Here is a 288358-nt window from a genome sequence, read left to right as displayed (position 1 = left end):
GATTGGGGAGGGTATTAAGTCAGGTCGAGTCATAAGTCCAAGTCAAGTCATTGCTGTTAAAGTCAAAGTCGAGTTGCAAGTCATCATATTTGTGACTCGAGTCTGACTCGAGTCCAAGTCATGTGACTCGAGTCCACACCTGTCACGTCCTGACCATAGTGAGTGTTATTTTCTATGGTAGAATAGGTCAGGGCGTGACAGGGGGTGTTTGTCTGGGTTTTGTATGTCTATGTTTTGGTTCTAGGTTTGCATTTCTATGTTGGTGGTGTTTGGCATGACCTCCAATTAGAGGCAGCAGGTTGTCGTTGTCTCTAATTGGAGGTCCTATTTAGTTAGGTTTGTCCCACAGGTGTTTGTGGGTGATTGTTCTTCGTGAGGTTATTGTTCCTTCAGCGTCACGGTTTGTTGTTTTGTATATACTTGTAATGTCTAATGGTTGCATTCGGTTTCACTGATTTAGTAAAACATGTGGAACTACAAAAACGCTGCATCTTGGTCCGCTCATTCAAACAGCTGTGACAGAATCACCCACCAAAGAAGGACCAAGCAGCGTAAGAAGGAGCAGCAGGGGGAATGGACATGGGAGCAGATATTGGACGGCAAGGGATCCTGGACATGGGAGAAGATCCAGAAGGGATGGAATTGCCATCCATGGGAAGAAGTGGAGGCAGCAAGAGCAGAGCGGCGGCGAGAAGAGGCTCTAAATGCACCTAAAGGCAAGACTGAGAGGCAGCCCCAAAATTATTTTAGGGGGGGGCACAAGGGGAGTTGGGCAGAGTCAGGATGGAGTCCTGAGACAACTTCCTGGGCTTACTATGAGGAGCAAGTGGTGGAGCAGACACCATATTTTGCGGTGACGTGCACTGTCGTCAGGGCGCATACAAAGGCCGGTGCGAACTGTGCCCGCACCCCGCAGTGATCGAGTGGAGTTGAGTATCCAGCCAGGGCGGGTTGTGCAGGCCGTGCGCTCCAGACCTCCAGAGCGCCTCCAAGACCCAGTGTACCCTGTGCCTGCTCCGCGCACTCTACCTCAAGTGCGCCACCATAGCCCAGTATGCCCTGTTCCTGCTCCCCGCACTAGCCCGAAGGTATGTGGTACTAGCCTGGCGCCTCCTATACCAGTCCCACGTAGCAGACCTCCAGTGCGTCACCAGAGCCCAGTACGTCCTGTCCCTGCTCCCCGCACTAGCCTGAAGGTGTGTGTGACTAGCCTGGCGCCTCCTATGCCAGCCCCATGCAGCACGAAGCCTCCAGTGATGATCCATGGCCCGGAGCTTGTAAGGGTGATCTATGGCACAAATCCTCCAGTGATAACCCATGGCCCGGAGCCTCCAGTGATGATCCATGGCACAAAGCCTCCAGTGATTATCCATGACACGGAACCAGTAGTGATGACCCATGGCACGGAGCCTGCAGCGAAGGTCCCCAGTCCGGAACCTACAGAGACGCTCTTCAGCACGGAGACTCCAGCGACGTTCCTCAGCCCGGAGCCTCCAGCGATGCTCCAAAGCCCGGAGCCTCCAGCGACGCCTCCCAGTCCGGAGCCTCCAGCGACGCCTCCCAGTCCGGAGCCTCCAGCGACGCTCCCCAGTTCGGAGCATCCAGAGAAGCCTCCCAGTTCGGAGCCTGCAGCGACGGCCTGCAGCCCCGAGTCATCAGCGGCGGTCTGCAGCCCCGAGTCATCAGCGGCGGTCTGCAGCCCCGGTCTGCAGCCCAGAATCATCAGCGGCAGTTGGTGGTCCGAAGAATCCGACGAGGACCCATGGTATGGTTCCCCCAGTCATACAGAAGCAGGGGGATCAGCGGGCAGTGGGCGTACCACGCCCGGAACCAAAGCCGCCGCCATAGACAGTTGTCACCCACCCTACCCTCCCTTTGTGTTGTGTTTTTTAGGCGCGGTCGGAGTCCGCACCTTGTGGGGGGGTACTGTCACGTCCTGACCATAGTGAGTGTTATTTTCTATGGTAGAATAGGTCAGGGCGTGACAGGGGGTGTTTGTCTGGGTTTGGTATGTCTATGTTTTGGTTCTAGGTTTGCATTTCCATGTTGGTGGTGTTTGGCATGACCTCCAATTAGAGGCAGCAGGTTGTCGTTGTCTCTAATTGGAGTTCCTATTTAGTTAGGTTTGTCCCACAGGTGTTTGTGGGTGATTGTTCTTCGTGAGGTTATTGTTCCTTCAGCGTCACGGTTTGTTGTTTTGTATATACTTGTAATGTCTAATGGTTGCATTCAGTTTAACTGATTTAATAAAACATGTGGAACTACGAAAACGCTGCATCTTGGTCCGCTCATTCAAACAGCTGTGACAACACCTCTATATATTTCATTTTTTCTTGTGCATTTTGCTATTTTGCTATTTGCCTCATGACTCCTGCATGCTTTGTTGACTACGAACTTTCTTTACCCAACCGTGGGACAGACTATGTTTGTTCCTACACTCTGGACTCTGACTCTCTATTGGTTACACAGACTTTTGGCCTCCCATCCCATTCTAACCACCTCTCGCTGGCTTTGTATTCATGTTACCTGATGAAATTGCTGTACAATATGAACTTGTTGCCATCTGATGCACATTCAGATGTCATAAATCAGCACTGCAGAGCTGACATCACCAGACATCAGTCTGGTGTTTTCTGTAATGACCTTAGTGATCACTGTTTTACACTGTTTTACAGCCTGTGTCATAATGGCTGCACAGTGAAATGGCCTGTCCTGATTTATCATAGACGCTTGCTAAAAACTTTAATGAGCAAGTCCTCCTTCGTGAACTGGCCTCTGTAAAATGGTATAGAATCAGCTTGATCCACTCTGTCCAAGACTCTTGGACCTTCTTTTTTTATATTTTCAGTGGTATTGTTAACAAACACTCCCTCATAAAGAAAATGAGACTTAAACAGGTTCAGCCCCTGGTTCGACCATGATCTTGCAGAGTTACTCCACCTCAAGAATTACATTTGGCGGAAGGCTCGGCACATGCATACTCAGGCTGACTGGCTCTCGTTCAGGCAAATGAGAAACAAGTGCACTCAGGCTATCCGGATGGCCAAAGTTAGTTACTTTAAGGAGCAGTTCTCTCTCTGTGGGTCTAACCCCAAGAAGTTCTGGAAAACGGTTAAAGACCTGGAGAATAAACTCTCCTCCTCACAGCTGCCCATGTCCCTTAAAGTTGATGATGTAGTTGTTACTGACAAGAAGCACATGGCTGAGCTCTTTAATCACCACTTCATTAAGTGAGGATTCCTATTTGACGCAGCCGTGCCTCCTTGCCCATCCAACATTTCCTCATCTCCTACCTTTTCTAATGCAACTATCCCCAATGCTTCTCCCTCTTTTTCCTGTGCCCCACTACAAAGTTTCTCCCTGCAGGCAGTAACTGAGTCTGAGGTGCTTAAGGAGCTCCAAAACTTGACCCCAAAAAAACATCTGGGTCAGATGGTTTAGACCCTTTCTTCTTTAAGGTTGCTGCCCCTATTACCACCAAGCCTATCTCCGATATTTTTAACCTGTCTCTCCTTTATGGGGAGGTTCCCATTGCTTGGAAGGCAGCCACGGTTCATCCTTCATTTAAAGGTGGAAATCAAGCTGATCCTAACTGTTATAAGCTATTTCTATTTTGGCCTGTTTATCAAAAGTGTTGGAAAAACTTGTCAATAGTATTTTCTAAAGTATTTTCTCTGGTATGCAATCTGGTTTCCATTCAGGTTATGGATGTGTCACTGCAATCTTAAAGGTCCTCAATGCCCTTGATTCAAGCAATGTTGTCCTGCTATTTTTATTGACTTGGCCAAAGATTTTGATACGGTAGATCATTCCATTCTTGTGGGCCGGCTTCAGAGTATTGGAGTCTCTGTGTGATCTTTGGCCTGGTTTGCTAACTACACTCAGAGTGCAGTGTATAAAGTCAGAAAATATGCTGTCTCAGCCACTGCTTGTCACCAAGGGAGTACCCCAAGGCTCAATCCTAGGCCCCACCCTCTTCTAAATTTACATCAACAACATAGCTCAGGCAGTAGGAAGCTCTCTCATCCATTTATACGCAGATGATACAGTCTTATACTCAGCTGGCCCCTCCCAGAATTTTGTGTTTTATGCTCTACAACAAAGTTTTCTTAGTGTCCAACAAGCTTTCTCTAGCCTTAACCTTGTTCTGAACACCTCCAAAACAAAGGTAATGTGGTTTGGTAAGAAGAATGCTCCTCTCCCCACAGGTGTGATTACTACCTCTGAAGGTTTAGAGGTAGTCACCTCATACAAGTACTTGGGAGTATGGCTAGACGGTACACTGTCCTTCTCTCAGCACATATCAAAGCTGTAGGCTAAAGTTAAATCTAGACTTGGTTTCCTCTATCATAATCGCTCCTCTTTCACCCAAGCTGCCAAACTAACCCTGATTCAGATGACCATCCTACCCATGCTAGATTACGGAGAAATAATGTATAGATCGGCAGGTAAGGGTGCTCTCGAGCAGCTAGATCTTTACCATTCGGCCATCAGATTTGCCACCAATGCTCCTCATAGGACACGTCACTGCACTCTATACTCAAACTGCATAGTTTTATCTCAATCTCTTCATTCAAAGACTCAATCATGGACACTCTTAATGACAGTTGTGCCATGTTTTGTGCTATTACAATGTGTTTTTGTCATGTTGTGTTGCTACCAGGCTTTGTTGTCATGAGTTGCTGCCTTGCTATGTTTTTGTCTTAGGTCTCTTTTTATGTAGTGTTGTGTGTTTTGTCCTATATTTATTTATTTATTTTTATTTATTTCACATTTATTTAACCAGGTAGGCAAGTTGAGAACAAGTTCTCATTTACAATTGCGACCTGGCCAAGATAAAGCAAAGCAGTTCGACACATACAACAACACAGAGTTACACATGAAGTAAAACAAACATACAGTCAATAATACAGTAGAAAAATAAGTCTATATACAATGTGAGAAAATGAGGTGAGATAAGGGAGGTAAAGGCAAAAAAGGCCATGGTGGCAAAGTAAATACAATATAGCAAGTAAAACACTGGAATGGTAGATTTGTAGTGGAAGAAAGTGCAAAGTAGAAATAGAAATAATGGGGTGCAAAGGAGCAAAATAAATAAATAAATAAATACAGTAGGGAAGAGGTGGTAGTAGTATGGGCTAAATTATAGATGGGCTATGTACAGGTGCAGTGATCTGTGAGCTGCTCTGACAGCTGGTGCGTAAAGCTAGTGAGGGAGATAAGTGTTTCCAGTTTCAGAGATTTTTGTAGTACGTTCCAGTCATTGGCAGCAGAGAACTGGAAGGAGAGATGGCCAAAGGAGGAATTGGCTTTGGTGGGTGACTAGAGAGAGGAATTGGCTTTGGTGGGTGACCACCTGCTGTTGCGCGTGCTACAGGTGGGTGCTGCTATGGTGACCAGTGAGCGGAGATAAGGGGGGACTTTACCTAGCAGGGTCTTGTAGATGACCTGGAGCCAGTGGGTTTGGCGACGAGTATGAAGCGAGGGCCAGCCACCGAGAGCGTACAGGTCGCAGTGGTGGTTAGAATATGGGGCTTTGGTGACAAAACAGATGGCACTGTCATAGACTCCATCCAGTTTATTGAGTAAAGTATTGGAGGCTATTTTGTAAATGACATTGCCGAAGTCAAGGATCGGTAGGATGGTCAGTTTTACGAGGGTATGTTTGGCAGCATGAGTGAAGAATGCTTTGTTGTGAAATAGGAAGCCAATGCTAGATTTAACTTTGGATTGGAGATGTTTGATGTGAGTCTGGAATGGGAGTTTACAGTCTAATCAGACACCTATGTATTTGTAGTTGTCCACATATTCTAAGTCAGAACCGTCCAGAGTAGTGATGCTGGACGGGCGTGCAGGTGCAGGCAGCGATCGGTTGAAGAGCATGCATTTAGTTTTACTTGTATTTAAGAGCAGTTGGATGACACAGAAGGAAAGTTGTATGGCATTGAAACTCGTCTGGAGTGTTGTTAACACAGTGTCCAAAGAAGGGCCAGAAGTATACAGAATGGTGTCGTCTGCGTAGAGGTGGATCAGAGACTCACCAGCAGCAAGAGCGACATCACTGATGTATACAGAGAAAAGAGTTGGCCTAAGAATTGAACCTTGTGGCACCCCCATAGAGACTACCAGAGGCCCGGACAACAGGCCATCCGATTTGACACATTGAACTCTATCAGAGAAGTAGTTGGTGAACCAGGCGAGGCAATCATTTGAGAAACCAAGGCTATTGAGTCTGCCGATGAGGATGTGGTGATTGACAGAGTCGAAAGCCTTGGCCAGGTCAATGAATACGGCAGCACAGTATTGTTTCTTATCGATGGCGGTTACGATATCGTTTAGGACCTTATATATATATATATTATATATATATATATATAATTTTGTTTTTAATCCCAGCCCCCGTCCCCGCAGGAGGCCTTTTGCCTTTTGCTAGGCCGTCATTGTAAATAACAATTTCTTCTTAACTGACTTGCCTAGTTAAATAAAGGTTAAATAAAATAAATAGATTATGGCTGTCCATACCATAACCTCACTGCCACCATGGGGCACTCTGTTCACAACATTGACATCAGAAAACCGCTTTCCCACACAAAGCAATACACGTGGTCTGTGGTTGTGAGGCCGGTTGGATGTATTGCCAAATTCTCTAAAACGACAAACGGCTTACAGTAGAAAAATGTACATTCCTGTAGTCAGCATGCTAATTGCACACTCCCTCGAAACTTGAGACATCTGTGGCATTGTGTTGTGTGACAAAACTGCACATTTTAGAGTGGCCTTTTATTGCCCCAGCACAAGGTGCACCTGTGTAATGATCATGCTGTTTAATCAGCTTCTTGATATGACACACCAGTCAGATTGATGGATTATCTTGGCAAAGGATAAATGCTCACTAACAAGGATGTAACCAAATGTGTGCACGACATTTGAGAGAAAAAAGCTTTTTGTGCGTGTGGAACGTTTCTGGGATCTTTTATTTCACCTCATGAAACATGGGACCAACACTTTACATGTTACATTTATATTTTTGTTCAGTGTAATAAAAAGCCATGCTCTCTTTGACCACTTGTGATTCACAGAAAGCAAGGCTACCATAAAGCCTGGTCACATATCCTCATCAAGGAATATTAAATGCAGAAGATGGAGATTTTTGCTCTGGGGCATACAGATCAGAGATATTTCAGTATATGAGATTCAGGATGCAGGGCAAAGCACCCTGCCCCCATCAAAACGAGGTCAGTATTGGCTAAACTAATTTGCATTCTGAAATATAAACATGATCAAAGACATGCAGATCGCAGCCTTGCCTTCCTGGAATATTGGCATAGATCCTCCCCCACTGCTGAATACAGCGCAGGTCCGTCATAGCAACATACTGAAACCAAGGACCTGAGGATTTTTGCAGGCATGCAAGCAAACACACTCACCCACATGCAGTATGAGACATGAAGAGCACCTTTGGCAGCAAATAACACGCCAGCACCAAGATAAACAGCAGATCTAGGCACATCGCAGTGTGAACACTTTCAGGATACTGCCAGGCCTTATCCTGTCTCAATTCTCACATATATGTGTGAGGCACAGAAGTTGTTTACTGTTGGTAAAACAACTCTGGAGAGAGTGCTTGAGGATGTGATAAATGCTCTGTTCTGGAGGTGTTGCTACAGCAGAACAAATATCTCACTCATGGAGATCTTGTGGAAAAGACTGCGATATGGAAAGTGGATGAAGATTAGTCAAAAAAAATCTATGGATATAAGATATATGACTGTCAATACTTAGATTTATCAAATCCCTGAGGATTTCAATCACAAACAACCATGAAATCATCACATCAAGGATGCACTGTATTTGATAAATCTCCTGAAAGCCCACTTTAAATTCAGCCTTTGCTGGGTGTTGAAAATCTCTGAGCTGACAGCCTTGACACTTCATTCATAACGAGCAACATGGGAACTGAGTGTAACTTTCTACGGACTTTTCCAAAATGATGGAGACACCCAGAATCATCTTTGAGCTGTTCTTCACTTGAACTGAAAATTGGTGCCATCACACACAAGCATTTCATTTCGATTCTCTATTGTGTGTGCCTGCATTCTTCATGCCTCAGACGATGTCTCACCAAACCTCGACAGTCCTTTTTAAATCTTCGTCCAAGGCCACCTATTGAAAACCCCAGCATAACTCTCTCCAGTGAGGATGTCTCAGACTTCATTGTGGATTTTAAATTCAGATAAACATATTTACTTGGTCTGTGCTCAAACATTTGTAAATGTTTTCACATCGCATCTTAAACACAAAGCACATAAGATAGTGAGTGTAGCGAGAAAGCATTTACTGAAATAGTGTACTATGAACAGCTGTATTGCTCTCAACAAGAAGAGCATATGCTTTTCTATTCCGAAACACAAAAAAACGGTCAGTAAAAACCCTGAGAACGTCACTGCTGCATGACTTCAGTATTCATTTGAATATGAATAATCTGAATATGACTAAAAATCACACATCACACACAATCAAAAGAAAGTACAGTACAGTATGTTCAGTCAGTGAGTGAGACTGCTTCCAGTCTCAGTATTCCACACACGGCTGCAAGCCCTCTCTCGATCAATACCTAGAGTTTAGGGTCTGTCATAAGATTCAGTCCACAGCTAATATCCATCAAACACCACTTGACGGCCAAGTATTGAGTTCTGGTGGACAGAGATGGTGGACACATTTCTCTTCATGTCAGAACCTCTATAAGTTCTAAAGACAATGAAGTCCAACTAAACTTTGAAAGGGAATCAAGAAAACAGTACTGTAAATCTACCAATCTAGCCTATAACACATTACTGTATTGCAACCACATTCTATGTTTAAAAGTTTTATCATGAAATACTCCTTACCCTGTGTCTTTTCTCTTCTTTGGCCAGCTGGCCCAGATGGCTTGGCCTGTTTAGATAGGCCAGTCCTTTAATCAGGCTTTAATTCATAGTGTGTATCAGAGTGGGAGATAAAGCACCCACATCGCTCAGTCCTGACAGGACACCTCCATGCATGCCAAAGTAATTTGGCACCACCAATCTGATGGCCATTTGTCTCACTAAGCCTGAGGGATTTGGTTGGGAATATTATACAGTGACATAACAGTGGCTCATTTGAGTAGGGTCAAGGTTTTTGTCTGTCTGTAACTTTCTTGCCACTCCTGGGTGTCAGGACTACAGCTAAACTAAAAGTACCTTGCTCTTTACCCATGAAATGATTACACGGGCACTCTCATTATGATTTGATTGAAATTAATCAATATTATGCAACATTTGGAGCTCCGTTTTTCATTCCAACACAGCTGGGAATTAACAATTCACATCAGCTGGCTTTACAGTGTTTCTAATTCTTGGGTACAGGCCACTATACTAAAACAGAAAATGTTGTTTGCTTATTATTCACAGATCATGGATCATTTCAGAATTTGCAGCGATTCCCTCTGAAATATGATGACAACCTCAAGGGCTATTGAACCTAAATATTGGGAGAAGGGAGTTTTTCACAGATGAATAACTTTAGGGGGATGTAAGTGTAGTGAGACTGGGGTAAGATGAGTCACTCTGTCAGGTGGTTGACAGGCCATTACTGTTGATGCTGGACCTCCATCTCTCAGAGTGCAGCTTGTCAGATAACCTGCCTATCAGTCATCAACCAGTGTGCCTCAGTCTTCAAAAGTGGTCCCATACTGCAACACCCAAACACTCCATCCCCAATGAACCACACTGGGGTATCATTAGTTCACTTTACAATAGGATTTAATCAGACCGTTTGTTTAGTCACTTGACTAAACAACCAGTAAAAAACGGACAATTCTATAAATAGGTGATCTACTTAGTCACTCAAAGAGTTAGGCTGGATTCCTGGCACATCATGCAGCTTGTTGTTATGAACACTCCGTTTGCATGTGAGGTAGAGAAGAGAAACTAGCAGAGGCTCCAAATTATAAAGAGCTCGTCAATACCATCTACTGGTCATTTGTAATAGAGCAAGTAAATAATATGAGTCCTTCACATAAATATTGAGTACTGATAGCCTATCAGAAATATTGGGTACTGATAGCCTATCAGAAATATTGGGTACTGATAGCCTAACATTCTAACAGACATAGAAGCTCAGATAAATATGACTACGGGTAAGATTTGATGTTACCTATCATTTATGATTCATAAATATTTCTACATTTCTAGACTCACCTTTGCTATGCTTATGCTGTATTCTTCATCGGAGATATGCATTGAAAAGACTTCCATTTGTCTTTCTTTTTTCTCTATCCCATTTATATTGGTAAATGTTGCTAGGACATTTGCGTTTGTGAGATTCCTATCATTGCTAGTCAGGATTCATGTATGAAGGTCTAAGGCACTGCATCTCAGTGCTTGAGGCGTCACTACAGACACCCTGGTTCGAATCTAGGCTGTATCACAACCGGCCGTGATTGGGAGTCCCATAGGGCGGTGCATAATTGGCCCAGCGTCGGGTTTGTAAATAAGAATTTGTTCTTAACTGACTTGCCTAGTTAAATAAAGGTTAAATTAACTATCATGAATAACTTGTTTAAATTGGGGGTATTGCAATGATAGTCTATAATGTGAAAACATAAATACACTGTTTGATCATATAAATCTCCCTTTAGGGTCCAAAACCGTCAAGGCAGCAATGTGTGAGTGAAATTATTAGAGCTACTAAGTGCTGAGCCCTGGCCTTCCTGCATGGGGGGTATTGCAATGATAGTCTATAATGTGAAAATATAAATACACTGTATGATCATATAAGTCTCCCATTAGGGTCCAAAACCATCAAGGCAGCAATGTGTGAGTGAAATTATTAGAGCTGCTAAGTGCTGAGCACTTTTTTATTCAACCTTTATTTAACTAGGCAAGTCCATATAATGTGGGAGGTTGCATCTGAAACTGAAATGACAACGCACCAGGCAAAGTCACAGATAGTAATATATTTGATGTTACGTAAGCACTGTTAAAATGACAAATGCATATAAAAGAGGGCAGCAAGGCAGTTCTCGTACTGTAAATAGCTACTGTATATTGAAGACCCCAAACTAAAACCTGTTGCTACTCACACACATTAGCACAGGCACTGGCACACACAAACAATACATACATAGGGCCTACTGTATTTCTCTGTGATTAATGATTTACGAAAGCCTTACATTCACACAGCTGCTTGTAGAAATGTGAGGGAAAGTCTATACAACCTCCACAATGAGAGATAAAGAAAAGGATTTGAGTGGGTATTAAGAACTGACCATGAACCAGCCAGCTTCCACATTGACAAAGGAATCTCGGGGCTATTGACCATAGAATTTGAAAGGTACTCTAAGTGTTCGTGTGATGTTCATTGGTCATTGTCTGGAATTTAATTTTAAAAAATTAAGTACATTCCTTCATAATAGCATTAGCTCACAATGCTCTCATGTAATCTAATTACAAAAAAACTGTAACTGTAATCAGTTATGTTACCGCCAAAAATATTGTAATCAGATTACAGATACTTTTGAAAAACTAAATGATTACTTAGTGGATTACTTTTAAATTCAGAAAGGATGTTTTCAACAAAATAAAAACATTATGACGCCTTTCTGTTTTCTTAATGGCATTCAATTCAGCATTGGAAACAGATGCAAGTTTAAGTTTGTTCCACCTGAGCAAGTCTGACCACAAGTCAGAGACCAATATGATGACACACCAAATGTGTTTGATGGATCCTGTTTGTCTTCTTCTAATGCCTCTTATTAAGGGGAAAGTAATCCAAAAGATTATATTACTGATTTTGGGTAATCCAAAAGTGACCTTATTGATTACAATTTTGGACAGGTAACTAGTAACTATAACGGATTACATTAGAAAGTAACCAATCCTGATGGCACCATTGTGCTTCCATTGAGGAATCTATCAAGACTGGAGATAATGGGCTTTTCATCAGAGAGGGAAATAGAAAAACTTGGCAGATGTCAAGCAAGTCTGTCAGCGTGGATATAATTCATAGACAATCTCTGATTTAACTGATTTCATTTCCCCAGAGCCTCCAGGTACCACGTCAAAGTCTTCCTGTCCACCATACATTTCAGGTACTTTTTTAAATTGTACCTTTATTTAACTAGGCAAGTCAGTTAAGATCAAATTTGTATTTACAATGAACAGTGGGTTAACTGCCTTGTTCAAGGGCAAAACAACAGATTTTTACCTTGTCAGCTAAGAGATTCAATCCAGCAACCTTTTGGTTACTTGTCCAACGCTCTACCCACTAGGCTACCTGCAGCCCCATACTTAATACTTGATGCGATTACTTCAATAGACATGCTTGAAAGCAGCGTCACCACTGACAGGAGCGCAATTTATTTAGCAGAATATACAGTTGAAGTCGGAAGTTTACACACTTAGGTTGGAGTCATTAAAACTCGTTTTTCAACCACTCCACAAATTTCTAGTTAACAAACTATAGCTTTGGCAAGTCGATTAGGACATCTACTTTGTGCATGACACAAGTCATTTTTCCCAAAATTGTTTACAGACAGATTATTTCACTCACTGTATCACAATTCCAGTGGGTCAGAAGTTTACATACACTAAGTTGACTGTGCCTTTAAACAGCTTGGAAAATTCCAGAAAATGATGTCTTGGCTTTAGAAGCTTCTGATAGGCTAATTGACATCATTTGAATCAATTGGAGGTGTACCTCTGGATGTATTTCAAGGACTGCCTTCAAACTCAGTGCCTCTTTGCTTGACATCATGGGAAAATCAAAATAAATCAGCCAAGACCTCAGAAAAAATATTGTAGAGCTCCACAAGTCTGGTTCATCCTTGGGAGCAATTTCCAAACGCCTGAAGACACCACGTTCAGCCATCATACTGCTCAGGAAGGAGATGCGTTCTGTCTCCTAGAGATGAGTGTACTTTGGTGCGAAAAGTGCAAATCAATCCCAGAACTACAGTAAAGGACCTTGTGAAGATGCTGTAGAAAACAGGTACAAATTATCTATATCCACAGTAAAATGAGTCCTATATCGACATAACCTGAAAGGCCGCTCAGTAAGGAAGAAGCCACTGCTCCAAACACGCCATTAAAAAAGCCAGACTATGGTTTGCAACTGCACACAAGGACAAAGATCGTACTTTTTGGAGAAATGTCCTTTGGTCTGATGAAACAAAAACAGAACTGTTTGGCCATAATGCCCATTGTTATGTTTGGAGTAAAAAGGGGGAGGCTTGCAAGCCGAAGAACCCCATCCCAAGCGTGAAGCACGGGGGTGGCAGCATCCTGTTATGGGGGTGCTTTCCTGTAAGGGAAATTATGTGGCTGTATTGAAGCAACATCTGAAGACATCAGTCAGGAAGTTAAAGCTTGGTCGCAAATGGGTCTTCCAAATGGACAATGACCCCAAGCATACTTCCAAAGTTGTGGCAAAATGGCTTAAGGACAACAGAGGCAAGGTATTGGAGTGGCCATCACAAAGCCCTGACCTCAATCCTATAGAAAAGTTGTTGGCAGAACTTAAAAAGCGTGTGCGAGCAAGGAGGCCTACAAACCTGACTCAGTTACACCAGCTCTGTCAGGAGGAATGGTTCAAAATTCACCCAACTTATTGTGGGAAGCTTGTGGAAGGCTACCCAAAATGTTTGACCCAAGTTAAACAATTTAAAGGCAATGCTAACAAATACTAATTGGGTGTATGTAAACTTCTGACCTACTGGGAATGTGATGAAAAAAATGTAATCTGAAATAAATCATTCTCTCTACTATTATTCCGACATTTCACATTCTTAAAATAAAGTTGTGATCCTAACTGACCTAAGACAAGGAATTTTTACGAGGATTAAATGTCAGGAATTGTGAAAAACTGAGTTTAAATGTATTTGGCTAAAGTGTATGTAAACTTCCGACTTCAACTGTATGTAGTAAAAGCAGCTTCCTGTTCAATGTTAATGATTGCCAGTAAGCATAAGACATTTTAAATGTATCTATCATTGTCTGTGTATTCCATCCTGGCATTGCCTAATGTTTACTGTGGCAGACAATGGGGCTGGGCTGATGACACATTACAAGAGAGAGAGACAGGTACAGACTGGCAGAATGGAATGTGTCTAACCTTGAGTCATGCCGGCCTCAAGAACCTCTGCTTCCAAATGGAAATATACTTGGGAAAAACACAATGCTCACTTCCTTGATAATTCAACCTTTATACAGGGCTATGCTCCATCTCACTGGGCACCCACTGGTTGAATCAACATTGTTTCAATGTCATTTCAATGAAATGACATGGAACCAAGGTGAAATGGGCGTTGAATTGACGTCTAACCGACCATGATGTAATCTAATGAACCTTGACAAACACAAAACAGTACGTCAAACCAATAAACACATAGACGAGAAAGATTGATTAAAGTTTCAGCCGCTGGTGGAGGGCTTTGAGGTACAACCAGTGAATAAGTCAGGAACTGTATTGTATGTATGGTGTGGGTGGTAGAAAAGATACCTGAGCACTGGTATCCATTTACCAGAGGCATGAGGATCTGACTTAACATAACCTTATGAGCATTTTGATCAATAGTGTCAACAAGCAATAATGTCACAAGCAAGTTCCAGGAACTTCTTTCAGCAACATAGTCTGGCCCTCCTCTCAGTTCATCATGACCATGTGAAATCTCAGAGCAGAACATTCTGTACACTACACTGAACTGGAAATCAAATACTGTTCATGTTTTGAAATCACTGAATGAGAATACTGAAAGTCAGGACAATCGTAAAATAGCCCACTGAATCAAGTTTAATCCCTAAGAACTCACAACAATAGGCTACATGAAACCAATATCCTCTTTCAATTTTATCAGAGATGTGTCAGTGAGCCTCCTATACCTAAACATACTACCTGGAGGCACCGGACCCCCAGTCAATCAATGTACTGCACTGGCAAATGACCACATTGTCTGGGTCCACATCCTGTGCACTTTGGCTCTCTGATAATCGTGCCAATGACACACGTACTACCCATGGCTTTACAGAAACTGAATGAAGAGGGGTTTTACCATGGGAGAACACCACATATGTTTTTTTCTAATCCAGATATGCATCTAATAATGATATAAAACACAAACTCACATTTACAATAGCTCAGACACAAATAAATATAATGGAAAAAACAGACAATAACCTCTGACATAATGGATAAAAATAATTAGATAAAAGGCTTTATTACAATTGAGAGAGAATGCAGTTTTTGCATTCAGTCCAGGAATACAACACATAAATACATTTTGCGTTTATTTCCCCCAGTAAACTGACGTTACATTTTGTATTTAGGGATTAGGGAGAGGGGGGTATTTGATTCTGTTTTATGTGTGATACAAAGGCTGGCAGTCCCATCAACGCATGACGTAGATTACAGTCAGCGTTCTTCTCACCGGTGCGAGGTCTGGTCCTGGAACGCACTGCTTTTTATTTCAGTATTTCCAGTTAATTAATCACGACCAAACAGGGTCCTTCCTTCTTTATTTTATTTCTCACATTTGGAACCACACAACCTACAAAACTGACGTTCCTTAGGTGAAGGTATGATCGTTAAATCTAGTCAGTGTTTAACTTTAGGTCTGGCTAGCTGGCCGTTTAACTGTTCTAAAATGGCTTCCGATTGTTAGCCTAGCTAGCTTTCCAATGTGGCGTTTCCTGCGTATGCTAACTGGATAGCAGTCAATAACCTAACTAGCAGTTTAACTACAATTTATCACGACACATTAGCAGGAAATTGAGTCTTGCCATTGGTAATATATTACTAATATTAAGCGCTTGCCACACAGAACCGGCATATTGTTATTTTCATTTAACTGTTAATGATGACAGCTACCTGGCTAACTAATAAGCTTTGTAAATGTTGATATCGTATCACAAGACCGCTGACGATAATGATGTTGAAAGTGACTGCTTACTAGCTAGTTAGCCAGCTAACGTAGATAACTAGTCCACCTCAACCAACAGGCAGAGAGGAAATGAAGAGCTAGCTACCGGTAGCATTATCTAACTTGTTAGCTAACGTTAGTTATCATTAGTAAATTGAGACCACTTTTGATCAAAGCAGACATGGATGGCTAAGCATGCCATGGATTCGGAATCTCAGCATTACAATGTCCTTGCCATGTTGTTTAGTTAGTTAAATGAGTCAAACATAGCTAACTACTGTAGTAGCCTAACGTTAGCTACTAGGCATTTACAACAAAGGATGTGTAACGTTAGCTGCGAGTGAAACTAGCTAGCTCTGTGCTTTAGCAGGAAGTGTATGCCATGCGTCAATATATTCATTTACTTTGTACTCTAAAAAGGCTTTTCTTTCTAAAGGTCGCTTTTGCCTACCCCCACCCCTTGAATATTAATATTTTCGGGAATTCATCGTTGTCAAGCCGCCAAAGTGGAGAGTGTGATTGCAGAAGGGGGTGCTTCTCGTTTCAGGTAAGATTGTAACTTGTTTTAGTCTAAATGCAATTTATTCCTCATATGTCGTTGTTTCACTTCCTACTGATATCCTTCATAGTGTAGAATAGATTATAGCTTTAATAGTCCTAGCTATGTTCTTTTGTTCACGTTATTCTTCAAGTAAATAATATTTGTTCCACAGTGCTTCTTCGGGTGGGGGAGGAGGTAGGGGTGCCTCTCAGTACCATCCCAAGACTGTCGGCAACAGGTACTATTCAAACCATTTTACTAAAACTAAATGTTACTCCAAACAATCTTACTTCAGATGTCACTAATGCTGTTAATTGCAGCGAGTTCCTGGGGAAAGCCCCAGGATCTAGCGTTCAGAGATGGGTTCCTTCACGAAGCACTAGACGAGATGCCAATGCCTCCAACGAAAAAGAAAGACATGATGCAATCTTCAGGAAAGTGAGAGGGTATGTATCCCCTAATAAATTGTGGCTAGACAAATTAGATCCAAATAAAAATGTAATCTTGTAGGCTGTTTGCCAACTTGAATCTGGTTGCTTCCCATTGCTTTTAAAAAAATGTTAATCCATCAGAAATGACTGGCCCGTTTGCAAGTCAGCAGATTTCAGTGAATGTGTGTTAGTGGTGCTATTTTCTAAAACCAAGTAATGCCTTGTCTTCAGAATACAGTATTTTTCATGTTTCCTATTCTTTCTATCCTCAGCATACTTAATAAACTGACCCCCGAGAAGTTTGACAAGCTATGCCTTGAGCTCCTGAATGTGGGCGTAGATTCAAAACTCGTCCTAAAAGGAGTGATCTTGCTGGTAACTTAAAATCTATTAGCTCTGTGTGCATTAATGTTTATTATTGATCGAGTGGAAAACGGCTATATTGTTAAGTGTATGGTCACCCCATTTCAAACAGATTGTTGACAAAGCCCTCGAAGAGCCCAAGTATAGCTCGCTTTATGCTCAGCTATGTCTGCGCTTGGCAGAGGACGCGCCGAACTTTGACGGCCCATCGCCAGAGATCCAAACGTCACAAAAACAAAGCACCGTAAGCATCGTTGTCATCCTCATCACAGATTGATTACTACCATTATAGACAATGGTATCATGGGGGTTTAAACAACATTGTGACGTTTTTTTCCCCCATCTAATCTTTTCATTTGGCAACAATGTGTGTTGCAGACATTCAGGAGACTTTTGATTTCTAAGCTTCAAGATGAATTTGAGAACCGTGCCAAAAATGTTGAAAGTGAGTGAACATTTGAAAAATTTGCATATTTTCTGTGCCCTGTGTGGTTGATTGTGTTAACCTTTGCTCTTTTCTATTCCCTCAGTCTATGACAAACATGACAACCCTCTTACCTCTGAGGAAGAGGAGCAGCATGCCATTGCCAAGTTTAAGATGCTGGGCAATATCAAATTCATTGGGGAACTTGGCAAACTTGATCTTATCCATGAATCTATCCTTCATAAGTGCATCAAAACAGTAAGTTGAATATATCAGAACTGTTTTCACATTGTTAAACCATATGAAATGCATGTTAACTAATCTTTCGTCTTTATTTCAGCTTTTGGAAAAGAAGAAGAGAGTCCAACTTAAGGATATGGGGGAAGATTTGGAGTGCCTCTGTCAGATAATGAGAACAGTGGGGCCTAGACTCGATCATGAAAAGGCTAGGGTAAGCATATATTCGAGTCATTTTATTTAGTATCTTAATATTTTCCATTTGGGCGTGGCTAATTTGTTTCTCTTGCAGTCTTTAATGGATCAGTACTTTGGCCGTATGAAGTCCTTAATGAACAACAAGGACTTGCCGGCAAGGATTCGTTTCCTGGTGCAGGATTCAGTGGAGTTGCGAGAGAACAATTGGGTGGCTCGCAAAGCTTTTATCGATAATGGACCGAAGACGATTAACCAGATTCGTCAGGAAGCAGTAAAAGTTAGTTAACCATTCTTTATTAAGTGCAGCCAAATGTTATGAATCTGTATTTCCATGGCTTGTCTTAATACACGTCTGCTTTGTCTTGCAGGATTTGGGTGTTTTTATTCCACCAATGGCCCAGGGAATGAGGACTGACTTCTTTTTGGAGGGGCCCTTCATGCCTAGGATGAAACTTGACAGGGAAACTCTTGGAGGGTTGGCGGATATGTTTGGACAGATGCCAGGTACATCCATGACTGACTCTCTTGAGTAGTTTGAGTTTATTGCTGTCCATCTCAAGTCCTGTTGTCCAACGTTTAACATGTGTGTCCTGGCTACTAGGGAGTGGGATCGGCACAGGCCCTGGAGTGATTCAGGACCGGTATTCACCCACCATGGGCCGTCACCGCACCAACCCACTCTTCAACGGCCACAGTGGGCACACAGCCCCTGCTACCCAGTCTCAGTTCGAGATGGGAGGCAAGCCCTTCATCAAATCTAACCAGGTGAAAGTTGCACCCTTTACTAAAAGCAGTAGCTTTTTAGTATTCTTTAACTGCTCAAATCTAGATGGATATGGCATTGCATCCAAAGTCATTTCAAACATTTTCTCAGGGGCAGAATCAAATTTTCCAGAACCAGAATCACTCGCAGCAACAGCAGGCTCAGTCTAAGGACATGACACCACGTTTCATCAAGAAAGGATCGCTCAACGCTGATGAGGTACAACACCTGGTAGATACCCACTCTTTTAAACCACCGTTTGCACAGGCAATAAGCCATAACACTTTAATGCAAGAGATGAGAACGATGCATAATGCCCTCGAATACCCTCCTTCTTAGATCAGTCTAAGGCCGGCACAGTCATTCCTTCTCAACACAAACCAAGTGCCAAAGTTGCAGCCACAGATACCAACAATGATTCCTCCAAGTGCTCAGCCTCCACGCACTCAAACACCACCACTGGGACAGGTAAAGACAAACACGCATACTGCTTTTTATATAGCATTAAGCTGGAGATGATGCTTATCTAAAGTCTGTGCCCACTCTAAATGGTCTTATCATTTCTCAGCCTCCTCTGCTTGGTCTGAAAACCAACCCTCCTCCAATTCAGGAAAAACCTCCAAAGACCACCAAGAAACCGCCTCCTGCAAAGGAAGAGTTGCTTAAGATGACCGTATGTTCCACTTTACTATCTCAGGCACTCCCTCAAGTTATACTTTTTGCCCCATAGAAAAACTTGTGAAAACTAAGTCTTTGTCCATATTATATCTTGTCAGGAGACCATAGTGACCGATTACCTGAACAGCAAAAACATTGATGAAGCTGTGAACTGTGTAAGAGAGATGAAGGCTCCCAAACACTTCCTGCCTGAGATGTTGAGCAAGATCGTGATCTGTTCTCTTGACTGCCCAGATGAAGACAAGGAGCATGCCAGCACCCTGATCCACACACTCCGCACAGAGGGCCTTGTTACTGGGGAGAGCTTCATGCGGGTCAGTCTTCCAGTCATGGCAAATAGCTTTGTTGTAAGATATCAAAGGTTCTACTGTTCAGTGAATTTACTCACCACATGCCTTTTGTGTACTTTTTTACAGGCTTTCCTCAGTGTTCTGGACCAGTGTCCCAAGATCGAAGTGGATGTTCCTCTGGTGAAGTCCTATCTGGCCCAGTTTGCGGCTCGAGCCATCATCGCAGACCTGGTGAGCATGGATGAGCTGGCCCACACTCTGGAGAATGGCACCCACTTTCCCCTCTTCCTGCTTTGTCTGCAACAGACTGCCAAGCTGAAGGATCGCGAGTGGCTCACTGATCTATTCCAGCAAAGCAAGGTCAACATGCAGAAGATGCTGCCTGGTATGTTAACATCTCCTAAACCCTTATCCTAGAAAGTTCTCAAGTTCTCACATTTCAACATGATTGTTGTGATTTTGACATTTGCCAAAACTCTCACATCTGCAGAAATCGACCAAAACAAAGATCGCATGCTGGAGATCTTGGAGGGCAAAGGCCTGAGCTTCTTATTTCCACTCATGAAGCTGGAAAAGGAACTGCTGAAGCAGATCAAAGCAGACCCCTCTCCCCAGTCCATCTACAAGTGGATTAAGGACAACATCTCCTCTAAGCTCCACACCGACAAGGGCTTCGTCAACATCCTCATGACCAGGTATGGTGAAAGGGCTAATGCCCACATTGCAGAGTTCTGTGGTTATGCATCTTGAAATTACTTATGTTAAGACTGTCTGAATTCTGCTCTCCCCCACCCCAGTTTCTTGCAGTACATTGCCCAAGAGATAAATGCCAGTGAGGAAGAAGACCAGTTATCAGCCCCCACTAAAGAACAGCTGGACCAGGAGAAGCAGCTGCTGCTGGCCTTCAAGCCAGTGATGCAGAAGTTCCTGCATGATCACCAGGACCTGCAAGTCAGTGCCCTCTACGCACTGCAGGTCCACTGCAACGCTAAAGCTTTCCCTAAAGGTACGTACAGGTCACGTGGTCAAATTATTACTATGCAAACACATTTGCCTCAGGGTTTTGTTCAAACAGTTTTTTTTTTAAATACAGATTTTTATTCTCTAGGCATGTTACTGCGCTATTTTGTCCACTTCTACGATATGGAAATCATTGAAGAAGAAGCCTTCCTTGCATGGAAAGAAGACATAACTCAAGAGTTTCCTGGAAAGGGAAAAGCATTATTCCAGGTAATTAGATTTCTACCCCCAGACAATTTGTATTGCAACTCACACCATCGCAGGTGCACACTAAACTGGCTTTTTTTTATTAGACCAGAAATGTATTACCCATGTCTGTGGTGTATCTCTGTTTTGGGCTCATGGTATGTTCCCTGTGAAGGTGAACCAGTGGCTGACCTGGCTGGAGACTGCTGAGGAAGAGGAGTCTGAGGAGGAAGCCGACTGAAGAACCAGCCAAAAGCCTTATGGTGCAAAAATGCTATTGATACTGTTTTTTTTTCTTCCCATCCCCCCCCTGTCCCAATATGATATGCATACCTAACCACTGCAACACTTCATTCCGCTATCGAGTTTTTGGCCATGTTAAGCCAATGCATGTTTTTTTTTTTTTTTCCCTTTTTGGCTCTTTTCTAGCGCTTAAGCGTAATAATGGTTTGCCATCTGTTTTAAGAGCCCCTTTTAAGATCAATGGTATTAGCTGCTTTGAATCTAGACCTTTGTTTTTCTTCAAGACAATTGCTAGGGTCTTGTTCCTGCTGCTGAATTCTATGCTTTTTTTGTTAACCAATTAGCAACACTGTAGAGATGCACTTTGCTCAACGTCATACATGAGTCGTTGCAATATTCACTCATCCCTTGATTGTTACAAAGAATTAAAACCATTTAATGGTTTTATTTGCTTGTGTTTCTACCTCCTCATTATGGGCTTCATGTGCTGGGTTTGAATTACATAATGTCTCCATTTCAAATGTAAACACTTAGTCTGGACTAATGCACAAGTCTGTAATAAAAAATTAAAAAATGGTTTTACTTGCACAATAATATCCTGATTGTAAGAATTCAAATTCAGACGTTTTTTAAGTGCTTTTGTGGATGTATGGCACATCACCTGGGAGAGATGAAATTATGCGGCCTTGTTAATTTATCAACCCTCGTTGCTGTGTACCACCCCCTTCTGTATCTGTCAAACATTGTGATACTTGAATTCTGATTTTCTTTACAGGGAACTACCAAACAATGGGTGAGTTGGTTTTGCATGGCTCGGTGTCCAATGGAATGGTCTAAAAATCTGCAAATTACCCACCCGGGGCATTGGGCCATGCAAAATGAACTCACACTTGGTCTGTTCTCATGCAACAATTTTCAAACTACACAGAAGTGTAACATGTTTTATTGATGAATAAAATTAACATGAGAAATTATTTATATTTTTGTCACACTTTCTCTGCCCCCCCCCCCCCCTGTGAAAATTTGAAGCCCGTTTGCCATAATGTCTGATTAAGATATTTATTGATCGTTTTTATCATGATTAAAAAAATCATCTCAACTTATTATGATCTGATGAAATCATGCGGTATACATCTGTACTGTACAACTTTCTATAAAAGTGTTACTGTAAGGTTCTGTAAGTGCTAAGAATGTTCTTGTGTACCACTATTGCTTAACTTTCAAATAAAGTTAAACACTGAGTTTACTTAGACTTGTCCTGTGTAATATTTAATCAAGATTCAGGCATGTAAATGTGAGCCCAAGAGCAGCAACATGGCCATTTAATATGGTTTATAACGTCCTGCAACTATTGTATTAGTGCATGGTTGCTATGTATAACTCCCCAGTGACCAAGGCAAGCTCTCAAACACTTCCTCTGTTTCTTGGTAGGCCTCTGAGGAATGCCTAACAATTACAGAAATTCCTGTTACCATGGAAGTTAACTTTGTTTAGATTTTTAAGGAATTCTTGCCTTAATATAGCACATTGTCACACCATTATTTCTTGGTCCATTCCCATACTGAAAGGTTTTATTGCAATAGACTGATCCTTTTGGAGAACACGTCAAAGGTCATCAGTTCCCACATGTGGTATGCATTTTGTAAGAAATTATGGTTAGAGAGAAACGTACTTATTGAAGTAGGTTGCAAAGGACAGATGTGACGCAGCATAAAGTGGGTGGTTCGAGCCCTGAATGCTGATTGGCCGACAGATCGTATACCACGAGTATGACAAAACATTTATTTTCACTGCTCTACATTGGTATCCAGTTTATAATAGCAATAAGGCACCTCTGGGGTTTATGGTATATGGTCAATATACCACAGCTAAGGGCTGTATCCAGGCACTCTGCTTTGCATCAGTGCTTAGCCGTGGTATATTGGCTATATACCACACCCACTCGGCCCTTATTGCTTAAATATAGTACTGTAGCATTTTTGCACGCCAGTAAGTGGTTGCAAGGGGAAGATGAGGCCCATTAGTATGTTAATACAGCGTGTCCACAGCTAAATAAGGCAATGGATCAGTGTATTTAGTGGGCTGGGAGTATTCACCAAAATTGTGATGAGTATTTGCAATGCACTTTAGGCTATAGCCAAGGCCTAGTTGTTCACTTTACTTCTATAGTCCCATTTCCTTATGAGCTTTTATTCTTAGATTAATCTGCACTTCGAATAGAACTACACTGGTACCCATATTCAGAACCATGTTTAGGCTACCAACACAGTGACAACTGTGAGAAAACTTCTACAAACAGGCATCAAACTCATTCCATGGATGGCCTAGTTTGTTTTTTCCTTTCAATTAAGACCTAGACAACCAGATGAGGGGAGTTCCTTACTAATCAAGTACGAGAGGAGCAAAAACCTGAAATACTCTTCCCTCCGTGGAACGATTTTGACACGTGCTCTACAACATCCGTTTTCAGACAGGCTCGGACAACCCCGTCAGACATACCCTGATCTGGTGTTGTCAGTTCCAGAGGCTGGCCACAGTCAGGACCCACAGACATCCACCCCACTGTGGTACCTCTGGAATGGCGCCATGTAGTCGGAGTCTCGTTGCGTCTCAACTCTATAATTACATTTACAACTGCATCACCTAGGCCTGCTGCCAGATTACTTAACACTTCATCTCCATATAGAGGACGTTAATAAAAAAAAAATGGCTCATATATACACTTTCACTATTGAAGCTGAACTTGTAATATGGCATTTTATTCACCTCAACATGACTAACAATATTTTTCTGAATGGCAGAGGGCATGTTGATACAAAAACAAGGCAAATGCAGCCAAAACAATTACGACATTACCCCATAATCAGAAGATAAGTGTCAAGTTGTTTTCCAATGTCATACAAGCAGCTTCATCATCAGAAATAGAAGAAAAAAAAACCTCATATTTATTTTGTGTTTGTTTATTATCTACATAGAATTTGTCCCAACTCTGGGCAAATGTAAAAATTTTCCATGACATCACCTCTTCCAATCATTTTAAGATATAAAATATGGGTTACAGCTGTCAGAATACTTACAAGTCACATTTCCCATCCATCATCAACAAAACAAAAGGACATGAGGTACAGCATCAATGCAAAAGTCTTAACAGTCTGGTGACCAAAAACTATTAAAGACAACCCACATTATGGGCTACAAAGCTACACTGCATGTGCTCATTTCAATTTCATGGTACAAACCAAGACAGAACAAAAAGGCCTCTACAAAAATCAATGTCAAAATAACTTTTTTTTTTCAGTAGGAAAAAAGTCCGTTCTGAGTTTGAAGCCTCAGTCACTGTCAGAGCCAGAGCCATGGTTGGAGGCCTCGTTGGCAGAGCCCCCTGGTTCTGATCCGTTGTCAGAGCGGCGTGGGGAGCCTGCCGGGGAGCCCGCCGGAGAACCTGCCGGAGAACCTGCTTCAGAGCCAGAGGCTGCGGCCGGTGAGCCTGGCCGGGACTCGTTCTCCGACCCAGAGCGGCTCCTCTTGCTCTCGTTATCCGACTGCTCTGAGTCAGACTGCTTCTGCACTCTCTTCCTCTTCACTGGACGGTCGCTGCCTGAGTCGCTACCTGAGTTTTCGGAGCGTTGGGGGCTTCCAGCTTCGCTGCCAGAGTGGTTCCGGCCCCCGTCGGACTCACTGTCAGAGGCGATGCGCTTCTTGTGGCCGCCCTCATTATCAGAACCTGAACCACTGTCTCTGGGGTTTCTGGGTGGTCAACAGACAAAGAATCATGATATATTAGTGGCACAAAACCCTTCGGAGTTGTATTTTCATGTAGCATTTTATGTACGAATGAGTTTATGCCCTCACCGGTCTTCAGCAATTTTCAGCCCATCCTCGTCTGATGAAGAGTCGGAGGATGAGATGATGGCCTTCGACTTGATCTTGCCTTTGAGAGACGGTGGGACAGGTTCGGCCTAGACAAAAACAGAACTGTTACAACTCTGGGCCTAAGGCCGGGCATTTGGTTTAAAAACAAATACCATTAGAAAGACAAAATTTAACTAGATTTAACTGACCCTTTGGATCTTCTTGCCGCCCGCTCTGGGTTTGCGTTGCTTTTTGGGCCGTGAGCCTCCTTCCTCGTCATCGCTGCCATCGTCACCCCCTTTGTTGGGTCTGAAATACACAGTCACAGTGCCACTCACACCAGGCCATTTTCCTACCGGTCACTACAAATAAAACACTTTCCACAGCAGTCTCACCTCCTCCTCCTCTTGCGGCCCTCCTCCTCACTCCCGCTGCCACCCTTCCTCTTCTTCCTCCTTCTCACTGGCAGGTCCTCATCAGAGCCATCGTTGACAAACTCATCAAAGTCACCCCCTTTCTTGCGCTGGGGAGAACAAAACAAACAATATAGTCACACTGCACCCTAGAGCCTTTCTTTGAGATTCATATCGATCTGATGTGCCATGAGCTAATCATTGATCAACCCAAACCTCCGCGTTGCACTAGCTGTTCTCGACACATTTACACTCACTCGGCCGCCACCTTTCTTCTTCTCTTTCCTTTCCTCCTTCATTCCATCGGCGAAGGAGAGCAGACCCTTGGTCTTCTCCACATACATGGCTCTCTGCTCCAGCAGCTTCTTCTGATCCTCTTCCTGCTTGGTTCTCTTCTCCTCCTGGTGGGGCAGTAGGAAGACAAGGTCAGTGGGTTAGTCACACTGTTATAAAGGAATACATTTACAGTGGACCAAAGAAACGTGTTACTCAAGACATCACAGGCTCAAGTAAGGTCTGTACTTAAATTTCTTATCCATTATGATTTACAAGTACAACATAGAAGGGATGAGGGACTTGTGGAGATGTGACATCCCAGGCTATAGACAGACCTGTTCTTTATGCATCTGTTGGCGCAAGAAGTCCCTCTCCTGATCCTGCTTGGCCCGGATCTCCTTCTCCTCCTCGTCCTGCTTCCTGGCCCGAGCCACGTGGTACTGGGCCTGACTCAGCAGGTCAGAGCATTGCCTGCAACGGCCCCCACACAAACACAGCTCACAATCCAGGCTTAGCCTGACATCTGATGGCTGGGCTCAGCTGTCATCCCTCTAAATTCCCCTGAGATATGATCTGAATTTTGGCTAAGAGTGGTTTATTGATTTACTGAAGGCTATGAAGTAAGTACTGGCCTGAATTTGGATTTTAGAGGGGAGATATTTGTTCAAACTGACCTGGCCTCAGTGGAGGCAAGCACTAGGTCGAACCTCATCTTGTCACCTGCCTTGGCAAGGTAGCTGAAATACCTGAGACAAAAAGAGAAGAGAGAATTAGGCTGAGAAAAGTGAAGGATTATTTTAGGTGTTAAAGTGAGTTTAGGGTGTACCGGTGGGCCAGCTCCAGCTCTTTGACAGCACTGAGTACAGCCTTTAGGTTACTCTTCTCGTCCTTCAGCACCAGAGTGGCCAGCCTCTGCAGCACCAGGGCCACGTTGAACATCAGCACAGTGTCACTGGGGGCCACGTGACGCGCCTGGGGACACAGCCAGCCACTTTTCTTTTTTAATTTAACCTTTATTTAACTAGGCAAGTCAGTTAAGAACAAATTCTTATTTACAATGACAGCCTACCCGGCCAAACCCTAACGATGCTGGGCTAATTGGGCGCCGCCATATGAGACTCCCAATAACGGCCGGTTGTGATACAGCCTGGAATCGAACCAGGGTCTGTAGTGATGTCTCTAGCACTGAGATGCAGTGCGTTAGACCGCTGCGCCACTCAGGAGCCATCAATGAGTAACAGGTAGGGTTGCAAAATTCCGTGAACTTTCAATAAATTCCCCGGTTTCCCAGAAATCCTGGTTGGAGGATATTGAATTTCCTGTTTATTCCCATCTGATTCCGGGAATCCTCCAACCGGGATTTCGGGAAAACACGGGAATTTATAAAAAGTTCACAGAATTTTGCAACCCTAGTAACAGGACACTCACACAAGGATCACCCTGCTCTCACATAAACAAGCTAAGGCAAATGAAATCCAGCCATAGGGTTACTGAAAGGAATGAGAGACGCTTCGTTTCACACAAATCTCACCTTCAGCAGAGTCTGTTTGCACTCCTGGAGTTTCCCGCATTTGAAGAGTGCTCGCGCCAGGTACAGCAGCACCTCAGTGTTCTGATGCTTGTAGAATTTCTTCAGACAGTTCTCGTACTAAACGCCACAAAAGAGTGGATAAGATATTTTAATAAAACTCAAGTAAACATTTTTTTTAAAGGAATATAAAAAAAAACCTGCAGTGTGTACTATGAGTCAGTACAGAGCCTTACCATCTGCACAGCGCTGATGTACTGTTTCTGCTCCACGTAGATGTGGGCCAGGTTGAGCCAGACGTCGCTGATATCAGCTGTGGCCTCTCTCACCTGGGCAAACACGTCACGGGCCTCTCGATAGTAGCCTTTATGGGCCAGGACGGCACCTGGACGGAAAAGACGACAAACTCTGAGGTATTTACATGCTAATAGTTAAGCACAGTCAAGAGTATTAAGCATTTATGTGAATACAATGAGTGAGTGAAGGCCAACAAACCTATGCCATTGGCAGCGTAAAGGTTCTTGGAGTCGTTTCGTAGGACCTGTTTGTAAATGGCCAGGGCTCGATCCTGATGTCTCTTTTCCTGAGGGACACAACCACAGACAAATGATGAAGGCACTGTTTCTGACAGTGATGATTTATGGCTCCACATGAAAACAACTAATATTCTGCCGTACCTTCTCCCGGTCCCTGGTGGGCTGGTGCAGGGTCTGGAGCCACACGTTGCCTAGGGCCAGCATGGAGTAGGTGTCGTTCTGAGTGGACGGCTGCTTGAGGATACGCTCAAACTTCTTCTGACCCGGACCCCACTCCTGCTTGGCCAAGTGGAGATTCCCGATCAGGGACCAGGCGTCTGGGTGATCCTGATTAATCTGCAGAGCCTCTTTGAACCAGTCGGAAGCTTCATAGAAGTTTCCTTTGTCACGAGCCATTGCTCCAAGACGCAGGTAACCTGCAAGCAACAACAAAGGACCAATTGATACGCGCACACACACCCTAAGGAGACAGACATTAACCAAAACGTATAGTGCGTCTTCAGTGCTTACAGTCGACGTAGTTGGGATGTTCCCTCAGGATGTTCTTGTAGAGTTTCTCCGCCTCGTGGAATTCACACATGGCCTCGTAGAGCCTGGCTAGGTTGTAAGAGGTGGTGACAGAGATGGCGTTGTAGTAATGCTCGTCATGCTCTCCCTCAGCTTTGGCCCGATCCAAAGAAGCCAGGAAGTATTTCTAAACATGGACAGACAGAACAAACCCCTGAAATCTATTTATAGCTCTGTTGTGTCTACTAGGGTTGGGCGATGCTTGGAATGACACATCATCCTGTCCAAACATCATTGATATACGATTGTATAGTAAAAAAATGTAGTCTGGGGGGAGCGCGTTGCGCACGGAGGGGTCAGTGAATTGGCGGGAAGAATGCACTATAAAGGACACATTGCTAGGCCTGAACAGTGTAAAGCCTAGTTATTTATCTAGTCTAGGCTGTAGAATGATTTACAAAATTGGTAGAGCTATGTTTCTCTTGTTTATAAAAATACTCCGATATCAGTTAAAAACTAATATTATAGCCGTATCAAGTGTAGTCTACTGTTAATTCATTAGGCTACTTTCCGACAGTTTCAGACAAAAATAAGACAGCGTGATGGGATTTCACAATAGTACAGTCTGCCTTATGCTATAACAGGAAATAAAACAAGCTATGGCTCTTGGTGGGAAAGAAAAGCCTGTCTTCACCTGTTTGGCAGTTCTTTGGTTTCAGGCCGAATGATAAAGGTGAGCCAGCAGACCTGACCAAAGTCACTTTCAGAATATGTAAAAAGACAATCAGGGCAAAGAACCGACAGACTACAAACCTCCGTCAACATTTACAAGTCCATCATCCTGCGGAGTTCGCTACTCTGGGGCAGAAAAGTTGAACATGCAGGTGTTCCTTGCCAGAAACCATTAGGAAGGCCTAAGACATGGTAAAAATAAATAAAAAAATACCTAAATGGTTCCTAATTGTAATTTTTGTTGAATTTTAAAATGGAGCCTATATTCAAATCCAGATGCATCTTACTCGAATGACAGAATATTCTAGCCTACAGGTTATCAAAGCTTGCACTAATTTGGGTTATTTTCGTACTTATTTAGGCTACTATTTGTCTAGTAGGCCTGTATATAGGATTTGTACAGTTCGATAGGCAAGACGCATATCCTAATAGGCCTATTCGTTTTCAGCGTAAGCCAATGTTCATTCGTTTTTAAGTGTCATGAAGAATAGTTTGCTTTATCTAATTGTATATTTAGGATTTTTACAGTTCGATAGGCAAAATGCATAGCCTAAGGATAATAGGCCTATTTGTTTTAAGCCAATGTTCAATCATGTGTTATAAAGAACGTTAAAACAAATGATTATTTAGCCTATCTGATTGTTGTTGACAATTCATTTAGTCTACACTTTGGTCAATTAAAGCAGAAACGTACCAGGTTTGTTTATACTTCCCATTCGATTATCTCGCAATTGTTTGTTCTCTCCCTCATTATTACTATGCTTTTATTTAAGCTAGTCACAAACAACAGATGGAACTCTGCTACACCTATAGGTTCATTCGATGGTTGATCATGAAAGAGTAGTCATTAAAATTGGATGGTGATTGGGGAGAAAAAGGGAAATTAAGATTTGAAAACAATAAGCCCGACAACGGAATGTCTGCTGTAAAAGGCCTACGATCATCCCACATTGGTGGGGGGGGGGGGGGGGACACATTAGGCTCCATCTGACATTTTCCGCTGCTTTGGTGCCCTCCGCTCTTTCAACAATCTAAACTCAGCAACAACAAAAAAACATCCCTCTTTCAAAGATAATTCGTAAAAATCCAAATAACTTCACAGATCTTCATTGTAAAGGGTTTAAACACTGTTTCCAATGTTTGTTCAATGACCCATAAACAATTAATGAACATGCACCTGTGGAACGGTCGTTAAGACACTAACAGCTTACAGACAGTAGGCAATTATGGTCACAGTTATGAAAACTTAGGACACTAAAGAGGCCTTTCTACGGACTGTGAAAAACATCAAAAGAAAGATGCCCAGGGTCCCTGCTCATCTGCGTGAACATGCCTTAGGCATGCTGCAAGGAGGCATGAGGACTGCAGATGTGGCCAGGGCAATAAATTGCAATGCCCGGACTGTGAGACGCCTAAGACACCGCTACAGGGAGACAGGACGGACAGCTGATCGTCCTCGCAGTGGCAGACCACGTGTAACAACACCTACACAGGATCGGTACATCCGAACATCACACCAGCGGGATAGGTACAGGATGGCAACAACTGCCCGAGTTACACCAGGAACGCACAATCCCTCCATCAGTGCTCAGACTGTCCGCAATAGGCTGAGAGAGGCTGGACTGAGGGCTTGTAGGCCTGTTGTAAGGCAGGTGCTCACCAGACATCACCGGAAACAACGTCGCCTATGGGCAAACCCACCGTCGCTGGACCAGACAGGACTAGCAAAAAGTGCTCTTCTCTGACGAGCCGCAGTTGTCTCACCAGGGGTGATGGTCGGATTCGCGTTTATCGTCGAAGGAGTGAGCGTTACACCGAGGCCTGTACTCTGGAGCGGGATCGATTTGGAGGTGGAGGGTCCGTCATAGTCTGGGGCAGTGTGTCACAGCATCATCGGACTGAGCTTGTTGTCATTGCATGCAATCTCAACGCTGTGCGTTACAGGGAAGACATCCTCCTCCCTCATGTGGTACCCACCCTGCAGGCTCATCCTGACATGAACCTCCAGCATGACAATACCACCAGCCATACTGCTCGTTCTGTGTGTTATTTCCTGCAAGACAGGAATGTCAGTGTTCTGCCATGGCCAGCAAAGAGCCCGGATCTCAATCTCATTGAGCACGTCTGGGACCTGTCGGATCAGAGGGTGAGGGCTAGGGCCATTCCCCCCAGAAACGTCCGGGAACTTGCAGATCCCTTGGTGGAAGAGTGGGGTAACATCTCACAGCAAGAACTGGCAAATCTGATGCAGTCCATGAGGAGGGGATGCACTGCAGTACTTAATGCAGCTGGTGGCCACAACAGATACTGACTGTTACTTTTGATTTTGACCCCCCCTTTGTTCAAGGACACATTTTTCCATTTCTGTTAGTCACATGTCTGTGGAACTTGTTCAGTTTATGTTTCAGTTGTTGAATCTTGTTATGTTCATACAAATATTTACACATGTTACGTTTGCTGAAAATAAACGCAGTTGACAGTGAGAGGACGTTTCTTTTTTTTGCTGAGTTTACATTGTTCTCTTGCATTATGTTAACAGTCTAACAACCTCATATGTATTGAACATTTAGGCTATGGCAAATAGGGAATAGGCCATTTGGCATGTCGCCCCGCTGTGTGCTCTGCACTGCGCTGTTGTTCGCTGCCAGACTCCAGAGATGCAGTCAAATTCAAATACGCGAAAGTATCGTTTGTGACATCATGTAATGACTAATTCTAGTCAGGCAGCTCTGCCATCCTCCTAAACTGTACCTTGGCCTCTCCCAGGTTCCCCAGTCTGAAGTGGAGAGCCCCCAGGTTGTTGAGGATCTCAGGGGGGACGTCAGCTTGGACCTTCTCCTGCAGAATGCGGGTGGCCGTGCCGTAGGCAGAGAGGGCGCCCTGGATGTCGGTCTGCTCCAGGATCTGGGCCAGCTCAATCCAGGCCTCCACGTCATCAGGGTACTGCTCGGTCACCTTCTTCAGATGACCCTGCAGAACACAAAGACATTACATGTTATTGATTTTAGCAATAGTGCTGATTGACATCTACAGAGTTACAAGTTAAGAGATAATGCCACAAAGATCAGAAAAACACATACCGTAAATTCCGGATTATAAGCCGCAACTTTTTTCCCAGGCTTTGAACCTCGCGGCTTAAACAATGACACGGCTAATATATGGATCTTTCCCGCTTTCAATTTTTTTCTCTCCAAAAAAACACATTCTGTGACTTGATCAGTTTTTTGGCGGCATGAAGCTTTCATTAGACCAATGAAATTGCCGAACGGGTTAAGATCAAACAACTTTTTTGTTTACTGTTTAGATTAAATTGAGCGCTCTCAAACTTCCCATCATTCTGATTACGGTAGTCATTTTGTCACCCTCATCATGGCAAAGACACGGAGAAATGCATATGATGCAGCTTTCAAGTTGAAGGCGATTGATCTGGCTGTTGGAAAAGGAAATAGAGCTGCTGCACGGGAGCTTGGTCTTAATGAGTCGATGATAAGACGTTGGAAACAGCAGCGTGAGGAATTGACTCAGTGCAAAAAGCCAACTAAAGCTTACTGCTAATTTTAAATTTTTTGTTACAAGCCGTGTTTCGTTAAAGCCTATTTATTTTTTTTACAAGCCGTGTTTCGTTAAAGCCTATTTATTTTTGTTACAAGCCGTGTTTCGTTAAAGCCTATTTATTTTTGTTACAAGCCGTGTTTCGTTAAAGCCTATTTATTTTTGTTACAAGCCGTGTTTCGTTAAAGCCTATTTATTTTTTTTACAAGCCGTGTTTCGTTAAAGCCTATTTATTTTTGTTACAAGCCGTGTTTCGTTAAAGCCTATTTATTTTTGTTACAAGCCGTGTTTCGTTAAAGCCTATTTATTTTTGTTACAAGCCGTGTTTCGTTAAAGCCTATTTATTTTTGTTACAAGCCGTGTTTCGTTAAAGCCTATTTATTTTTGTTACAAGCCGCGTTTCGTTAAAGCCTATTTATTTTTGTTGCAAGCCGTGTTTCGTTAAAGCCTATTTATTTTTGTTACAAGCCGTGTTTCGTTAAAGCCTATTTATTTTTGTTACAAGCCGTGTTTCGTTAAAGCCTGTGTAAAGTTCATTTGTTTCAATGTACCGGTAGGCACCTGCAGTTTATAGACATGTGCAGCTTATTTATGTTCAAAAATAAAATTACATTCAGTGGGTGCGGCTTATATTCAGGTGAGCTTAATAGTCCGGAAATTACGGTACTTCATGTGAGGTTCACCTTCGCATAGCTGTTTTACTTACTTTGGCAATGTCTCTCTTTTCCTGATCATCTGAAGTAGCATAAAGAGAGCCCAGGATCTTCATGGTTTCATAGTTGTTGGGGTAGGCCTTTAGGACCTTCTCAAAGCACTGGGCTGCATTCTCCTTGTCTCTACGGTACACGTACATCTGCCCCAGGCCAAAGAAAGGCAGCACAAAGGTAGATGAGGCAAACTGGGTGGCCTGGTAGTAGTACTGGAAGGCCTGGTCATAGTCCTCCTGAAACACACAGAAGGAGAGATGTAATGCCCATTCAATTAGAAAAGCAAGAGTCTTCCCGAAAAATAAACTGAGGCCTTAGCGCTTACCTGTACATGAAAGGAGCGGGCCAACTGGTAGCAGCTCTCAGCCTGCATCGCTTCCACCTCTGTGTTGTGAAAGGCATGGAGAGCCAGGTGCTGCACTTTACTGTAATCCTGAAAATAAGTACATCAATGTGAATGATAAACAATGCTCAGGTCAAGACATGCTACTATATACCAGGAATAAGATGACAAACCTCTCACCTTTTTGAAGAAGAAGTGGTTAGCCAGGTGGTTGAGCACCATGGGGTTGCTGGGGTCGATGGTGTAGGCTCTGGATAGGAGCTGCACCCCATTCTTGATGGAGTCGGGCTCCTTGCTGTTGAGCTCCAGCACAGCCAAGCCCACAAGGGCTCCCACACACTTGGAGTTGAGCTCCAGGGCCCGGCCAAAGGCCAGGCGGGCCTTCTCCAGCTTACTGAGCTTGACAAAGCAGTGGCCCATCCCCAGCCTCACCTCGGCTGGTAAGAGAAATAGTGACAGTATATTAGGAGACACCAGGGATATTATTCATCTTAATATGACAGGTGCAAGTGAAATGCTTACCAGGACATCCAGGGTTTGTGCGTAGAGCCTTCTTGTAGTACGCCAGTGCTCCCCTGTAATCCTTCTTATTGAAGGAGATGCAAGCTTTACCTGTTGAAATAAAATGTATAGTGGTTAGGCCCTATTTGGAAGTGAACCTTTGTGGTTGTAATGGTAGATCTTGCCCTTTGTGTTTTACTTACCAAGTAGAGCAGGGATGTTATTGGTAGACTGGTTCAAGACAAAGTGGAACTGAGCATCAGCCTGGTCCATTTTGTCCCCCTCCAGCAGGCAGAAACAGGCTCTTCCCAACAAGTGGTTCTGTTACAAACAAATAGATTACACTTCTGATTTTTTTGTGTTGGGGAAATTAACTTTCACATTATCCAATAATTGTTAAGCAGATTTTCTTACCTGGTCGTACATGATGATCTTGTCTGCCATGGTGTAGAGCAGGGTTGCCTGAGTGATGAGCTCCTTCTTGGCATCTTTGTTCTTCTCTTTACGTGCCTGCTGGACATAGTAGGCTGCCAGGGTGTCCAGACAGGTCATCTGGTCCTTCTCATGGTCTCTGTAGTCCAGGTTCCCATCGATACGGGCCGCCTCCAGCAGCTTGACAAAGTCCTCCGTCTTCGTCTGTTTGTAATACTCCAGCTAAAAGAAAAATATGTTTTTGTTAATTTCGGTGACAAACAATCCATGAACAAACCCTCAGTCAGTGGGAATGCAACTACATAACTCACCAGGGAGGATAGCCCATTTCCTGGACCGGAGTTCTGTATGACATTTAAACACCATGGGAGATATTTGCCGACCCGTACCTGTGTCTGCTTTTCCCACGTCTGAGAGTATATCAGTAGTTGGTGGACAGTTTTGATAAGGAAATTGTTGTTTACGTCCCTGGACTGTGCCCAGGAAATGATTACATTAAATTGTTAGATGCTACCAACCCCTCCCTCCAAATCAAAACATTCCATGTTGTGTCTCGCTTGTGTGTGTTTCACACCTGTTTGTCTAGCTAATCAGCCTCACAATTGGGCAGCATGCTGCTGCAGACGGGTAGTAGAACAGAGCGTGTGCGCGCAAACATTGACATCCATGTTTGGTTTTGACTTGGGGGTGGTATCCTCTAACAAATAGATTAAATGATTTCCTTCAGCCATGCAGACGACAATTTACTTATCAGAACCGTCCACGGATATACTCTCCAACATGGGAAAGTGTCTCCAAACAGGCACAGGTGAGCAAATATCTCACACGCCTCTCCAATGGTATGCCCTAAGACGGAATGTTACTGTTAAAATAACTGTACATGGCGGAAAGCCTGTAGGGCTACAGGGAGGAGTTCCAGGTAACAGTAGAAATTACAATCTAACTGTATTTGATGCAACACTCATACAGAGTAATATGTACAACTATCAATTCAACCATTACATTTTTTAAGGCTTAAATGAATTATCATACCAGTCTGTGTATTCATACTTACAGCAAGAGCAATCCATATGTGCAACTGTGTATGCTCCTGTTTCAGGATACTGATGACCTCATCTCCTTCTGGCAACTGGTCGAAATCAAGCTCAATAACCTGCAGAACAAATCATTGATTCACTAACAAGACACAGGCCTATGTGAACACCAGTTTGTACACATACAACATGACCTTTAACCTATGGCTAAAAAGCTTGATCAGAGGCTAAGTTATTTTATTAAATGTTTTGACTGGGGACAAGAAGTGGCTGCATTTTGTTGGTTCCTGAGACTTGTATCTCACGTTAATTAACTAGTTAGCTTACTTAATGATCTGAAAGACAATATCAACTGTAGAAATAGACAATTTACAACTTAAACCTGGGTTATGAACCATCATTTGCATGACTGATAGTACAAAAAAATAATAATAATCTTAAAAGTTGGTAGCGATCTGGCTGACGTTAGTCAACAAACACAGGACAATACTACGTTACTAGCTAACGTTAGTAGGCTAGCTATAGCAATCCACGGTCAAACAAAGCAGCGTAGCTAGTCCTTACCTCATCGGTGTCCCTTAAGGGGATTTCAATTGAACCCCGAGACATATTGGCTGATGGAAATCCACGTCCCTACTCCAATATATTCCCAAAATGTGTTCAGCTGTCCCCGTGGTCTCAAAGACCTGGCTCCACTTCCGCTCTAGAACAAATACATAGGTGTTCACAAAACAATGTCCGGGTAGTACAGCGAGCGACTGGTGGGATAATATGACCCACTGGTGTAATACCGGTAGCAAATATTTTATCTCTATTCTTGGCAGCCTAAACTTCTTTCGACTGAAAGAGAAACATTCTGTATTTTCACAGTAGTATTTGTTGTATTTTCAAAAGTAGCAGGTATATTTCTTGTTTAGAAATCTGTAAATGTGTGTTAATAATAAATTGTGTTGTGTTCACTATTTTACCATGCGCAAAGTAGAATTTGTACATTATGTAGTGCGCCAGTGTGCCTTTCCATTCAAGCTCCATAGTGGTCGTGTTAGAGAGCATCAAAACCGTGACGTATCATGGGTACATTGTGACTGACTGATCTACAAATAATAAAAGACAAGAAAGGGAAGGAAATATTTGATGAGTTGATTGATGATTGATTAAGGGAGGGAAAAATAAGACAATAATAAAAACGGTTATAATTGTGGTAATCCTCTGTGATGTGTTTCTGTGACCTGTGCCCAGTTCAGGTCTTCATTGACCCTGCCCTATCCTAAAGAATCGGATTTCTACTGTATGAAAAAACAAACTGGTGATTTCCTATTGGTTTATGTGGGAGATGTTATGCAGATGATCTAGAATAATTTAATATGTTAAACTGACTAATGTTAATTCAAAAAGTCCATTAACTGTGTTATTGTTTACTGGCTTGAGCCAGCAATCGGTGGAGCTGAGGGGAGGGGGTGGAGGTGTCAGCTGGTTTTGATGTGTGGCAGTGAATGATCAAAACAGGCAAAGGCTACACTCGCTGAAGAGCATCTTGAGGGTTTCCCACTGCAAACCGGCAGCAATAGAGCTGTCTAAAATTAGGTTGGATTTTTTACCAGTTTATGTGATGAGATGTAGCTAGTTATTATATATTTTTCGAATGAACATTTTCTGCAGCTTTCAAAGGAATATTCCTCAACTGGGAGGTAAGACTTTATTTGTATGTATTCTCACCATTTTCTAATATATCTAACATGGTTAGGGTAAGTATATATGTCTTGTATAACTTCATAATGCAATCTTGATTACTTAATAACTGTAAATATCTAATGTAGGCTACTTGACATCAAGTAAGCTTAGACAACCTCTCTCTGTTTTGTTCTGTAATGTTTCCACAGTCTCTCTTTGCTTCGTGTGCTGTTGACTGACCTGCAGTTTCAGTTACATGTCTGTCACAAATCTAGTCCCTGGTTAGGTTAAGGTTCTGAGGGGTCATTCCTTTCTCTTGCCCACGAACCCAAAAGGAAAAAACACCTCAGGAAACATAAGTTAACAAAAGAACATTCACATCCTATTTGGTACTTAATACATTACCGTGCATGTAAGTATGGTATTATATGCAGATAATGCACTTCTACAGAGATGGCTTGTTAAGGACTATTCTAACTCAGACTTTCCCCCCACAATCATATAGACATATTTTATATTTTACTTACAAAAACAACACTACGATTCTAACAATTTCTTCAAACTCAAACTTCCGACTTTTTCAGACTAGTTTGTAAACCAGTATGACAAGTATTTTACATGCATTGTCATATTTTTCTTTATACAGGGAGATGTTATGGCCTCGGAGAACTTACTGAATGGGGGTCAGAGTTTTCATGGTGAAAAATCTGAGTCTAATCTTCTGAGCAGCCACGATGAGAACCATGAAAGCAGCCGGCCATCTACTCAGACCAGGCCAATGAGAGATGACAGAAGGGGATACATAGCACGAGCTCTCTCAAGGGACTCTGGAGTTAGCTCCATAGAGCATTACCAGGTACCGGTCAGCAATGAAAGTAAGCATTGATATTAATATTTACATATTGTCAATGGCATAAAACATTATTATAATACAGAACATCTTGATAACCAGGCATTTATTTTTTCAGATCAGTAAACAGAATGCTTTTATTTTTATTTTTAAAGATGTGAATAGACATTTAAGTTTAAAACTACTCTCACCACTGCACTTTGACTTCTGCATTTGCTAATTTTGAAGTTGTACATGACAAAGCCTAATGGATGTTTTAGTGTGGAGCAGCTATGGACCAGAGGATTCTACTGAAGAATCCGTGGACACAAGTACATTTTCTGAGGAAGAGCTACTTGATATAACATTTGAGGCATGCAATACCACTGGCACAGGTACAGATCATCTCTTGTAATAACTGCTGTACATTAGTGTTCTCTTTGTATACTGGCATGCTTCCTAAGTCTTTGTTCTCAATAGGGGAGGTTCTGGCCTCCACGATCATGCAGTACCTGCAGACGATGACTAGCCAGAGCCCAGAACAGGACAGGCTGAATGCTTTGAATCGTATGCTGGACCCTGAGTGCCAGGACCCCGCTATTAGCAGGGCCAAATTCCAATCCACCATGAGGGAGTGGATTGCCCAGTGCAGTCAGGATGGGTAAAGAAAGAACCTTCAGACAGTTAACTGCTATAGAATGTTCATCTGCAGCAGCCTTATAATCAACAACATGCCTCAGAAATTCTGCCACTAAAAATGACTGACATTTTTTGTTGATTACATCTGTTTGTGTGATTTATTTTTATAAAACATTGGTTAACCTGCTAATCTGCTTTGTATCTAGAATTGGAGACTAATGATTGTTTGTATCTTTCAGCATGCATGAGGACGACAAACATATTTCAGGGGAAAACCCTTGTAAAGTGTCTATAAATGGTAAGGTTTTACTTTTGTAGGCAGCCTGGGAATCCGTCTCAGATATCAGTGTAATTCACTCACTGTGCAATCCACTCATTGTGTTGTTCTTTCAGGGATGGATTTCTCAGGTCCTGAGATCAAAACTGCCTTCTCAGAAGGAGAACAGTGTTATTGGTAAGTTATTCAGCTTTCTCAGTCACTCATGATTTGACTCTTTCTATGCAGTACTATTTCTGTATTGTTCTGTATTCAACTGGCTTCCAGTTGAAGCTTGCAATGGCCCTCCCACCCCTATGGGAGGGCATCTCCTGCTCAGCCCAGTCCAAGCTCTTCTCTATCCTGGCACCCCAGTGGTGGAACCAGCTTCCCCCTGAAGCTAGTACAACAGAGTCACTGCCCATCTTTCGAAAACATCTGAAATCACCTCTTCAAACAGTATCTTAAATAATCCTCCTCCTCACCTCACCTTTTTAAATACACTTACCCCCACACACACCCTTCTAGCTCTGACTCTACTGACAGCTACGTTGTTGAGGAAAATGTTACTTTCTATGCCTATGAGATGTGGTTGTCCCACTTAGCTATCTCAAGATGAATGCACTAACTGTAAGTCACTCTGGATAAGAGCATCTGCTGAATTACTAAAATGTAAATTGTAAATGTATTAATGCTATAAATCTGACTACTCCTTTGGCTCTAGTGACTCCAGGGAGCTGTTGGCCATTGTGTCTGAGCTGAAGTATGCGCACAGTAGAATGAGTAAGCAGAACAACAGCCTGTTGAGGACTGTATCTCAGGGTGAGGACACCAACCTGCAGCTCACAGTGGAGATCACTGAACTAAGTGCCAAGCTGGCCAGGTACTGTCTGTGAGGATGGAGCAATATGTTGTTTTGATATGGTGGAACATTATATGGATCCATTATTGCGAGGCATGGTAGTTCTGATGATTTACTGTTGTAAAACGGTTTGTGTGACATCCCCAGTGCCCAGCGGTCAGCAAGGAGAACCAGGTCCCTTGTGGAGGAGCTTGAGGATGCCAGGAGATCCCTGAGGGAGGCACAGGAGAGAGCCAGCCAAGCCCAGGCTAGCAGCTGCAAACTGGTACTGCACTCAGCTCTTAGCAGGAAATTACATATAAGGAAATGGCACATAAGGAAATGGCATACAAATGGCTTAGACCAGAGGGTGGCTGATTTGTATTAGAATGCATACATTTCCATATAAATTATTTTCTATTTTAGAGCAAAGAATGTGACTGTCTGAAAGCACACATTAAAGTGCTTAAAGACAAGGTAAATTTGATCTTTATTATTATTTCATAATAAATGTACAAAGTGTGTGATGTCACATACTGTTTATTATATGTGCGTGACACAATCACTTTTATATCTGCAGAATGAACAACTCACACTCGAGGGGACTTGTTCTGAAGATTGTCTCAACAAATTGAGAAAGGTTAATGCTGAGATGAGGGTAAGAACTGTTGGCCAGAACATCTCTGTCTGTCACTGAGATAAGAGTGCAGTAATGGAGATCCTCTAATTTGTTTTGCAGGAGGAACTTGAAGAGACCCTTGTCATGGTGGCTGTAAGAGACAGGGAACTCACTAAGGTTAGTATATACCATACCTTCACACATAGAGGGTTCATTCTCTGTTTTACAATGACTGCATTGGTAGATTTTTCTTTTTTTATTCCTGTTCCTTTCCAGAAAGATATACTGATGGATAAGCTGAAGAACTCTCATCTGGAGAACCATAGAATCATTGAGGTATCTTCATAATAACATTCATAATTTCAAGTGCCTGCAGTTATGCTTGTGCACTAGCAGAAAGTAGCTCTGATTGTTTTTTCCCTGTCATTGAAGGGGCTACAGTCAGAGTTTATGCATTTATCAGAGCATTCCCAGCAAGCTCTTTTGAGGTAAGTGCTGTCAATCATTTCTATGTCCATATGCTACTCGTCATTATTTTTGTTACCAACATCTCACCCAACAGCTGTTCAGGTGACACATTTGTTGGGGCTCATTCGTTACTGAGAATGTACTGTATGTGAGTGACATCATCACAATGGGACATGCTAGGGGTCAGTGGGGTCAGTGTGTTTAACCTGGTGGTGTGCTGCTGTAATTCATAGGTTTGACAGGCACTGTGGCAGTCCACCAGGTTTCCAGGGAAGGAGTGGAGTTGTTCCTTATCACCACTCTTTGCATGCTGAGATCCAGGACATTCAGCAGGTGACAAAGGCTTTAGTTCTGCAGTTGGTTATCAAAAGCTCTATCGTGTTACTATAGGTTTATTATAATGGTGTATTTCCCTCAGCAGCGTGGGGTTCTGGAGGAGATGACTGGTCCAGTATGTGGGGTTCGGTCCTCTCACACTCAGAGGGACGATATCCAAAACATAATTCACAGGATCAAGTCTGCTGAGCTGGCCCACCTTCTCCACGCACATTACCCAGAGAGGGTGAGAACACACACACACACACACACACACACACACACACACACACACACACACACACACACACACACCACACACACACACACACACACACACACACACACACACACACACACACACACACACACACACACACACCTGTGTCTGCTGAATGATAAAAGTGTAGGAAGCTGTTTTGAGGGTCTGATGTCTGTTCAATCACTCAGGACTCTGTTGGTGGTTGTGCTGTTGAGACCCTGGAGAGGCCATATCCCCACAGCCAGCAGCCACAGCCTAGCATCAAGCAGCAGCTGGTTAATGTGTATGTGAGTTTTTATCCCCTTCTCTCTTCTGTTGTGATTACTGACATAATAAAAGTACGGCAATGGTTGCTATTTATTGAAACGCATTCTGACAATAAAAAAGAAAGCCTGGTGTTGCTACTTGCCAGAGCAATTATATGGACTACCATTATGTCATCAGCAGTAGTTACTGGCTTTCTGTCTATTATGTTAGAGATAAGTGCAGTTTTAGAATCCTTGGTTACTTCAAGATGTAACAATGTGTGAGTGAGATGTTTATAAAGTCCAGGCTGTTCTTCCAGACTGAAGGAACTGGAGCTGCAGACGACTCTGTGGGAGGAGAGAGAGGAGAATGTGGCGGAACAGCGGAGGCTACGGGAGCAGCAGGAGCAGAAGCAGAAGCCCCAGGCCAAGAGGGAAGCTGTGGTGAACTGGTGGAGAACCCTTAAGGTGGATGGGAGTAGGACCAACGTCAAGCCGGAAGACACCCTGACCCAGCCCAGCAAGGCCCTCACTGACGCAGAGTCCAAGCTCCAACAGGCAAAGCACACCATCACAAAGATTAGGGAGCAGGTGCGCCACCTTGAGTTGGCCCTGAAAACTGCCCAGGAGGGCGTAGCTGAGCACAAAAACATTCAGGACAGGGTGGGTGTTCTTCACAAAGACAAGGAGACCAACACGGTGAGAGAGGGACCTGGCCGGACTGGGGAGGAGGCATCAAAGGAGTGTAAGGACGTGGCTGTGGCTACAGACCATGTGGAGGACCCAGGTAGATCAGAGAAGGTAGCAGCCCAGCTTGTGACCTCAGAGGGTCTACTGGTGACCCTCAGGAGGATGGAGGCCATGGTCAGCAGTGCCCTGGAGGCAGCTGAGCTGGTCAGGGAGAGTCAGCGAAGGGTCAGCCAGGTCAAGGAGAGGATGGAGAGCATCACTCAGAAGATGGAGGAAGCTCTGACCAGAGCAGTGGACACAGAGGGTCAGCTCAGTGCCCTGGAGGCCAGGGTCACAGCCAAACCTCAGGTCAGTTTGCATAGTCTATTCTGTGTATTACAAGAATAGTGAGCTCAAATAAGGCCTGACAGTAAAAGTTTAGAATTTTAATTAATCTAGTATCTGCATGTTTAATATGCAGCCTCACATCTATGTTCACATATCTGCTTTTGCAATGATTACCAATGATCTATTATACTAGGCTGTTTTCCTCCGGTAAAATCCTTAAAAGTTATTTACAGCTGTTTCATTTGCATTTCCTCTCTCTCTTCTGTTCCGAAGTTGCTAGGTTCGATAGGGCAGACAGCCCAGCCTGATGTTGAAGCTATAGGCAGAGACACACCCAGGAACCCCTCTCCACCAGAGCCTATGACCGAAAGCTACAGCAAGTCTAGATGGCCCCTTATAAGCGGTATGATGAGACTACTACTACTGAAATACAGGGCAAACACAGCATTTGTATGTCACTGAATGTAGCAGTATTAATTAGCCTATTATATTGTAAGAGGAGAAACACAGAAAGAAACAAATTAGTTAGCCACTTTCTTTTTTATTAGTAATCCCTGGGGACACTACTTAAATAGACCCAGCAGACTATAACGTACACAAAGCAGTTGGCGCAGAGTGTCAAGGCCCCTTGGTGAGTGTCACTCATCATGAAGGGTTTACTGTGGCCATCATGGGCCTTGCTGTCACGGGTGTCGTAAGGAGTGGACCAAAACGAAGCGGGTGTAGTGATCATCTTCTTTACTTTATTTAAGGAAACACACTTAAACAAAACAAATGACGAAAACAGTCCCGTAAGGTGCACAGACTATACAGGAAATAACCACCCACAAACACAAGTGAAAACAAACACAACTAAATATGGCCTCCAATTAGAGACAACAACAACCAGCTGCTTCTAATTGGAGGTCATTGACAAAACTAACATAGAAATAGAAAAGCTAGATAAACACATAGAAATAGATAACCTAGAACATAAACCAAAAACCCCGAAACACACAAAACAAACACCCCCTGCCACGCCCTGACCAAACTACAATAACAAATAACCCCTTTTACTGGTCAGGACATGACACTTGCCCTTGTTTTCTGTGTCTCAGGAGCCCAAGCCCTATTATCTGGGGAGGAATAGACAAAGCCCCTCAATAGAAACACCAGGATGTAAACAATGAACATTTGGTGTGGTTTGCTCTCACAGCTAGAGGGAAGACCAGCTTTGTTTGGTTCACACGAAAGGGAGTCATGCTCATGTGACTTCCATGACGAGAGTCCATCTATGCAAGGTCGCAGCTTTATTGTTTATTTGTTCCCTAGCCTTCTTCACGGTCAAGTTGATGAATTTGAAAAATCTTGATAATGCTGGAGATCAGTGGAAGTTGTTTGGTATGAACAGGCCTACTGGTCAGTGTTTGTAGTGTGTTGGTGATCAGATCACTACATTAGTTCTACAGTACAGTGTAGTTTATCACCTGACCCTTGCCCCTGTTCTGCCAGAGTTTTGTGGTGATGAGTAGTCTTCTATTTGCTTAACAAATGAAGCATCTGCCATGAGAACAGCAATATGCCAGAAGCATCCTCTGATGCTCAAATAACATCATGACACTCACCTGGCAGGCATTATCACACAACCATAGAATATGGCACATATTGCATGTAGGTACTGCAGGCACTGCAGGTGGGATATGTGATATGTGGACTACTGAAAGCCAGCACCAGGCTAATGTAATATCTCTAGATGTGGGCTGTGTGTAATCTAACCCAATTGATGTGACTCCTGGCTGCGTTCACTTTAGAAGGAACTCCCCATAAAAGGAGCTCTGGATGCCAGCATCGGCTCTAGCTTGATATTCAACATCAAATGCAATCCATCCAGTAAGACAGGATGAGCCTCCAGCCCTCCCCCCGTGGAAATGAAGATATTTGGAATATACTTTGCAAATGTAGGCCTGTTAAGGTGTTAGTAAAAGGCTAGTATTCCAACACACTGACTGTAACATCTCCTGAAATAAGCTTGTTGGATACTAACCTTCGTCTGTTTACCTTGTTATCTACATTCTACTAAGTCACTCTACTCCGATTTACCCGTAAAACCCTAAAAGCAATTTTATATCCCCTGCGCATCGGTTTCATACCAACCAGGGCAGTTTAATATGGGCTTGCGTTTATTTGAACATATGAAATAGAATTCAAGTATGTTTTGTTCAAACTGAACATTTTGTGCCAAAACATATGTATTTAGTAGTACGGTAAACTAAAGCAATATTGTACATTCAGTACTGTAGGCCTTATCATTATGTACAGTATCACTTGTACAGGTGCTTATGAGTTTTAACATGAGAAATACCTATAGGACTCGAGCAAAGACTTGTGGAGCAGGTATATGTCACTATCAAGAGATTGGCTCAATTTACACGTAACAAATCAGCAGTGGCAGGGGCAAATGTGACATTTCTACTATAGTCAGGGCTCAAAAGGGCTCTTAATGACTGTTTATGCTTTTCTGAGGCTGAGAGCTCTTGGTGGCAACATTGTAAAATAAATATTACACAAGAATGAAGTGCTTCGGAGATGTTTTGCCAACGTCAAGTGTTTTCCTGTCTGTCCACTGTTGGAGTTGAATAGCAGAGATGTGGTTTCTTTTCTCAACCTGCCACTGACCCCAGCATGAATGAATTCTAGATCCTTGTGATCATTGTATTTCCGTCTGTAATTAGATCTAAAAGCCATGAGGACTTTTCCAGTGATAGGGATGCTTCAAGTAGCATGTAGTATTGGTGTCATTTAGATTTTTGTTTGTTCGCAATGATGGAACGGCACTGTCTTTCAGGAGAGGTTCAAAAGGATATGACACAATAGGCCTGCCGTGGGCCAAGTGCTTTCAACCAGAGGATCAAGCTTCCCATGAAACTGGTTGCCAGGTTATTGTTGCCCCTAGAAATGGAGGTAGGGGGTGAGGTAGAGGACTTCCTGAAATACTGTCCGGTCCACCAATTAGACAGACTGCTCACTCTGTGCGTCATCCTCAGAGGAATACTCCCCAATTTAGTGCATTTTAATGGTATTAATTTACATGACATATACAGTATAGTACCAGTAACATGCAAATTGAGCCCACCTCACTTTCTCTGGTTTGGTTCAAACAGGTGCCATTTATTCACGAACTGGAGGAGGCAGCAACAGTGGCAGAAAGGTAATAAAGATATATACTTTTTTTGTTGTTGGTACTTTTGGTGTTGTATAGGCTAAAATAACAAAGAAGAAATGTTGTTTGCAAGTTCATATTTTACAGTGGCTTGCAAAAGTATTCACCGCCTTGGCATTTTTCCTATTTTGTTGCCTCACAACCTGGAATTAAAATTGATTTTGGGGGGGGGGTTGTATCATTTGATTGACACAACATGCCTACCACTTTGAAGAACTTTGAACATCATCAACAGGGCGAACATATTAGGTGTACGCTAATAAGCTGTAAAAATATTTGTTCAATTTATAAGATTTGTTCATAGAGGAAAATGTATTCATAAGAAGGGCCTGAGATCAAAGTCAATATTCAGACCACTAGGGGTCAATGTTTCTAGATAGGATATCCAGTAAGCCTCTCTTTGTAGTAGTAGGATCTCAATGTTACCTCCTCTCCTTGGTAGAGCAACATGCTCAATGCCTGTGTATTTGAGGGAGGAGATGGGATGGTTAGCTTCAACAAAGTGAGCTGCTGCTGGATAGTCAATGTTCTTACACCTGATTGAGCTGCGGTGTTCAGCTATGCGTTGTTTTAACTGTCTTTTCGTTTTTCCTACGTAGGCTTTTCCACATGAACAGGTGATGAGATAGATTACTCCCTTGGTCTTGCATGAGATGATACCCCTAACAGGGATCTTTCGACCTGTATGTGGGTGTCTGAAGAAAGACGTTTATTATTTTTACAGCTTATTAGCGTACACCTAATATGTCCCCCTGTTGATGATGTTCATTATATATTAAGGTTGAACCAAAAGATTACATGTAACAAAAATGAAATACGAAATTATGTGAAATTGAATGAAACAGTAATGTATGTTGATGCTAATATGATGTACAATATTCCATTATGTTTCTATATGATAACAATAGCATAATATATTTAATATGCCATATACTATTTTTTAACAGTTTGACTAATTCATTTGAATTAACTTAATTATTATGACACACCCCTCACTACTGTCATTGGTTACACTAATTGCACTGTGTGTCTACATAACCTGGTTCAAGTATTCATGACATTACCCTGAGGAAGGTACAGTGATGCTGAAACGTTGGTAAATACCATTATATTGCTGGGAGATTATACATGGCGTGTGCGACTTTCTTTATTTTGATAGTTTATTCACTGTTAGTCAGCACCTCCACACAAACTATTATTCTGGGTGTGCACCAGCTCATGTTTCTTTATCTACCTTTATTTATTAACTAGGCAAGTCAGTTATAAACAAATTCTTATTTTCAATGACAGCCTAGGAACAGTGGGTTAACTGCCTTGTTCAGTGGCAGAACAACAGATTATTACCTTGTCAGCTCAGGGATTCGATCGTGCAACCTTTTGGTTGCTAGTCCAACGCTCTAACCACTAGGCTACCTGCCACCCTTTAATTGAGTGAAATACGAGAGGAATATCTAGAATGTTTTCTACAGCCCTTTCTCCTTTTCTCTCTAATCCTTTCTGGGCTTCAAACACCCAAACCTGAGATGAACAATTATCCTCACACTGTAGCAGAGGCATGTCAGCCCATATTAGAGCAAACTGTACTGCTGCTCCCAGAACAGTGAGATACAGGCTAGCTGTGTCATTATTGGATAATTGAATAATCACACACTAACAGAAGGCCTTTTCTCTTTGTTGTGATCTGATTTCAAATGTAAACAGGTTCCATAATGTGTCTGCTGTTACTGGTTCCACCTTCCACTTACTTTATGTGATATGTAGTGTCCCCTGTTTCTCATACTGTCTTGTATGGTCTTATGGTCTATTAATGACCTGTAAAAAAGCTTATAACCTCAGGTAATCCATAATATTTGAGAAGCTTATCAGAAGAGCTTTTTTAGTCTGTTTGCCTCTGTATGTAGAGAACAGAGGATGCATATGTGTACATGTGCATGAGTATGAATGTTCGTATATGTTTGTGTGTTTATTTTAGGGGCTCAGTAGGAGCTACCCACCCGTCTGTCACAAAAGGTGCCGTGTTGAAGGGAAGACCAAAATGCAGCGGGTATGTGGATACTCATTCCTTTTAATGGAAAAACGAAAAGCATCCACGGGAAAAACAAAACAATACTCACGACTAGACAGTGTAGCAGGCTCAATAAACGCAGTGCTCACAAACAATTACCCACAAACACACCCTACTAATATAGGACTCCCAATCAAAGGCAACTCAACACACCTGCCTTCAATTGGAAGTCCAATCCCAATTAAATCTACATAGAAAACAAACCTAGAACCTATACCCACAACTAACTAACTAAACCTAGAAATACATAAACACAGAGCAGTGCCCAAAACCCCCGGAATACATAACTAAAACAACCTACTACCTACACCACCACCCCAAACCATATAAAACAAATACCCTCTGCCACATCCTGACCAAACTCCAACAACAAATAACCCTTAACTGGTCAGGACGTGACACCGTCCTTCATTTCTTGAGGTTATGTGACTGCTTGGAAGACTGTTTCCACCCTAAACCATGTCCTAGACTCCGATCTGGTGGGGGATGGAGGAATGATAGTTTGAGTTATACAGTGTTTTGATCAAACACACACACGTCCAAACTCTACCCTTCCCTGGTCAGACCTCTTCCCCCACAGAATGATCACAGAGAGAAAGAATAGTGACTTGGCGCTCCCAGGCAGAGTACGAGCTCAGAGTTGGAGCTCAGAGTTGGAGCTCAGAGTTGGAGTGTAATTCAGGAGATGTGATCAGTCAGGGCTGAGTGGAGCAGAGCGGCAGCCTTAGAGAAGAGCTGTACACATACACAGCAGCAGCCCAGAGAGGCACACAGAGCCTTCTCCTTAAATGGTCAAAGCTCCCATGAGTGAAAGAGAGGCTGGTGCTGGAAAACAAGACAGGGAAAGGAAAGGAAAAGAGACAGCTAGGTTTTCTGTGAAAAAATCTGTGAATTACAGTTTGACTGAGGGAAGGTTCTGTCGGGTGTTTTATGTGGAGTTTATGTGGAGCTAAGCAGTGAAGGTGGTATCTCTCACAGGAGGTTACAGGTACAGCTATTGATCTATTCTCTGCTCTGTGGACAGGTATAGATGATGTATTGTATGCACGTTTTATTTGTTTAGAGATTAGAGAGTCTGCAGCTGCATGACATGCACTTTATCATTAGTATCTTTGGCTATGTGCATCGAGTTGGCAGCCATGTTAAACATTTGCGCTGTTCATCATCATTTTGGGGTTATGTTGGAACATGTATATATCTCTTGTGAGGGTTTACAGGCTGTCACTTATTGGGAAGATAGTAATGGTTCGCTAAGGGAGAACAATAATTACAAGACTTGGTTGAAAGTTGCAGATACTGGGATTCTATGCATGACCAGCAGATGCTAATGATTTATTTGTTTTATTGCAATACTGTATATAGCCATGATAGTCTAAATGGCATTGGTATTTTGAACAAGCTCACTTGCCTCCCCCTCTATCTCTCGCCATCCATCTCTCATCTTTCTCACATTCCCTCCATATCCTGTTATCTGGGATGGTGGCTGTGTAACCACCACTTCCTCTGCCGGTTCTGTACTCCCTGTGCTTCACACAACCAAATTTTAAGCAAATCTGGCAACAGGCAGAGAGCTTACATAACAGGGGAGAAGGGGGTCGGGGAAAATGCTCTGCTCAGCTCATTTTATCATGAGTGACCAGCGAGGCCAGCCCTCTGCCTTGCCGCGAGGTAACTTTGTGGCCCCCAGGGCCCTGCCTGCTAAAGGGGACCGGCTGAAGGTTCCCGAAAATAGCTCTGGTCAGGGGAGAGAGAGGCTGTGTGGCCCTGTGTGTCCAGTGGACAGAGCCTTGTAGGCTTGGATGTACTCCCGGGCCCGGCAGGAAATAATCAGAGTGATTCAATTACACTGCAATATTCATCCCATTGTCTCTCTGTTTAGACTCCTCCAGCTCAGCTTGGCCCCCTCGACTCTGTTTGCGTTGAAATTTATTCTCACTGTGGACTCCCAGAAACAATCTCAGCCCAGGACATTGCTTCTAGATTGCAGTGTTGGACTGTAAAAAAAAATTTTTTTGTTTACTCAACTTGTTTACTCAAGTGTTACCTGAACAACAACAAAAAAGTGTTGGTCCAAACTTAGCTCCAACTTGAGAAAACTTTGGCAAAAATTCTAACAACTTAAAATGATGTGTGCTAAACTTTCTCATGTGTTCATTCAACTGAAAAATATTGCTTGGGCATCTTACCTAAAAAAAAAGGCTGTGGAACTAGTTACACACACAGTGCTGTTAACACACAATGTTTTCATCTCACATATTTCACATACATGATTACATTGTGCATGTTCATTTATACAGTAATTATTGTTCAACATGTCCTCATCTGGAATTTGAACTCACAACCTCTTGGTTCAAGGCCTTCTGGTCTTCCTGCTACGCCACCCAAATAAGAATTTATAGTTGAATGAACATATGAGACAATTTAAGCAAACATTGTTTTAAGTTGACTGAATTGCCAAATTTGGGCCAACACATTTTTTTAAGTTCAGGTAAAACTGACCGAAAAGTTGAGTAAACAAAACAAAAAGCTGTGCAACTAATTAATAATAATAATAATATTCATTTGAAACAAATCTATTTTTTTTTACAGTGTGTCAAAACCCTTGCAAAGTTTCACAGTACAGCAGTCTTTCAGGACTGCCTTTAATTGTCACTGTGTGACTGTTCTTTAGATGATTGTTTAATCACTATCTTAACTATGTTTGAAAGTGTTTTCTCTATGTCATCTCCTTCATCATGTGCAGATATAGAAGTGTGTAGGAGTAAATACGCAGGCTTGATGAGGAGGAAACCTCCGGTACTGAACCTGACCTCACTAAACCCTCACACTATTGGAAATAGCAGCATTCTCTGATGTTTGATAATGCACTAGAGATTTATAACAGCTTGTTATAAACGTTTATGACAAATCAACTATCTGTTTATTGTAGTATGTTAGACAGGAGATCCGGGTGCATTTTGTGTTGTATATGAGTGGTTCATCACAGCTCCAGTTGTAGGAAGTTGGCCTATCTGGACATTGTGTTTTGTGAAGGCCATAACAGGATAGTGATTTAAGGCCAGCATCCCAGAGTCGCCTCTTCACTGTGGACGTTGAGACTGGGGTTTTGCGGGTACTATTTAATGAAGCTGCCAGTTGAGGACTTGTGAGGCATCTGTTTCTCAAACTAGACACTCTAATGTACTTGTCCTCTTGCTCAGTTGTGCACCGGGGCCTCCCACTCCTCTTTCTATTCTGGTTAGAGCCAGTTTGTGCTGTTCTGTGAAGGGAGTAGTACAGAGCATTGTACGAGATCTTCAGTTTCTTGGCAATTTCTCGCATGGAATAGCCTTCATTTCTCAGAACAATACTAGACTGACGAGTTTCAGAAGAAAGTTATTTGTTTCTGGCCATTTTGAGTCTGTAATCGAACCCAGTCTAAATATGGCCAGGTTTATTGCTTCTTTAATCAGAACAACAGTTTTCAGCTGTGCTAACATAATTGCAAAAGAGTTTTCTAATGATCAATTAGCCTTTTAAAATGATGAACTTGGATTAGCTAACACAATGTGCCATTTGAACACAGGAATGATGGTTGCTGATAATGGGCCTCTGTATGCCTATGTAGATATTCCATAAGAAATCTGCCGTTTCCAGCTACAGTAGTCATTTACAACATTAACAATATCTACACTGTATTTTTGATCAATTTGATGTTATTTTAATGGACAAAAAATGTGTTTTTCTTTAAAAAACAAGGACTTTTCTAAGTGACCCCAAACTTTTGAATTGTATTGTAAGTACTTTCAGGTACCCTAGTGGTTAGATTGTTGGGCCAGTAACCAAAAGGTTGCAAGATCAAATCCCTGAGCTGACAAGGTAAAAATCTGTCGTTCTGCCCCTGAACAAGGCAGTTAACCCACTGTTCCTAGGCTGTCATTGTAAATAATAATTTGTTCTTAACTGACTTGCCTAGTTAAATGAAGGTAAAATAAATTTAAAAAATCTTCCTGAGGCTTTGTCTAAATATCCCTCTTGTTCCTAGGAGACCGCTAAACAGTCTACTTCCTCCCTTGTGAGGGATGGGTCTATTAGCCTCACGTTCCCAGCATCCTCTAGCCATGTTTGTCATGACATTTACCAGCATATTCTGTTACTGTACTGTGTCTGGACTCAGGAAGCCATTCCTCAATGAAATGTGCACTCTGGATTACTTATGAGGAAAGATAAGAGGGTGAATGATTTCTGTTCTACAGCTTATTGTTTTTCCTTTCTGCTTAGTGAATACTGAACACATGACACTGAATCCCTCATTGCCGGCATGTCAGAAAAATCCATTGATGCATTCTCTCTTTTTTTATTACATTTTTTTACGTCAAAATCGGCTAGATCTGATACGGCTAACAGCCCCATAAAACATTCAACATAGGTAGGGACTAGGAGATGCTGAGTGTGGATGACACATCATAGTTCATGAATGGATTAATGGAAGATGTTGTTTTCGCTCTGTCAGAACTGTGACGATTCAGAGGCACCCTGCACTGATGACAACAAAACAAGCCAAGCCCAATGTCCTGACTTTATCCCAGGCCAAAAGCACAACAGTACCAGCAGTGATGTTCCTGCACCTGCATTTTTAGGTAATAGATCAACTGTCATCTTCAAATCAAAATCCAATGTATTCGTCACATACACAGTTTACAGCAGGTATAATAGGTGCAGCGAAATGCTCATGTGCACCTCACATATCTTCCACTTCCTTTTGGCAGGTCATAATGTGCTACCATTCATCTGTCTGTCATTTCTGCTCCTATCTCCTGTCCATCTGCTTGTTTAATGTGTTTTGTTTTCACATGTCTGCTACTGCCTACACCATGTTGTTAGTGTGACTAGGACCTCCCTGTCTGACCGTGTTGGTTCCTCCCTCTCGTAGGTTCCATCCCAGTGTCAGAGACACAAACGCCCCCAGTGTCCCCATCACAAGTCTTCCTCCAGTACGAGTGTGCCCCTTCACTTACCGTCCCAACGGATACACCCCCCCAGTCTGCCTGTGTCAGTCACGCTGCCGCTCACACTGAGGAGAATGTAGCAGGGTTAGTGTTTATATTCTCTCTCTTTTACAGGAAGAGGATATTGCATGTGTTTAGATTAACATCCCCCCACAACTGAAGAGCTAGGCTAAGGTGAGACTGTGCAGGGATGCCAGTGTTTACATGGTCACACACCAGCGCCCCAAAAAATTACAGAGGCACTCAGTACATTCCTAGGAGGAAGCGGGAACTGTCAGAGGATTGCATAAAGTGTGTTAGGAAAGGCCCACCTCTCCGGGTTTAGAGTGAGGAGGCGGAGGTATTTCACAGAGCAGGAAGCTGTGGAAGTTATTACAAATATTCAAGCTGATATACGGGTTATAATTGTGTTTGATATGATTTTGGAGAGATTTAACTGTTGATTATGGATAAAGAACGGTGTGTTGATGTGCTTGATCAGTCTCAGATCGGAGGATCCTACTTGCCGTGACTACTGTCAGTCAGAGGCCCGCGACTGTGGGAGTGGCCAAGCATTGCCGCCTGGAGACTTTGGGAGGAGTCAGCCATCAAACCCAGAAGACAGTGCTGGTAGTAAAGCCTCTGAACCAGAAGATAGTGGGAGGAGCAATGTATTACAACCAACAGATATTGGGTGTGATCTAGAGCATTGTGGGAGTTTCCATTCTCGGGATCTACCGACTGTTTTAATAACAGGCTCAGATAAGGTAAGTTAGCACTGAATACTTTTTAATGATTACTTTAATGAGGATAGCCTCTTTTATTATTAAATACTCAAGTGATTCCCAAATCATTGTAGTTCAAAAATAAACACTCACACACACTATTCTAAATGGGCACAGACAGAAACATAAGCAAGTTATTTTACCCATTTAAGGTGTACACATCCTTCCAAAGCCATGGTTTCCTTCACAAAAACCCCCTCCCATACCCAGAAACGAAGTGAGTGGTGCTTGAGTGCTGGCTGTGGGGGGCACGGGTTGGCTGATGGATAGAGAGGCAGGGCAGGATGAGGGATGACGGCCTGGGCTGGGCGGGGTTGGAATGGAGGCAGGGAGTCCTGGAGTGAGCGCTGGCAAAGACCATTAGTCTCAGAGAGGGAGACTCCAGTAAGAATGTGACCTCCGTCAACCCTGACAGAGCTCTGACTGATGGCATGTCTGATTTGGATGATTCTGGCTCTGCTGAATGACATTTTCCAAGTCTATTATTTCCATAGGCATGTTGAAATGGATAGGATAAATATAACTGTGTTTGTTTCCCCCTTTAGAATCAGATTGCGATTGTGTGGTTCGATATGCTCGTTTTAGTGTAAATATGGTAGTTCAAGCTAACCTTGCTCTGTGACGATTTAATTGCGACACTGCTAACCTTTCATCCTCCATTGTGCTACCTCGCTGCCCTCCCTGTTTGCCTGTCATAGATGTTCAGATTTGTTGCAAGACAACGTTATCTTGTTTTTCTTTGTTCATTCTCAGAATTAAATAAGTCTAACTTTAATAGCTGGAAGAATGCGTTCCTCTGGGATTCCCGTTCTCCCAGATTAACTTGGCTCATCCGCCCCCGCCTCTGGGGAGACAAAGGTCACATTTGCTTATGCACAGTTCTGGAAGCTGCAGGACTTGCTAGGCAGGTCTAACACTAGAGAGAAGCAGCTGACATGTCTGTGTGGTGGTTTGTCTGATACTTATTACAGTAATATGCCGCTAGAGAGTTGTGCTGGATCTGGAATATTGCAATGATAATTCATTGCATCATAACCAAGTTATTTGAGAGAAGGGCAAATCCATTGTAACAAAGTGACGCTGAGTCTCTCTCTTTCACTTTAAAATGTTTAAAGGCCCAATTCAGCCATTTCTATCTCAATATCCAATCATTTCTGGATAGCAATTAAGTGCCTGATTAACCACGTTTTCATGCAACCATTTTATGCGGAGGAATTAACTCATGAAAAAAGTCACGACTGGGCTGACGGAAACATAAAATGCCGGTACAATTGTATAAATGCTGACAAACAATTTGTTTGTTCGACATGGTGGGATCTTTTTGTGTCGGTTAAATTAATTATCTGAGAAATAGCGTTGGAAACGCCTTCATGGGCAAATATTGATATACTAACTATCATATCGTGATGATATGTTGTGTGGTCCTTCCACCACGACTCGGGAAAGCATGCAGTTTATTAAACTACAGATTAAATACATGATGATGAACTTCACAGGGTGATTAATGTGCAATGTGATGCAAGGTGATGATCGATGATTGGCTGCCGTTTGACAAAGACAAATAATATCGCTCTTATCCATAATAATCTCATAATATAAGTAGACTACCCCCACTGTATCTGCGAGCTGTTGGTTAAACCGCATGTGCCAAGACCAGAGCGGGCACATTTGCTATATAACGCAACGAATCCATCAGTAGAGTTGAAAATGCGATGGAAACCCATTTAACTTGTGTTTTTCATTCAGTACATGGGAATTTAATGGCAAAAGTCATTTTTATGTGCATTTTCTCATCGCGCACAGCCTTTTATCTGCAAAAGGTCAGTTTGATGGAAACACATCTCTGGTGGAAAATGGGCATATCGTTTGGATGGAAACCTAGCTACTGTGATTGTTTTCAATCAAAATGGTCAATTTCTTTTTTTTAAATAGCTTCTTAGCAAGAGCAGTGTCTCAAGCAAGAGATCTGCTAGGACTGTCTGGAAGTGGTCTGAGTGGGGATGGGAAAACTGAAAACTATCTGTTCTTGGCAGAGAGGTTTGGAACTCTCTTTCTTATTGGTCTATTATTAACAAATTTACAGCCTAGTGATGTCAACAGGTAGACCAAAACTCCATCCCACCAAAACAGGCTGAAAGTACAGACAGTCTTTTCAAACAGCTCTTACACTGAAAGAGCATTATTAGAATTTTCACAATTTCACAGTATTAGTCCAACCTCATAGTGTGGAAATGTATATCAAAACACAGAAAATCTAGTTTTTGACTGCACTGAGCATTTACCAAACCGTACCCCTATACACAGAAGTCTACTTTTAACAATTGCCACTGAAAATGTTACTAAAACACATTTATTAGAGGAACAGTGCAGATGCAAAGTTTGTTAACAGAATGACAGTAAAATCTACCTCAGTTTTTTATTTGACCACCTTTTCCAAAAACTCTCAAATAATTCAAAGATGTCTGCAGAAAGAATGGGGTGTTAGCTATGATATGGCATCTTGAGTTTGAAAAAATCTACACTGAACAAAAATAGAAATGCAACATGCGACAATTTAAAAGATTTTACTGAATTACAGTTCATAAAAGGAAATCAGTCAATTTAAGTAAATTCATTAGGCTCTAATCCAATGTTTCCCAACCCTGCTCCTCGAGTACCCCCAACAATACACATGTTTATTGTAACCCTGGACAAGCACATCTGATTCAACTTGTCAACTAATCATCAAGCCCTCAATGAGTTGAACAAGGTGTGTTTGTCTGGGGCTATAACGAAACTGTGTGCTGTTGTGGGTACTGGAGGATCAGGGCTGGGAAACACTGCTCTAATCTATGGATTTCACATGTCTGGGAATACAGATATGCATCTGTCGTCATAGATACCTTAAAAAAAAGGTAGGGGTGTAAGATCAGAAAACCAGTCAGTGTCTGGTGTGACCACCATTTGCCTCAAGCAGCGCGACACATCTCCTTTGCATAGAGTTAGTCAGGCTGTTGATTGTGGCCTGTGGAATGTTGTCCCACTCCTCTTCAATGGCTGTGTGAAGTTTCTCTATATTGGCGGGAACGCTGTCGTACACGTCGAACCAGAGCATGCCAAAGCTGCTCAATGGCTGACATGTCTGGTGAGTATGTAGGCCATGGAAGAACTGGGACATTTTCAGCTTCCAGGAATTGTGTACAGATCCTTGCGATATGAGGCTATGCATTATCATGCTGAAACATGAGGTGATGGAGGCGGATGAATGGCACGACAATGGGCCTCAGGATCTCGTCACGGTATCTATGTGCATTAAAACTGCCGTCTGTAAAATGCAATTGTGTTTGTTGTCCGTATCACCACGGGGCACTCTGTTCAGCAAACCGCTCACCCACACAACGCCATACACGCTGTCTGCCATCTGCCCGGTACAGTTGAAACCGGGATTCATCCATGAAGAGCACACTTCTCCAGTGTGCCAGTGGCCATTGAAGGTGAGCATTTGCCCACTGAAGTCAGATATGATGCCGAACTGCAGTCAAGTCAAGACCCTGGTGAGGACGACGAGCACGCAGATGAGCTTCCCTGAGACGGTTTCTGACAGTTTGTGCAGAAATTATTCGGTTGTACAAACCCATAGTTTCATCAGCTGTCCGGGTGGCTGCTCTCAAACGATCCCGCAGGTGAAGAAGTGGAAGTCCTGGGCTGGCATGGTTGCATGTGGTCTGAGGTTGTGAGGCCGGTTGGACGTACTGACAAATTCTCTAAAATTACGTTAGAGGCGGCTTATGGTAGAGAAATTGACATAAAAATTCTCTAGCAACAGCTCTGGTGGACATTCCTGCAGTCAGCATGCCAATTGCACGCTCCCTCAAAACTTGAGACATCTCTGGCATTGCGTTGTGTGACAAAACTGAACATTTATTGTCCTCAGCACAAGGTGCACCTGTGTAATTATCATGCTGTTTAATCAGCTTTTTGATATGCCACAACTGTCAGGTGGATGGATTATCTTGGCAAAGGAGAAATGCTCACTAAGAGGAATGTAAACACATTTGTGCACAAAATTTGAGAGAAATACGATTTTGGTTCATATGGATAATTTCTGGGATCTTTTATTTCAGCTCATGAAACATGGGACCAACACTTTACCTGTTGCGTTTATATTTTTGTTCAGTATATTTTGGTTCTTAAGTGAAGTGGATCAACACCCGATAATATAATGATGGTAACAGAAATCACGTGATGGGTCCTTGATCTGGACTATACAGAAATGCAATTGTGAATGTCATTTATATTCATGGTGATAGATCCTGAATAGGTACACAAAGGTAGAAAAATGTAATATCCTCCTTTGCATGTTTGGGTATTATTCTACACATTGGCTATTTTTCTACACACTGGCTATTATTGGTCCAGAGCGGACCAAATCTGTACAAATCATAGACGTCTATGTTTCACAAGTTTGGACATCATACAGCACAGTAGAGAGCAGTAGAGCACAGTGCAGTACAGTACAGTACAGTACAGTAAAGTACAGTACAGTAGAGTCCAGTCAATTATAGTGTACTCTCCTTTACTGTGCTCTACTGTCCTGTACTCTGCTGTACTGCAACTGTGGTTTGTGACTACTATGATTTTCCATTTTGGCCAATTCAATTGCACTCATTATGTTGCACATTTTTCAATCACTCTGTTACCAAAATGATTATCAGTAGAAACATTATAACTAACTGGTAGGTCTACCTTTACTTGTTATTTCTGTGAAATGTCATTATCCTCCCTCTTCATGAGGGAGAGAAATTCAAGAATATCTTAAAGATATGTGGGTTTTTGATAACAAAATGACAAGACACTAGGCAATATTACTTAAACTTACAGAAGGCAAATCATTTCTGCAAAACTAAATAGAAGTGTTGATATTAGTTGGCAGGGGTCTTTACTTCAACATTATTGCTTTTAATGTATTTCTGATACCTTTTAAGACTTTTTCTGGAAGATGTTTTCTAAGACCCCTTTTCCATCTGTTTATCCACAAATCAAAGTTTTTACTTATGCCACATTTTTTTTAATGGAAAAGGATTGAAAAATCTATGCCTTCAAATAATATAGACTTTTAGCTATCATTTGACACCAAATGTGATATGTTCCTATAAGCGTCACATGTTGGTGCTCATTGGTCCTTTTACATGGAGATGACCAGAACAGTGCAACTGCAATACTATTTGACTTTGAATGTATGTCTACAAGGCCCTTTCCTTATGATATCATTCCAACATCAACGTTCAAACAGACATAGCCACCACCAGTTGGCACACCCATTCATAGGCAAATGTGTCTATACACTTATCCTATTTGAGGACGCGTCATGCTTCTTTGTGGTTTCCCTGATAGTTAGAAGCTATCAGAGGCTGCGTATTCTCACTTGTGCCTGTGTGACTTCCTGCTTGCATGCATAAAATTCTGGTTTCAGGAAGGAGGGGGCCACGAGTTGTATTGCTTTCCCTGGGTTCAGACTGAACAGCAGTTAGAAGAATCCCCTACCCAACCCATCCCAGCTGAGAGTCCCTTTTTTTTCCCCCTGACACGACCCCGAGCCCCACAGCCCCCCGTTATGCCCGTCCTCCCTGAAGAGGAGGAGGATTCCCCTGAGGAGCTCGACAGTTCCTCCAGCTCACCCAGCACAGTGAGTACCTATCCATTACGTTAACCCTTCACTCTAAAGCTGTGGTATGTTGCACTCAGAGCTATACATGACACTATCTCATTAATACAGAACCTAGAACCTAAGATTCAGTATTGACAAGCTATACTGATTTGCAATGAATGTGTGAGCAACAATAGCATATGAGCATTAGGCTTAACTCATATCTATGCTCATAGTGTTGCTCACATATTCATTGCTAATACATGTTATTGTGTTTTGGATGTGTGTATCTTTAGTAACAATGAATCCCTTCACTCATTCATGATTTGAGTTTGGGATTCTTTTTATTTATTTTACCAGGTAAGTTGACTGAGAACACATTCTCATTTACAGCAATGACCTGGGGAATAGTTTCAGAGGAAAGGAGGGGGATGAATGAGCCAATTGTAAGCTGGGGATGATTAGATTGCCATGGTGGTATGAGGGCCAGATTGGGAATTTAGCCAGGACACCAGGGTTAACACCCCTACTCTTACGATAAGTGCAATGGGATCTTTAATGACCTCAGAGAGTCAGGACACCCGTTTAACATCCCATCCAAAAGACAGCACCCTACACAGGGCACTGCCCTGGGATCTTTTTTTTTTTACCAGTGGAAAGAGTGCTTCCTACTGGCCCTCCAACACCACTTCCAGCAGCATCTGGTCTACCCATCCAGGACCAACCCTGCTTAGCTTCAGAAGCAAGCCAGCAGTGGGATGCAGGGTGGTATGCTGCTGGCTGGATTCCTGTGCTTTATGGGTGCATTTCACCCACTTCTATTTTTGACTCAGGAACAAAGCTTCACTCAGCAGTGAAAATATGTAATTAATCCCAGCAAAAACATGAGCAGGATGTTCTTTCCTCTTCTGTCCAGATTACAAACTTTTTTCCAGTGCTTCTTATTACTCTGTGTGTTGATGAGATAATTTGCGCTGCGGGTCAAGACAGGTTAGCACAGTGTGTCCAGACCACTCCAGATCTTGGCTCTACTCTGAAGACTGAACTGTCTTTCGTTGTTTTGTTCTGTCATCTGTTCAGATCCTGTGTGACTGCCACGGTTGTCGTAGGAAGGAGCGGATCAAAGTGCAACGTGTGTGTCATTCCACATTTTATTTTCACTGTGAAACTATGCAATACATACACAATAAACTGAACGAACAAAACAACAAACCGTGACGGAAAAAACACCTTCTTAAGTATGATCTCCAATTAGAGACAACGATGACTAGCTGCCTCTAATTGGAGATCATCCCAAACAAAACTCAACAAAGAAATACAAAACTAGAACATAACATAGAAAAACGAAACGAGAAAACCCCCCTGTCACGCCCTGACCTACTCTACCATAGAAAATGGTCAGGACGTGACAGTGACTCCCCACCCTAATATTTATTGAGTTGAGTAGACTTGTACAGAGCAGTGGATAGATTGGATGTTTTATGAGTCTCTGAATGTGGCTTTGCCTAGTCCAGTACGTCTCCCAGAAAACATGCTATTGAAACTCTGTATTTGAGACAAAAAGTAGAGGCTTTCTGAAAGCTGTCTACAGCTGTCTACAGTCTGTGTACAGTCAGGACCTATATACACATTTGTGTTGAGCGGATGGCTGCCTCACCAGAACCACTGAGTTACTCCTCCTAGGAGTATACTGTCATCCGTTCCAGTCAGTCATAAACACGGCCTAGATAAGACTTCACTGAGGAATGCAATGTAATCTGTAATCTAACCTGGGGGTATGGCAACCATATAAAATGATCCTCCTTTATTAAACAATAGCCCTGGCCTTTCAGCAGTTTTAGACTGTTACAGGGATAACATTTATTAACATTCTCTTCCAGGACAAAGGTCTCAGTGAAGCTCTCAGTGAAGGTTAATTTAATGTCTCCCTGTTTATTTGCATAATCTTCTCTGAGGATAGAACTAGGATACTAGGATATAAATAAAGCATGTTCAGGGTATATAAGCCTGACCTTTAATGTTGGAAATATACTTAATATGGTTGACTTGGTTCAAGTGAGTGTTCATTCTGTCCTTCCACTCTCCTGGGATGCTGAGGTCCAGTGAGTTCAGGATGTGTTTAGTCCAGAGGGACATTGTCTAGAGTTTCTGATGTTCAGGGGTTCAGGCTGTTGACATTGTGCTGCTGAGCTAAAAATGCTGCTGCTGCTGGAAACCATGGACCACATGCTAGTCAACAGAGCTAAGTGCCTCACTGAAATAACCACCGATAACAGAGGACCACAAGTTTATTTCTTTTCCCCTTAAAAGTGCTTTGAAATGGGTATGCCTTGAAGTCTTTTTCCTCCTGCGGATTCCACCATGTTCCCCATACAGTCCCAGCCATGGTGAACATCAGGGAGGGTCTAGAGAGACATTAAGATGTATGTTTGGCTCTGTCTTGACATTAATATCAACATTAAAAGCTTATGAAAACAGCAAGTCTTCAGTTTGGGGAACCAAGTCACCAAATATCTCTGTGAAGGTGTGTACACAATCTTTTATAGATGTCTACATAAGCAGGAAGGTTAAAGGGTAGAGAATGAGAAAGTGCCTTTGCGGTGACACAAGCCATTTGGTGACATGTTTACTCAAATGTCTCTGTAATCTTTGTTTTGCATGCTTTTATGTTTTGAATGATTTAAATGAAAATGTCCCCCAATTTACGTCATTGCAATAACAATATCTATATCTATGAATTTTCCTTCTATTGAGACAACATCAGATTTTTCTATGGCAGGATCCCATGTCTCCTATCCAGGTCCCTCAAAAGTCCACTCAATACCTTTTTCATGCAGTCTAGTTCTGTTCTTGCTGCATAACTAAAGTTACACCTCTCCTATTTTAAACCTTTTGTTTCTCACATATCCTTCTATCTAGAATACACCAGTTGAAAGTAGAGCAGTTACCGTGGCGATGCCTGCTCCCACCATTGTCTTCCCAAAGCAAGCAACCGTGACCGTGGTCCAAGCAGATGGTCGTCCTCTGGAACAGACCAGGTACATGTGTTATTTCATCCTGACAACAGGACTGTACATGTCAAAAATGCTTGAGACCAAACCACCTCTTGAAAAATGTGCCACTTTAACCAAGCCAGGATCGAGATATTTCTAGAAAAGAAAACCCATCCTTCTTCAAGTGTTTAGAGTAGCTAAATGTAAATAAAGACTGTGTCGTAAGAACACGGCGTCTGTTAATTTTAAACGTTTCTCTTTCCCAGACCACACAGTCCCAGATCTCGCTTGTCCCGAAACTCCCTGGGAGGACCCATCACTACAGTCGGTGGGTACAATCAAATACTTAAAGGCTAAATATAGCCTCGCGTTAACAAAACGTACATAAGTCCATTGTTCAAAATGTGAGTTCCATTGTGATTTTTTTTTCTTCATGACATTGTATGGCTAATTTAATTCCCTCTATTGAAATGTCTAAGTTTGGTCATCAGTGTCTGACAACATATAGAACTGGAGGCTCTTTGTCCTTAGAAAAGCAGAGCCAAAGCTCTCAGCCCTGGGATGCTTCTGCTTTGATGACTATTGATGTTGGCTTGTTGCTCTGTGCTGAGCTCAGAGAGAATACTATTGGTGTGTGTGTGTGTGTGTGTGTGTGTGTGTGTGTGTGGTGTGTGTGTGTGTGTGTGTGTGTGTGTGTGTGTGTGTGTGTGTGTGTGTGTGTGTGTGTGGGGGGGGGGGGGGGGGGGGGGGGGGACATGTGTATCCTTCTCAGACAGTACAGGCAATGTGATAGACCTGGTGAAAGACCATCTGCCTGAGCTGCAGCTCTCGGAGGAGGACCGTCAGAAGAACCTGGTGCTACTGCAGGAGGCCAAGAAAGTCAGCGACCGATTCCTGAGCCGCAGGGGCCGAAAGTCCACCTGCAGCCTCTCTGAATCCCCCACAAGTGAGAGACACTCATTGGTTTACAGATTGGTATACAAGTGAAACAGGGAAATATACAAGTACTTTACGATAAGTCTTACTGTATAGTATACAGTATGTAAGACAGAGGCAGAAAGATGATACAAGAAATGTCACGTTATTAAGCTCTTCAGTTTAAGACCACTATTTACACAGTAGAGATTTAGTCAGCTGTTGATGTGTAGATTTGGTTTAACAATATTTTTACTCTTAACATTGGTTATGAAATACAGTGAGCAGGTCTGCTAGCAGAATTGTGTAAGTGAGTCATTGTAATTGCTGCATTTTTCTATCTTGACTTCCGGAGTTATCTGAACATCACGTACGTGCCCTCAAGCCTTCGTCTTGCAGCATTCTGAATGCACGCCAGATAATTCCAGTCTTCCCTCATGTAACAGACTACAGTGACAGATATCAAATGAAGTCCCAATAACTACAGTTTTTATGTTGCGTTGTTATCTGGAGGCGATGCTGATGCAGTATACTGTACTTTCATCGTCCAAACATAAATCACGTGCATGTTTTATCCACAGGTCTTTCTCCTAACCACACACCATCCTCCTCACCTGTACCGTCCAGAAGCAGCTCTCTTATCACAGCCCCTCAAATAGGTATGTCCATCTTTCTGTCAGTTAGAGAATATTCACTCTCTTCACTGGAGAGGATGAAAAGCCCTGCATAAAAATACAAAACATACATTTAATTATACAGCTTTTTTGTAAACCTTTTTCTTTCAGCTGTAGCCACAGAGGTGAACTATGCCCCCTCATCACCTGTCAGCCTGGTAAGACCCGTATGAATTTTCCTGATGAACTCAGTAATGGTGTTTTAACAGTATGTTGATGTGTGTTGTTTTGTGTTCCTCTCTGGCAGCGATTGGAGGTTCTGTCTGCGAGGGAGCAGGCTGATACCAGTACACCGGAGCATGAGGTAGCACAGCACTCTCACCACCACTCTCATTCTCAAGTGGCACCCTGGAACAGTTAGTCAGTCATACATGAAAATGCAATACGTAGTTAGTAAAACCCTCATGAGTTTACACTCCAGAATAGCTATGCTCATAGCTATGTTGGATACAATAATTCATTTACGGTAGACAATTGAAAATGTTGACATTCTTGCACCCCCTCTCCAAGAAAATCCAATTAGTTCCTCCTGAATTGACAGTGTTTAAGGAATTGTGATATTGCTGTTTTTAGAGCACCAGGAGGTTGGTGGACTGGAAGCCCAATGAGAAGCGTAAGGTGTCCTCAGGCACCCTTGCTCCCCGCTACTCTGGCCCCCCACCCCCCAGGGAGCCCAGTGGGGGCCAGAAGGAGAACTGTGACCCCAGGGTAACAGCTAAGAATTGCCCAGCACCAGTACTAGTCAATAAGCCAGAGGAGGGTCTGGTTCGAGCCCCCAACCAGGCCCCTGCCACCGGGGTGGCCAAGCCTGTCCCTCGGCCCCCCACTCAGCAGGCCCCCTGCACGGCAGAGATCAAGACAATCGGGGCCTTTCCTCCGCTCATGAGAGCTGTGTCCTGGGACACTGTTGGAACCCTCAACGCCAGGAATGGGGCACCAAGTCTCCCCCCTACAAACGAGGAAACCTTCTCCTTTCAAGACAAGACCCGGGATGCCCTGCACAAGTCCTCTGGGTACAAGGACTTCCCTGTACAGCCTGTCAACGTGCAGAAGCTGTCCAAAATAAGAGAGGTACGATGGGAGCCTTTTAACTACTGGGGCTCATCCCTTGAGTTTCACCTGATAGCATTAATGTGACATTTATTGCATGTTTTGGGGATTTAAGAGCCTTTTGGTAAATGCTAAAATCATGAGAGAGATGGTTTTGTTCTTGTAATGTTTTGTTCTTGTAATGTTTTGGTCTTGTAAACATCTTTGTACGACACAGTTATTACAACATGAAAGCTCTTACAAATCTAAATGTGCACTGTTCTTCTGTATACAGGAGCACAAGCTGATGCGAAACCAAAGCATTGTGGGGTCAAAGTTGGCAGACTTGAGTGAAACAGCTGAACAGGAAAGAGGTACTGTGTTACGCCGTGTCTGACCTGGAGAGGAGACAGTGCTGTGTGTAGTGCTGTGTAACAGACCATTGGAGTGGACAGTAGACTTTTATCTAGTGAGGGGGAAAGGAGTCAAGGCTCCCAGCTACGTCACAGGATGCTAGTCCTTACTGACCCCAAGAGATTTTCCTTATTACCGAGGGCATGTTCTGTTCTAAGTTTGGCACAGAGCTGCAATTTATTGGCATCCTGAAATGTCGATTATCAAAATAGTAATCTGATCATTTAAATAAATTATGTTTTCCATAGAGACCAGATTGCCACATTGTAACTATCTAATGGTCTTGTGTGTGTGTGTGTGTGTGTGTGTGTGTGTGTGTGTGTGTGTGTGTGTGTGTGTGTGTGTGTGTGTGTGTGTGTGTGTGTGTGTGTGTGTGTGTGTGTGTGTGTGCGCGTGTGCGCGTGCGTGTGTGGCCAGGTCCCTCTCTTCTGCCCCCTGCAGGGTCTCCTACGGATGAGGAGGCTAAAGAGAAGTCAGACGCCATGCCCAACATCTCAGACATCATGCTGAGGAAACTCAAACTGCACAGAGGGCTACCAGGCTGGTGGGTATCACAGTATTTAGACTGACAGGGAATGACCTTTGACCATATATTTTGATCTTTTCTACTTACATACTGAACCTATATTTCCTCTCTGATTATATTGTAGTGCACCTCCACTCACGGAAAAAGAAGTTGAGGTTAGTATCTACTCTGGAGAGTGTATAATACAACAGTAACAGTTTTATAGTGCATGTTCTCCCCCTGTCTGTGGCCTCATGAATGTAATGTACAGGAAGCCCCTAGTCCCTACCCATGATTCAGACTAATGGGAGCCTTAATGATTTCCTGTCTCTAAGAAGAAAATGCAAACATGGCTCTGTTGTTTGAGTGCAGAGCACTGGGCCTAGGCTATAGCCCCGCCTGCCCAGATGCCGGTTCCTCCCAGGGGGATACATGTTGTGCACTAGGACAGTCGAAGTCACCGATTTCCTCTCAGCGCTTGCCTCAGTACTTTGCGATGATGTTTGGGATTCTGCAGCAAAGACCGTTTGATCATGACAGCATGGCACCAGGAGTTCATCTGTCAGCATCGCTGCACATTATAGGCTCATCTCAGGCCTGGTAGCAAGCAGCACTGTCAACACACTGGCTAGTTGGTGCTCTATATGGCAGCTGGGTAGCCAGCTGGTGTAGTTGTGCTTTACATTACCACATACTGTACATTGCTAGCATAACAGTTATGTTATGTTAACATGTTATCAAGGATGTTCGGTGTTACATGTGTTTATTCAGTCCCATACTGTATTCATGTTTTCTTGGGCAGCACATTAATTGACCTGACCCCTCTGATCTACTTTGTGTGGCGGTCCAGTGAGTTGGTGTGTCTCAGTCCTTAATAATGGTAACTAATATGTCCCTGGTGACGGTTTAATGAACGCTAAACACAGTCATATCCTCCCCACAGAACGCGTTTGTTCAACTGTCGCTGGCATTCCGGAACGACAACTACACTCTGGAGACACGGCTCAAACAGGCGGAGAGGGAGCGGACCCTGACCGAGGAAAACACAGAGAAGGAACTGGAAGAATTCAAAGGCTCTCTGAAGGTCAGCCTTTAGTAGGCCATGATGACACAGGAGAATAAATCAGTTGTGATTCACTTTCACTTATAGAAGACCTGTGTTTTGTTGCTGTTGTCTCCTCAGTGCACGGCTCCACAGTGGAGTAACATGGAGCAGCGGGAGTCTTACCAGTGCCTCATAGAGACAGTAGCAGTACTGCACCGTCTGGCCACCAGGCTCTCCAGCAGAGCTGAGATGGTTGGAGCAGTCAGACAGGTACTGGAACGCAGGCATAGGATAGGATAGGATGGGCCATCCACGGGGTACACTAATGATTCGATGAAACCCCTGAATGAGAGAAGAAAACATTGAGTGAAAGTGAAAAAACTTTTCCATGATCCACTGTCATGAGAAAAACACTTTGGGATGTTCAGGGCCATGGGTATGTTTGTTTTTGGACAGATAAGATATGTTTATGAACGATTTAGCCTGATGTTATGCTTTCCCTCAGGTTATCGTTCACGCCAAAGCCAACTCCAATAAATGACTAGGGAAGGACTCAGGGGTATGTCCGTTGTTAGACGTCACACAAGTCCCTTGTGATTTATAGACTAACAACATATTGCTGCTGACCCCAGACCTGACCCCAGACCTGACATGATAATGGCTTTCTACAGTGTTGGAGTCCTTCTCAAAATTATATTCTCTCTCTCTCTCTCTCTCTCTCTCTCTCTCTCTCTCTCTCTCTCTCTCTCTCTCTCTCTCTCTGCTGTGACTGTATGGTTAACTCTCCTGTCCATAGACAGTAATGACTCTGTTGTTGCTGCACTCTTAGAACAAAACATGCTATCTAGAACCTAAAAGGGTTCTTTGTCTGTCCACATAGGAGAACCCTTTAAATAACTATTTTCGGTTCCAGGTAGAACCCTTTGGGGTTCCAAGTAAAACACTTTCCACAGACGGTTCTACATGGAACCCAAAAAAGGGTTCTCCTATGGGGACAGCCAAAGAACCCTTTTGGAACCCTGTGTGTGACAGGAGAAACGTATGAACAAGGCCACAGAGGTGATGATGCAGTACGTGGAGAATCTGAAGAGGACCTATGAGAAGGACCACGCTGAGCTGATGGAGTTCAAGAAGCTGGCCAACCAGAACTCCAGTCGCTGCTATGGAGGATCCATAGACACTGGAGGTACACCTGCACAAACCCTTTATCTCCAGTGCATGATAGGCGAGTTGTTGCAAAATGTTGATTGACTTAAACTGCATTCTCCTGTGTTCTTTGGTTAGATGATGGAGTCCCACGGCCATCCAGATCAATGTCGCTGACCCTGGGAAAGGTTGGTGCTGTAGTGTTGAACAGTGTTTCCACTGGGTTTGTTGTTGAGAGTATGCACTAGATTTGACTGGTTATATCAGGGTGACACTTCTCAATATGATAGGCCATAGATTGTTAAGGATAATCCCCCCAACTGAACTCTCCTGCTATTTTCTTCTTCCCTCTATCTCTCACCCTCTCTCTCTCCTTTCCAATTGTTCCTTATCAGGCTTTGCCCAGACGGAGGGTCAGTGTTGCGGTGGTCCCCAAATTTAACCTCCTGAACATCCCTGGTCAGACCCCGGTCATGGCAGGTCCCGGCCCCAGCGTTGCAATCGGACCCAGCCCCCAACCCACCATGGGCCAAGCACTTCCTGTCCTGGTATGTTTTCTACTCAATCACAACCTTCTCAGACTGTCAACCTGACCACATGATTAAGTGGTAATATCCTGTCTATTTAAGTTTATTAGTCTGCTTCGTCTACATGCATGTTGTTTGTTCTTGTTAATTACAGTGTGAAGCCAACAGTATGAAAAGCAACTTTCCCACTGAGCCTACACAGCCAGCTATAGCTGAGAGGTATGTTCCTCCATCCTCTGTCATAATGTTGACCTAATGCATACCCACAAATATACTGTACATACTGTACTCAGCACTATCTATCTCCTTGCCTGTATTGCCTGGTTCCCAAGGTCAGTTCACAGCGCTGTGAAAGAATGGGCAATGCGGGGCCTTAATATATGTACACCCTTATCAGAAGACATCTTGTGCTGTATCAGAGTATCTGCCTTGTGTACTTGACCTTCAGGAAGTGTTCCCTGGGGAGTAGCTTGATTAATCATTGCCATCCGGATACCATTGGCCATACACAGCAGATAACTGCACTACCCTTATGCAACTCCCAGATTGTCTATGCACCCAAAATAACTGTGCAACATTCCATAAAAACAGAACTGCAACTGGCTGATGGGCTATTCTGAGATGAAATCTAAACATTTGGGCTGGGGAGCTTGACAAAAGCCAGGAGAGAGGGAGAGGGAGAGGGAGAGGGAGGGGGAGATGAACTCTCTTAGTTCGCCCCATGCCAAAATCTCAGGATCTCTCAAAGCGAGAGAGACAATAACAACGTATCAAGTGTCTGCTCAGTAAAAGCCAGGGACATTTTAAGAGTCCCCATGTACACATTTTGCCTTCGTACTTTTGGTTTTTACGCAAGCTTACCTGGCAGTGATGGTGCCATCCACGCACGCTGCCCTTCAACTGCGTTCCAGCCTGCCCATTAACACAAGGCCACAGTATTATGATGGAAAGCCTAATGACCATAATGCACTCCTCTCTCTCATAATGTCTGTTGGTAAAATGTTCTATGTGTTTTTTCCGCTATGAAACAATGCAGTGGAAAGACTGTGGCAGAGCAGGAAGCTGAGCAATCTGCCCCAGCCAAGCCCTCCATCAACCTAGAGGAGATCAGATCAGAGATCAAGGCAAAGATAGAGGAGGAGGCCTACAATAAAGGGTGATACCCTTTTCTATGTACCCGCTCACATTGACCACCCACACACATACCCACAGTCACACACCCACAGTCACACACCCTGTGCACGCTGACAGAAGAGTGGCTCAACACTGGCTGTACTGTACTGACATAATAGCCCCAGTACATAATAGTATGAATACTCAACGAAATATACTGTACATTAAGTACAGTCAGCATTGCAATAAAGTTAAGTAGTTTATACACTACCGTTCAAAAGTTTGGGGTCACTTAGAAATGTCCTTGTTTTTGAAAGAAAAGCAATTTTTTTGGTCCATTGAAATAACATCAAATTGATCAGAAATACAGTGTAGACATTGTTAATGTTGTAAGTGACTATTGTAGCTGGAAACGGCAGATTTTTTTATGGAATATCTGCATAGGCGTACAGAGGCCCATTATCAGCAACCATCATTCCTGTGTTCAAATGGCACGTTGTGTTAGCTTATCCAAATTTATCATTTTAAAAGGCTAATTGATCATTATAAAACCCTTTTGCAATGTTAGCACAGCTGAAAACTGTTGTTCTAATTAAAGAAGCAATAAAACTGGCCTTCTTTAGACTAGTTGAGTATCTGGAGCATCAGCATTTGTGGGGTCGATTACAGACTCAAACCGGCCAGAAACAAATAACTTTCTTCTGAAACTCGTCAGTTTATTCTTGTTCTGAGAAATGAAGGCTATTCCATGCGAGAAATTGCCAAGAAACTGAAGATCTCGTACAACACTGTGTACTACTCCCTTCACAGAACAGCGCAAACTGTCTCTAACCAGAATGAAAGAGGAGTGGGAGGCCCCGGGGCACAACTGAGCAAGAGGACAAGTACATTAGAGTGTCTAGTTTGAGAAACAGAGGCCTCACAAGTCCTCAACTGGAAGCTTCATTAAATAGTATCCGCAAAACACCAGTCTCAAAGTCAACAGTGAAGAGGCGACCCCGGGATGCTGGCCTTCTAGGCAGAGTTGCAAAGAAAAAGCCATATCTCAGACTGACCAATAAAAATAAAAGATTAAGACTGGCAAAAGAACACAGACACTGGACAGAGGAACTCTGCCTAGAAGGCCAGCATCCCGGAGTCACCTCTTCACTGTTGACGTTGAGACTGGTGTTTTGCGGGTACTACATAATGAAGCAAAACATTTTTTTATTTTCTTTCAAAAACAAGGACATTTCTAAGTGACCCCAAAGTTTTGAATGGTAGTAATGTTCCTCTGCTGTCTTATGATACTTCCTCTACGTTCAGCTCATGTGCCTTTAATGAGAAAACAACTGTAATGTTCCAAATACAGCTACCAAGAGGGACTGAAGAGAAGTAAAGAAATCAAAGAGGTGGAGGAAGAGGAGGAGAAAGTAGAGGAAAAGCCAGAAAAGAAGGATGAAGGAAAAAGAAAAGAAATCAGCAGGAAAGAAAAGTTCAGCAGGTGATTTTCACTTCATGTAGACCAATTGTAAATCAATTATTATGTAGTTATACTATCCGCTGTATAATGACTGGGTGTATACCTTGAATTGTTCTGAATCCTCTCTCAATTTTGCCTTTACAGTAAGGTTGAAGAGGTCCTAGTTGTCCTTGACCGGCTTTGCCCCAAGATTTTCCGCCGTAACCGACTTCTCTGGATTGTTTTGACGTTGTTCCTGGTCACGTTTCTGGTCGTCAATGTTTTCACATACTTTAGTGATCGCTATAACAGCCATGGGGACATGTCGGCAGAAAAAGCCATGGTCCAGGGCAAGAAGAAGATCTTTGAACTGAATGTAGGAGTACAGCCAAAGAATCCCAATCCAGAATAACAAAGAGCCTGTCTCATACTTCTCTCAGTCCATAGACAATTTCTTTCCATGATACATCACCATACAAGAGCTGAACTTGAATTTAGGGTTTTGAAGGGTTTGGGGATGTATCTTTGGGAGCGTTTATTGAGTTTTTTTATTGGTTTCTGAGGATAAGCCTTCTAATGATCATAAACTTTATCAAGGCATATTTATGGTGTGTTAGGAAAGCTGCCCAAGTGTTTGTGATGGTGATATATGATTGTTGCTTAGGGGGCCAAGTATAATAGTGTGATGAAATATTTCCTTATGTACAGTGAGATCCAGGACTTTGGATTTTAAATTATACGATGACTATGAGGTTAAAATGCAGACTGTCCGCTTTAATATGAGGGCATTTTCATCCATGCCAGGTCAACTGTTTAGAAATTACAGCACTTTTTGTACACAGTCCCCCTATTTTAGGGAGCCAAAGGTTTTTGGACAAATTCACTTATATGTGTATTAAAGAAGTCCAAAGTGTAGTATTTGGCGTGTGACTCTACTAACCTGTTGGATGCATTCACAGTTTGTTTCGGTTGTGTTTCAGATTATTTTGTGCCCAATAGAAATTAATGGTAAATAATGTATTGCGTCATATTGATGTTGTAAATAATAATGTAATATTATAATATTAATATAATAACTCTTCTACTTTAATGTGGATGCTACCATGATTGTGGATAATCCTGAATGACACAATGAACAGAATGAACAGAGAGGATTAGCATTTTGGCGGGTATGATATTTATACCTCAGTAACTTTCTCTCTAATCATTATTCACGATTCATTCGTAATTATCCGTAATCATGGTAGCATCCACATTAATTTAAAAGTGTTTAGAAACATGTTCTATTCTTATTTACAATAAAAGTTACTCCAAAATACACAATACATTATTTACCATTAATTTCTATTAGGCACAAAATAATCTGACACACAAACTGAAAATGCATTCAACAAGTTTGTATTCACTAGCTTGATGTAGTCATTGCTTGCCATGAATATGAGACCAAATACACCACTTTTGACTACTTTAATACAATGGGGGGACTATGTACAAAAAGTGCTGTAATTTTTAAACGATTCACCCGATATGGATGAAAATACCCTCAAACCAAAGCTGACAGTTTGCACTTTATGGTCCTTGTATCATTTCAAATCCAAAGTGCTGAAGTACAGAGCCCAAAAAATATATGTATTTGTTATTGTCCAAATACTTTTGGACCTCACTGTATATATTCACAATGTATTGTTATTATTCCTTGTCCTACTCTGAATGTCATCCTAGAGGACTGAATGTGGCCCCTTGGGCGAATATAGAAGATTCCTGATGAGTTCCCAAAGATAAATGTCACAGTCGACATTAGACTAATGTACATTCATCTACCACTCTGTTATTTTATGTTAATTCTCTCAGGTCCAATAAGAGGACATCCCCTGAAGAGATTTACAGAGATATTTAAAGAGATAGATATGTTTTTTTTGTTGTTTTTATCTTTAGTAAAATATCTATATTTGTGGTATTTAAGCAGATACTTTTTTGGAAAATCTATAATATAAGCACATTCCAAAGTAGTTCCTCAAGTGCAATATTTAGCAGCTGATGGTTCTTGTTTGTTTGTGTTGTTACTGTGTTGGTTTGCGTCCTACGACCACTGAAAGATTTCCTTAATGTACAAGAGCACTTTTAGACAGAATGAGAAATCTTCTTCCCACATGCGTGCCAGGGTTTTCTGTTGTGTCATTTTCGCCTTGAAATAAAGGTGCCTTAAAACTCCCAGCATTCATTTCCATAGTGAATAATGTATGTCAGACAGGTGCAGTTTCCATGAAGCAAACAGGTGTGTTGGCAGAGTTCTTATGCTAACCTCCCAAATCAGTCGTTTCCTTGGAGGAATGAGCGACAATTGTATTTTTCAGCACAGCGCTTGTTCTCTTCCTCCCTGCACTTATGAAAATGAAAGATCTTTTGAACCTTTCATATCTCTCAGGAAACCACTTATGTAATCTACTTGGCTCCATTAAGCTGTAGCTGCAGTGTGTCAAGGCTGCTTTAGAGATTCTATTTTAATACAAAATTAATGTCACAAAATAAAATAGAAATGTTCTCTTTAGATGTCAATTTTTTGGGGACGTTTAAATGTCACTGACTCTTCTCATGCGGCAAACAATTACTTTTGCTTATTTTTCAGTTCTGCCTGTGTCATTTCCTGCTGTACTAGGTTGGGGTGAGGTGTTTTGCTGGAAGTGGGATTTCGCTGTGTGTCAGAGTCACATCAGAGGATGCCAGGGATCATGAGCTTGTTAATGACTAAGCAATGGGCAGAGGGAGGAAATCATTATGTGAGGTGCCAAAGCCAATACAAATAAACAATTTGCCCAAAACCTATATGTGCCAAACACTCCTGTACTCTCTTGAAAGAATACAACTTAAGGACTAGCTTGTTTGATTCATGCTTATTCTGTATTCATACGTTTTTTTAGGAAGTCTCCCAATTTGACGTACCTATCTATTAAAACAAATTTTCCTCCGGTTCAATGTTTTGATGTTAGTAGTTTACATGATCATCTCAGAAATGTTTTCCTGAAGTTGGTAAAGGAGTCCTGAAGATCAGTTTGGATGGAATCCTCCATATGTCTTTTCAAGCATAATGTGTTATTACAGAGTATTATGAGTAAGAGATGTTCATCTTATTCTCAGTTAATGAACTATTTTAGCAGTTTATGCCACACTTCCGAAGCTTCTTCTCCATGTTATGTTAATGTCTTGCTACATTTATCTTATTCTTGGACCTGGTTGGATCCTAAAGTGCCCATACTGAATGGCCTGTACAACGTACTTCCTGCTTCCTGTTCCCGGTGGTTCCGTGGCCTTGTCACCACCTCGTCTGACTGGTCATTTATGCAACAGCCTTGTACACTTCATGAACCCACCCTTCTGATCTGAAGAGAATCACCTCTCACTAACCTCTTCATTTTGGCTCACAGACACACAGTGGAACACTTGTCACCCCAGTAGCTCCCAGTCCTGTGTCTCTGACCATTGGTAACCATGATGCAGGTTTGGATCCTCTCACTACTGCTGCCTCTCACACTGTCATTCTCTGGTCTACATGTTGATCCTAGCAAAATTCATGGTAAGAATACATTTTTGTTTTGATTATTTTGATTATACTGCATGTGCCTCAAAGCTCAAAAATGTGCCTCAAAGCTCAACGATGTTGCCTTCTTTCACTAATCGAAATCAGTTCTCAAATATGCACTGTGCTTTTGGAGAATTATTTTGAACATCATTTTGAAGTGATTTTATTATCTTCATTAATGATTACTGATGAACATTGATAAAAAAATACATTAAATAATACAAGGCATGCAAATGCATTAAGTGATCATTTTTCACTAAATGATCTAAACGAAAAAGGAGTTTAAAATATTCTGACTTATTATTGGATTTTCAAATTGATTAACTTGACTAATTATAAACAAGAAGAGTGAAATATTGCTAATGTTTTAAAACCAGCAAATATGCACAGAAACGAATCTTCAATTCCCTTATCACCAGCTTTCCCAGAGAGACACATAGCTGGGGTGTTTCTGGTCAGCTACACGAAAGACCTCAACCAGTTCGCCTATGCCTTCAATGCCTCTGAGGCCAGGGAGGTGTGCTGGTCTCTGGGTGTAACCATGGCCTCCAATTCCCAGGTTGAGGAGGCTCAGAGACTGGGCTTGGAAACATGCAGGTAAAATGGCTTTTGGATTCGATTCTTCTTTGTATGCTAGTGATCCTTTTCATAATAGATAACCTCTGAGAATGAATGAATCCATTTTAAATCGGCTGTGTCTGTAGGTTTGGGTGGATTGATGAACATTTTGCAGTGATCCCTCGTATTGAGGCCAGTAAAACCTGTGGTCAAAACCAGACCGGTGTCATCAAATGGAGAGCCTCTGTCACCAAACTTTTTGATGTGTTCTGCTTCAACGCTTCAGGTACAGTAAAGGATTAAAAAAAAATCTTAATCTCCATGCAGTCAATGGATCAAAGATAAAGTAGAGAAATATTATGGTATGGTGATTCATGGATACGTAAGCTAATTGCTCTGTGCCTTTTTGTTGACCCTAAACTCTGAGGTAATTGGAAGTCTTCCAGAAAGTCAAATCACGTACTTTCATTTCCTTTGTGAAACTAACAATTGTATGAAGGTGAGAGGAAAAGGGAACATTTGAGTGTGAAAAACATCCTACATTAACTTCCTGAACTGTCCCTGGGGTGGTTTGACCAAGTTTTAGGAATTGAGTGAAATGAAAATATTTGGCAAACAGTCACTGTGATGTGGCTGGATATCAATTTATTCATTTAGTTGAATGTGAATAAAATTGCTAACCACATCCTTCTCCTTCAGGAGTGGCCTCCTTCCCCTCTACCTCCCTCTCTCCAGCCATCATTCATCTTGTCCCCTCCACACAGTCCACACGGCCCACCTCTCATTCTCGCTCCTCCCTTCTCTCTCTCAGTAGTTTTTCTGATAACCCAGAGGAGGTAGAGGTAGAACTACCCCAGTCCATGAGCAGCGCAAAGTCTTCAATTGGAGGTTTGAGACACTAACTACCAGCATTGCTGTTGTCCATCAAACCACTCCTATGTTCTGTCATTACCATTGGGAGTGAAAGTGACAAGGCTAATTTTGTATGAGTAATCTCTTCCCTCTCCTGTGCTCTGTTGTTTTAGCGGTGCCAAAAGCATTACTTATCACCTCGGCCATTGTTCTTCTTCTGACTGCAATGGCCATTCTCTTGTACTTTAGAGCGTAAGTGTTTCTACAACTTTTTTTGTAAAAGGGAAAAAACTAGATATATAAGATCCCTTGAATTGATAGCCATTATTTAGATCAAGGTAATTCATTAAGCACAATTACTATAACATATACCTGTTGACATGGTCATGCGTACATTTGATTTATATCAGAGTGACTTTAGGGATGTAAGTTGATGCTGTGTTAACTGTGTTAAAAAAAGTCACATTTTATTTTTCCTCTTTAAAAAGGAACAATGGCCTCAAGACTATTTTCCCCTGCTGGGATTTGGAGCAGCAGAAAGAGTACAGTGAGACAGTGGAGTGTGCAGCACACACCTGTATGAAGGACACAAAGGAAGTCCAGACTGAGGGTAAAGCTAAGGCTGAGCCTGAGGAGGATGTGTGCAAAGAGACAGCCAATGACATCAGTGTGAACATCAGTGATGAGACCAACACTGATTCAGCATCAGAGACAAAACCTTGATGCTTTAGATTATGTAAGACCAAAGATAAGGTCAGGCTGCTTTTTTAAAGTGATGTTCCTGCTTATGGAAGTTATGTTGTTTAGTAGTTTGTACAAAGTGCGCATTGATGTTATTCAAATGCATTTATTTATAGCATGGGATGTCTTTCCAATTTTGCTTTAAAAAGTTACTTTATGTCTCCTTGTTGTTTTGTGGCGTTCATATTCAAAATAGATTGTTCTAGAGATCATCCTATATTTTAACCACTAGATGGCAATGTCATCAAGGCAATTATTGCTGCAACGTGGATGAGTTGAGTTCAGGCTAGGACTAGTATAGTAGCTGAATTGAACATGGGTTCATATTTTCTGCTATACAGATAATTAAATTGATGACTTCAGATAAAGTTAGTCAGTATGCCATGGCCACTGCTAACTACTGCATGTTACATCATGTGTTTTAACTAATGCCAATCTTGAACTGATGCAATAAATTCAAACTTTTTGTATCCCTGCCTTGCAGTTACTTCTTAGCCTTTTTGGAAATGTGGCAGGCTACTGCCATGATATTTGCGCTTCATAGTATTCATGTTCTAATAAACAATGTATTCCATCATCTCACAGTTTTAAATTGCTGCATGACAAAAAAAAAACGGAATAATCCATGTTTAAATATCTTTATTGATAACAAAAGTAACATAATTAAAAACAGGCTATTTTCAGCATTCTGTCAACCATTAACAAGCAAGAGGTGAGAGAGCAGTATAACATCTTTGGCCACTTGTATCTCAGTGCGACTAGAGGTGAAGATATGCTTTCACATTTTTCTCTCTTGTTCAAACTCCCAACATTCAATTGGCTCATAGTTGCTTTCCAAAGTTATAGATACAGTACATTCAAATTAAATATTGCATACTCTGACCAATAGAAATGCCTGTTTTCATTCAAATTGAAAGAAAACATTCACACAAATATTTCAAGCAAATATCATACAGTGCATACAAGTACAATGTTTTGCACCTACAGTGTCCTCAACTGACTTCAGTGTCCTCCTTGGAACCTACTGCATGACATCCTGTAAAAAACAAGCACACATGGAAAGGGACAGTGGAAATGTACCATTCGTCACAGCTAAAGCAGTGTTCCAGCTCCAGAGATAAACACTCTGTCAGGTTCTGTCAACAGCTGGGACCGCCCATCACTAAGGCATGATACAGTGAGTGTTAGACATCAAAATAGAAGTGGCCAGTGTTTTTTCTCTCAGACATTGCACTTGAAACCCAAATATTTTGTAACATTACTGAACTGTGAGCAAGTGCTCTGCAGAGTGAGCCAGCCCTAGTGCAGATGATGTTGCTGCACTGTAGAAGGAAACCCTTGTACTGTGGACATACATAATTTAGACACTAAGATGTAGTTGGCTCCTACTGCTACCTCTCCAAACTATTTTTATACTGTTAAAGACATGCTCCGGAACTTTGGCGATTAATAAGTATTTATTAAACCTCCCGCTTTGGATTTGTCAATGTGTAGTTCATACATGCATGATCTATTAGCAGGATTACTGTCTTACCTCAATTATCCACGAAATGCCTAGTTTGAAAGCAACTGCTTTTCTGGAAGCTGTGCTTGGCCTACATATTCCTCCATGTGGGCCAGCCACTTAGGCATATATCTGCACATAGTACACCATTTTCGGGGACCACTTTTTCCACTTGAGCACTACTTTCAGAACTACTAGCACACATGCAGCCAGAGAAACAAGAGACACACTTATTCATTAAAACCATTGGGTTTTTTCTCCCGTGAATGCAAGAGATATCGTTGTGATGGTTGAGAGCTTACATGCATGGATTGAGCTAAATCCCATGTTATTGTGGTCACTCTGGTTGTGTGCCAATGGCCGCTTCAGTTTTCACTGCATCCACTAGGAAGCTGAGCTCATTGCACAGGGTTTCGTGGCGGTAGGCCATACGGATCTGAGCCACATTGGTCCGCCGAATGTCGTTCCCCTCAGGTCCATCCTTCAAGTAGTTGGCCCCAATAAAGTGCTTCTTCTCCTGTGCAAAATGAGTCATACAGTATTACCAGAGATTGTATATCATATAAGCTCCTTAGGTATAACCACTCCATTAGATGGGGGACAGGGGAAGGATATTTTAATGTTATTTTGCATTCATGCTATTATACACTCTTATAAAAAGGTGTTATCTAGAATGTAAAAGTTCATTGGCTGTCGCCATAGGAGAACCCTTTGAAGTACCCTTTTTGGTTCCTGGTAGAACACTTTTGGGTTTCATGTAGAATCCTTTCCACAGAGGGTTTCTACCTAGAATCAAAAGGGTTCTACCTGGAACAAAGAGGGTTTTCCTGTTGGGACAGCGAAGAACCCTTTTGGAACCCTTTTTTCTAAGAGGGTAGATATCAGTGCCCAGGGCTCTACCTGGTGAGACAGGCCACTCTGCAGCACACTGTTCCTGGCAATCTCACACACATCACAGGTGCTGAGCTTCCACAGCTGGGCCGCAATGGCATACTCCTCCATCAGTGCCTCCTACAGACAGGACACACTGTCATCAAGTACTGTCCTACAAAACAGCTATGGAACTCAGCTGGAGCTGATTTGAGCTACTATTTTCTCCAACAGTTTACCTTGGTATAGTGGAACTGCATAGGATCATCTGTTGATAGAGACACGCACAGCCCCTTGTGTAGGAACTCCCTGAGAGGGTTTTTGGAATATTCCAGGAACAAGCTGTTATTGCTCAGAGGAGACATGGCAATGGGCACCTGGGCCAGGTAGTACAGGTACTGTAGGACAGGGCTCTGTGGCAGAGAGAGACAGACACACTCAGTACATACACACAGACTCACACATACCTCGCTGTCACCTGCTCATCATACAAGGTCTCTGCTTACTGTTCAGCAGACACGGTGGATGTTAAAATGTGTCAAAAGTTGATAACTAGCTCCTGTCCCTGTGGCTGGCTCGGTTATTTTCAGTGGCTGTATTTGCATGGAGCAGGCCTGGTAGACAGGGCCTTTCTTTGTCTGTGTGCTGGTTAGGCCCACAGATAGACAGGAAAATGAAGCAAACAGTGAGGCCTGAAGGGCTGAACACTGTTACTGCATTACAATGACTAGCATTTATACAGCGAGCTTTCATGTGAGAATATTAGATAGCTTTGCATTTCTTTAGGGTCATCTCATGACATTCACTATTCATGTGAGTAGCACCTACTGTATCACATGGGAGATCAGCATGAGTGCTCCATTCAAACATGCTGGGGAGTTGAGCAATTACAGTATATTTGATGGCAAATAAGTGTGTGTAGGCTAGAGTGTGTTGAGGACAGACGATGCAGGATTCAGTATGGTAGTAGAGGACCTTCTTGAGGTTGAGGCCGTGGGCGATGTTGTCAGCGGTGAGGAAAGCAGAGACCAGGTGGGTGATGGATCCAGCCTCCCCGCAGTGTGGACGGAACTGGAAGGTGCTCAAGCCTCGTTCTCTGGAAGAGACCCAGGGAAATATTCAGTGGTCATATTCACACACAGAGCTACACAAGTGTATTATGTGGGCCTACAGTAGCATCTTCAGTGACTTTGGAGGAGCTCCTTGACCATATGTACCAGTAATTCAAGTCTGTCAGAGACTGTAATTCTATTCCTTTGTATTATCATAGGGAATTTATTTATAGATGCCTTGGTGCATTACACTGTGCAGCAATGTAGCATGCCTGCAATCAGACACCTGTTCTGCTCCCCTTGGTTGCCCTCAGGACATTCTGAAGTGTCTTACTGGAAATTCAATGAATAATAGCAACTGAACAATGGGTGTAAGACCTCCATTTTCCCCTCAGCAGCATCAGTAGAAGGACAGTTGGAACTCTCTGTTTCTCTTGAAAGAGATATAATGGTTTGGGTCCGTTACCAGAGGCCTGGGAGGGGCAGATAGCAACAGTTACTTACTTCCTCAGATTGTTGAGCACCATGATGTTGGCGTACATGTGGAAGAGGTAGTAGCTGTAGGGAGGGTTTTCATCTGCTGTCCACTGCTCAGGCTTGGGGCTCTTGTAGGAGAACATGTGGTCACTGTGCTTGGACTCATCATCCACACTGTCGAAGCCTGTCACCTGCACAGGAAAAATAGGGGTTGAATGGTGAATGGTTGACACTATCAGGATAGTTTTTGCAGGAAAATCAAAATGAATTATACTCACATATTTGAGAAATACATGTAGCTCTTTATGCTTCTGTGGATTGACTGTAGCCTCAAACAGAGGAAGGAATATGTTCTCCAACATCTTGGCAAAGTTAGTGATCAACTTCTTTGACTTGAAAATATCACTGAAAGAAGTGAAACATTTTTAAGCATGCCAAACATCTCACAAAAAGAGTACTATCTTTCATAGTAGCCATGTTACATTCTTCCTCCAGTTGAAAGTTAAATGTAACTCTTTGCCTTCAGCTGTCACTCAGGCAGCAGCACTCACTAGATCCTGGGGACTTGGATGATCCACTGCATGTTGGTAGAGTGCACTTTGTGCTGGATGAACCACTTGGAGAGGCTGTCCCATTCGTCTGCAGAGCGTCCGTAGATGGACAGACGAGGCTCAGCATGCTGGTACTTACTCTCTTCTAGGTCATGGGACACTTCCTGTCAAGGGCAAGACGTGGTAGAAAGATCAAATAAAAGAGAAGTTATCTCATCTCCAAACACCATTATTCTGGGTCTCTGTCACCTCCCATCCATCAGAGTAACACATGTGCAAATGTGTTGCTGCACATGTTGTTGTTGCATAATAATGATAGCTTATGCAACATAACATGTGTCATCAATTTGAGAGAATCAGGATGTTTTCAGTATGAATGACCTATACCTTGATAATGCGTGCAAAGTACTCTCCATCTATGAGGTTGTCTGTTTTCAGGTAGATTTCTCGGAGTTCACTGGCCCCCACTGGGTTGTACTTGGAGTTGAACTTATCGAATCTGTGAAAGGTTTGTCTGCCCTGTGGGGTGAGACACACACAGATATCTAATATTAGCTTATGGATGGTGCTAACAGATCTCCAAAACGAACACGTGTCTCTAGCTATAGATAACTATAGATAACTGAACAGCTATGGTTACACAATAAATATGTGTTATAGGGCATAACAGCTGTTCCTGTACAGTATGGATGATATACTCTTACAAAAAACACAGTATTAACACATTTTCTGTTTTCAGACGTGAAACCATATTTTCACATGTATTCAATTAAGAGTTAACACCACCGTCTAACGTGTGAGGAGAGAAACATGTTTTCACCTCACATGGTGAGGGGGTGGCAGGTAGCCTTGTGGTTAGAGCGTTGGGCCAGTAACCAAAAGGTTGCTGGATTGAATCCCCGAGCTGACAAGATAAAAATCTGTCATTCTGCCCCTGAACAAGGCTGTTAACCCACTGTTCCCCGTTGGGCAGTCATTGTAAATAAGAATTTGTTCTTAACTGATATGCCTAGTTGAATAAAATAAAAAACATGTTTTTAAAAAAAATAAAGAATTGGGGTTTCACTTGGGAAATTTCCAGGTCAAAATTGGATATGCAGTTTCACATGTGAAAATCTCACTCTCCCATGTCGAAATGCAAGTTCACATGTGAAAATCACATTTGCAGTTTCATACAGTGCCTTCGGAAAGTATTCAGACCACTTGACTTTTATTCTAAAATGGTTAAATAAAAAAATAAAAAACTCATCTACATAGAATACCCCATAATGGGAAAGCTAAAACATATATATTTTTTAAAAACTTTTTGCCAATTTCTTAAAAATGAAAAAAAAAAGAAATACCTTATTTACATAAGTATTCAGACCTTTTGCTATGAGACTCGAAGTTGAGCTCAGGTGCATCCTGTTTCCATTGATCATCCTTGAGATGTTTCTGCAACTTGAATAGAGTCCACCTGTGGGAAATTCAATTGATTGGACAGGATTTGGAAAGGCACACACCTATCTATTTAAGGTCCCACTGTTGACAGTGCATGTCAGAGCAAGAACCAAGCCATGAGGTCGAAGGAATTGGCCGTAGCGCTCCGAGACAGGATTGTGTCGAGGCACAGATCTGGTGAAGGGTACCAAAACATTTCTACAGCATTGAAGGTCCCCAAGAACACAGTGGCCTCCATCATTCTTAAATGGAAGAAGTTTGGAACCACTAAGACTCTTCCTAGAGCTACCCGCCCGGCCAAACTGAGCAACCGGGGGACATAAAAGCCCGATAAGATCCCGATGGTCACTCTGACAGAGGTCTAGAGTTCCTCTGTGGAGATGGGAGAACCTTCCAGAAGGACAACCATCTCTGCAGCACTCCACCAATCAGACCTTTATGGTATAGTGGCCAGACAGAAGCCACTCCTCAGTAAAAGGCACATGACAGCCCGCTTGGAGTTTGCCAAAAGGCACAGACTCAGACCATGAAAATTCTCTGGTCTGATGAAACCAAGATTGAACTCTTTGGCCTGAATGCCAAGCGTCACGTCTGAAGGAAACCAGGCACCGCTCATCACCTGGCCAATACCTTCCTGGTGGCAGCATCATGCTGTGGGGATGTTTTTCAGCGGCAGGGACGAGGAGACTAGTCAGGATCGAGGGAAAGGTGAACGGAGCAAAGTAATGATGGATCCTTGATGAAAACCTGCTTCAGAGCACTCAGGAACTCAGACTGACGCGAAAGTTCACCTTCCAACAGGACAACAACCCTAAGCACATAGCCAAGACAATGCAGGAGTGGCTCCGGGACAAGCCTCAATGTCCTTGAGTGGCCCAAACAGAGCCCGGACTTTAACCCGATCGAACATCACTGGGGGGACTTGTCCCGAAGCCACGCCTGCGTTGTCTTGGATGTGTGCTTAGGGTCGCTGTCCTCCCCATCGAACCTGACAGAGCTTGAGAGGATCTGCAGAGAAGAATGGTAGAAATTCCCCAAATACAGGTGTGCCAAGCATGTAGTGTCATACCCAAGAAGACTCGATGCTTTAACTGCTGTCAAATGTGCTTCAAGTACTAAGTAAAGGGTCTGAATACTTATGTAAATGTGATATTTCACATTTACGTAAGTAAATGTTTTTGCTTTGTCGTTATGGGGTATTGTGTGTAGATTGATGAGGGGGGAAAAAACTATTTAATCAATTTTAGAATAAAGCTGTAATGCAACAAAATGTGAAAAAAGTCAAGGGGTCTGAAAACTTTCTGAAGGCACTGTATGTGAAAACTTCCACATGATAAAAATTACAAATAATTAAAATGTGAAGTTTCACATGTAAGAAAACTTCACATGTGGAATTGCAAGTTCACATGTGGGGTTGAAATGTTATTCTGTTAACACGTTGCAGTAGCAATGTTTCCACCCCTGGAATTAGGGTGACTGCATCTAAAAATCCTAAATGTGTTACAAATTATGCGGGACATTCGCATAACAGTGGACAAAATTATTTCTCTTTTTGGGCATGTTAATGGATCACGTTCAAATGGCGACATTCACTGAGTGTACAAAACATTAAAAACACCTTCCTAATATTGAGTTGCAACCCCCTTTTGCCCTCAGAACAGCCTCAATTCGTCAGGGCATGAACTCTACAAGGTGTCGTAAGTGTTCCACAGGGATGCTGGCCTATGTTGACTCCAATGCTTCCCACAGTTGGCTGATGTCCTTTGGGTGGTTGACCAGTCTTGATACAAACGGGAAACTGAAAAACCCAGCAGCATTGCAGTTCTTGACACAAACCAGTGCGCCTGGCACCTACGACCATACCCCGTTCAAAATCACTTAAATCTTTTGTGTTGCTCTTTCACCCTCTGAATAGCACACATACACAATCAATGTCTCAATTGTCTCATGGCTTAAAAATTCTTCTTTAACCTGTCTCCTCCCATTCATCCTCTATTTATTTATTTCACCTTTATTTAACCAGGTGGGCTAGTTGAGAACACGTTCTCATTTACACTGATTGAAGTGGATTTAACAAGTGACATCAATAAGGGATCATGGCTTTCACCTGGATTCACCTGGTCAGTCTATGTCATGGAAAGAGTAGGTGTTCTTAATCTTTTGTACACTCAGTGTAGTGCTGCTGTATGAAAGTCACTGCCTGTTATTAAAGGGGCAATCCTTAGCGACCACATCCATTTTTGGAGTTATGAATTAATCATATTTACCAATTGATTCTTGAAGAAGCGTCGGCTAGAGTGGTGTAAAGCTCGCTGCCATTGGACTCTGGAGCAGTGGAAACGAGTTCTCTAGAGTGATGAATCACGCTTCACCATCTGGCAGTCTGACAGAGGAATCTGGATTTGGCGGATGCCAGGAGAACGCTACCTGCCCCAATGCATACTGCCAACTGTAAAGTTTGGTGGGGGAAGAATAACAGTCTGGGGCTGTTTTTCATGGTTCGGGCTAGACCACTTAGTTCCAGTGAAGGGAAAGCTTCACTGGAACTTAGTCTTCTACAATGACATTGTAGAAGATTCAATGTTCCAACATCTAGTGGAAAGCCTTTCCAGAGAGTGGAGGCTGTTATAGCTGCAAAGGGAGGACCAACTCCATATTAATGCCCATGATTTTGGAATGAGATGTCCGACAAGCATGTGTCCACATGCATTTGGTCATGTAGTGTATCATGGATGTACAGTCCATGCATCCGTACCGTAAGGATTTATGAGTGTGTCACGTCCTGACCAGTAGATGGAGCTATTGTATTAGTTTTGGGGTCAGGACGTGGCAGTTTTTGTATGTGAATGATTGTGTTGTTGATTGGGACTTCCAATTGAAGGCAGGTATGTTGAGTTGCCTTTGATTGGAAGTCCTATATAGGTGTGTGTGTTTTTCTTTGGGGTTGTGGGTGGTTGTTATTGCACTGCGTTTAATAGCCTGCAGAACTGTTGCTGTTGTCACCTTTATTGTTTTGTCAAGTGGATGCTTTACTCCTTTTTTTAAATTAAATATGAGTATTCACATACCTGCTGCGCCTTGGTCTTCTCTCCATGACAACTTCTGTTACAGAGTGGTTGCATTTCTCCAGCCCCAAACCTTAGCTTTTTACTGAAACTGTGGTGGGGAGACCCCTTTGTTCATGTTTTATTTTACCTTTATTTAACTAGGCAAGTCAGTTAAGAACAAACTCTTATTTTCAATGACGGCCTAGGAACAGTGCCTTGTTGCAGGAGCCGCGCGTCGGGGGGGGGGGGGGTACTGTCACGACTCCCACTGAAGGTGGCGCCCCCTCCTGCTCGGGTGGCGCTCGGCGGTCGTCGTCACCGGCCTACTAGTTGCCACTGATTCCTTTTGTTTTCCCCCCTTTCTGTTATTGTTTTCACCTGTCCTTAGTTGGGTTGATTAGCGGGGCTATATTAGCTAGTTGGCCCACCTGCTCTTTGTGCGGGATTGTTTCTCTGTGTGTTGCTTTGGTACGCGCTATAATTATTTGGCGCTAGTGCATGGTTTTGCGCTCACTGTGTTTTGTCCCCTGTGTTTGGGGCACTTTGATTTTTGTGTGCGCTCAGTTCGCATTTTGGGTTGGCTGGTGTTTTTCTTGTCGAGCATTAAAAGCTATAACCCTTATCGCTGCTTCCTGCGTCTGATTCCTCCTCCACTACGCTCAAGCCCTTACAGAATCCAGCACCACCTATGGAGTCAGCAGGAGCAACTGCCAACCCCCTTCCCTCGATGGAGGAACGCGTGCTCCATCATACGTCAGTCCTCCACCGAATTGGATCCGCGATGGACCAGATGTTGGAGAGGATGGACCGTTGGGAGAGGAGTGGTCTCCTCTCTCCACCTCCGGCTCCTCCGACGCAGCCACCTCCGCCTCCCACCGCGTCTGGCTCCGGCGCGCTTCGTCTGGCGCTCCCAAGGGAGTATGATGGAGCGACGGCTGGGTGCCAGGGATTTCTGCTCCACCTCGAGCTGTACCTGGCCACCGTCAGACCTGCTCCCTCGGGGGAGGAGAGCGTGAGTGCCCTCGTTTCCTGCCTGACGGGCCGAGCTCTGGAGTGGGCCAATGCAGTCTGGAATGGTCCGGATTCGGCGAGGGATCACTATCCAGAGCGGCGGGTGAGCGGCTGTTCCACCTCAGGCAGGAGACGAGGAGCGCGCAGGACTTCGCACTGGAGTTCAGGACCTTGGCGGCTGGGGCGGGGTGGAACGACAGGGCCCCGATAGACCATTACAGGTGTAGTCTCCGGGCGGACGTCCGCAGGGAGCTAGCTTGTCGGGACACCGCTTTGTCTCTCGATGAGCTCATCGACATGTCTATCCGACTGGACAATCTGCTGGCTGCCCGCGGGCGTTCGGAAAGGGTCCTGTCCGTGCCACCTCGTGCACCCCCGCCCCTACTCCTATGGAGTTAGGGGGGGCCGTGCCGAGGGGTACCGGAGGAGGTGGCTCCTCCTACACCAGCTGTGGTCGGAGAGGACACACGGCCGACCGGTGCTGCAGGAGTCAATCTGGGAGTCGAGAGGGCAGGCAGAACACTTTTCGGTCACCCCAGGTGAGTCAGCACCAAACTCACCCAGAACCCCCTGTTGGTCACGTGTTCTTATTAATTTTGTTTTCTGATTTTTCTCCCCCTTCCCAGCATAGGGCGCTAGTCGATTCAGGCGCAGCTGGGAACTTTATCGATCGCGGACTCGCCATTAAGCTGGGCATTCCGCGAGTGCCGATAGATTCCCCCTTCCCCGTGCACTCCCTAGATAGCCGGCCATTAGGGTCAGGGCTGGTCAGGGAGGCCACGGTTCCACTGGACAAGGTAACGCAGGGGAATCATAAGGAACGGATTAGTTTCTTTCTTATCGATTCGCCTGCGTTTCCGGTGGTGCTGGGGTCCCCTGGCTGGCTGATCACAATCCCTGTATTTCGTGGAAACAGGGGGTTCTCCAGGGGTGGTCAGAGGAGTGTTCAGGGAGATGTCTAGGAGTTTCCATAGGTGCCACGTCGGTGGAGAGTCCAGACCAGGTGTCCACCGTGCGCATTCCTCCTGAATACACCGATTTGGCGATCGCTTTTTGTAAAAAGAGGGCAACCAAATTACCACCTCATCGACAGGGGGATTGTGCGATAGATCTCCAGGTTAACGCTGCGCTTCCCAAGAGTCACGTGTACCCCTTGTCACAGGAGGAGACGGTGGCTATGGAGACATATGTTACGGAATCTCTGGCACAGGGGTACATTCGGCCCTCCATCTCACCCGTCTCCTCGAGTTTCTTTTCTGTGAAGAAAAAGGAGGGAGGTCTGCGTCCGTGCATTGATTACAGAGGTCTAAATGCTATCACGGTGGGGTTTAGTTACCTGCTACCTCTCATCGCTACGGCGGTGGAATCATTTCACGGAGCAAGATTCTTCACAAAACTGGATCTCAGGAGCGCGTATAACATGGTGCGTATTAAGGATGGAGACGAGTGGAAAACCCCGTTTAGTACCACATCGGGCCATTATGAGTACCTCGTCATGCCGTATGGGTTAAAGAATGCTCCAGCCGTCTTTCAATCCTTTGTAGACGAGATTCTCAGGGACCTGCATGGGCAGGGCGGGGTTGTCTATATCGATGATATTCTGATATATTCCGCCACCCGCGCCGCACATGTGTCCCTGGTACGCAAGTTGCTTGGGAGACTGCTGGAGTATGACCTATATGTCAAGGCTGAGAAGTGTGTGTTCTCCAAACGACCCGTCTCCTTCCTGGGTTATCGCATTTCCACCACGGGGGTGGTGATGAGTGTGACCGCGTTAAGGCCATGAGTAATTGGCTGACTCCAACCACGGTGAAGGAGGTGCAGCGGTTCTTAGGGTTTGCCAATTACTACCGGAGGTTTATCTGGGGTTTTGGCCAGGTAGCGGCTCCCATTACCTCACTGCTGAAGGGGGGGCCGGTGCGTTTGCGGTGGTCGACTGAGGCGGACGTAGCCTTCAAGAGGTTGAAGGTGCTGTTCACCGAAGCACCCGTGTTGGCGCACCCGGACCCCTCTCTAGCATTCATAGTGGAGGTGGACGCATCCGAGGCTGGGGTGGGTGCCGTGCTATCACAGCGCTCGGGTACGCCACCGAAACTGCTTTCTTTTCGAAGAAGCTCAGTTCGGCGGAGCGTAACTATGATGTGGGGGACAGGGAGTTGTTAGCGGTGGTAAAAGCCTTGAGGGTGTGGCGACACTGGCTTGAGGGGGCTAAGCACCCCTTTCTCATCTGGACCGACCATCAGAATCTGGAGTATATCCGGGCAGCTAGGAGACTGAATCCGCGTCAGGCAAGGTGGGCCATGTTCTTAACCCGTTTTAGGTTCACTATTTCCTATAGGCCAGGCTCCCTGAACCCGAGGGCCGACGCGCTGTCCCGTCTCTATGACACTGAGGACCGGCCCATCGATCCGACTCCCATTATTCCAGCTTCTAGGCTGGTGGCACCGGTGGTATGGGAGGTGGACTCGGACATCGAGCGGGCGTTAGTATTGGAACCTGTGCCTTCACAGTGTCCCGTGGGTCGCATGTACGTGCCGCTCGGTGTCCGTAATCAGTTGATTCGGTGGGCTCACACTCTACCCTCTTCGGGTCATCCTGGTGTGGCGAGGACAGTGCGGGGTCTCAGGGGGAAGTACTGTTGGCCCACCTTGGCTAAGGACGTGAGGTTCTATGTCTCTTCCTGTTCGGTGTGCTCCCAGAGTAAGGCTCCTAGGCATCTCCCGAGAGGGAAGTTACAGCCCCTCCCCGTTCCACAACGTCCATGGTCGCACCTGTCAGTAGACTTCCTGACAGATCTCCTCCCCGTCTCAGGGGAGCACTACGATCCTGGTGGTTGTGGATCGGTTTTCAAAGTCCTGCCGTCTCCTCCCGTTGCCCGGTCTCCCTACGGCCCTGCAGACTGCGGAGGCCCTATTTACCCACGTCTTCCGGCACTACGGGGTGCCGGAGGACATTGTCTCTGATCGAGGTTCCCAGTTCACATCCAGGATCTGGAAGGCGTTTATGGAGCGTCTGGGGGTCTCGGTCAGTTTGACCTCTGGTTATCACCCCGAGAGTAATGGGCAGGCGGAGAGGGTGAACCAGGAGGTGGGCAGGTTTCTGCGGTCGTATTGCCAGGATCGGCCAGGGGAGTGGGCGAGGTACATTCCTTGGGCGGAGTTAGCCCAGAACTCACTTCGTCACTCCTCCACTAACCTGTCACCCTTTCAGTGTGTTTTGGGTTACCAGCCGGTCCTGGCACCATGGCACCAGAGCCAGAACGAGGCTCCTGCGGTGGAGGAATGGGTACCGCGCTCCAAGGAGACCTGGAGAGCCGTCCAGGAATCCCTGAAGCAAGCCAGTGGATGGCAGAAGAGGAGTGCTGACCGCCACCGCAGTGAGGCCCCCATGTTCGTACCGGGGGACAGGGTCTGGCTCTCGACCCGGAACCTGCCCCTCCGTTTGCCCTGCCGGAAGCTGGGGCCGCAGTGTGTGGGGCCCTTCAAAGTCCTGAGGAGGATAAACGAGGTGTGTTATAGGTTACAACTCCCTTCCTATTACCGTATTAACCCCTCGTTTCATGTGTCTCTCCTCAGACCGGTGGTAGCTGGTCCCGTACAGGAAGGTGAGGTGCCGGAGGTCCTTCCGCTCCCTCTGGACATCGGGGGGTCCCCGGCGTACAGCATACGGGCCATCCTGGACTCGAGACGCCGGGTGAGGGGCCTGCAGTACCTCATGGACTGGGAGGGGTACGGCCCGGAGGAGAGGTGCTGGGTACCGGCGGAGGACGTCTTGGACCCATCCATGTTGAAGGATTTCCATCGCCTCCGTCCGGATCGCCCTGCGCCTCGCCCTCCGGGTCGCCCTCGAGGCCGGTGTCGGCGCGCTGCAGGAGCCGCGCGTCGGGGGGGTACTGTCACGACTCCCACTGAAGGTGGCGCCCCCTCCTGCTCGGCTGGCGCTCGGCGGTCGTCGGCCTACTAGTTGCCACTGATTCCTTTTGTTTGCCCCCTTTCTGTTATTGTTTGCACCTGTCCTTAGTTGGGTTGATTAGATGGGCTATATTAGCTAGTTGGCCCGCCTGCTTCCTGTGCGGGATTGTTTCTCTGTGTGTTGCTTTGGTACACGCTGTAATTATTTTGCGCTAGTGCATGGTTTTGCGCTCACTGTGTTTTGGGCACTTAGATTTTTGTGTGCGCTCAGTTCACATTTTGGGTTGGCTGGTGTTTTGCTTGTTGAGCATTAAAAGCTATAACCCTTATCGCTGCTTCCTCCTCCACTACGCCCAAGCCTTACACTTGTTCAGGGGCAGAACAACAGATTTGTACCTCCTTAGCTCGGGGATTTGAACTTGCAACCTTTCGGTTACTAGTCCAACACTCTAACCCCTAGGCTACCCTGCCGCCCCCTGTTTCAATTAAGGATTGCCATGTGAAACTTCACACGTGTCTGAACCACTTTTTTCACCTTTTTACATTTGTTTTTCTTTGTAAGGGTATTCATGACGGCAGGAGAAATAGATAGAGGGAGGGTCTTACAGCATGTACATCCAGGGAGTCCACAGTGAGGTCATAGGGGTCCATGTTGAGGTGTTCAAACACCTCTCTAAGGGTCAGCTTCCGCCCGCCCTTCTCCAGCACCACACGGTCTGCCTCCGTCTTGTAGGTGGTCTGGATGAAGTTTAGAAGGTGCTTCTGGGACATGCAGGCAGCTGCATGGATGTGTGTGTCCACCTGGGGAAAGAGACATCACAGTCGGAAAGTGGACAAATCAGATTTAGTGATGGACTTTCACATTTTTTGATGACAAATTTAGCTTTCACATTCAAGTCTTGCCTTTCTGACATTGTAGAAGTCTCTGTGTGGAACACCCTTAAGTTCCTTTAGCTCAGCCATCTCATTGAGCATTTCATGCAGGTAGAACTTTGAGCCCAGGAAGTTCAGGCGTCTGTGACAATAGGTCTTCCTGTAAAGCATGTTAGTTATGCAGAGACAAAAATAAAGCTCCATTACACAGTGGTGAGTTCAGGAAGTGGTGGTCACTCACGTGGGTCCATCAACGATCATGGCCAGCACATGGCTGAGGTCTATGGCGAAGGTCTCCAGGTCAGGGTAGGGCAGGCTGCGGGGCCTGTTCTGACTTAGAGCCTCTGCATTCTCATACACATACACTATGCCATCTTTTGTCTGCAGCTCATAGCTCAGGTTGTCTGGGATATTCTCAATGCTGTAAGGGTCCTCCCCTTCCCTAGGGCAAGGGCAGACATCTGTGGGGAGACCAGTATGACTGACATAGACTCTAATACAATGGACTCCACTTGTACAGGACGTTAAGAACACATTATGTACATATAGTTAATTTATGGGCACTGTTTGAGTATACACTGAGTGTACAAAACATTATGACCACCATGAAATAGACTGACCAGGGGAATCCAGGGGAAATTATTATTGATTATTGATGTCACTTGTTAAATCACTTGTTAAATCCGCTTGAGATAATTGAGACATGAATTGTGTATGTGTGCCATTCAGAGGGTGAATGGGAAAGACAAAATATTTAAGTGTCTTTGAACAAGGTATGGTATTAGGAGCCAGGCGCATCAGTTTGTGTCAAGAACTGCAACACTGCTTGGTTTTTCACACTCAACAGTTTCCCGTGTGTATCAAGAATGGTCCACCACCCAAAGGACATCTAGCCAACTTGACACAACTGTGGGAAACACTGGAGTCAACATTGGCAAGCATCCCTGTGGAACGCTTTCAACACCTTATAGAGTCCATGCCCCGACGAATTGAGGCTGTTCTGAGAGCAAAAGGGGGGTGCAACTCAATATTAGGAAGGTGTTCTTAATGTTTTGTACACTCAGTGTATACCTGGTAGAACCTCGTCCTCTTCCTTCCACGTCTGGTTCTCAGCGCTGCGGAGGAACTGAGCGACGGTCCGTGGAAAGCGATGGTAGGCCAGTCTGGAGTACTTCTCCCTAATGAACAGGGCTTTCATCAGGGTTTTTGCTGCCTGTTCATAGTCCTCTACTGTGATCTGGGGAGAGTAGAGAGCTGTCATTACTAGTCTTACCACATGGCTTTCCATTTCATCCTGTGGACTCTCTACCACACAAAATTATTCCTAACCACCTGGGAATTTAAAGTCATAACAAAGTACCACTTTTATTATTTAAATGATCAAACTTGTATTTTGACAGGGAGTCATGCTGAGTCCAAGTTCTCTTTTACAGATGAACCAAAAACATCAATATACACTATACACATAAATATTCACATCAATACACGAAAAGCAAAACACAATCATTACTGTCCCATTTCATTGCAACTCTTCCAGTATGCAGTGAAATACTGCATGAGTTGTGTATGAACTGTATGCCACCTGCTTGGAGCACTTACACCAGCGCAGTAGTCTCCACTGATGGTGACCCTCTGGTACTCGGGGCAGTTCTCTGGAAGTGAGGAGCAGGTGGAGGAGGGTGAGAGGAATGGGGTCACCACAGAACGGGCCCACTCTGCAGTCACAGGGATCTGCAGGACCTGCAACGATGCTGACTGTGAACGGATCATCTTGAAACTCTTCTTCCTGGAAAGCAAACATTCTTATAAATACTTAACACTCCAGAACTGAATTGATCAGCTAGTTTAGATTCCATGAGGTCCTGTATTGTTGAGGGCTAGACTCACCTCTTGGCGCTCTCTTCTGAATGCTGCTCTGCCAGCTCTTTGAGCAGCTCCCTCTCCTTGGCCTGGTGCAGGCCGATGGGACAGTCCTCAGGGACGGTGAACATGGACAGGGCATCCTTAGTGTCCTCCTCCTTCAGCGCTGACGCATACACCTTCTCAGCCAGCAGACGTGTCTCCTCATCCACCTCACTCAGCGTGATCTTAGGGAATTGTCTCGGCATGTCTGTAAAAACACCAGCAGTAGTGTAGCAGCTTAGTATAAACACTGTACAGATACAGTATGTACAGTTGAAGTCGGAAGTTTACATACACCTTAGCCAAATACATCAGTTTCACAATTCCTGACATTTAATCCTAGTAAAAATTCCCTGTCTTAGGTCAGTTAGGATCACCACTTTATTTTAAGAATGTGAAATGTCAGAATAATAGTAGAGAGAATGATATATTTCAGATTTTATTTCTTTCATCACATTCCCAGTGGGTCAGAAGTTTATGTACACTCAATTAGTATTTGGTAGCATTGCCTTTAAATTGTTTAACTTGGGTCAAACGTTTTGGGTAGCCTTCCACAAGCTTCCCACAATAAGTTTGGTGAATTTTGGCCCATTCCTCCTGACAGAGCTGGTGTAGGTTTGTAGGCCTCCTTGCTCGCACACGCTTTTTCAGTTCTGCCCACAAATTTTCTATAGGATTGAGGTCAGGGATTTGTGATGGCCACTCCAATACCTTGACTTTGTTGTCCTTAAGCCATTTTGTCCTACAACTTTGGAAGTATGCTTAGGGTCATTGTCCATTTGGAAGACCCATTTACAACCAAGCTTTAACTTCCTGACTGATGTCTTGAGATGTTGCTTCAAAATATCCACATAATTTCCCTGCCTCATGATGCCATCTATTTTGTGAAGTGCACCAGTCCCTCCTGCAGCAAAGCACCCCCACAACATGATGCTCCCACCCCCATGCTTCACGGTTGGGATGGTGTTCTTCGGCTTGCAAGCATCCCCCTTTTTCCTCCAAACATAACTGTTATAGTGTGGACACTATATAAATAATTACATGGTTATTATTGGCATTGACCGTGACCTTTCCCCTTTGATGATGTCATCACTAAGAGTCAGATCTGTGCAATGTGATTCTACCACCGGTTGAGTGGGCTAGATAGTTCTGCTATTTTTGTACCGTTTGTACCTGGCTGTACACCTTTTAGTTATTGGGTTGAAAGTAAAGGAAAGTAATATTGAAATGCGTGTGGGCATTCCTTGTCAAGTTACTACAATAACGATGGTCATTATGGCCAAACAGTTCACTTTTTGTTTCATTTTTTATGGCGGTTTTGGAGCAGTGGCTTCTTCCTTGCTGAGCGGCCTTTCAGGTTATGTCAATATAGGACTGTTTTACTGTGGATATAGATACTTTTCTACCTGTTTCCTCCAGCATCTTCACAAGGTCCTTTGCTGTTGTTCTGGGATTGATTTGCACTTTTCGCACCAAAGTACATTCATCTCTAGGAGACAGAATGCATCTCCTTCCTTAGCGGTATGATGGCTGTGTGGTCCCATGCTGTTTATACTTGCGTACTATTGTTTGTACAGATGAACGTGGTACCTTCAGGCATTTGGAAATTGCTCCAAGGATGAACCAGACTTGTGGCGGTCTACAATTTTTTTTCTGAGGGCTTGGCTGATTTCTTTTGATTTTCCCATGATGTCAAGCAAAGAGGCACTGAGTTTGAAGGTAGACCTTGAAATACATCCACAGGTACACCTCCAATTGACAGAAATGATGTCAATTAGCCTATCAGAAGCTTCTAAAGCCATGACATCATTTTCTGGAATTTTCCAAGCTGTTTAAAGGCACAGTCAACATAGTGTATGTAAACTTCTGACCCACTGGAATTGTGATAAAGTGAATTATAAGTTAAATAATCTGTCTGTAAACAATTGTTGGAAAAATGACTTGTGTCATGCACAAAGTAGATTTCCTAACCGACTTGCCAAAACTATAGTTTGTTAACAAGAAATTTGTGGAGTGGTTGAAAAACGAGTTTTAATGACTCCAACCTAAGTGTATGTAAACTTCCGACTTCAACTGTACACACTTCGGCGTTTTGGAGGGGTTAGATTGGAGTTTTGTTATTGTAGGAGGTGGAGCTGCCACCTAATTCGTCCCCAAAAATAGCTGCCATTTCCAGCGTTTCTATCCACTCAGAACTCAAATCTGCTTTGTCATCACGACACCTCACTGCCATGACGTCCCTCTGCTATAAGCATTGCTTTGCATATTCACCTAGTATTAACAGAGAGCTATTAGCACAATGTGTTAGCTAATATTAGATCTATTAGCATATATTCGTTTATTTGCTTAGCAGAGTTACCTCGAGGCGAGGCAAAACAACCACCATGACAGATTGACAAATTGTGACGTACTGCAATCTCCTTTTGAAATGACTCTGGTAAGCGGATCCTTGAGCACTTGTGACCGACATAAATACTGACAAATGATCACGTTACATCCAACATGCTAACCGTACTTGCCTCCGAGACAATATGCTATTTTCACTTATGACCTTTAGGGTCAATGCCAGGCCCCGTACTATCCTCTCTGAGGACAACATAGAGACAGGGTAGAGAATGACATCAGGTTAGTGTTTATCTTATTCATAGACTGTCTGCTGAGTGAATTGTACTGTCAGAGGTCATCTTATTACCCCTGGGATTTAATGAAGTTTTAATTCCCAGCTGTTCCATCATTCTTTTCATTTTTCTGAAGACCAGAGTGTCTGCAGTTGTACACTCAGGCTGCAACGATGTTGTTTATACTGTTTCATGGACGTGTTTGTTTGTCATGTATCAAGATGAGGCTAGGGACACAAATCTTGAGCTGGCAGATTACATTGAAAATCTGCTGTCTTAAGTGGCACAACATGATTTTCAAAATCGAAAACTCGACTTATACAGTATGACTGCCATTTTGATTTCTCTCCAGACACATACCAGCTCTATTCCTTTCAGGTTTATGGTCCTAATCCTAATAACCTGTGTAAACGTGACAGTAACCGTTGTACTGTAGACTTTATAGCCCAGTGTCTGATTGTCGGTCACTGGTCCAGTAACCACACTGTTGTCCCATTTAGGGACCTGTCTGCACCGACAGATCAAGTGACCGAACCGCGAGGGGTTTGTTGATACCCCAAATGACATAAAACCCAATCCACCCAGGCAACACTGTGGCCATACAGACCTGGTGCCCCTGAGAGAAAAGCTCTGGTGTCATCAGTGACAGAGTAATGTCAAAGCTCCATTCTGCCAAGCCTTTCCAAGAGGGCTGCCATTCCTGGCAAAATTCTGTGCCACAAACACCCCACTGCTCACCCTAAGCCACTTCCAAGAACAGCTTTGTGGATCAAACTAGCGCCTGTCCACTGCCCACTGCACTGCAGACAGACAGAGAGAGCAGCACATTACAGCAAAGACCACAGGTGAACTCTGAAAGCTGAGAGTGTTTCTGTGAAGCAGCAGCAGCATTGATTAATAGATGGGTTCTCATAAATAATTTAGCACCGATTCTTCCTCTCAATGAATTGGAGTGCTGCCTCACTCTCACACACACGCGCACACACACACACACACACACACACACACACTGTCTCTCTCTCTCTCTCTCTCTCTCTCTCTCTCTCTCTCTCTCTCTCTCTCTCTCTCTCAGTCTCTCTGCTTATACTGCTGCCTCAGCATCAGTTATACATCATTTTCTCAGTCAGAGACACCCACAAGCCATCAGTATTCCTCCCAGAGTAATAGCCATCTCATTTCCATCACACGTTATGAACTTTAACACACTCTCTCAAACAGCAACACAATAGTTTCCGAGGCTCTAGCTGCTAGAACAGTATGTAGTGTACCTTAACTCGTTATCGTCTGCGTGACTTACCTTCTGGTCTGTTCACAGCCATCGCTCTGTGCTGTACAGTCTCCACTGGGAGTCCTGATGATGGAAATCTCAGCTAGGATCACAGTGTCTCTGTACAGGCTCTCTGCGGTAGAGACTGGCTAACAGGCTGGTCGCCTGACTCTGACGGGCTGGCTTGCGATGTGGGTCGGTCCCACTCTGAGCCTGCCGTGGTTAAAGACCGCGGTTCTGTTTTCTTTGAGTGTCCTTCTCTATCTATTTTAAGAAGCCATTGGCATCATGTCGACAGAGCCACTAATCCTTGGAATATGTCACAACTGGCTGTCAACAAAGAGAGAGTCCAGAGGCGAGCCACCGGCGCTCCCCTCTGCTGGCTGGGCTCACACCCCACCCACACTCCTCATACACTCCTCTCCACATTTGGGACAGTGATAAATCACAAGCTGGTAGCAGCAGCCTTCCTCCTTAAGGAGCCAGATAGCAAGCTATGCAGCCGTTGCAAGTATTGTAAACATTACCCAGGCAGCCCTGATTGAGAGGACTGCCGCTGCGCAGCCATGCATCACTGCTTTGCCTCGGAGCCTCGACAGTCCCGCCCACACACTTAATCTCAGCTCTGACTGACCTTGGTTTAGGTGCATAGTGTTAGAATGAATAATTCTGCTGTAGTTCTCTGGCATCATGTCAGTCAGGCTGATGGGTAATCATCCTCAGTAAAGGATCAGACTACCTCACACTCTAACATCACCCAATTAGAATAGGTGATGACAAAACAGTGACCCACAAGCCCATATTTACCCATGCACACACTGTCCTTCATGTTCATGTTCAAAGCTGCCAATTTGAAACCATATAGGACCCTCTACCCTGATCTGTGTGATTTCAGTCCAGGCTGATCCTATCTGACACTGGCTTCGGCAGAGACACTCACATAGATTGTAGTGTATGCTGTGAACACATGACATAGGACTCCATTCCCTACCTGGTATTGGTGTTGTTCAGCGTTCCCAGTAGAGCTCCAGAAAGAGAGCTGTAGGACAGATTCAACTCAGTGTTGTCGATAAGGTCCTGTTGTTTCCCCCAATGGACAACTGCTGCAGCTCTGATTACCCCCACATGACTACAACTCACATCCCAGCTGCCTCTGCTCAGACGCACACACACACACACACACACACACACACACACACACACACACACACACACACACACACACACACACACACACACACACACACACACACACACACACACACACACACACACACACACACACACACACACACACACACATACCAACATGCAGGTCACAATGTTAACAATCCGTGTTTATTTTTACCTGGCCTGTTGAGGTTGACTGTCTAATGCCTCACAGCAGAATGATTTACAGTATCTTTGGACAGCAACAATGTCATTCAGCTTGCTCTATATTTCATTCAGAGCCTCATTACATGGAGAAATAATGTTGTTCTACATTGGAGCTGACTTCCTATTATTGATCTGCACATCTGGTTTTGGGAGCATTAGATCATATGACCGAGGGGACTTCTGCTGCAGCTCCATAGAGAGCATTACAGGAGATTAATGTAGGTACAGACACAGTCTGATCTCAATGGTTCCCCCTCTGCACTGATGTACTTATGATAGTGGGATGTGGGGACTGAGAGACAGAGAGAATGAGAGAGAACTGAGCCATGATCATGTTGAGCTATGTTGTTCTAATCCTCTGTACGTTCCAGGAAGCCCCTTTGAGTCTGCAAGGGGCATTTTGATACCATGATGTTAGCACATTGGAGCAAAAAGGAATTTGAGCATCTCCTGAATGGGTTGTTTCCTAATGGTCTAGTCATTGTATCCCTGCTATCTTCCTGTCTGTGTTGGATCATTTACCGTAGTGCTCCCTGTCCCTGGGCAGCCATTAGTAGTTCTCAAACACAGCTGCACACACTGTTTTTATCATGTCCTCTCTGGGCTCTCTCAGACACCAGCCTGTTGTCACTGGTGCGGGTCCAGTCCTGAATTACTGTACCTTCTGTCAAAGACACCTCTATAAGAGAAGGTCAACTACATCGCTGTCAGTCTGTGTATGAGAAATACACTTATCACCCTGGCTAAAGATATTTTAAGAGAGTACAGTACAGTAGATCAACATTTATGAGCACTGGATGGAGTGGTGTTGTTTTATTTATAGGGCTGATGTCTACATGTCTGAGGGTCTACATGTCTGAGGGTCTACATGTCTGAGGGTATACATGTCTGAGGGTCTACATGTCTGAGGGTCTACATGTCTGAGGGTATACATGTCTGAGGGTCTACATGTCTGAGGGTATACATGTCTGAGGGTCTACATGTCTGAGGGTCTACATGTCTGAGGGTATACATGTCTGAGGGTCTACATGTCTGAGGGTATACATGTCTGAGGGTCTACATGTCTGAGGGTCTACATGTCTGAGGGTCTACATGTCTGAGGGTCTACATGTATGAGGGTCTACATGTATGAGGGTCTACATGTCTGAGTGAGAGAGCACGTGAAAGATTGAGTGAATGAATAAGCCTGAGAGAGGGAGAGAAAAGGAGAGAGGGGGAGGAGGGTGAGAGCAAGCTTACCGTTTCCCAAGCAGGGGCTTGACTGCTGCTTTAGCAGAGGGATGTCTCCTCTCCTCATCTTCCTCACAGTGTTTGGGCCTGGGAGAGAAAAACAAAACAGTGCAGTCATGCACGAGCGCAACGCAGCTTTACCCAGAGTGTTCCTCAGACACAATTGGATGGGCCTTTAACGCATTTACATTAGTCTCATAGCTTCGACAGATCGATGCTGATAAACATACAAGTCATTTATCACTTTGATATGATCTTAGACAGAGAAACTGGAGAAGACAGCAAGTTGCTGAATCAGTAAGAATATGTAAGAAACACAATGTACATTCAATATGTAGCATATCACCAACACATGTCAATGATCCATCATTTGAGTCTTTGTGAGATACAATAACATCTTTAGACCATAGCTGTTCACTCACCTCCTCTGTCTCCGTGCCTCCGTACCTTCTGCAGTCAGGCAGACTATATGAACTCTGGAAGTTCCCTCAGAGAAAACCCTCTGTCATTTTCTGCTCCTGTGGTGGTAAGGAGATAACTCGCTCATCGCCCTCCAGTGCACAAGACACCATCCTTAACTCTTTCACTGCCGCTGCATAGCAAATGACATAGAGTGAAGTGTTCATTCTTACTACTTATCCAGAATGCAAATGACTACCAGTTGGTCATAAGTCACATAGGTTACACTACCATTGTTGTCGTCTCACCGTCCCTCTCTGCATATTCTACTGCTGCCCCCCAGTTTAGCAACTCCCTCTTCGGTCTGAGATAAACTGAAAAAGAGGTGCTGACATTTTGCAAAGAGCATATTGTTAAACATCAGTACTTTGTGAAGAGTCCTCTTTCAGCTGTAGACCCAGAGGGCCCTCATGTGGAGGATTTGTTATTGCAGGATATCGGGGTGAGATTAGCCTGGTCCCAGATCTGGTATCATGTCAACTCCATGGCATGACCAGGAGTGGCAACGAGTGGCATGATGACATAAACAGACTGGTACCCATGCTAGGGAAAGATATGATGCTGCCAAGATGTCAACCTTCCTGTAACTCTAACTACAACCTCATGAATTGTAGATGTTTTTGGATAATATCCACACTCTGAGGTCATCTTCAACACACATGTGCATCTTACCACATGTATGTCATATATGATCAGAGAGTGTATTAGCTAGCATGAGATATCGGTGTGGCTCTCCACAGGGCCTAGGAGGAGATCCAGCTTTACCGCTGTGCCCTTTTCCGCCACAGGCCCTGTGGTGTTGATTTAGCCTGGCACTGTGCTAGATTACAACACTAATCCTCCCCTGCTCCAGTTATCAGGCCACTTTTAGAGTGGGCTGGAGAAGACTCACTCACAGAGCCATCAGTCTGCTGCTCCTGAATGACTGACAGACAGCAGGACAGAAGGATATGGGCTTGTACTGTATGAATCTGCCCTGGGCTCCTCTAGTTGTCCGCCTGGGGTAGAGAAAAGCATGTCACAGTTGGCCAGATGCTTTACTTCCTCCATAACTAGAATGGAAAACTGCATCATGTCTCCATGTGAAGCATGGGAAAGGAGATGGCGTCCCACTGAAATGACTGTGGAAGTGATCTGGCTGCGTCCATAAACAGCGTAGGTATGTGATCTTATCAAAGCCTTATTGTATGCTGATGTTTGGCTTCCCTGACAGCTTCGGACTGTGGTTATATCACACATGCCATGCTGTGCTAACCAATTGATTACATTCATTTGGATGATTCAATTATGCATTGATATCTAATGATATTTAGTGGTTGACATACAGTACCTTCAATGACATTGTGATGGAAAGAATGGCCCTCTTGTGACTTTGTGATAACTGTCTAAGAGGAACACAAGAATCACACCTCTTACAAATCCATGGGCTCTTATCAACCATCTAGGAGGGCCTGGGGGAGTTATTATTTTTGACTGATTGGAGACCTGCACTAGTCAGTTTGTAGACGCTATCACACCATTGGATGACTCCTTTGTGTCCCTATGGCAAGGCACATCAATCCATTTCATTTTCTTCACAGATTTTTAACAGAACAATGACAGGACCCTTGTTGAGTTTTCCTATGTGAGCAGTCGTTCAACTGACTGTAGAGCAGCGTATGGCAAGCGTCAGATACTGTACCCACCACCAGGTGGCAGAGTTGCCAAGAAAGAAGAGCGTAGTACCATAGCGTCGTTTACATATGTCTATTGATAGAGCGGAACCTAAGGCCTGATACTGTTGAAATAAATCCAAAGTGTGAGCTAATATGAACATGTGTGGGCAAGCTTATTGTCATGTATATTCTATATTCTACAGTACAGTATGAGACGTGTGATATTCATTTCTAATGTTATGATGATGTTATAATAATAATAATAATAATGTTATAATAATGTACAGTTATATGATGAATGACAGCCCTAAGGCATTAGTACCGTGCCATCTTACTGTGTGATGGGTAACTTCTTGGCTTTGCCTTTATGGACAACTGTCTGGGCTTGATGGTTTTACATACGCTGAACTTCTACTTGGCTAGCCACTTAGTTCCTACTTTAAAAAAAAAAAAAATCCTGGAAACTTGACATAGCTTGCAGATTTTGGTGTCGGGTAGTTTTTAGGTAGTTTGTTGTCTCACTTGGCCAGAAGTCATAGTCTTGTGTTTGTTCTGTCTGCATAGTTCCAGGAAAAGCCTTGAACTTTAGGCTAGCAAGGCCTTCTTGGTGACCCATGGTGGAATTTGTTAAAATGTGATTGATTAGTATTTGACAACTCTCACATTTTCCTTGATCAGTCTTGACCTGTATACATAATGCCTTATGTAAGGCCTGCTGCACCCTCTGTCCTGTGACATCTGTAGTCAGATCACCCTGTTCAAAATCAAAGAGATTCTCACCTCTTCAACTCTAATTATTACTGTCAGAGGCTTTGAAGATGGAGAGGTCCATTGCATGTTTTAGCCACTTGGCATATTTCCTCTGTTTTTCGGTTCTCACACTTAAAAATTCCATTCCTTACACAAAGGAAAGTAACAAACTTGAGATGCATGGCCCCCAGGCTTATAGGATTGCCACGTCTCCAACTGTCCAGGTGTCCCCTGGAGGAAGGAGGATTGATTATGAGGTGTCCAAACACTGGTTAGGGAGACATTTACCTGAGTATACTCATCATTTAGCTCATATGTCATCATATAGACTGCTACTGTCCTCAATTTTGCCTTTTCTGGATTTCAGCACTGCTGTGGTCCAACTGTAATATGCCCAGGATGTTTCACTACTCTTTAGTGATTTCAGAAAACATTTCTGGAGAATGAATAGGTGACATGTGTATTTTCCATTAGTACCATTTAAAAATGGGGCTTTTGTGTAGGTGACGAAAGCAATCACCTTGTCAAGCTGGTGACATTTTAAGTCACTAGATGGCATTAGAACCAAAACAATGTAATTAAACATGTCTCTGGCAAGCTGTCTTGTAGTGCATGCCTTCTTATACAATCAGATAATAATTGCATTGCAATTCCATTGGCACCTATCCCTGACTTTTACAATGACCCAAGACAATCCATAACCTCTCTCTGGCCCAGTGGAGTTACTAATGACCATGTTTTGAATAAGACAGGAAGGAAGTGCAATGGCCTCTTCTTGAACCATACATTCATCCAAATTGTATCTTGCATACCAATCAAATAGAGTTCTGGTGTACACTTCACTTGTGCGGCAACATATTCAATAGATTTGGTCAGCAAGCAAACCAATCTAGGTAGAGTATACCACATACAGTTGTTGGAAACCCTTAAATGTTATTCAAAGTTTCATTTTGAATTTGCCTGTGGAAGAGTAAAGTTTAATGAGAGCAAATGTAATGTTGTCAATGGCATTAATAACTGTTCCTGACCTAATGGGCATATTTAAATAACAGACATAATCTTTTACAGGCTTTGATATTTCAAACATCCATGGAGTGACTGCAACCTTCCTGTGGCTGATTAATAGCAATGTCTGTCTGTCTGTCTGTCTGTCTGTCTGTCTGTCTGTCTGTCTGTCTGTCTGCACAGCTCATGAACGCGCTTCGCGATGGCTGTTTCTTCGATGTTCTCTACGTGCCTCGCAGGAATGTTACACAGACCCCCCTCCACCCCCCTCATAGCACTGCATCCTGATGTCCAGACCATCTACCATTGTGTGCAGATGGAGCTGGGTCTCTCATCCTCCCGTAATGGCTGAAGAGCACAACTGCAGTGTGGAGCGATCCAGCAGATATGCACTGTACTATGCAGGAATGCGCCTGGCACTCCTGTCTGCCCTCTAGGGGGGGCACAGGGAGAGTGGAAGGGGAATTGATTTAATGAGACCCTGAAATCACTTAACCCAGACCAGGTGCTACATGTCTCACTGAAGCTGGGCAGACAATAGAATGCCACTTTCAATTTACAACAGTAATTTCCTGTGGAAAAGAGAAAGTCTGGACAGAGTCAACTTTTATATGCAAAATGTTTATTGTATGACAATGTTAATTGCTTCGACACAAATAAAATAGACCACATTTACAAATATATTATACCATAGCTATTAAACCATTTATCCTATTAGCACAGTTCGAAACATATAACATCCATGATGCAAACAATAGTGGAAACAACAAATAGTTACAATGCCCTTATATTTTCTTCCTGTACAAAAATAGTTCTATCTCCATAAGTAGTTGAATCTAACCTATATAATATTTAAATAATGATATCTGAAATATCTTATATACAAACTGCCAAATAAAAATATACATACATAGATTGCACATGTGTTTTATACAAAACATATTCAAGTATAGTTCCATCCATTGTGGACTGGCACAGATATTTCATACAATCTCTAATGCATTTCCCTCATACAGTGACCAAAAACTTCAGCTTCATAGCTCTTTATTATAAGTCCATCTCCTTATGTCTTATCTCCCTGTTTGGCATGGACCAGATGTCTTTAGATGTATTTTAGGTCCACATAGATGTCTGACTGAGAAGGCTGGGACTGAAAAGTGCAGATGAGTATAGAGGGTTTGGTGAAATTGGCTCCTGTAATCCACAGGGTAAAACTCAAAGTTCAGGATCTGCATAAGAGGTTTATAGAGTCCCAGTATTTACGCAGTGGACTCTTCTCTGAGTCTGTACCGCTGTATTGACCTTGCTCCTCTCCCACAGCTGGGCAGAGATAGCACCATCCTCAGCATCTCTCCCTCTCTCTCTTCACGGTGCCATCCAGTGCCTGTAGACCAGCTGTTGTTTTGGCGCTCTGCATCGCCAATGCCTCTGCTAAGTCCAGCTTCCAGAGGCGCTGCAGCTATCTCATGTCTGGAAAAAAAAAGTCTGAGGCATTTGGAGAATTTTAGAACAGGGCAGAGACACTAAGCCTCGACTGCTGCTCTCCTCCCCTGTTCCTCCCATGGAACAAGTCCAGCTCATGTCCGTCTGAGCAGCTCCTCCAGCTTGTGAACATGTGAGTCTGCGTTGCCCCACACGGGCTTCAGCCTGCCCCCCTCCAGCCTCAGTGTGGCCCTGCGCTCAGGGAGGGAACGACGCCTCCGGCCATAGCCTTGTGGGCTGATCTTGTCGATGGGTGCACTACCAATCTTTAGCTTGTTGTTGAGCTGGTGGATGCGGTGGGCCAGGTCGTGCACCGTGCAGGTGCCCAGAGAGCAGCCCGGTCTCCAGGCCTGGTTCACTGAATTTTTGGACCTCTTGGTTCGGACACTGATGTCAGTGCTGGAAGAGAGAGGAGGGAGAGGACCTTTAATTAATGCCTTGCATTCCTGAGCGGACACAACTTGGCTCAGAGATCCACTCCACAGCTTGCTTACTTTAATGAGCCTTGTTTGACAATGGTGATTAATCTCTTAATTCCATTTGAAATCTTGATTTCACAAGGATAACGAAATAGCACCATGCACATTAAGTTATGTAAAGGTTTGTATGGTATAGGCTTTTACCTGGAATGAGGAATCAGGGTGTCCCTGACGTCTTCTGGGCTGACAAACTGTACAGACTCTGCTATCCTCTCTGCAGAAAAACTGTTTAGATCTCGTCTCGATCTGCTTTGCATCCATATGCTTAACCTGGGAAAGAAGAAATCCAACTCATTAAAAACTGTTCAAAGAAGTCCACAAAATACACAACAGTATGTGCTGATATCATGGTCACTATGCATTGTAGCAGACTTATCTTGACAAATAGCTCATCAATTAGCTCACCTCTTTTTGAGCTCTGGGCTAATTTCAAGTTTGAATCCAGCCACACTCTGTGCAATGGTGGCCAGCAGACAGCCGTAGAGGAAAGACTGCAGGATCAGTTTCATTTTGACTGGCACCTGTGGGGAAAGTGGGAAAAGAACTTGTTAGTTATTTACTTATTAACGATAACTTACTTAGTTACCTCCTATCATTACATGTGAGCCCCCCCCCCCCCCCCCCCACCACCAACCTCTTGCTGTTGCTTACACAAGAGTCCAAAAGCCAAGTTATTTGCACTTATCATTCATTTATTTAAAATGTCACACTAAGGTCACATTTTGTTCTCTTAAGTAAACTTACAACCAAGTTGCAGGCCTTGGCCAGTGAAAAGCAGGACACGGTCTATAGAAGACTGAGTTTCCTCAAGTAGAGTAAGCTTTAACCTCCCCTGAGCAAAGTCAATCCCATTCAGTCAATTAAATCCATAACCCAAAAAGAACCGGTTAACTTAAGGTTGGATAGAGAGAGATAAGCCTTATTTGGTATTTTTGCCTGACGTCCACCACCCCCCACAGTCAAGCACAAGAAGACCGGCACTCTTATATAATAAGATTGATAACCTGTCCTTGTCTACCGCACTTGAGCTCCTGATAAAGCCATCTCTAGCAAACAGAGCAACAGTCAATATATGGTTCAGTTGAAAGTACATACCTGAAATCCTTCAATAATTCACTTGGGTGATAAAGTAGTTATAGTAGAGTCAATGTGGAGAGAGTATTCCAAAGGCTTCTTGAAGTTGCTGTTGGTGCTGAAAGGCAGCTGTGACACTGTGCTAATAGTCTCTACACACCAGACGATGAGCCTTTATAGTGGAGGTGGGAGGGGCTCACTGACTGACACACACAGACTCATCCCAGTCCCACTACTCCACCCCACACAGACCTGCACTGCTGGAAGCCTGCTTTATCAGTGGGATAATGCAACAACATCGCAAACCCAGGAGAATAATAAAGGTTAAATAAACAAGAAGTAATTCAATAAATATTTGGGTCATATGAGAGTGATTTACTGTAATACTTGTTAAGGAATGTTGTTGTTGTTTCCTCTGCTTTTCATTGACAGAATCTTTATTTGTCATTTGAAATTCACATTTTTACAACCTTTTTTAATCAAATGTATTTATAAAGATATCTTCTTCTTTTTTGTATGTCTTCGCAAACACATTAAGAAATAATGATTCACACTCCCAACAGAGAAAATGGTGAGTGCTCATTCCTTTGGTATTTGGGGAGGAGGCAGAGAACATTCTAAACCAAATTATTATGTCCACTGACATAATTAAACATTTTGGACATAAGTGAGCTTTGAGGTCAAGGGGTTATTAACTTTTGTCCACCTGCATTCCGGGAACATTTTTGTCATATAGAATTTCTTCAATGTTAACACAATGCCCTCTCAAGGCAATATCTGATTACAAGTTTAGTCATCTTGAGGAAAAGTTGGTTAGTGGGTTTGACATGAGATAACACAAGAACACTTAGTAGTTATTCATTAATAGTAAGTGTGTGAAATTATAACCACAACATTCTCCATGTCTGCATTTGTTTAGACATTAGGGCAAATATTTGGCTGCAAAATGTGTGATTTATTTTCATATTTTCTGGACAAATGTTTAGAGGAATTTAGCAATTATCTCAAATAAATCAAGAGGTTTATTTTTCATAAGATTATATCTGTTGGCTTTACATAATCTCTAACTAACATGGTATTTCAAAAACAATTAGGATGACTTCTTCATGCTCAACACATCACAACTGAGATCCATTAAATAAAGGGGAATGTAGGTTAAGTCACAAGAGACAGCAAGTCTGATCCCTGTGTTACTGATATCTGCTCCTCACAATCACTGATTATATGACTTCATCTCAAACCAAAGTATAATGATTCCACTGAACCCCTTTAGCTCTTTGACCATAATAAAAGTATATTTACTTTTCATATGTGCTTATCTAAATTAAGCCATTCCGAATGAACGGTGAGACATATTTCAAAGTATGGGCAGTGAAATAAAGTGAGATATGCAGCGGGGTCGAAACAATTTCAGCGAGGGTCAGAAGGCAGATGTTGATTACAGGCCCCTGGGGACAGATATCTGCACAAGTTGCCATCAGGATTAGCACAGGGTGTAACAATTTTAGTTTTTTCATTCCAGTCGACCACATAGCTGACCCAAAGCTGGTATCTGGTGAGGGTATGTCTGGGGATGGGAACAATGAGTTGAAATTCTCTTGTGTAGTCCCCAAAATTTGGTCTTAAATCTCAAGAACACTGAAAAACATGTAAGCCTAGATGTGATCAGATAATCACAATTTGTGGCTTTCAATGTGTAATGTCTTTAATAGCAAATACGTAAGTATTTTGGGAACAACATGTGAAATGCTTTCTCAGTGCTCAGAATGTATCTCAAACAACTGATAAAGAACCTTGTACATGCTGAATAGAACATATCTGTGTGTATCGCATTTTACTATGTCACGTGCATTAATTCAGAAAGTCACCTAAATCTCCCTTCAGCCTTGAATAGAAATCCTACTACGCACCATTCTATACATAATTCTTACGGCTTCCTTGCTTACCTGGTGTCACTTGTGTTACTGTAAATACATAAATGTGAAACATGTGTTGTAAACCAGCAAACATTTTGTAACCATTTTGTAATGATAATTGCCTCTGCCAGACAAGTAATCCCCAAGTACTCAAGTCATTTAATCTCCTAATATGGAGAGAAGAAGATTGCGCAACCATGACAGCATCATAGTTCAGTAGCTCCTTATATGGAGCAATCATTTGTTAGCTTCTTGTAAGACAGGTGTCAGGAACATGACTGCTATTTGTTCAGTCACAACTGTGGTATGTTAATGTAACAGGTAAGGTGGGAAGGAAGGAAGCTATGTCTTGGAAGGTTTATAGAGGAATAGATGAACACATACCTATATATTGATATGTTATGGAAATGTTCGTCAAAGTTGTCATGGTGATTTGATAGACCTGGAAGCTTTGAGGGGTTTGCACCTGTATAGTCATTCATTCTTTCATTCTGCTCCCTTGAACTCCATTGATCTGGAACAATTTCAACATTTTTTATTCAACAACTCAAACACCAAATTCTGTAGAGTAGATGACAAAAGTCATGATTTATTATTTCAACTGCAGATGGAGCGGCAGACATATTGGATTATTGTAAAATACTTTCTGTTCAGAAATATTGTGCAAAATATAACTAAGCTACATGTCTGGTGTTGAAGTGAAGACCCTATCATGACAGATATGATAACACCTTACAGGAGAGAAGCAGCTGATAGCATAAGCATAATGGTTGACGGAGCGGAATCATCAAAATTAACTTAACAATAGGCTACTTGTTAATGAAGAGATTCTCTCTCAAATTGCCCTAGTACGCTAGGGACCATGACGTTGTGGAATATGTTCAGTCCAAGTCGTTGAGATGTTGGCAAAAACAGCACAAGAGAAGAATTCCCGCGCACCGGTGTTTTCCACCCCGCAGCGTCTCCCTCCCCTATTTATTGGCAGGAAAGGTCACTCACTGTCCACAGCATTCCAGAAGTGAGTGGAGTTGTGCGCTTTTTTTTCACATTTTGCCTGACCTTACCCCCAAGTCTTGTGTGTGAGTGACCCTAATGCCCCCGGTGTTTGTGTGTATGTGTGTGCGCCATAGACATTTAAAGGTGTGCGTGTGTGTGTGTGTCTGAGAGAGAGAGAGCAAGAGAGAGAGAGAGAGAGAGAGAGAGAAGGGAGAGGATGTTTAAGTTTGACGCAGTGTGATTATGGAAAATAGTAATCATGCTATTGACACAGATTTTTCCACCAGCACCCTCTGCTAAGTGCTTCTAGCAAACTAAATATCCTATACAATTAATTCACATCCTGCAATACTTTTAATTGATGTTATTGTATTATAACCCACATTCTTACAAAGAAAATTGGGCTACTATTTTTTTCTCATCTAGCGTAGTTACTCCTCTATTTTGTCTCATCTACTCTCGAATGGGCTTTAAAATATTTGGGTAACTTATTTTTATTTATTTTAGTTTTTAGTTTTTTTTTTACCCCTTTTCTCCCCAATTGGTAGGTAACTTTTTTATGAGCATGCTAAAGGGATTCGAGTGGTCATCAGATGGTTTTCCGTACGGGCCAACAAGCGGTGTGGCAGGGTGTGACCCCGTTTGCGGCCACACAGTTTCTATTTGTAAACCAAGCGCCCACGCCCATGGATGTCGCTTATTCTACACGCAGGCGCAATATCACTCCTTCTGTCAAACATGGCTGTGCTTTTGAAGAAAGAAAAATGCTGAATTGTGTTGGTAGATTTCGGGAAAAGAAGCAAACATGGCGAGATTGGCTGATTATTTGATTGTCGTGAGATTAGATCAGGACAAAACTGGTGAGTTTTTGAATGTAACGCTTGGAACACGAATGCTACATTGAGCTTCAAATGCTTTGGTTTATCCAGGCCGTCAGTGTTGATAATGCTAGCTGGTTAGCTTAGACTAGCTAGGTGGCTAGCTATTGATATCTGAGATTTGAAGCAGTCTGCAGCGTTTCATTGTTGACCTATCGGTAGATGTAGAATGCACATACGACGGCTTTTAAATATATACACGGGCGGGGAATGACTGTGTGTTGTAGATATTTAAACCACAAATTGGAGTTTCATTGAGTCGAACTGTAACATCCTGTTGATGTGACAAATCCAGCCCTTTGGAATTGTAGTTAGTGACGTGCGTGGCTTGCACCGGAGCAGCTTTGGTATCATGATTTTGGAGAATACATTCAGCTGTAAGGTTTGCGAAAGTCGCGAGCTGCTGTGATTTATTTAGTCTCATATCATTTGCAACCTGTAGGATATCATCTTTTGTCTAACACCGGCAGAATGAGAATAGAAATCCTAACTTCCTGTCTTATTTCGAAATTGTTTTTATCCAACGTTCCTACAAGATGGGCTGGGCATAGGGGAGGTAAATTACTTGGTATTTCTGTATTTTTGGGGCGACTCAAAAGTGGGGCCCAGCACTGAGGTTCCAAAACCAGGCCCACACTCCTTTTGAATTGGTTTGGTTGAATGAGGAACCTACTGAAGAAGAGCAAACAAGAACGCGGATGTTTATACTGATCCCAAAGTATGGCCTGCATTCAAACAATGAAGAGGGAACGTAGACTACCCGTAAGGGAGTAAACACACATCCCAAGTGCAGTGGCATCTTTCCAGGCCCATGTGTGAGAGGGAGACAACCAACCAATCCAGCTGAATCCACTCACTTACTAGAGGCAGCCACATGAATAGGTAAATAGTGGCCCCAATGTCACTCAACTAACAAACAACTTTTGTGCCGTAGGAACAAAATGTTCCTGGCATCGCTGGAGCCTAGATGGATTCAGTCCGCCATCCTCACAAAACCCCCAGTTCTGACTGAGCTGGATAATGATGAATGGACTGAGAGTGGTGGATCTCCCAGATAAGAGGATGTTTTTGTTACAGCCAGAGGTGATTGAATACGCCTCTAGTAGGGATGGGGATTTCCAGATTTAAAAAAGTATCTCTGTCCATCCTCTGTTTAATTTCCCATCCTCTTCTCATGTGTTACTGAGGTGTGGGATTATGTACCTGGGGGGAGTCAGCAGTTGTACTGCATAGATGTCCCTTTGTGTGTACTGGAGTTGCATTCTCTACTCTACTGGAAATGCTTTTTAGAGTTGATACAGACTCTCACAAAAAGAAAACAAACAACAAGAACATGTCTCCCTGAGAATGCATTTCACTTAATTGCTTTGCCCTTCTTTTGTAAAGCAGGACTGCAGACAGTGGGCTGAGTAGACAGACAGCAGCTGCTTTTTCTCCACCTTGCTCGTTAAGTCCAGCCAGGGATCCACACAGAAGTCATGATCACTTCCCTGCTTTATTGTGGCTCCTGCTCCACACTTGACCCAATTCTGTTCCAAATCACCGACTCATAAAAAAATCATGTTGATGCTAGTTGTCATCTGTGAAGGATAGGTCTGCTGTCAAGAGAGTGGCCCAGCCAGTCCATGGCATAAGCTAGTTAAGGCTATTTCTACTCCAGTGATATTTTACTAATGGGAGCCTCCCTCCATGTAGGAAGATTGGGAAAAGATTCATTGGTCAGGTAAGACACAAAACCAACAGGATGAGCCACATATTGTCCAGGCATAATTTCATGGATTTTCAGCCTAGTAAAGCACACAAACTCTTCAGATCTGTAGCTTCCATTCCTTGGAGATGTTAATAAAGGCACTTACCTAGCCAACATCAACCCACTACATTCAGTTTGTCATACCACTAAATTTGATTTCGGCATGGGTGAGAGGTAGGCCCTACCTGGAAAGGAACTTTTATGATGATGATGATGATGGGAGCTTTTGATGGAAATGTTGTCTGTGATATTTTATGCTGGAATTCCACAGTGATTGACAGCCATTGTTGATGGTGACGACATCGTAATGTGACAGACAACGGTTTAGCCTATTTGAATTTGACTGGCACCCCACAGTATAGAACAGTGTCTGATAGAGCACAGCAGGGCAGCACACAAGTGACATTCAGAGTAATTTGCCTATTCCTATTTGCTATTACCTATTTCAATATATTATACATAACGCAAGAGAGTAATGCAGGCCAGACAGAGCGGAGAATTCCTGTCAGAATGTATTGTTTCTCTTCTCCCCCACCCCCTGGTCGGATACATGGGTTTTAGGCTATAGCCTAAACTTAATAATAACGGACACTCCTTAACTGTCTTGCGTTTGATCTGATTTAAAGAAACGTAGCCTATTTCCTTCGATTGGCTATATGGCTGTAGGCTACGCTTCATCATTTTATGCATGGTTTGCGCAATAATAGGCTTTACTAGTTGAGTGACAACCAATGTAATTTGCTAGGTTATTTCTTTATCAAATGCACTTTTGAAAAGGCTGTTTTACCAGAATGAAAGTAGGCTAAACTATCCTTGGAGAGACAACTCTGATCTGGCTATAGGTAGGCTACATGCTGATCGGAGCTTATATACAGATATAATTATTGTATTTTTTTTGGTACATTTTACCCCTTTTTTTTCTCCCCACCTTTTCGTGAGATCCAATTGGTAATTACAGTCTTGTCCCATCTCTCCAACTCCCTTACGGTCTTGGGAGAGGCGAAGGTCGAGAGCCATGCATCCTCCGAAACACGACCCTGCCAAGCCGCACTGCTTCTTGACACCCTGCTTGCTTAACCCAGAAGCCAGGCGCACCAATGTGTTGGAGGAAACACCATACAGCTGGTGACCGTATCAGCATGCATGCGCCCAGGCCCATCACAGGAGTCGCTAGAGCGCGATGGGCCAAAAACATCCCGAGAAGCTCACTCTGAGTCTGTCAACTCCCAACCGGTCTAAAACATTAGGTTATGAGACTGGGGTGAGGTGAAATCCAAAGTTGTGCTATATAGGGTTGCACATTTTGGGGAATATTCAGAGGTGGAAATTTTCTGTGGGAATTAATGGAAAAGTATGCAAATTAATATTAATACCATTTAAATGTAGGTGTTTTTTCATTGGATATATTCATCATATGGAGACAAACATAAACATTTTACTTTATCATAAGTAGACATAATTGCACATGATTAAATCCTTCCAATAAAATAAAAAAAAAAAAATTTAGTTATGAATTTAACTTCAATTAAATGAGTTGACTTCACATGGGATGATTTCTCTGAACAACAAAAGAAAAGGAATATTGAGTGATCCCCAATGATCCATTGCATCTCCCAAAAACGTTTTCATCTTTCCAACCTTGTTGAGGATGGCTCGATGTCAGGCCCAAAAAGCTTGAAATTTGCCTAGCTGGCCACCAATTGTTAAACCCTTGTATTGGTCAGCCTGTTGTGTGCTCTTGTGTGTGTGTGTGTGTGTGTGTTCCCAAACAAGGGCCAGTTGCGCTCTGAGGTGGCTGATGTTGGTGGGATTTGGAGGATGATGGAGGCAACAGGGGAAAGAGCCTCAGATCCACAAAGTCCCTTCCACCAGGTGGCTGATCGAGATATGTTGGCACGACTGCCAAATTGTATCTCCATCCCAAAGCCCTTGCTTGTGTACTTTGCCAGACTGCCAACAACCTTGCCCTCATCCAGGCCAAGGTGGTGAGACACGGTAGTGATGACACCATAGGCCTTGTTGATCTCTGCACCAGACAGGATGCTCTTGCCAGCATACTTGGGGTCCAACAGGTACACTGTGGCGCGTATGGGCTTAATATTCGACCACCCATCAGAGATGATTGCAATACAGTCTGCTTTCTCTGTGATTTGCTTGACCTTCACTTGAACTCTGCATCCAGCAAATTAGTAGATAAAGTATGTCTGGTTGGATGGGTGTATGCTGGGCGAATAACATTCAGAAATATCTTCCAATACACATTGCCTGTGAGCATCAGAGGTGAACCAGTTGCATACACAGCTCGAGCAAGACATTCATCAGCATTTCTCAGACTACGTTCCTCCATTGAGTAAAAAACAACAACATATGATTCCAGGAGAACCATGAGCTGTTGCTATCGATAAGGTGTCTGATTCATCATTTTCACTTCGAAATGAAGTAGAGGGACTTTTATCAGAGGTTGCTTGTTGTGATCACTGAGGGAACTTGATGCACTTGGCCAGATGATTCTGCATCTTTGTTGCATTCCTCACATATGATTTGTGACAGTATTTGCAAATGTACATAGCTTTTCCTTCTACATTAGCTGCAGTGAAATGTATCCACACATCAGATAGTGCCTGTGGCATTTTACTGTAAAGATTAGAAAAAAATGAGTAAAAAAACAAAACAAATACAATTCCATGTACAGATACATTGTTAAGCAGTTAGATTAAACAACTCCTTTGTACGAAATGTTTTAAAACGAAACATATATGGAAACAGGTGAATTAACACTCCTCAGTTAGCAGGCTCAAGCAAGCTAAAACCCACATGGTAGCAAAAACTAACTAGCAGAAATTGTTAAGTTAGAAATTATTTAAACACTTTGCTGTAGACTACAATTTACTAGTTTACAAAAAGTCATGTATGTCATATATAATATATTCAACCCACCCAGTATTGTAATCAAAACGTACCGGAAAGCATGTAGTTCTTGGCTGACAGTGTAGTAGAGTGGGCTCAATAGCATCTCATTAGTGTGCAAGATCTTGAGAATCAGCTGCACATGTGATGGAAGAATGCATTGTGCATGCAGAGGGTTACAATTCATTGAGTTGGGAATAGTATAACAAAAATATGCCACAAGACCTAGAATTGTGTATCCCACAAAAAAGGTTAACTGTTATAAGCTAACTTTAAAAAAAAATATTAAATTAAGCAAAATTCCCCAAATTCCAGGGCTTGACTTCCCACGGAAAATTTCTGTAACTTTATTGGAAAGTTTCCGACCCTTTGCAACCCGAGTGCCATATATTCATTGGCTATGACCAATGTTCCCCCCCCTGCAGCACAGCTCCCCGGGACTGCCAGCGCGGAGTGCAGAAGAAAAGTCAACCGAAGGAGAGAAGCACGAGATTGAACTTCACTCAACATTGTAGAGTTTTCCCTGTTAACACTGTCAACATTTCCCTTCACTGTGGCAATTGTGACCGAATCAATGCAGTATTAACCACTTTCAATGCAACATACCGAAACAAAACTAGCTATGCAAGAAATGTTGTTGTAGGCAGAAGGTATCTGAGTAGATTCTATTGTACACGACTCAGCCCGAACTCTACAGAGACCAGTGCGGCATAACCAATCAGAGCTGCAGTAGGCCTATATGCAAATAGACCATTGCCATATATGGATCTGTGCCATTTACTTTGAGCTGGACTGTTTTTACATTATTTTTTTATATAACTAGGCAAGTCGGTTACGAACAAATTCTTATTTACAATGACGGCCAAACATGGACGATGCTGGGCCAATTGTACCCTGCCTTATGGGTCTCCCAGTCACGGCCTGTTGTGACACAAACCAGGGTGTCTGTAGTGACGCCACAATCACAGAGATGCAGTGCCTTAGACCGCTGCGATACTCGGGAGCCCACAGCTGTGGTCGTGAGTAGTTGAGCTTGTTTTGAGATCAAAGCAAGAGCTGCATGTAGCCAGTTATCCTTTGCTAGTTAGTGAGTTATTAACCCAGTTATAGATGATATGTAGTCAGCAATAGGTGAGTGATTTCTTCCTACAAGAGCACAACCGTGTACATTTGTAGACATCTGAAAAGCAAGTCAGGTATTGAGCTTTTTTTTGTTGTCTCAAAGGGGCAGTGTTGTATTTTGAGACAGGCTTGAATAAGCTAAGTAGCTAATTTGTCTGATTCTCTGTGATAATGGATCTGCAAAAATGACCAATAAATTAGTTGGTGACGGTGATTTGAGATTAAAAAGCAAACGTTTCCCCCGAACTGAGTGTGGGGGTAGATGTCCAGTGTCTCTTATGGCTCAGCTAAAGTGCCTACAGTGCATTCGGAAATGATTCAGACCCCTTGACTTTTTCCAGATTTTGTTATGTTACAGCCTTATTCTAAAATTGATTAAATCACCCCCCCCCCCCCCCCCCCCATCAATCTACACATAATACCCAATAATGACACAGCATAAACACATTTTTAGAAATGTGTGTATGTACATTTAAGATGACAATTTTTATATATATATATATATATATATAAAATAGTATTCAGACCCTTTACTCAGTATTTTGTTGAAGCACCTATGGCAATGATTACAACCTTGAGACTTCTTGGGTATGACGCTACAAGCTTGGCCCACCTGCATTTGGGGAGTTTCTCCCATTCTCTGCAGATCCTCTCAAGCTCTGTCAGGTTGGATGGGGAGTGTCACTGCACAGCTATTTTCAGTTCTTTCCAGAGATGTTTGATCGGTTTTCAAGTCTGGGCTGTGGCTGGGCCACTCAAGGACATTCAGAGACTTGTTCCGAATCATTCCGGCATTGTCTTTGCTGTGTGCTTAGGGTTGTTGTCCTGTTGGAAGGTGAACCTTCGCGTCAGTCTGAGGTCCTGAGCGCTCTGGACCAGGTTTTCATCAAGGATCTCTCTGTACTTTGCTCCGTTCATCTTATCCTGACTAGTCTCCCATTCCCTGCCACTGAAAAACATCCCCACCGCATGATTCTGCCACCACCATGCTTCACATTAGGGATGCCAGGTTTCCTCCAGACGTGACGCTTGGCATTCAGGCCTAAGAGTTCAATCTTTGTTTCATCAGACCAGAGAATCTTGATTCTCATGGTCTGAGAGTCTTTAGGTGCCTTTTGGCAAACTCCAAGCGGGCGATTGTGCCTTTTACCGAGGACTGGCTTCAGTCTGGCCACTCGAACCATCTCCACATAGGAACTCTGGAGCTCAGTCAGAGTGACCTTTTGGGTTCTTGGTCACCTCCCTGACCAAGGCACTTCTCCCCCAATCGCTCAATTTGGCCGGGCACCCAGCTCAATGAAGAGCCTTTGTGGTTCCAAACTTCTTCCATGTAAGAATGCTCGAGGTGCTGTGTTCTTGGGGGTCCTTCAATGCTGCAGAATTGTTTTTGGGTACCCTTCCCCAAATCTGTACCTCGACACAATCCTGTCTCGGACCTCTACGGACAATTCCTTCAACCTCAGGGCTTGGTTTTTGCTCTGACATTCACTGTCAACTCTGGGACCTTATATAGACGTGTGTGCCTTTCAAAATTATATCCAATCACTTGGATTTACCAATGGTGGATTCCGATCAAGTTGTAGAGACGTGGTCAATGGAAACAGGATGCACCTGAGCTCAATTTTGAGTCTCATTGCAAAAGGTCTGAATACTTACTCAAAAGTTTGGCCACACCTACTCATTCCAGGGTTTTTATTTGTCATTATGGGGTATTGTGTGTAGATGAGGAATTATAATTTAATACATTTTAGAGTAAGGCTGTAACGTAACAAAATGTGGAAAAAGTCAAGGGGTCTGAATACTTTCCGAATGCACTGTACATCCTTTAGACAGATAGACAGCTAGCTCAGAGACGCTCCATCAGCAACAGATTTTAATTTACAATGAAAAATGAATGTGTCAAACCGAATAGCACCGACTCGTTTCAAACTATAATCGTTCCTGTATCGGAGCCCATGTATCTAGATGCGTATCAAATCATCTTGAAAGGGAAAGATGTATCTCCAGAGGTTGTACTTGGGCTTTGTTTCTCTGGGGACTAATGTCTGATTTGATCCATGAACCTTGGATTTATTTTGCTGCGTTGAGCTGGAATGTAAAAAAGAAATAGGGGAAAAAAGTGTGCCTGGATGCAGACTTGAATAAGCAGGTTGTCTTTCTCCCTACTGAAGGATACTCTTTCTGGTTATTGGCGTTGGAGCTGTAGTAAATGTTCTCTGGCTTACTGTGTGCCATAAATCGTAATTTGCAAAGTGAAATGGAGGAATTTGCCCTGCTGCCTGCCTCATACTGTATGTGACAGAAATGATAACCTCTCCGATTAGAGCTACATAGATGTTTGAGGCATTTACTGGCCCATCCTGGCTTTATGACAGACCTTGCTCCCTTGTATTAAGGTTGTGGACACAGGAAATGGCTTACATAATGTGACTCAAACCTGCAAGAAAAAATACCCTCGCATTCATTGCGAGCGAGAACGAACTGCTTCCATATGCCGATGCCTGATGGTTCTATCATTTAAGCTGTGCACTTTTTAGGGATGCAAGCATGCGAGAGGTCAATGTGGGGTAGAATGTCTTCATCAGCATCTACTGTAGCATGACTCAAATGGTTTCTCCAGACTTGGCTTTGGCTGTTGTACTGTAGGGTTCAGCTTGTGATTGCTGCTTCTTGATGAGTAATGTTTTGTTGATTTGTTGCTTAAGTGAGAAATTGTGAATAAATGCAGATCCATCATTACTTATTAGCATATTGCAAGGGTTGTGTTGAAAAAATGTGGCAAATTGCCGTATACAAAGATTTATCACAAAGCTGATTTGTATTTTTTTGACTGGCCTTTATAATGTGATTTATCTGACACTTGCGTCACTTGTGCTTGCCTATTTGCACAAGCAAAATACTTAAGCAAACAGCCATTTGTCGAAAGACGCTACTGGAGCCAGCATTCTTGGCTTAGTTGACTAAGGTTTTATTGTCGACAGTACATTTTGTACAGTACTGTGTGAGTGCTGAATGACATGTCAATAGGTCATTTAGAGAGGGTTTATCCATTTCTAGGGCTCCAGACTAACATTTTCCCTGGGAGAAATGTTGTGCAGGGTCACACAGAATACATTAAAGTCATCTTAGAATGTCATTCACAATGATTTATTAAGAAGTGTAATAGACTACTGAGATGGTATTCAATAAATGCATTGTTAAATCTAACATTGTCCAAGTAGGAATGCATGATTCAAAATCTTTTCATATGTGACCAAATCCAGTGATTGTCATGAATTTTGTATTGACAATTAGGGTATTTTTGTTATGTTACTATCAAAATCGGGCTTCAGGCTTTTTTCAGATGTTTTTGTTCATTAATTTGCCTTTTATCTTTGTGTACTAATATTATATATAGGCATAATTCAATTGGTGCTAATTAACCACCAGAGGAAGTGGAAACTCAAAACACATTAGCTAGATCGCTAACTCTGAATATAACATGTACTGCTAGTAGCCATGTATTAATCTAACAATAAATGTTAAAGGCCAGCATCCCGGAGTCGCCTCTTCACTGTTGAGACTGGTGTTTTGTGGGTACTATTTAATGAAGCTGCCAGTTAAGGACTTGTGAGGCGTCTGTTTCTCAAACTAGGCACACATTTATTTGTCCTCTTGCTCAGCTGTGCACTGGGGCCTCCCACTCCTGTTTCTATTCTGGTTAGACAGTTTGCGCTGTTCTGTGAAGGGAGTAGTACACAGCATTGTACAAGATCTTCAGTTTCTTGGCAATTTCTCGCATGGAATAGTCTTCATTTCTCAGAACAAGAATAGACTGAGTTTCAGAAGAAAGTTTTTTTTTTTGTTTCTGGCCATTTTGAGCCTGTAATCAAACCCACAAATGCTGACGCTCCAGATACTCAATTAGTCCTAAAGGCGGACAGTTTTATTGCTTCTTTAAATCGGCACAACAGTTTTCAGCTGTGCTAACATAATTGCAAAAGGGTTTTTTAATGATCAATTAGCCTTTTAATGATACATTTGGATAAGCTAACACAACCTACCATTGGAACACAGGAGTGATGGTTGCTGATAATGGGCCTCTGTATGTCTATGCAGATATTCCATAAACAATCTGCCGTTTCCAGCTACGATAGTCATTTACAACATTAACAATGTCTACACTGTATTTCTGATCAATTTGAGGTTATTTTAATGGACAAAAAATGTGCTTTTCTTTCAAAAACAAGGACATTTCTAAGTGACCCCAAACTTTTGAACGGTAGTGTAGGTACATGCCGTAACAACGGCACGTTCAATTTTGCGCCACACGTGCAACACAGCATTCATAACCTAGCCCACAATGTCTGCTGTGTCGATCGAGCAGTCAACAAGTCGAGTAGTCATTTGAAAGAGTAAGAATTTCAGCGAGACAACTCAAAAGTCGAAATTCATTAAAGCCAAGATAATGGAATTCATTGCCCTTGACAATCAACCGTTCTCTGTCGTGGGTGATGTTGGCTTTCGCCGACTGGTCGAGCACCGGTACACACTACCAAGTGCGCTATTTTTCAGATGTTGCCTTACCGGAGTTACACAGTAATAGCGTCTTTGCTATTAGCTTCACGACATGCATACTATGGAACGCCGTTTGGGTATTTCCTTGTCAAAAAAGATACAGTAGCACTGTCAAAGCTGTACAAAAAGTCTGGAAACACCGGCCACGCACGATGTGTTTACTGCGTTGGTAATAAAGCATAATTTTGTTCGACCACAACTTCTGGGGTAGCTTGCTTTACCTTGGTACCTAGCTAGCACCAATACAACCAGCCTGAAAACAATGACCAGTAGCAACTGCAGTCATTTTCATTATTCTTAGCAATGATTTAGGAATCGTTGTAAGTATTGTTGTTCCCCTATTGAAATTGAACTTCAGTTCATGAAAATAAATAGCTAGCCCGCTACTTTACCTGAACAAAACTGCAAGGCAAGTAAGTGAAAGAAATAGGTTTTGATTGATTTACTGTTAATGGGGACATACGTAAATGCCAACAACTTTTTGGTCAGTTGTGTGTGTGTGTGTGTAACCTTTATTTAACTAGGCAAGTCAGTTAAGAACAAATTCTTATTTACAGTGACGGCCAAACCCGGACGATGCTGGGCCAATTGTGTACCGCCCTATGGGACTCCCAATCATGGCCGGATGTGATACAGCCTGGATTCAAACAAGGGACTGTTACGCCTCTTGCATTAAGATGCCATGCCTTAGACCGCTGCGTGTGTGTGTGTGTGTGTGGTGTGTGTGTGTGTGTTAATTATTTAACTGTACTAGAATGCTTAAAAGGCTGCAAACATTTTAAATATCGGATATCGTTTTTGTGGCAAGGAAAATATCGGGTATCGGCCAAAAATGTCATATCGATGCATCACTAGATAATTTCTAATTTACAATGTTTGTTACTTTGGTTCCAGTAATTTCTCTTCATGCAGTCAATGTTATTCCAGTCTTCCCGTTATCATTGTCGATTTGGACACGTTGTTAGCAGAGCGCACAACCTATGCTACACTTGTGAGAAACAAGTTTTGGTTTATTTCATTCCATTTAGTTTTGTCAATTTAGTAATAGTTTTTTGTTTGGAGCGCTCCTGTCAATGTTGAGTAAGGACGCGCACACATAGTATTAGGCCTATAGAGTGCCTGACCTGCACACAAATGTAGGCATATAAATGTGCCCATTTGGGGATCTGATTGGCTTAAATCACCACCACTAAATTACCTGTGGAGCTTCTCAAAGTAATGTTTTCTTCACCTCTAACAGCAAGCAAACATTCTGTTTTTACATCCATTGAGAATAACAATAGTTCCTCAATGTATTTAAAAAATCTTTCCAGCTCTCTCCCTTTCAATAACCAGGGAAAAACATCATGCTCTGATCCAGTGGAAACTTCATCAAATAGGTCTACCTGATTACTTCTTCTTATCAGTGCTTGACTTGGACTGAGATAGGTTCCGGTACTGGATGCTGATACTGTTGATATTTAGGTGCAGGAGCTCCACAATACTTTTGAGCTTATATTCTGTAAGAGGAACAGGCGCTCAAGCAGTAGAACATTTTGAGGTGCCGGTACTCCGCTCAGGTGAGCTCCTGCCCAAGTCGAGCACTGCTTCTTATCTCTTGCGCAAATAGCCTACAGCTGTGTCTGTCCAGAGCTCACTGGTGCTGGAAACTGAGGGCCCAGAATATTCTATGCAATGTTGCAAGTTTGCTAGCGCAAGCTAATAGTTGATACAATGTTTCAAGTTCATTGCAGACAGGCCAGGCCGTATGTAGCCAATGTGATTCATAGGATATTTATTTTTATCAGGATATTTTCTACCTGCAGGCTGCAATGTTTTTTTTATTTGTTGGCTTTATGAAGGCTGTTTTTTTATGTAGTTGGCCATGGCAATCAAAGTAACTTTATTTTGTATTTTTTTAGGTTTGTATCATTTTCATTTAGATTTGGATAGCATTTTGATTAAACACGTGACAATAATTTTGAGATATGAAGACGTTATTATAAATGAAATGAAACTGGTTCATGAAAATATGCTTATGAAAACCATAACTGGCACGCAGATCAGAAGAAATGGTAAAATACATTGACATTCCATTTGAGAAAGGTTGACGACTCCTCGTGTAGCTTATTACCGGCAACTTCAGGAGAGTAATGGCAGAATCTGCAGGCGCGGGAGGCGAATAGTTGGGTCAGGTTACATTTTTTTTTAATCTCTTCTGGTTATCTCAATCTCTGCCGCCCTCTTGAGGCATTTGTCTTTTTTCATCAACTGTAAGCTTTAAGCGTCAGACAAGCTCAATGCATATTGTTGATTTTAGTAAAACACAAAGGGTGTCTATATATGGAAAAATACACCTTTAAAATTTTGGACCAATTGAAAGAACAGTCGACTTTCAGTCGACCAAGATTTTTTTGTTGTCAGGGAAGGCCCTAATGCATATAACTGTAAATTGGTGAAATATGAATTATGACACTGGCCAGTATAATAAAGGATTAACACAAACAGTCATACATCCACTCTCTCATACTCAGCCCTCCCATCTAGACAGAAATGGCAGGCACCCTGTGAAGGCCTCCCCGCTGCAGCTAAAGGGCTACAAGAAGTGCAGATCTCCAAAGCTGGTGTGGTAGGATCACATTTATCCTTCCATGTTGCACAACATCATGGGCCTAGCTTATTGTCTACATCAGTGGTTCTCAACTAGTTTTGCCTCAGGACCCAAATTGAACCAGGTTGTATCAGTCGTGACCCAATATTCGCATTGCAAAAAATAATCACAAATGCAATCCAGATTTTATTTATTATTTTATTTCACCTTTATTTAACCAGGTAGGCTAGTTGAGAACAAGTTCTCATTTGCAACTGCGACCTGGCCAAGATGAAGCATAGCAATTTGACGCATACAACAACAGAGTTACACATGGAATAAACAAAACATACAGTAGATAAAAAAAGAAAACAAAAGTCTATATACAGTGTGTGCAAATGAGGTAAGATAAGGGAGTTAAGGCAATAAATAGGCCATGGTGGCTTAGTAATTACAATATAGCAATTAAACGCTTTTATATTGATAGTAAATGTAGCAATTATATGACAAGGGAGCATTGTATTGTAAGTTTATTCTGAGTGTTATCGGTTTGCTTAAGATATCCTTCCTTCTGAAAGTTACCTGCCTCTCGGGTAGACTGGTGAGTGCCCGTCCAGCCTGTGTGAGTGAGGGTGTTGGAATGCATGCACTGTTATCTCAGACCCAGTTGTGGAGCATGGAATTGGCCCTGATTGAAATCACAGGGGGAAAATATGGACAAATGGTGGGGAATACCCCACCCCCCCACATCAGACAAAGGATTTATTATACTGACCACTACCCCCCCCCCCCCCCACACACACACACACCTCAGTTAATCAGTTTGTGTAGGCAACAAGTAACGGCTTAAACAAATTGTCCTGAGATAAGAGCCGCTTCACCCTTTACTTATTTATTTAGGATGAAAGTTTTGTTTGCAGGATGGGAGACAAGAACTAGCTTTTGATTAGTCCTCCTTTAGTTACTCAGGGGTGACACTGTAGCCCACATTAAATCAACACTATGCTGCGTACAGTAGTATGTTATCAGATCAAGCTCCACTCTGCAGACGTACAGACAGGATTTTTTTTTTTTACAAATGGGTTGAGAGACTGGCATTCCATGTTTCCTGTTTGTCTAACGTGGTGTTAATACAAAACATGCATCTCAGGTGTTGACGGGTGTTATTGCTGAAATTATGAATCATAAATCATTGGAGGGTGTTATTGGCTGTTTTACCAGGGATATCCAAAGGTGTAGAGGAAATGTTTACCAGCTGTTTTCAAAGTACATAGGAAAAGAGTTGGCATGTCACATCAAACACTTTGCTTTTATGACTAGTGACTCAGACCAGGATTATCCACTTGGCCAAGGACTTGTGGGCCTACACACTGTAATAGGCCATGTTAAAAAAACATTGTTCCTTAAAACTGTCCACACTTTTTATTACAACCCTGTAGCATTGGTAACAATAATACTTTTCTGACATTGCAGAGGTTTGACTGTAAGTGAAGGATCCTGTCACACGAACCTTTTTGCTGTAGTGTAATGCTTTTGTCGTTGAAATCCCCACCATTTGTCTTATACTTTCATTAAGTTGCCATGATGGTGGGGATGAGCATTTTAAATGATTCTAAGTTAATGTTATTACATTTTTGTTTCTCGGATATCCGGACAGGGTAAATACAAAATATATATAAGTTAAAATAAGGAATTTGGTATCGACTCTCAATCAGAATAATGCAATTGCACATGGCAGAGGTAAACACAGCCATAGTATCTGAGAAAAGCACTAACTGCAGCAGTGAAAGACAGCTTAAAATACAGTTTATTTTACTAGGCCATCACTGTTGAACAGCCATCTACCATGTGATGCACAATCACTTACACACTAGGGTTGGGCGGTATCCAGATTTTCATACTGTCACATTGTTTCTGTACCATACCGGGATATACACTATTAACAAATGTACACACAAGGTTGCTATTGCTACAAAATAACATTATTATTATTATTATTAATAAAGAAAAGTGTTTTTACGTACAAAACAATTTAGTCAACTGGGATCTTGATCCAGAAGAGGAGTGAATGTCTCTGCTGTAACCAAGAAGCTGGATCTTGAAATCTAGCCGCAAGTTAGCAAACCAAATGCATAGCAGGAGCTCTGGGCTTGATATAATTTGCCACATCTTCGATTTCTTATACTTAAGTTGAAAAATTAAGTTACAAATATTAGTTATGTCATTCTCATTGAAAGCATGTCTAAGAAGCGATAGAACAGACCTATGTTTCCCGTTTTTAAGTTTCATTTTTGCGTATTTTTTTCAGTTTTGTACACCAGCTTCAAACACCTGAAAATGCAATATATTTGGTTATTGAAAATATACACTACATGACCAAAAGTATGTGGACACCTGCTCGTCGAACATCTCATTCCAAAATCATGGGCATTAAGATGAAGTTGATCTCCCCCCTTTGCTGTTGTAACAGCCTCCACTCTTCTGGGAAGGCTTTCCATTAGATGTTGGAACATTGCTGCGGGGACTTGCTTCCATTCAGCCACGAGCATTAGTGAGGTCACGCGCTGATGTTGAGTGATTAGGCCTGGCTCGCAGCCCACGTTACAATTCATCCCAAAGGTGTTCGATGGGGTTGAGGTCAGGCCAGTCAAGTTCTTCTACACTGACCTCAACAAATCATTTCTGTTTGGACTTCGCTTTGTGAACGGGGGCATTGTCATGCTGATAAAGGAAAAGGCCTTCCCCAACTGTTGCCACAAAGTTGGAAGCACAGAATTGTCTACAATGTCATTGTATGCTGTAGTGTTAAGATCTCCCTTCACTGGAACTAAGTGGCCTATCCCAAACCATGAAAAACTGCCCCAGACCATTATTCCTCCTCCACCAAACTTTACACTCGGCAGTATGCATTGGGGCCGGTAGCGTTCTACTGGCATCCGCCAAACCCAGATTCGTCCATTGCAACAACGCATACAAGCTCAGAGTCCCGGTCTGTGAGCTTGTATGCGTTGTTGCTCCTAGACGTTTCCACTTCAGAATAACAGCACATACAGTGGACTGGGGCAGCTCTAGCAGGGCAGAAATTTGACATACTGACTTGTTGGAAAGGTGGCATTCTATGATGGTGCCACGTTGGAAGTCACTGAGCTCTTCAGTAAGGCCATTCTACTGCCAATGTTTGTCTATGGAGATGCATGGTTGTGTGCTTGATTTTTTTTATTTTAATTATTTTTTATTTTTTTATGTATTCACCTGTCAGCAACAGGTATGGCTGAAATAGCCGACTCCACTAATTTGAAGGGGTGTCCATACTGTTGAGTGTGTGTGTGTGTGTGTAGATAGATAGATGTGTATATATATATATATATATATATATATATATATATATATATATATATATATATATATATATATTATAGTACCAGTCAAAAGTTTGGACACCTACTCATTCCAGGGTTTCTTTATTTTTACTATTTTCTACATTGTAGAATAATAGTGAAGACATATAAACTATGAAATAACACACATGGAATCATGTAGTAACCAAAAAAGTAGCCACCCTTTGCCTTGATGGCAGCTTAGCACACTCTTGGCATTCTCAAACAGCTTCATGAGGTAGTCACCTGGAATGCATTTCAATTAACAGGTGTGCCTTGTTAAAAGTTAATTTGTGGAATTTCTTTCCTTAATGCGTTTGAGCCAATTCGTTGTGTTGTGACAAGGTAGGGGTGGTATACAGAAGATAGCCCTATTTGCTAAAAGACCAAGTCCATATTATGACAGATTAAATAAGCAAAGAGAAACAACAGTTCATCACTACATTAAGACATTCCAAGAATGTTGTAACTTTCAAGTGCAGTCGCAAAAGTCATCAAGCACTATGATGAAACTGGCTCTCATGAGGACCGCCACATGAACTGCAGTGGCTGAGCTCAAACTTCATCCGAGTCCAGCTACGGCGAAGCCACACAGACGGCAGAGACGCAAGACGCTTTGACACAGACCAGCTTTGCTTGCGCTCCCCTTTATGACCACCTTCCTCCGATGACCCCTCAAGCCATTAACTTTCCTGACCCTCTCATGACCACCCTTCTCATGAATGATGTTTTTCTAAATTAGTATTTTTTTGCTCTAAAGTGCATAGATTTTTATATCAATGAATAGTGCTATAAAAGTTGAATAAATTATTATTATTAATGGGTGGACTGGCTGCCATTGCGAGTGTACCCGCAGGCGCAAATCAGGAAGATATAGCAGGAAGTGTACCCATGAATATGTGCTGTGATTTGTTGATTCAATTGACATACAAAAATGTAATTCCCATTGCTAGAGCCACATCATTTAATAAACATTCTACATTACAATGAAAATGATGGTATCCCAGGCAGTCATTGCAAGTGAACCTGTAAGTTTACCAGTTAAATCGTCAGGGTTCCAAGCCTGTTCTATTCATACGTGCTTATACGGTAATTGTGCCAGCCCTAATTGTTGTTACAGTTCAGGAAGCTTGTGCAAGGCCTTAGTCATAACACTATCTTCACCTAGTATTATTTCAATCATATTTGTTATAGGAATTTGTGATGTGCTCTGTCAGAGTAAGTCCGTAGCTTTCATTCAGCTTCTGCTTTTGGCCAATAGAGATACTCAGGTTGTAGAATTTACAAGATGTCAGATGTGGAAATATCTCCTATGTTATTGAACACCAGGGATTTGTTGCCTCTATTGATTGGCTGATGCACTTTGGGCAGCTTCCCTTTTGGATTTGCTCTTTGTGATGAGGCATCCTGACCACAATGGAGGAGTTCCTTCCTTTCTTCGTCAGAGTGGAGAGTGCAGGAGGGGTGATAGCCAAAGCTTGTCCAGGGAAACTCCACTGAATACACTGCTTCTGAGCAGCTATCCAGATGGGGATTCTGTGTTCCAAAAATATTAACATTCCATTCAAGTACTTATGAAAGTCAAGTAATCAGTTAGGAAAAGCATTTGCATATTGTATGATGGAAGAGTAGGGTGCTGATTGTCACACAATGTGTGATACCGTAGGAAGGATTGCAAAGGAAGCCATGGCAAGTCCCACTCCCTAATCAGTAACTGCCTAATCTCTGTGATCAGATATCTGTCAATGTTCACATAAAGATCATAGCTGTAGACTAGTTGTAATGGATGCCAGAGGATTGAACTCAATGAAACCTTTTCATTCATATGCCTTGCTCTTTTAGGGAAATTAAACCAAAACAAAACCACTTACTTAGGAACATTTTATGGCCACCATTCGTCATCCATAAAGGACAAGTTAACAAATGATGTGTGCGAGGTACGTCACTGGCTGTATGGTTAACCTTCCACGGCTCTTAATTCATTTGACCCATATTATTTTGATGGTTGATGTGTATTTTGGTCCATCTTTTCCTGTGATGCCCTGATGCCTTTCCTTCCAAATATTTTCCTAGTTCTGCAGCTGCTTTCAGACACTGGAATGCTTCCTGGAATTGGATCTCTGACATTCACTTGATCATCTTTGATACCCTTTCCCATGCAAACCATGGCATAGTCCTTTGCATATCTTCTCTTTGGAACATCCAGTGTGTTTCGTTCTAGGATGGGGGCGGTGGAAAGCTTTTGGACAGGTTGTTGGAGTGATGAGGGGCTTTACGTAATAACTCTTGCTGAAAAAATAGCATTCAGCACTAACTGGGTTTCATTACGTGGAGCAGCGGTGGGGAATTTTAATAAAAACCTTCTTGTGGAACAGAGGAAAACAGAGTTGGCAGCACCTGCCAACCCGTCTCCGACCAACCGGCACACCTGTCCACACACTGGGCCAGATGTAGGTTAGGAGATGACGTGGAGATGACGAAAGCTGGCGGCTAGCCGCCGGTCTAAGGCCTGCCCAGGCCTCCTAGAGCTGATTTATGGAGCAGCTCTGCTAGAAGACCAAGGCCAGGAAGATGGATTAACCTTTTTCCAGTAGAAGAACCACCTGCGCTAATCAAGAGAGAATATATCAAGAGAGACCAATGACCATCCTATGGTTGTTTTGGAAACCGAATCAGTCAATGATGAATAATGTCTTTGGCCTCCTTTTTTTTCTTTTTTCTCTTTAGGTTTTTCATTTTGAGCTTGTTTTCATTGAAGCCGTTGTGATGCAAGTGTTTGCAAATATTTGCTCATCTTACTCTCAGCACATTTTTTGGTCTCTTGTCCCAAATTTGCTCAACAGTCACATTTTCTGTGTATCTTACCACAGGCCAAAATGGTAAAAATGGCCTGAGTTAGCTGTGGAATGCACGCAGCAGTAACCTCCAGCTCTGATAGTCTGTGTTGCCCTAACAGACTGTGTAGAAAACTCTCAGCAGACCCAGTGGTATAACCTCTATCTTATTCTGGTCATTACTCTACTGTGAAAATACCCTGGCCAACTCATTAACACCTTGAGTCTACGAAAAACAGGTTTTTAGGACACACAGGAGACCTATGTGGAGTATTCGGGAAAAACATTGTTTAATGGTTTGGTTTACAGTTTGGTTTTGGGGGTTTGACATTTGCTTTGTGCCTGTAAGTTTTACAAGATTTTCGACTGTAATACACTACCGGTCAAAAGTTTTAGAACACCTACTCATTGAAGGGTTTTTCTTTATTCTTACTATTTTCTACATTGTAGAATAATAGTGAACACATCAAAACTATGAAATAACACATATGGAATCATGTAGTAACCAAAAAAGTTTTTAACAAATGTAAATATTTTATATTTGAAATTCTTCAAATGGCCAGTCTTTGCCTTAATGACAGCTTTGCACACTCTTGGCATTCCCTCAACCTGCTTCATGGGGTAGTCACCTGGAATGGCTTTCAATTAACAGATGTGCGTTGTTAATTTGTGGAATTTCTTAATGTGCTTAAGCCAATCAGTTGTGTTGTGACAAGGTAGGGTTGTATACAGAAGATAGCCCTATTTGGTAAAAGACCAATTCCTTATTATGGCAAGAACAACTCAAATAAGCAAAGCGAGACGATTCTCCAAGGCATGAAGGTCAGCCAATGCGGAACATTTCAAGAACTTTGAAAGTTTCTTCAAGTGCAGTCGCAAAAACCATCAAGCGCTAGGGTGAAGCTGACTCTCATGAGGACCGCCACAGGAATGGAAGACCCAGAGTTACCTCTGCTTCAGAGGATACATTCATTAGAGTTACGAGCTTCAGAAATTGCAGCCCAAAATAAATGCTTCAGAGTTCAAGTAACCGACACATCTCAACATCAACTGTTCAGAGGAGACTGTGTGAATCAGGCCTTCGTGGTTGAATTGCTGCAAAGAAACCACTACTAAAGGACATCAATAAGACTAAGAGACTTGCTTGGGCCAAGAAACACGAGTAATGGACATTAAACCGGTGGAAATCTGTCCTTTTGGTCCAAATTTGAGATTTCTGGTTCCAACCGCCGTGTCTTTGAGATGCAGAGTAGGTGAACAGATTATCTCCGCATGTGTGGTTCCCACCGTGAAGCATGTAGGAGGAGGTGTGATGGTGTGGGCGTGCTTTGCTGGTGACACTGTCTGTGATTTATTTAAAATTCAAGGCACACTTAACCAGCGTGGCTACCACAGAATTCTGCAGCGATTTCTGTCAATGTAAAAAAAAAAAAAAAGAAAGAACACTTGAGAAATGTATATTTTTCTAAGACACACAAGGCATAGGCCTAAAATCAGTATTATTCATTGCTACTGTTAACTCAGAGCCCTGTTCAGTCAACACTCTGTGCCAAAATAATGTTTGACTAAGCCGGTCTGAGTCATTTTTTTTGTTGCAACCCTTGTTAAACATGGGGTAAATCCCATGTAGGCTAGTGATTGGGCCCATGGTGTTACTAAACAGACCAATAACTTAGTCTTCTCCAGAAAGTGATCAATATTATTCAGCACTTCTATAAACCGAATGTTATTCACTTGTTTATTTTTTGTCATGACCCCCAAGCAGGTTAACAGTGTGGAAAATCTACCAGTTGTTTGGAATTCCTCTGTCTGTTATTACAAGAGGATCCTGAAATTAGCATGTTTCTGTTCTAGGCTGACCTGGCTTGTATTAACCACAGCTGTCTGGCTGCTTTATTGTTATCTAAGGGGTAATATCTGATGGTCTGGACTGCTTTTAATTGTTTACAGAGTGCAGCCTCACCAAATGTCAGGAATTCTGTAATTTGTCATCCATGAGTGGAAAGTAGAGCTTGGAACGCTGAAAGATTCTAAGCATGTGATCTCAATCAGGGAAGGGGCACATACTGCAGACACTTGATGCGATGTCATGGTCAGGACAGGGGACGGGCTCCCCAGGGCCCTACTCAGCCCACCACACAGGCCCAGAACCCTCATGAAGATTAACGGCTCCCCTCTGTCTCCAAAGCCCTGACAGAGGTCAACGTGTTAAGGGGCAGCTGACCGCTGGCTTGAGCTGCTGAGGGCAGAAGGGCAGCAGCCAAATGATACTGGTGATTAGGTGTAGCAGTCCCTCCTATTGGATTCCTGCTCTCTCCCCTCTACATGACCTGCCTGACTCATGGACCACTGCTCCACCATGATCAAACAGCGTATGGTACTTAACATGTGTGTTTTAGACAGTAGTTTAGGCCTAGTCTTCATGGTACTTTAGGTACTGTGAGAGGAAATGCTAGGTTGTCATTTATTTTTGTTGTAATACAAGGTTTAGTGCCTGTTTTACTGCTGGTTACAATTTCAATTACCAACATTGCTATTAGCATGTTCTGTGAGCCAGTGGTTTCCTGAAATCTCTGCTGTTCCAGCTTAGGTCTGGGGAGAGCGCTGAGCATTGCCACTCTCCACTTGGCTGACATGTTTACAGGAAGCAGAATCAACGTCAATGTGGGGATAAAAAGTGTTTTGTGGAAAGAGATCTGTCTATTTGTAAGGCAACCGTGCCATGATGTACAGTAGACCGTCTTGTCAGCAAATTCTCTTAATGTCACTCTTACACGTCAATACAGTGCCCTGCAAGAATATTCATCCCCCTTGGCATTTTTCCTATTTTGTTGCATTACAACCTGTAATGTAAATGGATTTTTATTTGGATTTCATGTAATGGACATACACAAAATAATCTAAATTGGTGAAGTGAAATTCTACAAATAAAAACCGGAAAATTGGTGCGTGCATATGTATTCATCCCCTTTGCTATGAAGCCCCTAAATAAGATCTGGTGCAACCAATTACCTTCAGAAGTCATAATATTATTATTAGATTGCACACAGGTGGACTTCATTTAAGTGTCACATGATCTCAGTGTGTATATATACGCCTGTTTTGCAAGGCCCCAGAGTCTGCAGTACCACTAAGCAAGGAACACCACCAAGCAAGTGACACCATGAAGACCAAGGAGCTCTCCAAACAGGTCAGGGACAAAGTTGTGGAGAAGTACAGATCAGGGTTGGGTTATAAAAAAAATATCAAACTTTGAGCATCCCATGGAGCACCGTTAAATCCATTATTAAAAAATGGAAAGAATATGGCACCATAACAAACCTGCCAAGAGAGGGCCGCCCACCAAAACTTACGGACCAGGCAAGGAGGGCATTAATCAGAGAGGCAACAAAGAGACCAAAGATAACCCTGAAGGAGCTGCAAAACTCCAATCTCCGCTGTGGAGCATCTGTCCATAGGACCACTTTAAGCCATACACTCCACAGAGCTGGGCTTTACGGAAGAGTGGCCAGAAAAAAAGCAATTGCTTAAAGAAAAAAATAAGCAAACACGTGTGGTGTTTGCCAAAAGGCATTTGGGAGACTCCCCAAACATATGGAAGAAGGTACTCTGGTCAGATGAGACTAAAGTTGAGCTTTTTGGCCATCAAGGAAAACGCTATGTCTGGCGCAAACCCAACAAGTTCTAAGTTTTTTTTAGGATGCTACGACATTTGACATTTTTTGTCACTTAGCAGATGCTCTTATCCAGAGAGACTTAGTTTGTGCATTCATCTTACGATAGGTAGGTGGGACTATCACATATCACAGGCATAAAGTTCCTCAACATAGCTATCAGTAGAGTCAGACCTTGACACCCCCCCCCCCCCCTTCAAGTGTAAGTGCTGGTTAAGTTCGATTTTTAGGGGGTAGTTGAGGTGAGGAGAATTATTTAAGAGGCTGTTTGAGGTAGGGGTTTCAGATGTTTTTGAAAGATGGGCAAGGACTCTGCTGTCCTAGCATCAAGGGGAAGCTTGTTCCCTCATTGGTGTGCCATGGCAGATAAGCGCTTGGACTTGGCTGAGTGGTAGCTGTCCCCCCCCCCCCCCCCGTAGGGGTGGGAGGGCCAAGAGACCTGAGATGGCAGAATGGAGTCCTCGGGTTGGGGTGTAGCCTGAAGGTAGGGAGGGGCAGTTTCTCTTGCTGTTCCGTAGGTAAGCACCATGGTCTTGTAGTGGATATGAGCTTTGACTGGAAGCCAGTGGAGTGTGCGGAGGAGCAGGTGACATGAGAGAACTTAGGAAGGTTGAAAACCAGGCAGGCTGCGGCGTTCTAGATAAGTTGCAGGGGTTTGATGGAAGGAATTGTCCAGACGGGAGAGGACAAGTGCCTGGATTACGACCTGCACCACTTCCTGTTTGAGGTAGGGTTGTACTCTACGGATGTTGTAGAGCCTGAACCTGCAGGAGCGAGTCACTGCTTTGATATTTGCTGAGAACGACAGGATGTTTGTTGTCCAGGGTCACGCCAAGGTTCTTTGCACTCTGGGAGGACGACTGTGTGAAGTTGTCAACTGTGATGGAGCGGTCTTTGAGCAGGCAGGCCTTCCCCGGGAAGAAGAACAGTTCTGTCTTGAGGTGGTGGGCCAACATCCAAGTTGAGATATCTGCCAGATGTGCAGAGATGCGTGTCGCCACCTGGGTGTAAGAAGTGGGAAAAAGAGAAGCAGTTGAGTGTCATCCGCATAACAATGTTAAGGGAGACAATGTGAGGATATGATGGAGCCGAGTGACTTGGTGTATATAGAGAAGAGAGGGCCTAGAACTGAGCCCTCGGGATACCAGGAGTGAGAGTACGTGGTGCAGACACCGATCCTCTTCACGTCACCTGGAAGGAGTAGCCTGCCAGGTAGGATGCAATCCAAGAGTGTGCACTGCCCTGAGAAGGTGGAGAGGAGGCTCTTATGGTTCATGGTGTCTAAGGCAGCGGATAGATCTAGGAAGATAAGAACAGCTTTGACAGTGCAGAGAGCCTCTGTGTCACGAGTATAGCAGTCTCGGTTGAGTGACCCGTCTTGAAGCTTGACTGGTTAGGGTCAAGAAGATCATTCTTAGAGAGAAGAAATTTGTTCAGAAACAGCACGGTCAAGTGTTTTGGAAAGAAATAGAAGGGATACAGGTCTATAGTTTTTGACATCAGATGAGTCGAGTGTTGTTTTTTTTGAGGAGGGGAGCAACTCGGGCCATGTTGAAGTAAGAGGGGACGCAGCCAGTGGTCAGGGATCAGTTCATAAGGGATAGTGAAGACTGGGAAGTCTCCAGAGATGGTCTGGAAAAGGATGGAGGGGATATGGGGTCAAGCGGGCAAGTTGTCGGGCGGCCAGACCTCACTAGTCGCAGGATGTCATCTGGAGAGGGGGGAGAAAGCGGTCAAGGCGTAGGGTAGTTCTGTGTGAGTGAGACCAGTGGACTCGATATGTTGATTGGAAAGAAAGGTTGACAACATTCGCTACTCATTGAAAGTGGTTGAGGGGTGAAGGATTAAGGAGGGAGGAAAAGAGTTTCTTAGTGTTAGAGGCAGAAGCTTGACATTTAGTGGTAGAAAGTGGCTTTAGCAGCAGGTGCAGAGCAAGAGAAGGTAGAGAGGAGTAGGTGAAAGCATGATAGGTCCTCCGCAAGTTTAGTTTTCCTCTATTTTCGCTCAGCTGTCAGGATTCCTGTTCTGTAAGCGCGCAATGAGTCACTCAGCCGCGGAGCCGGCCGGGAAAGAAAGCAGACAGTGCGAGTCATAGGATGCTGAAAGGGAAGAGAGTAGGGTCGAAAAGGCAGAATCAGGAGACACAAGGAAGGATTTAGCAGAAGGGAAGTGTAAAGTGGTGTACTGTACTGAACATCATTGATATGTTGAACTATACTGAACAAAAAATAAACGCAACATGTAAAATGAGCTGAAATAAAAGATCACAGAAATTCTCTGTACACACAAAAAGCTTGTTTCTCTCAAATGTTGTGCACAAATGTATTTTACAGTGACTTTGGAAAGTATTCAGACCCCTTGACTTTTTACACCTATTGTTAGATTACAGCCTTATTCTAAAATGTTCCTGATCAAGCTACACACTACCCAATAATTACAAAGCAAAAACTGGAATGGTTTTTGGTACCCTTTCCCAGATCTGTGCTTGGACACAATCCTGTCTCTGAGCTCTACGGACAGTTCCTTCCATCTCATGGCTTGGTTTTTGCTCTGACATGCACTGTCAACTGTGTGACCTTATATAGGCAGGTGTGTGCTTTTCCAATAATGTCCAATCAATTAAATTTACCCAAGTAGACTCCAATCAAGTTGTAGAAACAGCTCAAGGATGATCAATGGAAACAGGATGCACCTGAGTTAAATTGAGTCTCATAGCAAAGGGTCTGAATCTTAAGTAAATAAGGTATTTCTGTTTTTTGTTTTATTAATTTGCAAAAATTGTGTAGATTGCAGAGAATTGTTTTATTTAATCAATTTTAGAATAGGGCTGTAACGTAACAAAATGTGGAAAAAGTCAAGGGGTCTGAATACTTTTGTAATCCCTGTTAGTGAGCATTTCTCCTTTGCCAAGATAATCCATCCACTTGACAGGTGTGGCATATCAAGAACTGATTAAAATGTATGATCATTACACCGGTGCATCTTGTGCTGGGGACAATAAAATACCATTCTAAAATGTGCAGTTTTATCACACAACACATTGCCACAGATGTCAGAAGTTTTGAGGGAGCATGCAATTGGCATGCTGACTGTAGTAATGACCACCAGAGCTGTTGCCAGAGAATTGAATGATAATGTATCTACCATAAGCTGCCTCTAATGTCGTTTTAAGAGAATTTGGCAGTACGTCCAACCGGTCATATAACTGCAGACCATGTGTAACCACGCCAACCCTGGACCGCCACATCCAGCTTCTTCACCTGCGGGATCGTCTGAGACCAGCCACCCGGACAGCTGATGAAACTGAGGAGTATTTCTCTCTCTAATAATGCAGTTTTGTTGGAAAAATCTCTATCTGATTGGCTGGGCCTGGCTCCCAAGTGGGTGGGCCTATGCCCACCCATGGCTACACCACTGCCCAGTCATGTGAAATCCATAGATTAGGGCTTCATGTCTATATTTCAATTGACTGATTTCCTTATGAACTGTAAGTTCAGCATATTGCGTTTATTTGTGTTCAGTATATATTGCCCCATATAGTCTGTTGCTCTAATAGACTGAAGACTTAGGCTGAATGGACCTATTTAATCTATCTACCAATCAAAATCCAGAGCAATAGGCTACGCGCAGCAATCATCCTCTTGTCATTCTTGATAGGTTTCTTCTCAACAGTGATGGAAGGAAAACTGTGCTAAATGTATGTGTGACAGAGCTTAAACTAAATGTAAATGAAGTCATTGTGTCAAATGGCACGTTGGAAAGGAAAGCATTTTTAGATGGTCTTGGCATCTTTTAAGTTTCTTAGATTATTTTTCAATTTCTTAGCTTTCCAGATTATTTCAAATCCTCTTCTATCACCACTTTAAATAGGTTGCAGTTTGTTGTAACTCATTACATTTTGTTGACAAGTAATTACATCAAATTTTTCAAAATTCCCTAAAACAAGTCTGCCATTATGTGACAGTGACCCTGTGTTCTTTTTCATGATAAATTGGCTCTTAAAATAGACCAGAAAACACTTTGAATCTATGCAGTCCATGTTGTGGCAGTGTCTGTTCAACCATGCATTGAATACCGAACTGATAATAAAGAGATGAGTGTTCAGCAGATCAGCCTTGTACTGCATCTCTCTGTGCCACCACAATCTATTGATCTGACCTCTTGTTTGCAGATATTTCCCTGAGCTGTCTAATTAGTGACCTACCTGACAGATGCTGGGGTTGAGGAGGGTTCTCTCTCCCTTTTTCCTTCTTTCGTTCCTCATCCTCCTCTCCTTGAATCATGCTGTCAGAGTGGATCACTCCCAAATGGATGGCCTTCCCACTTCTGTAATTTGCTGTGTTAGCTGTCCGGGTTCAGTTTCTCGCACTTAGTCTTTGACCACTTTCTCGGTGAAACATCTTGATTTAATCCAACCCTGTAATTTATTTATTGGCTGTGACTGATTCCAGATCTGTTGATGCATTTCACCTTCATTCTTTTAACCTCTGTGTGTTTGTTTCTCACGTCGATGGCAGTGTCACATTTGAATTCAATTTCACTGTCAATTAACTCATTTACACTCCCTACACATTTGGTTCTGGATGCTTTCAAGTTTATTTTTCAATGGCGACTTGGCTACATTAGGGCTTTGGCTCCATGCTCACTGATTTGGAAATAGGCTTATTTATTTATTGCGGTGTCTGCTAGTGCAGATGGAAATAATAGGCTAAGTTTGTAAACATATCTGTTTTGTCTTCCCCTTAGTGTGGGTTGGCAATTGGCTTGTAGGATTGCTTCACCATTTATATTTGTTGTGGGATTTTCGCAATGAGGCCCTTTTTATCTACTCACCCAGGGTCAGATACCAACTCGTGGATACCATTTTTGTGTCTATGTGCATGCTAGCAGATACCCATAGACTTCCAGTCATTGTGCTAACACTAGTTAGCATTGGCTCGCAAAACTACCTCTAAGCCCCACCGGGCCTTCACGACTGGACTACCGATGTTATCTGCCCGAGGGAGTTATCCAACTGGTCGCGACGTAACCTACCTGAATGCCCATCTGCGGCCCGCTAATCGTTAGCTGTCTTATCGGCGACTATCTGAATAGGTCTATTGGACAATTTTCTTGGGCCACTATAACTATTTTGCCAATTGGATTGGTCCCCTCTACCACACGGAACCCCACTAATCTACCGACGGAAACGCATGAGGTGGCTAAAAACAGACCATTTTCTGCCAGCTTGCTACCCATGGCCTGGCTAGCTGTCTGAATCGCCGTGACCCCAACCAACCTCACTACTCACTGGACCCTTATGATCACTCGGCTAAGCATGCCTCTCCTTAATGTCAATATGCCTTGTCATTGCTGTTCTGGTTAGTGTTTATTGGCTTATTTCACTGTAGAGCCTCTAGCCCTGCTCATTATAGCTTATCCAACCTCTCAGTTCCACCACCCACACATGTGATGACATCACCTGGTTTCAATGATGTTTCTAGAGATATCTCTCATCACTCAATGCCTAGGTTTACCTCCACTGTATGCAAATCCTACCATACCTTTTGTCTGTACATTATACCTATTTGTACATTATACCTATTTTATCGCCCCCAGAAATCTGCTCCTTTTACTCTCTGTGCCGGACGTCCTAGACGACCAATTCTCATAGCTTTTAGCCGTACCCTTATCCTACTCCTCCTCTGGCGATGTAGAGGTGAATCCAGGCCCTGCAGTGCCTAGCTCCACTCCTATTCCCCAGGCGCTCTCTTTCGATGACTTCTGTAACCGTAATAGCCTTGGTTTCATGCATGTTAACATTGGAAGTCTCCTCCCTAAGTTTGTTTTATTCACTGCTTTAGCACACTCTGCCAACCTGGATGTCCTAGCCGTGTCTGAATCCTGGCTTAGGAAGAACACCAAAAACTCTGAAATCTCCATCCCTAACTACAACATTTTCAGACAAGATAGAACAGCCAAAGGGGGCGGTGTTGCAATCTACTGCAGAGAGAGCCTGCAGAGTTTACCAACTACTTCTCAGAGTTCAGTGTGTCAAATCGGAGGGCCTGTTATCCGGACCTCTGGCAGTCTCTATGGGGGTGCCACAGGGTTCAATTCTCGGGCCCACTCTTCTCTGTATACATCAATGATGTCGCTCTTGCTGCTGGTGAGTCTCTGATCCACCTCTACGCAGACGACACCATTCTGTATACTTCTGGCCCTTCTTTGGACACTGTGTTAACGGTCGACCTCTCCAGACTAGAGGTCGACCGACTAATCGGAATGGCCGACTTCAAGTTTTCATAACAATCGGAAATCGGTATTTTTGGACGCCGATTTGGCCATTTTTTTTTTATATATATATATATATATATATATATATATATATATATATATATATATATATATATATATATATATAGGCAAGTCAGTTAAGAACACATTCTTATTTTCAATGACGGCCTAGGAACAGTGGGTGAACTGCCTTGTTCAGTGGCAGAACGACAGATTTTTACCTTGTCAGCTCAGGGATTCAATCTTGCAACCTTACGTTAACTAGTCCAACGCTCTAACCACCTGCTTTACATTGCACTCCACGAGGAGCCTGCCTGTTACGCGAATGCAGTAAGAAGCCAAGGTAAGTTGCTAGCTAGCATTAAACTGATCTTATAAAAAAACAATCAATAAATCATAATCACTAGTTAACTACACATGGTTGATGATATTACTAGTTTATCTAGCCTGTCCTGCGTTGCATATAATCGCTTAGGTACACGTTGCTCCAACCATAAACATCAATGCCTTTCTTAAAATCAATACACAAGTATATATTTTTAAACCTGCATATTTAGTTCATATTGCCTGCTAGCATGAATTTATTTTAACTAGGGGAAATGTGTCACTTCTCTTGCAAACAGAGTCAGGGTATATGCACCAGTTTGGGCCGCCTGGCTCGTTGCGAACTGTGAAGACTATTTCTTCCTAACAAAGACAGCCGACTTGGCCAAATGGGGGATGATTTAACAAAAGCGCATTTGCGAAAAAAGCACAATCGTTGCACGACTGTACCTAACCATAAACATCAATGCCTTTCTTAAAATCAATACACAGAAGTATATATTTTTAAACCTGCATATTTAGTTAAAAGAAATCCAGGTTAGCAGGCAATATTAACCAGGTGAAATTGTCATTTTGCCTTCATTGCACGCCATCAGGGTATATGCAACAGTTTGGGCCGCCTGGCTCGTTGCGAACTAATTTGCCAGAATTTTACGTAATTATGACATAACATTGAAGGTTGTGCAATGTAACAGGAATAACGTTTTGTTTTCGAGGTGATAGTTTCCAGATTCGACCATATTAATGACCTAAGGCTCGTATTTCTGTGTGTTATTATGTTATAATTAAGTCTATGATTTGATAGAGCAGTCTGACTGAGCGATGGTAGGCAGCAGCAAGCTCGTAAGCATTCATTCAAACAGCCCTTCGCAATGCATTTAGCTGTTTATGACTTCAAGCCTGTCAACTCCCAAGATGAGGCTGGTGTAACCGATGTGAAATGTCTAGCTAGTTAACTGGGTGCGTGCTAATAGCGTTTCAAACGTCACTCGCTCTGAGACTTGGAGTAGTTGTTTCCCTTGCTCTGCATGGGTAACGCTGCTTCGAGGGTGGCTGTTGTCGATGTGTTCCTGGTTTGAGCCCAGGTAGGAGCGAGGAGAGGGACGGAAGCTATACTGTTACACTGGCAATACTAAAGTGCCTATAAGAACATCCAATAGTCAAAGGTATATGAAATACAAATCGTATAGAGAGAAGTAGTCCTATAATTCCTATAATAACTACAACCTAAAACATTTTACCTGGGAATATTGAAGACTCATGTTAAAAGGAACCACCAGCTTTCATATGTTCTCATGTTCTGAGCAAGGAACTTAAACGTTAGCTTTCTTACATGGCACATATTGCACTTTTACTTTCGTCTCCAACACTTTGTTTTTGCATTATTTAAACCAAATTGAACATGTTTCATTATTTGAGGCTAAATTGATTTTATTGATGTATTATATTAAGTAAAAATAAATGTTCATTCAGTATTGTTGTAATTGTCATTATTACAAATAAAGAAATAAAACATTTGGCTGATTTAATCGGTATCGGCCTTTTCGGGCCCCCAATAATCGGTATCGGCGGTGAAAAAGCATAATCGGTTGACCTCTACTCCAGACGAGCTTCAATGCCATACAACTCTCCTTCTGTGGCCTCCAACTGCTCTTAAATACAAGTAAAACTAAATTCATGCTCTTCAACCGATCGCTACCTGCCCGCCCGTCCAGCATCACTATTCTGAACGGTTTTGACTTAGAATATGTGGACAACTACAAATACGTAGGTGTCTGGTTAGACTGTAAACTCTCCTTCCAGACTAACATCAAACATCTCCAATCCAAAGTTAAATCTAGAATTGGCTTCCTATTTCGCAACAAAGCAGCCTTCACTCATGCTGCCAAACATGCCCTCGTAAAACTGACCATCCTACCGATCCTCGACTTCGGCGATGTCATTTCCAAAAATGCCTCCAATACCCTACTCAATCAATTGGATGCAGTCTATCACAGTGCCATCCGTTTTGTCACCAAAGCCCCATATACTACCCACCACTGCGACCTGTACGCTCTCATTGGCTGGCCCTTGCTTCATACTCGTCGCCAAACCCACTGGCTCCAGGTCATCTACAGACCCTGCTAGGTAAAGTCCCCCCTTATCTCAGCTCGCTGGTCACCATAGCAGCACCCACCTGTAGCACGCGGTCCAGCAGGTATATCTCACTGGTCACCCCCAAAGCCAATTCCTCCTTCGGCCGCCTCTCCTTCCAGTTCTCTGCTGCCAATGACTGGAACGGACTACAAAAATCTCTGAAACTGGAAACACATCTCCCTCACTAGCTTTAAGCACCAGCTGTCAGAGCAGCTCACAGATTACTGCACCTGTACATAGCCCATCTATAATTTAGCCCAAACAACTACCGCTTCCCCTACTGTATTTATTTATTTATTTATTTAGCTCCTTTGCACCCCATTATTTATATTTCTACTTTGCACTTTCTTCCACTGCAAATCTACCATTCCAGTGTTTTACTTGCTATATTGTATGTACTTCGCCACCATGGCATTTTTTTGCCTTTACCTCCCTTCTCACCTCATTTGCTCACATTGTATAGACTTATTTTTCTACTGTATTATTGACTGTATGTTTGTTTTACTCCATGTGTAACTCTGTTGTTGTATGTGTCAAACTGCTTTGCTTTATCTTGGCCAGGTCGCAATTGTAAATGAGAACTTGTTCTCAACTTGCCTACCTGGTTAAATAAAGGTAAAATAAATAACTTCCTTCATACTGGACACGGAGACATATTAAAGTGGTATCCATGAGTTCATCTGACTCTGAGGACGTAGATGAAGGGCATTATTGCCAAAATCCAGAAGTATCTCTTTAACATGGCAATCATGGGTTATTTGTTAGCACTCAGGAGCAACACAATCCCTCATACATTACCACTGGAGAAGCATAGGATGAATGTTCTGCTGTTATGACCCTGTAGTGCTACTCCTCTGTGCTTTCCTCTTGTGGTTGAAGTGTTCCTACAGAATGAGGAGAAGGATGGAAAATGTAAGGAGAATCATCACAGTGGACCTGAAAGAATGCACCAAACTGATTTGTGCCAATTAGGAAGTCTGGAAATGTGATCATACATCAAAATTATTTGTGCGTCCTCGATTGCCCCCTTCACCTCTACTGTTTGGAAAAATAGTTTTATTAGGGCCATTCACAACCAGTATGTCCTTTTTAACAATGTGAAAAGCTGACCTTTATTGTGTAAAGCGTCCATTCCACAGAACATTATCTTGACCCATGCATAATTCACCGTACACAATGCATCTGGCTGTTAACTAGAGGCGCTTATCTCTTCCCTCTTCCTGTTGGTGGTATGGGCCCTAGAGCTCTTATGAATTCCATAATATTGTAGATATTATTCAGGCATCTCCTCAGGTGGAGGACACTTTGACATCGGATCAGATCAGTGCCATGCCAGGTTTTCCCTGCCATTGATTGCCAATGTTTGGTTTCCAGGTGCAGGAGAAGGATGTGGGAAGATCATCCAGCGCTTCCCCAAAAAGGACTGGGAGGGCACAGTGTTTCCCCAGGGGGTGGAGATGGTGAGTACATAACCATTTTACTGAAACTGACTTATTCATGCATCCTGTGTGATGGCCTTCCCTGTAGCTCAGTTGGTAGAGCATGGTGTTTGCAACGCCAGGGTTGTGGGTTCGATTCCCACGGGGGGCCAGCAAAAAAAATAAAAATAAAATAAATAAATAAATAAAAAATGTATGAAATTGTATGAAATGTATGCATTCACTACTGTAAGTCGCTCTGGATAAGAGCGTCTGCTAAATGACTAAAATGTAAATGTAATGGCTGTAGTAGTGAGTTGCTTGCTTCCCCACATTAACCTCCCTACCTCAGCCTGCATGTTTGATGGGTGGGGGTTTAATACTGCAAGCAAAGATTGAAGATAGCTCTGGTTTCTCGTCGTAGAACTTGAGTTGACCTAATGGACACATGGGGCTCTGCCTGACAGAACAAAAATGTAGAGGTTTGCATCATTTCCTGTTGTGACTGTGAGCACCATTTTAGTGGTTATTTTGTCTGCAAACGGAAAATGGGCTTGTTAAGCTACAGTGCTCCAACCAATCATGCTGTTGGAGCGCTCTGTTCACTCAGGGAGCCCTCTCTAGTAGCTCTTCTGGAACTTTCTGGAGGTTAATGTGTCATTTGTACAGGTTGTGAAGTGTTCCCCTGGTTAATCTTCTCACAGTGCCAACTTCTCAACTTGCTGGTACAGTTTTGACCGATTTTTATTTTTTTATTTTTATTATTTTTTTATTTTTTATTTTTTGAAATCCTGTGAAGTGCACTGTGAAATGTTCTGTTGCCGTATCGTACTGACAAGAACCCCAGGAGTGGAGCAGCAGTTGAGACATCTTCCTATGTTCCCAGGACGCATGTTCTTCTGGAGTGTGCAGAGCAAATATTGGCATTTCCTGTATCAACAAATGCATAATGATTGTTTATTCAAGAGTTTGTTTCAACCCTTTCCGCCTCCACTAATTGGGACATTCCTACCCACCTCGCAGAATCCTCAGCTATGTCCAGCCTGTTATCGCTCTCTCTGCTGGGTGTCCCAATCTTCCTTTTTTGGTTGCATTAGGGAGTTGCATCCATCTTTCTTTCTCCCTTTGTCACTCTCATTATCTTTCTCCAGGCCCCTCTCTTCCGAGGGTGACTTAGGGGGGGGTCCTTGACTCGAGACATGGGGCCTGTTACCATCATGCACAAATCATTGCACTCATCGTGACCAAATATTTGCTTATCTGGGTCTGGAGAGATCTGGAAATCAATATCCAGGGCAGCAGTAGCAGTAAACTCACTGGCCCAGGCAGCCTCCCACAGTTCAACAGTGTTCTTTCTCCTGACAGCGCATGGCCAATGGGGCCTGCATGTTTGTTTATTTGTTTGTTTACTTGGACATACTAAATGATTTAAATTAGGATGCTTTTGGCCCACAGTCAACAGTGAGGAGAGCGAGGCGCCTCTTGAATGCCACTGTCCCGTGAAGACCCTAATTACCCGATATTTTTTGACAGATTCCAGGCACTACTTAAGCATTTAGTTAGAACAAGCAAAATCAGCACAGTTTCCTAAAGATGAGATCGCTGCATCATTTTGAACATTTGTTTACGTCCACATATGCCCTTCTCCCCTCATGGAGGCTAAACTACTCTGCCTTTTTAATGCCAAGTGGATACACATTTCTTCTTCCTGTTATACAGTATGTTCTAGTTCTGTCAATTAATTTTTTTCTCTCTCCTCAACAGCCCACTATGGACTTTATGTTACACTTAGCACTCTTTCACAGAAAAACATGTGACCAGTTTGTGGGTTATGTTACTCAATGTCCATATTTTTGGCATAGCCCTCAGTTTGGGACGAGTTGTGCTGAGCGATTATTTATTTTTAAACAAAAATCTGTTCATTTTTGTTTTTTAAACAGATAATTGACCGATGTCTGTTCAATTATTTGAATTCCATTTAGTTAAATTTTTTCCCCTGTGAGCAAGATGAGTAGTTTCTGTAGAGAGAAATCAGATGAAGCCTGAACTGTGTGATGTAGTAGGGAGTTGTAGTTTCCAACAGGCCAATATTCTACATAGTTTAGTGCAGAAATTATGGTAATTAACTACAATGATCATAATCCATTGGACGCCCGCTTAAACTTGTCCAGTCTGTGCGGCGCAAAACATGGGAGACTGAGAGAAGTCCAGATCGAGAGGTATAGAAAGCAGTTGCTTCACGAACCTGAAAATAGGACTTCAGCAGTTGGTATTCAGCAGTGAAAAGTATCATGACATTGACAGAATATATTTTGAAGACCCAAATCTTTTCAAATATCCTATTCCATTCTGGTGGAGCTGTGGAATGAAAGAGAGAGCCACGGCCTATCTGGCTGTCTGTGTGTGCCGAATCGTGGAGATGGAGCGAGTGACACACGCAACAATCATAATAGGCTGCAGAGAAACTCTGCAGTCGTATATCAGAGAAACTCTGAGTCGTATTTTTGCCTCATCCTCTTCTCTGTTATTAGCCTGGGCTCTATATGTGTTGTAGGTAGGTTGCACATTGCTAGATTAATATGCAAAGGAATTTAGGCCAGTTTAAGCTTTTCTTTGGACTCGTCATCTTGATATTGTTTGCTAAATTTCACTTCTTGTGGCCTAAGCATATATTTTTCATTCAAAATAAATCTATGAATGAGAATGACAAACTCCGACTTTCATAATTATTCCCATTTAAACGCGGCAACTTTAGGGCAATAAACACTTTATTCGAATAGTTTTCAGAATACTCTTCATAACTTTAATTTGTCTTAATGCTTTTATGATGTTTCAGTTAGTAGGATTAGGCTTAGGGTTGTTTGGTTCACAAGGGCAAGGAGGAATTTTGGTTTTCTGGCCTCATGCATACATTTGTCTTAATGCTTTGCTTAACTGTAAAGTTTGTTCAAATTTCTCATTAGATTTTTCTATCTTGCTATTGCTTCTTCTATCTCTCATTATTACCTTAGGCCGCCCATATTTTGGGGTTATTTAAAAGTAACTTTCAACTTTCTGAGAGCCGAGAACTCCATCAAATTCATTCATTGTTTGATCATGAAATAGTGCGGCGGGAGATATCCAGCACGCATTAAACTGAAAGTGGCTTAATAGGCCAAGTCCATATCAAATGTTGAGAAAATGTGGACTTCTATAACAATAAGACACCAGAGTGTCTGCTAATGGTGCTGCATTTAAAAAAGATTTTACATTTTATTTAACTAGGCAAGTCAGTTAAGAACAAATTCTTATTTACTTTGAAGGCCTACTCCGACCAAACCCTAACCCGGATGACACTGGGCCAATTGTGCGCCGCCCTATGGGACTCCCAATCAGGGCCAGTTGCGATACAGCCTGGAATCGAACCAGGGTCTGTAGTGCCACCTCTAACGCTGAGATGCAGTGCCTTCGTTTCCAAAGTGGTGCAGCAGTCTAAGTAGCCAATGGGCAGAGAGTAGCATCATTTCTTAATCTATGTAATAATGGTATGTGAATAATACTGCATTTTATTTTGTAAAGTGGTTTCTTGCATCAAACAACACAACATTTTCAGTCACCTCCTTGTCTTAAGATCAAGTGGATTAACAGGTTAATGTCAAGCCCTGCATTTTTATTTTTTTTATCTCATGGAATGTAGGCCTTCATAGAACACCACACATTGGCTGCTATTGTAGGCTGAATGATAAAACCACTATTTCCATGTTAAAATGTTATGATGCATTTTCTCCATTGTTTTTGATGGTAGGCCACTCAGGTAGGCCTACATTAGGATCAAATAGCCACAGTAGCCTACTTGGCAACTTTTAAAACGTACTTAAAGCCTATATAGCCTCAGTGTTCACAGTGAACTCGTGCTGGAAGTTGCACAGAAGTTTGCGCTCAGCAGACCAGACATTTGCTCAGTGCCGAAAATAATTTGAGGGACCATTGGTGTCTGCTATAAAAATAAACTTCGGCTATTGGCCTAGATCAGTGGTTCCCAAACTTTTTATAGTCCCGTACCCCTTCAAACATTCAACCACCAGCTGCGTACCCCCTCTAGCACCAGGGTCAGCGCACTCTGAAATATTGTTTTTTACCATCATTGTAAGACTGCCACACAAACACTATACGATACACTTATTAAACATAAGAATGAGTGAGTTTTTGTCACAGCCCGGCTCGTGACGAACTCTTATAGGACCAGGGCACAAATAATATAATATTTTTTAATTTTTTATTTAACGATCTTACATTTAATACCTTATTTGTTCATTGAAAATGGTTAATAACTCACCACATGTTAATGAGAATGGTGTGCTTGAAATAATGCACATACTGTAACTTTGCAATGTTGTATTGGAGAGAGTCTTAAATCATTTTCCACACACAGTCTGTGCCTGTATTTAATTTTCATGCTAGTGAGGGCCGAGAATCCACTCTCACATAGGTACGTGTTTGCAAAGGGCATCAGTGTCTTAACAGCGTGATTTGCCAAGGTGGGATACTCTGAGCGCAGCCCAATCCAGAAATGTGGCAGTGGCTTCTGATTAAAATTCAATTTTCACAGAACTGCTTGTTGCAATTTTGATGAGGCTCTCTTGTTCAGATATCGGTAAGTGGACTGGAGGCAGGGCATGAAAGGGATAACGAATCCAGTTGTTTATGTCATCCATTTCGGAAAAGTATGTAATTGCACACCCAACTCACTCAGGTGCTTCGCTATATCACATTTGACATGGTCCGTAAGCTTGATCATTTGCACACAAAACAAATCATACAGTGATGGAAAGACCTGTGTGGGATGTCCTTGTTAATGCAGACAGAAAAGAGCTCCAACTTCTTAATCATAGCCTAAATTTTGTCTCGCATATTGAATATAGTTGCGGAGAGTCCCTGTAATCCTAGATTCAGATCATTCACCCAGATAGGCCAATCGTGTGAGAAACTCATCATCATGGAAGCGGTCAGACAAGTGAAAAATATGGTCAGTGAAGAAAACTTTAAGCTCGTCTCTCAATTTAAAAAAAATCATGTCAATACTTTGCCCCTTGATAACCAGCGCACTTCTGTATGTTGTAAAAGTGTTACATGGTCGCTGCCCAATCATTGCATAGTGCAGAAAATACACGAGAGTTCAGGGGCCTTGCTTTAACAAAGTTAACCATTTTCACTGTAGTGTCCAAAACGTCTTTCAAGCTGTCAGGCATTCCTTTGGCAGCAAGAGCCTCTCGGTGGATGCTGCAGTGTACCCAAGTGGCGTCGTGAGCAACTGCTTGCACGCGCGTTACCACTCCACTATGTCTCCCTGTCATGGCTTTTGCCCCATCAGTACAGATACCAACACATCTTGACCACCAAAGTCCATTTCTCACAAAGCTGTCCAGTACTTTAAAAATATCCTCTCCTGTTGTCCTGGTTTCCAGTGTTTTGCGGAAGAGGATGTCTTCCTGAATTGACCCCCATAAACGTTACGGACATATACCAGAAGCTGTGCCAGGCCCGCCAAGTCTGTTGACTCATCCAGCTGTAACGCATGCAGTAGTTATTTCAAAACATCTCCTGCCATGTCACTGATGCGTCGTGAAAAGGTGTTATCTGATGATGTCATTGTCTGTGTAGTTTTTTTGGCCTTTTCACCCAGCATTGTCCCAGCCATATCCGCGGCAGAAGGAAGAGTTAAGTCCTCCACAATAGTATGGGGCTTGCCTGTCCTAGCCACTCGGTAGCTCACCATATAAGACGCTTCTAGCCACTTCTTATTAATGGTATCTGTTGCTTTTATACATGTCCTACTACTCGAAACTTGTCTTAGTTTTCGCTCAAACTCCTGTGGCTTATTTTTGAAATTGGCATGTTTTGTTTCTAAATGTATATGCAAGAGGGAAGGTTTCATTGAGTTGTGAGAGAGTACTTTTGCACATATAATACACAGTGACTGAGGAAAGGCACTACTCCCAATGTAAGTGAACCCCAAATCAATATACTTCTCATCATATTTGCGCCTCTTCGATGGTCCAACGTCCCTGTCTGTTGCTTTCCTGGGTAAGGGGGGCAGTAGCTCTTCGGCTGCATCAGATTCACAACTGTGTCCATGCTAGCTGGGCTAACAACAAATGTAGAATTACTAGCATTGGATGTGCTCGTGGAAGCAGAACAACTTGTGTCGTCGACAGGTGCAGGTGTAGTACTGCTGGTAGTAGCAGTACTACCAGTAGAGCTGGTATGTGTCTCTATGGATGCAGGCCTTAATTTAACCATTTAATCCATTTTAGAGCAAACAGAATGAGCAGTAGCTACGTTTTGGCTACATACGAACCGTTAGTGGAATTCCCACAAGAGAGTAACTTTTAATGTGATTGGATAATTATTTGACTAGGCTACTTTTATTTGACTTTGTTGTTATTTCGCTGAACACTAGATGGTTTAATTTTATTTTTGGCAGTGAAACGAGGCTACTCAGGCAGGGGGAAAAACCCCTCACCCAAATGTATAGCCCCATTGGAAAATGACACTATTTATTTTTATTAAAAAAAATGTGAATCATATTTTTATTTGGCGTACCCCCGACCGCATTGTGCGTACCCCTGGGGATACCCCAGTTTGGCAATACCTGGCCTAGATCATCTGACATTCAAGAGCGAGGAAAAATCATTTTCTGACTGGATATTCTTTGCTGCTTTGGTGAGACTAGCTTGGTCTTCGTTGTTCTCTTGCTTTGTGTAAATATAACATTTATTTGATAGGCTATAGGAATATAGGCAATTTACTCGACGTCTACCATGCACTGTCCTGCTGTGTGCTGCCTGATCCAGTACTTGTTTGATACAGTGATTTTTGCTTATCCATTCGGACAACTGAATCTATTTAACAATCTATTTTCTGGTTGTCCCACAATTGTTTTACTTTCCCCGGACAAGGCCTTAATGTCAAGCCCTGCTCACAGTGCTGAGAGACTCCACACTTTGATTTTCCCTGGTGAATGAGGTTTCCTGCTAGCTGTTAGCCTGGCTGGGGTATACCTAGTCCCTATTCGGTTTGAGCAGAAAAACAGGATGATGGAATTAGCCTTTTGTCAAAGGATTTGTTTGAAAACATTTTTTTTGTGAAAATTCTTACTACAGAAATGGAAACTTTTTGTTTGATTTAGGCTAGGCCTAGTCATGCAAACCTCATGTAGCATTGACATTCTAGTCAGAATAAATAGACCTCACTCTGTATGCCTACAAGTCATTCTTGTTTTTCTCTTGACGTTAAAGTAGATGTTACAATCCGGTCCATTTTCTATGCAGTCAGGTGGTTTCTTGGTAAGCCCAGGCACATTCCTCCTGGCTTAGGTGAAAGTACACTAGGGAGATTTGGTAGCATTACTAAGATGCTCTCTAGTCTCTCAGTGCTAAGCTGAAGCTTTCTCCGGTACCAACTCGTCTTGTCTAGAGAAGCGCTTTGCATTTCAGAGTAATCATGCATCACAACAGCCGTTTATTCCACAAGTTACCATTGGCTAAATCTACTACGTTAAAATGCCTATTTACTGTTTCATCTGACTGCGCAATCCACTGTCTCATCAGCCCAGCCAAGCAATTTATAAACATGATCTCCACTATAAAAGCCTCTAGACATTATCTAACATTTCTTTTAGACTAACAATTTGTTTTCGACAGCGGAGATATGTATAAACCTTGCGGTCTCTCCGACATTTGCAACTGGGTTTCAATATTCAAATTTGATCTCCGGCTGGCCCATAGTAATGAAGGAGTTGGGACGAGACAGATGGGCAGGCAGCGTTTCTCATCCAGTCTAAATCATGAATCAGCTGGTATCATTTTTATGGATATATATATACAAAGAAATGTCAATTGAAATAAGGTAAAAGGTGCAGCTAGTTTGCAGTCTTTCCAGCTTCAGTTTGAAGTGATTGTTTTAGCTGTTTTGTTGGCTAGCTCCTCTGAACAACAGATGATTAGGTGCATTTTCTATGCAAGACAAAATCACGCCTCATTAGCTCTTAAGGAGTTATCCAAATAAATGTTACTAGAAAACAGCTTAAGCAAATGCAGCTACTTTGCTGTTATTCTGGCTTTTGATGTGACTGTAAGTTAGCCATAGTTGGCTAGCTAGCAAGCAAGGGATAAGAACGTTGCCAGCCAGTATGGCAATGGAACATTTTACAACAAACGACTAGATCTCATCCATAGATACAGAACATAAAGACTGAACGACTGGGTCGTGTCTCTGGCAACCGAACCGATAGAACGAACAACCAGCCGGCTTGGGTAGCAACCCTAGATTTGTGTCGGGACTATATCTTGTGGAAGGATGAAATAGTATGAATAAATTCATAAAAATTAAGTTTTTAATGAAAATGTCAATCGTTATTTGAATATGTTTATCTGTTGTATAAAAGTGATATTGCCCTCGAAGCCGGTGTTTGGAGAATATATTGTCACCGTTTGCCAGCACTCGACTTCGTCTTGGGCCTAACACCCGTGACAGTATATCCTCCAAACACTAGCTTTTCTGGCATTATTATTTAATTGTAGTTCGCCAAGGTATGCTGCTACTGTGAGAATGTGACATGCAGGTACGACTGCTAGCATGAAAAACCCATATCATCAAGGAATGCTCATGAAATATGCTATCATGTGCATATATTAGCCCTGCCTTTCACAAGTCTGAGTCTGTAATACCAACATGTTTCAAGCAGACCACCATAGTCCCTGTGCCCAAGAACACAAAGGTAACCTGCCTAAATAACTTACGACCCGTAGCACTCATGTCTGTAGCCGTGAAATGCTTTGAAAGGCTGGTCATGGCTCAAATCAACACCATTATCCCAGAAACCCAACACCCACTCCAATTTGCATACCGCCCAACTGATCCACAGATGACGCAATCTCTATTGCACTCCACACTGCCCTTTCACACCTGGAGAAGAGGAACACCTATGTGAGAATGCTATTCATTGACTACAGCTCAGCGTTCAACACCATAGTTCCCTCATCACTTAGTGATGAGCGAACCGTAGTTCGCTCATCACTAAGCTAGGGACCCTGGGACTAAATACCTGCAACTGGATCCTGGACTTCCTGATGGGCCGCCCCCAGGTGGTAAGGCTAGATAAAACACATCCGCCACGCTGATCCTCAACAAAGGGGCCCCTCGGGTGCCTGCTCAATCCCCTCCTTTACTCCCTGTTCACTCATGACTGCACGGCCAGGGACGACTCCAACACCATCATTAAGGTTGCTGATGACACAACTGTGGTAGGCCTGATCACCGTCAACGATGGGACAGCCTATCGGGAGGAAGTCAGAGACCTGACCGTGTAGTGCAAGGACAACAACCTCTCCCTCAACGTGATCAAGACAAAGGAGATGATTGTGGACTACAGGAAAAGCAGGAACAAGCATGCCCACATTCTCATCGACAATGCTGTAGTGGAGCAGGTTGAGAGCATCATGTTCTTTGGCGTCCACATCACCAACAAACTAACATGGTCCAAGCACACCAAGACAGTCGTGAAGAGGGCACGACAAAACCTATTCCCCCTCCAGGAGACTGAAAAGATTTGGCATGGGTCCTCGGCTCTTCAAAAGCTTTAACAGCTGCACCATCAAGAGCGGTTTGCATCACTGCCTGGTATGGTAACTGCTCGGCCTCTGACCGCAAGGCACTACAGAGGGTAGTGCGTACGGCCCAGTTCATCACAAGGGCCAAGCTTCCTGCCATCCAAGACCTCTTTACCAGGCGGTGTCAGAGGAAGGCCCTAAAAATTGTCAAACTCCAGCTACCCTAGTCATAGACTGTTCTCTCTGCTACCGCACGGCAAGCTGTACCGGAGTGCAAAGTCTAGGTCCAGTGCCTTCTAAACAGCTTCTACCACCAAGCCATAAGACTCCTGAACATCTAATCAAATGACTACCCAGACTATTTGCAACCCCCCCCCCTTTTAGGCTCTGCTACTCTGTTTATTATTTATGCATGGTCACTTTAATAACTCTACCTACATGTACATACAGTGAGGGGGGAAAAAGTATTTGATCCCCTGCTGATTTTGTACATTTGCCCACTGATAAAGAAATGATCAGTCTATAATTGTAATGGTAGGTTTATTTGAACAGTGAGAGACAGAATAACAACAAAAAACATCCAGAAAAACGCATGTCAAAAATGTTAGAAATTGGTTTGCATTTTAATGAGGGAAATAAGTATTTGACCCACTCTCAATCAGAAAGATTTCTGGCTCCCAGGTGTCTTTTTTTTATACAGGTAATGAGCTGAAATTAGGAGCACACTCTTAAAGGGAGTGCTCCTAATCTCAGTTTGTTACCTGTATAAAAGACACCTGGGAGCCAGAGGCAATCAATCAATCAGATTACATACTCTCCACCATGGCCAAGACCAAAGAGCTCTCCAAGGATGTCACTGTATTACTGTATCACTGTATCACTGTATTACCTCGACACCGGTGCCCAGCGCATTGACTCTGTACCGGTACCCCCTGTATATAGCCCTGCTATTGTTATTTACTGCTGCTCTTTAATTATTTGTTATTGTTCTCTTACTTTTTTAAGGTGTTTTCTTAGAACTGCATTGTTGGTTAAATGCTTGTAAGTAAGCATTTCACTGTAAGGTCTACAGTTGTTGTATTTGTCACATCTCAATTTTAAATAAAGTATGCTGACTTATCTCAAAGGTACTAAAAATATCAGAACAATTTGTTTAGCTGAGCTTTGAATTTGGCCACTAGTGGGAACTTAGACAATTATGTGTAACTTAACCTTTCTGGCGCAGGCGTTCTGCTAGCGACCCACCTCGACAACATCGAGTGAAATTGCAGAGCGCCGAATTCAAAATACAGAAATGGTCATAATAAACATTCATAAAAATACTCATAATAAAAATACAAGTGTTATACATCGTCTTAAAGATTAACTTCTTGTTAATCCAGCCGCTTTGTCAGATTTTTAAAAAGGCTTTACGGCGAAAGCATACCATGCGATTTTTCTGAGGACAGCACCCTGCTTACAAAAGCATACAAACATTTTCCAACGAAGTAGAGGAGTCACGAAAGTCAGAAATAGCGATTTTTAAATGAATCACTTAACTTCTTACATCTAGGCGTTCCGCTAGCGGAACCCCTTTCCGCCAGCGGAACCTCTAGCCAACAGCCAATGGGATCACATGGCGCGAAATACAAAAACAACTAAAATACCACAATTCAATTTTCTCAAACATACGACTGTTTTACACCATTTGAAATATAAACTTCTCCTGAATCCAACCACGTTGTCCGATTTACAAAAAGGCTTTACAGCGAAAGCAAAACATTAGATTATGTTAGGATACCACCACAGCATATAAAAACACAGCCATTTTCCTAGCAAGGACAGCCATTTTCCAAGCAAGGGTAGCTGTCCAAAAGCACAAAACCAGCTAAAATTATGCACTAACCTTTGACGATCTTCATCAGATGACACTCCTAGGACATTATGTTAGACAATACATGCATTTTTTGTTCCGTCAAGTTCATATTTATATCCAAAAAAAAAACATTTTACATTGGCGCGTGACGTTCAGAAAATGTATTCACCCCAAAAAACCTGGTGAATGGGCACCATAATTTACAGAAATACTCATCATAAACGTTGACAAAATATATAACGATTAATTAAAGAAGTATAGATGAACTATTCCTTTATGCAACTGCTTTGTCAGATTTCAAAATAACTTTACGGAGAAAGCACGTTGTTCAATATTCTGAGTACTGAGCCCCAAGCTATTCAGTTAGTCGTCCAGCCACGGCATCCACAAAACGCTGAAATATGTAAAAAATATTATCTTACCTTTGCTGATCTTCGGCTGAATGCACTCGGAAGGTCTCCCACTTCCACAAGAAATGTTCAATTTTTGATAAAGTCCATAATTTATGTCGAAATAAATCAGTTTTGATGGCGCGTCCAGATCACCATTCCAAAATGCATCTATCCACCGTCAACGACAAGTTATAAAGTTCCCTCAGCGTTTGTAGAAACATGTCAAACCATGTTCACAATCAATCTTTAGGGGGTTTTTAACGTAGAATTTCGATAATACTCCAACCAGACAATCGTGATTCATTACAGAAGAAAAATAAAAATGGCTAGCCCTACGTGAGTGCGCACGAGGTAAGTCGATGACACCAGGTCGACCACTTACTGTTCCCGGTATTATTCAATGAAATTGCATTGTAGAAGCCTCAAACAAGGTTCTAATGACTGTTGACATCTAGTGGAAGCCGTAGGAAGTGCAATATGACATCACAAACACTGTAGTTTAGATAGAATATAATTTGAAATGACTACAACCATGTGATGTCAAACTTCCTGGTTGGATTTTTCTCAGGTTTTTGCCTGCCGTATGAGTTCTGTTATACTCAGACATCATTCAAACAGTTTTAGAAACTTCAGTGTTTTCTATCCAAATCTACTAATAATATGCATATCCTACCTTCTGAGTAGGAGGCAGTTTAATTTGGGTACGTTTTTCATCTGGCCGTGAAAACCTCTTCACTATAGGAGGCAGTTTAACTTTGAAGATCTTCATCTGGTTGCAGTCACAAGAGTCCCAGATACACAATAAATGTTTGTTTTGTTTGATAAAGTCCCTATTTATATCCCAAAAACTCTGTTTTGTTGGCGCGTTTTGTTCAGTAATCCACTGGCTCAAAACATGCAGACGAATACATCCTAATAGTACCGGTAAAGTTTGTCGAAAACATGTCAAACGATGATTATAATTAATCCTCAGGTTGTTAATTGTCTAAATAATCGATAATATTTAAACCGGACAATAGAAAGGAAAAACAACAAAGGGTGCGCACTCGGTCACGCGCGCAAACCAGCACTGCATGACTCTACAGTCCACTGACAAAGGTTTCATTCTTCTTCATTTTTCAGAAAACAAGCCTGAAACAATGTCTAAAGACGGTTGACATCTAGTGGAAGCCATAGGAACTGCAATCTGGGTCCTAACCCATTAAATACTCAATAGGCATTCAATTGAAAACTATCCACATCAAAAAATCCCACTTCCTGGATGGATTTTCCTCAGGTTTTCACCTGCCATATCAGTTCTGTTATACTCAGACATTATTTTCACAGTTTTGGAAACTTTTTAGTGTTTTTTTCTATCCAAATCTACCAATTATATGCATATCCTAGCTTCTGGGCCTGAGTAACAGGCAGTTTACTTTGGGCACGCTTCTCATCCAGATGTCGAAATACTGCCCCCAAGCCATAAGAAATTTTAATTAAACATCTAATTGGCTTAGAATAACAAAATGTATGTATATAACAACCAGATGAATTAGTTGAAACATTAAACAGCAGAAAAGATGGAATTGGGCTTAATAGGTACGCATTTCAAAGAGCTGTCAGTCAAGGTGAGCTCATGAATATAAGTTTCCCGCCCACTCAGCCTGTCTTTTCAAACTTCCGTGTAGTTAGCCATGAGAGAGGGAGTACTTTTTCTCAAATATTAAAAATTTCTATCCCCCCAAAATATTATGGGTGATATTTTAGTCACTCAAATGGCTATTTTACATGGGAATCAGAATGACTTCGGGACCTTTTAATGAATGACAAATCTACATGAATGCAATGTAGATGCCAGAGCTGCAGCGGAAGTCTGAAGGTCTCTGGCCAGTGTCAATGGTTTTAGGTGAACATTCCAGAAACCTTGTTTATGCATGGGTATTTATGGGATTTTACAAAGGAGACACAAGCTCTTAGTGACGAACAAATATACTTATTTTGAGGATGTTGTGCTGTGGGGTATTGTGGTCTCTTCCTGTGTGAGTCACTGGGTCCGCTCTGGTGGTGGCCATCATGGCTGTGCTGCTCTGTGAGTTATAGCACTAATGTATCACACTGCAGAGCCATCTTCATGCTCCGTCTCCTAGGGATCAATGAGCTATGAGCGCATCCTCACAGCATCATCCTCCAAACATCCATCCCCTGTAGGGTGGTTGTTAAATATAGAAGCAGGACCACTAGTTCAGCCAAACATCACTCATGTCTTCAGACAACCTTGGACACCCATGTGTGCTTGGGTTCCAATATTTGGTCCGTGTGTGTTTGTTTATCGTATTGCACCCCCCCTTAATACTTCCATGTTGATTTGTGGTGATGTGGCATTTAGGAGGCATTGTGCGTGTGGAAGACCCCCAAGAGCAGCTTCAGTCAATGTGTCTGAAACTGGAGAGAAGATATACTGGCCCATATGTGACACATTAGATTGCATTACAGTATGCAACCAAAAGCTGAGTAAACATGAACATTTATAACAGCCACATTTAGACTAATACACTTCATGGTTTCTAAATTGTGCACTTCCTCTAAAATGATATGTTTAAGACAATTAGAGGATTGGATGAAACCAATAGCATTCATATGTTGTTGATGTATTTATTTTTTGCAAATGAAGAAAGTACAGACAAGTGAGGCAGCACGCAGCCTATAAGGGGGCCAGTTCTGGTGTCCCCACTGCGGTGTGACACACTTTGGTCCAAGGCCAAATGAGTGGGATTCTAGCTTTGAACTTTTTAATGAAGATACACCATAGTGTTTTAACATACCCCACCAAGCAATTTGGCTCCAGTTTTAGCTGGTATGTAAATTGTTATTATTTGCAGATTTCCTCCACGCCATAAAAAAGAAAATGAGTCATTTACTAACGCTTGGAATACATCTGTAGAATGAAAAAAAAAAACGGATGGGGCTAAGCACGAAAACTATTTTGTGGTCAAAACAGGCCCCCAGCAAACTAAATAACCACAGATGAAGAATGCACCAAGAAAAAGCGTTAACAACTCAAGCTCTGAAAATGTGTTTCTAATCTTTTCAGGCAAGTGACGATTAGGCTATATATATCACCAAGCTCCACTCCTCTCATCTGCTAGGCTGTCCTGCTCTGCATAGGCCTAGAGCCTGTGGTGTTAGACAACTTCACTCAGGAAGTCCCTATGTGTGTCAAAATGGATGTTATTGTCCCAAACACAGAGATGTGTTCACTGCAGACCACTTGTTGCAATATTCCTCTCCACACACGAGCTTACCTCCTACTGTTGCATTGACTAGTGAAGGGGGAGAAAATGGATGCAGATACAGTTGAAGTCAGAAGTTTACATAAACCTTAGCCAAATACATTTAAACTCAGTTTTTCACAATTCCTGACATTTAATCCTAGTAAAAATTCCCTGTCTTAGGTCAGATAGGATCACCACTTTTTATTTTAAGAATGTTAAATGTCTGAATAATAGTAGAGAATGATTTATTTCAGCTTTTATTTCTTTCATCACATTCCCAGTGGGTCAGAATTTTACATACACTCAATTAGTATTTGGTAGCATTGCCTTTTAAATTGTTTAACTTGGGTCAAATGTTTTTTTTGTAGCCTTCCACAAGCTTCCCACAATAAGTTGGGTGAATTTTGGCCCATTCCTCCTGACAGAGCTGGTGTAACGGAGTCAGGTTTGTAGGCCTGCTTGCTCGCACACATTTTTTTTTCAGTTCTGCCCACACATTATTCTATAGGAGTGAGGTCAGGGCTTTGTGATGGCCACTCCAATACCTTGACTTCGTTGTCTTTAAGCCATTTTGCCACAACTTTGGAAGTATGCATGTGTCCATTTGGAAGACCCATTTGCGACCAAGCTTTAACTTCCTGACTGATTTCTTGATGTTGCTTCAAAATATCCACATCATTTCCCTACCTCATGATGCCATCTATTTTGTGAAGTGCACCAGTCCCTCCTGCAGCAAAGCACTCCCACAACATGATACTGCCACCCCGGTGCTTCACGGTTGGGATGGTGTTCTTCGGCTTGCAAGCCTCCCCCTTTTCCCCCCAAACATAACGATGGTCATTATGGCCAAACAGTTCCATTTTTGTTTCATCAGACCAGAGGACATTTCTCCAAAAAGTACGATCTTTGTCCCCATGTGCAGTTGCAAACCATAGTCTGGCTTTTTTATGGTGGTTTTGGAGCAGTGGCTTCTTCCTTGCTGAGTGGCCTTTTAGGTTATGTCAATATAGGACTAGTTTTACTGTGGATTTACGTACTTTTGTACCTGTTTCTACCAGCATCTTCACAAGGTCCTTTGCTGTTGTTCTGGGATTGATTTGCACTTTTCGCACCAAAGTACGTTCATCTCTAGGAGACAGAATTGTCTCCTTCCTGAGCGGTATGATGGCTGCATGGTCCCATGGTGTTTATACTTGCGTACTATTGTTTGTACAGGTGAACGTGGTACCTTCAGGCGTTTGGAAATTGCTCCCAAGGATGAACCAGACTTGTGGAGCTCTACAATTTTTTTCCGGACGTCTTGGCTGATTTCTTTTGATTTTCCCATTATGTCAAGCAAAGAGGCGCTGAGTTTGAAGGTAGGCCTTGAAATACATCCACAGGTACACCTCCAATTGACTCAAATGATGTCAGTTAGCTTTTCAGAAGCTTCTAAAGCCAAGACATAATTTTCTGGAATTTTCCAAGCTGTTTAAAGGCACAGTCAACTTAGTGTATGTGAACTTTTGACCCACTGGAATTGTGATACAGTGAAATAATCTGTCTGTAAACAATTGTTGGAAAGATTACTTGTCATGCACAAAAGTAGATGTCCTAACCGACTTGCCAAAACTATAGTTTGTTAACAAGAAATTTGTGGAGTGGTTGAAAAACAAGTTTTAGTGACTCCAACCTAAAGCATATGTAAACGTCCGACTTCAACTGTACATATCGCAATATTATTTTGGGACGATATATCCATATTTGACTTTTTTGCTACTGTAGGTAGTGTTAGCTAGCGCTAGTATTTTCCAATCTATAACTTGTTCTCAATCTTTTTAAATGGTGAGCCAACATGTTTTCAGCACTTATTTCTCTGCAGCAAACACACTGTGTACAAAACATTGGGAACACCTTCCTAGTATTGAGTTGCACCCCTGTTTTCTCCCAGAACAGCTTTAATTCGTCGGCATGGACTCTACAAGGTGCCAAAAGTGTTCCACAGGGATGCTGGCCCATGTTGACTCCAATGCTTCCCACAGTTGTGTCAAGTTAGCTGGATGTCCATTGAGTGTTGGACTATTCTATATACACACGGGAAACTGTTGAGTGTGGAAAAACCAAGCAGCGTTGCAGTTCTTAACACACTCATACCGGTGCGCCTGGAATTACTTCCATGCCCTGTTCAATGGCACTTAAATCTTGTCTTGCCCATTCACCCTCTGAATGGCACACATACACAATCCATGTCTCAATTGTGGAACGAGCAGGTGTTCCTAATGTTTGTACACTCAGTGTATAGTGAGCAACATGTTTGGAACATGAAATTGCAAAAAAATTGCAGTATTGAATCACAATAAATATAAAATTGTGCGAATCGCAATATATCTTATCGGCACCTAAGTATCATGATAATATTGTATAGTGAGGTCCCTGGAAATTCCCAGCTGTAGCATTGACCTCTTGATGTACAGTAGGATGGATAGAGGCACAGAAAGAGGAGATGGTAAGGGGGAGGTGCACAGACGGTAAAGAGTCATCAGAAGTGAAATGTCATAGATTCAGAAGTCTGGTCCTTGTTGTGACTTAGGGATTAAGATGCAACAGACATTCAAGGACAACATGTATCCCATAAACAGGAGTGACATGTGGCCAGCTCAAGTTCAGGATGGATTCACCTCAACTCCGTAACCAGAGACCAACCACAGCACCACTGACATTGATTAGTGTTCAGAAAGTCAAGGCTGATTCCATTTCACTTGCTTTCAATTCATCCATTGAGAACCTATGACAGTGGTTCCCAAACCTTTTATAGTCCCGTACCCCTTCAAACATTCAACCTCCAGCTGCGTACCCCTTCTATTACCAGGGTCAGCGCACTCTCAAATATAGTTTTTTGCCATCTTTATAAGCCTGCCACACACTCACACTATACGATACATTTATTAAACATAAGAATGAGTGTGAGTTTTTGTCACAACCCGGCTCGTGGGAAGTGACAAAGAGCACTTATAGGACCAGGGCACAAATAATATAATAATAAACAATTTTGCTCTTTTATTTAACCATCTTACATATGTGTGAGATGTGGCACGTACTTCCGGGAAGGATGCTGGAGTTATTCAGACTGTGTATACTGTTGGTGCGGAGTAGGCAGTAGGATGGGACAGTGACTAAGGTTAGCATATCTATGCGCTAGTGCAGTGGTTCCCAAACTTTTTATAGTCCCGCACCCCTTCAAACATTCAACCTCCAGCTGCGTACCCCCTCTAGCACCAGGGTCAGCGCACTCTTAAATTGAATTTTTGTTATTATTGTAAGCCTGCCACACACGCACCATACAATATATTTACTAAACGTACGAATGAGTGTGAGTTTGTAATAACCCGGCTCGTGGGAAGTGACAAATGGCTCTTATAGGACCAGGGCACAAATAATAATACAATCATTTGGCTCTTTATTTAACCATCTTACATATAAAACCTTATTTGTTCATCGAAAATTGTGAATAATTCACCACAGGTTAATGAGAAGGGTGTGCTTGAAAGGATGCACATACTGTAACTCTGCAATGTTGTATTGGAGAGAGTCCGTCTTAAATCTTTTTCCACACACAGTCTGTGCCTGTATTTAGTTTTCATGCTAGTGATGGCCGAGAATCCACTCTCACATAGGTATGTGGTTGCAAAGGGCATCAGTGTCTTAACAGCGCGATTTGCCAAGGCAGGATACTCTGAGTGCAGCCCAATCCAGAAATGTGGCAGTGGCTTTTGATTAAAATTCAATTTTCACAGAACCTCTTTTTGCAATTTCAATGAGGCTCTCTTGTTCAGATATCAGTAAATGGACTGGAGGAAGGGCATGAAAGGGATAACAAATCCAGTTTATTGTCATCCGTTTTGGGAAAGTACCTGCGTAATTGCGCACCCAACTCACTCAGGTGCTTCGCTATATCACATTTGACATTGTCCGTAAGCTTGGGTTAATTTGCACACAAAAAATCATGCAATGATGGAAATACCTGTGTGTTGTCCTTGTTAATGCATACAGAAGAGCTCCAACTTCTTAATCATAGCCTCAATTCTGTCCCGCACATTGATTATAGTTTCGGAGAGTCCCTGTAATCCTAAATTCAGATCATTCAGGTGAGGATAAAACATCACCCAGATGTCTCTCAATAAAAATAAAAAAGTGTCAATACTTTGCCCCTTGTTAACCAGTGCACTTCTGTATGTTGTAAAAGAGTTGCATGGTTGCTGCCCATATTGCATAGTGCAGAAAATACACGAGAGTTCAGGGGCCTTGCTTTAACAAAGTTAACCATTTTCACTGTAGTGTTCAAAATGTATTTCAAGCTGTCAGGCATTCCTTGGAAGCAAGAGCCTCTCGGTGGATGCTGCAGTGTACCCAAGTGGTGTCGGGAGCAACTGCTTGCACGCGCGTTACCACTCCACTATGTCTCCCTGTCATGGCTTTTGCTCCACCAGTACAGATACCAACATGAGCAGCAGCTACGTTTGGCTACATACGGACTGTTAGTGGAATTCCCACGAGAGTAACAGTTCATGTGATTGGATGTTAAATTATTTGACTAGGCTACCTCTATTTGACATTGTGGTGTTGTTTTGCTGAACACTAGATGGTTTATTTACATTTTTGGCAGTGAAACGAGGCTACTCAGTCAAGTTTTAAAAAAAAATTTTTTTTATGTGAATCACATTTTCATTTTGGCGTACCCCCAACGGCAATACCAGCCCTAATGAGGATTCATCAATTCACTGTATGACATACCCTAGACTCAAGTTAATTTCATAGATTGCTCCCTACCCCCGTGAATGAGGGTGTTTCGATATGGATAGAGTGTAGGTCTATCATTCACTTAACCTCTTGGGGCTAGGTGGGACGCTAGCGTGCCACCTGTGGTGCACTCCATCAACAGCAGGTGCATTTCAAGAGCGGCAAATTTGAATCCAAATAAATGTCAAAATTCAAATTTTTCAAAAATACAACTATGTTACACCATTTGAAAGATAAACATCTCCTTAATCTAACCACGTTTTACGATTTCAAAAAGGTTTTACGGCGAAAGCATAAATTTAGAGTATGTTAGGACAGTACATTTACAAGAGTTGTGTGTAATGTTTTGTCAAGTCAAAGACAGGGTCACCAAAACCATAAAACCAGCTAAAATGATACACTAACCTTTTACAATCTCCATCAGATGACACTCCTAGGACATTATGTTAGACAATGCATGCATTTTTAGTTCTATCAAGTTCATATTTATATACAAAAACAGCGTTTTACTATGGCATTGATGTTGAGGAAATCGTTTCCCTCCAATAACCGGCAGTCAAGTCAGCGTCAGAAATTAAATAATTAAAATTAGAAAACATTGGTAAAATATTATATTGTCATTTAAAGAATTATAGATTTACATCTTTTGAACGCAATCAACTTGCCAGATTTAAAAATAACCTTACTGGGAAATCACACTTTGCAATAATCTGAGCACTGTGCCCAGAAAAATACGCGTTGCGATACAGACTAGACGTCATGTTGGGGAGATCTAAAATCGAAAATACTATGTAAATAATCCATTACCTTTGATTCTCTTCATCAGATGTCACTTCCAGGTATCACAGGTCCATAACGAATGTAGTTTTGTTCAAAAAAGCTCATCATTTATGTCCAAAAATCTCCGTCTCGTTAGCACATGATGTAAGCCAGCCGGACTTCTCGTCATGAACGAGGGGAAAAAATATATTTCCGTTCGTTCAAACATGTCAAACGTTGTATAGCATAAATCATTAGGGCCTTTTTTAACCAGAACATGAATAATATTCAAGGTGGACGAATGCATAGCCTTTTATAACGTATTGGAACGAGGGTACCCAACATGAAGTAGCGCGCCAGGTGTCTAATGGGACATCACCGTTCCATGGCTCTTGTTCGGTCAGATCTCCCTCCAGAAGACTCAAAACACTTTGTAAAGGCTGGTGACATCTAGTGGAAGCAATAGGAAGTGCCAAAATATTCCTAAACCCCTGTGTTTTTCAATGGGAGAGGTTTAAACTCAATACAACACATCAGGTATCCACTTCCTGTCAGAAAATGTCTCAGGGTTTTGCCTGCCAAATGAGTTCTGTTATACTCACAGACACCATTCAAACAGTTTTGGAAACTTTAGAGTGTTTTCTATCCATATATAATAAGTATATGCATATTCTAGTTACTGGGTAGGATTAGTAACCAGATTAAATCGGGTACATTTTTTTTATCCAGACGTGCAAATGCTGCCCCCTAGACCCAACAGGTTAACAGATTTTTACTTTCATGCACAAAGACTTAAGCTGAGACTCCCACCTAGATGTTCTACGGTTTTCTTTTGAAACTAGGACAATATATAGCCTACATATGTGACTCGTTTCAGGATACTAGACATATGCCGCAAGTCACGACAGGGGAGACATTTAAAAAATATATATATATTTTTTTTACATTTTTATCAAAATGTGTTTTTTTTTGAAGAAATGCCTTCTGGAACATGTGAACTTTCATGTGCCTTAATAACAAACTTGTATGCCATCTGTAAATAGGAATAAAATTGTTAAATTTACGAGCCTTGTTGGTTAAGCCACAGAAAAAGTCAACAACCTTCCCACTAGTCATGATTGGCTGAGATAATGAGTGGGCTGGACATGCCGAGAGAGGAGTTTGGATTGGTTTGCCATATAGAAGGCTTATGTCTATTTGAGCTGGTCAGTCTGTGTTGGTAATCCTGTTGAACATGGCTTTTTTTTTAAATGTGTAGTGGACCTTTATAGCTAAGTGTTGCTCTCCACTTTCTGGAGGATAACGTTTTGTAATCAGTGGAATTAGAGTATGATAGCAAAAGATGGAGAAAACACCTGTCTCCGGATTACATCTTCAAACTAAGGGCTGTGGCATGCCATCCGTGATAGGGATGCGCGTCCATCATGCATGATGATGTATACAGGTAAGATAACTAGCTAACGCTAGACTACATTTTCAGATATTACACGTTTCTAATTTTGACAGTGGTTTCATTTCAAGCTAAAGTGTACTGTTAGCTGGCTATCTAACGTTAGCTGGCTGGCTCCCTAGCTGAAGTTATTTTTCGTATCCCACAGCTGTTTGCTTCACTAGCTAACATTGAACTTGGGTGGTTAGCTCCCAGCATATTCATGCAGGGTAGTAACGACATGATTTGGCACAGTTTGTTATTTAACTAGCTAACGTTAGCTGGCTGGCACGTTGGCTAACGTGACGTGTGTGTGTGTGTGTGTGTGTGTGGATCTTACATGTTGTTTACCTAGCTAGATTAATTGTTTACTTAGCTAGCTAGCTACATGTCTTAAGCTAAAGTGTACAACATGCGTTGAATATGGCCGGTGTCAGTAAACGTCCACAAAAAGGCGTAATGAAATTGTCAGCGGGGCTGGTTAGGCTGTCTTCATGTTATCCATAGGTTAACAAATCATTGGCCAGAGCGTCAAGTGTGCGCTCTGAACACTCCGAGGATGAAACAAGATGGGTGGGGCTAAAGCTTAAGAGGGTGTGAATGATGTTGAATGGGTGTAGACAAAGTAGGGCTCTTCACTACCAAAACATTCAAAAGCCATTTTCTCAAAAGTAATTTTACAAGTTTATCATCAACTTTCAAAGCAGAATTACTTTCCCGTTGTTCCTCAACAATGCAGTATGATTTACCGTTTTGTAGAGTCTTACTTTTATCCAATGTAAAAAACACAATTTAAAATGTTGCTACATAAGACCTATTCCAGGTGGTGAGTCACATATACAGTACCAGTCAAAAGTTATATTAAAATATATTTTGATTTGTTTAACACTTTTGGTTACTACATGATCCATATGTGTTATTTCATAGTTTTGTTGTCTTCAACTATTATTTCACAATGTAGAAAACAGTATAAATATAGAAAAACCCTTGAATGAGTAGGTGTCCAAACTTTTGACTGGTACTGTATACACCTGCTCTTTCCATGACAGACTGACCAGGGGAAAGCTATTACCCTTTATTGATGTCACTTGTTAATTCCACTTCAATCAGTGTCGATGAAGGGGAGGAGATGGGTTAAAGAATGATTTTTAGGCCTTGAGACAATTGAGACATGGATTGTGTATATGTGCCTTTTGAGGGTCAATAGGCAAGACAAAAGATTTAAGTGCCTTTGAACAGGTTATGGTAGTAGGTGCCAGTGCATTTTGAACAGGTTATGGTAGTAGGTGCCAGTGCATTTTGAACAGGTTATGGTAGTAAGTGCCAGTGCATTTTGGACAGGTTATGGTAGTATGTGCCAGTGCATTTTGAACAGGTTATGGTAGTAGGTGCCAGGTGCATTTTGAACAGGTTATGGTAGTAGGTGCCAGGTGCAGTGTATATTCTGCTCTGGCTGCTCCAACGTCAGTCTGGTTAAGGAATTGCTCTCTGATGAGGCCAAAGGAAAGGCCTAATCACAAATCGTTTGACTTTTACTGAATCCGGCCCTCTATTTCTGCCTTGGGATTCAGGGGTAATGGAATCAATGTGCTGAAATAATTTCAGTGTGTTGTGATGGTTATCGTGAGTGTTTTATGTTTGTATTGGAATCGAACACTTCCAGCGCCTTTATCTCTTCAATATTTGAATTTACTACCATCAAGTCCACAACGAGGAAATGAAACATGTGCCACACAAATGCCAGAGAAATGATCGGAATGTTTACAAAATTGTTGAGTATGCTAATTTCATTACATGGACCCTTTGTATGACAGTGACAGTCCCATATCCATTCACATCAGTCTTATAGTATTTTAAGTTCGATACAAGTTTGTTATTTCAGGTATTTATGTGGTCATTGATTTGATTCTTAAACAGCCCCCAACATATACCCAACTCCCCTTCTATTTGTTTCTCTCTTTCTCCCTTATGTCAACACTACACTCTTAGCGCACGGATCCCGTTAACGGGATCAAAATCGACAACATCCGGTGAAGCTGGAGCGGGCCAAATTACAAAATTGTAGTATTAAACATTCATGAACATACAAGTGTCCTACATCATTTAAAAGCTTAACATCTTGTTAATCCAACCGCTTTCTAAGATTTCAGAAAGGCTTTATGGCGAAAGCATACCATGCGATTATCTGAAAGCGCCCCACACCAAAATACTTTTCCAAACCAGCACAGGCGTCACAAAAGTAACAAAGATCTTCCTCTGTTTGCAATCCCAAGGGCCCAGCTACACAACAAATGGTTGTTTTGTTCGATTACAGTCCTTCTTTATATCCCAAAAATGTCAGTTTTGTTGGCACGCTTGATTCAGTAATTCACTCGTTCAACATGCATACAAACGACTCCAAAAGTTACCTGTAAAGTTCGTCCAAACAAGTCAAACGATGTTTCTAATGAATCCTCAGGTACTCTAATATCTAAATAAACAATCAAATTTAAGACGGAGAACAGTATGTTCGATAGGGAAGATGAATAACGAAGAGCGCGCACCTCATTTACACGCGCAACAAGACTACATTTCTAATGAGAGACACCTTGGAAAAACTACAACTACTCAATCATTTTTCAAAAAACAAGCCTGAAACCCTTTCTAAAGACTGTTGACATCTAGTGAAAGCCATAGGAACTGCAGTCTGGGAGGAATTCCTTTGAATATCCCATAAACAAGCATTGAAATAGACTGACTTCAAACATTTTCCGCATGGATTGTCCTTGGATTCTCGCCTGCCATATCAGTTCTGTTATACTCACAGACATTATTTTAACAGTTTTAGAAACTTCAGAGAGTTTTCTATCCAATGCTACCAATTATATGCATATCCTTGCTTCTGGGCCTGAGTAACAAGCAGTTTACTTTGGGAACGTCATTCATCCGAACTTCCGAACACTGCCCCCTAGCCCTAAGAGGTTATTAACTTGTGTGTTGCTGAGCTCTAGGAAAAACACTGGGCAAGAGGTCACTCACATTCCAGAGAGCATTCAACACTGAACGTCAGGGTCACTGAATTACTAGGCGCAATTCGTCTTGTCTCCTCCATGGAAATATGTGACAGTCTGATAACAAACATAATTTAGTACCTGTAATTATTGAATATAATTTGGAGCATTTCAGACTGAAATTGTGCTGCACATGTCCATCTTAACAAGACTGAAAGAACTGATGGTAGATAAAGGCTTAGGAAGGTGTGTGTGTGTGTCATATTGTTTCCAAAAGGTCTATTACTCTGTAAAGAAGCTTTCATACAGTCCAATGTGCACTTGAACCAGTTTCATTGAGGTTGAAAGGGCTACATTGTAGCATACCAGCTAACTAAAAAAGGTGTCAATAGAACCATGTTCTTCTCTCAAGGACACTTGTGACGTTGGTTGGTGAAGTCCATCGGTGTAAAGCTGGAAACTCTCCACAATACCATTTGACCTTTCTAAGCCCAATAAATGAAGCAGGCGGCACTTCATCAAAGGATCTGCTAAAGGCCCTGGCTTCCCAACACATCCCATACTTGGACACCTCACAACCATCACACATTCTCACTCTGTGACTCAGTCTTCATTTGGTTTTGGTTGAGTTTTAAGACCACCCTCCTCACCTCATGCGACGTGAAGGATGAGGCAGGTACCTGCAGAGCTTTTGTTTGCAGTGACGTAACTGAACGCTGCTGAAAATATCACTGCTAGACTGCGGTTGTTGTGCTGGGGCTGTGGGCGAGATGCTGACCAAGTAAACAATGGGAGTCCTGTCCGACTGACTCCCATGCTCCAGTCAGACTAAGCTGCTTCTCTGTGGTGTCTCTGCCATACCCCGCCAGGCCTCTCCTCTGCTTTACTATCCTGCCGTTTACTCAGATATGTAAGCTGGAGGTGTTGTTAGATTTATAGATCCACTTAGTGGATGTTTAGAGCTCCTCTCATTCCTCAGGATTCCAGCTTGTCTCTCATTGGACTCTCACCTAAAACACTATCCCATTACCTAAATCTCCACATTAACAATTTCTCTTTTATGATGCTCTCTATCTCAATCAGAATGGAGAGAATCAACTGTACTTTCTCTGGACGCTATAATAAGCAGTCCATCCAGGAGTTAGTTGGGATTTTTATATTTGCGGGCAAAAATGCTTGATTTTGCTGTGGCAATTCTGACATTTTGCATGGCAATATGCAATGATTTTGACCAATTTGTCACGAAAGTGCACTGACCAGGGAAAAGTTTGACGTGTGGCTTGTTAAAATTTTTTTAAAACATGTTATTTTATGTGGTGTTTTACAGGGCTAGCTATAGTAGTATGGGCCCCCTAGTGCAAATAAGAGTTAAGTGCCTTGTCAGCTCGGGTATTCAAACCAGCGACCTTTCGGTTTCTGGCCCCACACTCTAACCGTTAGGCTACCTGCCGCCCTTAGGTACCATGTGATGGAACCACATTATGCGGAAAAAGTGTGGTGATTGGTTGAAATTGAAAGCCCTCCTTTGAACTTCGATAATATTGTGATAATTTGACTGTTTTATGAGGAAATAGTGTGGTGATTGCATAATATGCAAGGAATCCATTTAATTTTGCGACACAAAAATAGCCACAGAATCACGGAATCCTGGAGGGACTGAGTAAGAGCTTTTAGTTAATGGTGAGGTATTTTCATAAAGGCTGCATAGCAGCTGCCTCTTGATTTATTGAAGTTGGATGCCTGTCCAAGAATGGAGTGTGGACAACATGGTCATGTTTGTCTCCCAGTTGTTCAGTGTTTTTCTAAAAAGATTAAGGATATAGTGTGCCTGATATTTGGTCAGGTGGTGGGGTATGAACTCATTTTGGGATTGGTTTCAGCTCTAGTACCTCAATACACATTTGTAACGCAAGTCCATTGTGAAATATGGAAAAGCACTTTTAGCCCAAATCATCGTAGTGCATTTGTTTCTTCCCAATTTAGGGATATGACATGATGTACAACAGTCTTTTATTTGTTTGATATATTAAGTTAAATTAGCCTTGCAAATTGGGAGCCTGTCAATTCAGGAATGCAAGGTAAGAGTAATGTTCCTTCAAACACCAAAAAGATTGATAACACATTTTTCAAATGTTCTTGCATACTTTCACTTCTGGACCAAAAGAGATCAGGCTGTGATTTCCATTTGGACGCCTTACCTCAAAAGCTGTGAGTAGGCGGTCATGGGTGGACGCTCTTTGGAGGTTAGATACCACCCTTGACTTAAGAGATGGGCATTTCCATCGCATAAGCATATTAAATTGGGTATCAAATGAAAGCTAAGTCTATATTTTGGGGGAAATAAAGGTATAGATACTTTTTATTTTATTTTTGTTTTACCATTTTCCATTTTAAGAATTTGACATGTAAAGGCTTTGATTTCTGGATAAACGGATGGAAAATGGGTCTTAAACATTTATCAGAAATGCATAAAAACACAACGTTGATGAAAAGACCACTGCCAACTACTGAAATGTCAACACTTATATACTAAGCAAAAAAAAATGTCCTCGCACTGTCAACTGCGTTTATTTTCTGCAACTTAACGTGTAAATATTTGTATGAACATAAGATTCAACAACTGAGACAAACTGAACAAGTTCCACAGACATGTGACTAACAAATTGAATAATGTGTCCCTGAACAAAGGGGGGGGGTCAAAATCAAAAGTAACAGTCAGTCAGTATCTGGTGTGGCTGCCAGCTGCATTAAGTACTGCAGTGCATCTCCTCCTCATGGACTGCACCAGATTTGCCAGTTCTTGCTGTGAGATGTTACCCCGCTCTTCCACCAAGGCACCTGCAAGTTCCCGGACATTTCTGGGGGGAATGGCCCTAGCCCTCACCCTCCGATCCAACAGGTCCCAGACGTGCTCAATGGGATTGAGATCCGGGCTCTTCGCTGGCCATGGCAGAACACTGACATTCCTGTCTTGCAGGAAATCACACACAGAACGAGCAGTATGGCTGGTGGTATTGTCATGCTGGAGGTTCATGTCAGGATGAGCCTGCAGGAAGGGTACCACATGAGGGAGGAGGATGTCTTCCCTGTAACGCACAGCTGTGAGATTGCCTGCAATGACAACAAGCTCAGTCCGATGATGCTGTGACACCACGCCTCAGACCATGACGGACCCTCCACCTCCAAATCGATCCCGCTCCAGAGTACAGACCTCGGTGTAACGCTCATTCCTTCGACGATAAACGCGAATCCGACCATCACCCCTGACTCATCAGTGAAGAGCACTTTTTTTGCCAGTCCTGTCTGGTCCAGCGACGGTTGGTTTGTGCCCATAGGCGATGTTGTTGCCGGTGAGGACGTGCCTTATAACAGGCCTACAAGCCCTCAGTCCAGCCTCTCTCAGCCTATTGTGGACAGTCTGAGCACTGATGGAGGGATTGTGCGTTCCTGGTGTAACTCGGGCAGTTGTTGTTGCCATCCTGTACCTGTCTCGCAGGTGGGATGTACCAGATGTACCGATCCTGTGCAGGTGTTTTTACACGTGGTCTGCCACTGCGAGGACGATCAGCTGTCCGTCCTGTCTCCCTGTAGCGCTGTCTTGGGCGTCTCACAGTCCGGACATTGCAATTCCTAAGTTTTCATAACTGTGACCTTAACCCAGTGGGGGACACAAGCTGTTGGTAACTACCATTTTTATTTTTTTTATTTTTTTAAGAAAACCATTTTCCCCCCATGTAATTTGAAAATAGTGTGTCAATCCTGTTTGTAAGCTTTTAAACTATATCAATCTCAACCGTTTATCTTCTCCAGTGATTAAGGTATGGATGTCTCATTGTATGGTGGTGTATGCGAAATAGGTAAACTTTGACCACATTCATCTCTTGAATGTTTTGGCATTCAGGTCCAAAAAGTAACTTTCTGAGCACTTCTACAATGGGCAGATATGTATGGTAGGTTTTGTTCAAATCAAACTGGGTGCTATCAGAAAGTGATTGACTTTATTGGGTAAATCCGTTTTAATTCATTCACAATTATTTATTAAGTAGTGTAATATACTACTGAGATGGTATTCGAAAAATTGGTACTTCTAACATGTCCAAGCAGGAATGTATGATTCCAAACATTGTCATATGCAACCTAATCCAGTGATTGTCATGAATTTGGAGTTGACACTTGGGCTATTTGTTGTTATTTTACAATCAAAATAGGGCTCCAGAATTTTCTGATTATTTAGTTCAATAGAGATGAATTTGCCTTTAATCTTTGTGTACTAATATTAAATAAGGGTATAAGGTATAGCGCTTGTCAGCCCCCTGCAATGATTACCAGGCCTCGTGCTGTTTGATAATCTGCCCCCTGAGTTTAAATCAAAGCGGAATTCATAGTGTACACGAGCAGAATGTCATCTGATCATGACACATTCTTCGAAGTCACCAACGGCAAAACACAGTTTTAATCTTCCTCTGCTTGTTTTGTTTTTACAAAACTGTGTACATATATAATACAAAAAATTCCTCCTTGGGGCCTGACTTCCTCTAATGAAGGAATTTGACCAGACTTGACCAGTAAACGTTTGTTTCATTTCTCTTGTCTCCCCCCAAATCCCTGTTGTAATGTGGAATGTGGCACGTACTTCCGGGAAGGATGCTGGAGTTATTCAGACTGTGTATACTGTTGGTGCGGAGTAGGCAGTAGGATGGGACAGTGACTAAGGTTAGCATATGTATGCGCTAGTGCAGTGGTTCCCAAACTTTTTATAGTCCCGCACCCCTTCAAACATTCAACCTCCAGCTGCGTACCCCCTCTAGCACCAGGGTCAGCGCACTCTTAAATTGAATTTTTGTTATTATTGTAAGCCTGCCACACACGCACCATACAATATATTTACTAAACGTACGAATGAGTGTGAGTTTGTAATAACCCGGCTCGTGGGAAGTGACAAATGGCTCTTATAGGACCAGGGCACAAATAATAATACAATCATTTGGCTCTTTATTTAACCATCTTACATATAAAACCTTATTTGTTCATCGTAAATTGTGAATAACTCACCACAGGTTAATGAGAACGGTGTGCTTGAAAGGATGCACATACTGTAACTCTGCGATGTTCTATTGGACAGAGTCTGTCTTAAATCATTTTCCACACACAGTCTGTGCCTGTATTTAGTTTTCATGCTAGTGAGGGCAGAGAATCCTCTCTCACATAGGTACGTGGTTGCAAAGGGCATCAGTGTCTTAACAGCGTGATTTGCCAAGGCAGGATACTCTGAGAGCAGCCCAATCCAGAAATGTGGCAGTGGCTTCTGATTTAAATAAAATTTTCACAGAACCTCTTGTTGCAATTTTGATGAGGCTCTCTTGTTCAGATATCGGTAAGTGGACTGGAGGCAGGGCATGAAAGGGATAACAAATCCAGTTTATGTCATCCATTTTAGAAAAGTGTGTAATTGCGCACCAAACTCACTCAGGTGCTTCACTATATCACATTTGACATGGTCCGTAGTTTGAGTTCATTTGCACACAAAAAATCATACAATGATGGAAAGACCTGTGTGTTGTCCTTGTTAATGCAGAAAGACGAGCTCCAACTTCTTAATCATAGCCTCAATTTTGTCTCGCACATTGAATATAGTTGCGGAGAGTCCCTGTAATCCTAGATTCAGATCATTCACCCAGATAGGCCAATCGTGTGAGAAACTCATCATCATGGAAGCGGTCAAACAAGTGAAAAATATGGTCAGTGAAGAAAACTTTAAGCTCGTCTCTCAATTTAAAAAAAATCATGTCAATACTTTGCCCCTTGATAACCAGCGTGCTTCTGTATATTGTAAAAGTGTTACATGGACGCTGCCCATATCATTGCATAGTGCAGAAAATACACGAGAGTTCAGGGGCCTTGCTTTAACAAAGTTAACCATTTTCACTGTAGTGTCCAAAACGTCTTTCAAGCTGTCAGGCATTCCCTTGGCAGTGGTGTCGTGAGCAACTGCTTGCACGCGTGTTACCACTCCACTACGTCTTCCTGTCATGGTTTTTGCACCATCAGTACAGATACCAACATGAGCAGCAGCTACGTTTGGCTACATACGGACCGTTAGTGGAATTCCCGTGAGAGAGTAACGGTTAATGTGATTGGATAATTATTTGACTAGGCTACCTGTATTTGACATTGTGTTGTTATTTCGCTGAACACTAGATGGTTTAATTTTATTTTTGCCAGTGAAATGAGGCTACTCAGGCGAGGGGAAAAAAACCTCACCCAAATGTTTAGCCCCGTTGTAAAATATAAATGGACTGTTTGAAAATGTGAAATGTATTTTTTACAAATATTTTATAAAGAAATGTGAATCTCGTACCCCAGTTTGGGAATACCTGCGCTAGTGGATTGATCTTGACTGGGGGGTATTGGGGGAACAGGCATCTCTGGGTTTTATTGTTTCAGGGTGTCAGGGTCTGAAACAGCATGCTTAGACTATCTGGGTCAGACTAGGAAGCTTGCCACATGTTGCAGTATTGCGGTCTCCTCCTGGCCAGTCCAGAGACCCAGGGATAGGTGCTGGGCTGGCTGGTTACGTCACCAGGCTGAGTGACCAATGCTGACATGTCGCATGGCACGTCGTTCCTGTGATGTTTTGTAAAACTAAATACAACATTGCATTCCAGATACAGGATGTCTTCCAAGTTGGGGATAATAGAATCATGTGTTTGTCAGGAAGATGTTCATGAGTAATGAATGCTTTGGCTGCCAGCGAAACAAAAATCCCCAGGAAACGGCACTGGCAGTGGGCTGGAGTGCATGGCAGACTTGTCCATGATGAAAACCACAGTGAGCTCATCAGGAAATGTGAATACTCAGGATATATGGAGCTAATATGTTGTAGTCTGAAGACTTCCATATTCTGGGAGCACATAGTTATGTTACACAGTTTACACAGTTTAGCAGAACAAACCCCTCTGTTGGAGTAATTGGAAGCACTCTTGTGTGCACACACCAAAAAACACTCATTTCCTTTTTTTCCATAAAACGTAAATATACTCAAGGGATTCATTCCAGCTCCACTGAATCAAAACAAGCCATTGAGCAGTAAGACCGTCCATGGTCCTCCGTCCGGCCTGGGCTTGGAGCTGGAACTGGAAAATACGTGGATAGGAGCCAGGATGGGAGCCAGCCGTAGATTTTGGCACAGGAGCTCAGCTCAGAAGCCACACAGCCTCCTGTGACCTTCCCCTTCCTCACTGCCCAGCTCCATGGTGGCTCTCCCCTGCCAGCCACCGCCTCGGTTTACGTGGAGCAGTGGGAATGTGCTGACTGCAAGACCAAAATGCCGGCGGACATACCTGAGATTCCTCGCAGTGCTAAGAGATGTCCTAATTTGTCTGGAATGTCTGTTCTCTTGACATGACCCACCTGTAAATCACGGTGTCTTGTCCTACACCTTCTGTCTGCCTCCACTCAGTATGAGAGGATCACGGGCGAAACCACGACACCCAGACATTTTGCTCAAACCATTCCCCTTGTCACAAGAGCTTCTTCGCAGATACCATAGTTAGGTAAAGTTCACCAGTGGCACTGCAGAAGAGACCTATGTTTCACATTTTCCAGCCCAGTTTCGGAGCTCCCTGTTGTCATAGCAGAAGCAGTCCACACTGACCCAGTGATTGAGGGCAGGGCAGGAGAAATTCTGCTGGATTGATCCTGAGGATAGACCAAGGCCAATCAATGACTACTGCTTTAGCATGAGGTGCTAACCCCAGCTCTTGTGCCTAACCAGCTAACAGTGCTATATGATAGACAGCTAAACTCAGCAAAAAAAAGAATCGTTCCTTTTTCAGAACCATGTCTTTCAAAGATAATTCGTAAAAATCCAAATAACTTCACAGATCTTCATTGTAAAGGGTTTAAACAATGTTTCCCATGCTTGTTCATTGACATTTAACCAATTAATGAACATGCACCTGTGGAACAGTAGTTAAGACACTAACGGCTTACAGACGGTAGGCAATCAATGTCACAGTTATGGAAACTTAGGACACTAGAGGCCTTTCTACTGACTCTGATAAACACCAAAAGAAAGATGCCAGGGTCCCTGCTCATCTGCGTGAACGTGCCTTAGGCATGCTGCAAGGAGGCATGAGGACTGCAGATGTGGCCAGGGCAATAAATTGCAATGTCCGGACTGTGACATGCCTAAGACAGCACTACAGGGAGACAGGACGGACAGCTGATCGTCCTCGCAGTGGAAGACCACGTGTAACAACACCTGCACAGGATCGGTACATCACACCTGTGAGACAGGTACAGGATGGCAACAACAACTTCCCGAGTTACACTAGGAACGCACAATCCCTCCATCAGTGCTCAGACTGTTCGCAATAGGCTGAGAGAGGCTGGACTGAGGGCCTGTAGGCCTGTTGTAAGGCAGGTCCTCACCAGACATCACCGGCAACAACGTCGCCTATGGACACAAACCCACCATCGCTGGACCAGACAGGACTGGCAAAAAGTGCTCTTCATTGATGAGTTGCGGTTTTGTCTCACCAGGGGTGATGGTCCGATTCGCGTTTATTGTTGAAGGATTGAGCGTTACACCAAGGTATGTACTCTGGAGCGGGGTCGATTTGGAGCTGGAGGGTCCGTCATGGTCTGGGGCGGTGTGTCACAGCATCATCGGACTGAGCTTGTTGTCATTGCAGGCAATCTCAACGCTGTGCATTACAGGGAAGACATCCTCCTCCCTCATGTGGTACCCTTCCTGCAGGCTCATCCTGACATGACCCTCCAGCATGACAATGCCACCAGCCATACTGCTCGTTCTGTGTGTAATTTCCTGCAAGACAGGAATGTCAGTGTTCTGCCATGGCCAACGAAGAGCCCGGATCTCAGTCCCATTGAGCACGTCTGGGACCTGTTGGATTGGAGGGTGAGGGCTTGGGCCATTCCCCCCCAGAAATGTCTGGGAACTAGCAGGTGCCTTGGTGGAAGAGTGGGGTAACATCTCACAGCAAGAACTGGCAAATCTGGTGCAGTCCGTGATGAGGAGATGCACTGCAGTACGTAATGCAGCTGGTGGCCACACCAGATACTGACTGTTACTTTTGTTACTATTTTGACCCCCCCCCCTTTGTTCAGGGACACATTCAATTTCTGTTAGTCACATGTCTGTGGATCTTGTTCAGTTTGTCACAGTTGTTGAATCTTGTTATGTTCATACAAATATTTACATGTTAAGTTTGCTGAAAATAAATGCAGTTGACAGTGAGAGGATGTTTCTTTTTTTGCTGAGTTTATAAATGCTGTATTGTTGACTTATCTCAATTGCTGTGTTTAAGAGCACTATGTCATAACAGTCATGTATTGCCATTAAAATGAAGTATGAAACGGCACCAGTCCTTGACCCTGTCTGTGAGGTCATGTCTTTCTCCAATGCCAGGTCATTGACCTCCCACAGCCCTCATCCTGTGTGGCGGGCAGAGTGCAGTACCGTAGACCCAGAGCCCTGGAGAGGCAGTCAGCTGGAAAACTAAAGGCCAGTGTCCCCTGTGTAATGCACTGCCATTGTGTTAGAGTGTGAAAAGTGCCACTGGAAAAACACACCATCAGGGATATAGCACACACTCACTTGTCTTCCTGGTCTGGGGTGGTATCACAACAGTAGAACGTGCTACTGGTCCTCGTGAGGGGTGTATAACTCTGTGAGCCAATCATATGAAGTTTGGGGGGGGGGCTCATTGTTTTTTCAGGTGAAAAACAAAAGCGGAGGTATAAAAAGAAGAAAGGCCACGGTTGGAGGATGACTTAGTGACAGCGATAGGGAGAAAGGAGTGGGCCTGGGCCCGGCAGGAAGCACCTGTCCCAGGGCCATTATCACAGGGCTCCCAGGCAGGGGCTCCACAGGCTGACGCATAAGCACATTGTGTTTCTCTACGGCCCAGGACAAAGCTGTTTACCCTCTGCTGTCCGCTCATCAAACACACTGTACTCTTCAAATGGTCCTACCTGTTGTTGTTTTTGTGTTTTCTTTGCTTCACACAACTGCGTAGAATACTGTAAACAGCACTGCACACACTAACTATATAATGATGAGTGAATTCTTCAATTGCAGTAAAGCTCTTGAAAGTTAACTATACGTGTTACACAACTGTGCTTGTCACGAATGTGTAACTCCGTGTGTTAATCAATGTGTTACAAACCAATGAATGGGGCGCATCTCACAGGCTGTGCATTAAGCACAGGTCTGAGAGCAGGGTACAGCACTCCACCTGCAGGCCAGCGCCATCCACGGGGGGTGTGTGTGTGGGAGAGTTTGTGAGGATGCAGCACAACAATAGAGACAGAGTAACATTAGGTTTGGATTAAGATGGAAAAGCCAGGCTCTGCTTATATCCCGCCATCAGCGGTCTCGGGAAAATCCATGGAGTTTTCTTGGACTGTGGAGGGGGATTTCAGCACTGAAGAGCATCCATCCCTGCTTTTAAGACCGAGTCTTCTCTGAACTTACACTCTATCCGCTTGTCACATGTTGGAATGGCATGTAGTCCTACCCTTTTTCCCAGGAAACACGTGTTTGAAAGATCTTACTAAGGCAACCTTAGTTAACTAGGTTTATTAACCTAGTTTTCCTAAAACGAAACTGTAATAAAGTCCGTATCTGGTCACTAACATTTACCTTATTGTTTGGGACACCCTTGAGTGTAGTGAATCGCATGTGAGTGCTCAAGGCGGGGTTTGAGAGGTTGCAGTGATTGGAGCAGAATTAAGCTGAAATTAAACTGACAGTAGATTGGTTGAAGAGAAGGAATGCCTAATCCTTTTTCTATCTGTGTTTTAATGCATCTCGGATTGAAATAAGTTGCATGTGGTGAACCAGCCGTATGTTTTTAATTTATTGTGTTTTTAAATAAATCCAAAGTATTCACCCCCAAGTGAAGAAACCTTCCCAGGAGTCTTTGGATGTGAGGAACTCGGCAGGGCTGTCGGTATTTTCATGTTATGCTAGCACAACAAATGACATTTTGCCCCCATTTCCCCCACCCCCCCCACTTCTAGAAATGATCGCCATATGAGATATGGACCCTGAAATTCTTCACGTCGAACACGTTGCAATTTCGACTTCCTAGCCTATTACTCTCTTCCCCATCTTCCTGGCCTAAGCTATCTGTTGAATTATTGCGGTCCTTTATGACCAGCTAAAAATATCCATCTCTAAAATGAACCATATGTTCCGGGTTGCATAACAGATCACAGGGAACCACAGAGCTGTGGGGACCGAGGGAAATAAGGATGGATGTGAGATGCCAGTTGTGGGCAGTCGCTTGCAGTGTGATGGAGCTCTCCAGTCAGACCAGTTGGCCTACAGTACATCACAGGGCTACCTGCGCTCTACTTTCCACTTTGCACTCTGGTACCTGTGGTTTGAAGCTGGCTAGTTTTGTTTTGTTGTTTGTGTCGCGCTGACCCTGAAGATGTTCTCAGGAAGTGTTGTGTGTGTGCCTCCTGTTTGCTGGTCTTCATCCTGGCCTCCTATGAATATAGCCTCCATCTCGGCTCAGCTCAAGACTTCCTACCATGTGGCTGCTCTGTGTGGCCCCGGCTGCTGGGGAAACTCAAATAGCCCTGGCTCGTGTTTGGCGTTCAGCTCTGTCCCCTGTCCTGTCCATCCTCCAGAGTTGATAAAGCAGCGGAGCTCTGGGCCGGCCAGGTCGCAGCCCGGTAATGACCCGTTCACCTCCGGCCAACCCCCCTATCACCTCAGACACCACTTTCCTGCAAGTCATTGTCTTGTCTTCCTGAGAAACAGGCCCTCGAAGTGAAGCGGGAGGAGATAGAGGAGGATAAGATGGAACTCGGAGATAGAGAGGGATGGAGCAAAAGAGAGGGGAGCGTTCACAACACTACACATCTGTTGCCGTGTTTTTGTCCTGACCACAACGCCTTGGCAATCACTTTGCTTTCAGACTGTGTCAGCACTTCACTGGCATCGGTCGAATGCACTTTGTTTTGGAAACATGTTTTATGCTCATGCAGCATGCGGTATTACTGTTGTACTTCATTACACATACCTTGTTGCCTTACAAATACCTACCTAGTCACCCACTCTTGTTGGATAATAGATCTTAATGTGTTTGGTCAACAAAGTGTCCTCAAAGGCTTTAATTCAGACAGTTGGATCTCGATACTCATTGCTCTTGTGTAGTATTCTCATTCATCAGAACCGGCCAGGTAAACTTGGTTTAAACCTACGGCGTTGGAGAGATTCCACCCTGGGAATGCTCTTCATTCCTGTCGGCGGAGTTGGGAAAGTGTTTTCCCATCAACTTGTCCTTTTTCCAGTTCCAGACTTCCTTCTCTTTCACCCAGTTCAGTCTTGTGTCACATTTGTTAATGCTCAGAAGGGAGGAGACATCTACATTTTATTACCATACAGAGGAACTCAAGAATACTTTGTTTGTTTGGCTATGTCAACTTAGGAAATCAAACTTTGAAACCAGTATTTATTTCTCTGAATTTGAGGTGTGGATATGTACCATTTCATACTATGTCGTAAGCCTATATTAACTCCATTCCCCATTTTTCAACTGTAGCAACACAAGTAAAGGTTGCATCAGATTTCTTTCTAGAGGTGTCTCCTTGTAAAGACTGCCCAGTGTGTGTGTGTCCCTGACTGACGGTCTTGAGTTTCAGCCCCAGCGCCCTCAGCATAGCTGTTTGCTTGTCCCCTGTGCAGTTATTACAGCGGCATACAGTACATTTTCACAGTATTAGAATACAGCTCTGACCACAAACTAGGCTTCAATTCGGTGAGACTGTTCCCCATGCTTTTCTGTGCCGATTCTTAGCAGGTCAAGCTGCAGATCTAGTGTCGCAATCTGAAAGGGTGGAGGGTGGACTAGGGGGGAGCCATGCCACACAGAGCCACATGATGCGGAGGGCTCAATCGGTGGCAGGGCAACAATGTGCAAAAGGACAAAGATTCCAGAGTTGATTAGCCAATGAGTTCCATTGTCACTTGACCGTGGTCTAATTTGAGACCAGGGACTGTCCTCGCCATGACTCAGCGTGTGTGTGTGTGTGCGTGCGTGTCCGTACACCATGCATATAAATATATGCTACGTGGGTGTACGCGTGTAGTCGTGTACGTTTACCCCATGCGTATGTGTTTTATTCTTGCACTGTATGTTTCTAGACAAGCCATGCACCTGTTGCACTGCAGTGAACATATTTTGCTTGATCTCTCCAAGCAGTCTGCTGGTACTCTGTGTGTCAGTCACAGATGGTGGCAGGAAAGGGGCTCCCTGGAGCTGCTACCTGGAGTGGTGCCTAGAATCACTGCGCTGCTCCCTCAGTGTGTGTGTCTGTCTGGCAGATAGGCCGTCACACTGCAAGAGAGCCTACACACGTTCAGGGCATGCTTGGATGCACTTCTTCTTACTATAGAATGATTGACAGTAGAGTAAGTTTTCAGCTCCTTTTCCTGTGTCAGTTAGACAGCTACTGGTCATTGGACTTATTTTTTTCCCTCTTTTATGCAAGTCATCCTCCTCCCTGTCCTCTGGTTAATATAATAATATACAGTGCCATTAAGCAGGTGCTTTTATCCAAAGCGACTTAGTCATGCGTGCATACGTTTTACCTATTGGTGGTCCTGGGAATCGAACCCACTACCCTCAGTCCTCATCTACTCTGCTTTTTGTTCCATTTTCCCTCTCTCCACCCATATGACTGGTGCTGATATTAGTGTATCAGATGTTGTGACTAAAGGCCCTGCCTGTCAACTCTTACTCAGTCTATTTTTCCATATTCAGACTCCCTAGTAAGTCTAGCTACTTGAGTCTAAGCTAATATTTACAGAGAGAAAATCCTTCAAAACATGATTGCCTTCCAGTCAATCACTGGCATGTGAAAACGGATAGGATATCTCTATTGGTGTTAGGTAGTAGACTGTCTGGCTGTTATTCAGCCCACTAAAGGCACTGGGCACGTGGAGGGGAAGGAGAAACCCAGTCCAGAGCCTCTCCTCAGACCTCCGGGATAGTGTGAGCATAACAGCTTTGCAGAAGATGGCCATTGGTATCATTTAAGCAAAACAAGACCCCTTCTTCCTCCTACACACTCACACCTCTGCTTCCATCCCCCATTTTATCGTATCTCCGCTTATCTCCCAAGGTATGCGGTCCGAATGCTGTTTATCTCCTTTCCGACAGTGATTAATGACATATACTTAGAATATTTTTGGATGTGTTCACAGTTATCTGCAATTGTCCTTAGGTCCTGTCTGGGCCCTGGCCCAGTATGTATGACACTCCCCCACAATGCAGCTTTTCCAGATTTCCTGCTGTCTATTGTGTCTGTCTGGAGGATGGTGGCATCCTGGTTCGAGCCCCTGGGCTAGTCAAGCACAGCTCCATCTTTCTTTTCCTATCTTCCTCTCTCTCTCATCCTATCTTACGCCACCCACCCACCCACCTTCTCTTTTCATTTTATTTTCTCTCTCCATCTATCCATCCTCTCTTCCCCCCCTTCTCCTCTCCCTCCGTCAGTCCAATGTTCTCCCAGTGAAACGCCTGAGGAGCAGTCTAAATACTGTCCCACAGCCAGGCCAGCTCAGCCTCCAGCACAAACACACAAGATTTACTCACTCTGGCTGCCTGCCTCTCACATGCTGCTCTCGACACTCCATCATCCTCATCATTTCTCTGTTTTTCTCCTAGGCCTGTATGGTTTCTATCCTCACACATCTCTTTCTTTTCTATCCATCTGCACTCCTCTTCTTTCAATCTTCCCATATTTCTATCTCTCTCCCCCCTCGCCGTCCCTTGCATCACTTCTCCCTTCTCTTGCTCACCAGTACTTCATGTTCCCTTTAGTTTGCATTTATTTTGTGTTGTTTCTAACGTTTACAAATCAAGTTGAGGTGGTTCAGTAGTAGAGTAAAGATTAAAACAACATATGTATAACAGAGGGAAATGGGATTTCATGGGATTTCCTGCTTGAACAACCAGAGTTGGCCTAAATATCCACTATTACATTCTTCATGTTAATCCCAGTGTTATCCAATACAATCCTACTTTTGTCATGTTCATCTTATCCTAAACGTTTTAATTCTTATCCAACTGAGCACATAGCAGCCTACTGTTTCACAGTGAAAGTCAGGACTTTTGGTTTCAGTACCTTTCCTCATACTTTGTGCCTAGAACCAGACTGCAATCAAACCCCTCTGACGAGCAGTGAGGAACGTGAACCAGTGCCATTTCCCTCTCTGTGAGGAACGTGAACCAGTGCCATTTCCCTCTGTGAGGAACGTGAACCAGTGCCATTTCCCTCTCTGTGAAGAACGTGAACCAGTGCCATTTCCCTCTCTGTGATGAACGTGAACCAGTGCCATTTCCCTCTGTGAGGAACGTGAACCAGTGCCATTTCCCTCTCTGTGAGGAACGTGAACCAGTGCCATTTCCCTCTCTGTGAGGAACGTGAACCAGTGCCATTTCCCTCTGTGAGGAACGTGAACCAGTGCCATTTCCCTCTCTGTGAAGAACGTGAACCAGTGCCATTTCCCTCTCTGTGATGAACGTGAACCAGTGCCATTTCCCTCTCTGTGATGAACGTGAACCAGTGCCATTTCCCTCTGTGAGGAACGTGAACCAGTGCCATTTCCCTCTCTGTGAGGAACGTGAACCAGTGCCATTTCCCTCTCTGTGAGGAACGTGAACCAGTGCCATTTCCCTCTCTGTGAGGAACGTGAACCAGTGCCATTTCCCTCTCTGTGAGGAACGTGAACCAGTGCCATTTCCCTCTCTGTGAGGAATGTGAACCAGTGCCATTTCCCTCTCTGTGGTGAGAGGATTCAGCAGTAGTACTAATACACTGAAACAGGACATCCTGTGCCTCCTCGCCACAATGGCGTCAATGGCCCCCTAACTAACGTAATACCTTCCCATTCATACTGAAGGGTTACCAGCAGAGGATCTCCTGGGGACACGGGGGCTAGAAAAGGGGCTCCGCTCTCAACACAACAACACTGGCTTCCAGTAACCACTCTGGAAAAGCCACATGGTGCCCTGTACTCTGCCTGTGCCCATTTTCATCTGCACCCTGAGGGCAGACTGTTCCAGTACAGGTGCTCATGTATAATGGTGTGTTATACTTTGTGTTTTTTCCAGTTCTGCCAGCCAGGAGGATGGAGGCTGTCCCGAGAGAGGAAAGCTCCCACCTTCTTCACGGTGGTGTTGACGGACATCGACTCAGACAGACACTACTGCTCCTGCCTCACCTTCTACGAGGCAGAGGTCAACCTGCAGGTGAGGTGGCCTGTTGTACTCCTCAACCCAACCCCCCTTCATGCATATCTTATCCACTTACAAGGGCATTATGCAAAATATTATATTAAATCTAATGTATATCTGTTACAGCTTACCCAGAATTGCCTTATTCAAAGCAATCAGTTATACGTATGTTTTGACATTTGGTGGATTTTCATGCCTTTAAACACTTACACACTTGCTGAATAGGACTACGTCCTGCAAGTCCTGGGTTTAGGATCTCGGTCATAAGGGCAAAATAAGTGAACCACGGTATAGTAGAGAGTGCCTACTGCCTCGGCTGGCAGCATGATGAGTCTCTCGATAAGCAGCATGGGGTTATGTCCGTTCATTTCTTTATCATTTCAAGCTTCTCTCTCTGGATGAATACTTGATTCCCAGCATCCAGCGGGGGCTGTTTGTTAATTCTTGGGAATTTTTTGAGGGGGTTTGATTTTCCTTTTGTTTTCATTGTTGTAATTGTTTTGTTTTTGACATGTTTTCTTGCATGGCACATTTTTGTACTATTAGGAATTTGTGTCACGGCATGATGTGTTCCAGAACCCACTAAAGTGGGAAAATAACAGCACTCTGGATGAATTGAGATGAAGTGAACAACACTTCACATACTGAAGGGTTTTGGTGTGATGGGAGAAAAAATGTATCCAATGAGCTGACATCTCATCCCCTCTAGCACTGCCTCTTGGATGCACCCATCCTCATATGAATTCAATTCTATCTTTTATGTTTTTTCTTCCACACAAGTTCACAAACCCCTGAAATAAACTAATGTAATGACCTCAATCCTCTCAAGGTTTGCCCTGATACATTACACAGAATGCCTGGCTGGATGTCTAATTGTGTTTAAGAATATGACTCCTTACAATGGCCTGACATCACCCTCCAGACACAAGAGTAGGACGTGTCCCCTGCCTCATATTAAACACATGACAACCATGGCCGTTAGTCATATTCATTCAAGTCAGTGACCTTTAGTTCATTGAAATCTGACATTCCTTGAAAGGCCCCATTTCAATCAGGTGGAATTCTTCTAACCATTAGTCATGTTAATTCAAGGAGTCTTATGAAAAAGTTAATTGAAATCTGATCATATCCTCTTAGGTAAATTCCGGTGGAATTCTAACCTTTATTAACTGCGTGGTCATGATGACATGTCACATTCTGATGTGATGATTCTGTTTACATGAATGCTCGGACTCAACATCCTAGCATGTTGATGAGTGTAACATTAGTTTACTGTGTACTGTATGAATCAGACCAATTTACACAAACATCCCTTGTTGTGCCTGGATGTGGATTTTCCATGTGGAGTTCAAACAAAGCCTTGGCATGAGACAAGGTATAAACCACGACATCCTTCATTAAATAAGCGTGATAACGGCTAGGTTAGCTACGACTGGGTCTCTCTAGCCTTGCCTGGTCTATGCCTGGGCTGGAAGGTTACATAACCGGCCCTGCAGTAGTCTGAATAATTCCCTTGTCAGGCGCTGTTTGGTGATGTCCTGCAGCTGTCCACTCTGCCCCCCCCGAACTTTCTGGCCAACTGGACCCTCTTCTCGTGACCAGACTTTAATCCTCCCTTATTTGTTTTCTGTCGTCCTCACACGCCGGCCGGTCTACTGAGGGAGAAGAGGCGACGGCCACACGTAACGATCAGTGCAGTGTCATCGCAGACATTAATACAGGCTCGTTAGAGGTCTTGATTACAGGGCTAACTGTGGCCGGTCACCTCACTGCCTCTTCATCATGGCCCACCTCTCTGTTTTGGTTTGAGTTCTTTCCAGGAACTGTTCCCAGACCCCTTTGTGCACTTGGTAATGGCTCAGATAAGGATAAGAGTTTGGATCACACACTGGACAGATGTGAGGCTGGTTTCTCACTGTGTAGGTGACTGTTGCTCTTTCTTATGGTTTAGGGACCAGCTTGATACAGTATACCATCCACTGCAAAGGTTTGCACCAGAGCCAGGACTTATGTTCTCAATATTCACATTTACACTATTAACAAGGTTAGCAAGATGCTAAAGTAGTTTGAGTTAGTGTTATACCACAGTACCAAAACGTCATGGTACTTATTATGCCAACATTTTAGAATACCGTACTACCGTTTCATATGATAAAATATGATAAAAATGATAAAATGTTTATGAAGTCAGTTTTGTTTAGACATTCAGTTGATTTTAAGCAAACCTAGTCTCTTGTATGCACAGGTCCAAGAATTTCCACTTCACGTTCATGCGCACATCACCTGTGTAGTCAGCCAGCCACCACTCACCTGCTTCTCTCCTCTCCGTCCGCTCTTCCTGCTCATCTACTCCTCCAACAGTTTTTTTTACATGTAATTTAGCTGTGATGGCGAGGGGGCATGCAGACCCTGATCAGTCTGCTGCTGTTACATTTCTACATTTGATACATTGGAGCAGCGCGCAGTGAGAGCAAAGTTAATACATTGTATATAATTTCGTCCCTGGTATAACCAAGTCCACAGGCCAGTCTGATAGGCTTTGAAAGTTCACGGTCACGCAGCAGGAGCAGAGAATAAAAACAGCTTCGCAACAGTCGTGTTTGCAGCATTACAGTAAAGAAAACGGCTATTACCGGACCTACCTTTTTTTCCTTCCTGCGCGATTTTGCGTGCATTTTATATAATTTCACAAACCATATCGCGGGCCGTTTTAAACTAATCCCAGGCCGCTAATTATTGTTTTGATAACAATGTTGTTCAGTCATATTACCTAGCTAGCTAACAACCAGGTAACTTGACAGTAGGTTAATTAAGGCACATTTGATTGGCCCAGGAAGAATGGGATGTGCTTCAAAAGTAGGATTCATAATCTCTCTTTCTGGTGCTCCTTACATTCTGTTTTGGTGCCTAACGTTTTTAAATTTGGGAGCAGTGTTTGTGGGAGCGAGAGAGAGTGGTGTGTGTTTTGAGGTAGACAGAGAGAGAGAGAGCAGTGTGTAAGTGTTTGTGGGAGAGAGAGCGAGTGGTGTGCGTGTGTGTCTTCTTTAACTGCGGAATAAAGGTTTCATGCAGTGTTTCCCCCTTACTGCCACAATGACATGCAGATCATTATGCATGTATGTTCCATTTTCCCCATTCCTCCAGCCAAATCACAGGTAGACCTTTGCAAATATGACCAAATTAGCCATTCAATAACTGTTTTATTGAGGAGAAGTGTGAATATCAGTGACAGCCTTTTGTGTAGCACCTGCACATAACAGGCGTACAGGATGCTAGTCCAATCAGAATTCTCTCTGGTATTGTGATACTTGGCCTGGTATCTTATCGTTAATAAAATGTTGTTATCTTGACAGCACTAGTTTGAGGTGCATCATGTGTTTTGTCAAATACACCTAACTTGGATAGTATATTGGGCCTAGTCTGCAAAGCATTTTACTGAGAAGGGCACATGGTTTTTGTAGACCCTTGTAAGCCAGCATACAGCAGTTTTTTGTATGTTTACGTGGGCATTATCATAAGCCTTACCCTGTAACGTTTAAACCAGCGTGGCTTTTTTTCTATGTGATTGGATTCGAGAGGCAGAAATGTATTTTCGCCGATAATTGAACCAAATCTTCAGAATGCTGTTGAAATGTGTTTCCCATCTGACGTGATATTTAGATCCTGTGTCCCCTGCTCGGAGCATGCCAGAGCTCTTGTGGCATGTTTTCATTGTCTGAAGGAATATATGCGATTCTGATAAAGGGTTTAGCCAGGAACGAGCCCTGTGAGGCTGCTATCTCTGTAAACTGATAGGACTGACGGCTCCTGGTATGGGACAATTGGAACCAGATTGAGACGAGACCACTGAGACTTGACCTCTGTGTCCCAGTGGAGCACTTTGGGAAGGAGTGGGGAGGTATCTTTGTTGAAATCATTCACCGCTAACAGCATATGGGCTAAGTCATTAACGTGGTCACTCAATTGCTATTTATGGTACATTACGCCATGTCCTTCGAACCCAAGTGTCTGCATCGTATTTTGGTTCGGTTTTGAATAGTTGACATCCTACAGGTAGGCCTACACTAGGTTTATCTCCAGGGTGCTTACTGGATCAGAGGTGTCAGAGGTCACGTACCTTTTGTTTTAATTATCTTTTGGTTCTCTATTATTATGGAAAAAACATTTTTTTTTCTTCTTAATTCAGGCTTCAGGGGGTTTATTATAGCTATTTCTATACTGATTACATCTTGTGACTCCGTCATGTAGGAAATGTAATTTCTGAACTACAACCCCAACCAAATTGAATTGAACATGTTTCAAACCACCAGCTCTGGGTTTGTAGCCATAGTTAAGAATAACATCTCCAAACCACAAAATATTATTCCTTGACAAGTAAAGGAACCGAAGTAATGACATTGTAGTCTTTAAAATAAATACCATGTTTTGTGAAGAAACAACTGAACAGATGAGAAGGCAGTATGGGTAAATTCCAGACTGGAAGTGGCCTATTCATACTGTGTTATTAGTGTTTTCACAACTATTTTAGTAAACCGAGTAATGTGACTTGATAGATAGTTGACTTGATTTCATATACATCTCACTGCTGATTTACAGTCAGTATGTGACTCTGGAAGGGAAATGACACTCCTCTTCTCTTAAGCTCCTGGGTTTCGTTCAAACGGTCTCCATGACAATAAATGTTTTATGCTCTATTTTTTGGGTTAGTAATCTTTTATGAACCCCTTGGTGATTTAAAGAAAATCCTCTTTGCTCTTTCAACTCCTCAACTGCGATGAGTATCTGTTTTAATGGGTACTACAGATTGGAGAGGATCTTTTTAAAATTCAATATCCCATTGCAGAGGAAACACAGGATTTAGAGTTTTTTACAGATAGTACTGCGTCTATGTCTGCCTGAGGGGACTTTTCCATACTGTGTTCTTTTGACTGATAAGTAATGTAGCATTATCACTTTGAATAGTACTCGTTCTGTGTGCACTGTACTCTGCCTGCGTCAATCAGAATTCTCGAGGAGGGGGTGGCACATGCACGTTTCCAAAAATAGGCTACAGTATGTGATGTACTGTAGAATGTACACGCTGTGGTTTGACCTGGAAGTAGATAACACTAGAGCTACCCTCAGCGGGTAAGCAGAAAAGCTTCTGTTTTTTTCCATCCCCGTTCAGGCGTTTCTTTTACGCCTGCTGTGTGCGGTTACCCTGCACAGGGTCTTAACTCGCCCCCATATCACTGTTGAACTCTCCCGTTTGAATAACTTCTTCTGTTTTGCTGTTTCAGGGAACAAAGACCACCGATGCAGATGAGGATGAGGAAGAGGATGGCTTGATCCAGCCCGCTCAAGTCTTCGCACCAAAAAGTCTCATTCTGGTCTCCAGGCTGGATTATCCTGAAATATTCCGGGTAACATGATAACATCTGATTAATTCCTGACCAAAATAGGTTCCTTTCAAAATGTCAGATGACCATGCATAGTGGTCATTTCAGTTTTTGCGGGTTTATTTGCCATCTATAGTTACCTGGCCAGGAACATTCTTGGTCCGGTTCATGACTGTTCACTTTACTTATCTCTGCCTAATTAGCATTGGCATGATCAACGGTAGCGCAGCAATTAGTGCATTGACTATCAATTGTCTCATGATGGTAATAGAATGCATCATGTTGAATCCTGTGTGTGTAGAATGAACATATTGGCTTTATTGAGTGAATTCTGCATGTACTCAAGGCCAGGATATCCAGCCAATCCCTCACTTAAGAACAGAGTGGGGCTTAGCGGATCTCTCCTGTCCCTAGGCACTCCACTGGACCACTACGGTATTCAACTTTGGCATTCAAATGTCTCCGACACGCATATTGATTTAGCATTTATTTTTAGCTTTGCTAATGGAATTTGCCATTAAACCACACATCTCAGCTGTACATTCCGGATATTACATAAAATACTATAAAGCTGATGGTATTCGATGACGAATTCCCAGTGTCTTTAATTGTCCATTTAGGCGCGAAACTGTGATTGGGTGTATGTATCGTGTGATACATCTGAATGTGAGTGTGTTGATTGACCTGGTTGTGTGTCTGTCTCCTCCTGACCTCCCCAGGGCTGCTTGGGTCTGATCTACACGGTGTACGTCGACAGCCTGCCGTTCCCCCTGGAGGGGCTGGTTTCCAACCTCTTCACGTGCATGGTCCCTGTGGCTGGCGGCTCCCAGGTAAGCAGGCATTACTAAAGCAAACAATTCCTCAAATACCTCTATCTTGGAGGGCCTGTCTAACCCCCTCTCAACCCCTCTGGCCTGCTCTCCACAGAGGCATGAATCCACCCCAGACTAGGGGTCAGTCTGGGTTAATGTTGCTGCTAGACCCACACAAGGTGCTGGTTACCCACTGACGGTCTAATGCTTATTATAGTTTCAGTCTCCTACAAGTAGAGTGGGAGTGAGGGAAGGAAGTCATGTTTTGGCCCATGTGAGAGTCCAGACAAATGATTTGCGTTTGCTTTCCATTCAATCATGCATTCCCCGTCTAGATGGTTGCTGTACCACCATGCGCAGAAATGTCCTCATAATACTGTTTTAGTTTTCTAGCTGGTCTTCTGATTACTTTACTTAGTGAAGCTAGGGTACAAAAAAACAGAGTAGGGGTCCTGTTTTTATATTTTCACTTCTCACTAGGTTATTGAAAACCACATCTGAAGCTGTCCTATAACAAAAACCCTACGCTGGTCCGTTCCCTTAAAGTCTAGACAATGGTGATCAATGTGGCTTTAAAAAACTGGATAATATTTCAACTGTGTTTGTAAAGGGGAAGGAATGTGGCCCATGATTAAGTTCACATCCTGAACCTTAGGGTAATTTAGTGTTTTTGATGTAATTTACCAACACATGTCAGTGTTCCTCCTCAAACTATCGCCACTCCCCGCAGAGCCAAGGGCTTTCGGCTGTAGTGACACAGCATGAGTTAGAAACCTCAGGAGTGGAACAAACTCATCCTTCAACAGACTGTCAAACATGAAGGAATGTCATGAATCAGGGAACGAGTTGTTCTCTAGCTGGTTCAAACTCAGTTGAAAGGCTATGATCCCAATTAATACCTTTATTGACCATGGTTCAATCCACTAGGATCTTCGTCAGGTCAAAAGCCAAACTCCGTTGAACCACCGTCTGTACCCCTATCATGTTTAGCTGAATTAGACGTGCTGATTGTGTTCACGCGAACACACTGTTTCCACTGTACGCTTACTTCTCTTCCCTCAGCCACACTGGATACAGCGACGGACGCTGCGTCCCTATTGGATTGCAGAGGCGTTGTGCCGTGCCAGTGAAATTTAGGTTAACATGCGATTGAGGTTTCTCCCATTGCTGCCGGACTGATTCAAAAGGCTAATTCAGTCATGCAGCTGCGATGTCCATCGGGTTCAACAACACGTGTTTTATTCATTTTCTGGGAGATCGTCAAAAAAACACTCACACAGTGGATCCCTTAACTGCCATTGTACTGTCATTTCTCCCTTGCCTATATGACCTTTGGCCTTGTACTGAAGTACAGTCTTGTTCAGTTTCCTAATGATATATACAGTACCATGAAAACATGTTTTGATGTGTGTTAGCAAAAAATGTCCCTCTACTGAAACAGTCTTGTCTAGTTCTATGATAGATCCATCCAATGGTTTTTCATATAACCTATGACTTTTCACTTTTGTGTTTTTTGTGATTTTCTCACAGAAACTGTTTTCCCTGGGAGTGGGCGACCGACAGCTAATCCAAACCCCCCTGAATGACAACCTGCCTGTTACATGCAAGAGTGTGGCCCTGCTCTTCCAGCAGCTTGGTATGTCACTGGGCTTCTGCTTCCTCATTACTGCACTACAGTACAACCAGTCAATCCCAAACTTCATGAACTTGACTCCACTTTATGACACCATCATGTTCCCTCCGTTATATACAGTCTGGTCTGTATCGGGTCTACTTAGTTGCAGTACAGTAGCTCTAGGCTGCTCTGCCTGTTGGTCACGTACAGTCACAGTATACACAACTCACATTTTAACTTAGCATGTTAACAGGAAACACAAGCTATCGCGGGGGACTCAAATAACCTGACAGCTGAATACAAACTGTGGTACCAGATATTAGGAATATCCCTCTTAATCATATTGTTTGCATAGTTTTTTTTCCTGTTTATTTTAGTCAGTAGCTTAGTTGTATGACAGGTTATCCGGTCTTGATCCTTGACGGTATTAAACTTTTTTAGGTTCAACTCCAACATTAAGAGGTTTAGAGTTACAACACGAATGAATAAATCATCTGTCCAAATCACCATTTTAAACTCTCAAATTGAGCAGCCACTAAGCAGTTGGATTAATGCTGTACAAATGAACATGTACAGTGCCTTCGGAAAGTATTCACACCCCTTGACTTTTTCCACATTTTGTTGTGTTAGAGCTTAAATTTAAAATTGATCAAATTTAGATTTTTTGGTCACTGGCCTACACACAATACCCCATAATATCAAAGTGGATTTTTTATTTTTTGGTTTACAAATTATTTAAAAAATGAAAAGCTGAAATGTCTTGAGTCAATAAGTATTCAACCCATAATAAGTTGCATGGACTCTGTGCAATAATTGTGTTTAACATGATTTTTGAATGACTACTTAATCTCTGTACCCCACACATAGAGTTGAAGACGGAAGTTTACATACACTTAGGTTGGAGTCATTAAAACTTGTTTTTCAACCACTCCACAAATTTCTTGTTAACAAACTGTAGTTTTTGCAAGTCTTTTAGGGCATCTGCTTTGTGCATGACACAAGTAATTTTTCCAACAGTTGTTTACAGACAGATTATTTCACTTATAATTCACTGTATCACAATTCCAGTGGGTCAGAAGTTTACATACACTAAGTTGAATGTGCCTTTAAACAGCTTGGAAAATTCCAGAAAATGATGTCATGGCTTTAGAAGCTTCTGATAGGCTAATTGACATCATTTGAGTCAATTGGAGGTGTATCTGTGGGTGTATTTCAAGGCCTACCTTCAAACTCAATGGCTCTTTGCTTGACATCATGGGAACATGAAAAGAAATCAGCCAAGACCTCAGAAAAAAAATTGTAGAGCTCCACAAGTCTGGTTCCTCCTTGGGAGCAATTTCCAAATGCCTGAAGGTACCACGTTCATCTGTACAAACAATTGTACGCAAATATAAACATCATGGGACCACGCAGCCACCATACCGCTCAGGAAGGAGACACATTCTGTCTCCTAGAGATGAACGTACTTTGGTGCGAAAAGTACAAATCAATCCCAGAACAACAGCAAAGGACCTTGTGAAGATGCTGGAGGAAACGGGTACAAAAGTATCTATATCCACAGTGAAACGAGTCCTATATCGACAACCTGAAAGGCCGCTCAGCAAGGAAGAAGCCACTGCTCCAAAACCGCCTTAAAAAAGCCAGACTACGCTTTGCAACTGCACATGGGGACAAAGATCGTAATTCTTGGAGAAATGTCCTCTGGTCTGATGAAACAAAAAGTGAACTGTTTGGCCATAATGACCATTGTTATGTTTGGATGAAAAAGGGGGAGGCTTGCAAGCCGAAGAACACCATCCCAACCGTCAAGCACGGGTGTGGCAGCATCATGTTGAGGGGGTGCTTTGCTGCAGGAGGGACTGGTGCACTTCACCAAATAGATGGCATCATGAGGGAGGAAAATTGTGGATATATTGAAGCTACATCTCAAGACATCAGTCAGGAAGTTAAAGCTTGGTCGCAAATGGGTCTTCCAAATGGACAATGACCCCAAGTATACTTCCAAAGTTGTGGCAAAATGGCTTAAGGACAACAAAGTCAAGGTATTGGAGTGGCCATCACAAAGCCCTGACCTCAATCCTATAGAACATTTGTGGGCAGAACTGAAAAAGCGTGTGGGAGCAAGGAGGCCTACAAACCTGACTCAGTTACTCCAGCTCTGTCAGGTGGAATGGGCCAAAATTCACCCAACTTATTGTGGAAGGCTACCCAAAACGTTTGACCCAAGTTAAACAATTTAAAGGCAATGCTGCCAAATACTAATTGAGTGTACATAAACTTCTGACCCACTGGGAATGTGACGAAATAAATAAAAGCTGAAATAAGTAATTCTCTCTACTATTATTCTGACATTTCACATTCTTCAAATAAAGTGGTGATCCTAACTTAGCTAAGACAGGGAATTTAAATGTCAGGAATTGTGAATAACTGAGTTTAAATGTAGTTGGTGAAGGTGTATGTAAACTTCCGACTTCAACTGTACAATTATCTGTAAGGTCCCTCAGTCGAGCAGTGAATTTCAAACACAGATCAACCACAAAGACCAGAGAGGTTTTCCAATGCCTTGCAAAGAAGGGCACCTATTGGTAGATGGGTAAAAAATATAAAAAAGCAGACACTGAATATCCCTTTGAGCATGGTGAAGTTATTAATTACACTTTGGATGTGGTGTCAATGCACCCAGTCACTACAAAGATACAGGCATCCTTCCTAACTCTGTTGCCGGAGAGGAAGGAAACCGTTCAGGGAATTCACCATGAGGCCAATGGTGACTTTAAACAGTTAGTTTATTGGCTGTGATAGGAGAAAACTGAGGATGGATCAACATTGTAGTTACTCCACAATACTAACCTAATTTACAAAGTGAAAAGGACGCCTATACACAGTAAAAATATATCAAAACATGCATCCTGTTTCCAACAAGGCACTAAGGTAATACTGGAAAAAATGTGGCAAAGCAATTTTATTTTTGTCCTGAACACAGTGTTATGTTTGGGACAAACCCAATACAACACATTACTGAGTAACACTCTCCATATTTTCAAACATAGTGGGGGCTGCATCATGTTATGGGTATGCTTGTAATCGTTAAGGATTGGGGAGTTTTTCACAGTAAAAAAAGAAACGGAATGGAGCTAAACACAGGCAAAATCCTAGAGGAAAACCTGGTTGTGTGCTTTCCACCGGACTTTGGGAGATTAATTAAGCAGGACAATAACCTAAAAGACAAAGCCAAATATGCACTGGATTTGCTTACCAAGAGGCCGTGAATGTTCTTGAGTGGCCGAGTTATGTGGAAAAAGTCGAGGGGTTTGAATACGTTCTCAAGGCACTGTATGTATACTCCTTTACTAGGATTTGCTTTGTCTGTTTTGCATTCTTGTTCACATGACGTAGCTTTGCTGTGGTTTGGTGGCTTCACGTGGGCATTACCGTCCCAAATTCCTGCTCACTGCATTAGTTCATACACTGGACTCAAGTATGTGGTTTTATCAGGTCCTTAATACACACAAATCACCGCAGCAGTCAAGTCTGCATTCCAGGGGCCGATGTTGGGGGCAAGTTAGTAAATAAATGAACTCCAATCAAATTTTTCTAATGCTTTCTTTTATTTGTAATGGAAAATAGGTCCTCATTTAGTGTGATTAGAAGAATGTGTTACAAAACTAAATGGATTATGTTTCTTGTAAGCATTAGGCACTGAACCCCTTGAGGAATTCAATAATAGTTTGCATGCTCCTTTGTGTTTATTTGGACAGCGAGCAGTGGACGTGCACATGGGGGGGTACTTTACTGATACACAAATTATCAGGGTCATGTTCAAGTCATGTGTTTGTAGCCAATCTGGATACACACAGAGATGAAGACAAATGGCCTGTACCTTGACATTATCCTCAGCCATGGTTTGTGTCAGTCCTCACCGACTTTGTTTTTGTTACCAAATACTGCACGTTATCCAGGAACAGTCCACAAAGCTAATAAAACGGAACAGATTCATGTCTCTCTAAAATTGACATTCCAAAGTGTAGTATTTACCCGGAGCTTGACAGAGGATGGGTCTAAACTCCTCCGGTCTAGACAGCTGTTTTTGGAGTAACAGGAGGAGATGGGGCTTGTTACTGTGCAGCTCAGTCCAACCATCAGGAGGAATGCCTCTGTGTGTTGTGATGTGTACGGTAGTGTGTCCATTCCCCCCTATGCTGGATCTGAACATGGCCCCTGTCCCTGACAGATGAAGATGATGGGTAGATAGAGGCGCCTGGGCACCTCAAGTCACTGCAGTTTGCTTACAATAATACCCTTGTGCAGGTCTGCATGTAACGCTTAAGAGATGCTCTCTGTCATGTCCTTGGGCTGCAGGTGATGTAACCGATGTCCTGTAAGAACTGATCAGTACTACATGATATCATATGAAGGATAAGCATTCCAACAGCACCAGAAGCGATCAGATCATGCGACTCGTGTACGCGAAGCACCTTGCATCTCCCATCCATCACTGCTGTTATACAATGCGGGCTGAGAGTATGTTCTGAGTGCAGAATCAGTGTTTCCCCTATATTAGCAGGGGCGGGCCGCTGCTGCTAATTTGTTGCCGCCACGTTTTTTTACATCTCTGCCGAGACACACTTTTAAGATCAGAGTGACTGTTACATTCATGTTAAGTATCTCTATGTTTCTGTTATTATGGCGCTATCACTCTGTTATTAGTACGCCTGTGTGGTAGTCTCACTGCTGATGAACCTGGCCTGAGTGCAGTGGCAACTATGTGGAAATACGGTTTAGTAAACGTTGTTAAACTTGAACCTAGTCGTTGTGTCATTTTAAGTTAAGTTACGTTTATTTGTACCATGTAGCATTGGATGCATTTAGTCTTTTGAGATATTTCAATTAAGTAAATGCAGATGTAAACCCCATGCTTCAGCCTATTTATTTAAAGGGGCAGTGCAGTTAAAAACGTGATTATATGAGGTCGAAATAACACTGACATTCTGATAATGGCCTTTTGTGTAAGAGCTGTTTGGGGGGGGGGGGGGGGGGGATCCTGGAATTTCAGCGTGTTCAGGTGGGATGGAACTTTTGGCCCACATGATTACATCACAGTGTGATGTAATTATAATAGACCATGACTGTTCATCTAGGTAAGGGCACTAGACCATCCTGTCTACCCACTTAAGGCTGTGTTTGTAAATATAGTATCTTCAAATTTGTTTCCTAACGTCCACACTATCAGACTGAGCATTTCAAGGGCCAAAAGGAGCCTCAGGGGATTTTGTTTTTACAAAATATATTTTGGAGTTATTAAATAAACAGTGATTCATTAGACATACAGTGATAGATTATTATAGAAATGTTTTTACAAAGACTCCATTAGTGCTTTAAAGCCGCTATGCTGCATCAGTTGAGCTAAATGTTATTTCAGATGGTGTCAACATTTTTGATTTTCATAATTTTTTTTGTAGAATGTCCTTTCAAAAAGTCACCAAGTGACCTTCTCACATTCAAATCAAATGTTATTGGTCACATACACATGGTTAGCAGATGTTAATGCGATGGTAGCGAAATGCTTGTGATAACTGCATAGTTTTCTAAGGACCTGAAGCGAGGCGACCATCTGCCGGCGCCATCATCTCTAGTGCCATCATTCGTTCTACCTTTGCCACCACTGACCCAAAACATTATAGGGGAAGCACTGCGCGTGTTTGAGTACCGTGACGATGCAACCGCTGCACAGCCCAAGGTTGGATCATATGTCACAACATATTCTCATTATTTAGAATCTCTCCTACTTGTATGGTTGTATTCTATGAATCAGCAACAGATTTGTTCTCCATGTTGGCTGGGCTGTGTCATCTTCCACCTCAGGTTGGAGGGTCTATTCAAAGCCATGTGTTTTGTGTAACATGCTAAATCTATGTGATTCATCATGACTGTCAGTCAAATCTGTAAGAACAAATGATTAAACACAGATTTGAGTTATAACATGAAATACAGTACAACTTACAGTAGACTACACCCCCCCCCCCTTTCCCCCTGTGTGTGATTGTCTCTCCCCCAGCCTGTCAGGTACTGAGTTATTCAGTCTACCTTATGACCAAACAAGACCTAGGGAAAAGGCCCAGACCTAGTGGGTGGTGTGGTGCATATACGTGTAGCATGTCTACGCACCACTGTGTCCAGAGGTCATCCTAGAGGAATGTCCGTCCAACATGTCACACTGCACAGGAAGTGTGGCCCCCAAGGGGATAGAATGGACAGGCCCTGGACAGGCTGCTGGGCTGTTTGTTGTTTGCTGCCTTTGTCTTGGCCCGGTCGGTCTCTTGTTATTTAGGGTCGGAAATGTGTCGCTGTTTCCCATAGATATGTAAACACCTCAAGGACACTAAACGAGCCAGGCTGCTTACCTCAGGATGCCATTATGAAACCTAATTGGCTGCCAAACGAAAAAATGCCAGATGAGTCACCTCAGACCTATGCACTTCCACACAGGAAGTCATGTTGAGGTGACAGAGAATGAGCCAAGTGACCAGCCTGTGTCGCTTGGAGAGATCCTGGTATTCCGTCAACAACGGAACAGACAATGTCTACGTTCATGTTCCGATTCCTGTTTATCAGGGCCTATCTGAGCTGGAGGCAGACAGAATCAGGGACCTCAGTTTGTAGCGGACTGCTGATATGTTAGCCAGTGTTCCGTTGTCTTCATCTCTGTATTGTGTGATGGATTGTTCTAACACTAGGTTGATAGGAAACAATAACAGGAACTGAAAACTTGAGAATTTGTCTGGACTGTCATATTGGTATTTGACAGATTATATCGTCTCATAGCGTGTCATTTCCTCTGGCTATTTTTCCAATTGTATTTTCCTTATTAATGATATACACTGACTGTACAAAACATTAGGAACACCCTTTTGCACCTCAGAACAGCCTCAATTCGTCAGGGCATGGACTCCACAAGGTGTCGAAAGTGCTCCAAAGGGATGCTGGCCAGTGCTTCCCACAGTGGTCAGTTGGCTGGATGTCTTTTGGGTGGTTGACCATTTTTGATACACATGGGGAACTGTTGAGCTTGAGCAACCCAGCAGCATTGCAGTTCTCGACACACTCAAACCGGTGCACCTGGCACCTACTACCATACCCTGTTCAAAGGCACTTAAATATTGTTTTCTTTTCATTCATCCTCTGAATGGCACACATACACAATCTGTTTCAAGGCTTAAAAATCCTTCTTTAACCTGTCTCCTCCTCTTCATCTACATGGATTGAAGTGGATTTAACAAGTGACATCAATAAGGAATCATAGCTTTCACCTGTTCAGTCTGTCATGGAAAGAGCAGGTGTTCCTAGTGTTTTGTCCTCTCTGTGTATAATATACACTGTACCGTTTTGTAGCTGAAATTGCATTGTTTACCCACCTGTTATCACTGTTGGCAAGAAGAACATTGTTTTCTCAGCCATTTGTTATAAGTCTGAATGTAATAGTGAATAATATACTGTGAGTAAAGAGGGAGATGTTTTCAAAATATTGTGAAACATGTACAGTACTTTGGTTTTCATGCAGTATGTCTCTGCAAAACAGATCTTTCCTCCAATAATTTCAACAAACAGCTAGTCACATAGCATGATTGATAACAGCACATGTTCTATCACCCCAAAGAAATATAATTTACTCTGAGTATTGTTTGCGCAGCTTAGAAATAAAATCCACCCCCAACATTGTTTAAAAAAAAAAAAAAAGTTTTATCAATTGTCCAACCGAATACCTAATTTAATTACACATTCTCTCTACTTTCTTCTGCCAGGAATCCAGAATGTTCTGAGTCTGTTTTGTGCGGTTCTGACCGAACACAAGGTTTTGTTCCATTCTACGAGTTACCAGAGACTAGGGGAGGCGTCGCGTGCTCTGGAAGCACTCATGTTCCCCCTCAAATACAGGTACGTGATTGGCCCGTCGGTCTCCACGTTCCCCCATCAGTCCCCATTACGCCTCGGCTATTGACATGACTTGCCTTGCACCAAGTGTGACTTGAATGATAATGTTTCTTATTATCGTGATTTGTTTGTTCCTCAGTAAAATTGTTACACTTAGGCTGGCTTTGATTATGGCCACATTGAAAGTTCAAACGTATTAAGATGTTCATGTTGATTGCGTTGCCAACTGACTTTCTGACATTTTGTGACTAAACAAAACAACATTCCAAAATGGTCTTTATCTGTTCTCATATGTCATTAAGATGAATCCACTTACTGTAAGTTGCTCTGGATAAGAGTGTCTGCTAAATGACTCAAATGTAAATGTACTTGAAAGATTATTCTCTGGTTTACTGAACACCAAAATGGTCACTTGGAGCACCACAGTTTGATGTAGAATTTGACCTGGCAAGTGTTGTGTGTTTACTCACTGTCGTCTCCTGTTTGAAACTCAGTTACCCATACATCCCCATCCTGCCGTCACGGCTGCTAGAGGTGCTGAGCTCACCCACTCCCTTCATCATCGGGGTCCACTCCATGTTCCAGAGCGAGATCCAAGAACTGGTGAGTGATGTTTAGCACCTTCTCCAGACATGAACTGCCTCTGACCCTGATTCAACATGTACAGGACACCAGCGATAACAACATACCTTTATTTAGACTGATTCATTGAAAACTTGCATAATGTAACCAGTTGCCAGTGAATAATGGAGCCGTATGATATATTTGAGTCACTGTACATTTTAAGGAAATGTTATGTTGAGCTGACATTCCTTGTGCCGATTGATGCGGCCTCCTGAGTCCCTTAGATTCAGGGAGTTGTGACTCCTCCACTGTGTTGGCCAAGAGCCTGTTTTGGTAGGTTTCGACCTTAGTTTCTCTTATACGCTCTGCCATAGTAATGTAGAATGTGCTCTACAGCTAAAATAGGTATCTAACTAATTGGAAAGGATTGTTTAGTGGTGTGTGTTGTCTGTCTTACAGTTGGACGTTATCATAGCTGATCTGGATGGAGGAACCATAAAGATTCCAGAGTGCATCCACCTGTCCCAGCTCCCTGAACCACTGTTACACACTACACAGACTGCCCTGTCTCTGGTACGTACCTGTTACACACTACAGACTGCCCTGTCTCTGGTACGTACCTGTTACACACTACAGACTGCCCTGTCTCTGGTACGTACCTGTAACACTACACAGACTGCCCTGTCTCTGGTACGTACCTGTTACACACTACACAGACTGCCCTGTCTCTGGTACGTACCTGTTACACACTACAGACTGCCCTGTCTCTGGTACGTACCTGTTACACACTACACAGACTGCCCTGTCTCTGGTACGTACCTGTTACACACTACAGACTGCCCTGTCTCTGGTACATACCTGTTACACACTACAGACTGCCCTGTCTCTGGTACGTACCTGTTACACACTACACAGACTGCCCTGTCTCTGGTACGTACCTGTTACACACTACACAGACTGCCCTGTCTCTGGTACATACCTGTTACACACTACACAGACTGCCCTGTCTCTGGTACATACCTGTTACACACTACAGACTGCCCTGTCTCTGGTACGTACCTGTTACACACTACACAGACTGCCCTGTCTCTGGTACGTACCTGTTACACACTACACAGACTCCCCTGTCTCTGGTACGTACCTGTTACACACTACACAGACTGCCCTGTCTCTGGTACGTACCTGTTACACACTACACAGACTGCCCTGTCTCTGGTACGTACCTGTTACACACTACACAGACTGTCCTGTCTCTGGTACGTACCTGTTACACACTACACAGACTGCCCTGTCTCTGGTACGTACCTGTTACACACTACACAGACTGCCCTGTCTCTGGTGCGCGTACCTGTTACACACTACACAGACTGTCCTGTCTCTGGTACGTACCTGTTACACACTACACAGACTGCCCTGTCTCTGGTACGTACCTGTTACACACTACACAGACTGCCCTGTCTCTGGTACGTACCTGTTACACACTACGCAGACTGCCCTGTCTCTGGTACATACCTGTAACACTACGCAGACTGCCCTGTCTCTGGTATGTACCTTTTACTCTACACAGACTGCCCTGTCTCTGGTACGTACCTGTTACACACTACACAGACTGCCCTGTCTCTGGTAGGTACCTGTTACACTCTACACAGACTGCCCTGTCTCTGGTAGGTACCCAGCATACACCAATGCTCATCCTTGGAAATCACAGATCCTCGTTAGACAATTCACATTAGATCATAATGAGAATGTGGTTTGTTGCAAACAGCTGTATAATGTTCTGTCCTTATGTAACTCGTCTAGTTATTGTAAGGATTATTTGTTCATGTAATCTGAAACATAAAAATGTACTTAGTCTTGACTTTGTTTTTTCCTAAGAGGATTTTTTATTATTTTCAGGTTTTGCATCCTGATCTGGAGATAGCTGACAATGCCTTCCCACCCCCTCGCACAGCCCCCTCCAACCTCAAACTGTTGGTAAGGCACCATCATTCCAGTAAACAGTGTCTTCATCCTTTACCCCTGGCCATGTCTCATTGTAATAGATGGAGCCTTTTCCCAGAACATCATGTGTTTGTGATATGAGGAGAACACCACTGCTCTGAGATATCTCCTATAACACGCTCGTCTCTTGTCCGACCTATGATAGCACAAAAATGTGAACTTTAGTGGGGGTTTCCATTTCTTCAGATGGTAGAATAATCACGTTAAGATGTGAACTGAATTAACAAGGGGGTATTCATGGCATGTTTGTGAGCTGACTCTCCCCTCTCTCCCTTGTGTTTCAGGATAAGGAGGTGCGAGCCGTGTTCCTCAGGCTGTTTGCTCAACTCTTCCAGGGCTACAGGTCCTGCCTGCAGCTTATCCGCATCCATTCTGAACCTGTTATCCACTTTCACAAGGTGAGATCAACGCACTTCTGTTCAACTCAATCTGGGTGGGTCAAAAACCTTATTGCCAACTGAAGCCATGTGCTCCATCACACCCTCAATGTGTCTCCTGATGATGACGTACGTTTGCCCCCCATGCTGTTGTAATTCCGGAAAAGATCACATTTCACTGATCACTGCAATGTACGTGGTTACCTTATTTATTCAATTGGTTTGTCCCCATTAACATTTGATAGGCTGACGTTTATCCCTTGTTCCTCTCAGCCTGTAAAAGAATGTTTGGAGGGAATCCAAGAACAAGAGGATTCTCTCCTATCCTGTCTTATCCTGTTTGATAAAGCTGTTTGGAGGTGTTTTGTTTTAGCGTGTGTGTGTGTGTGTTATAAGGATGCGCTTTAGTGACTGGCAGTATGACTCTTCACTATGCTATCTGCTTGTTTGTGTTAAGTGCTGTCAACCTTGGCCAATGGCCTTGCGATGAGCCATATGAAATATATCAAATAAAAATAGACAAATAGCTGGGTTTGTATTTGTTTGTGTCTGCTGCGTCTCCATGGTAACCTCTCAGCACATCCCTCTCAAAGTACCCCACATGGCTCGGATTATGGGCCAGGAATTCATCACGAATCTACAGAAACTCGACGCTTTTTTACGGAGAGACGTAGACTGGGGAGTCTAGAAAAACTGCCCCCGTTTTCTATCTCTTTCACCCACTAGCACGAATCACAGGCCTGATTCAACATATCTTCTGTCATCTGTTTCACTTTTGTGACTGGGTTCATTGTGATAAAAAAAAAGTAAAATAAAGAGGCTGTTACAGTCCTAAACGTACATATTTATGTACCTACCATTATTTAACCTTTGACCCTGTCCCCCTACAGACTGCCTTCCTGGGCCAGAGAGGCCTGATCGAAAATGACTTCCTGACCAAGGTTCTGGATGGCATGGCCTTCGCTGGCTTCGTGTCTGAAAGGGGGCCGCCTTACAGAGCCTGTGATCTCTTTGATGAGGTACTGTCGGGCATGGCTACTGTAACCAGACTGTGTGTTTTGCAGCTTCAGTATGATTTGGCAACAATTTTTCTAATTTCACTGTTGTGTATGAAACTGGGCTTGTCGAGAGATTGTATCGTTTGGGAACAGCTTGACTGACTTGTTGTTGGTTCTGTAGCTGGTGGCCTTTGACATGGAGCGCTTTAAGGAGGAGGCGGCCAGCCCTGCCAAGCTGCAGAAGCACATGAGGGAACTCTCTGACCAACTGTACAAAAATGTGAGTTAACATCACTCAGCCTCTGGGCCTGTATGCTATAGTGTTCACATTAGGCACTTTCTGTACTCTTTAGTGTTATAGCATGTCCTATGGCCGTCACAGATGTTGTTCTTGTCTGTATGTTTTATTATTGAATGGTCCATTACAGGAGAATCCCAACCCCCACATGGCGTTCCAGAAAGTGCCTCGGCCCACGGAGGGCTCCCACCTGCGGGTGCATGTGATGCCCTTCCCCCTGCTGGACGATGAGAAGGTGGAGCGGCTGCTGGCGGAGGGCCTGGCCAAGCATCCCAGCACCCCTGCCATCACTACCACCACCCGCGCAGAGAGGAAGTGTGTGGTGCCCGCCGGCCCTCCCGTGGGTACGTGAGACACAAACATCAGCTCTAGTCCATGCCTGCTCCTGTGTGAGACAAATGGCTTGGCAGGAGTCTGTCTATAATGTGTTAATAGCTGTAAGCACTTAGTTGCTGAGTATTGAATGGCGTCTGTACTAGCGTAGCTTGTATTCCTAACCTGCTCACCCCTCATCTGTGCAGTGTCCATCATGGGGAAGATGGGCTCAGTGTTCAACAGCGCTCGCAGGCTAGAGGTGGTGAGGAGCTGCATCTCCTTCATCTTCGACAACAAGACCCAGGAGACGGAGAAGGTGACGCACGGCATCCTCCCTAATCCCTGTCTCTCAGCACAGCGGAATCAGCCACGTCTGTAATGGCCCAGACATCTGGACTGACATCCATTCCTCCGATTACAGCAGGCAGGCAACCGTGTGTGTCGGTCTGGAGTTAGCGCTCTCAACTCTATCAGGCTAATTATACCTCCCAGCTGGGAGACAGGACCACACTGGAGACAGATAATCAAACACTTAGACTAGCCTCATAATCTCCTCGTTATCAGCAGAAATGACCCCATTGTTTTAACACCGAGGTTAATGGCATAGCTGTTTTTGCTTTCTGCTTTTTCCCGTAAAGCATTTACACGTAAATGATGCTCTTTGATTTCCCCGCGCCGTGGCACCCCCTATAGAAAAGCCCATAGGAACGTTGATGCGGGTGTCCCGTGTGTACTGCATGAAATGGAGCCAGTTCCTTTGTGCCTGCACCTCTGGCTGTAATACGCAGGTTATATAAGGCAGACGTGCATCCCTGTGTTGATAGAGGAACACACAGTACGCCAGCTATAGACCCCCCCACCCCCGGGCCTATAAACCCTTCACCTCAATATACATTATACAGCCAATGTGAAAACCATTACCCAGACTACCATCACATTTTTTCTCGTACTTTGACATTAGTATGAAATGTGTCATATTAATATTTCCCAGAGGTCAACAATTCACTGTCTGGACTGGTAATATTGTAGCTGCTATTGTTCCTGAGCTCCTGCAGACCTACTAGCTTAGGTTTCTTGGCTGTAGCAGGTTCTAGAATTCTGGGATGTTAAGAAATCAATTCAGAAGAATATTTGTTCATGTATGTTGTGGTGGTCATTTGTGTTAAAAAACAGGCTCTGTGTCTGCTGTGCTGTGTTCCCAGACGCTGCCGGCTGCGCTGCGTGCTCTGAAAGGCAAGGCGGCTCGCCAGTGTCTAACTGAGGAGCTCAGTCTGCACGTCCAGCAGAACCGGGCCATACTGGACCACCAACAGTTTGACTACGTCATCCGCATGATGAACTGTGCCCTCCAGGTGGGTCAAAGCTCAGCCAGTCTGTCCCTGTCACACCTAAGTCATGTGACTCTTTCAGAACAATCCAACTGGCTCTGTTATTTTAATTTAATTTTAACCTTTATTTAACTAGGCAAGTCAGTTAAGAACAAATTCTTATTTACAATGACGGCCTGCCCCGGATGACGCTGGGCCAATTGTGCGCCGCCCTATGGGACTCCCAATCACAGCCGGATGTGATGCAGCCTGGATTCGAACCAGGTACTGCAGTGACGCCTCTTGCACTGAGATGCAGTGTCTTAGACCACCGCGCCACTCGGGAGCTATTAAAGTTCAGTGTGCGGTATGTCCCTCCACGAGGTAGTTAACATCCCTCCTAAAAGTCTCAATGTCAACATACTCCTCCTACAAAGGATGGAACACTGTTTTGTAATAGCTAATGTACAGTAAGTATCCAGATATCAGTGGCAGCCTTTCTTCTTGGGTGTTCCCTAACATTCTCACAGAGGCAATAACAGGTAAACCACAAAAATATTTGAGGAGCAGGAAGCAGCAGTTTGTTTCCAGGCTTTAACTGGTTCTAATTTAGCGCGTCTGAAGTTGTCTATAACGGAAACAGTACGAGACAGCGAGAGCATTTTCCCAGCTGACCAAATGCTAAGCAGACAGCTCTGGCAAGGTGATGTAGAGCTCTGCCTGTTCCACCACTCAGATAGCTTCCTAGGGTACACAGGTCTCTGGCAACAACACGTGCTGCTACTGCACCATACGTGCTCTTACTGCCCTTCTCCCTTACCTTAGTCATGCTTGGCTGCAGGTGGAAGAATGGCCAAATCATATTTTCCCAGTGATTTATGCTCAAGTTAGTCTTCATTTGCAATAGTTTGACAGATTGTCAAAAGTGAGTGCTCACTGCGCACCACATGTCTAATAAAAGGTTGGTGTTTGATGTACCTGGGGGCTATTGGGTTTTTGCGCTATCGCTTCGGTTATTAGACAAAGAGATTAGTGGTTTATTCTGCTCTCCCTGTGCTGCACACGCCCCATAAAGTTTCACTCTGCCATCAATCAGGTGGGAGAGGAGGGCTCGGAGCTCAGAGTCAGAGCTGAGGCCTCTGTGGTAGTTCCTCATGTTTTACAGCCTCGCATGGCTGTTGCCACGGGAATTTAATGATTCGGAGCAGTGTTCACAGAGAGCAACTTTTATGGAGTGGCTCTGGATTCCACGCATTCTTCTGGCCAAATGATCGATGATGGCGAGCCAATTAATCCCACCATCTGCCTTTAGCCTGGGTGTGTAGAGGTCACTGGCCTCCCCACTTGTAAAATAGGTCAAGAGCCAGCCAGCCAACCAGTGGCTGTGTAATTTATACATGACAGAGGTATATATGCTCTCCCTTCCTGTGCTCCTGTCAGCAACACAGGTTCTAGGAGCTGAGCCATACCACCTGGTTTCAGTTGCCCCCTGCATGCATAGCTAACCGCATGTCTTCAGTATCTGAGTCCAGGTCCCACTCTGTCCAAGCCAAGGTAGTGATGGGATGAAGCTGCTGGTCCTACAGTAGTCTCCCTGTGGTACAGAGCTGTTGAAAGACACCACAATGACACTGGGACTCTCTCTATAATAACTGCAGATTAGTCTTATTTGTTGCTAGATCTGTCTGGCGAATACCGGACCATTCTGGAATGTACAGAACAATGTAGAAATGCTTGTGTATTAGGTTGCTTAATGTGGCTGTGTTATCTGATAGCTGGGCTGCGAGCGTTTCTGACATGTATTGTTTCTCCCTGAAATGGGATCCTGATGTGGAGTTTATTTTTTTCAAGGACCAGATTAATAGTATTTCTGCAGATAAATATTTTTTTCCCCCTCAAACTGGACATGAGCATTTTCAGTGACATTGCATTGGGAATACTGAATCCCTAGGCAGATGCTATAAAGCAAAGCATGTGAGATGCATTCAATACCAACCTTCAGAGTTGATTAGACAGGATAACAACCACGTGTGAGTGTGTGCACCCTGGACCAGAGGATTTTTATTTAGAGCCAAGCGCAGCGGAGTGACTCCGTGTGGATTTATACAGACTGTCTCTCTAGTACCGTGTTTGGTCCAGGGGGCACTTGGCAGGGTTTCCCATAATACAGCATGGAACATGTCAGGAGAGGGAGGGGGGTGACGGGCTGGAGCGAAGGGGTTCTGTCTGGCTGTGGCACCAAGCATCAGTCCAGGGCCCGTGTCTCTCCTCAACAACCACTATTCAAACCCAAACAACAGATATAGTCCACCATTAGAGATGGACATCTCCACACCAAAACATCCCCAGTGCATCTGAGATGAACTGCCTGTCAGCATAGTACTGCACTTCTGGTGACCTAATGTTGTGACTTCACCCTTAAAGGTAGATGGATAGAGGCCAGTGTGTATATTATCTCCAAACCTTCAGGGTTCTCATTTCACCAGACATTCCCATCTTATTTTGATTTAATCTCTGCTTTGCCTCGCATAACAAAATAAGCAACAATTTTACTCATGGAGCTGGTATTTAAAATGGAGCGATGGTTTACTTGCCAAAAGGTTAGCTAAAACATAGCGAGCATTTCTCTATAATTTCATTTAGCTTTACGGTGTAATACTGTATTGTTATTTCTCCCCTATATTTTCACTAAGGCAACAACAGGCCAGAGGTCCATCCATTTTGCAGTTATTTGGTCCTGATTCTGTGTCCTGGTCCGTAGCCCAGGTCCATGGATTTGTCTCAGATGGGCTGTAAAAAGGAACAGAAATAGCAGATTGCCTCGGCAGTAATTACTCTCGTATTTCACTTTCACCCCTCTCCTCTCAACGCCCTTCCCTGTCAAAAAGCCCTTGGAGATATATCACAGATTGCACTGATGCCAGTGATTGTGTGTGTGATCCCTCAACACCCCACAAAGCTAGTGTGACCTCTATAGTGTGCTATGCACCACAGTCTCTGTACAGTGACAGAATGATGCCTCATTAGAATGAGATGGGAGGCATGTGTGTTTCTATCTAAAAACATCTCACATTTCTGATGATATCGTCATTCTGAGGCCAATCAAGTGTTTATGGGCCACATGTAACATGTCAGTTTGGGGCTAACCGTAGGGCTGCGTACTAGGAAAGGTGATACCTAGTCAGTTGCACAACTGAATGGATTCGACCGAAATATGTCTTCTGCATTTCTCAGAGAGATGCGGGGGGCTGCTGTTGTTGGGGGTTAACTGCCGTGTTAAAGGACAGAACGGCAGATTTTTCCTCCTGATTTGAACCAGCAACATTTCGGTTACTGGCCCAACACTCTTAGGCTAGGCTACCTGGATCTCTGTGTTGCCCTGGCTCTGTTGACTGACTGTTAGAAGGCTAGCGTTTGCGGTTCAAACTGTTTTGAAGGGGCACTCATCCACAGAGAGCAGTGTTTGTTCTGCTGAGTTCCTCTGTACTACAGTATGAGTCAAAGCAGTGTGTGTATACAGTGTCCTAAGTTTCTGCTTACTGACAGACAACCAGGTGAGACAGGGGATAGTCCTCTCTAATGGAAGTAGGTGTGGGATCTCATCACTCAGAGTAGTTCTTTAAATCAGGCTATACTGTAACTCAGTGGATGTCTGTGTACAGTCACTGAGCCCCAGCTTGGCCGTCCTCAACTCCACACTTTCCTGAAGCAGCGCACTCAAGGCAGAACATAAGTCACCTCAAGTATTTGTAAGGCCATGGAGGACCAAGTGAGCCTTCAAAAGACTGGACATTATTGTAATTTCTGTGTTTTCTTACAAATCTGAAGAAGAGAAAAATATTTCTGAGGAAATGTCATTCCCTGGTGCAGAACATGCCCATGTTTGTCCCTACTGGAGAGACAGTGAACCTGTGTCTGCTGAGACTGACTGTTAGTGACGCATTTTCCCCGCTCTCATTAAATGCTTCAAGGTTTGTTTACATACCGTACCCCGCTTTTTTTTTCTCCATTTATTGCAAGTATTTGAAGTATTCAAAGTAAATATTTACCTTACTGTTATTCTGAGTCAATTGTTATTTTAATGAGATAAGATGCTCTGCCAGCAGATCTGTCTGTGTGGTGTGATGTGATTGGCTGATTGAGCCATCACCAGAGGTATCAGATGAAGACCATACAGTGTTCATCTTCTTTGAAAACCAATGAGCTCTGACCAAACACATTAGTTGTCCATTCCTCAAGTGCTTTGACCTCAACTGTTACAGTAAGACGTTGACTAATCTGTCCAAAGTGGATGCCAGTGCTATCTGTGCTGGACGCATCTTATCTGTGTATGTGGTAAACATTCTGCAGCTGTTCTAAGTCGTATCTCCTACTTGACAGCCACATGAATCAAAGACATGACTGACCTTAATTGGAGTATTTGCACTAATGTAGAGCCTATTTGTTTCTGTGTGCGTGCAGCCGCTGTGCAGAGCACCTCTCCTCCCTCTATCCCCCTCCAAGCTGTTGCAGGTTTGAAAGTGGACATTGCACAAGGCAAGGCCAGGCGAGCGGAGCCCTGCTGTGGAAAAAGGGGTAAAAATGCATCCTGGCATCTCAACCATTTCCTATCCGAGAGAATTATGGGCCCCATGACAGTGCTCACAAAACGCTGTCAGAATGTCATTCACACATGTGCTCCTTCACCTGCTGGGGGTTGTTGGGCATAGGAGAAAAGTTGTAGGTCTATCCATTCTAGATTAGTATATGTTCAGATGTACTCTGGGCTGGCCAAATGCTGTGATGCTATTGGCCAGATGGGCCATAACCAATGTTCCCTCTAAGCTGAGAGTGCGCAGCTCACATCGGCCTTCCGTGCAGAAGAAATATAAGCCCACAAGAGATTGAACTTCATTCAACTTTCTACAGTTTCCCATTTAGTTAACACTATCAACGTTTCGCTCTACTGCGGCAATTGTGATCAAATCAATGCAATATTAGTCACTTTCAATGTAATATACTGAGAAAAAAAAACTATGCAAGATTTAGTATGCAAAATTAACTGTGCAAGAGATTTTCTTGAAGGCAGAGTGCATTGGAGTAGGATTCTACACAGACTGGTGCACCATAACCAATCAGAGCTGCAGTAGGTCTATATGCAAAACAAACCTCCAAATGAGCTTGGACGTCGTACAACACTCCTTCCGTGGCCTCCAACTGCTCTTAAATGCTAGTAAAACTAAACGCATGCTCTTCACCGATCGCTGCCTGCACCCGTCCGGCCGACTAGCATCACTACTCTGGACGGTTCTGACTTAGAATATGTGGAAAACTATAAATACCTAGGTGTCTGGTTAGACTGTAAACTCTCCTTCCAGACTCATTAAGCATCTCCAATCCAAAATTAAATCTAGAATCGGCTTCCTATTTCGCAACAAAGCCTCCTTCACTCATGCTGCCAAACATACCCTTGTAAATCTGAGTATCCTACCGATCCTCGACTTTGGCGACGTCATTTACAAAATAGCCTCCCAACACGCTACTCAGCAAATTGGATGCAGTTTATCACAGTGCCATCCGTTTTATCACCAAAGCCCCATATACTACCCACCACTGCGACCTGTATGCTCTCGTTGGCTGGTCCTCGCTACATATTCGTCACCAAACCCACTCGCTCCAGGTCATCTATAAGTCTTTGCTAGGTAAAGCTCCACCTTATCTCAGCTCACTGGTCACCATAGCAACAATCACCTGTAGCACGCGCTCCAGCAAGTATATTTCACTACTGGTCATCCTCAAAGCCAACTCCTCCTTTGGCCGACTTTCCTTCCAGTTCTCTGCTGCCAATGACTGGAACAAATTGCAAAAATCACTAAAGTTGAAGACTTATCTCCCTAACTAACTTTAAGCGTCAGCTGTCAGAGCAGCTTACCGATCGCTGCAGATGTACACAGCCCATCTATAAATAGCCGATCCAACCAACTACCTACCTCATCCCCATATTTGGTTTTTTTTTCTGCTCTTTTGCACACCAGTATTTCTACTTGCACATCCTCATCTGCACATACAGTTGAAGTCGGAAGTTTACATACACATTAGCCAAATACATTTAAACTTAGTTTTTCACAATTCCTGACATTTAATCCTAGTAAAAATTCCCTGTCAGTTAGGTCTGTTAGGATCACCACTTTATTTTAAGAATGTGAAATGTCAGAATAATAGCAGAGAGAATGATTTATTTCAGCTTTTATTTCTTTCATCACATTCCCAGTGGGTCAGAAGTTTACATACACTCAATTAGTATTTGGTAGCGTTGCCTTTAAATTGTTTAACTTGGGTCAAACATTTTGGGTAGCCTTCCACAAGCTTTCCACAATAAGTTGGGTGAATTTTGGCCCATTCCTCCTGACAGAGCTGGTGTAACCGAGTCAGGTTTGTAGGGCTCCTTGCTCACACGCATTTTCAGTTCTGCCCACAAATTTTCTATAGGTTTGAGGTCAGGGATTTGTGATGGCCAGTCCAATACCTTGACTTTGTTGACCCCGTACTTCACGGTTGGGATGGTATTCTTCGGCTTGCAAGCCTCCCCCCTTTTCCTCCAAACATAAGGATGGTCATTATGGGAAAACGGTTCTATTTTTGTTTCATCAGACCAGAGTACATTTCTCCAAAAGTACCATCTTTGTCCCCATGTGCAGTTGCAAACCGTAGTCTCGCTTTTTTTATGGCGGTTTTGGAGCAGTGGCTACTTCCTTACTGAGCGGCCTTTCAGGTTATGTCGATATAGGACTTATTTACTGTGGAAATAGATACTTTTGTACCCGTTTCCTCCAGCATCTTCACAAGGTCCTTTGCTATTGTTCTGGGATTGATTTGCACTTTTCGCAACAAAGTACGTTTATTTCTAGGAGACAGAACGCGTCTCCTTCCTGTGCGGTAAGACGGCTGCGTGGTCCCATGGTGTTTATACTTGCGTACTATTGTTTGCACAGATGAACGTGGTACCTTCAGGCGATTGGAAATTGCTCCCAAAGATGAACCAGACTTGTGGAGGTCTACAATTTTTTTTCTTTTTCTGAGGTCTTGGCTGATTTCTTTTGATTTTCCCATGATGTCAAGCAAAGATGCACTGAGTTAGAAGGTAGGCCTTGAAATATATCCACAGGTACACTCAAATGATGTCAATTAGCCTATCAGAAGCTTCTAAAGCCATGACATCATTTTCTGGAATTAACCAAGCTGTTTAAAGGCACAGTCAACTTAGTGTATGTAACCTTCTGACCCACTGGAATTGTGATACAGTGAATTTTAAGTGAAAAAAATCTGTCTGTAAACAATTGTTGGAAAAATGACTTGTCATGCACAAAGTAGATGTCCTAATCGACTTGCCAAAACTGTAGTTTGTTAATAAGAAATTTGTGGAGTGGTTGAAAAACGAGTTTTAATGACTACACCCTAAGTGTATGTAAACTTCCGACTTCAACTGTATATCACTCCACTGTAAATTGCTAAATTGTAATTACTTCGCCAATATGGCCTATTTATTGCCTTACCTCCTTACTTCATTTGCACACACTGTATACAGATTTTTCTATTGTTTTATTGACAGTTCATTTGTTTATCCCATGTGTAACTCTGTTGTTTTTGTCGCACTGCTTTGCCTTATCTTGGCCAGGTCGCAGTTGTAAATTAACTGGTCTACCTGGTTAAATGAAATTGAAATAAAAAATTCAATTTCCATATATGGATCTGTGCTATTCACTTTGAACTGGACTGTGTTTAGGCTATAGTACAGTCACTAGATGTGCTTGTTTTGAGATCAAAGTGAGAGCTGCATGTAGCCACGTGTGCATATTTCTTCGTTTTCTTTGCTCGTTAGTGAGTTATTAGCCCAGTTATAGCTCAGTTGTAGTCAACAATGGGGGAGTGATTGCTTCCAACAAGAGAACAAAAGGTGTGCATTTCTAGCCATCTTTGAACAGCGAGTCAGGTAAAGAGCTTTTATATCTTAAAGGAGCAGTGTTGTAGTTTGTGACAGTCTTGAATGAACTTAAGTAGCCAATAGGCAGAAGGTAGCATAATTTGTCTTGATTCTCTGTAATAATGAAATTTATTTTGTAAAGTGGTTTCTTGCATCAAACAACATTTTGTGTGGCGCAGCAGTCTAAGGCACTGCATCTCAGTGCTTGAGGCGTCACTACAGACACCCTAGTTCGAATTCACAACCGGTCGCGATTGGGAGTCCCCTAGGGCAGCGCACAAAAGACCCAGCATTGTCCGGGATTGGCCGGTGTAGACCGTCATTGTAAATAATGATTTGTTCTTAACTGACTTGCCTAGTTAAATAAAGATTATATAAAGATTAAATATTTTTAAATGTAAGTCACCTTGTCTGAAGGACAAGTGAATAAACAGGTTAATGCGAAGCTTAATGGAATGTAGGCATTGAACACTACACATTGGCTGCTACTGTAGGCTGAATGATAGAACAGCTATTTCCATGTTAAAATGTTATTGGATGTGTTTTTCTCCATTTGTTTTTTTATAGTAGGCCACTCTGGTAGGTGGTTCTGTGTGGCTCAGTTGGTAGAGCATGGTGTTTGCAACGCCATGGTTCTGGGTTTCGATTCCCACGGGGGACCAGTATGGGGAAAAAATGTATGAAATGTATGCATTCACTACTGTAAGTTGCTCTGGATAAGAGCGTCTGCTAAATGACTAAAATGACTAAAATGTCAATTATGATCAAGTAGCCACAGTAGCCTACTTGGCCACTTAACTGTAACCTAAAGTGAGTGTTGCGACAGAATTTTCACAACTTCAAGTTTGCACGGGGCAGACCTGAAATTTGCTCAGTGCAGAAAACAATGGAGGGAACCTTGGCTACAACCCCACTCAGACTAGGGTGTGAGAGTCAGGGAACCTGCTTGCGCTCTCTCCATTGGTTTGGATCAAAAGCAACAGCTACTCTTCCTGGTGTCCACATGAAATATGACATAATACATAGATAGTACAGAACATAATTAGTCAAGGACTAAACTACATACATAGCCTACATGCATTATATATACAAAAGTATGTGGACTGCCTTTCAAATTAGTGGCTTTGGCTATTTCAGCCACACCTGTTGCTGACAGGTGTATAAAATTGAGCACACCGCCATGCAATCTCCATAGACAAATATTGGTAGTAGAATGGCTTGTACTGAAGAGCTCATAGACTTTCAACATGGCACTGTCATATGATGCCACCTTTCAGTACGTCAAATTTCTGCCCTGCTAGAGCTGCCCGGTCAACTGTAAGTGCTGTTATTGTGAAGTGGAAACATCTAGGAGCAACAACGGCTCAGCCATGACGTGGTAGGCTACACAAGCTCACAGAACGGGACCACCGACTGCTGAAGTGTCTAGCATGTGAAAATCGTCTGTCCTCAGTTCCAACACTCACTAACGAGTTCCAATCTGCCTCTGGAAGCAATGTCAGCTTCATGATATGGGTTTGCATGGCCAAGCAGCCGCACACAAGCCTAAGATCACCATGCGCAATGCCATTGGCTTTGAACACTGGAAATGCGTTCTATCTGGGTTTGGCAGATGCCAGGAGAATGCTACATGCCCCAATGCATAGTGCCATCTGTAAAGTAGTCATGGCTCTATTTAATACTTTGCGTTTCCCAGCCTCTGTTCTGGGACTTTGAAGAGGCCTCTGATTGATTTGCATATCTTGTGTTGTACAGATGAGCGTCCGAACTTTGTGCCAACTGCTTGAACAGACAGTTCAGTACCTTCAACACATCAATACCTCGCACAAAGACCAAGAGTGATGCAGTCAATCTCTTCCGCTTTGAGCCAGGCGAGATTGACACACATTACTGACACTTTCTTTCCGTGTACGTCTAAGTGCCGTACTTGCTGCTTTGTTCTGGACGAGCTGCAATTTACAGTGCCTTGCATAAGTATTCATCCCCCTTGGCGTTTTTCCTATTTTGTTGCATTACAACCTGTAAATTAAATTGATTTTTATTTGGATTTCATGTAATGGACATACACAAAATAGTCAAAATTCAAAAAAATAAAAGTGGTGCGTGCATATGTATTCATCCCCTTTGCTATGAAGCCCCTAAATAAGATCTGGTGCAACCAAATACCTTCAGAAGTCACAGAATTAGTTAGATTGCACACAGGTGGACTTTAAGTGTCACATGATCTGTCACATGATCTCAGTATATATACACCTGTTCTGAAAGGCCCCAGAGTCTGCAACACCACCAAGCAAGGGGCACCACCAAGCAAGGGACACCACCAAGCAAGCGGCACCATGAAGACCAAGGAGCTCTCCAAACAGGTCAGGGACAAAGTTGTGGAGAAGTACAGATCACGGAGCACCATTAAATCCATTATTAACAAATGTAAAGAATGTCACCATAACAAACCTGCCAAGAGAGGGCTGCCCACCAAAACTCACGGACCAGGCAAGGAGGGCATTAATCAGAGAGGCAACAAAGAGACTGAAGATAACCCTGAAGGAGCTGCAAAGCTCCACAGCGGAGATTGGAGTATCTGTCCATAGGACCACTTTAAGCCGTACACTCCACAGAGCTGGGCTTTACGGAAGAGTGGCCAGAAAGAGCCATTACTTAAAGAAAAAAATAAGCAAACACGTTTGGTGTTCGCCAAAAAGCATGTGGGAGACTCCCCAAACATATGGAAGAAGGTACTCTGGTAAGCTGGAGCTTTTTGGACGTCAAGTAAAATGCTATGTCTGACGTAAACCCAACACCTCTCATCATCCCGAGAATACCATCCCCACAGTGAAGCATGGTGGTGGCAGCATCATAATGTGGGGATATTTTTCATCGGCAGGGACTGGGAAACTGGTCAGAATTGAAGGAATGATGGATGGTGCTAAATACAGGGAAATTCTTGAGGGAAACCTGTCATCTTCCAGAGATTTGAGACTGGGACAGAGGTTCCCCTTCCAGCAGGACAATGATCCTAAGCATACTGCTAAAGCAACACTCAAGTGGTTTAAGGGGAAACATTTAAATGTCTTGGAATGCCCTAGTCAATGCCCAGACCTCAATCCAATTGAGAATCTGTGGTATGACTTAAAGATTGCTGTACACCAGCGGAACCCATCCAACTTGAAGGAGCTGGAGCAGGTTTGCCTTAAAGAATGGGCAAAAGTCTCAGTGGCTAGATGTGCCAAGCTTATAGAGACATACCCTCAAGTTTTCTGTTTTTTTTATCTTATTTCTTGTTTGTTTCACAATAAAAAATATTTTGCATCTTCAAAGTGGTAGGCATCTTGTGTAAACCAAATGATACAAACCACAAAAAATCTATTTTAATTCCAGGTTGTTAGGCAATAAAATAGTAAAAATGCTGGGGGTGAGGGGTTGAATACTTTTGCAAGCCACTGTACCTATGTCCCTCTGCATTACATGACCACACAGCTGGACAGTAGTCCAGGTGCGACAACTATAGAGCCTGTAAGACCCGTCTGGTCGACTGAGATGCTAAGGCAGAGCAACGCCCTATCATGGACAGAGCTCTTCCCATTTTAATAACCATTAAGTCTATATGTTTTGACAATGATCTCTTGCTATCTAGGGTTACACCCAGCAGTTTCGTCTCCTCAATCAAGGTTTAGCATTGAGCAGATTATTTGTTTTTAGAGGTATTTTTCACTCATGGCTTTGCTAAAGAGAGCAGTGTCCACAGATCCCCATTCATGCAATATCATGTGATGTTTTCTTTGCCCTCCTCTCTACTAGGATGTACTGCTGTGTGTTTGACAGTCTCACACAGCGTCTCCAGCCTACCTCCCTCCAGGACCTGAACAGTAACTTGGTTAAGGTTTCATTTAGAGTCCCCTACTTCTCCTGCTCTCCTTTCAATATCCTCTGTGAGAAGAGGAGTGGGTTCTTGCTGTGAAAAGCTCTCCCTCTGCTCTGCTTGGTTGTAGATCGGTCAGTCTCTGGCCTGGTTGGACAGGCTAACATAACGACAGCACTGGGAAGTTCTCACGAGCATCATTATCATGTACAGATAAAGCCATTCCCCTTGGATGTCAGCCAGCAGGACCAGGTATACATAGCCAGGGAACACGGTACAGTCTGGGAAGCGAACAGTGATTTTATTCCATGCTTCTGACATTCAATTGGATTAGTGTACCATAGTTTGTAGTATATGAGTCTGTGTGCACGGCTGTGCTCAGTATTGTGCTTGTTTGTCAGTGAGTCAGCTTATAATGTGTGAGTATGGCTCATGCTCTATGGCTTCTGACCCAGTGAGTATGAATAATACCACAGCACAGCAGCCTCATAAAAGCCTCCTCCAGCTCCCCTTCTATGCTTTTAAATGCCTGTCTCAGTCGGATGGTTCCTGGAAAGCGTTGAGGGAGAGGTGTCTGGAGTCTGCAGGAAGCTGCTCTCTGCTCACTTCCTGTCATAGGGCTCTGTTAAACGTGCGGGTCCAGGGTCTTTGTTTGCTGAGTATAGGCCTACGTGTTTATCAGGGGCAAAACACTTTGAGTCATCCGTGAACCACAGCCTTGAGAGAGAATGAAAGAGACGGAGAAGAGAGACGGCTTCCTCCTTCCTAAGCGGAGCTGCAGGGGTGCACGTTGCTCTCCTCACCCTTCTGTACACAGATGCGCTTACGCACATACATTTATACACGCACGCCCCACCCCTGCACTCTTGCATGTGCTCGTATGCGCTGGGCTCTGCAGCGACTGCAGCATCCCGAATCATATACGGCAAAATTCCTCTGTCTCAATGTAAACCGGCTTATGTGCTGCTGGTGAACCAGGGATAACTCCAAGCACATGCAGTAGAGCCTACAAAGGTCAGCAGCCACAGGGACTCCCTCACGCCTTGCCGCCTTTCAGTTATTCAGCCTCACTGTAGTTGGGCGTCTTTATACTCTCAGTATGGTTTGCTGTGAACTATTGGCCAAGGAAGTTCTGAAATACAGTAAATCATGGTGCTAACCTGGATAGCTGCTTCTAAGACCTCATGTCTTCCCAAAACTTGGCACTTGAAGAACATCACTTTCCCTCTCCTGTCAGATTACAGCGCGGCCCTGTTTGTAGATGATACTGAGGTCGCCTAAAGTAAGCGGGATTGTGCCAGAATGACACATGAACATGTACACTGTCTGTTTTCTTACAGATAGCAGAGCACTTATGACACTTCTTCATGCTCTGAATCAATGCTTCTGCCTTTTGATGTTGACAAGTTCGGCTCAAGGCATTACAGTGCAGTGTTTTGGAAAGATGAATTAGAACGATGCTTTATGAAATGTTAGCCCAGACTTGGCTCCTCTGACCTTGTGATCTTTTTGTCTGAATAACGACGTCTCTGTTAAATGTTTCCATTTTTCTGCCCTTGCACTTCTGCTCCTGGAGTTATTTGGTGAGTTTTCGCTGGGTTCTTTGAACCTCTGTGACCTGCGGCATTGTCAAGGATGCGGTTAAACAAAGCTTTGGTGGTTCTCCAAACTGGAGCATTCAACCGCAACCCAAAATAACTAAAAACCAACTGCAAGGGGAAAACAAAGTATATCGCTCGGTTCATGGGGGGCCAGGCTTTCATGTTTAGCTGAAGACCGTGTGTTTTGTATTTGTCTCCTCTCTGTACATTCCTCAGTTTTTTGGGGAGGTATGAGGGAATGGGGGATTTGTTCAAAAGGCCCCCTCTCCACTATTGGCAAGTCCAGCATTCCTGTCACAATCCCTTTACCCCCCCCCTCTCCTGCCAAAATGAGAGGCTCTGATCGTGTGTGTGTGAGGTGGTGTGCCTCTTTGTGAAAATGCAAAGTTTGTCGAATGCGTGCGTGGTTATGAAGTGTTTGTTCGTATGTGTATGAAAGATAGGTTGTGAATGCAGTTGTGTGTGTGTGTGTGTGTGTGTGTGTGTGTGTGTGTGTGTGTGTGTGTGTGTGTGTGTGTGTGTGTGTGTGATTTACGACGTATCCTGCCCTTTGGGTCCCTGTGAGGGTTATGAGACACAGCACCAGATCAGGATCAGCTCTGCTGTTTTGACATGGACTTAAATCAAGTTTCCGGCGGCCATTCTCATTTTCCCAGTTGAACAAATAAATCCCAACAAAGCTCATGGAGATAAGTACCAATTTCCTGTGTGTGGAGCTCTTTTGGGTCCGAATTGGGTCCTTTTCAGATTTTCTCATTTTCCCATCCAGTCTCTCTGTCCTCAATATGAGCCATTTTATTTGGGCTCTTAAGTCCCCAGATCTACTGGATGTATTGTACTATCCGCTGGAATGCCATGCTCATTTCTAATGCTCCATTTAATACTTATTTCAAATAGACCCCAGCACAGATGCATTCTGTGAGTGGTGTAAAAATTTGAGAAAAAATTGTCAGCTGTGCTCTAGCTGTTTAAAAAAATGAAATGTCTGGGTTTTTTTGGACTCGCCATGTTGCTTGACTAATGGATGTTGCATTTTAAAGCCAAGACAATTTGTTATTTTTTGCAACAAAATCTCATGGTTTTATTCAATACGTTTGTAGATGTTGATCCCGGAAACTCTGGGATGTAATCTGGAGCAGGAATGCACAAAATGAAATGACCAACAAATTAAATTACTCCAATTATTATTATTAGTTGTTTGTAAAAATGACCTCAGGTTTTGCTCGTGCGTAATGTTTTTTTGAGAGGTGCACTGCCCAGACCTTATAACCCATAGTGATATAACAGGTGTACTTGGAGGCCTGACCTGCTTCTGTAACATAATCATTCTGTGTCCTGACCTCACCTCTCCCCTGTTGTGTGACCCACAGGACTGCTCCAGCTCTGAAGAGTACGCGGTCGCCTCCGCCCTGCTGCCCCTGACGACGGCCTTTTACCGGGTGAGTGAGTGACTGACTGGGAGATTCCATTCCACAGAGCTCTTCTCCTCTCTCACACAGAGAGAGCGGTTAGAGAGTCAGCCAGCAGGTCCTTTTGATTATATTGCTCAATCAAGGGCAGGACGGCCTGGCATTCACCACAAGCTGGCCGTCCTAATGGAGGGTATTTATAACGGGGGGCAATGATAGAAAAGGGATGGGGTGTGATATCCCAGCTGTCCTGGCACTGGTCCTGTTCTGAAGGTTGCCTCTGGTGCATGCAGCATGCCCTAACCTCATGTCAGGAGCTGTGTTCCAGGCAGGACAAGAGACTTCCCAAGCCTCTGACCATGCAGCTCTGGGACAGAGGAGTCCCGCTTGTTCTCAGACGAGCCACATTAGGATAATGGGGGTGAGAACTGTACCTCACACCAAATCCCAGAGGGCCGCTGTGGTTTGTGGTTTCCAACCTCCCGTGATCAAACTTGGTTGCTGCAGCGCGCACCACAAATATGTCCCCACCGCTCTGCTGTTGCCACGGCGACAGACACAACTGTGGGATGTTGCCCTGCATTGGGCACAGACCCTAAGAGACAGAATTTGGACCTCGCCCACTCTCTGCCATTGTATGACTCACCCTGTTCTTACAGGACAGGCTGATGTAACGCTCTGTGATAAGCCTGCTTTCTCTGTTTCCCAGCCAGGTTAACCATTCTATCAGACCACAGTGGCATTGGAAATGTACACATAGAGTCAATTATCTAAATAAAACCAAGGGAATTGTCTCTGTTTGTTGATACAGGTGTACAGTGTGACCTGCTATGTGATGGGGGTGAGAGCAGAGTTGTCTCTGTACACAACCTGAGTAAAGTGGTCACAGACCCCACTACAGCACATTGTTGATAGTTTGGTTTGTTGCTGTAACGGAGTAACAGTGTCTCTCTGTGACCGTCAAGTTGTCAACACAACACTGTGACCCTAGGCTCCAACTTTCTGCCTCTTCATTAAGACATCTGAAAGCCATTGCCTAAACGCATTGGATTTCCTGTAGTTTTTTTTCCTGTTTCCCCATTTTACGTAACCATACAATCTGATTTAAAGGATTACGTTAAAGGACCCTTATCACCAGGTTTTCAGAAAGAGACACGAATCCTGAGAGGCATCTCATTCTCGACGGAGCAGTTTCTGGCACGGGAGGAATGAGAAGGAATGATATCGTGAGCTCTAGAACGCAACAGATTTCTCCCAGATTTACAAAGGAATGGCATTAACTGTAGAGCCCAGCGTGTGGTCACGCAAATGGCGAAAAGCAAGAGCACAGGAATCCACCACGGTCCATGTTGTGTAATCTCTTATGTGATGAAAAAGCTGGAAAAACAACGTATCCCCAAAAAAACAGAGCACCTTGTGATGGTTCACAACGTTCCAAAGAGATTCTCGGGATAATCGCAACATCGCACGATAGTCAATTACATCCTTTTGCAAAATGTCTGTTGGCCTGTTTTACCCCATCCTGCCACATTTCCCCATAGTCTTTGACTTTACCACACTGACTTATGGGGCTGTTCAAAGCATGCTTGGCAGCAGATGAAGGAGCCAGTGGAGTGTTGGGTTTATGCCACGCTGTAGTAGAGGACCATGACAGTCTACTGTAGGACACTGCTGAGAGAGCCATTTGTAGAATCGTTGGTTGAGAGAAAGGGAACAGGAGTGTCTTCTCTCTGCACCTAGGTGACAATCGTGACGAAAAGGTGACAAAATAGCAGATGAAATGTGCAATAATCTTTCAGTGGTACGTGTGTTTTGTTACGAAGCCAAAAGAGAATTTCAAACAGAACCGTTTGTTTCTTTGCCATGGAATGGTTTCGACGCGGGTCTTATGGTCAAGATTATTTGCATACCTTTTCATGGAAGATTAGCTCTGATTTCATTCATCATAGACTTTATTACACTACCAAGGAAAACAACACATCTCGGGTACATGTTGCACATCTGCTACCACGTACCCCTAACCTCCTAGCTTCAGTACAAAACTGCTAAGCCCTCCAACCTTACTACAACAGCACCCTGCCCTCAAGTTAAGACTGTCGGTGGATCCCATTTAGACTTCCTAGAAGGTGAAGCTGATCTGACAGGTGTTTACCTGTGGGTCATGCCAGGGTAGGGAGAACCTGTAATACAACGGTAGTTCAAACTGGGCCAGAGGTATCCCCGGAAAGGCATTTGGACAGCGGAATTCACACACACACACACACACACACAACCTGTCTGTAATCTCCATAGAAAGACGTAGTTAATCAGTGCTCAAGTGGCTTTGAGTCATTAGGCGACTTTTTTACACCTTTTATGTAACACACTAGCCCAGGCTTGCCTCGTGAATTTGCTGCGTAGTTTCATTATAAACATGTTGTCATTTTGAGTTTCTCATGTAGATTACTTTACAAGAGCAGGCCTATTGCTTTCCTTAAAGTGTAATTCCATCCGTGTAAATAGTGAATTGTACATAATATACCGTCTTGCAGTGGCAAGGCGGGATCAACACAATACGTGCCGTTGACGACATCCTCCTTGCTGGTTGTTTTTTTCACTCCAGCCAGTCCTCATGCTCAGCCCCCAGCAGTATAAATCACCTTATCCCCTCAACCCCTCCCAACAAGGTCAGTTGGCTTAAGGCCCTTTCCTATTAAGACCGCTGCTTCACCTGTACCTGTTATCCATCACTCCTCATTGACATCTTCCCCAGAGCCTCTCAATCCGTCAACCTCTGCTGCCCGCAGTAACTCCAATGAGAAGTGGGGATCGGGTCTGGAAGAAATTTGGTCAGGGCTTCACATCCAGGGTTTTATCACCACAGTATGTAATCTGTTCAATCACTACAATGCCCCCATCTGAAGGCTGCCCCCAGAAATGCACTCTAAATTAAAATGACCCTTTTACAGTATAATATTTATAGTAAATCCCCTAAGTCTTAAGGTAGTGACAATTCATGAAAGCCTTATGAGGTTTTTCTCAACTTAATCTGATGAATATAGACTGTCCTGTCACGGTGGTCTTCTTTCTCTTAGCTTCAGTCTGGTTAGTCTGGAGCCTCCCCAGTGGACTGTCTTCAGCCCACAGTGCTGCTGCCCAACCTCTCCTCACTACAGAATGTGGGAAGTTTCCCAGCAATGTGCCCGCTCCCACAGAGTGTTTGTGCGAGAGACATTGTGTGTGTTTGAACATTTGCCCAAAACACAAACCAAACTGAAGAGCCGCCTTTCATTGACCTATATTCTATATTCTGCCCCTTCCTTCCCTCAGTCTGTCTGGCAGGCTGCACTGTGAGGTCTGTCTGGTGTCTGGCAGGCTGCACTGTGAGGTCTGTCTGGTGTCTGGCAGGCCGCACTGTGAGGTCTGTCTGGTGTCTGGCAGGCCGCACTGTGAGGTCTGTCTGGTGTCTGGCAGGCCGCACTGTGAGGTCTGTCTGGTGTCTGGCAGGCCGCACTGTGAGGTCTGTCTGGTGTCTGGCAGGCCGCACTGTGAGGTCTGTCTGGTGTCTGGCAGGCCGCACTGTGAGGTCTGTCTGGTGTCTGGCAGGCCGCACTGTGAGGTCTGTCTGGTGTCTGGCAGGCTGCACTGTGAGGTCTGTCTGGTGTCTGGCAGGCCGCACTGTGAGGTCTGTCTGGTGTCTGGCAGGCCGCAATGTGAGGTCTGTCTGGTGTCTGGCAGGCCGCAATGTGAGGTCTGTCTGGTGTCTGGCAGGCCGCACTGTGAGGTCTGTCTGGCAGGCCGCACTGTGAGGTCTGTCTGGCAGGCCGCACTGTGAGGTCTGTCTGGCAGGCCGCACTGTGAGGTCTGTCTGGCAGGCCGCACTGTGAGGTCTGTGAAACTAACCACTCTTGGAACATGTTTTACTTACTTTAGAGGCCTATATGTCTGGTGAAGTCATCATAATGCAGCCAACAGGTTGAACGGTGTTTGACATGAGCTTTTGGGTTAAACTGGGTTGGCATGCTCTCTTGGGCTCAGTAAGTAGTTTACCTAAACTGCATGCAACCTTTGTACAGGCCATATCTCAGTTAGCAGTGATGGGTTGTTGTATTGTTCTGTATAAATGTTTCTGAATTCCTCGGCAATATACTACTTCTGATAAACCCCATCTTACTACAAGCGTCAGCACTGTTTGATTCGGTGTTATTGTGTCCTTTTTAATAAACTCACATATTTATCATGTTTTTATTGTTGCAATTGAATGTAGACCAAGAGTAGAGATCTGCCTACCTCTTGGCTCTCTGAGGTTTAATTTAATTTGGATGCACCGCGGCAGCAGTCAAAGCCCAAACATGATTCTGGACTCAACACAGAAAACCATTGGACTGTTTAAATTCTTTCTGCCCCAGTTTATGCGTGGAGAGATTGGAAGGTTTTCGCTGTCAAGCTGTTTTATGTTTGGTCCTGGGGAGAACAGATGATTTACGTCGTGACCTTTGTGTCCCTGTGAGACGTCTAGAGCTGGACTCGTCTCTGTTTACTCTGCATTGTAGAACATTTATGTTAACAGTACATCCCGCATGTATACTTATGGCATGATGGACTTGTTTGTTCCACGCTTTTCAACATGTCTCCTCTGTTTGCTTGACTCGGTCATCTGTGTAAATAGATTGTTTGGATGGCGACGTCTTCAGTGCTACAGAATGCAAATAACTCCAATGACACTAGGGATTAATGGGGAATGAATCTATAAAGCTTGATTGGTCCAAGTCAGGTTATTTTCTTCCCCCAGTGTCTCTGTCACAAAGGACTTCTAAAGGAATGTCTATTTTTATACCCATGGACGCCAAGTGATTTGCTCCAAAACAGCCATAAACGATTTTGTTGCCCAAGGCTGGTCACGGATCAAACACGGCACTTTTCCTCCCGTGTCCAGATAAGTACAGGTCAACCATCAGAGCTATGAGACATCGTATCTCCCTTTTTAGAGCTGATGAACACACCCTGAGCTGTCTCTCTGTATGTCTCTCTCTCTCACTGTCTATCTAGCTATATGGGCAATACTGTATTATTGAAGAGTTGCCACCTTTTCCTTCAAGTCGTGTCATAAACCCGAACATCATCATCCTGGGATCCCCTAGCCAGACCTTGAGCTCTTTTTCAGTCTCTCTCTGTGCTCTCTCTCTGTGCTCTCTCTCTGTGCTCTCTCTCTGTGCTCTCTCTCTGTGCTCTCTCTCTGTGCTCTTTTTCTGTCTCTCTCTGTGCTCTTTTTCTGTCTCTCTCTGTGCTCTCTCTCTGTGCTCTCTCTCTGTGCTCTCTCTCTGTGCTCTCTCTCTGTGCTCTCTCTCTGTCTCTGTGCTCTCTCTGTCTCTGTGCTCTCTGTGCTCTCTGTGCTCTCTGTGCTCTCTGCTCTGTGCTCTGTCTCTGTGCTCTGTCTCTGTGCTCTGTCTCTGTGCTCTGTCTCTGTGCTCTGTCTCTGTGCTCTGTCTCTGTGCTCTGTCTCTGTGCTCTGTCTCTGTGCTCTGTCTCTGTGCTCTGTCTCTGTGCTCTGTCTCTGTGCTCTCTCTGTGCTCTCTCTGTGCTCTCTCTCTGTCTCTGTGCTCTCTCTGTCTCTGTGCTCTCTCTGTCTCTGTGCTCTCTCTGTCTCTCTGCTCTCTCTCTGTCTCTGCGCTCTGTCTCTGCGCTCTGTCTCTGTGCTCTGTCTCTGTGCTCTGTCTCTGTGCTCTGTCTCTGTGCTCTGTCTCTGTGCTCTGTCTCTGTGCTCTGTCTCTGTGCTCTGTCTCTGTGCTCTGTCTCTGTGCTCTGTCTCTGTGCTCTGTCTCTGTGCTCTGTCTCTGTGCTCTGTCTCTGTGCTCTGTCTCTGTGCTCTCTCTCTGTCTCTGTGCTCTGTCTCTGTCTCTGTGCTCTGTCTCTGTGCTCTGTCCTCTGTCTCTGTGCTCTGTCTCTGTGCTCTGTCTCTGTGCTCTGTCTCTGTGCTCTGTCTCTGTGCTCTGTCTCTGTGCTCTGTCTCTGTGCTCTGTCTCTGTGCTCTGTCTCTGTGCTCTGTCTCTCTGTGCTCTCTCTCTGTGCTCTCTCTCTGTCTCTGTGCTCTCTCTCTGTCTCTGTGCTCTCTCTGTCTCTGTGCTCTCTCTCTGTCTCTGTGCTCTGTCTCTGTGCTCTGTCTCTGTGCTCTCTCTCTGTGCTCTGTCTCTGTGCTCTGTCTCTGTGTGTCTCTCTGTCTATGTCTCTCTCTGCTTGTTTTCCTGCATTCCTCTTCTGCATTTGGCAAGTGGAGTGTTCATATGGGTCTCTTTTGAGGGTCATCTACCTCCATCCCTCCATCTGTCTTCTCTTGTCCCTCTGCTCTGTGTAGTAGGTTCTGACTGCAGCCTAGACCCTGGCTCCCCTCTGCTGTCAGAGCAGGGAGAGCCAACCGGCCGTGGTCAACCTGACCTCCAGACAACTGAGCAGGCTGTGTGTTTAACAGGAGAGGACACACACACCTCCACTCAATGTGCTGCAAGACCCACACAACATATGACATGAGAGCATGATGACTAATATTGTAAATATTGTTCTCTGGTGCAGGTCCCCAGAATAACAGCTGCATTAATGCGTCTACTGTTCTTGTTTTTCATATTGGTCACTGTTCCATGAATGGCCACGGTTCATTCATTTATATCCTTTAACACTGACCTCTGTGCATTTAGTCTAAACTCATTAATCCAATCAGGTAATCTGTAAGTCTATTAGCGCCACAGTTTGTCCTGAAAGCACTTGTGTCAGATTTGTCTCTGTCGACAGAGGGTTGTTAGGCCAGCTCCCTGCTCTCCCTGCTCTCCCTGCAAATGGCTGAGTACGAGCAGAAGACACGGTGTTCCTGTGAAAATGTAATGTGTATAAAACATTCCTGGGGGAAATGAAACTATCCGTACAAGCTTTGACATTGGCGTCATCCGCCATACTTCCTTAACGATATAAAGCTGCGCTCTGACGGACTGCGTACATTTGGAGACGAATTATGTCTTTATGACATACTACTAAACCTCCTTAAAGAGGAGGTTTAGTAGTGGATTTATCATTTACATCAGAGGGATACTATTCAAGGTGTAGGGCTGTCCTGAGCAGGGAGGGTGCCGAGCACGCGGTCTACTGCTGCCCTCCAACGGCCTTCAAACATCTCTGGAGAGGAGAGATGATGAGATACAACAGGCCAGCGTACACTAGAATCACTTCCAGCCCCAGTCTCACCTTTGAACTTCCGCACACTGCTCTCTCACTCCCCCAGGGCTCTGTGCTCGGCCCCCTGCCCTCGGGTAAGCCTCAGCAGGGTGCCGGGACTGTAGCCATTTTAGTTCTGCAGCCTCTGGTAACTACAGTAGCCCCACTGCCGCTGGTCATTCAGGGAGAACCAAAGCAATAATGAACAGCGCCGTGTTGTATTGTGTCAGGCTCAGAGGGAAGAAATCAGAAACTAATCTAATAAGAGGCTTGAGCGTCGCTCAAGAAAGACACATGGCCTTCAGACTCGGCCAGGGGGAGGAGGTGGAGGTGGGGGGGTTGTAAGGATTTTAATTTATTAACAGTGTTGGCACTCTGTGTTCTTGGGTCCGGGACTGGTAGGTGCCTTAGCTGTTGCCCAACATTCATGTGTTTATATCGGGGCATAGGAACAGTCTTCATGGCTTTAATAGAGCTGCATGTTCTCTCTAGGTGCTGTGTGCAAACAGGTGCTTCACTTCACTATTCATACCGTGGAAAAACAACAGGGCCCTGTTTTTAGTACTCAGAGAGAGAGCGGGAGAGTGACGTTCTTGGTGTGGTGTTGTATGTGTTGAAAACGTACGGCCCACGAGAAATGATTGATTGTACTTGAAACCTTTGGCAGATTTTGATTATTTTCCTATTTCCACCCAGGTTTTAATGGTTGTCTTTACAAGCTATGCTCACCACAGCCCAGTTATTTTCACGAGTTGTGAGACGTTGAGCCCAAACTACTCTCTTGTATGTTCAGTCGAAAGCAGACACTCAGCACATCTGAACGTTTGGCTGGTCAGCGCTTCAGTGTAAGCTGTTGAAAACGTCTACTCCTCAGCCTCTTACTGTCAAAATATTCCCCCATGTCTGCAGAAACTGCCGGCTGGCGTGAGCCAGTTTGCCTACACCTGTGTCCAGGACCATCCCATTTGGACCAATCAGCAGTTCTGGGAGGCCACATTCTACAGTGAGGTCCAGAACCAGATCCGAGCCCTGTACCTCACCGCCCCTGAAGACAAACTAGGCATCACTGCCAGGCTAAAGGTAAACGAATGAGAGGTTTCAAAGCCAAATAATGGTCATTTTTCTATCACTTTTTTTAGCCCCATTTGCAGAATGACACTAAACAAGCACATATCTTTCTCTCCCTTCAGGAGCAAGGTCCCCTGCCCCCGGCGGCCCCCAGCGCCTCGGAGCGCACGGCCATGGACCTGGCGGCGGAGCAGCTGCGCGCCTGGCCCTGCCTCAGCAAGGAGAAGCAGCAGGAGCTGGTGAAGAACGAGGAGAGCACGGTGTTCAGCCAGGCCATCCACTACGCCAGCCTCCTGGTCTACCTGCTGGTCCCCCTGGATACCAGCAAGAACAAGCTACTCAGAGCCAACCCCGTCGCTGACTGGGAGAGCGGCAGCAACAGCATCGTCACCAACAGGCAAGCAGAGAGCAGCTGGTTGCGCCTCACTGCACCCTACTGATATTCAGTCAGTTAAATCTGACACCTAACTATTCCCCACAGCTATATCAACAGTTAGTTTGGCACAGCACACAGAAGCGCATGGCCCTCTAGAGTGAAATGCACTTGATCGGAAAAAGAACTCGAATGCAAGGTTGTTATCTAGGACGATAGCGCTCTTGCTTGGGGAGTATTTTGTACTTCGTAATAAGGTGACGATAAGTGTGTGGGCGGACATGACATTACCGTGTACATGATCTCCTCTCCTCTAAAACGGATCAGTGTACAGCACCTCCTCAGCCGTATCCTGCCCACTCCCACGTCCATCCTGTTGGCTGTCCTATCACCTGCTGGAGTTTCAGCCTCAGGTCTGCTAGGGTGGTTAACACTCAGCCTGCCTGCAGGGGGGAGCGACCTCCACTCAGCCAAAAGAAACAAAGATTGGGATTTCCCGTGCTAAGAGTAATATGATGTGTACCAAGTTTAGAAAGTTTGCACGTGTGCCTTTTCCCAGAAATGGAGAAGGGTCTGCCAAGGCCATATCTCCAGTTTCTCTCACTTTCACTTTCTGTATGCACTGCTGCTACACGGTAGCCCCCTAGCTAGTCCCCCTCTGAAGCGTATTACTGGAGATTTTAGGCCCTTTGAGTTGTTTACATGGAGAATGTTGAAGCCTACACCATGATGAATCCTTTAGTTTTTGTTTTGCCGCTGGTTTCATGAGTAGGGGGGGGGGGGGGGCGATGGCCACACTGTGTTTATTTGGTTGTTATTTTCTCTCTTTTGGTTCTAGCCCCAGACTTGTTTTGTTTCTCACAAAGAGACTTCTGGATCTCATCTGTGTGTTTTGTAAACCCCGCTGGACGTTACATCACCGTCCCATGTGAAAAGTGGCCAAGAGACGGCGGTAAGCGGTCCTGGCATCACAGCCGACCTCTTGCCAGACTGCTGGTGTGCCATGCTCACAGACCTCAGACACACTATATCGTCATGCGGATCTCTGGGAAAACTTCAAGCATCCCTCTCTGCAGCCTGTTCTATTCTCATGCCATTAATGCAGACTGAAGTCCGACTAAATGTGTTTCTGCAGTATTGCAGGCAGTATGGCGGAGAGCTTTGACACAGAGAGTGGCTTTGAGGACTCTGAGAACAGCGACGTGGCCAACTCTGTGGTACGGTTCATCGCCCGCTTCATTGACAAGGTGTGCACAGAGAGTGGCGTCAGCCAGGACCACATCAAGAGTTTGCATAGCATGATCCCAGGTACCGTACCACCCCCAGTCAACCTCAATACTACCAAATACAACGTCAATTAAACCCCAATACTCTCTATCCCAGAGCGCTGTAGCTAGCACCATGACCTCTCACTTCAGTAGCAAACTCCCGCTGTCCTGATTCTGTCAGCTTTATCACTTAACCCTGTATTTGTGCGTCTAACCTTCTCACTCATCATTATTTACGATTCATTCAGGATTATCCGTAATCATGGTAGAATCCACATTCATCTGTTTAGAAACATTTATATTCTTATTTACAATAAAAGTGACTCAAAAATGACACTACATCATTTACCATTTATATTGGGCACAAGATCATCTGAAACGCAACCAAAACAAACAGCAAATGCATCCAACAACTTTGTAGAGTCACAAGCTTGATTAAACAGTTCACCCGATATGGATGAAAAGACCCTCAAATTAAAGCTGACAGTCTGCACTTTAACCTCCATAGTCATTGTATCATCCCAATACTTTTGTATCTCACTGTAGGTGGTGGCCTGCAAATCTGTAAATATAGGCTTCCTGGGGTTGTAATTAGGGGTGTACAAGCATGTGTTTATGTTTACCTGGGTTGGGTAACTTATGTGTATGTGTTTTTGTGTGTGCATGACATCGTGCTAACTGGTCATGACCTCTGACCCCAGGCATCGTGGCCATGCAGATGGAAACTCTGGAGGCAGTCCACAGGGAGAGCAGGAGGCTGCCACCCATTCAGAAGGTAGGTGCTGCCCTGCACTGGGCCACCCATTCAGAAGGTAGGTTCTGCCCTGCACTGGGCCACCCATCCAGAAGGTAGGTGCTGCCCTGCACTGGGCCACCCATCCAGAAGGTAGGTGCTGCCCTGCACTGGGCCACCCATCCAGAAGGTAGGTACTGGGCCACCCATTCAGAAGGTAGGTGCTGCCCTGCACTGGGCCACCCATTCAGAAGGTAGGTGCTGCCCTGCACTGGGCCACCCATTCAGAAGGTAGGTACTGGGCCACCCATTCAGAAGGTAGGTGCTGCCCTGCACTGGGCCACCCATTCAGAAGGTAGGTGCTGCCCTGCACTGGGCCACCCATTCAGAAGGTAGGTGCTGCCCTGCACTGGGCCACCCATTCAGAAGGTAGGTGCTGCCCTGCACTGGGCCACCCATTCAGAAGGTAAGTGCTGCCTTGCACTGGGCCACCCATTCAGAAGGTAGGTGCTGCCCTGCACTGGGCCACCCATTCAATAATGAAGTGGTGTTAGATCCCCTATTCTCCTGGAAGTGGTGTCAGAACCCCTATTCTCCTGGAAGTGGTGTCAGAGACCCTATTCTCCTGGAAGTGGTGTCAGAGACCCTATTCTCCTGGAAGTGGTGTCAGAGACCCTATTCTCCTGGAAGTGGTGTCAGAGACCCTATTCTCCTGGAAGTGGTGTCAGAACCTCTATTCTCCTGGAAGTGTTGTTCAGTAGCTGAAGTGCCTGTGATTCCAGTAATGTTGCGGTCATCACTCATCACCCATCAGACTGGGGTTCTTACAGTGATACTGTTGTGCGCCTTATCACACTGCCAGCTCTTGATTAGGTCTCTCCCCCTGGTCGGCTCATTCCCAGGACACTGCGGGCCCAGTCAGGTCCAGTGTAATTGATTTGTATGTTTGTCTGGCAGGGCCTTGTCTGACATTCATAGCTGAGACCACGTTGCACACAGCTCTGCTGCCAGCAGCACATTCAATCCTGTGAACTCTGTAAACAAGCGCAGGAATGACCCTGGTGGGCCATCAGCACAGAGATTTATGACTGGAGTTGGAGCTGTCCTTGCCTCTGTGGAACCTGCTACTGCTTTGGCCCAAGGTACAGGGAGAGGAGGAGGTAGCACTGTTGGGTCTGTCAGGATTAAACAACAGTTAAGGGAGCTGGACGTACTGGTGTACCTTGGGCACTCCAAGCAGTGAAAAGGGTCACTGTGATAAGTTGCTATCGCTGGCTCTTATATCTCTGGCGTAGCTGGGTGGGTTGTCTAGTGTGTGTGTAGGGGTGATTACTTAGTTCCAGCTGGCAGCCTCATCGGGGTGCTGGGGGACCATTGGGGCCTTTAACACACTGGCCCCTGGCCCTGGGCCATCCAACACCAGCAGGACCATGTTCCTCTTCTTATCTTTTGGCCAGACTAGACCAGAACTCAACTGCACAGCCACTGGACTGGCTTGACCTTAGCATGGATGTGCACTCAGGTTCCATGTATATCCCCCCCCCCCCCCCCCCCCCCCCCCCCCCACTCTGTGTGTAAAGGCTGTGCTCTAAGAGGGACCCGTGACACCATTCTGTTCCCCATGGAAGATATGAACACTGCACAGAACCATGGCCTTCTGACATTTACTGTCTAGGCCCCCTCACACTAGAGTGCTCAACTTGGCTACAGTTTGATGAGCTAGAGAGGCAGAGCAGTGTTAGACCAGCTGCTTTCAGACCTGGCTCTGCTGGGGAGCTGACGAGAAACCGACTTCCTACACAGTGGAATGGAGTTTGGATTTCCAGGTTGCTACGAAGCACCTCAAAGCAGATGTTCAGCAGTTGTCAGTGCTCATTGATGAGGGGTTTGCTTTGGATCGTCCAGCATTTCTTGAGGCGTGTAAATCAATATATGGTGGTAGTGTTGGGTAAGAGTTGAGTTAAAAATATGTTGTGCAGACTACACTCAATGCATATATCAAAATGAAGTAAATTAATTATTGTAGTTGTAAATAAATGTAAAGACTTGCATATACCTAAGGACCAAATGATTGACTTGGAGTATTACTGATGATTAGTCTCCACAGAGCACACGCTTTGTTTTTCTTGGTAAAGCATCAGTGACTGTAGGTTGCTGTGTAAAACACAATATGATGCTGAGTGTGTGTGCAACACAGTGTTGGTGATGTGTTGCTTTTATGACATGATGTTTGTGTGTGTGTGTGTGTGTGTGATATATTTCGGTCTTCGATATGCTCAGCTGTTGTTTAGGTGTGACGTGTGCTGATATCTATCCTTATCTAATGCACTGATATGTTGACATTAGGGCTGTCCCCGACGACAACAAAAAAATGTTGGTCGACCGAAAGTCTTCTGTTCTTTCAACTAATCTATTGGTCTATTTTTAAACGTGTATTTTTTCCATATAGACACACCTTATGTGTTTGAATAAAATCAACATCAGTGCCTTCGGAAGATATTCAGGCCCCTTTTTCCACATTTTGTTACATTACAGCCTTATTCGAAAATATAATTTAATAAAAAAAAATCCTCATCAATACACAATACCCCATAATGACAAAGCAAAAACTTTTTTTTGAAATGTTTGCTAATTTATAAATAAAAAAAATGATATCACATTTACGTAAGTATTCAGACCCTTTACTCTGTACTTTGTTGAAACACCTTTGGCAGCGATTACAGCCTTGAGTCTTCTTGTGTATGATGCTACAAGCTTGGCACACCTGTATTAGGGGAGTTTCTCCCATTCTTCTCTGCAGATCCCCTCAAGCTCTGTCAGGTTGGATGGGGAGCGTTGCTGCATAGCTATTTTCAGGTCTCTCCAGAGATGTTCAAGTCCGGGCGCTGGCTGGGCCACTAAAAGACATTCAGAGACTTGTCCCGAAGCCACTCCTGCGTTGTCTTGGCTTTGTGCTTAGGGTTGTTGTCCTGTTGGAAAGTGAACCTTTGTCCCAGTCTGAGGTCCTGAGCGCTCTGGAGCAGGTTTTCATCAAGGATCTCTCTGTACTTTGCTCCGTTCATATTTTCCTCGATCCTAACGAGGCTCCCAGTCGCTGCCGCTGAAAACATCCCCACAGCATGATGCTGCCTTCCAGGTTTCCCCCAGACGTGACGCTTGGCATTCAGGCCAAAGAGTTCAATCTTGGTTTCATCAGACCAGAGAATCTTGTTTCTCATGGTTTGAGAGTCTTAGGGCCCTTTTGGCAAACTTCAAGTGGGCTGTCATGTGCATTTTACTGAGGAGCGGCTTCCGTCTTGCCACTCTACCATAAAGGCCTGATTGATGGAATGCTGCAGAGATGGGAGAATATTCTAGAAGGACAACCATCTGCACAGAGGAACTTTAGAGCTCTATCAGAATGACCATCGTGTTCTTGGTCACCTCCCTGACCAAGGCCCTTCTCCCCCTTTTACTCAGTTTGGCCGGGCGGCCAGCTCTTGGAAGAGTCTTGGTGGTTCCAAACTTCTTCCATTTAAGAATGATGGAGACCACTGGGTTCTTGGGGACCTTCAATGCTGCATGAATGTTTTGGTACCCTTCCACAGATCTGTACCTCAACACAATCCTGTCTCTGAGCTCTATGGACAATTCCTTCGACCTCATGGCTTGGTTTTTTCTCAGACATGCACTGTCAACTGTGGAACCTTTTATATAGACAGGTGTGTGCCTTTTCAAATCATGTCCAATCAATTGAATTTACCACAGGTGGACTTCAATCAAGTTATAGAAACATCAACGATGATCAATGGAAAAAGGATGCACCTGAGCTCAATTTTGAGTCTCATAGAAAAAAAGTCTGAATACTCATGTAAATAAGGTATTTCTGTTTTGTTTTTTTTATACATTTGCAAAACAATTTCAAAACCTGTTTTCACTTCGTCATTATGGGGTATTGTGTGTAGATTGCTGAGAAATGTTTTATTTAATCCATTTAAGAACAAGGCTGTTGTGTAAAAAGTCATGGTCTGAATACTTTCCAAAGGGACTGTATCTGTACTGAGCTTTTACGATGCTTTAAGCCCACTGTTTGATGAAATAACACCATGAATGAAGGGAGCCCGATGGCCATGCTGTGTTCAAATGAAAGTGTTCAAATGAAATGACAGTGAGTGCCTGTGTGACTGGTGCGTGTTTTCTCTCTCTCCTCCCTGCTGCAGCGAACAGGCACCACAGCACAGCAAGCGACTATCGCGCTGTCCGTGCTGACGCTGCAAAATAATTACAGCTATTTTGTTAATTGTTTCTGTTGCCGAAGTACCTCCATTTGTTTGGGAAAGCATTCCCTATTCCCTCAACGCTTGCTCTCTTTATATGAAAAATGTATGCATCGCATGCACGTGACCAATAGTGTCTGACCTATAACCTATCATAATCACATAAATAAATTGGTTATAACAAACTCTGAGTACCGTAACACGTGACGGCAAAATGGATGCGGAGGACGTGAAAAAAGCAACTCGAAATGGGCAAATGTTTACTGGTTGCTCAGGAGAGAAAGGGGAAGTCAGATCTGTGGAAGACATTTGACTTAGTTGACCAAGCGTTGTATGAGTATTATGTGTGCCAAACAGTTACTGTTAAATTATATTGTAATCTTTCCTGACCATTTGGAACAGTGTAAACAACAGTAAATAAATGTGTACCAGAGAGTCTGTTCTAACTGTAATATATATATATATATTACATTCATGAATTGAGGTTTATTTATTTATTGTTTGGGGTAATTATTGAAAGCTCTCTTTGTTATTTAATTTTAACGCTAAAATGCTTGATTGCATTTCAAAGCATGAATGTATCGTATGCTGTGATAGCATGAACAAATTAATGATTGATTGATTCAGTAGCCTATACTGTATATTCAAATATAGGCCTAAGTAATTTACGCTATTAAGACTAAACAGGATGCGTTCTTTTGCCTTCAGCTCGATGGAGGTTATACAAGGCTAATATACAAAGACCACTAATGACAACGACATTATTTATTATTATAATAATAATTGTAATAATAACAATAAGGAGATCAATAAAAAGGAGTCTATAGAAGCGAGAGCTACATGCATATTATGTGTGAAAAACAGGTGATGTTAGATTACAGTAAAAAAAAAATTGCCTGTTTGGAACAGTCTAAGCAACACTAAATACATTAGAACAGACTGGTAGTACTTATAACAAAAAATGGTAAAGCCTTTATTAAAGCATAGCAAATATTTAAAAACAGCCGAACCTGTGAAATTGCTTTATCCAACATTTTGCTGTTGCATGAGTCTTGGTCCTCACGGAATCAGTAGGCTAAGGCAAGGGCTGTTTCCTCGTCTCTGCTGCTGCTGCCCCCGCCACCATTGTTTTCAATCCCAATATGCTGGTTAAATTTGCTATTATGCACATAGGGAAAGGTGACCAATTCTACGCTGCACTGAAGATTGTTTCAGAACCGCGGACAGCGACCGTATCCAATGCGGGAGAGAGCGAATTTATATTAAAATATTTGATTTATTAGTGTTGCACTATTATTTTTTACATACTATAACCATACACAATTTCCGTATCACACCTCTGCAATGAATTAGTCCACTGAGACAGGCGCGAATCCGACAGGTGTCTTGTGCACCATAAAGAAAAGAAAATTGCGACTGCTCGATTGAAGAAATCTCGGTCCACCAACAGCCTGTCGATCAGACAATCAACCAGTCGACTAAATGGGGTCAGCCCTAGTTGACATGCTTAAGTACATGGTGTGTGCGCAGGTATCTGTACATACAGTATGTTCTGTGTTCTGCTGGAGTGTGTTTGACCTGTGCATCCTCTGCCCCACCCAGCCTAAGATCCTGCGCCCAGCTCTGCTCCCTGGTGAAGAGTTTGTATCGGAGGGTCTTAGAGTGGTCCTGGACCCTGACGGCAGAGAGGAGGCTACAGGGGGGATGCTCGGGGGACCGCACATCCTGCCAGCAGAGGGAGCCCTCTTCCTCACCTCCTACCGCATCATCTTCAAGGGCTCCCCACACGACCCACTAGGTAAATCATCCAGCTAGCATCTAATTATATCTGTCCCTCTTGATTACCCATAAGAATTTGAGTGTGCACTTTGGGATTCCCAATGTAGTGCACTATAAAGGGTATCATTTGAGATTAAGCCTGTTTTGAATGTGTTGTGTGGATGAGATACATTATCATAGAAGTGTATGTTGAGGTGTCCTGTGTGTGTGAGCAGTGGGGGAGCAGGCAGTGATCAGGAGCTTCCCAGTGTCCACCTTGACCAAAGAGAAGAAGATCAGCGTCCAGAACCAACTGCAGCAAAACATGCAGGAAGGACTGCAGCTCCGCTCGGCATCCTTCCAGGTAACACACACACACCCCTACTCCTGTTGATGTGGATGATGATGAAGATACATTATTAAAGATGTGATTATGATGCTTTGGGCTTTTCCGTTATTGATTTCATAGTGGAGGGATCTGTCTCCGTTCGTGGATCTTTCTCCATTTGTTCGTACGTTAGTCACACGCGATATCTCAAACAGCACTGGGCCGATTTTGACATAACTTGGGTGAATGAAGCGTCTAGCCATAGAGATCCAGCATTTACAAAATTACACTGATCGGCCCAAGGCGGGAACTGTAGTAATTAACTGAAATGTGTTGGTCACACGTGGCGCTGCATCATTCATGGGCGACGAAATGTTTACTGTTCTCTTGTCTCTCATTAAGTACACAAAGTCCCATTTCTTAGATGCTAAATAGATGTTAACATAGTTTGTCCAAGTATGTGAGTGTTCTCTCCTTTTGCCCCAAACCATGTGTAAGATTGCCAGAACATGTACAACAGATTCACAGAGAAGCCAGAATTACTGATCAGTTGTGACATTTGGAGAGATTAAAGGGATGCATATGCTACAGACTTTGCCCAATATCAATACATTTCTTGGAAGTTATATGAGTAACCTATGTGAGTTTGATTTGAAGGGGGGAAAAAAGGCAACCGTGCACATGTTTTTGGTCTTTCACAATTCATGTAGTGCTGTAAAGTTTTTATAGTTCATTCCTATCTTTTTAGTAACACGGACAATAAAACAGGCCTTTATGTGGGGAGGGGGTCACTTGGCCTGGCTGGGCCTGTGTGTGTGTGTGTGTGTGTGTGTGTGTGTGTGTGTGTTAGCAAGCAAGAGTGTGTGAGTGTGTGTTACTAAGCCTGGCCAGAGGGCTGTGTCTAAGTCTGGGGTGCATTATCAGGCCTTTATTGAGAGCTGCAGGCTGCTGGGGATCCACAGGAGAGCAGGGGGGGCTAGGTCTCCTCTCCTCAGGCAGGAACTGGTGGGATGTTGGGGGCGGGATGGATGGGGAGAGGAGGGACTATCGGGTCAGGGCGGTCAATGAGAAGCGGACCTCGCTCTGGAAAGTCAGTTTGTGTGAAATATGTGAACATTCCGTACATTCTGTTTCCGATTTGCAATTAGTAGTATTTGCTTCCCTGCGAGGAAAAAAACAACATGCGAATAGAAATATGTCATATTTTTGGGGCTTCACAGATGTGAAATATCTGCCGTGACATTTTGATTTATGAATGCATTTATTATTTTCCAGCCATTCCATGGAAGACCATATGTTTAATCTGGAGGCAATGAGCTCACAGGTTCCCTGATGCTTCCTGTGTACCCTCCAGTTGATCAAGGTGGCGTTTGACGAGGAGGTGAGCTCAGAGATGGTGGAGATCTTCAGGAAGCACGTCCAGAGGATCCGCTACCCTCAGTCCATCTTCAGCACATTCGCCTTCGCCGCAGGCCAGACCGCTCCCCAACTCATCCTTCCCAAACAGAAGGAGAGGAACACGGGTTTCAGGTCAGTCCCTCCTCTGTCGCACTTCAGTCAACTCCTCAATGTTCTGTTAAAGTTGTTTTGGATGGCAAATCCCATTATGTGTTTGAAAGGTTCCTGTAATATCTCCCACAACAGACACTGCCTGAAAGTGTTGAGTAATCTTCCTTATCTGACGCTGGAATCAGACATGATAAATGATGTTACGGTCTCCTCACAGGACGCTGTCCAAGACCATTGTGAAAGGAGCCAAGAGAGCTGGGATGATCACCATGGGCCGTCAGAGTCAGACCACGCTGAAGAAGAACGACAGAGGGAGTCGGATGACCTGGCACGAGGATGATGACATCTCAGGTAGGAGCAGAATTATGTTAAACTCCTACATGGAAGAAGAGGAGGGGGAGTTTTGACAAGCTGGAGTTTCCTGAACGGTCACCTGACCTTGTCTGTCTGTCTGTCTGTCTGTCTGTCTGTCTGTCTGTCTGTCTGTCTGTCTGTCTGTCGCAGTGTCTGATGAGGGTGAGCCACCCCCCAGCAGCACGTTGAGGGCATCAGAGAAATCCACCATGGAGCAGCTGGTGGAGCGGGCGTGTTTCCGTGACTACCAGCGGCTGGGCCTGGGCACCGTCACAGCCAGCTCCTCCCGCTCTAAGACAGGAGAGCAGTTCAGAGTCACTGCAGTCAACAGACTCTACTCCCTCTGCCGCAGGTACACACAACGCACATACACGTTGTCATGTCAGATTAGACGTTGGCGCTCTGAGCAATGTAGAAGAGGTGTATTCGATGTTAACTTATTGGTTGTATCAGATCAAACTGCCATCATAGGTGTCCCAGTAGTGGTCCCCATGCTGAATGGGCTGATGGTGTGTGTAACCCACAGTTACCCAGGGCTCCTGGTGGTTCCCCAGTCAGTGCAGGACAGCAGCCTGCAGAAGGTGGCCCGTTGTTACAGACACAACCGCCTGCCAGTGGTGTGTTGGAAACACCCCCGCACCAAAGCTGTGCTGCTACGATCTGGAGGCTTCCACGGCAAAAGTGTGGTGGGACTCTTTAAGTCCCAGAACCAATCTTCAACAGGTACAGTACACACACATACAGTACCAGTCAAAAGTTTGAACACATACTCATTTCAGGGTTTTTCTTTATTTTACTATTTTCTACATTGTAGAATTATAGTGAAGACATCAAGACTGTTAAATAACACATATCAAATCAAATGTATATATATAGCCCTTCTTACATCAGCTGATATCTCAAAGTGCTGTACAGAAACCCAGCCTAAAACCCCAAACAGCAAGCAATGCAGGTGTAGAAGCACGGTGGCTAGGAAAAACTCCCTAGAAAGGCCAAAACCTAGGAAGAAACCTAGAGAGGAACCAGGCTATGAGTGGTGGCCAGTCCTCTTCTGGTTGTGCCGGGTGGAGATTATAACAGCACATGGCCTAGATGTTCAAATGTTCATAAATGACCAGCATTGTCAAATAATAATAATCATAGTAGTTGTCGAGGGTGCAACAAGTCAGTAACACAAGAGTAAGTGTCAGTTGGCTTTTTCATAGCCGATCTTTGAGAGTATCTCTACCGCTCCTGCTGTCTCTAGAGAGTTGAAAACAGCAGGTCTGGGACAGGTAGCACGTCCGGTGAATAGGTCAGGGTTCCAGCAGGTCTGGGACAACAGGTCTGGGACAGGTAGCACGTCCGGTGAACAGGTCAGGGTTCCATAGCTGCAGGCAGAACAGTTGGAACTAGAGCAGCAGCACGGCCAGGTGAACTGGGGACAGCAAGGAGTCATCAAGCCAGGTAGTCCTGAGGCATGGTCCTAGGGCTCAGGTCCTCCGAGAGAGAGAGAGAGAGAGAAAGAAAGAAAGAAAGAAAGAAAGAAAGAAAGAAAGAAAGAAAGAAAGAAAGAAAGAAAGAAAGAAAGAAAGAAAGAAAGAAAGAAAGAAAGAAAGAAAGAAAGAAAGAGAATTAGAGAGAGCATATTTAAACTCACACAGGACACCGGAAAAGACGAGAAATACTCCAGATGTGACAGACTGACCCTAGCCCCCCGACACATAAACTACTGCAGCATAAATACTGGAGGCTGAGACAGGAGGGGTCAGGCGACACTGTGGCCCCATCCGATGAAACCCCCGGACAGGGCCAAACAGGTAGGAATCATGTAGTAACCAAAAATGTGTAAAACAAATCAAAATATATTTGAGATTCTTCAAAGTAGCCACCCTTTGCCTTGATGACAGCTTTGCACACTCTTGGCATTCTCTAACCCAGCTTAATGAGGTAGTCACTTGGAATACATTTCAACTAACAGGTGAGCCTTGTTAAAAATTCACTTGTTGAATTTCTTTCCTTCTTAATGCGTTTGAGCCAATCAGATGTGTTGTGACAAATTAGGGCTATCTTCTGTATACCACCCCTAAGTCCATATTATGGCAAGAACAGCTCAAATAAGCAAAGAGAAATGACAGTCCATTACTTTAAGACATGAAGGTCAGTCAATGCGAAACATTTCAACAACTTTGAAGGACAACAATAAGAAGAAGAGATTTGCTTGGGCCAAGAAACATGAGCATTGGACATTAGACTGGTGGAAGGTCCAAATTTGAGATTTTTGATTCTAACAGCCATGTCTTTGTGAGACGCAGAGTAGGTGAACGGATGTGTGGTTCCCACCGTGAAGCATGGAGGAGGAGGTGTGATGGTGTGGGGGTGCTTTGCTAGTGACACTGTGGGTGATTTATTTAGAATTCAGCATGGCTACCACAGCATTCTGCAGTGATACGCCATCCCATCTGGTTTGCGCTTAGTGGGTCTGTCATTCTTTTTTCAACAGGACAATGACCCAACACACCTCCATTCTGTGTAAGGGCTATTTGACCAAAAATGAGAGTGATGCATCGGATTACATGGCCTCCACAATCACCCGACCTCAACCCAATTGAGATGGTTTGGGATGGTTCGGGCCGCAGAGTGAAGGAAAAGCAGCCAACAAGTGCTCAGCATATGTGGGAACTCCAAGACTGTTGGAAAAGCATTCCTCATGAAGCTGGTTATATAAAATGGCACCGGAGCAGAAGGCAGACGTTTTACATTCCCCCAACCAATAGTTTTTTTGTTTATCTGCATTGTTTGTAACTTATTTTTTTACTCTTTTTGTACATAATGTTGCTGCTACCGTCTCTTATGACTGAAAATAAGAGAGGCCAGAGAGCAGGCCTGCTAAGAAGTTGAAGGCGATCAAATAAACCCCCACTTCCCTCAATTCTGCTAGCAAATGTGCAATCTTTGGACAATAAAATCGACAAGATACGCTTAAGATTAAACTACCAACGGGACATTAAAAACTGTAACATCTTATGCTTCACGGAGTCGTTGCTGAACAACAACAACATCAACATACTGCTGGCTGGTTATACGATGTACCGGCAGGATAGAACAGCGGCGTCTGGTAAGACGAGGGGCGGCGGTCTATGTATTTTTGTAAACAACAGCTGGTGCACGATATCTAAGGAAGTCTCGAGCTATTGCTCACCTGAGTTAGTTTCTCATGATAAGCTGTAGACCACACTACCTACCGAGAGAGTTTTCATCTGTATTCTTTGTAGCTGTTTACATACCACCACAGTCAGAGGCTGGCACTAAGATAGCATTGAATGAGCTGTATTCCACCATAAGCAAACAAGAAAACGCTCACCCAGAGGTGGCGCTCCTGGTAGACTTTAATGCAGGGAAACTTAAATCAGTTTTTCCAAATTTCTATCAGCATGTTAAATGTGCAACCAGAGAGAAAATAACTCTGGACCACCTGTATTCCACACACAGAGACACATACAAAGCTCTCCCTCACCCTCCATTTGGCAAATCTGACCATAATTCCATCCTCCTGATTCCTGCTTACAAGCAAAAATTAAAGCAGGAAGCACCAGTGACGAGAAAAATAAAAAAGTGGTCAGATGAAGCAGCTGCTAAGCTACAGGACTGTTTAGCTAGGACAGACTGGAATATGTTCCGCGATTCCTCCAATGGCATTGAGGAGTACCTCACATCGGTCATTGGCTTCATCAGTAAGTGCATCGAGGACGTCGTACACACCCCAACCAGAAGCTATGGATTACAGGCAGCATCCGCACTGAGCTAAAGGCTAGAGCTGCCGCTTTCAAGGAGCGGCACTCTAACCCGGAAGCTTATAAAAAATCCCGCTATGCCCTCCGACGAACCATCAAACAGGCAAAGCGTCAATACAGGACTAAGATCCAATCGTACTACACCGGCTCTGACGCTCGTCGGATGTGGCAGGGCCAGCAAACCATTACAGAATACAAAAGGAAGCGCAGCCGAGAGCTGCCCAGTGACACGAGTCTACCAGACGAGCGAAACCACGAGGCAAATAACGCTGAAACATGCATGAGAGCAGCAGCTGTTCCAGAAGATTGTGTGATCATGCTCTCCGCAGTCAATGTGTGTAAGACCTTTTTAGACAGGTCAACATTCACAAGGCTGCAGGGCCAGACGGATTACCAGGACGTGTACTGCAAGCATGCGCTGACCAACGGGAAAGTGTCTTCACTGACATTGTCAACCTCTCCCTGTCCAAGTTTTGTAATGCCAACATGTTTTAAGCAGACCACCATAGTGTCTGTGCCCAAGAACACTAAGGTAACCTGCCTAAATGACTACCGACCCGTAGCTCTCACGTCTGTAGCCATGAAGTGCTTTGAAAGGCTAGTCATGGCTCACATCAACACCATCAGCCCAGAAACCCTAGACCCGCTCCAATTTACATACCACCCCAACAGATCCACAGATGATGCCGTCTCTATTGCACTCCACACTGCACTTTCCCACCTGGACAAAATGAACACCTATGTGAGAATGCTATTAATTGACTACAGCTCAACATTCAACACCATAGTGCCCTCGAAGCTCATCAATAAGCTAAGTACCCTGGGACTAAACACCTCCCTCTGCAGCTGGATCCTGGACTTCCTGAGGGACCGCCCCCAGGTGGTAAGGGTAGATAACAACACAACTGCCACGCTGATCCTCAACACAGGGGCCCCTCAGGGGTGCATGCTCAGCCCCCTCCTGTACTCCCTGTTCACTCATGACTGCACGGTCAAGAACGACTCCAACACCATCATTCAATTTGCCGATGACACAACAGTGGTTGACCTGATCACCGACAACAACGAGACAGCCTATAGGGAGGAGGTCAGAGACCTGGCCGTGTGGTGCCAGGACAGCAACCTCTCCCTCAACGTGATCAAGACAAAGGAGATGATTGTGGACTACAGGAAAAAGAGGACCAAGCACGCCCCCATTCTCATCCACCGGGCTTTAATGGAGCAGGTTGAGAGCTTCAAGTTCCTTGGTGTCCACATCACCAACAAACTAACATGGTCCAAGCACACCATGACAGTCGTGACGCGGGCACGAGAAAACCTATTCCGCCTCAGGAGACTGAAAAGATTTGGCATGGGTCCTCAGATCCTCAAACGGTTCTACAGCTGCACTATCAAGAGCATCCTGACTGGTTGCATCACTGCCTGGTATGGCAACTTCGCGGCCTCCGACCGCAAGGCATTAGAGGGTAGTGTGAACGGCCCAGTACGTCACTGGGGCCAAGCTTCTTGCCATCCAGGACCTCTATACCAGACTGTGTCAGAGGAAGGCCCTAAAAATTGTCAAAGACTCCAGCCACCCTAGTCATAGAATGTTCACTCCTCTACCGCACGGCAAGCGGTACCGGAGCGCCCAAGTCTAGGTCCAAGAGACTTCTAAACAGCTTCTACCCCCAAGCCATAAGACTCCTGAACATCTAGTGAAATGGCTACCCAGACTATTTGCATTGCCTCCCCTCTCCACACCACTGCCACTCTCTGTTGTCATCTATGCACAGTCACTTTAATTAACTCTACCTACACGTACACACTACCTCAACTAACCGGTGCCCCCGCACATTGATTCTGTACCGGCACCCCCCTGTATATATAATTTTTTGTTACTGCTGCTCTTTAATTACTTGTTACTTTTATCTCTCTTCTTATCCGTCTTTTTTGAAATTGCACTGTTGGTTAGGGGCTCGTATGTAAGCATTTCACTGTAAGATCTACACCTGTTGTATTCAGCGCATGTGACTAGTAAAATTAGATTTTATTGTGTTGAGACCATGCGAAGAGTGTCCAAAGCTGTCATCAAGGCATAGGGTGGCTACTTTGAAGAATCTCAAATGTAAAATATATTTTGATTTGTTTAACAATTTTTGGTTACTACATGATTCTGTATGTGTTATTTTATAGTTTTGATGTCTTCACTATTATTCTACAACGTAGAAAAATCTAAAACCCTTGAATGAGTAGGTGTGTCTAAACTTTTGACTGGTACTGTACATTACTTACACCGTACGGAATTTAAAGGAATTGCATTAGACAGTCATGTTATAAAATTTAGGCCATTGATGTTGAGTACTGTATGTCTAATGACTGGTGTCCTCTCCCTCTAGCCCCTGCCAACTCTTCAGAGTTGTCCAGTAGCCTGGAGCAGGAGAAGTATCTACAGGCCATCCTCAACTCTATCCCCATCTACTTCAAACTGAACGGCAGTAACACTCTGTCCAACCGCTCTCTCATCGGCCTCTCACCAGGTACCCCTGCTCTGCTCTGGGCTCTGCTCTGGGCTCTGCTCTGGGCTCTGCTCTGGGCTCTGCTCTGGGCTCTGCTCTGGGCTCTGCTCTGGGCTCTGCTCTGGGCTCTGCTCTGGGCTCTGCTCTAGACTGGTGGTGTTCTTCCCACTCTGTCAGTTTTTGTGTGTTTGTCCTCGTTCCTTCAGTTTTATTCTGCTGATTATCTTAGTAAGGTTTCCTCTGGGCCACTGCCTGTTATTTATGTTGTGTCCGTTGCATTTGGAAGGAACTGCGGCACAATGTTGTGGTTATGTAAGAGGAACAGGACACCCAGGGGTCACCCTCCATCCATCTCCCCAGCACATACCCTACGCAAAGTCAGCGGGATTCTGTTTCCCATGTAACCACAATAGATATTTAGTCTCTGGGAACTGGATCAAAACACACCCTGAATCAATGTCAATTGCATCCATCTTCCAGCTTTAAGATCTACGTCTGCAGGGATCAAATAGTCTTAAAGGGGGAAATAGGATTCCCAAGGCTTGATAGCTTCAGACTTTCTTATTATATTCAGATAAGCTAATTGGATCTTAACCTGTTGGGTCTAGGGGGCAGCATTTGCACGTCTGGATAAAAAAAATGTACCCGATTTAATCTGGTTACTAATCCTACCCAGTAACTAGAATATGCATATACTTATTATATATGGATAGAAAACACTCTAAAGTTTCCAAAACTGTTTGAATGGTGTCTGTGAGTATAACAGAACTCATTTGGCAGGCAAAACCCTGAGACATTTTCTGACAGGAAGTGGATACCTGATGTGTTGTATTGACTTTAAAGCTATCCCATTGAAAGACACAGGGGTTTAGGAATATTTTGGCACTTCCTATTGCTTCCACTAGATGTCACCAGCCTTTACAAAGTGTTTTGAGTCTTCTGGAGGGAGATCTGACCGAACAAGAGCCATGGAACGGTGATGTCCCATTAGACACCTGGCGCGCTACTTCATGTTGGGTACCCTCGTTCCAATACGTTATAAAAGGCTATGCATTCGTCCACCTTGAATATTATTCATGTTCTGGTTAAAAAAGGCCCTAATGATTTATGCTATACAACGTTTGACATGTTTGAACGAACGGAAATATATTTTTTCCCCTCGTTCATGACGAGAAGTCCGGCTGGCTTACATCATGTGCTAACGAGACGGAGATTTTTGGACATAAATGATGAGCTTTTTTGAACAAAACTACATTCGTTATGGACCTGTGATACCTGGAAGTGACATCTGATGAAGAGAATCAAAGGTAATGGATTATTTACATAGTATTTTCGATTTTAGATCTCCCCAACATGACGTCTAGTCTGTATCGCAACGCGTATTTTTCTGGGCACAGTGCTCAGATTATTGCAAAGTGTGATTTCCCAGTAAGGTTATTTTTAAATCTGGCAAGTTGATTGCGTTCAAAAGATGTAAATCTATAATTCTTTAAATGACAATATAATATTTTAACAATGTTTTCTAATTTTAATTATTTAATTTCTGACGCTGACTTGACTGCCGGTTATTGGAGGGAAACGATTTCCTCAACATCAATGCCATAGTAAAACGCTGTTTTTGTATATAAATATGAACTTGATAGAACTAAAAATGCATGCATTGTCTAACATAATGTCCTAGGAGTGTCATCTGATGGAGATTGTAAAAGGTTAGTGTATCATTTTAGCTGGTTTTATGGTTTTGGTGACCCTGTCTTTGACTTGACAAAACATTACACACAACTCTTGTAAATGTACTGTCCTAACATACTCTAAATTTATGCTTTCGCCGTAAAACCTTTTTGAAATCGTAAAACGTGGTTAGATTAAGGAGATGTTTATCTTTCAAATGGTGTAACATAGTTGTATTTTTGAAAAATTTGAATTTTGACATTTATTTGGATTCAAATTTGCCGCTCTTGAAATGCACCTGCTGTTGATGGAGTGCACCACAGGTGGCACGCTAGCGTCCCACCTAGCCCCAAGAGGTTAAGCAACGGGACACGATTGTCGGGTGTGAGCCCAAGGCTTAGGCCTAATTTGAAACACAGCAATCAGTGTTTTTCCCCCTAAATGTAGGTAATGCAACTCTGTTCGCTCGCCTCATTTAACTCTTAAGTAATCCCTCCTTGTGTTATCATTTAAAAATCTGTCCTAATCTCCCAGGTCTGTGTCCATTTTGTGACTTATCTGAGATGCACTGTGGTAGTGGTAGTTATGTTATCAGATGCTGTGTCTGACAAATATAGATGGTTAGTCATCCAGGCATGGTTTTCATTCCCTGTCCTCTCTGGGTCTGTGTTACTGTGTTTGTCCTGGTTACAGCTGAATGTTGGTGTTATCCCCATTTCATGCCTGTGTGTCCTCTTCAGGCAGTGAAAGGAGGACGTCTAGAATACCAAAGATGGCCCCCGTCCATTTGGACATGCCCTTCTCCAACAGCTTTGCCAGAGGAGGTGAGTGCTGTACCCACGTGTCACTTCCTCAAAGTCCATTATATCACACTGCAACCGCAGTCCTGGAAATATACTGGGCCTCTCTTGGTCTATGACTCAGCTTTGTTACCTAATTGTACCATGCCATATACATGTGACCTAGTAGTCTGGTATGTCCAGTGAAGATGTGTCCTAGATTTTCTGGAAATTATAAGAGGTCTGTTATTGGCATGCAGCTGTCTGCATCATGGTTTATCTTCTCTGGAAGTTGAAGTGCTTAAGTGTATTGTTAGGTTAGTTGCCACTGTTCCTGTAATATTCAAACACAAGATTGCTACACCCAAAGATGACTTTCACGGTCATTGCCAGCAGCATTAAGTGGATTTTGATTTATCTTCTAAATAATCTTCAAAGATTTCCAATAACATGGGGCTTCTGTGGGATTTTGATCATCGTCTTTGTTTTTACACAACACCATGGTCTACTATGTCATGCACGTTAACCCTTATTCTGTTCATCTCAAGACTGAATTGCAAATTAATATTTTCCTTTGGTATTCATATCGTTCTACCATCCAACCCTGTTGGTCTCTTAAGTTTGGAGCCTAGCTCCCCATGTCCTGGCCTCTTGCTGTAACCACCCAGGTGACCTAATGACTGCGTGCCACGCTATGTTGGCCCTATGGTTGGGGGATTGAGTGTGTGCTGGTATGTTATGTCCATCTGATGTTGTGATCTTTCTGTGCCCTTTTCCCCCTCACCCTGTACCCTTTACCTACCAGTGCTTGGGTACAGGGATAAGCTATTCACTCACTCAAACCAAAAACCTGCCACTAAGGGGATAATCCAAAATCAAGGTATAGTGAAAATGTCTACTCTATTCAGATCTCTCTCCCCCTCTTCCTCCACCCCTCTTTATTAACATCTTCGTCTTATTTCCTGATCATTGAAACCTACAGTGGTTCGTCCTTTAAAAGTTGCAGCGTACTGCAGCACAGCTTCCATGGTGCCACAGAATTCTATGGCACGTGCCATCCACTGGTACCATTAATGCTAGTTTGACCATCAGATGCTTTGAGAAGCATTTGATAGCCTTCAATAGTGGCTGTACTAGAGAATTTAAAACCTGGGTTTCCGTTAGGATGGAACGGAAAATATGGCGCTGTACAACGTGACGGTCGGGAGTAGGCTACAATACTTTACTATTTAGCTAAAGAATCCACATGTCGCGCAGACATGCGGGAGACTGGGGTTCAATTTCCACGACGGGGAGGAAGGAGTAGGCTGTCCTTGTAAATAAGAATTTGTTGTTAACTGACTTGCCTAGTTAAATAAAGGTTACACTAAGGACATAACATTTCTAATTGTAGTCTAACCAATACCCAAACGGAGATTCAGTGAAAATAAAAACCTCATTGATTTATCAAGACCAGTCCCCATGCTTGTCTCAGAGCAGCGTGAAACGATGCTAAAATAGTTGGAGGCTATTGTTTGAAATCCTATTGCTTCTAACTTCAATATGCTCTTTAAATAAATAAGCCCTACATCACTTTTAACATCACATTACTCAACGCTAGTGAGACTCATGTCGCCTACGGTAGGTCTACAGTATATCGAAAAATATGACGTGACTCTCCTCCAATAATTACATATAGAGGATTGGAGGATTCTAAATTAAAACCAGAAGCCGCCTCATGGGTCTCCCGGTGGCGGCCGGCACGGGTGTCTATAGCAACACATTTTGCATTGTGATGCGGTGACTTAGGCAGCTGCGCCACTGGGGAGGCTCCATCCACAAAGTATCAAAGTACAGAGGAGTGTTGGTAAAGGTATATTGTCCTCCTAATAGCCCATAGTGGGCTATTATAATACTGTACATGGTGTCCAGGTCAGGATAACCAAAACCGTTTTTAATAAATAAATATCAGAAAGAATGTTGGTGCTTATTTATTTTGATCCAAAGCCATGAATGAGTGAGTCACTGAACTTTATGTAGGCACCCCTATATGACTGTACCATCAACTTGATAATATATAACGTTACTTCGTTTTCAAAAAAAGGAAAGTGGGTGATTGAATAAAGGCCTACATAATATTTGTAAAGGCCAAAACATTTATTTCTGTTTTTAGAGGGAGAGAAACGCTGGGCCAGTTGTGTGCCGCCCTATGGGGACTCCCAATCATGGTCGGATGTGATACGTAATAATACTTTTTGTGGTGTTATATGTTTTGTCTTTTCTGGTGGATTAAAATGAAATTGCAACCAATCACTGCCGGTTGTGATACAGCCAACCTAACTTAGAAATACATTTGACAATGGAATCCTCCCCCTACCCTCCTTCTAGGTAAGTCTATTGTCCAGCTACCTGCTAATAGCCATAATGGCGCTGTACAACGTGACCGTGTGTGTTTAAAATAGTATTTTCCACTAAGCAACAATTTGTTACCTTCATTAGACAACTTTGTTCCAATATTTCTGTAATTCAGTGATATTTATTCCCATCTTAATTCCTTATGGATCCGTAACGAAGTAAATATCGGCATTTTGAAAGTCTTTTTTAATCATTTTATTAACAAAAGCATAAATATGCCATTATTAGTTACATTGTTTTATTTTGAACGTGCAGACTGGCACTAAGAACAGCGGGAACATTTCCCTAGTCAGCACCATTATTAGTGCTACCCAGTATGGCGGGGGGGGGGGTCCACCCCCCCCTCCCCCTTCCTCCTCCCTTCCCCATGGGCTAGGTCTGTCTTCTGTGCGCAGCTCTGCGGCCCATCCCGTGCCCCCTGCCCTAGTGCCTTGAACCTCGCGCGCTTTCAGTGGATACAGCTCCCGAGTGTGCCACTCGGGAGCAATGACCAACATACATTGTCCTGCTAATAACAGGGTTAATAATATATCTGTGAGAATATCCAACGGGCTTTTATAGAATTCTAAATGAATAATAATTTTTGTTTAAAAAATAAAGTTTTGGAGTTGATTTCAGTTTCAAATAACAGAAAATGAGTGAGGAAAAAGGCCATTCTTGAACATCAGGTGAAACATTGTTACTAATTTGTAAATAAAGACAGTTTGTTATTTAGAATGATTTATTTCTGTTTTTAGAGAGAGAAACCAAAAACCTACAGTCATGTCATGGGTCTCCCAGTCGAGGCCGGCACAGGTATTGAACCAGCATCTGTAACAACACATCTTGCACTGCTATGCAGTGTTTTAGACCATTGCGCCACTCAGGCGCTGTACAATGTGACCGGTCGGGAGTGGCCTACACTACTACAGTAAGAGCAAAATAAAATAATAAAAACCTTAGTGTGACAAGTTTTAGTAAGTAATACTGAAGTCGTGCACAATTATAAGTTTCTATTTAGGTTTATGTCACCCATTCATTGTCAGTTAGAGACACAGTAGGACCCAAAAGCATAATCAGTGTTCTAACTCCCCCTTGCCCTGGTCTGAAGCAATGAAGTGGTGACGCAGGGTACCGTACTAAACCACAAATTACCTCAAAGTACCGCAGCATAATCACAAAGCTTTTAGTGGAGCAACCACTGTATGTAACCCACGCTCATGCCTCTGTAACAGTTAAAAAACGTATCCTGCGTCTGGTGTGCTCATCTCTCTTTTGAGAAATAGAGAGTATCTCTGTGGAGATTCATAGTGTCACCCATCACTTCCTCTTTTGGCGCACTTGGGCAAGGCTGTGGTTATTCTCTGCTGGGAAAAAATCTGACTGTGGTCCACTTCAGGGTAAATGTGGTCGACTTGTCACAATGTGATGTCTCAGCAGTTGTGGATGTGGTCAGTCAGCAGTCTTGGCCCAATGGGAGGTAGTATGGGCTCAGCTCAGTCATGACAGGCAGCTCGGGAATGAGGCTGCTGTGGCTTAACCTCTGCATTGTATTCAATGTGTGTCTAGCCGTCTTAAGGCCAGATAGGCAGGTACCTTACATTCTAAATCCTATTGGTTGATGGTTTGATTGGTTGAGAGCTAACTCTAAATAGTTGTAATTGATATCCGGCAGTTTAATTGGACAATGTACTCAATGCCAAAGCTGCTTAAACACTAAATGTGGTGTCCTTTTCCTTATCTACCTACAGCCTGGCTCAGACAGGGCCCCTGAGGGCAGTAACAACAGCATAAGCAAAGTGGAGGAAGTATGGTTTATCACAAAAAGTTATATCGTATACAGATCTGTATTGTAGTTATCTTGGTGGTCATAGTTTGTCGAAGAGAAATGAGCATCCTTCAGTTTCTTCCCCTTGGATTAGTGAATGAATAGATCTGTGCCCGTAGATTTAGAGTCCAAATTCTATTCTTCAATTTATCAATGTGCTATAGTCTTTGTCGCTATGTGCCATTCTGTCATTATCATTCCGTTATGTTTCCCCGTATGGTGGTCTCGGCTGTTTGTGCTTAACCAACCCCTCTCTGTGGTCATACATTGTCATGTCAAACATAACGACAGAGGAACCAGGCTAGTTGGCGCCTGTGTGTTCCAGCCCTCTACAGGCCTGCGGTGCCAACTCTAACTGTACCTCTCTCTCTCTCTGTTGTTGCAGGTGTCTGGGCCAGCCTGCGTTCCAGCAGCCGCTTCAGCCAGCACCCTTCTGCAGCCGATGTTGGTGCCAGGCTGGCAGGAAAGGATTTGGCGCCCCCTGCAGGCAGCGAGAGCCTGCATGCCCAGCTCCTCAAACAGCAGGCTGCCCTCTACATTTTTGGAGAGAAGTCCCACCTCAGAGTAAGACTTTCAGGGGATGATGAGTCCGTAGAGAGTGTGTGTGTGTGTTCAACATAAACCTTTGTTGTTATTGGGACCTTAAGTTAAAATTCTCAGTAGGGGTCTAGATAGACTGTACCACAGAGTTATGGAGTATTTGTCTGTGGGAGGGCTGGTGCGTTTTTACAGGATACTGTGGAGTGGAATCAGGGCACCTCCAGTCTAGAATGTGTAACCACTGTTTGGTTCCAGCAGACTACATTTCCAAGCTGATAAGGGGACTCTTGATTGCAATTAATCAAAATGATGATTTATTATTAATACAGTCCCACATCTGATATTACTTTTGGACTGTAATTGGAACGTTCTGCTCGTTTCAGTGACTTGTTCGAGTGGAGCAATGTGTCTGTGTGTTGAATGTGAAATTGATATTCTTTTCCTTGGCTAGAAGAGGTTATAAATAAATGTGAGCGTGGTGGAGTCGCCAGCTGTGCGGGTGGCTTTGATTGGCCAGTGGCCACATTGAAAGAGACAGTCTTCTCTTAAATGAAACTTCTACTTCATTTCATAACAGAAGCCCTATTTTTACCTCATACAGTACGCCCCAAGTATTTAATATGTTCCCTATCTTTGTCTCCTGCTTTAAACATTTGTTTATTTTTGTCAGTCAGTTTTAGGTGTCTTTTAATCAGTCTTTCAGAGTGTTATTTTAATGTCTGCGTCTAGTTGTGATAGTTGACTCTCGGAGACTGTTAATTTTCAATGACATTTCTCCTCTTATGTCAGGGCTTCAAACTGGACTCTACTCTGAACTGTGAACTGGTGCCTGTGGACTTTGCTGACACGCGCCAGATCAAAGGTGCCTTTAAGAAGTTGCTGAGGGCCTGCGCTCCGAGCGCTACGTCTTCAGACATAGAGGACTCCTTCCTCAAAGCCCTGGAGGACTCTGAGTGGATCCTTCAAGTGAGCTCCCATCACATACACAAACACACACTCACCAATACACATACATACACACCCTCCTATGGTTTCCACAACAACTCACTGACCCTCAGTGAGAGATCTGTGAGAACGAGCCAGCGGCGTGCTCTCCATGATCTTCCTGTGAGACTCTGACCTCATCCTATATTCCCTCCTCATCCTATAAGCTTATTTCCCAAGGGAAATGATAACGATACAAACAGACATGGGAGAACTACCAAATTGTTATCATAGTGACCCTTGCAGCCTATGGCCCAGCATTAAATGTTTCATAAACCACAGAACAATATTATCTAGGAGAAGCCCTGCTCAGGCTCCACACAGTCTTCACAGGAACAGCTTAACGGCATGAACTGTGTGTGTGTGTGTGTGTGTGTGTGTGTGTGTGTGTGTGTGTGTGTGTGTGTGTGTGTGTGTGTGTGTGTGTGTGTGTGTGTGTGTGTGTGTGTGTGTGTGTGTGTGTGTGTGTGTGTGTGTGTGTGTGTGTGTGCCCTGCAGCTTCACAAGCTCCTGCAGTTGGCCCTGATTTTGGTGGAGCTGCTGGACAGTGGCTCGTCCGTCCTGCTGAGTCTGGAGGATGGCTGGGACATCACCACACAGGTGAGCCTCACGCACGCACACACACCGTTTCCCCCCCAGCAGGAGTAGTGGAAGAGGGGGACTGGGGATGTAGGAGGGTGAGTAGGAGAGAGAGGGGGACTGGGGATGTAGGAGGGTGAGTAGGAGAGAGAGGGGGACTGGGGATGTAGGAGGGTGAGTAGGAGAGAGGGGGGGACTGGGGATGTAGGAGGGTGAGTAGGAGAGAGGGGGGGACTGGGGATGTAGGAGGGTGAGTAGGAGAGAGAGGGGGACTGGGGATGTAGGAGAGAGAGGGGGACTGGGGATGTAGGAGGGTGAGTAGGAGAGAGAGGGTGACTGGGGATGTAGGAGGGTGAGTAGGAGAGAGGGGGGGGACTGGGGATGTAGGAGGGTGAGTAGGAGAGAGAGGGGGACTGGGGATGTAGGAGGGTGAGTAGGAGAGAGAGGGGGACTGGGGATGTAGGAGGGTGAGTAGGAGAGAGAGGGGGACTGGGGATGTAGGAGGGTGAGTAGGAGAGAGAGGGGGACTGGGGATGTAGGAGGGTGAGTAGGGGAGAGAGGGGGACTGGGGGACTGGGGATGTAGGAGGGTGAGTAGGGGAGAGTGGGGGACTGGGGATGTAGGAGAGAGAGGGGGACTGGGGATGTAGGAGGGTGAGTAGGAGAGAGAGGGGGACTGGGGATGTAGGAGGGTGAGTAGGAGAGAGGGAGACTGGGGATGTAGGAGGGTGAGTAGGAGAGAGAGGGGGACTGGGGATGTAGGAGGGTGAGTAGGAGAGAGAGGGGGACTGGGGGTGTAGGAGAGAGAGGGGGACTGGGGGTGTAGGGGAGAGAGGGGGACTGGGGATGAAAGGGGGGTGTAGGAGAGAGAGGGGGACTGGGGATGTAGGAGGCTGGGTAGGGGAGAGAGGGGGACTGGGGGTGTAGGAGAGAGGGGGGGACTGGGGGTGTAGGAGAGGGAGGGGGACTGGGGGTGTAGGAGGGAGAGAGGGACTGGGGGTGTAGTAGGAGGGAGAGGGGGGCTGGGGGTGTAGTAGGAGGGAGAGGGGGACTGGGGGTGTTGGAGGGAGAGAGGGACTGGGGGTGTAGGAGGGAGAGGGGGACTGGGGGTGTAGAAGGGGGACTGGGGATTTAGGAGGGTAGGAGTGAGAGGGGGACTGGGGGTGTAGAAGGGTAAGAGAGAGAGCGGGGGACTGGGGGTGTAGGAGGGTAGGAGAGAGAGCGGGGGACTGGGGGTGTAGGAGAGGGAGGGGGACTGGGGGTGTAGGAGGGAGAGAGGGACTGGGGGTGTAGTAGGAGGGAGAGGGGGGCTGGGGGTGTAGTAGGAGGGAGAGGGGGACTGGGGGTGTTGGAGGGAGAGAGGGACTGGGGGTGTAGGAGGGAGAGGGGGACTGGGGGTGTAGAAGGGGGACTGGGGATTTAGGAGGGTAGGAGTGAGAGGGGGACTGGGGGTGTAGAAGGGTAAGAGAGAGAGCGGGGGACTGGGGGTGTAGGAGGGTAGGAGAGAGAGCGGGGGACTGGGGGTGTAGGAGGGTAGGAGAGAGGGAGGGGGACTGGGGGTGTAGAAGGGTAAGAGAGAGAGCGGGGGACTGGGGGTGTAGGAGGGTAGGAGAGAGAGCGGGGGACTGGGGGTGTAGTAGGAGGGAGAGGGGGGCTGGGGGTGTAGTAGGAGGGAGAGGGGGACTGGGGGTGTTGGAGGGAGAGAGGGACTGGGGGTGTAGGAGGGAGAGGGGGACTGGGGGTGTAGAAGGGGGACTGGGGATTTAGGAGGGTAGGAGTGAGAGGGGGACTGGGGGTGTAGAAGGGTAAGAGAGAGAGAGGGGGACTGGGGGTGTAGAAGGGTAAGAGCGAGAGCGGGGGACTGGGGGTGTAGGAGGGTAGGAGAGCGAGCGGGGGACTGGGGGTGTAGGAGGGTAGGAGAGAGAGAGGGGGACTGGGGGTGTAGAAGGGTAAGAGAGAGAGCGGGGGACTGGGGGTGTAGGAGGGTAGGAGAGAGAGCGGGGGACTGGGGGTGTAGGAGGGTAAGAGAGAGAGCGGGGGACTGGGGGTGTAGGAGGGTAGGAGAGAGAGCGGGGGACTGGGGGTGTAGGAGGGTAAGAGAGGGACTGGGGGTGTAGGAGGGTAGGAGAGAGAAGGGGAAGAAAAGGAAAAGAGACCTCTGCTGAAACTGACAAGTGAAACATCTACACCAGGGTTGTCAAATCTACGGGCTGAGGTCCAATCCATCCCGCGGGTGGTTTGAGTAAAAAATCGATTTAAAAAAAGTTCTTTGTGTGTGTATAAACTCAGCAAAAAAAGAAATGTCCTCTCACTGTCAACTGCGTTTATTTTCAGCTAACTTAACGTGTAAATATTTGTATGAACATAAGATTCAACAACTGAAACATAAACTGAACAAGTTCCACAGACATGTGACTAACAGAAATTGAATAATGTGTCCCTGAGCAAAGGGGGGGGGGGGTCAAAATCAAAAGTAACAGTCAGTATCTGGTGTGGCCACCAGCTGCATTAACTACTGCAGTGCATCTCCTCCTCATGGACTGCACCAGATTTGCCAGTTCTTGCTGTGAGATGTTACCCCGCTCTTCCACCAAGGCACCTGCAAGTTCCCGGACATTTCTGGGGGGAATGGCCCTAGCCCTCACCCTCCAATCCAACAGGTCCCAGACGTGCTCAAGGAGATTGAGATCCGGGCTCTTCGCTGGCCATGGCAGAACACTGACATTCCTGTCTTGCAGGAAATCACGCACAAAGCGAGCAGTATGGCTGGTGGTTTTGTCATGCTGGAGGGTCATGTCAGGATGAGCCTGCAGGAAGGGTACCACATGAGGGAGGAGGATGTCTTCCCTGTAACGCACAGCGTTGAGATTGCCTGCAATGACAACAAGCTCAGTCCGATGATGCTGACACACCGCCCCAGACTATGACGGACCCTCCACCTCCAAATCGATCCCGCTCCAGAGGACATACCTTGGTGTAACGCTCATTCCTTCGACGATAAACACGAATCCGACCATCACCCCTGGTGAGACAAAACCGCAACTCGTCAAAGAAGAGCACTTTTTGCCAGTCCTGTCTGGTCCAGCGACGGTGGGTTTGTGCCATATGCGACGTTGTTGCCGGTGATGTCTGGTGAGGACCTGCCTTACAACAAGCCTACAAGCCCTCAGTCCAGCCTCTCTCAGCCTATTGCTGACAGTCTGAGCACTGATGGAGGGATTGTGCGTTCCTGGTGTAACTCGGGCAGTTGTTGCCATCCTGTACCTGTCCCGCAGGTGTGATGTTCGGATGTACCGATCCTGTGCAGATGTTGTTACACGTGGTCTGCCACTGCGAGGACGATCAGCTGTCTGTCCTGTCTCCCTGTAGAGCTGTCTTAGGCGTCTCACAGTACGAACTTTACAATTTAGGGACCCTGGGCATCTTTCTTTTGGCGTTTTTCACAGTCCGTAGAAAGGCTTTAGTGTCCTAAGTTTTCATAACTGTGACCTTAATTGCCTACCTTCTGTAAGCTGTTAGTGTCTTAATGACTGTTCCACAGGTGCATGTTCATTCATTGTTTATGGTTCATTGAACAAGCATGGGAAACAGTGTTTAAACCCTTTACAAGGAAGATCTGTGAAGTTAGCCTTGCTCCAGGAAATGGGCTCCAAAAATTAGCTTTTTGGTCTTAATTTATGGTTAAGCATAAGGTTAGCAGTGTGGTTAGGGTTAAAATCTTATTTTAATAAAAATGTGTAGAAATCGGCGGTGTTTAGCCGTCAAGAGGGACGTTTCTTTTTTTTGCTGAGTTTATATCGTTTTTGGGGGGGGAGAGAAACTCGATATACTTGAAATGGCTAAAACCAAATCGAAACTGTGTAGCAATGATAATTTGCTAATTATCAACTAAATGAAAGCTAGACAGTCAGGAAGCATAGAAAATTCAAAAAATGATGCATAGAGGCCAATATTGAAGAAAGATGACACATTTTCCCTCCGGACCTCATTGGCCCCCATGGCAAAATGAGTTTGACAACCCTGGTCTACACTTACAAATAAGGAAATAGGTCATCATATTATCAGGTCAAATACAAAGCTACGCCATTAGTTTCAACGACTTGATTAGTACACCATGCTGAAATGTGGTGAAACGATGCTGAGGCTGTAGGACCCTATGTCATTATATACGGATTTCAATCGTGAAAGTGCTTGTTTTTATCCTCATCAATTTTCTTTTCCTGTTCGCTCAGCGTTTTGTCACATTTTTGCACTGTGAGCTCACATTTTCCATGCTGTCTTGCTAAGTAAGCGTGTGTTATTGGGGATGGCGTGTGTGTGTGTGTGTGTGTGTGTGTGTGTGTGTGTGTGTGTGTGGCCTCCAAATGTGTTTACTGGTCCCGTAAAGCCCAGGGCTGCCGTGTAAAAGCACAGGCGCAGCCTCGCTTCCAGTGCCTGGCCCGTGTCAGGCCCAGAGCATCTTGCTCATCACGGTGGGGCCTGATCAGCCTTGCTCCAGGAAATGGGCTCCATATGCCTTGGCTCTTCAGTTTCCTGACCAACTCATAGACACCCAGCAGAGGAGAAGCAGATCCCTGTGTTTCTCGCTCTCCCCTCTTTCCTTTCTAATAGCCCCCTCTTCAGTGATGGTGCTATGGTCATTTAGGAGTTCAGGTCTGTACTGGGGAGGACCGCTGGGCTGTGATGAAGATAACTTTTCAGAAAGCCCACTTTTTTTGGAGGGTACAGTGGTGCACTAGAGAGGGAGTGTTATCTGTTTTCTTCATTCATTCCACATGCGTCAGGGCTCATCGGTTAGCTGAAACGGCAAGGGATCCAGGCCAAGTGCCGGCAGCATGTGTACAGTCAGACGACACGCTCTTACAGAAATCAGCCGTAACCGGCCCACTGCGTATAGAGGGAGAGGATTCAAAAGGTAGTGTAACAGACCAGGGAGAACAGAGGTTACTGGTTTTGAAAACAGGGTCAATGGAGCCCTTTCCTGGTCACCTACCCCTCTGTCACAGAACTCTGAAGTCCTTGTCACGCCATCGACAGTTGGCAGCTTAGTCAGTCTTCAGAGTTTTAAAGGACTTGGAGTTTTTTATTAAAACATTTTCTCCCACACTCTAACTCCCCCTGTATCTCTCTTTTTCTCTTTCTCGGTGTTTCTCTTGCCGATGTTCTCTCTCTTTCTCCCTCTCCCTTTCTCTCTCCCTCCAGGTGGTGTCCCTGGTCCAGCTGCTGAGTGACCCGTTCTACCGGACTCTGGAGGGCTTCCAGGTGCTGCTGGAGAAGGAGTGGCTGTCCTTCGGCCACAAGTTCAGCCAGCGCTCCAACCTCACCCCCAGCAGCCAGGGCAGCGGTTTCACGCCCATCTTCCTGCAGTTCCTGGACTGCGTGCACCAGGCAAGCCTTGCACACCCACCACCGAGGCCCACACCCCTTTCATTACCCCCCATCCACACACCTCTTCACCCCCTCTCCTCCCTCTCACCATACCTCCTCCATGAGCTCATCACATTCCTTCATCGAAAAGGAGGAGGAGAGAGACTCAGCTGTCATTATCTATGGACTCGGTTGAGTTTTTGTACTCTGCAATCCCCCCATCGGATAAGTAATTTAGACAGAGTTGTACGCTGGGGAGTTTCAGCAGCAGTGCTGTTGCCCAGATGGTCTGTGAACCCCACGGTCAGCGCTGTGCTTTCCGTGCTAGTGTGTTTCACCATCCCCTATGCATTTCCTCAGTGTTTCGAGCACTGAGTGGGAAAATTGCAGTTGTGGGGATTAAAAGTCTCTCCTCGGAAGGCGAGGGGGGGTTGCTGTGAGGATGATGTGGAGGGTGCAGCTGAAGTGGATTGAGTTTTACATGCTCAAATGCTAACTTTAGAGAACGTTGTGTTTTCTGTGTCCCCAAGGGTCCAGCAGGCCAACTCCCATACACTTACATCAACACATAGTTTCTGAGTTTGTCTTTTGAAACTGGAGGGGCGTCTGCCAAGGAGGCCTGACAGAGGTTCTCTGGGGCTGAAGTGCGATAAACAGGGGAGAGGGAATTTGATGAGTTTCTGAAAATAGAAGTTCCTCATCTCAGAAACAGCTGTTGTTTTCGCCAGTACGCCCAGATGGCCCAAAACATGCAAAAGATCGGCAAGGTCCTCTTGCTGCTGCACATTGCTGGACGGGGATGCTGCCTTCTAGCTCGGCCCAGCTTTTGTCTGAGAATGATGTCAGTCACTGGCTTTTGCTCCCTGGTCTCCATTTGATTCTGCCGGTAATGGGGAGCGTATGTATTCATAACGGACCCATCTGTAGTCATAACACAGGGACATGATCCAGCCATCACAATGTGTCATATATATATATATATGTGTGTGTATTATAAAAGGACTGAGTCTTCATTTTTGATTTTAGAGCCCTCATGAATAAAGATCTTTGAACTTTTTTTTATAAAATCTGAGACTTTGCCCAATTATTAGTGAACCCAGGGTCTTACAAACCTAGGGAAATTGGTTAAAGATTAAATGCATGATTGGAATTGAAAATTCCCTTAACACACTTATTTTAACTTAATATAATACATAAATACTATAAATTTAGCCTCAAATAAATAATGAAACATGTTCAATTTGGTTTAAATAATGCAAAAACAAAGTGTTGGAAAAGAAAGTAAAAGTGCAATATGTGCCATGTAAAAAAGCTAACGTTTCAGTTCCTTGCTCAGAACATGAGAACATATGAAAGCTGGTGGTTCCTTTTAACATGAGTCTTCAATATTTCCAGGTAAGAAGTTTTAGGTTGTAGGAATTATAGGACTATTTCTCTCTATATACGATTTGTATTTCATATACCTTTGACTATTGGATGTTCTTATAGGCACTTTAGTATTGCCAGTGTAACAGTATAGCTTCCGTCCCTCTCCTCGCTCCAACCTGGGCTCGAACCAGGAACACATCGACAACAGCCACCCTTGAAGCAGCGTTACCCATGTAGAGCAAGGGGAACAACCACTCCCAAGTCTCAGAGCGAGTGACGTTTGAAACGCTATTAGCACGCACCCGCTAACTAGCTAGCCATTTCACATGGGTTACACCAGCCTAATCTCGGGGGTTGATAGGCTTGAAGTCATAAACAGTGCAATGCTTGAAGAATTGCAAAGAGCTGCTGGAGAAACGCACGAAGGTGCTGTTTGAATGAATGCTTACAAGCCTGCTGCTGCCTACCATCGCTCAGTCAGACTGCTCTATCAAATATCAAATCATAGATTTAATTATAACATAATAACACACAGAAATACGAGCCTTCTGTCATTAATATGGTCGAATCCGTAAACTATCATTTCGAAAACGAATCGTTTATTATTTCAGTGAAATACCGAACCGTTCCGTATTTTATCTAACGGGTGGCATACCTAAGTCTAAATATTCCTGTTACATTGCACAACCTTCAATGTTATGTCATAATTATGTACAATTCTGGCAAATTAATTACGCCCTTTGTTAGGAATAAATGGACACAGTTCGCAATGAGCCAGGCGGCCCAAACTGATGTATATACCCTGACTGCTTGCACGGAACGTTAGAGAAGTGACACAAATTAATGTTAGCAGGCAATATTAACTAAATATGCAGGTTTAAAGTGCTTTTTTCGCAAATGCGCTTGTTAAATCATCACCCGTTTGTCGAAGTAGGCTGTGATTCAATGAGAAATTAACAGGCACCGCATCGATTATATGCAACGCAGGACACGTTAGATAAACTAGTAATATCATCAACCATGTGTAGTTAACTAGTGATTATGTTAAGATTGATAGTTTTTTATAAGATAAGTTTAATGCTAGCTAGCAACTTACCTTGGCTTCTTGCTGCCCTCGCGTAACAGGTAGTCAGCCTGCCATGCAGGCTCCTCGTGGAGTGCAATGTAAGGCAGGTGGTTAGAACGTTGGACTAGTAACCGGAAGGTTGCAAAAACGAATCCCCGAATCCCCCCTGAACAAGGCAGTTAACCCCTGTTCCTAGGCCGTCATTGAAAATAAGAATGTGTTCTTAATCTGACTTGCCTAGTTAAATAAAGGTGTAAAAAAAAATCTGCATATCGCTGGGCAAAAATACCGATTAACGATTGTTATGAAAACTTGAAATCGGCCCTAATTAATCGGTCATTCCGATTAATCGGTCGACCTCTAATATATATCTCCTCTCATCGCAGATCCAGGACCAGTGCCCTTTGGAGTTTGAGTTTAATCAGCACTATCTGAAGTTCCTGGCATACCACTACATCTCCAACCGCTTCAAGAACTTCCTCCTGGACTCCGACTACGAACGCCTGGAGCATGGTCGGTATATTACAAATACAGTGTAAAGGGATGATTTAACAGTAAAGCCATTAAGATCTGTACATGTATTTAAAGTCTTTGGCAGAGTTGCCGGCTTCAACAGGCAGAGTGTTGAAACTACTGTTCTGTCTGTGAAATGATAGTGTAATGGGTCAGGTATTTCAAGATACTGACATGTTTCAGTGAAACACTTCTAAATTACCTAGATCCTATTCTCTTAGATCAGGGATTTGTCAGCTAATAGTGGTAGTGTGTCTCAGCCTGTTGAACAAACTCATCTTTGTCTCACTCTTCAAAAGGCACATTGTTCGAGGACAAGCCGGGAGACAAGCAGGCCAGGAGGGGGGTCTGTATCTGGGAGTGTATCAGCAGAATGCACCGGAGGAGTCCACTGTTCTTCAACTACCTGTACAGTCCCACAGAGGCTGAGGTGAGTGCTTGTCTGTGTCGTCTTTGTTTGTGTGTCTTGTGTGTTGCAACTCCCCAAGCAGTTTTCTGCCATCTCTGATACATAGCGTTGGTACTTCATTCTGTTTGTGTTTGTCAGCCAGATCCCCAATGGCCTTTTCTCTAGTTCACTCACTTACTCACACCCAAGTTCTCTTGTTCTGGACATCCTCCGTAGAACATCCTCAGTAGAGATGCAGGGATCTTCACACTTTCCAGAGCAGCCAGTCCAGCTCCTAAAACTTCAGATCTCTCCCAGATGACATCCACAATGATGGATGGCCAGTCTGCCACTATCTTGCACCAGATGATGCCTTATTGTGGTGACCTTCCAGTGTTCCTCTCCCAGTCCTGCTGAATGTTCTGTAGCGGACTGTTGATGTTGGTGAAGACCGTGAGTCACAGGCCCAGGAGAGCCCAGCTGAACTCTGGAGCAGTTTCTTATCAGTGTTGTTCGGGATCTTTTAATATCTGTGGTCGTAAAGGAAGCGTCTTGCTTAGCCACTTCCAACTCCCTGACAGGGACTTTCTGATATTGCTGTTTTGTCTTGGCATATGTCTGGTGTTCAACTTCAAAGTCCATCCCAATGGGTTAGTTGTGTTCATGGGAACTGCAAATCCTCTTCCCGCTGGCCAGCGATCGCGGCGGCTGTACCCATTATTCCAGGGGCGTATAAATCAGCAGGAGGTGGAGGAAAACAGCCTGCGTGTTTGTGCACCCCGGGCCCCGATGTGATTAAGTGCTCAGGGAAGTGTTAGGTCCGGTGGGCCACATTCTTTCCCACTGGCTGTATACAGTGGTGTGCTCACTGAGAGATTGGACAGATTCACATCATTGGGGAGAGAACTCTACTCTACAGACTTGATTTCAAACAAGCCAAAATAGATATTTGTCTCATGTATTATCAGTGTCAACATATCAGATTATCATAAATAATTTATTTGTTTCATATGTTATTTAGCCAGTGCTCAAGCCCTCTATCAGCATCCCTGCTTTGAGGATGTGGGACTTCTTCACGGGGGAGACCCTGTGCACAGGCCCATCCTATGACTGGAGGATGCTGGCTGTCAGGTCAGAGAGCATGGAGGAGACAGACACCATCGCCACCAGCAAGAGGAGAATCGTGTGGCCCTGCTACAGCAGTGTGGGGCGCGCCCAGCCTGACGCCATCACCAAGCTCCTGGCTGTGAGTTCTAAAAGTCTGAGTTGGGATGATGTTATCCATGCCTGACTATGTGCCTGATACTGATGAGAGCCCTTCTGTTGTTGCAGGACATAGAGCGGCTGGAGGGGGAGATGAGCCAAGCACCAGAGAGGTGGCAGGCCACTCTGGAGATGGTTAGAGTCAGCATCCAGGAGGACCTCAAACAGGAGGGAAATGTAAGACAAACACAACACACTTTCCCATGTTTTCTCCTCTTCCCCCGACTCCTGTTTCCCATAAGCCTTACTTAGCCTGAACTCCGCTCTTGTTTACTGGAAGGTTCAGCTAAACAGCATTGTTTGACTCGTCAATCTGTGACACAGAACATTGGGAGGATGTTTTGACTGATGTTTCATTGCTTTTCTTATTCCATCTGTTTTGTCGGTTTTGCAGCTCCGCAAGCAGTCTGCGTCCACCTCGGGGCTAATCCCCACGTCCAGTCTGCAGGCGTTCCAGAGACGATCCATACTGCACCTGCCTGACACTGGCTTGGGGGAGGACAGCAGCCCCACTGCCACTAACGGGGTCAACCGCCGGGCCGCCACACTCTACAACCAGTTCACCCCCAAGAACGAGGAAAACAGGTGGGTCTCCACTCCCAGCACTGAGACAGCAAACAGGGGCCAGGACTTCTAATTACTCCTGTTTCCTCACCCAAGTCTTCTGTAAAGCGTTGACGGATAGACAGAATCTCTCTACCAAGCAGATGTTTTCAATTCATCTTAATGGTGTGTTTTTCAGATCATTTGAGGGGATTCTGTACAAACGAGGAGCACTGCTGAAAGGATGGAAACCTCGCTGGTTTGTTTTGGACATTACAAAACACCAAGTAAGTATTACAGCATGTTGTATGTTGCTACCGGTCTGTTCCACGTAATGTCTCCAGTCCTATGCCAGAGGTGTTATATGTGTGTGTGATGTCCCAGCTGAGGTACTACGACACGGGGGAGGACACTAACTGCCGGGGCCACATTGACCTGGCGGAGGTGGAGTCAGCTCTGATCTCCACCCCCACCATAGGAGCTCCTAAACACATCAGTGAGAAGGCCTTCTTCGACGTGAGTGTCTCTCTGGTTCTCCATTCCTCTGTCTGCTTGTGATCTGTTCTGTGGTAGAACACACTCCAGCCATGGCAGTATCAGGCTCTGTATGTCACATCCCATCTCTCCTGTCACTGTTTAACCATTGGTTGGGTGTTGTCATTGCAGCTGAAGACCACCAAGCGAGTGTACAACTTCTGCGCCTCGGATGCCCAGAGCGCCCATCAGTGGATGGACAAGATCCAGAGCTGCATCTCCGATGCTTGACCTCTGAACTCCCCAGCCGGGGTGTGGTCAGGTCACAGCATTAGCACTAGGTGCAGCAAGGTGACTGAGCACGGAGACTATGGGCACATATCTACAGTACATATTCAGCTCAGTCACCATGGGAGTGGCTTTACCATGAGGACCACAGTGATCTAAGTGCCTGTTAGTGGAGGCTATGTTATCCATCCATCCGTTCTGCTGCCTTGCAGGACTTCAAGCAGTTGTCACTCTGTCTGTCTGACAGCTTTGGCATAAGTTGATGAATGTGCCCTGGTCTCTGCCATCAGCTCTTTCTGTACTGTACCTTGTTACTGCTACAGGGATCAACACTTGTAGTGAAAAGTAAATGGAAAAAACGGATGCCTGAGCATTACAAAGTATAGTTTATGCCATTTCAGTTGTAAATAGATAAAAGCAATAGCACTGGCCATTTTAAACTGTGGGTTCAATATATACAGTAAACTAAGATATATAAAGCATACAAGATAATTTATTTCAGATATTTTACAACGAGGAAAAGGTATTGCTGCTTGATGAAAGGTATAAACCACCGAAAACTCAGAGGTTTTGAAAATGCACAATATGACAAGGCCATTTGTTTGCACTTAGTTCTATAATATGCACTCCATATAGAATGATAGATTTTCTTACTGAAGCGAACAGCCAGGCCAAAGGCATGACTTTATAATGATGTACATAAGGACCTTTTTCCTTATCAAGACAAATTGGAAGAGAAGAAATACACTAAAGTTCCAAACATTTTCCTGACATTTTATATTTAAGCAAGTGATGTCCTCTATTTTTAAACATACACTATGAATGTTTTGACTCATGGATAACAGTTTGTTTGTTCTTGTGATGTAATTTTTTATTTTTTATTAAAAGAGTAACTCATGTTGTTAAAGTGTGGTGGCTTAATGTTTTATGTAAATACTCATGTGATATTTCCTATTTTTTATATATAACATGTGTATGCTTTTCTAATCTTATCTGTAATAAGACCAACTTTACAATTCTGCAGTTTTGTATGTATTGTCTTGTATGTACAAGTATAGTAACCTTGTTTCCTGTCTTTGATGAGACTGACTATGAGCCATTGTGTGTTAGATGAAGGGGAGTTGACTATATTTCTCAGAATATCCAGAAAGACTGTCTTAAGGGCTTTTAAATAAATCAGTCAGTGTGGTTTGTTTCATCTGTTGTCTGCATCTTCCAGTTTGAGATAACAAAGCAAAAAAGAGCATCAAAGTCATTTCAGAAGCTATTTGAGAAGATATATGTTACTGTATCTTTTGTACCATGTTTTGTGTTGATACTAATGTTTTTTTGGAAATAAATCAAGAGTACTTGAACTAGCCAGATGATTAGTGTGATTATTTTACAGTACATATGACAGCTGCATATATTTGAGATTAAGAGAATTTACTAATGATGAATTATGTGGCTACTGACAAGTGCTTTTTTTCAATCTTACAATAATAGCCCCTTAGATGCCACCTACATCTAAAATGGATGAGAGCATACTCTGGCGCCATAAGTCTCCTGTTGAAGGTTGCAAAATACCTCATTTATTTGCAGATAATAGGTTACAAGATACAGTGAACAAACCTGAACCTAATCTAAGCCACTTGAAATAGGTTTGGCTTGTTATGAACCTCTCCTCTTGTTAAAAATAGTCTCTCTTTTCTCATGAAAGGTAAGCAGACACCACTGCAGCAGAATAGTTCAGATGGCCTGAGCCAAAACTGGGCTTGGCAAGGATGTTTCACTTCCAACAATGAGTAAGGAACTAGGCAAGAAACCCAACACAGAGCCACTGGCGCCTGCTTGGCGGGACTCGAAGGCACTCCTGGTCCTGGAGAGACCCGTCCCACAGCAAGAAGGCGGGAAAGCCCTAAACTGAAGTTTTCTAGAAGACATTGTGGACGTGTTCCTTATCCTGAGCACTCTCCCAGCTGGCTTGTACTGCGAGCAGGTGCAGTGCTGGCTAACATCTGGACAGACGCTTCTCTGGCAGGTCTCTCCATATTTAGCTGCCCCCTGGAGGAGTGGATTTACGCCTCCGCCCATGACGAAAGGGATGAGGCGGAAGTGGGGATCTGGCTGGATTTTCAGGAATGGAGCCATTGGGACTCCTCAGTACCTTAAGGAAAGTTAGTGGTTTAAGACTCACTCAACAGGATGACGATGAATCCAAACTCATTGGTTCACCGCTGTGATTGTAGTTCATTGACTGTTCTATGACTATTTCACAAATAGATAGGTTATGTACTAACACAGACAATCTATTACATGAGGATGAGCAGGACATGAGGCCTTGTTAATGTTACACAATTATCCAGGTGCAACAGTGTACAGTGCATTCGGTAAGTATTCAGACCCATTCCCCCTTTCCACATTTTTGTTACCTTTCAGCCTTATTCTAAAATGGATTACATTCATGTTTTTCCTCATTGATCTACACAATACCAAAGCGAAAACCGGTTATTAGACATTCTTGCAAATGTATAAAAAACGAACATTTACATAAGTATTCAGACCCTAGGCTATGGCACTCGAAATTTAATGAAGCTGCCAGTTGAGGACTTGTGAGGCCTCTGTTTCTCAAACTAGACACTTTAATGTACTTGTCCTCTTGCTCAGTTGTGCACCTGGAACTCCCACATTTTCTATTCTGGTTAGAGACAGTTTGTGCTGTTCTGTGAAGGGAGTAGTACACAGCGTTGTATGAGATCTTCAGTTTCGTGGCAATTTCTCGCTAACAACGTGCCATTGGAACACAGGAGTGATGGTTGCTGATAATGCGTCTCTATAGATATTCCATAAAAAAATCTGCCATTTCCAGCTACAATAGTCATTTACAACATTAAATGTCTACACTGGAATGTCTACACTGATCAGAAGATCAATTTGATATTTTAATGGATAATAAATGTTATTTTCTTTCAAAAACAAAAGGACATTTCTAAGTCACCCCAAAACTTTGAATGGTAGTGTACATGTACGGATGGTGCCAGGTTTCCTCCAGACGTGGCGCTTGGCATTCAGGCCAAAGAGTTCAATCTTGGTTTCATCAGACCAGAGAATCTTGTTTCTCATGGTCGGAGTCCTTTAGGTGCCTTTTGGCAAACTTCAAGTGGGCTGTCGTGCCTTTTACTGAGGAGCGGCTTCTGTCTGGCCACTCAACCATAAAGGCCTGATTAGTGGAGTGCTGCAGAGATGGTTGTCCTTCTGCAAGGTTCTGAAGCTCTGTCAGAGTGACCATCGGGTTCCTGGTCACCTCCCTGACCAAAGCCCTGCTCCCACGATTGCTCAGTTTGGCCAGCTCTAGGAAGAGTCTTGATGGTACCAAACTTCTTCCATTTAAGAATGATGGAGGCCACTGTCTTCTTGGGGACCTTCAATGCTGCAGACATTTTTTGGTACCCTTCCCCAGATCTGTGCCTCGCCACAATCCTGTCTCATTGGCTTGGTTTTTCCTCTGACATGCGCTGTCAACTCTGGGACCTTATATAGACAGGTGTGTGCCTTTCCAAATCATGTCCAATCAATTGAATTTACCACAGGTTGACTCCAATCAAATTGTTGAAACATCTCAAGGATGATCAACGGAAACATGACGCACCTGAGCTCAATTTCGAGTCTCATAGAAATAAGATATTTCTGTTTTTTATTTTTAATAAATTAGCTAAAAAATCTAAACCTGTTTTTGCTTTGTCATTATGGGGTATTGTGTGTAGGAAAAGTAAACGGATATGTGGAAAAAAGTCAACGGATCTGAATACTTTCCGAATGCACTATAACTGCAAAAAGTGCAAGAAAAAAACTATTAATATTTGTGCTGCAACTGTTGAGCCATACGGTGTTTTATTGTCAAGTTATATAATAATGTAAGATATCATTATAGTTTTGTGCATTCTGAATGTTTTCCACATTAGCTCATAGTAATTAGTCCTGGTGGTTTAGGAGAATAATCCCTCGAATCAAAATGGAATTCAAAACCTACTGGAAATTCAAGATTCTGATTAATTTTGGTCATATCTAGTGTCATAGTTAAAGTTCTTGCTCTCATCCCAAGAAATGTATTCTAAATATAAATTCTAGTTGCAGGACTATGGACCTAAAAATACCTCCCTATTGACTGGTAGGTGATAAATACGAAACAAATGTTTTTTATTGGCCTCCCAAATCCCCAGGTCCCAATGGCTATTTTTTTGTTTTGTTTACAGGGCACATCAGCAATGTGGGCTATGTCCTGGAATAAGTTAATCTACACTGAAGCTACCCTTAAGAAATATATAGTTTACTTAACTAAAGTTACTTTGAAAAAGCAGTTCACTACATCCAAACTAAATGATCTTCCCTAAATCTGAAATCGCAAGGTCAGATGTTAATAGAATATATCATTTTGCCTAATAAACACAAAAACTATGTTTCAAGTGAGAATTAGGCAGGTCAGATTTAGAAAAATTAAATCTTGCCTACTATCGTGCCTACTTGCCTACATATTTTATTTTATTTCTGCAACAAAACGTAGTGTGTAATTCCAGTAGTCAGCTACACTGCAACATGGAAAAAATGTATGAACTACTGAAAACACTACCAAGATTTTAATTTAGTTCAACTACAACTAAGCTACAGCAAAATGTAAGGAAATTACTAGTTAAACTACAAGTAGTTCACTTCTAACCAAAACTGGCTATTTCAGTGTGACCCAGGATTGTACATGGGTGATTCACAGCTCTGTGAACCCCATAGTTTCAGGGGGCACACTCACTAAATACTCCTCCCACCATTGATCTCAACTCTGGGGAATCCATTTCCACTCTTCAGAAAGGATGAGAATATACCGTATAACAAAGCCACGACTTGTCAGTTTAGTTCAGGGGAATCATGTTTGTGAATCATTAGGACAGTCATGGAATGATCTTATCTGGACCTCACCCCTGGACCCCTACTTGGAGCACGATTTTAACATTAATTTATAGCCATGACAGGCAGATTCTCCTTGGCTTTGGGGGGTAAGACAAGAGTTTGCTGTGTTGGCTTTTCCTCGGCCCACTTGGTGCCATTTGTCTGAGGCCATCCATGTACTTATGTCAATCTGCCCACATTGTTAGTGGCCCTAAACCTCTACCCTACGGAGCCCAGGGTCCCCCATGTGCACTACTCAGATCTGTGAGGTCACCCTGGGAAGACATTTCAACCAGAAACCAGGAATCTGCAAGAGATTTATTAATTACCAGACCATCCGAAAGAATGTTCCCATTTCAAATCTATTGAGATGATAATCTGTTGGACAGGCGTCAGATAAACTGGATGCGGGGATTAAGGTTCCTTAAGACACATGGGGCCGGGGTTAGACGGGTCAGAGATATTTTTGCTTTATTTTTGGAATGTAGAGGCTTGTGCAATTAAGTCACAGAGATTAAGTTCGCCATTCCCTGACAGCGAGTACTGAGAACGGCCTGAATCCCTGCTGAATCACGTCCCTGCATTTTTCACAGATCTAGATATTATATTTATTTGTTCATTTGGATCCCCATTAGCTGCTAGCAGAAGCAGCAGCTACTCTTCCTGGTGTCCACAAAAACACAACACATGACAAGTAACAAAACACTGATAGACAGTCACACAAATTTAAAATACAACGATATTCAAACAATACAACAACAAAAATAATGTGTGTGTTAGTGTGTCTGTGTGTACGTGTGTTTGTGTGTGTCCCCTCACAGTCACCGCTAATTCATAAAATGTTGTTTCATTTCTTTTTTAAATGTCATTTTGCTGTTTGCTTGAGTAATAGGAGATGGAAGGGAGCTCCATGCGATCATGGCTATGTATAATACTGTGCGTTGCCGTGAATACGTTTTGGACATGGGGACTGTGAAGAGACACCTGGTGGCATGTCTTGTGGGGTATGTATGGGTGTCTGAACTGCCTGTTATTTGATTATGCAGACAATCTGGAATTTTCATCACAGTAATATGTCTTATAAAAACTAGAAAAGAAGCATCGCTCCTCAACCATTAACTAGGAAAGACTGGCATGCATGTTGTTGATGTTAGATCTGTAAGGGCAAGGTGTGCTGCTCTGTTTTGAGCCAGCTGCAGCTTTGCTAGATACACAACATCGCCAAATGTATGTGGACACCTGCTCGTCGAACATCTCATTACAAAATCATTGGCATTAATAAGGAGTTGGTCCCCCTTTTGCTGCTCTAACAGCCTACACTCTTCAGGGAAGGCTTTCCACTAGATTTTGGAACATTGCTGTGGGGACTTGCTCCCATTCAGCCACAAGAACATTAGTGAGGTCGGGCACTGATGTTGGCCGATTAGGCCTGGCTCGCAGTCGTCATTCCAATTCATCCGAAAGGTGTTCTATAGGGTTGAGGTCAGGGCTCTGTGTAGGCCAGTCAAGTTATCCCACACCGATCTCGACAAACCATTATTGTGTGGACCTCGCTTTGTGCACGGGGTATTGTCATGCTGAAACAGGAAAGGCCTTCCCCAAACTGTTGCCAGAAAGAATCATCTAGAATGTCATTGTATGCTGTAGCGTTAATATCTCCCTTCACTGGAACTAAGTGGCCTATCCCGAACCATGAAAAACAGCCCCAGACCATTATTCCTCATCCACCAAACTTTACAGTTGGCACTATGCATTGGGGCAGGTAGCGTTCTCCTGGCATCCCCCAAACCCAAATTTGTCCGTCGGACTGCCAGATGGTGAATCGTTATTCATCACTCCAGAGAACTTGTTTCCACTGCTCCAGAGTCCAATGGTGGCAATCTTTACACCACTCCAGCCGACGGTTGACATTGTGCATGGTGATCTTAGGCTTGTGTGCGGCTGCTCGGCCATGGAAACCCATTTTATGAATCTCCCGACGAACAGTTCGCTGCTGAGACGTTGTTGTTCCTAGACGTTTCCACTTCACAAAAACAGCACTTACAGTTGACTGGGGCAGCGCTAGCAGAGCAGAAATTTGACGAACTAACTTGTTGGAAAGGTGGCATCCTATGACGGTGCCACGTTGAAAGTCACTGAGCACTTCCGTCGGGCCATTCTACTGCCAATGTTTGTCTATGGAGATTGCATGATTGTGGGCTTGATTATATACACCTGTCAGCAACAGGTGTAGCTGAAGTAGCCAAATCCAATAACTTTTAACTGGATAAATGTTAGCAGCAAATCTATTTATATTCAAAGGCAATTAAACATTGGGTCCAAAAACAGTGTCGTAAAACATGATTTTAAGGAAGAACATGTTTGTGTGTAGTGGTGTTTGTCCATTTACTGCTGTATCCCATCAGTCATTGTGTTTTGGAAAAAAAAAAAAAAAGTTTACGGAAAAAGTTGAACTCAGCAGGGACCCAGCAATCTGATTCAAACTCCATCATTGTGAAAGACAAAGCCTTGAGGTATACTATTTGAATGATGGCCAATCATACAAGCAAACCATGCCATAAATGGAGCTGGTGTAATTTGTTGCATTATCTTTTGATGTGCCACATTCCAGGTTGATGTGACAACCAAGAACTGGAGTTTCAGTTTCTGAGTGAGAGCACAGGCCTGTATTTTTATGTGTTGTCTGTTGCCCAAGCTAGTGCCCTATCTCTATTGATGGCCTTGACTGGCGTGTGGTAGTATTAGTTGTCAGATTGGTGCATTGGATGCCTGTCATTGTCGTCAATCCTGACCCTCTGGCCTTGGGATGAACTGTCTGTTCCCGTAGAATATGGCAAAAAGTACCGCATTTTGCCCCATGATGTCAAGGCCCCCACTGGGAACATGGGTGCTGGCTGCGGCTGATGCCCACGGATAATAGTTTTGGATAGTTTAACAGTCCTTCTCTGTTACCGCTCACTCCAGACGGGAAGGAAGAGACGCTCCAGTGAAGAGAAGGGGGCAGAAAGGTGTGTATGAGGGCGCCTCCCCTGTCAGATGCCAGGAACACAGAGATGTTATTGTCCCGTCTTCCCATTCTTGATAAAGAGGCCTGGGCCCTGCATGTCATGTGTGCTGCTTAAATGATGCATCATTGTAGCTGTCCTTGGTTTATGATAACTAGCAACTTTGTCAACATGCTTTTTAACTGATGCCTGGGATAGTTTGGGGGACTTACCATATATCATTTTGGTTTGAAGCCCAAGCAATAATTCAAGCCTCAAAAGCTGGAATAGCAACATTGGCGTCCCTTAGATTTCAGAGGGTCATGAGAGAGTCTGGGAATAGGTCATGAGATGGTTGCAAATAATACCTAGCATTTTTCTATTTGACCAATTTGGACATAAAAGCAAGAGGTTTGTTTTCCTATAATTATTAATGGGCAAGATGCATTTTAGAGGACTCATATTTCAGACATGGCCGACATGGATGACATGGGCAACAGAGCGGCAGTAGGATAGACTTATATCATTTAAGTACAATAGCAATCAACAGTCACAAAATGTAAACCTCAGTCTGTATCCATTTGAGTCTGTCTGATCTCATCCTTCAACCCAGCCTAAGTAGTCATACAGTAACGGCCTGGTCCATGCCCGTGCAACATATAGTTTTGCTGGGACAGTAAAATATCAAACTCATTACCAATGACAGTGTTTAAACCCAAATACAGATTGTAGTGACTGGTTAGGGATCCTACAGACTGACTGACTGACTGAGGGACAGACCTAGATATGAATGGGGAAACAGCTAGTAAGGACCAGCCAGGCCACATCTGGAGGTCCTCCTCACAGCACAGCTGTGTCCAGGCCCAGCGCCTGGCTGTCTACTTGTAACCCCGTGCAGAGGGGTGTGGAAAGGACACACTGAGCCCTGGAAGATCCCACTGAGACTTTCATGCATTTTCGACTTTCATGCATTTTCGACTTTCATGCATTTTCGATTTTCATGCATTTTCGACTTTCATGCATTTCCCCTGCAGGAGTCACCAGCAATGCCCCAGTGGGTCCAGCAGACTCCGGCAGAATCCGGCTCATGGCGGCCCGGGTGGAGACACACTAAACCTCTGCCAGGGTGAAGACAATCGCTGGCCTGGAAGACTTAGACCTGGCAGGGCCACAGATGGAGTGTGCTCCTCTCCACTCATTCATTACTAAGTATTGGTTTCCAAGATGCAATAAAAGGACCTTTTTAAGAACCAGCCAGAAATCATGATGAGACAAAAATGCATCAGGATATTCATTTGGGACGATGTGTGTTTCAACATCAGCTAGATTTATTATGCAGCCCAAAGGACCAAGCAAAACCATGAATCAAACTGGAGGTAAACTCCCTAATAAATTGGGTACTATATAATCTAAGTCATTTTGACACATACTAGGTTAACTGTCAAGAAACAGACATTTTAAAGCATTCAGGTCATAAGTCCTCACTGTTGAACTTGCACAGACCTAATGCACCAAATCCCTTCGCTACCTTCAGTGAACACAAACCATGTTCTGACCATTGTCTTATTTAGATTCCATGTTGTACTGAGCCTGGTGCTTGCTTATCCATGCCAATCATGACACCTAGTGGTCACAAAGCATCACAGATCATTTGTATTCATGGAGTTGCAGCAAGAAATGCTTTTCACCAACATTTATATATATTTTTATTATCACACATTTATGTATAGTTACCGATCACTTTCAGACAAAAGTTAATCATATTCAATGTTTTCTCAGCAGTTTCACCAATTATCAAAGAAACAAACATCAAGCAATACTCTCTCTGAGCCAATAACAGTTAGATGCAGCTACCTGGAGTTAGGGTTGAACTGGGATGTGGACATGAAGCTAGGGTTAGGGTTATGTTTACAGTTGAGCTTGTGGTTGAGGCTAAGGTTAGGGTTGAACTGGGATGTGGACATGAAGCTAGGGTTAGGGTTAGGGTTAGGGTTATGTTTACAGTTGAGCTTGTGGTGGAGGCTAAGGCTAGGGTTGAACTGGGATGTGGACATGAAGCTAGGGTTAGGGTTATGTTTACAGTTGAGCTTGTGGTGAAGGCTAAGGTTAGGGTTGAACTGGGATGTGGACATGAAGTTAGGGTTAGGGTTATGTTTACAGTTGAGCTTGTGGTGGAGGCTAAGGTTAGGGTTGAACTGGGATGTGGACATGAAGCTAGGGTTAGGGTTAGGGTTAGGGTTATGTTTACAGTTGAGCTTGTGGTGGAGGCTAAGGTTAGGGTTGAACTGGGATGTGGACATGAAGTTAGGGTTAGGGTTAGGGTTAGGGTTATGTTTACAGTTGAGCTTGTGGTGGAGGCTAAGGTTAGGGTTGAACTGGGATGTGGACATGAAGCTAGGGTTAGGGTTATGTTTACAGTTGAGCTTGTGGTGGAGGCTAAGGTTAGGGTTGAACTGGGATGTGGACATGAAGCTAGGGTTAGGGTTAGGGTTAGGGTTATGTTTACAGTTGAGCTTGTGGTGGAGGCTAAGGTTAGGGTTGAACTGGGATGTGGACATAAAGCTAGGGTTAGGGTTAGGGTTATGTTTACAGTTGAGCTTGTGGTTGAGGCTAAGGTTAGGGTTGAACTGGGATGTGGACATGAAGTTAGGATTAGGGTTAGAGTTAGGTTTGTGATTGAGGCTAGGGCTTCCAACAGAATCCAAGTTATCTAGATTCTACTGTATGGTGCTGGAGTCTTGTGCAGCGGTAACGCTTCCGACTCTGGACCACACATACCCCATGGCGACAGGATTTCGAGGCCCATCGAGCCCACTCAGTCTTTGTCCCTACTGCTGCTGTCTATCCCCTCTCTGTATTTCCCGCTGTTTCTGTTATAAAACAATACAATACTTACCATAAGGAGGTCTCTAAAATCAGATCTCCTTTTTACATTTTTAAAAGGGAGGAGGGGGATATTCCTTATGATCTGATCTGTACACCCACTTACCAGAGAACCGTTTCTCTCCCCCTCACAAAACATGTCATTACAATTTTTTTGGCAATCTGTCCAGAACAATACATAAAGATCAGTATATGGCCATTGTGAGCTATTGTGACATATGTTGTGGATTACACTGTAAATCAGGGATGGGCCTGCAAGGGATTTTGCATTAAAACATGATTGAAAACAGTTTTTGGTGGTTGTTTTTTATAAATGATCATTTTGCGTTTAAAAAACATTCCAGCCAATTTCGAAATCCTGATGTGGCCCTCAAGCCAAAAACTTTGCCTGCCCCTGCTGTAAGTGATGGCAGCTGGAACCTAATTTTCTCTTTGTAGATGGCTCTGTCCTTTAAAGAACACTTACTGGCTGATAAACTCTGATCAGTTCTCCATCGATCCTGTGGCTGTCAACAGCCAAGTGAGTCCTGCCATCGATCTACAGGGAGAGGCTACCTGTCTACCTGTCGCCCAACCTGTCTTTAACCTCCTCAGGGTATATGTCATCATGTATTAGTCATAATCACTCTTTATACTGTCTGGCAGAGTCATTCTATGTACAAGCACATCATTGAGACAGAGTGCCCGCGATACAGTATGTCTGTGAGACTAAACTTTAAACAGGCTATTAAACATCTCTCCACTGCTCGACTCCAGAGAAATTGAATGGATACCAAAAAGGTCATGAGCGATGACTCATCACATGCCCTATGAAAGTGACACAGATAACACAGTGAAAAAAAATGTGTATGGAGAAGTTGCCAATTCGACTCACAAAGACACAGTAGCTTTTTTATGTCCTCTATGCGTGTTTGTGCCGAGGTTGTGGAAGTTTCTGGGATGTAGTGATTGTCAAATAAGCGTATTAGGGTTGTAAGACTGTCCCCACTCTGCAGTAGGAACAAAGCAAGCAGCATCCATCCATGATGTCGCAAAAAAATCAAGAAATAGTAAAGCACCCTTTGCTGGCTCTAACAGCTGCCCAATCAATTGGCTGCCTGTTCTTGGTAAACTGATGGAGAGAATTGTATTTGAACAAATACAATGCTACTGACTTTCAGCATGCATATATGGAAGGGCACTCAACTTATACTGCACTGACTCAGATGACTGATGATTGGCTAAAATAAATGGACAGTAATATGATAGTTGGAGCTGTACTGCTAGATTTCAGATGACTGATGATTGGCTAAAATAAATGGACAGTAATATGATAGTTGGAGCTGTACTGCTAGATTTCAGATGACTGATGATTGGCTAAAATAAATGGACAGTAATATGATAGTTGGAGCGGTACTGCTAGATTTCAGTAAAGCCTTTGATGTTATTGATCATCATTTGTTATTGAAGAAACAAACTAGTTATGGCTTTACATCACTTGCCATCACATGGTTGGAGAGTTACTTATCCAATAGAACTCAGAGAGTTCTTCCCTAACATCAGATAGCTTCTCTTACATCAGATATGTACAGTTCGGTATCACTCAGGGCAGTTGCCTTTGGCTATTTTTGCAAATGATTTGCCACATAAAACTAAAATGTTGAAGGAAGCTGAACTCCTAGGAGTACCATTTGATGGTTAGTTATCGTGGTCAAGTCATATTGACAAAGTTGTTGTGAAGTTGGGGAGAGGTATGTCTATTATAAAAAGATAATCTGCGTTTTTGACACAAAGATCAACTGTACTAGTTGTTCAGGCTTCGATTTTGTCCCATCTTGATTACTGTCCTGTAATATGGTCAGATGCAGCAAAGACCTAGCAAAGCTGCAGCTGGCTCAAAACCAAGCAGCACGCCTTGCCCTTAACCAGTGGTGTGTATTCATGGATACCAAGGGCAGCCAGGCTTCCCCAATAAATTCACAAAGATTTTTTGTGAATGGCATTGGCGTTTCTCTACAAGTAGGGTGAGTCAACATGTTTTTCTACTTGCACACACACACATACACACACAGAAATCAGAACCATGGACAGCCACATCATATTTAGCTTACGTTGATTGGACTAAATTGTTTTTGGTATCTTTTAGTTGTCACTGTATTAGGCTAAGCCTAGGTGACTTGATGTTGAAATGTTGAAGTTGAAATGGTGCTGGAAAAGTGGAGGCAGCTCCTGTTTTCTTTGCGACTTGCGGTATCTCTCTGTGCTTGTAAATCAATAGTTGTTTAGCAGTCCGAAAATGTTGGAAACACTAACTTGCTTGACCATGCTGTAGGTCATGTAACTGTTTGTTACATGCAATATGCTTTGTGGACTTGACCAGACAGAGGTGTGGTTCAATATATTCTGCCACTGTGTCTTCTTATTGTCTCTGCCTTAGGCCTATATATCACGGTGGGAAGGCATATGAACTAACAGGTTATAGATCAAGCAATGCAATTATCACAACCCATAGGTTGTAATATGGCATTTCTTTCTGGCTTGGCTTCCACAGTGATTTTACCCACGCATCGCTACTGCCCTTAACTGCACACACAGAGCTAGCATCAACAATATGGATGACAGTCTTTCATAGTTGAGAGTTGAGGAGAAATTAACTACTTCTCTTCTAGTTTTTTAAATAATAATATGTGTTTTGAAAATGCCTAACCACTTCTATAATCGATTTGCATATACTTCAAACAGACATATGTAATGAGCTGAAAACAAAGTCACTAAAAACAGACACCCCTTTATTATTTGTATCTTTTTAAACCAATTTCTTGATGTATTTATCTTAATTAATCTAAATTGTATATTCTACACGCTTTAGCATTAGTAGTCCATCAGGCCAATAGATGGCGGTGCTGCACTGTATTAATAGGAGAAACAACCATTTCTGGCCAAGCACATGCGCAGCATTCTTCAGAATAAATTAAGCGGGGGTCCTAATATACAAAAACAAAAACTGTGAACCGTGTACTCTACTATTCAGCCTAACTTTGTCTCCCCCGAGAGATCCACTCAATGACCTTAACTCTCCATCCATCAGCCTCTTTCTGGGGGTGGTGGGGTAGAGGGGAGCAACCTCTCTCTTAAAAACAGTTGTCCCCTCAAGGTGAGTCACCTCCCTCTGTGTCTTTACCCGCCTTGCCAAGAGCCAAGGATATTGATCTTCCCTTGCTCTGCTTCCGCTCATAACCAGGATCAATAGACGTGATGTTCGCAATGTGAGAGAGAGAGAGAGAGAGAGAGAGGGCGAGAGGGAGAGAGAGCGAGCGAGAGGAGACAGACAGACAGACAGACAGACAGACAGACAGACAGACAGACAGACAGACAGACAGACAGACAGACAGACAGACAGACAGACAGACAGACAGACAGACAGACAGACAGACAGACAGTGTAAAAGCTCATGTTCTGGTTATGTTCTGATTTTCACTGATGGCTAAACCTCCCGTCCACACCTGTAGAGTCTGGTGCAACTCCAGCCAGTCTGTATTGCCTGTAAGAGTCCGCTTAACGGACAGACAGCTACCAGGGACTGGATCCACAGCCTATTATGGCCTCTGTAGTAATAATTATGATAATTGGTGTGTTGCTATGACTACATATGGGTGATGTTCACAAAGTGAAAGTACTGAAAGGTAGGCATGACCTACTTACTGTATGTTATATGAGAGTGTGGTGACTCTTAGACCACATGAATAACACATCTTATGAACTTCATTTGAAGATGTTTTTTTCTTTGCTGTCTGTTTTAATGGGTGAACCTCTAGAGGGTGAAAGCGAGTTAGCCTCCTGCAATAGTTGATACTGGCTCTACAAATAAGCAGAGATATCCAAAAACCTTTTGGCGGTACAGTCCCAGTCAAAGGTTAAGACACACCTACTCATTCAAGGGTTTTTCTTTATTTTAACTATTTCCTACATTGTAGAATAATAGTGAAGACATCACAACGATGAAATAACACATATGGAATCATGTAGTAACCAAAAATAGTGTTAAACAAATCAAAATATATTTTTGATTTTAGATTCTTCTAAGTAGCCACCCTTTGTTTTGATGACAGCTTTGCACACACTTGGCATTCTAGCTAAGATTTTGATAGTATGATGTTGACATGGTCAGTCCAATCAAAGCTACTGTAGATATAACGTGATTTGACGTCATTTTATCTGTGGCCAATGACCTTGAGCCTTCTTGGATGGGCACTTCTAATGTAACTCTATGGCAGCACCAAAGGGGCTTAAATTTTCAAGCTCTACCATTAGATTTGGTGATTCAAGCTCTACCCTTAGATTTGGAGTCCCCATGAGTGACAGAACACTGAGCCAATCACGGCGCAACTAGAGAACATTACCAACCCCTATGCTGTGTATTTTCTGCTGGCTGCCACACCACCACAGAAAGCGCTGAGCTAGCCTGAAACACCTGCATTTTGGAGCTGCCTTACTCAAGAAGCGCTCTGCCCCACCTGCCCTGAATGTCGGGTCAACACTGGCCTCGACACAGTCCTGCCTCGGCACTCTACAGACAATTTCTTTGACCTCATGGCTTGGTTTTCGCTCTGACATGCACTGTCAACTGTGGGACCTTATATAGACAGGTGTGTGGGACCGAGAGACTGAAAAACAGCTTCTATCTCAAGGCCATCAGACTGTTAAATATACATCTTGAAATCACTGGCCACTTTAATAATGGAACACTAGTCACTTTAATAATGTTTACATATTTTTGCATCATCTCATATGTATATACTTTATTCTATTCTACTGTATTTTAGTCTATGCCTCTCCAACATTGCTCATCCTAATATTTATATATTCATTAATTCCATTATTATACTTTTACTTTTAGGTTGTGTGTATTGTGTTTATTGTTATGAATTGTTAGATATTACTGCACTGTTGGAGCTAGAAACACAAGCATGTGTATGTGACAAATAAAATTTGATTTGATTTTGTTTTTTATGTGCCTTTCCAAATCATGTCCAATCAATTGAATGTACCACAGGTGGGCTCCAGTGAAGTTGTAGAAGCATCTAAAGGATGATCAATGGAAAGAGATTGCACCTGAGCTCAATTTCAAATCCCATAGAAAGGGTCTGATTTTTGTGTGTAGATTGATGAGGATTACTTTTTTTGAAATCAATTTTAGAATAAGGCTGTAACGTAACAAAATGTGGAAAAAACTAAGGGGTCTGAATACTTTCCAAACGCACTGTAAGTGATTGAGCTAAAAATTGATATCAGGAACCACGATTTCAGTGTGGGGGTCGTACGTACTGTATTAGAAATGGCAGCAGAGCTGACCGACTAATTGAGTTGGTATTATGCAGGAAATTAAGTGAGAAAATCTCTTTTCAGGTGACTAATCCTCGGAGATACAAAAATATCCCACATTTATTTACACATTGTGATGGCTCTCTGAATAACCATCAATCATGACATAAGAGCAACCTAGGTGTTGGATTACATCATCTTTGCTCTTTAAACTTAATCTATGTGTAACCAGTGTGAAACGGCTAGCTAGTTAGCGGTGCGCCCTAGTAGCATTTCAATCAGTGCCGTCACTCACTCTGAGACCTTAAAGTAGTTGTTTCCCTTGCTCTGCAAACGTCATGGCTTTTGTGGAGCGATAGCTAACAATGCTTTGTGCGAGGCAGTTGTTGATGTGTTCAGAGGGTCCCTGGTTTGAGCCCATGTTGGAGCAAGGAGAGGGACGGCAGCAACACTGTTACATATGGATATTTATAACCATCAAAAGGCATACCACCTGCACCTCATTTTTATTCCATTAGTCAACTGTGGTATCTTTTCTTGTAATAATGTTAGGTGCATGTAATATTCTAGTGCATGGAACATATACTATCTATAAACATGACAGAACATATAGTGAGACACATGTCAACTGTGAGAGCTTTCTCTGTTAAAAAGCATAAATATGCAATTTTAGCTATACAAGACAGGCATTTATCAATGCTGATTAAAATAAATTCAAGTCCCATGACAGCATGAGTAAAGTATAAGTTCCTTGAAAGGCATGCCTACACAGTTACAGTAATCAATTGATGGCTGATTGATGGACGCAAATGGATTTTCAGACTCCTGTTTTCATGGTCTTTGGAGGGGTTCTCTAGTACAGTCTTGATCATATCCAGGTGAAGATTTATGGTATGTAATGATTCAGGCAAACGCCTATACAAGTACTGCACATATGTCTGTTATCACGCTGCGACAGCTCCTGGAGAGCCACCGTGGATGGGGGATGAGAAGTCCATGACAGAGTATACCGCATGACGATCAATATCACTTTTTTAATCACGCTAATGTCTGGCAAAGATCCCAATCATGCAAATAGCACAGACCACAAGTACCACAAGAGTACAACACAAACAAAGCAAGCAGAAATCAATGCTGAGGACAAATACTGACACAGAACGTCACAGTAAACCACGATTAGAAGTATTTTGGCCATGACTTAAGAATCATTGACAGTAGAGCAAATTCAGACAATGGTCATTAAAGCTGGAATCCTTAGTTGCTACACCCATTTTTGGACTTTGGAATTAATGATACAGTATACCCATTGATTCTTGAAAAATATAACTTGTAAATGCCTCATGAGCTTATTTAACTGTCCTACTCCATCAGAACCCAAAATACAAGCTTGTTTTACTCCAATGTTTGTAAACAATGTACCGTAATTTCCGGACTATATGCCACAACTTTTTCCCCAGGCTTTGAACCTCGCGGCTTAAACAATGACGCGGCTAATATATGGATTTTTCCCGCTTTCATTTCTCCAAAAAAACACATTCTGTGATGTGCTCAGTTTTTTGGCGGCATGAAGCTTTCATTAGACCAATGAAATTGCCGAACGGGTTAAGGTCAAACAACTTTTTTGTTTACTGTTTAGATTAAATCGAGCGCTCTCAAACTTCCCATCATTCTGATTACGGTAGTCATTTTGTCACCCTGATTCCTGGGGGCACAACAAAGTATTTGCAGCCACTCGACATCAGTGTAAATCGTGCATTTAAGGTGGCGCTCCGTGTTCAGTGGGAGGCTTGGATGACAAGTGGGGAGAAATCCTTCACTGAAACGGGCCGCATGCGAAGAGCAACTTATGGTCAAGTCTGCCAGTGGGTCCTGACAGCATGGAGCTTTGTCAAAAAATCCACTATCATCAACGGGTTTCGAAAGGCTGGACTGCTGCGTGTTGAAGAGGGCTCAGCGGGGGATTTGCCTCCGGATGAAAGTGACGAGAGCAACAATGAAAACGATCCAATATCGGATGAAGCAATTCTGAGGCTATTCAACTCCGACACCGAAGGAGATGACTTCAGTGGTTTCAGTGCACCGGAGGAGGAAGATAGTGACCAATGACTTTCTTGGTAGGCTACTGTTTACTGCTAATTTTAGATTTTTTGTTACAAGCCGTGTTTCGATAAAGCCTATTTATTTTTGTTACAAGCCGTGTTTCGATAAAGCCTATTTATTTTTGTTACAAGCCGTGTTTCGTTAAAGCCTATTTATTTTTGTTACAAGCCGTGTTTCGTTAAAGCCTATTTATTTTTGTTACAAGCCGTGTTTCGTTAAAGCCTATTTATTTTTGTTACAAGCCGTGTTTCGTTAAAGCCTATTTATTTTTGTTACAAGCCGTGTTTCGTTAAAGCCTGTGTAAAGTTCATTTGTTTCAATGTACCGGTAGGCACCTGCAGTTTATAGACATGTGCGGCTTATTTATGTTCAAAATAATATATATTTTTTAATTCAGTGGGTGCGGCTTATATTCAGGTGCGCTTAATAGTCCGGAAATTACGGTAAATGTAAACAAACACTGTATAGCCTCAAAACAAGGTTAAAACTATCATTTTGATATTCAGTCCTGACTATGAATTTGAGAGTGATTATCTTTCTCCAAGCTCATCCCCCAGCTTTTTTACCAAAACACAGGTGGGGCAGCAGCTTTGCTGTAGTTTCAATTAAGGATTCCAGCTTTAAAGATGTGTGGGACTGACCGATTTTTCTCTATGATACAAACAGCACCAACATATAACACAAATCCATGCAACTGGTATCATACAGCAGTAGTGGCAGTCCATCCTGTGGCCTGTATCTCACTGTTAGGGCAGTGTGGAACAGTAAGTATCAGATACTATACGTCTAAATGCAATGACATCACAATATGTTTACAGGTACCACCACCGATAGTCCATTTGCTGTCCGTCCTTTGTGCGTGTCCCATTAGTCTGGCAAGCCCTCTATCCCCTGTCCTCTCTCCAGCAACGTTGTGACCCTCCTGACACCTCCATAAGGTCAGCTATAGAGTCTTAAACGACTTCTGGTGTGATGGGGTGCCAGTGCGCTGTCTCCACCTGTCCCTGGCTGCACATGTCCCTCCAGTGTTCCTGTCCTGCCTCTGGGGCCTCGCAGCCAATCAACACACGGCCCAGCATGCTGCTCTTCGTGTAGAGCCACCCCTGTTGGAGAGATAAATGTTTCATTGGTTGCTCTCTGACCATATATAGTAAAGTGAAGTCTGAGACATTTCTTTTGTAGAAAAATAACATTCAGATAGTTGTAAGACGCAAATGCACAGAAGATACATTTGATGGAAGACTTGTAACATAATTGAGGATGTAATAAAAACTGTGGACAAACAAGTTATTACATTATCTGTTATTACATTATCCATGGTTGCACTCTCCTAATTCTTCACCACTGATTCATTCCTACCTGCATGATGATGAACTCCAGACCAAGAGGCAGCTGAGTGATGTCACCAACAGGCAGGTCAAAGAGAAAGGGAGCGTTCCAATAATAATTATTATCTTTCGTCGCTCTGTGTTTCATAATTTTCCTTCAGTTCACAAGAGGCTGAATACATCTCACTGGAGAAAGCATCCAAGCAAGCGAAACAGCGCTCCTCTGTCTCTGTATGTGTAGGCCATCTTTCTGATGCTGTCTGGTCAAAAAGAGTATGACGTTGCCGCCGGTGGCATCGAATGAAAGGGAAGCCAGCAAGCATTTGGCCTCCCTTCATAATTTTTTTAATAAAATAATAGCCAATCAGCGTTGAGCTAAACTGAGTGAGCTCAACTGTGAATGGTCCTAGTACACCATAAAAAAGTGTCAAGGGAAGCCAGTTTGGATTTGGCTTCAATCCAATCACATCACATCAAGAGTATACGTCATTTACAGAAACAACTTGAATTGTTGCATCTCTTTGTGTTGTTGTCCTCCAGTGGCTAGCTAGCTAGCTTGCTAAAATTGGCCCTTTGCTAAATTAGCCATGGATGGAGATAGGGAGTTGGACTTGTGGTTTTTCTTAATTCTCTGTACTGGCTAATGATTATAACAGCAATACTGTTCCAACCATAAATTCATACATTGTGCCCCTGGCCTGAGAGGATGGAAATTCAATATGTAGCTAGATGTAGAAGACTAATGTTAACTAGCTAACGTTGCCCTTGAAAAGAAGTTTGGCTAGCGAGCAAGCATTTTAGCCAGAGACTCTAGGACAACAAAAAATGAAAGGGTGTACTGTATGACATAGTGATAGACCGTTTCTTCAACGTGAAAGAGAGGAGGATGGCATTGGAATTTCTTTACATGTAGGGTGAGTCAACATGTTTTTCTACTTGCACGAACATGCACGCACGCACCTACACACACAGAAATCAAGGACAGCCACATCATATTTAGCTTACTGTACAAAGATTGAACTAAATTGATTTTGGTATCTTTTAGTTGTCACTGTATTAGACTAGGTGATTTGATAATGTTGAAATGTTGAAGTTGAAATGGTGCTGGAATAGTGGAGACAGTTTTCTTTGCGACTTGCGGTAACTCTCCGTGCTTGTAAATCAATAGTTGTTTAGTAGTCCGAAAACATTGGAAACATGAACTTGCTTGACCATTCTGTAGGTCATGTAACTGTTTGTTACATGCAATATGCTTTGTGGACTGATGTTGCTCTCAGGTTTTGTGATGAAACAAAGCTGTGGTTCAATTTATTCTGCCTGTCACACCCTGATCTGTTTCACCTGTCTTTGTGCTTGTCTCCATCCCCCTCTAGGTGTCACCCATCTTCCTGTACTTATGCAGTACCTGTGTTTTCTGTTTGTCTGTTGCCAGTTTGTCTTGTTTGTTCCAGTCAACCATGGTTTGTCCTGTCAGCTCTTGTCTTTTCCCAGACTCTCTTTTTCTCGCCCTCCTGGTTTTTGACCCTTGCCTGTCCTGACCCTGAACCCGCCCGCCTGACCACTCTGCCTGCCCCTGAGCCTGCCTGCCGTCCTGTAACTTTGCCAGATCTGGATTACCGACCTCTGCCTGACCTGACCCTGAGCCTGCCTGCCTTCCTGTACCTTTGCCCCACCTCTGGATTACCGACCTCTGCCTGACCTGACCCTGAGCCTGCCTGCCATCCTGTACCTTTGCCTCTGTGGCTGTAATAAACATTGTTACTTCGACAAGGTCTGCATCTGGGTCTTACCTTATCCTGATACTGCCGCTGTCTTCTTATTGTCTCGGCCTAACGCGTATATATCCCAGTCGCAAGGCATATGAACTAACAGGTTATAGATCAAGCAACGCAATTATCACAACACATAGGTTGTAATATGGCATTTCTTTCTAGCTTGGCTTCCACAGTGATTTTACCCATGTATCGCTACTGCCCTTAACTGCACACACAGAGCTAGCATCAACAATGTGGATGACAGTCTTTCATGGTTGAGAGTTGAGGAGAAATGTTTTAAATAATCATTTGTGGATCACGTGACCCTTGAACGAGATGGCCGCATGAATTAAGAGCTCCGCACAAGTAGTTTCCAATTCCTAACTTTACCTCCACTTCA

At 43.6% G+C, this 288358-nt stretch overlaps 7 protein-coding genes across 11 annotated transcripts; 4 read left to right on the top strand and 3 right to left on the bottom strand.

Annotated features, from left to right (window-relative positions):
• Positions 1-16410: 16410 nt before the first annotated feature.
• Positions 16411-22557, top strand: LOC106587155 (eukaryotic translation initiation factor 4 gamma 2; the record flags this gene model as incomplete). The annotated part of the gene is made up of 20 exons (XM_014175236.3): positions 16411-16484; positions 16651-16716; positions 16799-16924; positions 17182-17284; positions 17385-17516; positions 17651-17717; positions 17803-17954; positions 18037-18147; positions 18226-18408; positions 18500-18635; positions 18733-18896; positions 19006-19113; positions 19234-19362; positions 19463-19567; positions 19671-19886; positions 19989-20247; positions 20353-20557; positions 20660-20868; positions 20971-21092; positions 21244-22557. Coding segments are annotated over 20 exons (2733 nt in total), but the record flags the coding sequence as incomplete, so codon positions are not given.
• Positions 22558-24049: 1492 nt separating this feature from the next.
• On the bottom strand, positions 24050-36383 carry ctr9 (Ctr9, Paf1/RNA polymerase II complex component, homolog (S. cerevisiae)). The gene is given in 22 exon segments (NM_001173654.1): positions 24050-25058; positions 25164-25270; positions 25373-25472; positions 25559-25686; positions 25834-25977; positions 26188-26323; positions 26527-26598; positions 26679-26824; positions 27384-27500; positions 27617-27765; positions 27876-27963; positions 28058-28332; positions 28427-28610; positions 31907-32125; positions 33414-33650; positions 33740-33847; positions 33938-34194; positions 34280-34369; positions 34462-34579; positions 34673-34912; positions 35745-35843; positions 36289-36383. Coding segments are annotated over 22 exon segments (3477 nt in total). The 5' UTR covers positions 36334-36383; the 3' UTR covers positions 24050-24640.
• A 12422-nt stretch (positions 36384-48805) lies between these two features.
• On the top strand, positions 48806-74153 carry LOC106587202 (inositol 1,4,5-triphosphate receptor associated 1). The gene is made up of 24 exons (XM_014175334.3): positions 48806-49138; positions 52643-52769; positions 53063-53222; positions 53620-53884; positions 59355-59567; positions 62448-62566; positions 62788-62849; positions 63294-63467; positions 64018-64095; positions 64222-64268; positions 64358-64414; positions 64684-65181; positions 65435-65513; positions 65971-66097; positions 66204-66234; positions 67002-67142; positions 67242-67373; positions 68136-68289; positions 68388-68437; positions 68645-68797; positions 68931-68995; positions 69813-69932; positions 71241-71372; positions 71496-74153. The coding sequence occupies exons 5-24, from the start codon at positions 59496-59498 to the stop codon at positions 71740-71742; spliced, it is 2538 nt and encodes an 845-aa protein (XP_014030809.1). The 5' UTR covers positions 48806-49138; positions 52643-52769; positions 53063-53222; positions 53620-53884; positions 59355-59495; the 3' UTR covers positions 71743-74153.
• Positions 74154-74756: 603 nt separating this feature from the next.
• Positions 74757-77527, top strand: xlkd1 (Lymphatic vessel endothelial hyaluronic acid receptor 1). Its single transcript, NM_001141251.1, is given in 6 exon segments — positions 74757-74901; positions 75327-75504; positions 75612-75751; positions 76165-76353; positions 76491-76569; positions 76806-77527. Coding segments are annotated over 6 exon segments (906 nt in total). The 5' UTR covers positions 74757-74816; the 3' UTR covers positions 77041-77527.
• Positions 77528-77680: 153 nt separating this feature from the next.
• On the bottom strand, positions 77681-98713 carry LOC106587203 (AMP deaminase 3). 3 transcript variants are annotated; one of them, XM_082969477.1, is made up of 16 exons: positions 97612-97970; positions 93682-93904; positions 93394-93580; positions 92866-93031; positions 92036-92255; positions 91825-91954; positions 91528-91722; positions 81900-82031; positions 81513-81676; positions 81240-81366; positions 80989-81152; positions 80408-80528; positions 79672-79845; positions 79463-79573; positions 78865-79079; positions 77681-78094 (listed from the first exon to the last, which is right to left on the bottom strand). In XM_082969477.1, the coding sequence occupies exons 1-15, from the start codon at positions 97631-97633 to the stop codon at positions 78900-78902; spliced, it is 2316 nt and encodes a 771-aa protein (XP_082825603.1). In that variant the 5' UTR covers positions 97634-97970; the 3' UTR covers positions 77681-78094; positions 78865-78899. The 3 variants fall into 3 exon arrangements, with proteins under 3 accessions (XP_082825603.1, XP_082825604.1, XP_082825602.1); XM_082969478.1 differs by lacking the exon at positions 97612-97970 and adding an exon at positions 98573-98713 and having other exon boundaries at positions 77681-79079; XM_082969476.1 differs by having other exon boundaries at positions 77681-79079.
• A 5946-nt stretch (positions 98714-104659) lies between these two features.
• Positions 104660-107235, bottom strand: LOC106587204 (pro-adrenomedullin). Its single transcript, XM_014175339.3, has 4 exons — positions 107114-107235; positions 106424-106539; positions 106163-106288; positions 104660-105938 (listed from the first exon to the last, which is right to left on the bottom strand). Exons 2-4 carry the CDS (start codon positions 106525-106527, stop codon positions 105635-105637), a joined length of 534 nt encoding a protein of 177 aa, XP_014030814.1. The 5' UTR covers positions 106528-106539; positions 107114-107235; the 3' UTR covers positions 104660-105634.
• Positions 107236-110701: 3466 nt separating this feature from the next.
• LOC106587205 (myotubularin-related protein 13) lies at positions 110702-268049 on the top strand. 3 transcript variants are annotated; one of them, XM_014175341.3, is made up of 42 exons: positions 110702-110864; positions 143783-143868; positions 185029-185166; positions 190431-190553; positions 191249-191359; positions 192872-192977; positions 200756-200888; positions 201380-201488; positions 201909-202022; positions 203346-203423; positions 203735-203848; positions 204718-204846; positions 205007-205105; positions 205254-205467; positions 205645-205754; positions 206641-206790; positions 221533-221601; positions 229660-229830; positions 229941-230215; positions 231327-231499; positions 232161-232234; positions 238051-238246; positions 238443-238570; positions 239889-240064; positions 240261-240394; positions 240548-240749; positions 240924-241120; positions 246549-246689; positions 249080-249163; positions 249924-249998; positions 253705-253883; positions 254649-254825; positions 255342-255443; positions 260624-260809; positions 263609-263735; positions 264035-264165; positions 265145-265369; positions 265456-265563; positions 265781-265971; positions 266129-266216; positions 266314-266445; positions 266596-268049. In XM_014175341.3, exons 1-42 carry the CDS (start codon positions 110810-110812, stop codon positions 266692-266694), a joined length of 5709 nt encoding a protein of 1902 aa, XP_014030816.3. In that variant the 5' UTR covers positions 110702-110809; the 3' UTR covers positions 266695-268049. The 3 variants fall into 3 exon arrangements, with proteins under 3 accessions (XP_014030816.3, XP_014030819.3, XP_082825601.1); XM_014175344.3 differs by lacking the exon at positions 249924-249998 and having other exon boundaries at positions 110703-110864; XM_082969475.1 differs by lacking the exons at positions 110702-110864; positions 143783-143868; positions 185029-185166; ... (4 more) ...; positions 201380-201488; positions 201909-202022 and adding an exon at positions 202980-203072.
• The last annotated feature ends 20309 nt before the right edge of the window (positions 268050-288358 follow it).

The sequence above is a fragment of the Salmo salar genome, chromosome 26 (assembly GCF_965601325.2).
Source record: "Salmo salar chromosome 26, fSalSal1, whole genome shotgun sequence".
NCBI lineage: Eukaryota > Metazoa > Chordata > Actinopteri > Salmoniformes > Salmonidae > Salmo > Salmo salar.
Note: the sequence above shows the minus strand (reverse complement) of the source record. Positions and strands in the feature narration are given on the sequence as shown.

Bases quoted from the DNA above. Each gene is read 5' to 3' on its own strand.
- LOC106587202 (XM_014175334.3), top strand. From the start codon at position 59,496: ATGCCCGTCCTCCCTGAAGAGGAGGAGGATTCCCCTGAGGAGCTCGAC. The intron at 66,098-66,203 runs GTGGGTATCACA...ATTATATTGTAG, and splicing joins CACAGAGGGCTACCAGGCTG to TGCACCTCCACTCACGGAAA. The intron at 68,996-69,812 runs GTATGTTCCTCC...GAAACAATGCAG, and splicing joins CAGCCAGCTATAGCTGAGAG to TGGAAAGACTGTGGCAGAGC.
- LOC106587203 (XM_082969476.1), bottom strand. From the start codon at position 97,633: ATGGCTGTGAACAGACCAGAAG. The intron at 82,032-91,527 runs GTAAGACCCTCC...CTCACCCCACAG, and splicing joins ACTCCCTGGATGTACATGCT to GGCAGACAAACCTTTCACAG. The intron at 81,367-81,512 runs GTGAGTGCTGCT...CACTTCTTTCAG, and splicing joins ATCCAAGTCCCCAGGATCTA to TGATATTTTCAAGTCAAAGA.
- LOC106587204 (XM_014175339.3), bottom strand. From the start codon at position 106,527: ATGAAACTGATCCTGCAGTCTTTCCTCTACGGCTGTCTGCTGGCCACC. The intron at 106,289-106,423 runs GTGAGCTAATTG...CTTCTTTCCCAG, and splicing joins AGCCCAGAGCTCAAAAAGAG to GTTAAGCATATGGATGCAAA. The intron at 105,939-106,162 runs GTAAAAGCCTAT...TCTCTCTTCCAG, and splicing joins ACCCTGATTCCTCATTCCAG to CACTGACATCAGTGTCCGAA.
- LOC106587205 (XM_014175341.3), top strand. From the start codon at position 110,810: ATGGCGAGATTGGCTGATTATTTGATTGTCGTGAGATTAGATCAGGAC. The intron at 191,360-192,871 runs GTAAGCAGGCAT...ATTTTCTCACAG, and splicing joins CTGTGGCTGGCGGCTCCCAG to AAACTGTTTTCCCTGGGAGT. The intron at 249,164-249,923 runs GTGAGTGCTGTA...TTTACCTACCAG, and splicing joins CAACAGCTTTGCCAGAGGAG to TGCTTGGGTACAGGGATAAG.